At 37.4% G+C, this 288358-nt stretch overlaps 2 protein-coding genes across 4 annotated transcripts; both read left to right on the top strand.

Moving 5' to 3' along the window:
* The first annotated feature begins 17097 nt into the window (after positions 1–17097).
* LOC131074955 (isoamylase 1, chloroplastic) lies at positions 17098–212542 on the top strand. 3 transcript variants are annotated; one of them, XM_059216530.1, is made up of 19 exons: positions 17099–17759; positions 75471–75653; positions 76149–76241; positions 76360–76404; positions 76589–76741; positions 88194–88285; positions 127003–127144; positions 127228–127335; positions 127566–127651; positions 143789–143860; positions 144039–144165; positions 147603–147689; positions 179078–179170; positions 196799–196957; positions 210777–210860; positions 211318–211398; positions 211540–211622; positions 211713–211830; positions 212094–212542. In XM_059216530.1, exons 1-19 carry the CDS (start codon positions 17379–17381, stop codon positions 212355–212357), a joined length of 2451 nt encoding a protein of 816 aa, XP_059072513.1. In that variant the 5' UTR covers positions 17099–17378; the 3' UTR covers positions 212358–212542. The 3 variants fall into 3 exon arrangements, with proteins under 3 accessions (XP_059072514.1, XP_059072513.1, XP_057867684.2); XM_059216531.1 differs by lacking the exon at positions 127228–127335 and having other exon boundaries at positions 17098–17759; XM_058011701.2 differs by lacking the exon at positions 76360–76404 and having other exon boundaries at positions 17100–17759.
* Positions 66616–68187, top strand: LOC131074956 (uncharacterized). Its single transcript, XM_058011706.2, has 2 exons — positions 66616–67699; positions 67786–68187. The coding sequence occupies exons 1-2, from the start codon at positions 67472–67474 to the stop codon at positions 68023–68025; spliced, it is 468 nt and encodes a 155-aa protein (XP_057867689.2). The 5' UTR covers positions 66616–67471; the 3' UTR covers positions 68026–68187.
* Positions 212543–288358: the final 75816 nt, after the last annotated feature.

The following is a 288358-nucleotide window of genomic DNA, read 5'->3' on the forward strand; positions in this document are numbered from 1 at the left end:
TAGATCGGAAAAGACAATCTTCTTCATATTGTTTACACACAACAATCGATCCAGTTTTCTAATGGATCTAAGTTTGATTGCAATCTGTCTGCCTTGTCTAGGTACATGTCGCTCATGGTTTACTAACTCGCTGAAGTTCGTTTTGCACCATACAATAATTTAAATACTTCATCATGAGTTTCCAAACCAAAATCACATGATTGTAATTATAATGTATGCAATACACACAATGATATAAAATCAAGTATTCATTAATCAACTAAAAATATGATATTCATTTTTCAAAATAAAACATCTTTCTCATACTTTTTCGAAAACAATAATCTAATCTCATCTCTTGCGACACAATTACACACTTTCCAAAAATGGAAATATACATTTAAAAAGGAAATAAATATCGATGATCATTTTCTAAATAAATTGATACTTCCTTGCACACATATAGAAAAATACAAATTAAATATTAATCCACAATTAATAAAATATATACTAATTAATAATTAATAATAAAATTACAAATTAAATATTAATTAATATATATATATATATATATATTAATCCTCAATCAATAAAATATATATTAAATAATAATTAATAATAAAAAACTATTCTAAAACTTTTTAATAAAATAATATTAAAACTTTTAAAAAACCCAAAATTTAAATTGCGATGCATTTTTATTTTAAATATAAAAATAGGGCAAACTGCGAGGCCCACCCACCTCCCTCCATGGGAGTGGAGGTTGTTCCCTAGTCGCGGAGGCTGTGGCCACCATGGTGGACGCAGGTCCGTGACATCCACACTGTGGTCGCAGAGCTCTGTGGCCATGAGTGTGGTCATAGACCTCCAAGGCTGTGAGCCCGTGGAGGGGAGGGGGGCGAGAGTTGAGCCTCGACTCCTCCGCCCTCCAAAACCTAAAACGTCCAAAATAAATTTCGATTTAAATTTTTATATATTTCTTTTTTTTTATTAAACTTTCAAAAAAAAGAAAACCCCAGTCTTTCTTTAATTCACAGTCTCATACAGAGACTAAAATAATTTTCCAGAATACCCAAGGTATTCAAAATAATAAAATTTGGTGAATTACCAGACTAAAATAGGCAATCTTCCTCAACCAAATATCATATTTGGGCAAAAGAATCATTCCTCACACATTCATCCAACTAATTTGCAAAACACAAACTAATAAGCAAAGATTTAAAACCCAAACCCAAATTCAATCTAGAAATCAAACTGAGCAACCAGAAACTGATTTGAAAACAAAGGAATGAATTCAAGGAGGGATGAATTCAAAATCTCAATGCTATTCTTCTTTATTCACCAATTTGAAATATTTTCCAACAACAAACACATTTCTTTCAAAACCAAACAGTAAATTTCTTTGGCGACAAAGGAGAATAATAAAAATCCTACCTCCATATGCATTCCTGGAAGTGATTTGTTGAAGAGCCCAACTTGCAAGCTCCAGAAATTTCCTCCTCTTACAAATGCCCAAAAATTTCTCCAAAATCATTCTCCCAAAAATATTTTCCAAAAATCTCTCCAAAATAATCCTCCCAAAAATATTTTTCAAATCTAGGTTAAATGGGAAAGGTTTGAAATGAGGCTAAGAGGGAGAACATGTCTGCATTTGTGTGAAGGCTCGCAAGTGGCTGAGCAAGGGTTTCACGATCCTAGCTTGCGGGAAGTGTAGGTGCAGGCTCGTGCGGGGGGAGGGAAGTGCAGGGGGTCGGGGGGTAGCGGTGTTGGGTGGTGCTGAGCAGGGCTTGGCAGTGGTGGGTGTGAGTGGGGTTCTCGTGAGGGGTGGAGGCTATGCGGGGGTGGGGTTCTAAGCTGCTGCGGCCCAGGTAGTCTCGTGTGATAGAGATATCCAGCGGGTCCATCTCTTTGGGGGTGCGTGGGAAGGGAGTTGCCTAGGGTGTTGAGCCTCCGTGAGGGGCCCTTAGGGGTGTGGGTCATTGGCCCTCTGGTTTTTTTTATTATTATTTATTTTTGTGCCCAGATGGCGAGTTTTGGTGGTGAGGCCTCGCAGGGTGCTCTAGCCATGGATTTTCATGCTGCGGTGGGCTCAAAAGCCCCACTTCAAAGTATGAAGACTTTCACCAATAATCTATTCTCCTCCGACTCGGGGTTTGGGAGTGCTGGCAGCTCTCGCATGGTGAAGATTAATGGTTGCCTGGAGAGATGCAGTGAGAGGCCAAAGTTGATCATCCCTCCTGAGCTAATAGCTGAAGACATTGAATATTTTTCAAATCACTCGCTATAATGCAAGTTTTTGGGAATGAGGGTTTCCTTGCAGTTTTTGGAAACTGGGTGCATCGGACTTGGGCACCAGAAGGGGAAATGGAGATTATGCTTTTGGCAAATAACTACTTCATGGTTACTTTCAACTGCATGGAGGATCGCAATAGGGTCTTTGAAGGAGGCCCTTATTTTTACAACCATGTGGGATTATTCATCAAACCTTGGCATGCGGGGTTTAATCCTTCAGAGGAGCTCCCAAATAGGGTTCCAGTGTGGGTTCGGTTACCACGTCTTTCAATGGAATGTTGTTGGGAGGATGTGCTACAAATGCTCGTCGCTCTGCTTGGGAGGCCAGTGGGATCCTCGTCACAAACTCTAGGGAGAAAGGTAATGACCTTTGCACGTATTTGTGTTGAAATAGATCTTAGTAAACCCTTGCCCGATGCTATAGATATGTGTGCAGGCTCTTATTCTTGGGTTCAACAATTAGATTACGAGACTTTACCATTTCGCTACCGTCTGTGTCACGAGTATGGTCATTTACAGCGTAAGTATCCTAAATACAAACCAGTGGTGCGACAACCTCAGCAGTCAGAACCAAGCCTTGATAGGGCTGAGAAAGGGAAAGCTGCCATGTCGATTGTGGTAGAGGGTGTTGATGGTTTTGTCTCAGTTAAGAAAAAGAACAGGAATAGATGACAAAATAGGCCCTTACAGGAGAGACGTGAGGAGGATACCTTTAACAGATTTGAGGCCTTGGATGACCTGAGCCATCAGGAAGTAAATCCGGGGTTAACCCCTCTAGATCAAGGTGCATCAGGAGGGGTTCCGAAAAGTGTAATGGAGGAATCTACCTAGGCCCTGCTAGTGGTTGGAAGCCAACAGATGGAGATGGACCAGATAGTAGGGGTTAAGTTGGGCCTAGCTCTTGGTATTGAGGTGAATTGGGCTGAGGGGGAGGGTTCTCCGATTGCTTTGAAATTAGAACCAGCTGGGGTTAAAAGTAATAAGTCCTCCGTTCACCTAGGTCTACATCAGAAAGATATTAAGAAAAGTGCTTCAGAGAAGAGCTCAAAGGTTGGCAGAAAGAAGGATCTCGATAAGATCAAATTGATGGGGGAGAATCTGGTTGAGTCAGGATTAGTGAAGACTTTGGATTCGCACTTTTCCAACCCTCCTAAATGATTGTGCTCTCATGGAATGTAAGGGGCTTGAACAACAACCCTAGACAAAAAGTTGTTCAGGATTTGATTAGGAATCATTCACCTGATGTCCTTTTCTTGCAAGAAACTAAACTTTCAGTGGAGAGTATGATGGGTCTCATGCCAAAGCTGTGGGGGCGAGGCGAGTGTCAGTGTGTTGGGGCAGCTGGTTCCTCGGGAGGGGTGGCCTATCTTTGGAACCCTTTAAGGTTTCGCCTTGTCTGGTGGGCTACCTCCAGATCCTCATTATCCAGGGTGCTATCTAGTCTTGAGACTAGGGAATTCATCTTGTTTTCGAATATCTATGCTCCCACTGATCTTCAGGGTAAGCAAAACTTATGGTCTCATGTTTCTGGTATGCGAAGGTTGGCCCCTTTTCATCCTTGGATTATGGCAGGAGACTTCAATGCCATCCTGGAGTTGAGTGAAAAGAAGGGGGGTGTAATGCGGTTGGAACCTTCTTCTTTCCTTTTCCAGGATAGTATATCCTTGCTGCAACTAGTTGACATCAAGCCTAGCAATGGATTGTTCACTTGGAACAACAGGAGGGTGGGAGAGAATTGGATTACTGAACGGCTGGATCATTTTCTGATTTCTTGCTTTTGGATTGGAGGGGGGTGGTCCACTAGTTCTGAGATTCTTGACTGGAGAGGGTCGGATCACTAGCCCATTAAGCTGGTTTCGTCTTTGGCTCGAGTATCCCATTCGCCTTCCTTCAAATTCCAACTTATGTGGCTTCGGGACCCTTCTTTGCAGGTTCTTGTTGCGGACTGGTGGAGGAAAGGGAGGTCAGCCTTTGGCACTGCCATGTACTCTTTTGCCAAGCAGCTGCAATTTGTTAAGCTTCAACTTAAACAGTGGAACCGACAAGGTTTCGGGAACATTTTTCATGAGAAGAAAGTTGCTCAAATTGTGCTGAATGAGATCACCAGTGAAATCAGAGAGCATGGGTTGTCCGAGGAATGGCTTGGAGAGAAGACAAGGTTGTCAAGGTGGTAGAGGAATGGGAGCTTAGGGAAGAAATATATTGGAAGCAGAGAGCTCGTATTGATTGGCTGAAGGAGGGAGACAAGAACACTACTTTCTTCTTCAACTCAGTGAAAGTAAGGAGACACGAAAATTCCATTCCTGTTCTAGTTAATGATAGAGGTGAGCAGTGCTTATCCTTGAAGAAGATGTCTAGGGAGGCTCTTCAGTTTTTCTAGTCCCTCTTTAGGGAGGACTCTCAAGGGGAAACAGTGGAGGAGAATCTGGTTCTGGCATGCATCCCTTCTCTTGTATCGAGGGAGATGAATGAGCAACTTTTATGTCCTATTTGCTAGAAGAACTGGAGAGGATTGTCTTCCACACGAGGAAAGGAAAGGCTCCTGGACTAGATGGGTTCCCGTTTGAATTCTTTCAAGAGTTCTGGGATATTATTAAGCTGGATTTATTGTAAGTGGTCCAGGAGTCCCAGAGGAATAAGCAGATGCTTAGGGCATTGAATGCAACCTTCATTGCTCTAATCCCCAAGTGTGAAGGGGTCGATTGGTTAGGCCAGTTTCACCCTATCTCTCTTTGTAATGTGATTTATAAGATCATCTCTAAGCTGATAGCGGATAGATTGAAGAAGTTCCTGGGGAATGTTATTTATGAGGAGCAGAGTGGGTTTGTGGAAGGGCGCCAAATTCTGGATGGGGTGGTTATTGCCACGGAGACCATCCATTCTATGGCAACCTCTGAGGAAAAAGCTATGTTTCAAGTTGGATATGGCTAAGGCATACAATAGAGTTCGGTGGTCCTTCCTTCAGAAGATCCTCAGGGCTTTTGGTTTTGCTGACAAGTGGATCCAGTGAGTTATGAGTTGTGTTACATCCACCTCTTTCTCTATGCTTATCAATGGGGACCATACTGAGCTGTTTGGTGCTTCTAGGGGTCTCCACCAGGGGGATCCCCTCTCCCCTTATTTATTCAATCTTCTTGCTGAGGGTCTGGGGAGGTTGATTAAGCATAATGTGGGCCTGGGTACCATTCAGGGTTGGAGATGGGGTAATGACTTGCAGCTGCAATCTCACTTGCAGTTTGTGGATGATACAACCCTTATTGGGCTAGCTCGGGTCAACGAAGCTACTAATTTGTGTAAGGTCTTGGATGTTTATCTTGCGACTTCTGGCCAGTTGATCAATGAGGATAAATCTTCTATCCTCTTTTTCAACACTCCTAAATCTATTCAAAGGAGGATTGCTCTTATCTTGAGATTCCAAGTTGGCTCCCTGCCCTTGACTTATTTGGGTATTCCCATTTCCCCTGGCAACCCTCCTAGGGAGTCGTGGCAGGGGATCTTGGATAAATTTCGCTCGAAGGTTGATCACTGGAATCATAGATGGTTATCCTTTGCGGGGAGGGTTCAACTGATTCAGTCGGTGGTTCAGGCTCTTCTGATCTATCGATGTATGCTTCAGGTGGCTCCTAAGTGGTTCTTGAAGGGTTTGGACTCTCTGGCTAGGCAATTCTTATGGGCATGTAATCTCTCCTCTTCCAAATGGAGTCTGGTCAATTGGAACCTCGTGTGTAGCCCGAAGCAGTCGGGGGGCTTGGGTTAAGGCAGTCTATTCTTTTTGGGGAAGCACTTGCAGCTAAATTGTACTGGAGGTGGTGTGTTGAACAAGATCAAGGCTGGGCCATGATTTTGGCCAACAAATATATGCAGAGGATCCCAATGGAGGAAATCCCTAGATATCCGCTTGAAGGAAAGGGCTCATCGATCTGGTACACTCTCAAGAGGGGGGCTTCTCTCATTAAGGCAGGGCTTTTTTGGATTTGCAGAAGGGGGGAAGAGGTCCTTTTTCTGGAATGACTCTTGGGATGGATACCCTCCCATCCTTAATCAGTTTCCTAACCTTGGAAACCTGGGCCAGAGGTTTTTGGAAGCGGGATGGTCAAGGGTGAGTGACTTTAAGGCTGTCTATAGGTGCGGTCGGTTGGATTTGGAGTGGTGGAAGACTCCTAATGAATGGCCGGTTGTTGGGATGGAGGAAGAGTGTGCTTAGTTGTAGGGCATTTTGGTGAATAGACACTGTAGCTCCCTTAAGGGTAGGGATGGGCTTGCTTGGTCTCCAAATCCTAAGGGCATTTTTTCTGTGGCTCGTGGATACTGGGAATTGTTGAGCCTAAGACTTGAGGGAAGAGAAGTGAACTGGTGGAAACAGGTGTGGAATAATGCTTCTTGGCCGAAGTGTAACTGCTTTGCTTGGACTTTGGCTTGGAATAGATGTCTAACTTGGGACAATATCCACAAGCGGGGATTCTTGGGGCCTTTCGCACACCTGTTGTTTAGATGCCCCTTCTCTATGCTTATCTGACACTATTGGTGGGGGGTGTGGAAGCATCCTTGTGTCCATGCGGATTCTCTGGTGGAGTTTTGGAGCAATTTGGGAAGACCTCCTATCCCATCCTCCTTCCTCCAGATTGTTTGATATATTGGGCCCATCTTCATTCTGTGGCAGATCTGGCTCGAAAGGAATAGGAGGATCTTTTGTGAGGCCAAACTATTTGTTCAACAAGTTTGGAATAGGATCACTGTTATGATTCAGGAGACGGTGGAAGCTAAATGTGAGGTGATTTTCCTGCTGGGTAGAGATGAGGCATATATTGTGAGTAGGCTTGGCTTGCAGGAGTTGTCTCCTGCCTCTGCTTGTGTCAAGAGAGGTAGACGGGCTATGAAGAAGGTGCAAAGGGGGGGAAGGTGGATACCCCCTCAGGATGAGTTTATCAAGATTAACACTGATGGCTCATCTAGAGGTAACCCAGGCCCTGTTGGAGTAGGTGGTGTTGGCAGGAATAGCAGGGGGAGGTTGTTTTCTTCTTTTCGGTGCATAAAGGGTGGCAGTCTAATAATTTTATGGAGGGTTTTGCGATTCTTTATGCACTTGAGTGGGCTTTGGCGTTGGGTTGTAGGAAGGTGATTTGTGAATCAGATTCACAAATTGTTGTTAACTTGTTGTCAGAGCAGAAGGTGAGTGGGATTTAGTGGCAGTTGGCAAGGATTGTTCAGCAGATTCTCTAGATTAGCTCTTTAATGGAGCAGGTGTCCTTCATCCATATTCCTCAGGAATGGAATGGAGTGGCTGACTATTTGGCCAAGTGGGCCTCGGACCATGATAGTGATTGGAAAGTTGAAGGTTGGGAGCATCTCTCTGGGGATTACTGTCAGGAACTGCAGAAGATTTTCATTGAGGACATGGGTGGTTTTAAAGCTGGTTGATCTGTGGCTGGGTTGGTAGTTCTTCTCTGGGGCCTCAGGGCTCTAGTTCTCTTTGTAATGCTTGTGTCTGTTTTTCATTAAAGTTTTTACCCTTTTATTCAAAAAAAAATGGGAAAGGTTTGACCAAAATTCCTATTTTTGGATTTAAATACTTTTTTTCCAATAAAATGAAAAATCATTCATTTTTTTAACTATCAAATATACTAAACTTGCTTTTCTTCAAAAAATTGATTTTCTCAATAAATTGAAATTAACCTTTCTATTTCCAACATGCCAAAGAGGTTAAATTATTTCTATTTCGAATAAATTTAATCTTTCCTTTCAAAAAGCATAAACTAAATAAATCCATCATTTAAAATTAACCATTTAAATCAAACTTGCTATAAACAGGAATTGAGCAATATTAATGATTAATCGTACAAAGGGGACCTATTTAATTTGGTCCCTTAATTACCAATGCGTACAAGAATACATTAAATACTCGATTTTACCACATGCAACCCAAGAAAGCCAACCAGATACACGACCCACATACCCAACCAAAAGGGGATACTGACGAAGGACCGACGACACTTACTTGAGCACGACAAGGGTAAAACGAGGGTATTACGACCACCTAATCCAATCTCTAAGGACCAAAGAGGCACACTCGAACCTGCGAATCCAAGTAGAGACGAACCTCGTACCTATGCGGTATTGTACCTGCAATCTCCTGCAACCAAGAGTCATACATGCATATATATATATATATAATAAAAATGTTAGCCCGAGATTAATAACACGAATCAAGAGAACAAATAAACATACATAAGAATTGATGCAAAAACCACATTAACAGGTACGAACGATAATCAAAACATTTGACTATAACATTATAACATGGTAAACTAACCAAGGTCAAACCGAGATTAGAATCTGATTAGGGGAGGGGTACTACAAACAACTAAACTAGTACATCAAGAAAACATAGCCTAAAAAAGTAGGTCTCTCACTAAATTAACTTTAAAAAGATTGCAAACATAATGAGACGATCCAACAATAACAATACCCTTTGCAATTAAGTAATCTAAAAACTAATCCTCACACTCCAAAATCGCATGATATAAGTTATTATCCTATGACCTTAATTTGTAAGAATATGTTGGTTGAAAATTTTGCAAACTAGGAGAGCTTACAAAATTGTGGTTTCAACTATAGCAACACGAAATTAAATCTCTCTTAATTATTTAAGGGAAGGCTCTCTCTGTGATTCACTACTCTATTTTAGTAAAATAAGATACACAATTTTAACTCCTATTCTAACATGAGCAGTACATCATCCTATCTTCTTTTTCAAGATAGATGTTATTCTTTTCCTCTATTTTCAAGAAAAAAATTACAATATAGAGAAGTAATAATTCTTACAGTTTCTTTGTTACAAATTAACTTGAAAAGCAATAATAATATAATATGAATAAGAAAAGAAGCAAAGTGTCCATAAAGGCGCAAAGTCCTATGTTGCTTCTTCAAGACTGGAAAGAGTGTTTAAGCTCAAAGTCTTAAATTCACTACTGTCCTATCAACCTTTTACAAACTCTTCAGTAACCCAATGAATCAACTAATAAAATCAAGACAAATTTCAAAGTCTTTAAACTAATTCTTAGCTTCACATTCGATATTGCTTTTGTGAAATGATAATATGAAACACAAAGTCTTCAAGTTACTATTTTCCTTTTCCAAGATAACATAATAAAGAACAACGTCTTCAAAGTGTAACCTTAATATATATCAACTAACTTTATCTTTAAAATACCAATATTAAGCACAAAGTCTTCAAAATGATATTACGACCACCAATTCCTAATTTTAACAACAATAGTCAAGATATGACACAAAGTTCACAAGTTAACAAATGTCTCTACACTTTAATGATATCCTCTCAATACACCTTTACTTGAGTAAATAAGGATTATAACGAAAATGACATAAGAACACTCTCACCATAAACCACAAATGAATCCAACACAAATTCTGGATGCCAAACCTTTCTTCTTAAATCATCAAGTTTGTAAGATCACAAGAGGAACATAAAAGTTTCACTTTTGCACTTTACTTTGATAGAGTTTCGACATATAGATTAAAGATGATTCAATTCCCCTTACAATGAGCAACCTTATATATATATATATATATATATATATATATATATAGGTGTACTAAAAAAATATAGGAAAAACTGTGACTAATTCAAAGAAGAGTCCTAATTGATTTCAGACTCATGCATTGCCTAAGTGCAAAAACTAAATACAAAATGACACTTGAGGTGTCAATGTTTTATTCAAAAATGTATCTACTATGAAAATTATTAAGCGTCACTAGACACTCCATTTTGATCCTTCTTTAAGAATTCCTCAAACTTTTACAAAGTTGATTTCATTGGTTCTTGATCAAGTCCTTCATTGTGACTTGTGATGGCCCTGACCTAGATGATAAAATCTCTGAGGTTCACGTAGCGTTTCTTACACTTCTTCAAAAGTGAGGCTAGATCATCCAGATTAACTTGGATATCCACCAGCTTGTCAATAGAGGACAATGAGAAAGCTTGTTTATCAACCTCTTCACCAATCAATAAACTGAAATCTTTGACAATTACATCTTCATGGAGGGGCTTTTGATTCTCATCAAGGAAAGTGCAAGGAAGAGACAAAATCTTTTGATGATGTCTTTACCTTTATCATTACATTCTTTCTGTGCTTCCCTTGAATCTTTGATAAGCACCTCAAGTGTGTTCATCTGATGTTCTAGTATTTCTTATTGCTCAATGTACATCTCCCTTGAAGGGATCACCCCATTATCAACTAGAACATCTAACTGGAAATCTTCTAACTTCAACCAAGAGTCGAAGTCCTTCTCATGCATTTATAATTCATTTAAAAACAAATTCAAAGTCATCAATTTCAACCTTTATCTCCTCCAAGTTGTTGACAAGAGTAACTGATGAACATAGAAGATGAGCTTCTTGGCTCAGCAATCTATCCATTCATTCGCCCACTGTTCTCCCATGAGAATTTACCTGTTCAGCTTGTTTAACAACTTTCTCATCCACGGAAGAAGTGACCGACTCAATTACCTTTGATGACTTGGTAATCTTGATCAAAACCTCTGTGAGTTGACCAAACTATTTATTTAATTTATCTTTCTTCATCTTCTCTTCATTGAACATTGTTACAAGGTGCTGGAAAGAAGTTTGAGCATCTTCTACTGTACCTTCATGCTTTTGTTTACCAAAATTAATTCTTCTGATGACATAATCAATAGGTTACACTCTATCAAGATTTGTGTTTGGAGGGGGAATAACCATCTCCACATATTTGTTCTTTGATTCATCTACCTTCACCCTATATAGAGTTTTAGCATTTTTCTTACCTTTGGACTTAATAGGCACCAATTAATTAAAATCAAAATCATCCGAAGATATGGCTTTCTTTTTCTTCTTAGGAGTGTTAGACACTAACCAAGGTGTCAATGATGAATCTTCATCTACTCCAGCAGTCAAAATTTGTGTAGCCAACTCCTGTAACTGAAAACCAGTAGTAACAATGGGTGAAGAAAAGGTAACAATGGTAGGTGTATTTGAAATAGTAGTAGAACTTGAGGAGGAACTTGGGTTTCTGACATGAAATTTTCAAAATCTTCCAACATGGAAGAAGTAACCCTAGACAAATTAGGAAGGAAAACAGTATCCAGATTGTCATGAGGTGTGTCAAGGGTTGATTCACTAGTGGGAGTGGAAGGAATAACATGGATTTGAGGAGCTTGTGAAGAAAATGACACCATAGAACTCAAAGGAATGGCATCGGTAAAGGAGAATGAAGTAGTACTTGTGATATCACATGATGTAGGAGGAATACCTTAATGCATTTCTCGACAATGGGAAGTACTTGGGATTTCAAGTGCTCCCTCCTCATCAAATTCTCCTTCTTCTTGTCGTTGTTCCTTTCAAGATAATCTTGTTGTTGTTGTTCATCTTCATTTTCTTCTTCGTCTCCTTCATCAATCTCTTCTTGAGCTTGAGTCTCTTGAGTTGAAGACTCACCTTGACTCTTACCTTTTCTAACAGTGAACTTGAATTTTGGACCTTTAGGAGTCATAGGATCTTGTTTATTCTTGGTCCTTAACTCATAAATCTTTCCTTTAGGCTCTACAACATTCTCTTCAAATGATTCAGTTTGGAAAGGCTTCGGTTGAACACCATGTAGGTTCAACCAAACAATGGTATTATCAAGAATCTTTTGAAACCTGACCCTTATAGAAGTATTCTCTTTTTGGGACCATTAAATGAGAGGCAAAGGTAATCCAACAACTTTGTTTTTCTCATATGCATGATCTAGGATATCTCCATCCTCTTCAAGATCTTCAGGAACCTCAACAAGAGCAAAACGATCAATTTGTTCTACTGTTAGACGACGATAATCCATTCTTTGCATATCCTCTTCAGTCCTGCAATCCACCCATACATCCTCAATTCGATGAATATGTGTGTAGTTCTTCTTAATCTTATTCTTCATGCCCCTATAGTCAAAGAAATTTCTGGCTTTGAAGAATCTCATAGTCACCCTTCTCATCTCTTCCTCCATGGCACAAGCCTTGTAGATGGAATTGATAGAATATCTCCCTATAGTGATAGAGAACTTGAGACCTGTCTTATGATCTCCAGATTGACGCTTATGGATGGATATCATTTGATGAGCCATCTCCATAAGGATGATCTTATCTGACAGATACCTTGCGAGCATGAATGGTTCTTCATCAAAGCATCCAATCCTGATATAGGTGAATGTGGGGAATTATAAAAAAATGCAACCATATTCACTCACCACTTTCCATGCCTCATATGATACTCTCTTGTTCTGAAGATCCTTATCAAATAAGCACATATAATGAGCAAAGAAGGCATCATTTACCCTCCTAAAATGGTGCAAACTCTCCTTGAGAGTTAATTGAGTGAAGTAATTGTAAATAGTCCAATTTGACTCCTGTCACCTGTAGTAGATAGACCTGGAAAATGCCTCATTGAGGTAGCTACATAAACAAGGTAGGAAGTCATATAGAATTTCAAAGTGGTGGGCACCTTGGTCAATTGTTTACATAAAGCATATGTAATTTGCTTGCTTGCCTAATAATGTGAATGTACTGATACATCCACTTATAGTAAGTATTATAAGTCAAAAGACCTTTTACTCTATTGAGAAGAGGAATAAGATCATTGACCTCCTCAATGAAGTCACCGCGAGGAAGAGTCTTAGGCCATCGTGAAATTGTAGGCCTAGGTGTTTTTAACCAAATGTCATTTATATTCATCTTGCACTTCTTTGAATTGTTGTCAAAGTAAGCCACTGCTAACTGCATACTGATCTATAGGTGAACATTTAAAGATTGTATCAAAAAAATCCTCATCAATCTTGATGAGTGTATTCTTTCCATCAACATCCTTGACTGACCTAGTGGTAGGATCATACCTATTGGCTAGAGCCAACATAAACTCTAGATTCTGTGCAGACATGGGAAAGGCCGCCACCAAATGTATTTCACTATTAATTGTGGGCTCCATTTTGTAGGATACTGGTGGTGCTTTCACTCTCTTCAAGAACTCGTCGAGATCCACATGGCTAATCTCTGTATCTCTAATATTATCAATATTAGATGATATAGACGAAGGAGGAAAAACTGGATGTACTTCTTGCTTCTTGAATTTCATTGTTCTTTTACTAGGTGAAGGTTTCGTCATTTACAATGAATGCACTGCAACATGAGGAGATCATCATTTGAAACAATTAGCTTGCATAGAAATCTCTATTTGATAGGACAAAACCATTGATTTGCCACAAATTGGTCAAAAACCGCCAATTTGCAAGTGTGTGCACTAGGTGTAAATCAGACTTATAAGTCCAATTTACACTTAGTATAAGTGTACAACCAAAACAGGTGCATATCGGACTTGCAAGTCTGATTTGCACTTCATAAAAGACAAAAAACCAAAATAGGGGTATATTGGGTTTATATCCCCAAAATACACCAAGGGAACAACATTATAGAGTGGTGTAACTCAGGGTTATACCCCTAATTCACACCTATTTTGATGTAAAATCAAAATATCAATTAAGTGGTGATCAGGGTTATAACTCCGATTGACACTTGATAATGGAACAGTAAGGATAGGTGTCGGGTAGGGTTATAGCTTTGACCAACACTTTTTTTTTTTTTTTTTTTAAATAATAAGATTTGGTAGTGTTTGGGGTTATAACCCCGACCGACACTTATGAAAGAATTCGATTGATTTGGTGGTGTCGGGTGAGGTTATACCCCTGATCGACACTTGGGAAAACTGTGAAATGCATAACAAACAATGGTGGGGAGTCGGGGTTGTAACCCTAATCACCACCATTACTTTAAAGGTGATGGTGATCGGGTTTACAAACCCGACTAACACCATTGAATAATCTCAAAGATAGGTAATAAAAAGGGTGGCAGGACTGTATCCCCGCCACACATTGTAGACCTAAGCTCTAGTGTATGACAGGGACACAACCACGCCATACATGCAGGGCATAACAATACAAAGGAAATAAAAGAGGGTGAATCGAGATTGAAACCTGACTCACACCCTAGGTAAAACTATGGTTTGTGCCAGGTTTACAGTCCCGACTCACACTCTAGAACTAGTGTTTATCAAAGTAAAAAACAATGATAACTAAATCTTTATCATTAAACATATTCATTGAAAGAAAACTTCAATGTGTATGTTTGATGATAAAATTTCGTTACGAAGAAAACTCACAATAAAAACAAAGGAAAAAAGCAAGAGAAATACATACCACGAATTAACATATCCGATTTTGTAAGAAATTCGGTTCCTCCAAAGAAATCGAGCTCCAAAATCTCCACAAAAATAACAATGGAGAAAGATAGGGCATAAATGGGTAGATAAAAGGATAAAAGAAACCCAATAAAAAATGAATTCTAAAAATCATAAATGGAAAATCGTACATATTAATGATGTAAATTGGACTTAGAAGTCCAATAAACACTTATAATATAAAAAATGATGTAAATTAGACTTATAAGTTCGATTGACACCAAAAATGCCAAAATGACCTCCAAAGTTAAATTCAGGTTTAAAACCCAACTTAATACTAAAAAGCCAAACATAGTGTCATTTCAGGTTTAAACCTCAAATTTACACCAAGACAAGAAATACAACTTTTAAGTTAAAATTTTGAAATTTTAACCAAAAGGAGGGAAATACCAAGTTCGAATACCCAATATTCGAAGACAAATGAGACAACAAAAATGCCTCATTACTCGACTTAAGAGAAAAGAGGACGAATTTAAAGAAAAAATCATAGGGGTTATCCTATTTTCACACAAAATGGAAACAAGGACAACATAATAGAAAGCCATTATCCCATGGTTAAGTGTGCATATGATTAACTCCTCTTAATCTTACATAGTATTTGGAATAAAAAGTCAAGGTAAGTCCTCCCATCAATTCTCTTCTTATGTACAATTCCTCTAATCAATGTTCTTCTTATGTAACTCCCATGTCATAAGGTGCTCTTACACGTTCCTTTAATAAATCATAATGTAAAATCCAAGTGTCATAGAATATCATGCAAGGAATCTCATAGATTCTTACAAGGGTGGTAGCCCATTGTATAAGAGGTCAATTACAATACATTACAATAATTAAATATTATAAGAACTTGTAAGGTGTACAACACTTGATCTTAATATTTTTTTAGAGAGCATTGTATCATCACGACATCATTGACTAGCATTGATACCAATTGCATCGACTATCACCACTAATGACATCATTGAATAACATATCATCGATGCTCTTCTTATGTAATTCCTATGTCATAAAATGCTCTTACACATCCATTTCATACATTAGATTACATAAGCCTAGTGCCATAGAATGTCGTACAAGGAATCTCATAGATTCCTTCAAGGGTGGTGCTTTATTCTATAAGAGACCAATTACAATACATTACATTAATTAAATATTACAAGGACTTGTAAGGTGTACATCACTTGGTCTTATCATTTTTTTAGAGATTATTGTATCATTATGGTCTCATAGACTAACATCACCATTTGCATGATAAAGACATACTAGGGATATTTAATGGTTGCTTGACATGTCTTCAATTTTTTTAGAGATATTACAAGGACTTGTAAGGTGTACAACACTTGGTCTTATCATTTTTTTAGAGATCACTGTATCATCATGGTCTCATAGACTAACATCACCATTTGCACGATAAAGACATACTAGGGATATTTAATGGTTGCTTGACATGTCTTCAATTTTATTCACATTGTGAAACTAGTTTAAAGGGGTTTGAGAAAGACAAAATCCCTTCCATAACAAAGTCTAATGATATATTTAGATACCACCATATTCATATATCCAAAGTGAGCATATCTTAGGAGATTGAGAGCACATATATCAAATATATAAACAAAAGTTGAATCCTTAGTCACAAATATCATTTCTTCAATGTAGAATTGAACTAAAATAAAATGTGAATCATCTAACAATATGTTTAAATATTACAATCAATTCTAGTAATAAAACACCAAATTAAATCATTGAACACAATTTGTGACAAAAAAATAAAAAATATTATAATCAATTTTAATAATAAAACACCAAACTAAATCATTAAACACAATCTAAATCCATAAACCTCATTATTAATTATCAAATTTGTTTTTACTATCTCAACTCCTCATTATATCATTACTTTAACCCTAAAAATTATTTAAAAATTCTACTTTTATTTTTTCCAATATAAATCTTGAAATGAAAATAGGGCTACGACAAAAGTTATTGATCCTAAAATTTTAGTTTTCTAAAGTTTAGCAAGAAACCCATCAACATACAACACTAACAAGTTGGTTTTTCAACTATCAACTTTCAATCATATGCTTTCCAATATGATTTCCATAGTGAATGTGTTTTCTACATATCTACTTGTGTAATTTTCTTTGATACATTAAAATGAAATTTCAATTCGATGATAAATGTTTTGTTTCTATATCTATTTGTATAAATTTTTTTGGTATATCAAAATGAATTCTCAACCTGATGATAAATTAGAAAACTTTGATGATAAATTTGTATTCTTACACAAAAATGAAAATTGTAATAATAGATTGTAGAATTCTCAACATCCCTATCAACTCATCCCAACGTTACATCACATACAAATATTTTGATAATTTCCCTTTGTTTTAAAAAAGTGTAAAAAAAAACTAACAAACTTCATGTACACGTGTCTCTCAGGTTGCAGGAATGATGTGATAGCAGTGAGCGTGTTATGCCATTTACATAAATTTACTAAGCAAAGACAAAAACGAGTGAATGGAGGGGCTCAAGAGCATAAAGTGCAAAGTGAAAGCAACAAAAAAGAATATCACATCTTTTGAGCGCCAAGTAGCGACCATTGCTTTCAAAGGCGCAGCCACGTGATTTAATAAAATAATTTCAACCTCTTCTTCACGCTATCTCAATCTCACGCTCTTTTAAGTGCCTCATCATCTCCTTCAATTCATATTCTCATAATTTTGAGGGGCTTTCATTTGAACTAAAATTCAGGCATTTTAGTTGCAGATTTATCATGGAATGAAGGATATTAAAGATGGGAGCTCCGCATTGTCTTGTATGTAATGTGCCTGTATTTGCTCACGGCCACTTGCTTAGCTCGAAGAATTTGGGAGCCAGCAAGTCTGTTTTATGCAATCCAGCACCGAGAAAACCCCAATGTGATATCCTCAGAGGTGGTTTTGAGGGTGGACATGCGGTGAAAAGGATGGAAGGTGAAGTCAGAAGTGTTAGAACAGAGACGGAGAGTGGCGGAAGTGTGGCCGTGAAGGAGGAGGGTTTTTCTGTGAAGGTCTTGAAAGGTAGCCCGCTTCCGTTCGGCACAACGGCCAGGGATGGAGGGGTTAACTTCGCTGTTCATTCGTCTCGAGCAACTTCCGTCACGATATGCCTCTTTACCCTTTCTGATTTGCACAAGGTTAGTTGCAGTTTTATTATCGGTGCATATTGAATTTTTTTGGTTAAATTTTGTATGAGTAAAGTTAATTCATTGACGTAAAGTTTTTTTAAAAAGTTTTTTGGAACCGTGATTGCCACGCTAGCATCGGATAAATGTAAGACAAGTTCGCCCCATGCGGTTACCGCAATGAAACTTGCGGTTGAGGTTGGGATTTAGCTTGTAATGGTGATAGATTAAATGTCTGGAGTAATCTATTGCTACCATCAGCACTGCTGTAACACGCTTGAGTAGGTTTGGTGGTGAAGAGCTTGTGCTTGAGTCGGGGAGGTATAGGATTAAAGTTTAATCATGGATGCAAGTGTTTTCAAGTTTCTGGGTCGGTGACTGCTACACATCGTGAAATTATAAGAGCATTTCTCTTCATGCAATTGTTGAACTGAAACTTGGGGTTTAGGTTGGGATTTACATTGTAATAGTGGCAAACTAATCGTCGCGAATAAGCAATTGCCACAACAGCATTGTTGTAAGGTTTGGTGGCGAACAACTTGTGCCTGAGTGCGGGAGGTATAGGATTAAAGTTCATTCATGGATTTAAGTTTTTTCAAGTTTTTGGAATTGGTGATTGCCTCAAATCATGGAAATGTACGAGCATCTCTCTTCATGCAATTGTTGAACTGAAACTCGGGGTGTGCGTTGGGATTTAGCTTGTAATGGTGGTAAATTAAAGGTCTAGAATAGTCAATTGCCACATCAGCCCTGCTGTAACACGCTTGAGTGGGTTTGTTGGTGAAGAGCTTGTCCTTGAGTGGAGGACGTATAAGAATAAATTTAAATCTTGAGCAGGTTATAGTACATGCTCTTTGTAGTCTAAGCACAGTCAGGTGCATGGGGTGGTCTTTTATGCTGTAAATGAGCCTGCTGTCTAAACACTGTCAAATGCACGGGGCACTTTTGTAGCTTAAAATGACCTTCCCTTCCTATTATGTCAAATTAGATATTAGTGTGTACCAGTGGCTAAGAAACGTCAACTGGTCTTGGGTAATATGCCAGGCTAAATTTTCTTGTTTTAATAGAAATGTTTGATGAAATACCAACACCGGATGGTTCGTACTTTGTGGTGAAATTTTTAAATGTCTGACAAATGCATATATCGATCAAACTGAAATAAATGGCATATATCTGATCTGCTCAACATTTACTATCATATTGCACATATATTATGGTTAATGATAGATTCATTACAACTACAAATAAATAAAAAGTGTTATGACCTCTTAATGGTCAAATCGTAATAATGAATCTTTTGCTCGTTGTTGTTATCAACAAAAACACTGAACTTTCTGCTTTCTCCAAATCTGCTTTCTTCTGGTATTGCTGTTCCAGTCCTTCTCAACTGCTGTTGGGAACACTGTAGACCTGAAATGGCACTTAGAATTGTCTTCACTTAACAGTGGCGCCCAGGATGCAGGTTGCAAGCCTCCGCATAGCTTACACAGACCCCAGACCTCTCTAACAGCAGCTGTGACCTCCTTTATGACTCTTTTTCATTCTCACGTTTCTATTTATGTGCAAGGATAGCATATATAGTGCTGCGACCAGAAGTTTCAATGGATAATACCCCAAGGTGAGGGCAGCGGCAGATGATGTAAGGGTTTAGATCCTTTCAAATATATTGCTATTATTTAGATGTGCAGAATGGACACCAAATACCTCCCTTCTTTGCTGTTATGTCTTCTTCTAAACTTCCACGCTGCCTGCAGATAATCTTCAGAGATTGACTTTGCATCAGATAACACTGATGATCCCTTTTACTGTTTCACATCCAACCTTTCAAAGCTGCAATTCCATTTGTATATGGGAAATTGACAGTTTCAAATGGTACAGCTAGGGTACTCCTTAAAGGTGGGCTGCTGGAAATTGCAGATGCTGATAGCTTGCCAAACAATCTCTAGAACTGTATTCTCGGATAATGTGATTAATATTTGCAAGCAAATGAATTTGAAATCTCTTACCTTCAACACATTAATGAAATCAAATGAACTCCAATTGTTGTAAACATCTATGAATCTTGTGAGAATCCACCTGTGATTGGCTAGCAAGGTTTTCCTCCTCAAAACCAATTTTGCCATAAGGTTTTTATCCTAGGGTTGAAGATGAATAGTTGCTCACTTCTCCGAATGGGGTTCTGTAAAATGAAAATGCCAAGAATGCCCTTCCCTTCTCAATTCTCTTCTTTACACACTTCTCGAAAACAATAAAATAATATTGTCCATAGTCTTTTAATTTCTGCTAAGTGACCTTTTAATTCAACTTTACTTTTGGGCTAAAAAATAAGTCACTTTTTTTTCTCCTTATGACAATTCCTTTATAAATAATTGTATACAAGCTGTCTTTTACTTTTCCACTTTTTCACCAACTTAAATATTTAATTATTCAATAAATAATTATTTTCTATACAACTACCAAAGTTACAGAAAATATTAAAATATCCCATAATATGAATTTTGATCACATCGCCAATACCTTAAGTGCATAGGAAATCAATGTATATGAAGGTTGGTGCTTTCCTAAGATGACAAATTTATTATTTTTCCAATAAGTGTTAGTGCCTCTCGAATGTCTGATTTGTACACAGAAATTATCATTGTACTCATCTTGGCTACAGGAACTCACTGCCACTATTAGAATACTTTTTCAATAAAGTTGGTGCTCTCCAAGAGGTTGGAGTTTCCAAGAATTTTGGAATGGACCAAAAAAGGACATTGCATCTTGGAAAAAGAATTAATGTTCATGGCACACAACGGGAATTCTCAATAAAAAGTTATATAGGTCAAAGTTGTTTTGTTTAAGTCATAGCTAAGCTTGATATCAGTTTGCATATGCAACCTCTATCATGGGAGATGATAAGGGGATTACCTTAAATATTGCCCAAATACTTTATATCTGAATTTTGACCTCATGAGCATACTTAGGAGTTAATTGAATCTTGTTGTCCATGACCAATAAAGTTGTACATAAAGAAAGTAAAGCAAAATCTTGAAGTAGTGGAAATTGAAGTTTGACAAAATAATGAAGCAGTTACAACCTGAAGTTGGAACGGAATAGAACCTAGAGCTATTGCAAACTACAATCCTCTAAAAGATCAAAAGTTGGTGATAGTGCTTATGTTGATATATATTTATGTCTTACTAAGATAAAGGTTGTTTGTGTAATCTTGTGTGTGCGTTGTGGTTTTACAGTTTCTTGTGGGTGGGACATTCATATTTATGATCCATAATTGGTAAAGACATTCATGGTCCTTTCACCAATAGAAACCTTCAACAAGAAATTACGCTAATTCATGCTTCCTTTGTGATGTATATCAAGGACTATGCTAAAATGTGAAATTGAAACAACATGTAATCAATCACCATTTGATACAAAGTCAAGCTACAACAGCTTGACTTTGCAAGAATATGTAAAAGAATCAACATTAATACCACAAGAATGATAGCATGTTAATGTTGGAGAAACTTGTGGATGGAAAAATTCCTACAAGAAATAAAGTAAATGCATTTTGTTTCCTTTAATCATCAAGCAATTGACAAAATTTTTAAATGCGGTTCATTAATGGAGCAAAGAATGGCATGACTTTATTCCTGAATGACTTTCAATGCCTCACACTTTCTACTCTGCTGCTTTTTTTGCAATCAATCTATTTGATATGCAGAAATCTACTTGATGCTGCAAAAAGGAAACTCTTGCTCAATCATGGAACTATGTTTCATTCAGTAATTTGATGAAATAGTTATTGGGAGTTGGGGGACAGATTTGAAGTACTGAAATGACCTTAGAAGTGAAATGTCCATGTCAAATTTTTCTTACTAGTTAAGTTTGAAAGACGCATGGTCTTAACTTGAGACTACATGTTTTGGTAAATTTCTAGTCCATATATGTGTTGGAAAATTCCAAATTTGTGATTTGTCACTGTAAAGATGGGTTCCTAGCTAAGTTACTGAAGCAGCCTTAACAGTGGCCGTTTCTAGGTACAAGCTGTACTAGAATTGTGTATGGAGTGGAATCAATTGTTGGTTTGCACAGAGTTTGATTTGCAGCTTCAATGTGTTCTTTTGGCTCTTTAACAGTAAAGTTGGAAACCCTAAACAACTGTTGCAGCAAATTTTTAAAGGTGTATTTTGTGTGACATTTAGTTGCAAATGTGGATTTATTAGTTGTGAAGGTGGATTTATCAGTTGTGAAGGTTAATTTATCAGTCACAAACGTTTGAGCGGAGGCATTTTGGGGTTGAAATGAGATCTCATGGCATTTTGGAGTTATCAATCATGAGGGCACATGAGAGTTGGAGTGAGAAATCTGAGTATCGTGATGAATTTTTTTAGATAATGTGCGACAAGAATCAACAGGCCTTGCTGCATAGGGCGCATAAATATTAATGACAAGTATTGATAGGTGCTTTATGAAGGAAGGAAGGAGGGAATGGATACTATTGGGCTGAGGCATTTGGCTCTCTCATAGGCATCTCACCCATTATTGATTGGTGCTATTAGTATTATCTACACCAAAACAATTGGGCTTAGGCTCTCCTCTATCGATTGAATCAAACTAATCTGGGGTAGGAAAGAACAAATTCTTTTGAAGGAGGAATTAGTCTCTCTCAGACCTATTTTGAATGGTTTAAGCCCTTAGGGAATGCAACTCTCGATTAGGAACATATTGTTATAAATATTTAGAATTTTTATATATTGTAACATTTTAATTTTATGTATATATTAAATATTTTCAATACACTAGTCTATTATATTTAAAAATAATTTTATGTATATATATTTAATGTTTTAAATATTTAGTCGATTATATTTCAAGTTATAAAGAAATGGATTCCTCTAACTTTGCCTCTACACTGTACCTTTCAAAGAAATGGACCAATGTATGTCAACTATGATGTTCTCCTCTTCCAAATTGGTGTTATAAGGCTTACCTTGTAATACAAAGATCCTGACTATGATGCCCCAAGCTGCTGGTCTATTGTTGCTCAAGGAAGGTACTGCTAGTAGTAGCATCATACCATGGATATGACATTTCTTTCCTCTGAATCAGAAATATAATGGCAGGGAACCACCTTGTTTTAGCTAAAAACTTCTCAACAATGATAATGGGCTGTAAACTCCACCATGCAACCGAAAACTTTTTTTTGGCTGCAAGGGAAGTTTGTGCAATGCTCGAAATATTGAGGGCAGCAGATTTAACATCATGAATCATGCTTAAAGTGGCCCTTGGCTAATGTTTATTGCAACCAAGACTCCTCGTCATTATGTCAAGTTGGTGGTTCTTGACAAGAAGGTTCCATCTAACAATTGTTGCATTTGGTGGCCACCCTAGGAGTGTAAAGTTGAACTCATCTACATTAGACCAAACACCATTTAGATCAATCATCTTATCTTTGGAAGAAGTTATGTTTGTCACCCAATAGTCTTCCATCATGACCATCATAGGATCTCCTTGAATGCTTAGACGTTCTAGCTCCTCTCCCTTGGGTTTCAACTCCACAATATACTCTCCCATTGTATGTATCATTGGCATGCCCCATATTATGCTGAACTCGCCTGTGACATACAAGTTGCACTCCATTATTCCACATATTATGCTGAACTCTCTTGTTAAAGTACTACATGAAGCAGGTAGCAAGCTCAGCATTTGACATCAACCAAGGGATGTTGTTTTCAACACCCTCAAAGAATTAGATGGATGCTTGAGCATAATGGAGTAGTCACCTTCAAATATGTTGCAGCTGGCTCTTGCTCCTACAGTGACTTCTTTAGGTCAACATAGATGGTTGAAGAACTCAAATAATCAAATCAAGCTGATGGTTACTTCGTGCTTAAGTGAGATAATGAGAATTGTGGCATCTCAAGTTCCATATGACAATGAGACACTGAAAGAGGTTTTGCACCTGATTGTAGATAGTTTTCCAGACCTTGATGACATCAGAAGTATCCATTATTCAAGAAGGGTTGCCATACTGAAAATCTTTGCAGAAACCAGTGACCAATTCTCTATTGATTTGGGATTGCAAGATCTGATCTACAACATGGTTCATCATTTCTTGGTCACAATCAGGAAAGAACATGATAAAGATGTTATTGCAGCAATGAAGAATATTATTTTTCGTCTATCCATGAGTGTGATGCTATCTCTCATGCCGTCTCATCTATGCTATTGGTTGTTTGCAAACAAGAATGAGTTACTTGTACTGCTGCATATGAGTTGGGTAATAGTCTGTTCAAACATTGAGAGGGAAAATTGAAGCCTTATTTGAATAAAGAAGAACAGATAAAAGAAGAGAGATTCAATTTAGAAGTTGAAGAGGATACCTTGCCTCATGATGAATGCATGACAGATTTCCAGGAAGTCTTCTTAGATGTGCATGCATATATACATGCCAAGGATAGATGCAATGAAATTGACAAAACAACTGTGAATACACATGTAGAGCTATCCAATGAAGTTAATACAAATACAAAAATAGTGGAGACAATTAATGATGGACTTGAAGAAAACAATAAAGATGGTGATTTTTTATTTTATTTCAATGACAGGTGGTTTTTGGTTTGACTTCCAAACCAAGCCTATGAAGAAAGATGTTCATGAAATTCCTTTTACTTCATATGCTGTTCTCCAACTCAGGAGCCCTGCATTGAAGATGACATTGAAGGAGCTAAATCTGATTTTTCTTTTCTCGAAGATGGTCTAGAGCAGATTCCTAGTGACCTTGGTGATTTGGGTTGTCAACTTTCTGTTGAAGAGTAAAAGGAAGAGGCACAGAAGGTTTATGACAGCCTTGGAAACATATTTGAAAGGTATGAGATTAATTCTGATAGTAGTTCATCATCTTTGTTTGATCATTATTGGAGAAGTCAATTCTTGGTAGCCACTGAAGAAGAAGTGCAAGTTTTATCTAGAGTGGATGACATACATAGGCATGTGGAAAGTTTAGTTCAAAACATACCAAGAAGTCAAAAAGAGCTTAATGTTACCTTTGTTGATTCACGAATAGTGAAAAACACAATGGAAAAAATCAAGACGACCTTCTTGCATGTAATCCATGATAGAAATATGGCTACTAAAGTAGTAGAGGAGGCCTTAGATTTATACAAGAGAATAAAAGTTAAATTGATAGATGTTCTAAAGGCCCTACAAGAATTAGAAAATCAGATTGTTGTCACTCATCATTTTAAAGAATAGGAGAATAAAGGAAGGGCCGAGGAGATCAAGGAGGTGATTAAGGAACTTGAGAGCATACAAGAGGCCTATGATCTAGACCATTGTCCCAAAAGCTTAGAAAATAGAAGTTTGGATCTGTAGGATGACTGGTATGAATTTGGAGTAAGTTTAATCTTCAGTTTGCTGACAATCCTTTGTTTGAGGTAGATGCTGATGTGACTTATGGTGATCCACTCTTTGAATTAGATGAAAGAACTCTTTCTGATTCCATTGATGAGATTGGAGTCGAGCATAGGATTTGCGATCCTGGTGCATCTTCCAACAATATGGAGATGAGACAAGATTGGAGTTGTGGGTCAAATTTTAGTGTTGCTACCGCTGTCCACTTCTCAATCGATTTTCACAGGATTGCAGTTCATGGCATGTAGATGGATGGGATTCCTTCTTCAGTCCAATAGTCAAGTATTGCATGGTTGAGTTTGGTTGTAGAGGAGATGACTCTTGAACTATGTACATACCCATGCCTCCTATGTTTCTTGAGGGATTACATAATAATTACCGCTGCCCTTGTTTTTGATGGCATTGGTTTGTGATCAGATGGATTTTGAGCCATTGTTAGCTTTATGACATCTTATTGTGGGAAATTTTCCTGGTATAGTTCAGATTTTTGCCTCCACCACAGTGAGTAATAATTTTCGTAAACGCTCCATGGTATTGATATACATGTCTCTCCAGATAAGACTATGATGATTGCTGTGTGTTGGGTTAGATGGTGTACCCAAAATTCCCCTTTTGATACCGTGAGGGAATATGTTGAGATTTTTGTTTTATGGTTGAGTAGATTTCTTTTGCTGTTGCCTAGGAATGAGTTTGATATAGATATGAACTTCACTAAGATGCCTTGGCAGGATTTGTTTCATGATATTTATTTCAGCCCCTTCAGGTATGTCAGTGTAGGCCAAAAGCTTGGACTGATGGTGAATGGTGTCTGTGGGTATTACGAGTGGTTTTTTGTCCCACTAGAGTGTCAGCATAGGTCAACCTCCTCGTGGATACGTAGTTGTTCAATCGTGGGTAGGTCCCAGCCTTGGGTACATGCCTAGCAGGAATCCACACCACCATAACATTTTGGCTGGGACATCATAGCCCACCACGCTCTGTAGGGCTCGACCTTGAGACCTTGGCTCCGATATCAAGCAAGGGAACTAGATGCCAAAAACTTGGATTTATGGTGAATGGTGCCAATTGGTGTTAAGAGTGGGGTTTTCATTCCATTAGAGTGTCAACGTAGGCCAACTGTTATTTTAGGATCAGACTGATAACAGAAAGCAGAAAATAACAAATGCAACACACATAACACAACAGTACCCTGGGAAAACCTCCCTCTTGGAGGTGAAAAACCCAGCAACAAAAGATCTCAGATTATATTAATTAAAGTCAGTAGCAGATTTACAATCTTGCTTCACACATGAAGCATACTTCAAATTAGAGCAAACATTAGGGCAACTTATCTTGCTGTAGGCGATACAATATGCTGAAGGCTATGTCCTTGAATACTTCACTGCCCTAGATGAAGCTCACTGTTACTGTGAATGGATTCAGCAGCCTTGAAAGGAAGTTCGCTAGCCTTGTATGATGTTCGCTCAGCCAAAAAAGTAATCAGGATGAATTTGCTGGACTGAAACATTAATTCGCTTGACAAAGGCAGATCACTGATCGCTGACCAGTAGGGAAAGATAGTTCGCTGTATGTGAATTGGTATTGAATGATTACAAATCAACTTGTATATATATGCCTCAATGCCTCCTAATAGACCTTAGGTTGGCCTTATTGTTTTGGCGCCAAGAATAGGATCAGACCTATAAATTACGAGTTACATTCATATAGGTTTTGTCCAATAATTACAAGTTATATATGATGCCCGATTAGGGCCAGACTTGAGCAATGTTTACATTTCAAATAGAACCATCAATATGGCTAAGGCCGACAGGCCACTTAGCCATCAAGTGTACTAGGTCAGCCTTAGAAGGATCTAACCTAGCTACACATCAACACTCCCTCTTAGCTAGGGAGGATTCCTTCTCAATAACCGAGTCACATAGTGACAACCATCATGGCTACTCCCATGAAAAATGCAAATGAACACAACCACCATGGCTACTCCCAGAGGGTGGGTCCACCATGGCTACTCCCAGAGGGTGGGTCCACCATGGCTACTTCCGTTGATGGAAACCAAATAAACATCATGACGTTCACCATAGCTACTCCCAGAGGGTGAACAAACACAAGTGCTAAGTCTTCCATGATATCCACCATGCCTACTCGTAGAGGGTGGATCCACCATACCTACTCGCAGAGGGTGGATAAACACAAGTGCTACATCATGGAATTTCTTCCATGACATCCACCATGCCTACTCGCAGAGGGTGGAACGAGGGCTTTCACCTCAAACTTCTCTCACAGAGAAGAGTGCATTAACCAAAAGATGAGGCTTTCTGAAGTTGAAATGTTAGGCTCCCTCTGAAGCTGAGATGTCAGGCTCCCTCAGAAGCTGAGTAGACATTTCCTCCTTTTAGAATAAGAAATCTTTTGAGTTGACATTTGAACTTGGCTCCTCTTGAGGTGTCCCTATGTCAACTTCCGCAGAAGAAGCTAGAGGAGTAGACCTGAATTTGCACTCTCGAGCATGGTGACCATACTTATCACACCTAAAACTTTGAATGTGAGATAAGTCCTTCCTTTTTGATTCTGAGACAGGATCTGATTCTCTGTCTCTATCCCACTTCCTTCTTTTGCCTCTTTCCATACGTGTAGCAAGGACTTGATTTTCCACATCATAATGATCACGCTCAATTCCTCTTGCTCTCAATCTTGACTCTTCTTGAATGCAATCCACACGAAGACGATCAAACTTGGGAAGTTTCGATCTTGCACTAATTCCTTGAATGTAAGACTCCCAGGATGCAGGAAGACCATTAAGAGCCAACATGGTCAAGTCCTTGCTGTCAATAACATGACCAATAGAAGAGAGCTGATCCCTCAACTCAGAGATCCTCATGAAGTAAGCAATAACAGTTTCTCCTTTTTCCATCTTGATGTGATGAAGCTGTTGCTTTAAGGCTAGAGCATGGCTTGTGTTGTTGATCTCATACATCCCTTCCAATGTCTTGAACATATCTTTGGCGGAAGACATCTTAGAAATGATAGGCACAAGGTGGTCCTTCACGGAGTCAATCGGGATCTTCTTTGCTTTGACAACATTCTTCTTGAATTGGAGTTTCTCTTCTTGATCTTCAGGTTCAGGCTGATTTTTTCCTTCTACAAACTGAAGTAGATTATTCTCTTCAAGTGCAATAAGAATTCTAACCTTCCACGAGGTGAAGTTCAAAGCTCCGTCAAGTCTATCTTCAACCTTTAAACCGGTCACCATCTTCAATGCTGGAAATTGCTTGATGAAGGTGAAGTAGGAGAGAGTGCTTTGCTGTTGTCAGACAGTCTGATCACAATCGCTTCAAACCTTGCTCTGATACCATGTTATTTTAGGATCAGACTGATAACAAAAAGCAGAAAATAACAAATGCAACACACATAACACATCATTACCCTGGGAAAACCTCCCTCTTGGAGGTGAAAAACCCAGCAACAAAAGATCTCAGATTATATTAATTAAACTTAGTAGCAGATTTACAATCTTGCTTCACACATGAAGCATACTTCAAATTAGAGCACACATTGGGGCAACTTATCTTCTTGTAGGTGATACAATATGCTGAAGGCTATGTCCTTGAATACTTCGCTGCCCTAGATGAAGTTCACTGTTACTCTGAATGGATTCGACAACCTTGAAAGGAAGTATTCCAGCCTTGTATGATGTTCGCTCAGCCAAGAAAGTAATCAGGATGAATTCGTTGGACTGAAACACTAATTCGCTTGACAAAGGTAGATTGCTGATCAATAGACAGAGTTAGTTCGCTGTATGTGAATTGGTATTGAATGATTACAAATCAACTTGTAATCATTCAATACCAATAGGATCAAACCTATAAATTACAAGTTACATTCATATAGGTCTTGTCCAATAATTACAAGTTACATATGACGCCTGATTAGGGCCAGACTTAAACATTGTTTACATATCAAATAATACCATCAATATGGCTAAGGCCGACATGCCAATTAGCCATCAAGTGTACTAGGTTGGCCCTAGAAGGATCCGACCTAGCTACACATCAACACCAACCCCCTCATGTATACGTGGCTATGCGATTGTGGGTGGGTCCTATTGTGACCTTTTCACACATCGCCCCATTGCTAACAGGGACCTCCTCTTTTCTGGCTTTCTGCGTTGTTAGGTTAGGGTTTTGGTTGCTTAGTGGACAATTTTGTGTTTCTTGTGCTCGAGTCTCGGAGTTTTGATCATGCCTAGTGCCGTTTAGGGTTTTGAGGTTATAGGATCAAGCGTGCAAAAAATGAGATTTCTAAATGATCCTAGTTTTGTCTAAGTGTAGACCCTTTTTGGAGCGTTAATGTGTTTTTAAATGTCCTTTTCAGTGATTTTAAGTGCTAATGTGTTTTCAGACCTTTTGGAGTTGTTTTCTCGCTCCTAGAGAATTATTCAAGTTGATTTCGCACTTTATCCCGATAGTTTTCCTTGTGTTACGCTCCATTTTTTGATGAATTTGCCTAAGTCCAGTTGAGTTTTATTAAGTTTCAGAGTTTCTAAGTGATTCTGAGTGGAAAAATCATCATTTTCCGGAGTAAAATCCATGTTCGAAAGGTTAAAAGGTCAAAATTCCATGCTAGAGGTGCTTTTCCCCTCATATTCCTGACTACCCATGGTTTTCCCCACTCAAAATCTAGACTGGGCATGGATTTCCCCTGAAATCCATACTTGCCTCATTTTTCCACCATTGATAATCCATATTGAGGTCGTTTTTCCCCTGGAAGCCTTTAAATTTTGACTAAGTGTCAGGATTTATCCTGACTACCCATGTTTTTCCACCAGGGAGGTATGGATAGGTTGCTGATGATGTTTGCATTCATTCCATATTGAGGTCGATTTTCCACTAGGAATTTATGACAAGTTTTTGAGGATTTTTGTCCGAATTTTTATCTAGACTCATAGCGATTTTCCACTGAGAGTGCATTTCATAATTTTGAGTCTGGATTTTCATTCCACACCTGAGGTCGAATTTCCACCAGGGAGTATTTTTGTGAATGAAGTGAATTTTGAGTCTAGATTCTTTATCCATACCCCCTGGCCCATTTTATGTGAATTTTGATGAGGATTTTTGTCCACACTGAAATCGATTTTCCCTTGTGGGAAATTTTTTGACATTTAAATGATTTTAATGGGATTTTTTAATCCCTACTTAAATTGATTTTCCCTTATGGCTCAATTTTTGACTTGAATTGAAATATTTTAATAAATGAGCCCTATTTTAATTGTTTTTAAATGATGATTGACGATTATTTAAAATTTAAAAACAAAATTAAATAATTTGCAATAAGCATTTAATGTTTTTACCCTTCTAGAAGCAAGTTAGTTTTGCTAGGCAAGTATAAGAGTAAGTTTTTTTATCCCACATTGCTTATGTGCTAAAAGTGAGGGACAAAAGCAAGTATAAAAGAGGGGTCTCCAGCATTTTTTTATTGTTAAATTTGCCAGGTGTCGTCTCCATGCAAGGCAATTTTTCTCTCTTATTGGTGAATTTTGACAAAATGTTTTGGTGAAGTGTTGGATTGAAGACTCTTTTCTCCTCCATTTTTTCCAGCTTGGCAACTTTGGGTGGCTGCCATTAATGACTTCATGCCACGATTTTTTTCAGACTTATGAGTTTGGCGATTTTTGTGAGGATTGCAATCTTTGGTGATTGAAGAACTTTGATGATTTTGCCTTGACACCTCCATCATTGCTTGCTGTTCCTAGACCTTAGTTGCAGATTGTATGCAGATTGGAGCTAGATTGAAGGCATTTTTCAGATCTTCCAAAGTTGGCACCATAGCTGGAAAATACGATTTTGACTTAGCAAGTGCTTTGTGCCATTGTTTGGGTGGATTCCATGCATATTTGGTCTCCTCCATCACTCCCTACTTGCTGATGTGTTGCAGACCTGGGTTTATCCTCCATTGTTGCAGCTGGTTCGGCCGCCATAGCTGGTTGGAAAATCAATTTTCAGACTTATATCTTGTTCCCAACTAATTTGTGCCTTAGGCAATTTTATCCGAAGGGCTGATTGGAGGCATTCTCAATCAATTTGCAGAGTTATCTTCCATTGTTGCAGGTCTGAAACTCCATTGTAGGGGGCTGTTCTCAATTTTTTTTTTCCAGCCACCTACCTACCTTGCGATTTCACTTGGGAAGCATTCTTGCTTCATTCCGGATTTGATTTTTGAGTATTTTATCATTCCTAAGGGTGCTGGTTGTCTTCAGATTTTGTTGACCTCCATTGTTGACTGCGTAAGGTGTCCTCAGACATACTTTGTGTGAAAACACAACCTTTCACACCTTTCCTTAGTCACCGTTGATCCGGTATACTCCTTTGCACTTTAGTTTACACAATTTCTAAATATAAGGAGGTGTTAATGAATTTCATTAGGGTTTCATACCCTAACGTTGTCACATTTCGAATCTAATTGTTAAGATCTACCAAGAGTGTGGACTATTTTCCTGACTTCATGCTCTAATTAGCTTAAAATCTTTAGGAAGTCAGGAATTCTATTAAGAATATTATTTATTTTCCTAAGTTCTAACTTCAAGCTTCGTACAGCTGCGATGTCGAAGTCCGGATTTAAGGAAAGAAAAGAACAACAGAAGATACTGGAGACTGGATTTTATCCAGAGCCCAAGATGTCATCCAGATGGAAGGAGATTACGGATACAAACATGCATTTCCTGAACCTGAACCTGATACGACAACGGATGTTCGGAGTCGAAAATCAGATCCCTTCCCCAGCATATGTAAACATTATGAAGAGTGGTATTTTTCATGCCGCTGGATTTCCACAGTCCATACAATGCAGTGAGCTTATCCCGTAGTGTGCACGATGTTATGATCCTTGCTCGCGAATGATCAAAACTCCTAAGGGTGTTGTTATTGCCTACCTTGTTGAGGATGCGATTGCTGAGGTGTTTGGAATTCCACGCGGAGCAGATATGAAGGATGCAACTAAGGATGAATATAAAGAGCGGTACACGAAGAAGATGGATGCGTGTAAGAGTATGATAAACAAAGAGTGGATGATTGAGCCTAGGCTTCATCATTCCAAGGCTCCCAAGACACTCATGTGCACAGACTTCAAAGAGGAATATAGTGACTTAGTATTCTTGCTCAACAGAGTGATGGGGATGCTGCAGGGTGCAATATTCGATGGATAGATGTTCTATTTCATCCAGGATTGTCTAAGAGGGACATTGATAAATTGGTTTAGAATCATAAGTGACAATCTAAACTTTTAATTGAGGAATGTAGAGCGGTCCAAGTCATTCGCCATGACTTCCTACTTGTTATACCTGCTTGCACGACTTGTTTCATACAAAGGATTGATATGCAGAGGTGAAGTCGGGAATGGACAAGGACAATTCAGGAGTCATGAGTGCTACCCCTAGCTGAACATGTATAGAATTGAAGATTATAAGAGAGTGAATGATGTATTCACCATGTACATCACGCGGATGTTGGAAGGCGAAATCCACAGAAGATTGTCCAAGGAGGCAACATAGCTAATAGAGAAATATGGTTTGTGGTATATTCAGTTTCCCACTTTCACGTACCTTAGGATTCATGTGTTTCAATCCGAACCCTACAGGCTTCCTAGGTATCCGTTCGACAAAATGATCTTGTTGGAAGTGGTGAGACAACTTCTAGAGTTTGATTCCATTCAAAGAGAGAAGCATAGGATAGACATGACATTCCCTATATCAGTTGGGAAGACATCAGAGGTTTGCCAGTTTGCCTTAGCTGCCAGCACTGCGAGTGAGAAGCTTGCATTTTATCGATTTGCAACCTTCAAGAAAAGAGAGATTTGATCCAGATAAGAAAGTTGGAAGGATCAGAGGAGAGAAGCTCATCCACAAAGTAGACATAGAAGATTATTGGGCCAACCTGATGGACAAGCAAGCAGTGAAGAGACGAATGTGGTCCAAAATGTCAGTGGATTTCATGAGGAAGTGTGGACTTTTTCTCATTCCTGATCAAGTATTAGATGACAGGGATCATACGCATCCACAGTATGAGAATGAAATGAAGAAGGCAATCTTATTGCCTAATTGGTCAGAATCATAAGAGATTGCTCTAAATGTATTAATGAGAGGGGTCTTGAGTTTCTCCCGTACATGGGTAGATATTCAGATGAATAAGTTAGTTGATATGGGTGTTCCCTTCACTTATGAAAAGATGAAGCCGGAAGAGTCTGCTTTCGAAGATGATCAGTGAGACTACCAGAGAATATCCAGGAGTTACATGTCACAACGACATTTGCATCCTGAATGAGAATGATGATCAACTAGGATCCCCAACTGTCCTTTTGGAAGTTAGTTTGGGAAATGAGGTATACGATTTGACCAGGAATAATCTTGATGATGATGATGATGATGATGTTATCGCGGCATTGAGAGGGCTTGATCGAGAGATGTGTCTCGATGATGGCATGGAGATGGCCGCTATTCCTGATTGGCTGATGAGAAGTATGGAGAAAAGTAAGAAAATGATAGAGGTACAACCTATTGATAACATTGATGATTACCTAGCTAGGAGTGCTAAGGAGAAGGAACCCAAGAGAGCTGAGATTTTGTCGCACATAGCTAGAGATGAGACAGGAATGCCGATTGCGCAAGTTGCTGTTCCTATTGCAGGCGTGACAACGGGCATTGCTACTCCTGTGGATTTCCAGATTACTTCAGTTGCCCTTGGTCGTACATCAAGAGAGCAAGAGTTTCAGGAACCTTAAGGCGATCAACGCAAGGTTAGACAGAGAAATTGAAGAGAAAGAAAAGTACAGAGAAGAGAATATCAGACTTAGAGAGTATATTGTGGGGATAAGGCCGACTTAGAGAGTATATTGCGGGGACAAGGCGTGAGAATCCCACCCTTATTTCCCCTATTGTAGTTGATCATGGACTATATTCACACTATGAGGCAGCGAGAGATACACTCTCGGAGGTGGAAAAGTGGATTGAGAGTGCAAGAAAACAGGCAGATGATTTCCTTACTCAGTTTGTCCAGGCATATGATAGGACAACAAGGCTCGTGTTTAGAATCCAGTATTTGGAGGAAGTTTGGGAAGAATTCCAGCTTATTCAGGAGAAGACTATTCCACGCCTCAAGGCTTTGAAGAAGATTCCTAATTCCACTTTGGTCAGCGAGAACATTGTGCACAGTGGAGATAGATACGATTTCCATGGCTGGTATTGTTCATTGGCCGTGTAGAGATCAACTTATGAGAACGCCCAGTTGATGGAGGGATTGATTCAGGACATTCAGATGAAGATCCTTGCCTCAATTGAGGAGTTATTGGGTGTTGATGTTAGTGATGCTAGTGGTTTACACTTAGCCGAATTAAGAGACAAGATGAAATTTATGTATTTTTGTCAGTTGGACTCTTTGAAGAAGAGTCAGATAGATGATTTGGTCTCTTTGTTGATTCATGTTCATAGTTCACAGAAGCTCATGCAATATTGGGAGAACACTTTGGACGCTTGCTCGGATTCACTGGACGTGATTGATTTGCAACAAGATACCTTGCCTAGCATTTCCATGGAGGAGTTAGATTCTGTATTGGCTAGATTCTTGGAGTATGCTACGAGAGAGAGATGCAGGGAGGAATCTTCTTGAAGATTCCTTATTTGATGACTAGGTATCTTTTTATTGGGCCATATGTTGGTGGCACCATTTTTGATGTAAACCCTAATTTGGGCAATTCTAGGGTTTTGTTGGCATTGATTTTGGCCGTTGATCTTGTATCAATCTTGGCCATCCATTTTGTAAGAGACTCTATATATGCCTCCTTGTCTCTCATTTGTAAGGGAGAGTTTTTGTAGAATTGTTGGTATATGTTGCAGCTATTTGAATCATAATTATTGTTCAATTGTTGGTGATTTTGCTCTTCAAATGTTGTCTTTGCATTCATGGTTCTCAATTCCTCCAAGTTAGATTAGAATTTATTTTCATGTATGTTAGATTGAGTGAAAGATTTGTTGAATATATTTGTGTGGAATCCTTAATCCATACCACTAGCCTCTTGCTGCTGGTAAGTGCGCCTTGTTTTGTCAACTGGAGATTCGAGTAAGCTTAACTTCAACTATTATGCGTCTCTTGACAAGCATCAACTTAGATGGTGTCAACGTTTGATAGTAATGTACTGAAAATCCTTAAGTATACCTTAGACGATTGCACTAAGCTTGTGTCAATACCTGTTTGTAAGACCTTGCCTAGTTTGATTCCACTAGATTTGTTCATCATTTCCTACATTCCTAGGCCTAGAATAGATTTCCTGAACCCTATTCCTTTTGCCCATTTTTTTTAGTAAGAATTAAATCCTGAGCTTCATTGTTAAATCCTAAGTTGTCAGCAAACCTATTCCGCATATTTCTTGATCAAAGAAGATAATCCTAACATTTGTGTAAGTCCTCAAGTGAACACAACAATTCACATCAACCATTGAGTTACCCACTCGTCAAGCCCTGACAAGTGGAAACCTTGGAATCATTTTAGTTGATCTTATCCTTAGCATCTGAGGTGATTTTGTTCAAGAGAGGGTAGATTACCTTAGTATTTTATTCTGAAATGTTATGTGCATAAAACACACATCAACAGGTCCCAACCTTGGGTATACACCCAATGAGAATTGACACCACCGTAACAATGTAGGCTGAGACATCACAAATAACAAATAGTTTGGAACTCTTGTTAGCTTGGCCCTCATGTGTCCATCAACAATGAAAGGAAAGGCAAAACTAACATACTTAGACCCTTTGGACACAATGGAGAGCTTAGATTTGTAGTAGGATTTGCCTAGAAAAAAACCTAAAAAAGTTTACTAACGATGCCCCAAAAACTTGTACAAAATGGAAAGAAACAAGCTTAGTGCAAACTTGCTCTCACACTATATGAAATTTTATAAATTAGCCTAAATCTTTGCTTGAACAAATCATATCTAGTTACAATAACCTTTATGCTCAAAGAAGTTACATAGATCTAATATGCAAAAAAAATGACTACGACATTCAATGATCAAAATTGGGTCATTGCAGTAAAAAAAGTGTAAATAATAAATGCAATAAGTTGCATTTATAAAAAATACTAGGAAATGAAGAGGGTGATAACGTAGCCTCCCAAGAAGTGCTCCAAGAAGGGTAACTCCCAATGAATGAGCAACAAATCACTCTTAAAAAAGGGGAGTTGTATCTCGTAAGGAAGAGGGTGATACCTTGCACTCCAAAAATGACAAGCATAACCAAACCTAGGTAAACAAACTCCCTAAGTATGCTTAATCTATGGTGTAACAAATGCATAATTACACCAACACATATAAAATGCAACTTTGGGCTGTAGTGAACTGGGCAAAAATTGTAATTTAAGCTTCACTTCTCTCATGAGTGGCACTCCTCTTATAATGATTGAATCAACTCCTTTAATTGACACTTTGCTCTCTTCTAGACTTGTACAACTTGCATGTTAAGTCTCTACCTCAATTTTCTGTAATGTCCCCAATTTTTAAGGTGACCTTTAATTAAACTGATTTTTATCAAGTTATCAAAAAAAAATAAAAATATTCGAACGATGACTTAATATTAATTAAATAACAATAAAATAATAAAATATTAATATAAGGTTACTATATTAAATAGGCTCTCTAGTCGATGTAATCTTCTAGATGTTTCCTGGAGGGCTTTATAAGGAGGTCCTAGGGTTGGGGCAAAGGCATGCTTGAATTTGATAAATGATTAATGATTTTGGAGATGAAAACCTTTAGGAGTTGATAGGAGAGTTGGATAAAAACCTTGTTGGGAGGTATAAGGGGGTAGTAAAGGAGTTAGGATATATGGAGAGTAAAGTGGAATGGGGGGTATAAGGGGTAGTAAAAAGGGTAAGGGGTAGGTTAGAAAATGTAGGAAATGGAAGGTGGGTTAGGATAGGATAGGGGTAGGGGGTAGGATGGTAGGTAAAGGGAAAGGGTAGGAAGATAGAAAGGTAGAGGGTGGAAAGGTATGCTAAGGGAAATAGAGGGGTAAGGGGTGTGAGATGGAGGGTAGAGGATGTAGGTAAAGGTAGAGGTAGGTGTAAATGTATGTGTGGGTGAGGGTGAGGTAGAAGGGTAGGGAAGTGAAGGAGGTTAAGGGGTGAGGGTATGCAAGGAAGGATATGAGGTATGATGGTAGGGGAATAAGATAGTGGACAGGTAGTGTTGACGTGTTTTTTAGGACTATGCCGAACACAGAATAAAGTTTACCAACAGTCACTCTATTCTCTCTTGATTAAAGTTATACCGTATGCTAAGATTGCAAGAAAGTTCAAACAACTAACTCCAAGGTTCCTTTAATCCTGGACGTGACTCAGTTAGTTGATGGGTTTGCTGTTAACCCAAGGGGCCTTACACATTCACTTGAAGAGGATAACAAATTCATGCAAGTTCAAGGATTTCTATGCGAATGATTTGCAATGAAAGCTCTATTTTTTTGGGGATTTTTTGGGATTTTGGGTTTGAAATATGCAGAAAAGTAAATAAGGAAAGGGTTTGGACAACTAGGCTAAGATTAAACTAATCCTATATACAAGGAGACGGGATTACTTATGCAAAATCCAATCGCTTCGCCAACAATGCACAACTACACGAAGGCGGTGCAATCTTTAGAGGGTGTGTTGAAGATTTTCAAATTACCAGGAGAAACCATCAAGTTGAACAATCTCTACTGATAATCGAAGTTAAACATACACATATAACGGAGGCTCAAGCTAGCTTTCACAATATCCAACAATCAGCTGCACACCAAAAGTATGAGCATGAATCTTGCAACAAGCAATCCTATCAAATCCAGTTTATCTAACAATATGAAAGCAAATCTAATCTATGAAGAGAGTGAGACCATGCGAGCTTCAAAACAACACAAGAACACACCAACAATGGAACAATGTATTAAGTGTTTGCTTCAAAAACTCTTAGCAACAATCTTAGACAATAATCTCTCCTCCCTTACAAATGAGGGGGGTTACCCCTTTATATAGGCCTCTGGCATTGACCACATGCAAACACTAATTAGGGTTTATCCCTAAAAGATTCTCCACTCAAGATGCAACAAGGTGGGAATCAGCTATTAATGCCCACTAAGCCCATATACAATTAATTCAATAAACCCAAAAATGGCGTCCATTTGTCCATTAAATGCACCCCATTACATCAAACTTGCCCAAAATACAACAAATATTCCCATGCAAGAAATAAATGCCCATCATTCCCCATGTGACGGCTACATGCGTAGAGAATCTGCCAAAAACTATTAATAAGACGACTGCATTTAAAAAGATTCCTCATGCATTCAACATGCACTGACTAGGCCGCCACTAAGTCAAAAATATTCTAGCAGTAAATGTGCTGCCATTACTTAATCAAAAGATTCTCGTCCAAGAATGGACGACCATTATCAAGTTCATTTATTGCATATGCAATGAATTTGTTGATGAAGGCTTCCAGCTCTCCGATGTTGATACTTGACACATTTTCGATATCAAATTCCATCAAGGTGATTTCCTCCTCGCTCTTGGAGAAGAAGCTTTCCCATTCCATCATGATTACCTGTGTCCTCTTCATTGTACCGGAAAATGAAGAAATATTTGCAAAATGTTCCTTAGTGAATGAACTTACGAAGAAGAACTCATGCAAGTGAGATTTCAAGGAGTTCACTGTTACTCCATTCTCATTGAGCTTCTTTGCGAATAGTGCTTCAATTGCATTGATGACTTCTTCTTGCACCCTTCTGATTAAGTCTTTCAAGGTTAAAGACTCCATGCTAAATTTGTCAAAGGTGTTCTTTCTTGAGCAAACAACGCAGAACCAACGGGGAAAGTCATAAACCTCGTTCTCCTGAATTACTTTCCCATCAATTAGTGTTTGCCTCGAAATCTTTGTTAGAGCCCCGAGCCGCGCAGAATGGTTAGTTCCTGATATATGTGAACATCTTCCCACAATCCTTCCGCTACCTCCAATCTGTTTAGAAGGGCTACGAACCTTGAATGAAGCTGAGCCAAGTCCTCGATGAATTTTCCTGCTTCAGTGTAGACATCCTCTATCCACTCCTTGGAATTCTGTGCCATTGCTCTGATTACCTCCGCATCATCAACAATTTCCTTAGGAAGGGAAGAAGGAGGAATGAATGAAGGACTTGCTTCCCTGAGTGGCCGTTTAAAACTTCTAATGTACTCGCATAAAGCTCTATTTTCTTCCCTTAGCCTTTTACATTTCGCCTCTGTCTTCAACATCTTTTCCTTCATGTCTAAGGAAGATCCTTCGAAGTCTCCAATTACTTGTCCCGTGGAAGCAGGACCAAGATCAACCTTTCTGATAACATAATCTTCTTGCTTAATTTCATTTCTATCTTTATCCACTGTAGGCTCAGCAATGGGCAAGGGCCGGGATCCGAATTCATCCCTTATGACTTAGGAAAATTTCCGGGGAGCCTTCTTTTCTGCTGGCTGATCCATCCTCCTCAACAACTCTTCTAATTCCCGAGCTGGATCAATTTCTTTTTCCGGTTCCCTCCTCAGCCTCTCTATCAACTAATTAGAAGCAGGAATGGAGTGACAATGGATTTCCATGTGCTCTTGCTCCTATGATTCTTCCTCCATTTCACCAAGGATGGCTTCCACAAAACTATCCTGACAAGCCTGTTCCTGGTGTGGAGGACTTTCTTGTCTTTGACCTCTTGGCTGATTGGGTCTATGTGAAGCACTAATGCTGAGTATATCTGGTGCTGGAGTATTACCTGGAGGTGGATCCATTGGATTTTCCTGTGCGAACATCTCTACCTCCTATACATTGGAAGAACTCGCCCTTTACTGCACCCTTTCTACCCTTGCTCTTTTTTTCATAGGTTCTTCCTGTTGCATTTCTATTTGAACTTCATGAGGAACTTCCTGATGGATTTCATGCTGGGCTTCATGATGAACTTCATGCTGCATATCTTTCTTCCATGCCGTTCTTGGCCTCTTTGGAGCACTTTTCCCTTTATCAATCCGGATTTCTCCTTTTGCCTGGGCCTGTGAAGATCCTTCAGTCGTTTCACTATGGGAATCTAGACTTCCCATCAATTGATATGTCAAATGAACATTTCCTTCTGTCAACTTCCTTATCTACCGATCAACCCAGTGCTTAGTGAATTTTAGCACCGGTCTAGCCAGGATATTCAAATCATCAATTTCGGGCTCCTATCAGTCTGGCAACTGAATGGGTTGATCTTTCACTTTCTCAAATTCAGGTTGCGTTAGGTCCGAATCCTCTTTCACCTGATCCGGCACTTGGTAAATTTCACTTATCTTGATGGTGTCAAGGGGTAGTTTGGAATACATTTTCCTCCGAACTTCAAGCTCATCCTCAACACTTGCCCAATAATCTTCTAAGTGAAATTTGTGTATAAATTTCATACCAACAACCTTTCTGATTTGGTGGTAAGGATCATATTGAGCTCTGGATGTATAAAATGGCAGGCGATAGAATGCTAACTCCTCCGCTGCACTCTCAACTGCTTCCAATCCTGGGCACATTTCCATGAAATCACCTAGGACAACTGGGAATTCAATTGACTGCTTCTTCTTCTTCGGTAGTTGATCATATGCTGTTAACTGTCTCATGAGTTCCAATAGTATGAATTTGTCGGATGGATACCTTGGCAATTTGTATGACTAGAATGAGAACCCCTGCATCCTGATGTAGGTGAATTTTGGAAACTGTAAGAACGTGGCTCCATACTTTTGAACTAGAGCCCTTGCTTGTGGCGACACCCTTACGTGCAATTGTTTCTGCATAAGCCGTGTCAAGTACATAGTGAAGGTGTCGTTCGCCAGCTTGTAAGAACTAACATTGTGAAGATGCAGCTGAGGATAACACTCATGCACTTTTAGCTGTGCTGGCCCGCAACCCATGATTCCACTTGCTGGCAGACCATCAAATCCTCCCCTTCGTGCAAGCATATAAATTACGTAGGAGCTCATGAAGAAGGATTGAGACTTTCTTTCTTTCAAGTTCCTCAGCTGTTCGTGCAAGTAATGGCTAATCAATCTGGCCCAATCGACTAGCCTGTATGCATTCATGATCTCGCCAATGTAGAAGAACATCCATGTTTCAAAATTCACAGTATGTGAACATCCCATTACCTCGCTCAACATCTTTATCAGGTCCACATATTCCTATTTGAACTCAAAGATAGTGAGAGTCTTTGGCATTTTGGAAATATGTGGCCTAGGCTTCAACAACCACTGTTTGTTGATCATGTCAGCACACCTGGTAGGACCTGCGTCATACATTGCTTGAGCCTCGCTGATAGTCTTGTATGTCATGGAATGGTGTGAAGGAATTCCAAAAGCTTCACCAATTGACTTTGGAGTCAACGTTGCCAACAATTTGCCATCTGACGTTGAAATTGTCTTCGCTCCGGATTATAATGCTTTGCACATTCCAGAATCAAATCTGGACATTGAATAGCAAGAGGACAACTAGCTACCGCAACAATTTTGGTCTTGACAAACTTGACAGCTGTTGGTGATGTATTATATCCTTCTGTTTCGAACATTCTGATCTTGAAGGCAGCCAGGTTGAATGTGCCCAAATTTGTATCGCTGATTTCCTTCCACCTGGAATTCATTTGGGAAATAGGAAGGTAGCCCTTCATCTCCGCCTTGATCAATGCTTGCCTGGTGATAGTAGCCACCCTGTTTGATTCCGCCATCTTGAAAAGCACCTCGAAAATGATGAAAAATCGACTAAGTATGACCTTTCTTCACTTCTCCAAAATTCTTTTTTTCTTAAATCCTGCATGTGAGAAATGAAATGCTTCTCCATGCTTATATAGAATTCCTCAAATCGTACTGCTAAGTTGGGAGACATTAATTTGGCAATTGAATTTATTATACGTCATACTTTCCCAATCACTGCGCCATGCAAATGGAACTTCCCTTGTAGTTGAGTTCGAATTTAGAAGTTTCTCTTAATGCACTAAATCATGCGTCATACATAGAATATTCCTTCTGCCAACTCATTAACTTTCCATTCTTTCAAATTTTGGAGGGAAATTGGAATATTCTTCGAGATTCGCCTGATTCATAGTCTTAGCTTGACTTTTCTTACTCCTGAGGGAATTTTCCATGCTTCTTGAACATCTATTTTTTAGGGATCTCCCTAAAATTTTGGACCCGGGTCCATTAGAGAGAAAAATCTCTCACAATTCCAAATCTATAAAAATTTCCAGATTTTGATAAGATTCGGTGTCTAAAAATGGAAATTTCAAAAACTTTCCCGAGGGGATTTCTGCTTTTCATTTCTCCTTGACCCCTGGATTTTCATGCCTTAGACAAATTTTCAATTTTTCAAGCTTAAGCATGGAATTCATTATGTCTTGGAATTTCATCATTATTTCTTTGATTCTCTTTGACTTAGCCATTTCAACATTCTTCCCTTGGGCGCAATTTTCCTTTGGTCAAGGAATTCAATGACCTCCAACTTTTCCTTGCTACTTGACTTTGGGTGCCCTCCATAGAGCTAGGGCGGAATTTTGCCTAGGAGAAGGAATTCTTAATTTTCAATATTCTCCATGCTCTACCCACTTTAGCGCCTTAACTCATTCATGGGCGAATTTTTGACTTGAGGAGGGAATTTTCCATTTTGAATGTGTCCTCCATGAGTACCCTTTGTTTGGCACCTTTCTCAAGACATGGGTGCCATTTCCCAATGATGGAGGAATTTCTCATTTTTTTCATCATTCCAAGAGCACTCTACTTTACCGCCTTGTCTTCTTCTTGGGCGGATTTTTGCATGGGTGGAGGAATTCACACTTCTTTCAATTCTTCCCTGAACACTCCACTTTGGCACCCAAGGCTCCTCTAGGGCAGAATATTCACTCTATCACGGAATTTTGAACTTTTCACATCCTCCATGGAATGTCCATTTTGGCGCCTTCCATCATTCCTAGGCAGCATTTGTCACTGGGAAAGGAATTTCAACATTTTCATAGATTCCTTGCACCCCCCACTTTGGCGCCCTTACTTGGCCTTGGGCGGATTTTTTAAGTGAAGGAGGAATTCATCATTTCCTAGGATTCCTTTGATACTTGATTTCAGCGCCCTATCCTACCTTGGGGCGGATTTTTAACCTTTGCTTGGAATTTTGAATTTTCAACACTCTCCATGGAACATTCACTTTAGCGCTCTTCCTAGGAATAAGGCGCAAATCTCCACTGTGGAAGGAATTCATTATTTCTTCCTTCCCTTATGCCAGACTCCTTCATTTTTTCGCTTTGCTCTCTTGACTTAGATGATTTTTTGGGCTTTCCTTTCCAGGAATGGGCTTCCAATACGTAGCCATTTTTTGACTCTCTCTGTCTGCTTTCTGACTTTCCGGAATTAGCAGTAGTCGTGAATGCTTGATCTTCATTATCTTGCCTGAATGGTCTTGTCAAAAATAAATTTTCGAAAAATAAAAACTTCTCAAAATGTCAGTGTTAGACCCCTAAATAGGACACAGGAATGACTTTCTATAAATAGAAACTTACTGAAAATTGAAATTACTAAAAATAGTAAGTTTGATTTTCGGCAAAATGAAGACATCCTGGGACTCAGTAAAATCCCTAAAAGAAGGAACTTTCTAAAAAATAGAAAGTTGCTTTGTTTTGGCTCAAATTTTACTGGGAGGCTGCTTGAGGGGTCCTGATTCCAGTTATATGTTCAGTTTTTCCAAAACCCTAATAGAAACCCCTAAAATCTAGGACTAAAGGCAAAAACCCTAAAATTGACAAAACATGCCCTAGATTTCATCAAATTCACTCAAATGAAAAGCAAACTTAATCAATTTAACCCTCGAACACTTGCGAAGCAGAGAGACTGACAAGACTGCCACAAAAAGACCCCCAAAAAACAAAACCGAACGACCAGGAGGGCCTAAAAAGTAGGGGGTCCCAATCAGGGATGGGGTGATGTGTGATTAGGTCACAACAGGTAGGCTAAGGGAAGCAAGGGTAGGAAGATAGAAAGGTAGAGGGTGGAAAGGTATAATAAGGAAAGTAGAGGGGTAAGGGGTGTGAGATGGAGGGTAGAGGATGTAGGTAAAGGTAGAGGTAGGTGTGGGTGAGGGTGAGGTAGAAGGGTAGGGAAGTGAAGGAGGTTAAGGGGTGAGGGTATGAAAGGAAGGATAGGAGGTATGATGGCAAGGGAATAAGATAGTGGATGGGTAGGATAAGGGAGAGGTAGTGGGTAAGGAAACAAAGGGAGGTCTAGAGAATGTGGGTGAAGGTAGAGGTAGGTGGAAATGTAGGTGAAGGTGAGGGGATGGGTATGCTAGGATGGGAAAAGGGTTAGGTAGTGTTACCTATAAATTTTTGAACTTTTGATAAGCCGTTTCCCTTTGCTATTTTTCCCATTTGCTCTTGTCGCGGCCTTTTTGAATTTCCAAACTTTTGTCGCTGGGTTCCCAACTTATAGAATTATCTGATCACCCGACATAGTTAGGGAATTCTGCATGAAGTCGACGCCATTAGAAAGTCAGACTTGTGCTTGCCTTTGAAAGAGTTTGATTGTTGCGAACTTGTCCGATCTTCTGACTTTCGAACATCCTTTGTGTTGCAATTAAGGCTGGGCTTCCTCGAGGCTTTAAGGGAGACCTCCGATTTCAAAGTAAGGGTATTTTGGTGATGTAATTTCAAGTAAGTTTTGTAACTTGTTTGGGTGGCTACACGAGTAGAGAAAAGATAGAATCATACTCAAACGTTGCCAGAATTAAATGAGCCTGTCAGGCCGAGAGAATAACTGCTTCTTGCCATTCCCCTTTCTGCCTCATCGTCAGCCACGCCATGCACTACTTCTAGGGAATAAATCAAGGGAAGATTTAGAAAGTACCGTCATTAATGGCATTTGAGCAAATAAGGACACGGAAAAGGTGGCCGCATGCGTTACTACATTTGATGCTACCATTTTTGTAGAAAACATTAAAGTTAGCTAAAAAGAGGAAGTTGTCATGATTTGCACGTATCAGAATGGTATTGTCTTATGACAGTGACCTGCCGTTTCATAACCCAGATTTGAATTGACCAGAGAAGGAGGAGGTTGATAGTCCGACAGTTACGGTCTTTTGCATGGAAAGCACGAACTGATTTTAGTGAATATAGGAAGGCTGTCACCATATTAGATAAGATTGTAGAGCAAGCTGAAAATCTTGAACAACGCTTGCAGGGCGAGCTTGTAGAAGGAAGGAACCCGGATAGTCACGTTCAACAAGATGGTGCTCAAGGCTAAGAAAGGTCCCTTAATCCAGCCAGATGTCGAACATTTGCAGGATGATGTTCTTTTGGACATGAGTGACTATGTCCAAGCAACTATATTTGATGAAGATAAATTTAACGAAGTCGTAGGGGTGCTGATTGAAGAAGAAATGAAGGCAGACGGGATTGACTGTGAAATTGCAGGACATAACCCAGTGCTTGATGAAGAGGAATGAGTATGATATTAGTAGTTCATGAATAGGGTTTGTCGAGTGATTTTTGTTTTCTTTAAAGCATGTTTTAACGATTGTTTTCAAAACCGTTATCTTTAAGAAACCGTTTCTTGAAAATGGAAAAGACAGGGGATAATAGTCATAAATAAGTAGATTAGTAGATCTTGAAGTATCTTTTGGGCAAACTTTGTTTGACTCTTAAGAACAAAAACTTCTTTAAGTATATTTTTGTTTACTATTTTGAATATAGAAAATTTGTTGAATGGTTATTAGTGGGTGCATCTATAATTGAAATGGTGAATGGTTTCAGTTTTCTGTTGCTGCAAATATATTATCTTTGAATGATATTTTGTGGTGATCCAGTTGATTGAAAATTTGAAAAATCTAAAAAAGTGTTCGTAGTTTATGCATGCCTTTTCAAAGCTTTTTGGTTAAAAGGTCTTTCCTTATTTTCTTTTTGGTTAAAAGCATTTCAGTTAATTCCTATTCATTGAATATCATTTGAAGGTAGCTGCCACCTTGTAAAATAAGCAGAGAATCAGTCAGTAGATAGTTTGTTCGGACTAGTTCAACTGTGGTTACATTTGTCACCTTTGTGGGCGTTAGAATATAGAGTTAGGTGATAAATCTGTTAACCAACAGACTTTTGGCGACTCTGTTGGCGACCGAACGAAATTAGAAGATTTATGAGAGCAAGTGTGTCATTGGAAGCATTTTTAAATGTCTTCTGGGAAGAAGACTTGCGACTCTGTTTGTATAGACTCAGAGGAGGGTTTCAGGCTAGGCCCAAGTTAATAAATAGTTAACACCTGAAAGAGAAAGTTAGTCAATATCCCTCTCTTCCTGTGAATTTTTGTGGGTAAAGGACATCAAATTTTGGCAAAGAAACACATGATTTGCCCCCTTGATTCCTTCACCCTCATAGGGGGAATTTTCGAAGCCGCTTTGTCTGAAATGTCCATGTCATGGGGTCGACAAGAGCAGCAAAGAAAAGAGGTACATTTGATGGGAAGTGTAAAGTCGAGCTCGAAGAACTATTGCTAGGTACCTTTAAAGAAGAGAAGACATTAGAAGAATTCAAAAGGGCTTATGTTTCAAGCTGGCTTTGGCGAGGTTTTGAAGGTGACTTTTGATGTGGTATAGTTGATGATAAAGGTCACATCATTGAGGCAGGAGTAGAAAAGTTCATAAGCATCTCTGGCGGAGTTGAAAAGAAGGAAACATCGCATCAAATTACCTTTCGGGATGAACTCCCGCGTGTAACGAAAGATGAATTTCCCTCGAGGTTTGATCCTATGCTTTTGGAATATGATAATCAAATGTAATCATGTACAACACGAACGAGCTCTTTTTTGACTTCGGGTAAGCCAATAAAGGGGTCCCTTTCTAATGGCCCTTTATTTGACTTGGCTGGCTTTATGTGAGGCGTAGCACTCAAGGAGGATCTCCCTTCCTTTTCTAAAGAGCAGTCCTCGACCTAGGAGATAGAAATTCAATGGAAACCTTTAAATCCTCTGTATTGGCCTATGGAATCTTATGAGGATGCCCAGGTTAGGGATATTTGAATTGACAAATCCTCAACTAATTGAGTAGCTGTCATCCCTCCATAATTCTGATGAAGTTGAGACGTATTCTTGAAGATAACTCCGATAATGATGAGTTCTGTTCTTTATGTTATCATGCAGAAATGGGAAGCAAAGATGTCCATTGCCCGAGTCCAAACCCAGGGGCCTTTGTTGATGATTATTTGTCTATCAATGAAATCATTGATAAATCCTCAACCGTTCAGAATCTTGAGCGATTGTCGAGTAAAGTTAACATGCTGGGCCATGATAGCTGTGCCGATATCTTAAACCGGAGCTGGGAGGAATATGATCTGAGACGGGATATACTGGTTAAATCTTTCCAGAAGGAGCATTTTCAGTCACCACAAGCAAGTCATGAAGAGGTAATGGGTCTGGTCCTAGGAGTCTGTCATGAAGAGTAGCTATTTGGGCATGAATACATCTTACCAGAAACTTCTGAATAGTTGTAATCGGAAGCTTGGCTCCGGAGTCGTCATCGATCGTTATTCATCTTTCATCATGTCATATGTCCGAAGTCCTCTGTTCCACACATTTATATATTTCTCCCAGCTCGTAAATGGTTTCGCTTGAAAAATGTCGCACTCCTTTAGCATAAGGCCCCGGTCCTGTTGCCCACACCCACTCTACCACTTTTGCTACCTACCGGGGGTGGGGCCCTCGGTGAAGAATGGAGCTTCCCTCTTCTCGGTTCTCTACTCTCCATCGGGGGTGCGGGTAGGATAGTGAAAGTTAGAGCCATTCCTGCTCATCGGGTTGGGCTCAGGCAGCTTCTCCCGGTCCCGGTTCGAGCATGCTTAACTTCGTTGAACTCGAGAAATAAAACCCTACTATTCTAAAAGGGGAGTTAATTGGCTGTTCCCGAGCTGCCTCAACGCCTTGAGAATATAAGGCCCTTATGGCCGTGTATATATTTAGGTCCTATTTTGGCATGTTGTAGGTGTACTTTGTTTTGCTTTCGAGTTTTGACTTGTTAATCTTGAGTTTTTACCCAGTCGCCCCTCCACCCTACTGCTAAGCAGCGCCCTTTCCTTCTATTACTCTCCGACTCTGTTGCCCAATTTTTCCATGCACTGGTTTGAGTTCTGGAGTTCTCTGCGTCTTGTTAGCCCTAGTCCCCATTTAGAGCCTATATGTTACCTATAGATTTTGAACTTTTGATAAGCCATTTCCCTCTGCTATTTTTCCCATTCGCTCTTGTCGTGGCCTTTATGAATTTCCTAACTTCTGTCGAAAGTTTCCCAACTGATAGAGTTATCCAATCACCCGACATACTTAGGGAAGTCTGCATGAAGTTGACGCCATTAGAAAGTCGGACTTGTGGTTGCCTTTGAAAGAGTTTGATGGTTGCGAACTTGTCTGATCTTCCGACTTTTGGACATCCTTTGTGTTGTGATTAAGGCTGGGCTTCCTCGAGGCTTTAAGGGACACTTCCGATTTCAAAGTAAGGGTATTTTGGTGATGTAATTTCAAGTTAGTTCTGTAACTTGTTCGGGTGGCTACATGAGTAGAGAAAATATAGAATCATACTCAAACGCTGCCGAAATTAAATGAGCTTGTCAGGCCGGGAGAATAACCGCTTCTTGCCGTTCCCTTGTCTGCCTCATCGTCTGCCACGTCATGCACTACTTCTAGGGAACAAATCAAGGGAAAGCACGAACTGATTTCAGTGAATATAGGAAGGCTGTCACCATATTAGATAAGATTGTAGAGCAAGCTGAAAATCACGAACAACGCTTGCAGGGTGAGCTTGTAGTAGGAAGGAACCCGGATAATCACGTTCAACAAGATGGTGCTCAAGGCTAAGAAAGGTCCCTTAATCCAGCCAGATGTCGAACATTTGCAGGGTGATGTTCTTTTGGACATGAGTGACTACGTCCAAGCAACTATATTTGATGAAGATAAATTTAACGAAGTCGTAGGGGTGCTGATTGAAGAAGAAATGAAGGCAGACAGGATTGACCGTGAAATTCCAGGACATATTCCAGTGCTCGATGAAGAGGAATGAGTATTGTATTAGTAGTTCATGAATAGGGTTTGTCGAGTGATTTTTGTTTTCTTTAAAGCATGTTTTAACGGTTGTTTTCAAAACCGTTATCTTTAAGAAACCGTTTCTTGAAAACGGAAAAGACAGGGGGTAATAGTTATAAATAAGTAGATTAGTAGATCTTGAAGGATCTTTTGGGCAAATTTTTGTTTTACTCTTAAGAACAAAAACTTCTCTAAGTATATTTTTGTTTACTGTTTTGAATATAGAAAATTTGCTGGTGGCTTCAGATATTCGTAATCTTTGAATTATGATGTGTGGATTTTTTTTGCTCTTTTGAATGGTTATTAGTGGGTGCATCTATATTTGAGATGGTGAATGGTTTCAGTTTTCTATTGGTGCAAAGATATTATCTGTGAATGATATTTTGTGGTTATCTAGTTGATTCAAAATTTGAAAAATCTAAAAAAGTGTTTGTATTTTATGCATGCCTTTTCAAAGCTTTCTGGTTAACATCTCTTTCTTTATTTGCTTTCTGGTTAAAAGCATTTTAGTTAATTCCTATTCATTGAATATCATTTGAAGGTAGCTTCCAACTTGTAAAATAAGCAGAGAATCAGTTACTAGATAGTTTGTTCGGACTGGTTCAACTGTGATTACATTTGTCATCTTTGTGGGCGTGAGAATATAGAATTAGGTGATAAATTTGTTAACCAACAGGTAGGTGAGAGCATAGGTGAAGGTGAGGGTAAGATGAATGGAAAGAAATGGAAGGAGATGAGAGGGAGTGTGGGAAAATGGAAATGAAAGGGGAGATGTGAGGGATGTGGTGAAGGCATAGAGGGGTCGAAATGGAAGGAAGTGGAAAGTAGAGAAGATGGAAGGGCTATGGGATGGAGGGAGAGAAGGTGGAAATGGAATGGTGAAATGGTGATGGCGATGGTGAGGAATGGAAATGGGTGTGATCGGGTTTGGGCACCCACTGATAGTGCTGGGAGAAGTGGAAGGGATTATGCCTTGGCTGGGCAAAGGGAGTGTTGAACCTCACTTCATCCTTAAGAAAGAGACTTGATCGGCTCGTGAGCAACTACAAACAAAAGGTTAATAGCAAAGACTCGACAACAACCAACAACTAAGCTAAGACAACTAACCTAGAAAGTGAAAAAGTGAGGGTCCCCATTTGCAATGTGGCGATGTGTGAATACGTCACATCAGGTCTGGGTTTTCCTAATTCAAGATATTGTCATTGCAGTGGATACATTCTTGCAGCAAAATATTGTAACTTATCTTTATCTTGAGACAAGTGAAGCTGTTGAAGACAACACGTCTAATCAGAAACATAGGTCACATAGCGAACATGTCTCCCAAAATGATTCAGCTTTGTTTAAGCATGTGGACACTCTTGGAGAAGCTATTGTTATAATTCTACCTCATGATACAATGTTGGAGTGTAGCGCTGATCAATGTTTGGGATATGAAGTGTGCATGATCAATGTTCTTTGTGTTGAGCATCATTTATTCGGAGTGGATAAGTTTCCGCTGAGCCTTGGTACATGGCATGATGAAACTACAAAGATTTCGGGCTCTCTTGGGGACTATAGTTGATTAGAGGAGTTGGAGAAGCTTGTATCATTTTTCTCTTATTAGAGGTTGGCTTGTTGTTGAACCTTCATCATCCCATGTCATTGGAGGTACTTTTTGTTTTACTTGGAGAGAGGTTCTCAGTTGGATAGATGCCTTCCTGATTCATAACAATAGCGTATGGTGTTTTGTCATAATTTATTATGCACTTAGGATGTTCATTGCTCACGTCCTTGGGAATTCATACAGATTTAGATGGGCATTGGGCATTGGTGGCATAATAAGAGACATCTATTCCTCCACTTTTCGTGGCTGTGAGAGTGTGACAATTTGGTATCCATTAAGCAGCTTGATAGTGGGGATGTTTCAGGATAAAGGAGTTGCAAACTTTAGCACTGCTGGTTGTAGTAGAGTGGGGCAGTGGAGTAATGTAGTGTCTTTTTTTGGCTAGTTTGGGATCGTGGTGGTGCAACAGTGAATTGCTTGAGGACAAGCAATGTTTAGGCTGGGAGGACTTTAATGTCCTCAATTTTTATGGTGACCTTTAACTAAATTGATTTTTATTAATTTATCAAAAAATAAATAAAATATTCAAACGATGACTTAATATTAATTAATTTAATTAAATAACAATAAAATAATAAAATATTATTATAAGGTTACTTTATTAAATAAGTTCTCTAGTCGACCTAATCTTCTAGATGTTTCCTAGAGGGCTTTATGTGGTTGGGGCAAAGGCATGCTTGAATTTGATAAATGGTTAATAATTTGTGGAGATGAAAACCTTCAGGATTTGATAGGAGAGTTGGACGAAAACTTGGTTCTTCAGAGGTGTGGATTTGTGACGGAGTCTACATTTGTGCTGAATTTGTTAAGTCTTTGATAGAGACAAATTTGCAAGAATAAGGGCTTTTGCAGATATTAAGGTTAAATATTATTTCAAGATGGATTTCTTTTCTATTTCAGTTCTAGAGACAAAATCATATTGGATCTACATTAAAGGACTTTTTATATTGGTGAGCTGGTTGCCTGCTTGCTCAATTGAATTGCAAACACGATAAGGGTTTGCCACTTCATTGATATTTCCTATCATGTATTTGTTGAGCCACTACCCATGCATAATCAAGTAGGTGGATGGGAGAAATAATCTCACTTCTGCTAGCATGGTGTATTGAGCGGTTATTTTACCAGTGCGGGAGCTGTCTAGGTGCAAGCCTGGAAGAGGCGAAGGACGATACGTAGGATGACACATAAATGGCAGCATGGTTAATAATATTCTTATGAAAATTTTTGTGATATGAAATAAGAAGAGTTTGAATTTATTGGACTTAATATTATTTATTATAGCTAGCACAAATATTATTTACGGGGATGAGAACTATTGGCAAACCATATTCTCCCTTTGCATGGAAGTTATCTTTGAGTCATGGGTTATCTCAAGTTTTGCACGCCTGATCGGAAAAAGAAAGAAAATCTGAGCATAGAAGATTGATTTGCCAAGGATTGCTCAACCACCATAGTAGAAGAGGGAGTAGCAAAGGCAACAAAGGTAAACAACATGGATCTTCTTGGCTTACGGTTTGCATTGTAGACAAATCTTTGTATGAATGGCTATACCTGTGCTGAAGTGCTTTTCAACGCTGAAGCATAAAATGATAAATCAGATCTTGATATGCATCGATTCCATATTCTAAGGTTTGTTGACCAGGTGCATGATATTCATAGTCCGGTAAACCAAAAAGGCAATTTCTTGATTGCGCTCTTGGAATAAATTGATGAGATTGTAGAACAATACTTATTTTCTGATTCCATTTTTGAGCTGTTATATGATAATGCAATTGGAAGCCTATAAATTCAGTTTGCACATAATATCAAATATTCAATTTTTTTAAATTTTCTTATTATCCCTATTTGGGAATATTTTAGTGGTATCAGAGCCAAAATTTTGCCAACTTGTGGGATGCTAAGGATGATTACAAAGATGGAAGAAAGGGATAATGAAGTTGTGCTCTTTGAAATTGCCAAATGGTATAACAGATATCAAAGGATGAAGGTTCTACTAGCATTTCGAGAATATCAAATTCTGGCTAGGATTACTATACCTGTGAGTGAGGATGTTTTTGAGAATTTTTGATGAATACTTAAGTGAACTTGAGGAGGTCAAGGCTACTGAATCTTTTGATAGAAACTACATAAGAAAGAGGAAAGAAGAAATGGACGCTGAATCAAAATCTCAATCAAAAATGAAAGAATGTCATGTGTCTACTCAAGAGGGAGTGGATGTTTGTGTAGATGGAGAGGTTAAAAGGCTTGAGGAGTTTGCTAATAACATAGGTTCTAAGTGAAAGCACAACATATTAATTTTTAATACAAACAAAATGTCATTCATATATCACTAAAAATTAGCATAAAATTAGTTTAAATTAGTAAGAATTTAATCTAATCTAAAGAATCTAAATATTTTCCTCAAAAGAAAAAGGGATTAAAATAAAAAAAAATGTTGGGTAGGAAAAAATAAGAAAAAGTTGAAAAAAAATGGTGATGATTTTTTTAAAAACTTAGATGCTGCCAAAATGAAGTAAAATGTTCTTAATGAAAAACAAAAAACTTACTTGTTGTGACGTTTTCATACATCGCCCCATTGCAAATGGGGACCCCCACTCTTTGCTTGATAGTGTAGTTGTTTTTGCTTAGTTGTCTAGTTTGGCAGTAGTTTCTTTAGTCATTAACCTCTTGCTTGTGAGGGATTGCAATGCCTTGTCGTTAGGATGTGATCAAGTTAGGTAGTCTAGCAGTATTCAGGTCTCCGTTTGGATTGATTTGGAGCCTTTGCAGCTGTAAGTGCTCAATTGATAGTTGAGAGTCAAGGTAGTCATTGGGCGATGCTTCATAGGGTGGCCTTGAGGTCAGATCAGGGTATGAGTCTTAAGTGTCATGAACAGTCAAGCAAGCAAGTGGATGCCTTTAGGTTGGAGTGAAGAGGTGATCAATCAATTGGGATGAAGTGTTTGATGAAGATGATTCAAGGTCTAAGTGATGATGGAAGAGAACAAATACACCAAGTCAACCCCACGAACAAGTTACCCAACACTTGGTGAAATCAACAAGCAAAGGTGGTCAAGGTGAGTTATCCATGACTCACCAGAATCCATGATCTTGAAGGACTTAGTGAAGATGCTAAATGGAGATGATAATGAATAAGTTTACCACTTGAATCCTCCAAGTTTGCAATCGAAGGCATTGAGATGTTCAACTTATGCAAGCAATGAAGCAATCACCTTGAAGTGCAAGTCATCGACATTTTTACTTGACTTGCTCAAATCCTCGGCATTAGGTCACATTTTTCTGTCACTTGCCCAAATCCATAGCTTTAGGTGACATTTTTCCTTGGGTTGCTCAAATCCCCAACATTGGGTGCATTTTTCCTTGACCTGCCCAAATCCCCGGCCTAGGTGAGATTTTTCCTTGACTTGCTCAAATCCTCGACCTTCACCACATTTTTCCCTCACCTGCTCAAATCCTTGGCCTCGGTGACATTTTTCCTTGGGTTGCTCAAATCCACGATCTAGGTGATTTATCCTTGGGTTGCTAAAATCCCCTACCTACCTAGGTGAGTGATGCTCAAATTCATGACCTTGTTGGGTCACTGACTTTGAGACTGGAAATCAACTTTTTCTCTGCCTTAGCTAAATCAGCAACATGGCAATGAGTGCTTGTAGTGATGAAGTTCTAAAGACCCCCTTCTTGAGGAAGCAAGAGATCATCCATGACTTGAAGAAATCCATGACCTCTTGGTGAAGTGGAACAATTTGTCCACCACTTGCCAAAATCCACGATCAGACTTGCAAAACTGAGAAATTAGACTTATAAAGTAGATAATAGACCTAATTTGCACCTGAAAATCAGAAATTAGAACATCTAGAGTCTATATTAGATAACATGTTTTTTGAAATCAAGATATATCTTTTGTATTAGATCCAAGAATTCCTTTGCTTTTTAGGTCAAGTGCCAGCAGCTGGATGCATGGTATGGGGAGGTGAACTTATCAATAGTAGGGGCAAAGCTTACAAGCCAAGGCTTGAGAGGCTTGAAACAACATTTCTTTACATCAAGTAATTACTTCACGGATTCAACCACTACATGGGGATAGCTCTACAAACAAAATGGAGGAGTTCAAATCAAAGACAAGTGAGATAAGATTAAAGGGGTCGAGATTCGCAAGCATGAAGGATGAGATGTACAAGATAAAACATCATCTATCTTCATAGACAACAGGGATAAAACTTCACAATGATGCAATGGAAGACTCACTACATCCAGATAGAGCAATGAAGAAGAGCAAATTTTGCAATTATCTTAAATTTCCTTTGGAAATCCAAGATTCAAGGCTAGTACACCATGAAGATATCCCTAAATCAATATAAAGATCAAGGTCAAGAGCAGTCATGTTGAAGGATTCCAATGTTGAAAGGTGAGACACATCATGAAGAAGGACATTTGAAAGTGATCAAGTTACATAAGATGATGCAATTCGGGAATATCTCCCACCATCATCTCATTCATCATGGGCTTGGAAATATTGAGTATCAAGAGATATTGACCGAATCATAAACTCTTCTTTGCGATGATCTACAAGATGAGCAAGCCGAGGTGGTGCCTAGTCATTTTCAACCCAATCACATCATTCTAAGTCAAGGCGCCCAAATTCAATGCATTTGACTCATCCAATGAGGAGGATTACCACGTGGAGGCACTAAGTTCAATGTACCTTATTAATATTATATTTTCCTAAGTTAATTATTAATGCTCAATCATGTAATATATTGTATTTTTAGTTTCTTGTTAGAAATTTTCTATTTTGTAAATCCTTGTAATTTATTTATTGAGCATTCTTGCTCATTGTTAATACATCAAATTTTTTACCAATTACTTGCGTAATATGGTATCAGAGCCTGATTTTGGATTTTTTTCAAAGTTTTTTAAAGATCTTTGGGCCTGTGTTTGTCCAGGGTTTTGACACTTGTGTGTTCATGCTTCTGTGTTGAGGGTCTTTGGAAATTTTTTGCTCGCGATTCTCTCTATTTGGCGGCATTTTTTCCGTCACGACATTTACTACCTATTGCTTGCACGATTTTTTGTGCCTTCTTTCAACTTGCTTCGGGTTTGATCTTCTTGCGATTTCCAGAGCTGCATCACAATTTTCTTCTGTGTGCGTGACCTTTTGTGTGATGGCCGCTTCTTCTTAGCTCATTTTCGACGGCTCTTTTTTTTCTTTTGCGACCCACGGTTTTTTTTTTCGCATTGCCTCTTTTTTTTTCTGATGAAAATCATTGGCGAAATTCTTTCTTTAACGAAGACGGATTTCGTCACTTCTTCTGCTCTCAACAAGGTTTTAAAACTCGGACTTGCCACGGACTCGACAAACCAAAAAATTAGACGCGGACTCGGACTCGATAAAAAAAACCGTAGTTTTACAAAAAAACATAAAGAAATTAATGCATTTAGAGAACACAAGAGCCATAATTGAAACATTACACATGTCATATGATCTACAAACACTCAATATTTGAAATTTCACCATTCATACTCCTAGTTTCAAACTTTAAAATGTATAATAACAACATAAGTATATACATGTTTACAAAATTACATATAATGATATGTCCAAATGTAAAAAACAACAATGAACAAATTAAAGAGAAGACTACATCTTCCTTTTTCCAGCTCTAGTGAAAACCAAGGGAGAGATAGAACTAGAGGGTCTAGTTCCAGGAGTCCAAGAATAATCTAATATTTATTAATAATCTAATATTTATTAATAATCTAATATTTATTAAATTATAATTATTTCAAATGGGATATGCTTATAAAGCATATAATATATAAGGTTTTATAACCTTATATTAGAACATTATATATAAATGTTATTAGAATGTGACCCCTAATAACATTGTGTTCCAACACTCCCCCTTAATGTTAATAGGGGATCACATGTCAATTTCCATAAAAGAAAAAATGAAGTACCCTAGTTACGTAGGTCTTCTTTGACAGTCATAAACTTGGACACAAATATATTCCAACATGAATATCATGCATTCCAGACTACATGAAGGTCATCTTGTCATAATTTATGATCCCAGTGTTTTAAAAATGATGCTATGAGGTCTTAACAATTATATTGGAGCCGAGGTCTCCTCAAATAAGCCTCTCCCCAGGTTCATTACATAGTGCCCGTAGGACTTAATACAAGTGTGCCCATAGGACTTAATACAATGCTTTTACAAGGAGAAATTTTTTTACAACATGCCCGTAGGACTTAATAATGCCTACCTGTAGTATTAAAACAAAAAGTACTTACATATGCCTATCTGCAGGCTTAAAAGACTTACTAATGCCTATATAGGTCTTATTTCATACCTATTAGGACATATGCCTACCTGTAGGATTTAAAACTAGGATTTAGCCACTAGGTGGTGTCATTGACATGCACACTCCCCCTCAATGGCATCACCTAAGGCCAAGCATTATTTGAATTTGGAGCATATAATGCCGAAAGGTCTTATGCCTATTAGGTCATACATCTAGGATTTAGCCACTAGGTGGTGTGATGTACACTCCCCCTTAATGGCATCACTTAAAACCAATCACTTGCACAAAGGATTTCAATGTGATGGCTAAAATTCCAATATATAGCACGTGTCCATGATCTTCAAGGTTTCTGTATTATAGAATGATTTTACTCTAGTGAGGTGCCCATGATCTTCAAGGTGTCTTTATTATAGAATTGTTTCACTTGAGTAAGGTGCCCATGATCTTCAATATTCATTTTGATTTTTAGAAATGATATTCTCTAAAAAGAGTAAAGTAACTTCAAGTAATATGGTTCTTTTACATGTATCCAAATGGAACTCTTCCATAAATATTCAAGGCCATATTGATTCTTCAGGAGCTATATTCATATTTTGCCCATTTGATTCAAAGACACATAGAAGATATTCTTCTTATGAAAGTATTGCACCATCCATGTAATAGCACTTGCACCATATGTTTTGAAGGCATAACCTCGCCATAGAAGAAACAATATAGCTAGTAACATAGTAATTAATTAAACTTGATTTTTGGTGCAAAAAATGGAATCAAAGAAAAAATAAAACAATAGATCTGTTTGATCTCCAAAAAAAATTAAAAATGCTAATGATAAATTTTGAATCTACTTATGCAACTTTAATAGCCTTTATATTTCATGGATAAATATTTTATCCTCTATCCATGGATAAATAGATGATCATTGTAATAGTTTGATAGTGAAGCATTTGTTCATAAAATATACATCAAGTAAGATTTTTTTATCAATATAATCCTCTAGAAAATTATTGGGAGATAAATCATAATGTTCCTTCCCTTTGTCCCAATCAATGCACGAGTCTTTTTGTAATGCAACTTAGAACACTATTATACCAATAATTTGGAAGGACAACTTGAAAAAAGGAATTGAGACTAGATGTACCAAAAGTATTAAAACATTATATGGAAGGATGAACACCGTTCGTTATTAGGTGCTTTCTTATTTGTTCATGTATCATCAACAATGATTTATAAGAAGATATCATCAAAGTGAAAAAGGGACATTATTATATCCACCTATACTAAATGACTATCAAAAGATATTATAAATCACCTTTATAAGGAAATTATGAAGTATCAACACTTATAATGGATGATCTAGAAAAGTACAAGTCTACATTATCTCTTATAACATTATGAAACCCCCCTTAAGAATATTCTTCATATATACATAATCTTACATTAATAATAGACAATGTGCTTTAAGATGGAGCACTGCCATGCAAAAGACTCGGTCTAAAGACCAAGGCAACATAGTGCCCTTGTACATGTGGATTTATTAGACATCCAAATATGTTGAATGTCAAGGTTGTACAAATGTTCATCATAATTGTCTTAAATCAGGTTCATTGTTATAGAGATAGATTGAGCTGAACTCTTGACCCCATTCCCAAATAGCTACATTGTAAGAGGAAATTATAGAAGACATTTGTTGACCCACCAAAATTGACCTAAAGGAAATTTATCAAACTTAAGAATTGCATCACATTATTCACGAATGAGGTACAACTCAGAGGTGAAAATTGACATGCAAACAAAAGCCAAATGCTTTCAACCATAAGTGTTACAAAATAATTTAGAAAAAGCGGATTTAAAAGAATAAGCCAAGAGTATAGGTTGTATACTCTATTTATTGAGAGTTCTTTGGAAGCATTCACGTTTTCATAAGGCTTATAAAAGTGAAGGATAAATAACAAAATCATTACAGAGAACTACATATGGTACTTGTGGAACAAAGTAACAAAAAACCAAACTGAGAGCTTGGCAACGAAGTCCGATTTTGAGGACTTCAAAACTTTTAAGCTGGTGAGTGCCCTTTTTTATATCTATTAAAGACATACTTGAGAATGCACGAGAAAGGAGGAATATAAGAACGATTGAAGGGTTTGAGATGGGCGTAGTAATGATGACCAGTAAAGAGGCCTACAAAATTCCAAAATAAACACGTTCAAACTATGTCTAGGAATGCGTATTATAGTGGAATTTGAATCAAGGAAGTCTTTGAAAGGAACAACCAAGCACGTAGATATTATGTGTGGTTGACTTCCAAACAGATGACAATAATGAGAACCATTAAGAATTCTATAAAAAAAAACTATCAGTTGACTCCAAACATCGAACAGTTTATTAAGGTTGCTCGAGATCTCAAAAAAAACTTTGGTTGTCATCCATATTTAAAGCTAATATTATCTGGTTTATGGGAGCGTCTTTATGAGGAGAACTACATGTTTGACATTATGAGCAAAACCAACATAGAACAAAAGAATTGATGTTTTCAATTAACTGCTTTAATTTCCTTATGAATTTATAATACACACACTGCAGAGTGTGCTTGATTGGCAAACGATTATATACTTGGATAGGCATCAATTGATACGTTGGGCAATATCATGCCAAAGGTCGTGACTTATTTACATTCGATCGGTTGCAAAGAGAGTCCTTCTTGACTATTATAAGGATGAGTACTAGTTCCTTGAGTAATATAAGTACACAAACTTTTATGAAGATAAGAAATTGACATAGATGAGGGCTTCAATAAGTGATTCGACTTATCTAAAGGTTTCATTTAAGGACTCTTATTTAAATAATGGTTTGATTAAGTTTATACTTTAACAAACTTAAATATAAAGATAAATTATAATTTTGATTGAATATTGTAATATATATATTTCATAAAAAAAATGACAATGACCTTATATCAATTGTGATCAAATTGCAAGTGAAATGGTGTTTCATTGAAATGTCATGTTCAAGAGTTGTGAATTTTATTTTCCTTTTATAAGTTGAAAAACAATTTTTTGCTTTTATAAAGACATGAAATTTAATAAAAGACTTCATGAATTCAATTTTAAGGTTAAACAAATGAAAACCTCAGGTTTCTAAGCATTATATCAAGCTATTTTTTTGATAATTTATAATCTCACATATTGCTCTAAAGAGAAACAACATCCAACTGTCTAAAGTACTTGATCTAGTAACTAAAGCACAACTTTTTATACAATTGACACTAAAAAAAAGGTTTTGTAACTATGTACTTCTCTTATAAGGGAATAATTTTGAGTTAATAAGATTATGAAATTTGATGTTATTAAAATATATATGTTATACTTCACAATCTTATGCTATGTGAACATTAAAAAATTTGAAAATATCACTTATAAAAAAGAATAGTTAGAATTTCCTTACTTGGCCTTGATAGATTGAATTTAAATGAATGGAGAAGGCATACTAAATACATAGCACAATTGGCCTTGCACGTGTGTTGATTTAGCATAAATACGTTTTCCTTCAAGTTTTATATATCTTCTAGTATAACCTGTAAAAATGATTAGTACTAGCCTATCCTGCTCTTATACCATGTTAGAAATTAGGATCTTAGGATACTAATCATTAGAAACAAGCTCATAAAATAAATGAAATGAGAATCATACATGCATAAATGTACACATTACACAAGATATACATGGGGAAAACCCTTTCGGATAAAAAACCCCATAAAGCATTATTTTATTAAAACACTTACAAATATATTCTATCATAAAATAGACTTGAACCTGGGGACATTCCTCCAATACTTCCACATGGCCAATAATACCTCTTGTGCATAGTGATGTAACTCACCATAAAGCTCCAAATTCACACAACTCTCAAATGAGAGAGAACCTCCTTAAATATAGGAGAAAGGGTGGCTTCACTAGTCACACCTTTTCAATAACCCCCATTCATAAATAATTAATACTCTAATATTTATTAAATTATAATTATTTCAAATGGGATATGCTTATAAAGCATATAATATATAAGGTTTTATAACCTTATATTAGAACATTATATATAAATGTTATTAGGATGTGACCCCTAATAACATTATGTTCTAACAATTTCTCAACCCTCCGTTTTTTCTTCATCAAACCTGGAATTTTTTTTGGCGACCTAGGGTTTCTTCGAAATCCTATCATTTTTTTGTTGGATTCAGATTTTGACCTCAAATTTGTGTTAAGTTTTTTGAACCCTCAACTGGGTCGTAGTTCGATTTTTTTGGGTGCATTGTTTTCCGTGCCTCAATTTTTGAGTCATCAGATTTGCATTTTGATTTCAGATTCCTTGTGGGTTTTTTGAAAGCTAATTTGGGTTGTTGTTAGATTTTTTCTGGGTCAGCGAAATTTTTTCTCGAAATCTGTGCTTGCAGTACTTTGTTTTTTTGATGTCTCCACTTGATTCTGCCTTTGTTTCAGATTCGCATCCTTTCAAATTTTCTCATTTTTCGTGCATTGGGAAACGTGCAAGATGGCATCATTGACCAACTTGATGTTGGAAGGCAGTCAACGATTTAATGGCAAGAATTATAATACCTGGAAGCAACGCATGCTGACAATCTTCGAATATTGCCACCTTGATGATCTGGTTTTGGACAAAGAATCTCGTCCTATCGCAGCCGGATTAGATCAGGACAAATTTGATGATCGCAATCAGGAAGCTGTCATGCTTCATAAGCTCTCTGTCACAGATGACCAGGTACCTCAGATTCCTTCTGGCAAGTCAGCCTCTGAAATTTGGAAGCATCTGAAGGAGTTGCATGAGACATCCGACAAAAGTTGAGCGTTCTTTTTGAAGAACCAGTTGTTCTCCATCATGATGGATGAACGCATGTCCTTACAAGAGCATATCATGAAGATTAAGGACATTCGAGATCAACTCGAAGCTATTGGTTGGAAAATGGAGGAAGAGGATATGGTAGTCATAACCTTGAAGAGTTTACCAAAACCCTATGAGCACTTCATAGAGACTCTCAACATTACGTCTATGAATGTTGATTTGAAATTTCCAGAGTTGTGCACCAAACTTCTGCAACAGGATCGTTGGAAACAATTGTTTGGTAGCGGTGCCACTTCATCCTCCTCTGAGCAAGCATTTGCAGCCAAATCCTTTCACAAGGATAAAGGCAAATCTCAGTCCTCCCAGTTATCTCAGCAGAAGGGCTCTATTTAGTCTCAGGATGGTTCGAAGAAGAAGGTTCAATGCAACTATTGTCACAAATATGGTCATATGATTAAGGATTGTCAAAATCGCCTAGCTTCCAAACAATGAAAGTAGGGGGGGTCTCAGCCAAAAGACAATGTCGCTAAGCACGCAGAGCTTAAAGAGTCAGCCGTTTATGCCTTTATGGCTAAAAGACCTACAGACCATGTGAAGTCTTCTGCTTGGTATATTGATTCTGGTGCTTCTCGACATTTCACTCACAGCCGTGATTGGTTTACATAATTCTCTCCCTATACTGATTTAGTTATTTTTGGAGGAGGTGAAGAGTATACCGTTGTCGGCAAGGGCAACGTTCAGATACGGTCTGGTGGGAGGAATCTCATATTCCTCAATGTGTACTACGTTCCTGGCATGGAATTGAACCTTCTCTCTGTGAGTTAGATTATGCAGCATTCTCCTCAGCTTGATGCCATCTTCAATGCACATAAGTGTTCAATTGTTGATCGTGCGACACGCACTACTGTTGTTGGTATTGAGGATCATGGTCTTTACAGACTTGTGGATAGATGTGATTCTCTTGAGCATGCCTTCGCAGCAAAATCCTCCTCTATCACCCGTCTATGGCATCAGTGATATGGTCACCTGAATATTCATTACCTTGCTCAGCTTGTTCGAGAAGATTTAGTACATGGCCTACCTGAAATTCAAACTTAGAATCAACGAGTTTGTGAAGCTTGTCAGGCTGGGAAGGAGCACATGACACCGTTCAAGGATGGTGACTCATGGCGAGCCTCTATGGTACTACAATTGGTCCACGCTGATGTATGTGGTCCAATCAATACTACTGATGTTACTGGGTGCAGGTATTTCTTGCTTTTTGTTGATGATTTCAGTCGTAAAATGTGGGTGTAGTTTCTTAGACAAAAATCAGATGTGTTTCCTGTATTTTAGGAATTTAAGGCCTTAGTAGAAAAAGAGTCTAGTTGTTCTATTATTACTCTTAGGTCTGATAATGGGGAGGAGTTTTGTTCGACTGCTTTCTCCACTTTCTGTGATACACATGGTATAAAACGTCAGTTAACCACACCATACACCCCTCAACAAAACGGCGTTGTAGAACGTCGCAATCGCACCATTACAAAAATGGCTAGGTCTATGTTGGAACACATAAATGTTCCTAAAAAGTATTGGGCAGAAGCAATGTTTACTGCAGTCTATCTCCTTAATAGGTCTCCCACTCATGCTGTTAAGGGAAAGACTCCTGAGGAAGCATGGATTGGTCGCAAACCCAGGATCAACCATTTGAAAGTTTTTGGCCCTCTTGCATATGTTTGGATTCCAGATACCAAGCGCTCTAAGTTGGATTCCAAGAGTCAGAAGCTTATGTTTACAGGATACAGTGACAACCATAAGGCCTACTGGCTGATTGATGTAGACACTGATCGTCTCATCTTCAGTCGTGATGTTGTTTTTGATGAAGATCCAGGACAATTTCAACTTTCCTCGTCTGAGCAGAATTTTGAGGATCAGCCTTTGAAGGCTTCTGATTTAGGTGTTCGTCTTCCATTTGGATCACCTGATGGGAGGGATGATACAGATTCTGTATTTGATGATGCACTACTTGAATTTCCTCTAGATGATGCTAATCTTTCACTTGTTCCAGATCCTCTTCCACCTCCAGTTCCAGTTATTCCTCCTTCATCTGATGTTGGCACTTATACTCTCCGGCCTAAGTGGTGGGCTAAGATCATCAGTGATCTTTGTCCTGATGAGCTCATTGTGGGTAGATCTTCCAGAAATAAGGGCAAGCAGCAAAATACAGTTAGCTTTGCTCTCATGGCCAACATTCATGGTATTTATGAGCCTTAGACCTATACAGAGGCCAAAGGGATTCCAGAGTGGGAACAGGCAATGGATGCATAATATTGGAGCCTTCTGAAGAACAACACCTGGGTTCCCTCTGATCTTACTCTAGGGAAGAAGTCCATTAGCTGCAAATGGGTGTACCAGGTCAAGTATCATGCAGATGGTACTTTAGATAAATACAAGGCCAAATTAGTTGCTCGAGGATTCACACAGGAGGAGGGCATTGATTATGAGGAGACTTTTGCTCCTACTGCCAAGATGAGTACCATTCGTCTTCTTCTCTCTATTGTAGCTCAGTTTGGATGGAAAGTCCATCAGATAGATGTTAAGAGTGCCTTCCTCAACGGTGAGTTGCAGGAAGAAGTCTAGATGACGCAACCTCCTGGTTTCAAGGTTGCTGGCAAAGAACATCAAGTATGTGGTCTCGTTAAAGTACTCTATGGACTCAAATAGGCTCCTCGAGTGTGGTACATCAAGATTGATCAGTACTTGGTTGCTCATGGCTTTTAGTGTTGTCCTTTTGACAGAATCTGTATATCAAACACTCTGGTGATGATATTCTTTTTCTTGTTGTTTATGTGGATGACTTGGTCATTACTGGCAGGTCAACACATTTGATTGCAGAAATCAAACAGGACCTGTGCAAGGATTTTGATATGACAGATTTGGGGCTTCTCCATTATTGTTTGGGTGTTGAGGTTTGACAGACCGATAGTAGCATTTTTATTTCTCAGTCTAAGTATGCCAGGAACTTGCTTGACAAGTTTCGAATGCAGGATTGCAAACTTGCTTCCACACCTATGGAGACAAGACTAAAGTTGTCAGCCAAGTCTGATTCTCCTCCTGTAGATGAAACACAATTCAGGAAACTAGTGGGTAGTCTCATCTATCTTACTGTTACTAGACCTGATCTCAGTTTTGCAGTGAGCTACATTTCACGCTTCATGACAGCCCCCAAGGCTGATCATTGGGTAGCAGCAAAGCGTGTGCTGCATTATGTGAAGGGCACCTCTGATTATGGACTTCTTTACACTAGGAGTCATGATCCTAGACTCAGTGGGTTCACAGATTTTGATTGGGCAGGTTCGGTTGATGACAGGAAATCAACCTCTGCATATGTGTTCAGTTTGGGATCCGGTGCAGTCACATGGGCTAGTAAAAAGTAGCAGGCAATGGCTCTCTCCTCGACAAAAGCAGAGTATCGAGGAGCAGTTAAGGCAGCATGTTCGACGGATGCTTGCCGATATGCAAATATCTCAAGAAGGTCTGACTCCCTTGTTCAGTGATAATCAGGGAGTGCTCAAACTTGCCAAGAATCCTGTCTTCCATGAAAGAACCAAGTATGTGGAAACTCTTTGTCACTTCATCAGAAAGCTTGTTGAAGACGACTCAGTTCAGTTGCTGTATGCAAGCTTGAAAAACTCTGCACGCTTTTGAAAAAATCGCGATTACTTGTGAGCCCTAATTCGGCACGAGTGACTCACCATTAAACTCGGCACCGATTTTTACTAAAACGCGCTGCGATTTTTACCAGTTAAAATCTCTAAAAATCGGAAAAATTCACTTAAAAAATCGGCGCGAAAAACAATTAAAAAGGTTTTAAGTAAAAAAAAACCTAAATAATTTGACATTTCTTTTGTTTTCCAAGCAACGGGAGCCCAAAAAAATGCATGATGGCAGGCGTGCGGCGCGACTAGGGCAGTTTGCAACCTATCTGACCCGCGTGACGCCATTAAGGCACGATTTTTGGCAAATCCGATCTGTGCGCGACTAGGGTTCAAGGGTTTCAAATTCCAGGTTCTTTTTTTGATCAATTCTTCTAAGTTTTTTTTTTTCTTTAACACTATTTTTTATTTTTTTACAGTATTAATAATTTATTAACACTTAATTTTTTTACAAGTTTTTAATAGTATTCAATGATTCTATTATAAGTTTTTTTTTCTAAAACTATTTTTAAATTTTTTTAACAGTATTATGATATTATCAATTTATTAACAATTTAGTACTCTATTAATTTTTTTACAAGTTTTTAACAGTGACTGTATTATTAAAATTTAATTTATTATTAATTTATTTAACACTATACTATTAATTTATTAACACTGTATTTACTATTAATAATTTAATTTATTAAATTTTTAACAGTATTGCGAATTTGTGACTATATAACAGAATTGTGACTATAAGTTTTACTTTTTAATACTGTTATTCAAAATAATAAGTTATTAATTGTTTTACAATGTTACTGTGATATAGGTAGGATTAGAAATGTAATAAGTTACAAACAGTGATATTGTTCTCTAAAATTCTAAATGTCGTCTCTCTCTTTTGCTAGGTTCTCTTCCAGTTTTTTGAAAGAAAATGGCTTCTAGTTCTACTGGTAAAGGTGGTGGCAGAAAGAGAGACCTTTGTTGGAAACATGGGGCACCAGGTCCAAAAAGAGGAGACGTCCTTTGTAACCATTGCACCAAGATTATAAAAGGTGGCATTAATAGGTTCAAATATCACCTTGCACAGATTGAATGTCGAGATACCAGAAAATGTAAGGGATGTCCTGAAGAGGCTACGAGGGATGCAATAGCAACGCTTGAAGCATATGATCAAAGGAAGGCAACAAAAAAGAGAACAACAGAGGCAATGGCCAGCCCCAAGGGCAAATTTGAGTTCTATAGGGTCACATACAGATGTGGGGGCATCTAGTTCTTCCCTTGGGCCACGGATACGAGGAATGGGAAGTGTGGGCAGCCATGTGGAAAACTACTTTGTTCCACGTAACACTCCTGGTGCACAACCTGGATCGCTAGGCACTGCATGGAATAAAGAGGCTCACCAACAAGCAAAGGTGGCGTGTGCTAGATTTTGGATCTACAATGATATTTCGTTCAATGTTGTTTCTAGTCCATCTTGGGAACAATTGGTCACCGAATTGACTGTGGCAAGTAAGGGGTTCAAGTCCCCAAGTTGTTATGAGATTAGTGGACTGTTATTGCAGGATGAGGTCCAAAACACTCACGCATATGTGGCAGCCGACAAACTTCTAATGGCTAGACATCCGACATTATTTTGGAGCCCTTGTGCTGCCCATTGTCTTGATTTACTCCTTGAGGACATAGGGAAACTAAGCTGGGTTAAAGAAAGTGGTTGAAGATGGAAGGAATATCACCAAATACATCTACAATCACACATTGGTCCTGAATCTTATGAGAGAGCACATTGATGGTAAGGATCTTGTGCGATCGGGGGTCACACGCTTTGCTACCAATTTTTTCACCTTGCAGAGCATACTTGCTACATTGCCCAACTTGAAGCGGATGTTCGTGAGTGAAAGATGGATGGGGAGTCCTTATGCTACAAAGCTTGAAGCAAAGAAGGTTGTGGTTGCCATTTTTGATTTTAATTTTGCCAAGATGGTGGAGGAGATCATCAATGTAAGTTTTGAAACTTTAATTGATGATTTATTATTTAATTTTCTAATATTACAATCTGCTGATTTTGTTAAATTTTTTATATCTAGGTGTCGGAACCGTTGGTGAGGGTGCTACAAATGGTAGATGGGGATCATAACTCTATGGGGTATCTATATGAGGCCATGGATAAGGCCAAAGAGGCGATTCAACACTTGTATGCGTCAAACAAGACCAAGTATGAACTCATATGGCACATAATTGATCTGAGGTGGAACCATCAACTCCACCAACATATTCATGCTGTTGCCTACTTCTTGAATCCCAAGTTTTTTAATCCTCGAGTTTGAGAGTAGATGCAGAGGTTAGAATTGGCCTTGACATATGCATTCAAAGATTAGTTGATGATGAGAACCTTCGAGATCTGATACTTGATGAGTTGCAGAGCTATAAGAAGGCCATAGGGCCATTGTTTTCTTCACTTGATTGCAAACGTAGGAGAGACACCTTACGACCAGGTAAAAAAAAACATATGTTTAATTTTATTTTACCATTTATTTCTCTCTTTAAGATTATTAAAATCTTTACAAGTTACAAATGACATTTTTTATCCTTGCAGATTTGTGGTGGAAAGATATGGTGCCACAATGCCTAATCTTCAAAAGCTTGCCATCCGCATGTTATCACAGCCTTGGAGTGCTTCTGGTTGTGAGCGCAACTGGAGTGTTTTTGAGGCCATCCACACTAAAAAGCGCAATAGGTTGACTCAACAACGCTTGAATGATCTTGTCTATGTGCGATACAACATTCGATTGCATGAGAAGAAGGTGCTAGGGCAAGATTCACATGAAACACTTGACTTGGATGACATTGATCCATATTGAGCATGTTGGGACTCATTAAATTTGAGTAATTTGAGAGGCCCATTTCAAAAATTTTGTTATTCACATTTTCAGAAGGGCACCTAATCTCATTCAGGTGGCCTAGTTAGAGAGAGGGTAAAATGAAACCAGTTGATGTCCAAAGGGTAAGGCTTGGGAAATGTGTCCAACACCTTTCATTTGGCTAATGAAGTGTTCTACAACTTTCAGATTTCAGTTTGGATCAGTTTATCAGGTACCCATTTCAAGGGGTGAGCTGAAAGTGCATTTTAGGTGCAAATGCAGATTTTACCAAGTAGCCTACTTTGAGTGCTTATATCTTTTGCCCTGGTGATCGTCATGATGAAATTCAAAGTGGATTGAATTCTATGCATAAAAGTGTGCCTCCGTGCAAAATTACAAGTCTTTATGAATCCATTTGCTCAGTTTGCCAAGCTCAATCTGTTTGCAATTTGTATGGTTTGACAAGTCCCCGTTTCAGCACCTAGTCGGAGCCCTGATTTGCATAAGTGTAAAAGTTGCCTCAGTGAGTGTCATGTCAGAATGTTTGTTCTGGGCTATTGTCGATACAAATGACAAGCTATGTTTCCAGTTTCAAGCTCCTGCCAATCCGTTTGATCGGTTTTCAAAAGGGTTTGTTGAGCCATCTTTTTCAATGTTTTGTACTTTCATTGCTATATCAGTTAAAGTTGCTATTTTCATGAGCGCACCATTTGCACCCAGCCAGCCTTTTGGTCGAACTAAGCATTCTGAGATTTGATATGTACTTCAAGCTACCTATGCCTCAGATTTGAGGGTCTACGAAGATCGTTTGATATTTTTAAGAAAGGCATCATGAGTTGCCTGTGCATTGACTTCATCAGGTCCGCAGTGCCGACAAAGCCAGTTGGTCATCTTTGACCATTAATATCTCTTCACTCGGGATTCGTCTTGAAAAATCGTTTGGTAGAGTTCATGTTTGTATATTAGAGTACACGCCTGCCAGATGGCGAGGTTCGGAAAGGTGTTTTGACCAGTTTGAAAATTACGTCTTCGCGATTAAATGCAAAAATGTGGCGCAAGCGCTTGAAAGTTGCAAAACTCAGTTTGATGATCCGAAATGGTGCCGATCGTTTCCAGAGGTATGTTTAAGGTTCGTGAGGCATTTCGAAGGTCAGTTGCATGGAAACGAATTTTTTTTTAGTCGGACCCGCTTTAGGGCCCGACCTGGCTCATGCCCGTGCATTAATTTTAATAGCGAAATGTTCCTTTTTTCTTGGCAATATATGCGTATCCATACTGGCTCGACTGCAATTCACCAATGGGACAATGAAAAGTTATAAAGATATGATGATGAATGGTTTGTGAAGTGAATAGTTGTGTTATTCCTTTCTTGAGAAGAGACATTAAAAAAATGCGCCTGGCAAGTGGAGTTTTTGGAAAGAGGGTTTTAAAACTTTCAAAATGCAATTGGCAGCCATAATGCAAATCGACTTTACCCAAATCTCCTCCTTGCTGTAGTTTTTGGAAGGGTTTTTGAAACTCTAGCCAAATGTAATTGTCAAGTGTAAAACCAAGTTTTACGACATTGCCAGCATCTTCCTTCCTGCCACGTTATGGCTGGAAAAGCTTCAGGCATTTTAATAAAATGCACTAGCAAGAGTAAAGCGTGGTGCTTAATGGAGGAGAGGCAGATTCAAATTCAAACCAATGCAATTAATAGTGTTTGGTGAAAGCCAAAGGAAACTTCCAGGCAAACTCAGAAATTTTTAAAAAGAAATGCAATTGGTATGTTTGAAACCAAATTCTGCTGGGGAGTGCATTGAGAACTTTCAAGCAAGTGCAAGGGGCATCCTCAGAAATTTCAGCAATGCTAAATGACAGATGCAAAGCATAAATTCACAACCCCTGCTAGTATTCCCTGTTGTGTTGGTTTTTATTTATAAACTCCAAGCAAATACAGGAAGTGGCAAATGAAAGGGTGTTGAAACTTTAAAGCGAATGCCAATGGTTTTCAACCAAAATCCAATGTGGCAGAAGTGCAAAACTCATCCTTGCCTGGCATAGTGAGCAGCCCATTAAACTTCAAAACAAGTGCATTGCTAACAATTAACCTCCTCCAGCGTGGTGTATGTTGAAAAGGCTTTGTGAACTTTCAAATTAATGCAAAATGTAGGTTCAAAGCTAGTACCAATCACCCCTTCCGCAAAATGCTATTGGAGGGCGTTTAAAACTTTTGCATAATTTCATTGGCAAGCATAAAGCCCAGCTCCACGTGACTTTGCCAGTAATCCTCCTTGCGTGGAGAGTGGGAGAGTGGGGAGGTTTAAATCTAGATGCAATTGGCAGTTCTGAAGCCAATTTCCCTTGCGTGTGAGGTGGAGTCTGGAGGCCATTCAGAAGTTTAGGCAAATTGGAAGTGCAGAATGTAGCTACTCCTTCTGTGCAGGCTGTAGCTTTGGAAGGGGGTTTTAAAGAAAACATTTCAAACAAAATGCAATCAGTAGCCAATGCCTTCTCAGTGCGCAACACATGGTGGTGAAGGTAATTTTGAATTTAAACAAATGCAAAAATGTCATTAAAACTCTCACGAAAGCTTCAGAAAGTGCAGTCCCAGGCAAAACCATATATCCCACATTGGCTGGGCGATGAGTTTTTTTGGTATTTAAAAGAAACAACACACTCATTCATAGTGTCAAAGCTTTGGGCTTTTGACACAAGGTGCCGGTTGGGCCCCAGGCGGACCCCACGCGCGCGAGCGCGCTTCTCGAGGCGACCAAGGAGGCCAAGTGGTGACCAGGTGGACCCCACATAGGCACGGTTCTCGAGGTGAGTTTTGTAGAGAAAGTAACTTAACTGGTGAGCAGGTTGCAGGAGATCCGACGGTGCATGTTGATTCGCGAAGGGAAGATGTTCGAAAGTTAAGCTTCGCGAAATGGCGAAAAGCATGTGCGAAAGAGCAAGTTCCATGAAGATCGACGGCCGGCGTGATTTCGTGAGACGAAGATGCACGCCCATTACCCTTCGCGAAATGGCGAAAGGTGACGTGGTAGGTCCAAGTGGAGGTCCAGCTCGTAGGTACTGCTGACGTGTCGCTGATATGGCGGACAGGTGCTGACAAACAAGCAGTCCAGTGGCGGTGATGAGGTCGACAAGTGGCGAAAGGTGACGTGTCATCCCAGGTAGCGCCCAGTGGACCCCATCAGCGAATCATAAGCCGCCACGTGGTAGGGCGTCAGGAGTTAAAATAGGTGAAAAATCAAATTTAAATATATAGTTTCAACTATAGGGAAAAATTCAAAAAATTTAAATGACAGGTGCATATCCAAGTTTAATTCGCCTGAGAGGTTATTTTTGCCTGAAATAGCAAGTATTATATATCACCGGAAAGCTCTCGGAATGAGGAATGCAGTTATGGAATTAGTTTCAACAAATGTTGGATATTTCAAGAGCAGTTTCCATGGGAAGGAGAAAGGAAAATATTCAGTTGGAGAAAGGGGACACTTGGCAGTGTGTTATGCAGATCTGATCTTTTTCCCTCCTCTTCTTATTCCCATTTCTTCTCAATTGTAAGGGTTCCAGAATTTTGGAGGAAGTGCTCCAGATTTCATGGCTTCCAGTTCTGAATTTCTTGACCCAAGTTTGTAAAGATCTTTGGTTTGCTTCAGGGTATAGAGATTACATTGCAGGATGACAAATTGTTTTTCTAGTTGCAGGTCTTATTTGTGTCAGGCATGAGTAAATTTCCCACAATATTGTCTCTAGGCATGTATTTCATTGGTATGAATTGAATCCTCAAGGAGGCTATAATTTGTCATCTCAAGGAGATTGTATGATTGTTTGTACGCATTCTTCAGTGAAGAGTTCAAATTCTATAATCAGTCATAAACAATGGAATGTGTCCCAGATCTGATAATTTTGTGAATGGATCAAGTAATGCATTGATATAAGGTATTGATACAGGAATATCTTGTAAGGAAAACAAATTTGCAGCTATGATTTGCCTTTTTGCAGTTCTGTGTGTGACTCTGTTGCTCAATGAACAAGGCACTGGTCTTGCAGATTTGGGGATAGTTTCAGATTTACACATTTAAAGAAAAATCTATTTCCCTTTATGTTTAGGGGTTTGTGTTCTTTTCATTCCAAGCTCTATTTCATCTATGGTTTATACAGATTTAGCCAATCTGTAGTGTGTTTCTAAATTGGGTGAGTTTGTGGAATGATCTATCTGCTTATTGTTGATGCTGTCATAGGTGTGTAATAGGTTTAATTTTAAGCATCAAAGGTATACCCGCCTAGGTTTTGCAGAGCTTGAAGAGTAGAAGGATTCATATCCTTGTCATGTTGTCCAAGCCCTAAGGTTCTTCATAGATTGAATTGGCTACTTCATAGATCAATTGCAGGTGTACTTGGGTTAATCAGTTTTGATGAACAACACAACAGAATGGGTTGCTGCTCTTGATGATGTTGATAATGATTTGGATCCATTCCTTACTGATGAGCAGCTAAGTGAGTTGGAGAGGGAAGGAGAGGAATGGGATGTGGAAGTAGCAGCACGTGAGGAGGAGGAGCACGAGGTTGATCATGCAACAGAGGCACCTATCGAGGCACCTGTTGAGGATGTTGCCACTACTTTAGCACCACCCCCCAGCAACAACAATCTTTTTTGAGCTTTAGTCGTAGGCACAATTTATGATTTCTCATTTTCATTGATACCAAAACTTGAACTTGATATGTAATCAAAATTTCAGAGGTTGTTTTGTGGTCTATTATGACTCTATGACTCTATGTCACTATGATACATTGATATGTATTGAACTCTTATTTGTATGTTGCACTTGTTTTTTGGTTTATGCTATGTATTTTAACTCAAACTTTGATTTATATATCGTGGAAATCAATATTTGTTATACAAAATTGGTGTAAATGTGTGTTTTTGAATAATATTTAAAAAAAGGAATATTTTCAAATGTTCGATAAAGTTGCCAAGTATTGCCGAGTTTTTCCTCGAGTTTTGGCGAGTCCTGAGTTTTAAAAAAAATTTGGGCTTGCCGAGTCATTGTCGAGGCTGAGTTTTTCAACCTTGGCTGTATGTTCCAACAACGGAGCAGAAAACGGATATTCTCACCAAGTCACTCAGTCCAGATAAGTTTGTCAAATTCAGGGGGCTGCTTGGTCTCGTTGATAGATTGAGCATTAAGGGAGGGTATTAATATTATATTTTCCTAAGTTAATTATTAATGCTCAATCATGTAATATATTGTATTTTTAGTTTCTTAGAAACTTTCTATTTTGTAAATCCTTGTAATTTATTTATTGAGCGTTCTTGCTCATTGTTAATACATCAATTCTTTTACCAATTACTTGTGTAATATACCTAACAATATATTGTATTTTTAGTTTCTTAGAAACTTTCTATTTTGTAAATCCTTGTAATTTATTTATTGAGCGTTCTTGCTCATTGTTAATACATCAATTCTTTTACCAATTACTTGTGTAATATACCTAACCTCATCATTCATTGGTCAACATTCAAAGGACATATGTCCAATTCAATGTAATTTTATCATTGGTCAAGCATTAAATGTTTATGTAATGGGTGTAACAAACCCTATTTAGGGTTTCTATCTTTCGATTGTGGCCATTGATTTGGATATGATCCAGGCCATTCATTTGTAATGAGCTCTCTATAAAAGGCTTGCTCCCCTCATTTGTTAAGGTTAATAGTTAGTGAGAAGATAGCAAAAGGCATTTAGAAATAGAGTAGAGTAGGAGATTGTTGCTAAGACTTTGTTGCAAGAAACATATTATTTTCATTGAAGATATGGTGAATTTCATGTGTTGATTCAACATTTTGCATGGTCTCTACTTCTCATTTGTTTTGATGTTGATTAGATGGGTGAAAGTTATTGTGGATGATTAATGGTGAAATTCGCATGTTCATACTACTATTCTACTGATTGCTAAATACTTTGCATGGTCAATTGAACTCTTTACATGAACTTAACTTCGATTGCTACTCACTCATTGATATGCATTACATTGATGGTGTCTGTGTTGTTGGTAGTAATTTGAACATCATTAGCTCTCCTTAGAAGATTGCACCAGCTTCGCCTAGTTGTTCCTTGCATGGCGAAACAAAGCATGGTTGAGTTTCACTAAGTCATTCATGGTCTCTTACATTCTTAGGATTAGATTAGCTTTCTTAACTCTCAATCTCTTTTGTCTTTTGTTGTTTAAGTCAAGTAAATTTCCACATTCCAACCGCATTCAAGTTCAAAATATAAGTCCCCTTGTGATTCCAGCGATAACACATCAACCCATTGAGTTATCCACACGTTAGGACCTGACAGTAGAAACCTTGGAGTCACCTCGTATGATTACTTAGTTCAGCATTTGAGGAGATTTTGTTCAAGAGAGGATAAGATACCTTGGTATTTTATTCTGTGTATGCAGTGCATAAAAAACACATCAACACTATCTGTGCTTCCAATTTGCCTTCAAAATTCAGCAAAAAATCTCTTTCGATCTTCTCTTGATGAAAAATTGTTGCAAATATTGTGTTTTCTGCTGGAGAAGGTTTTCTTGCCTTGGAGAGCAAAAAGTAGAGGCATTTTTGATGTAAAATTGGTCTTTTTCAGTGGTGTGGGCCTTCTTTGCTGTGCACAACAAGTTTTAAACACAAACTTGCTGAGTTTCTGTTGAAAACTGGTTGAAAGTTTGCTTTGGCGAGTAGGCTAACTATCAATTTAATATAAAATTCTTCAGTTTTCATTATGACTTATGTCGTTTATTAATTATAAATTACATTAGTCACTCCTTTGCTCTTTTTAGACCATAGCAGGCTAGTTTTATTACTTTTAAAAATAAATTTACTCATAAATTGCTGTTTCTGAAGATTTTGCTAAACTTTTTATGTTGCACTTTTATGGCAGGGTAAGGTAACCAAGCAAATTCCTCTTGATCCCTTACTTAACAAAACAGGAGATGTATGGCACACATTCCTTGCTGGAAAGTTTGATGGTATGTTGTATGGTTATCAAGTTGATGGAGAGTATTGTCCTGAGGAAGGTCATCGCTATGATGCTTCATGCATATTGTTGGACCCTTATGCTAAGGTAGGTTGATGACAGATTTCTAGTTTGTAATCTCTGAAAAGGCTTTCTTTTATTGACAATATTAGTGCCATTTGTCTTGAGAATCTTGTTTATTTCAATTAATATGCACAAAAATGTATAATATTTCATTATATTGTTGTTTTAAATTCCGAATACTCCATAAGAGTTTGTCATTGTCAATTATTTGGACGATTGTGCTTTACAATGGAAATTACTTATCTTCTAAAAGTAAAACTAATGTCAGGCTTCTATTATTTTGTTCCATTTGTAAGTGCCCGAAACTTGGATTTTATTTTTCTATACTGTTGAGCTTGTAGGTAAATTTCTTGTAATGAACTGAATTGGGTGCCTTATATAAATTCTTTTTGGGAGGATATTATAATTAGAAATATCTGATTAGGAAGACACCTTTAGTCAATAAATAGACTACAACAATATTGTGCTTTTTTGAAGCAGGGTTTGAAATTAATATGTTCTTGGTATTAAATTATGTAGGCAGTGATAAGCAGAGAAGAGTATGGGGTTTTAGGTCCTGGAGGAAATTTTTGGCCTCAAATGGCTGGCATGGTACCTGTTCCTGATGATGAGGTATGAAAATTTTCTTTAAGATATTTCATTTTTGTAATAAAATGTGCGTATTGCAAGTTCCCATATCAAGTGTGATAAATCTGAGGTAAATTATCCACTTTTTTGGATGATTAAAAAGGGATTATATGTTCAGGGCCACATCCAAGATATAAATCAAAATCAAGTAAGTTCGGTGATGTAGAAGTCAATATGCAATTATAATAATCTAAACTGGTCTAATTAGGCCACTTCAACAATGGATAATTGAAATCCTAGTTTAAAGATAAACCAATTTTTAACAAACATGCATTTTAATTTGTTTTTTGCAAGAAATATGGTTAATTCTTGTGATTTTGTTGTGATTGCAGTTTGATTGGCAAGGGGACTTGCCTCTGAAACTTCCACAAAAAGATCTCTTTATTTATGAAATGCATGTTCGTGGTTTTACCAAACATGGATCAAGCAATGTTAATCATCCAGGGACATATCTTGGTCTAGTTGAAAAACTGAAGCACTTGAAGGTCTACTCTCTTTTGAGTATAATTAGGAATCATGTTCTTTTTGACTTCTTCTTTATTATAAATTCATAAAAATATTTTTGTCTTCCCTTTGTAGTTTGATATGGACTTCTTTTAATATTTTTGGCTTTTCTTTATTAAATGATATTAAAAGTTATTGCTCTAGGAAATGAATGTATAGGGATATTTAATATTTGACATAACAGAACATCACAATACTTATAGATGACTGAAGTTGCGAGGAATTATATATTTTGGAACGGGTCACATTTAAATCGTAGGCTCCCAAACTTCAAAGTCATGACCTGAGTTTGAGATTATGTTCGTGAAAGATCAATGGATAATTACTATTAGGAGCTTGGACCTGTGAATATTTAATCGTTCTTTGTTAGTGCAAGTGTATTATATATCTCATTCTATGGATACCAGGTGCTATTTTCTCTGTCTGACTGCCATGGAATGAGTTGCATTTTTAAAATGTTTTAGTAATTAAGTTATTTTAATATTTAATTTTTATTTATTTATTAGTAACAAGACCTGATGAAAAGCATTGAAGACTCAAAACTACAATGACTACTGAAAAATCAGACCTCAATTTGATTTTGATTTTTAATAGATAATTTGGGGACAAAGCACATGCCTTTATGAACACTAGGGATACTCATATACATCCCACAGAAAACAAATTTATTAATCCTGTTTTGTTGGAGACCCTATGCTTATTAGTTAAGCTTGTTAGACTTGACTTTGATTTGTGAAACTCAACATGTCCTTGAGCCACAGGGTGCAATTTACAGTTTTTTTGCAACCAGAGCCAATAAATTTTTATGTGTCACTTGATCAAATGAGATCCATGGCTGATCTATTTCGATGCATAAGCCGAATGTCAGTTGGCACAAAATAGCACCTTGAATTGAGTCAAGTGTCACTTGACTAGGAACAGTTTTGAGGCACGAGTAAAGTGTCACTTCAACATCATGAGTTCCTTTCATTGCATCAAGCATTACTTTATCTATATTGAACCCCAGAAGCAATAAGACATAGCATGCTTTCTTGCCACTTTCATTTTGCCTTTAAGATTTTAGGGTAATGTATGCAACCCCCTTTCAGGTCTCTTGGACTGTTGATGATTTATAGCTACGGTCGGAATCATCTGACAAACCTAGCTAATCCAAATTTCTAATTGGCCTATTGGCCTTAGACATTTGGTGATTCGACTTACTTGCTTCAGTTAAGTATGATTTGTATTTTAACTTACTATCGGAGATTAGCTATGGTTACCATTTATCATGCTTTACGATTAGCGGTTAAACTATCGTTTAGATTAGTCTATGTTCACACAGAGTATATCGGGTGTAAAAGATAATGCCAACATTACCATGCGCCACTGATAATTATATCGGGTGTTAATATAAACCATGCTCCACCGATAATTATATCGGGTGGTAAGATAACTATACACCACCGATAATTATCGGGTGTCTTAATATATGCACCGGTTGGTACGTAATATGCCTTGCATTATTATCGTGAGGGGGCACGATCAAGTGATGTCTTGATCGGCCATGTCCAAAAGACATGGCCGGTCAAGGCGTCGCTTGACCGTACCCAGCCCACTACATATACCAAATGAAATGTGTGAGAATGGACATTTGAAATTAATAAATGCTCCTCCTCTCCTGCAACATAAAAGAAGACAATCAGATTTATACAACAATTCAGTGATAGATAATACATAGAACAAGATAAATTTTAATTCTGATCCATAAATTTAACATGGTATCAGAGCCAGGTTTCCTTCTATAAAGCCTAACCGCTTGAAGGAAGATCTGATTAAGATCAGATTGATATCTCCTTGAAAGTCTGTATTTTAAAATGACGAATGGAATCAGATTCAAAGACAGACTTGAAGGTACCTCAAACTATGATTCATGGAAACTACGAATGATGTTGGTACTAAGGAAGAATGAGTTAAAAACAATAATAGAGAATGCTTCTAAACTTGATGGAAAAGACGAACAGAGTCAGTGGGAAAAGAACAATATTAAAGCAATGGAGTTATTAGTAGATGGAGTAAAGAGTCATCTACTACCTATCATTACAAAGTTAGATTTTGCATATGACATGTTCAAAGCCTTGAAAGACATGTTTGAGATTAACAACACGAGCAGAATCCTCACACTTAAAAATCAACTTTCTAATATTAAAATGAGTAAAGAAGAGACTATCACTTCATATTTTATGAGGATAACAGAATTAAGACCAGCTCTCATCAATTGGTCACATTTATGATAATGAGGAGCTAACTATGATAACTATGATAACAGTAATATCCCCACTTTGAAATAGAATTTAATAATAAATGATAATAATATCCCCACTTTGAAATAGAATTTAATAATAAATGATAATAATAAAATTAAAATATAAAATGATATAATTAAATATGATTAATAAAAAATTAATTAAGTTAATGAAAAGTCAAAAGACATGAAAGGAAAAGTTGTGACTCCCTCAACAATGATATATAAAAGGGAGAACAAAACCTCATTTGAGAGGGGGGATAATTTGGTGATGAGAAGTGCAGATTTGATTTAAATAATAAGTGCAGATCTGATTATGAAAGGTTGTGTCCCTTTCAAATGGTAGAAATAATGAAGAGTTACACTCTTTCAAAGGGTGCTAATGGTGAAAGGGTATGTCTCTTGCCAAAGGGCATACATGATGAAGAGGTGTGACCTCTCCCTCAAATTGAGAGATATAAAGGGAAGGAATCAAAAGCATCTAGTGACATCACCATTGATAAGATCAGATCAGAATTGTTATCAAGTTACAGGAAGTAACATTTGTGTTCTTTGTGGTATGCCTCCCAATCTGCAGGCGACATCTACAATGTGAACTCCAACCGCAGGCTACAATCTGCGTACAGGTAAGAGGGGTTAAGAAGTCTTAAGGTATATATGTGTGTGGACGTGTGTGCCACACACACACACACATATTAATGCATTTTTATGAATACATATATCTCTAATGATTACTTATATGAATGTAGCAATAAAGATAGGAATCTATGTAGAATATGTATGTATATTTAGGATCATTAGAAAGATTAAAGAATATGTAAATGAAGACGTAAATTATGGAATGGAAAATAGTAATGAATTATAAAATGTAATATTAATGTGATATATATGATGAAGGTTATAGGGAAGAAATTCCCTTAGCCTAATAGAGGGATTATGATAATCCTTGGTAGGCAGTATATACTGAATATCTATATGCATATATATGACTTGGTTGACTAAGTTCATCCAAGAAGAGACGGATCTGGCCGGTCCCCTCTGAGGACTTGGATGATGGGATGCATCATCCAAGGCAAGGAATTGACATAGGGTCTTCCTTGGATGGCTTGGGTGTAAGAGTTTACACCCAAGACAGGAATCGAATTAACCTTCGATTTCCTGGAGGGCTTGGATGTAAGAAATTACATTCAACACAGGAGTCGAATTAACCTTCGACTTCCTGGAGGGCTTGGAACCAAGATGGGTTCCAAGAAGGCGAGCTTCACGACCGTCTAAGGACATACTTTCGTATGGCAATCGTATCCTTTTTATTAGATAAAATTTGTGATTATGTTAAGTAAGTATTTTAAAGTTAGATTGCAATTTAGATTACTTATATATATATATATATATATATATATATATATATATATATATATATATATATATATATATATATATATATATATATATATATATATATATATTTGTTGTATTCTAACAATCTATTTTGCAGGTTAATGATCTCTAACTAGTAGAGACATTACATATGAGATGTTACAAAGTCTATAAAGATGAGTACATGATTCATCATTACAATGAGTAGCAAATACAGGTACTAATAGCAATAGCATTATAAAAGACAAAATGCCAAAATGTCAAAACTCAAAATGTAGCGAAGGGAGGCCTCCAATGATCTGCAAACTCCTCATCACTGGAATTGCTGGACTCCTCAAGCTCACACCAACCAGCCCTACATTTGAAGTGGTAGGATTATCCTCATCAATTTGTGAAGGCTCCTTTGGCTCTACATCCCATTGTGCCGTTGGACTCTCCTTGTACACAAGTGTCTTGCGGTCCATGAGACGCAAAGCAATGTGTACAACCATAAGCTTCTCTGCTCTCTTAGAGGTAAGTCTCTTCCTCTTAAGAGAGTGGATGAAGCTATATGTAGACTAGTTCCTCTCAACAGCTAAAGAATTGGAAACTTGGGATAACAGACAAATAGCTAGAGTGGTGGTCAAAGATTTCAGACCATGACAATTCCACCACAAAAGTGGATCTTCCCATGCCATAGTTTCCATATCCATCTTTGCCGCATCTGAATAGCCTCTAAGAGTGGCAAATCTTTCCCACTCAGTCTGAATTATGTTGGCATCTCTAGAATCATACATCTTCTCTATGCACATAAAGAAACCCACCTTCACCTCATCATCCTGAATTGGTGTCACTCTACCTGGTCTAGCCTTGTACCACTTAGGATTCAAGGCAAAGACAGCCATATGGAAAGGAGTGTTCAAGTTGTCCCATCTGCGTTGAATGATTGGTTGGATGTGCTCATTGTAGAATGCTAGAGGGGGGTCCTTCACTTGCACAACAACCTTCATTTGGTCAAGCATAGAGTCGATGCACTCATACACCTCTCCAAGGTTAGGTGCATCCCTATCCCCATATTTGGTGACTTGGAATACTGGAGAAATGATGGAGACAATGTATTTCGCATCAGTCCAAAAGACATCACTCTTCATTATCTCGTTCACCCTTCTCCTTTGCTCTGTCTTGGCCTCGACCCACCTATTCCACTCATTAGTCATAACCATGAGTTGCAATGCCTCTTGCAACTCAATCATTCTCTCCAAGAGAATGAAATAGGATGCATATCTGGACTCAACTGGTTTCAAGAACTTCTTTGCGAAGGTCCTGAAGAGTGCATGTGAAGTGTGGTGGTTGCAGATAAACATCTGCACATCTCTTGCATTGCTGACCACTTCTCTAATCCAGTCAATCTTCCCCATGCCCTTGAGTGCATTGTTTATGGCATGCACACAACATGGGGTCCACCAAATATGTCTATAGGCTGCCTCAATGAGTTTCCCTACTCCTCTCCACACATGGGCTGCATTTGTCACTACTTGGACCACATTTTGTGGCCCAACCTCCTCAATAGCCTCCTCGAGGACCTAAAATTGAAAATCAGCATCTTTGCGATGCCCTATACAATCAACTGCTCTAAGGAAGTATGGGCCCTCTGCACATGTGACCATGATGTTGATGAGTGGACGATGGCTAACATCCGTCCACCCATCCATAACTATGCTGCACCCATATACCACCCAACATGCCTTCATCTTCTCCATCAAAATATTGATCTTAGAATCTTATCCAAGATCGAGGTCCTCAATTTTGTCTCACTTGGTGGCACATATGATGGTCCTCCCTTCGCCACCATAGACATCATCTTCTTATAATAAGGAGACCGTGCAACATGAAATAGGATGCCATTGGCAAAGAACTTGCCAATGGACTCATCTATTTCATCCTTCAGCTTCACATTAAACAAATCAGCTATGGGGTTACTCTGCAAGGTGTGGAACTTGCGTTTCCCCGTCCCCCTAGCCTCTCGTGATTGGGGCATGGCACTAGAAGTGGAAGTGGGTGAAGGTCTAAACATCATTCCTCTCGTGTGCGAAGACTGCGATGCATGAGGAGAAGTATGTTGCATTTGTTGGCTCTGCTGAAGAGCTACCTTAGTAGGGACTAAAACATCTCTGTCATCTGGAATGCCCCAAAGCTTGTTCATCTCAATTTTTTACTCTATATTTTTAGTTTCCTTCAAAAACTTACAATGATCCACACCTTTTCCTGTCCAAAAAAGGAAGTGTGCATTCACTCTAGTGATGCTACCAAAACATTCAACCCCACAAATTTTGCACTTCCACTTCCTTGTTCCCCCACCTGTACGTGATGTGCCTTCTACTCTTGAAGCAAACTGTCTTAGAGGAGATTTAGGATCATAAGCACCCCTAGCATACGGTGCCAACAACTCTGAAGGGCAACTTGTACTAGTTGTTGCACTCGCCATGGAACTAGATTGGGCTCCAGGATCAGCCCCATGGTCACCCCCCTCATCCTTAGGTTCAAATTCTGAATCATTTTCACTATGAGAATGGATTTCCATCTCATCCTCACTCATGTCATGGGAGCTCATTGTGATAGTGACACTGCATTTTACAAAATAAAAATAAAAATAAATTCAGCCTAGTTTAACAAATTGAAATACAAATTTGAAATTTCAATTTTGAAAACAAAATTTACAATTTATAATTTATATTATTTAAAATAAAAAAATAAAATTTTGATGTTGAAACTTGAGGGCAAAATGATGAATGATTCATTCATCATTTTGCCCTCAAGATTCAACATCAAATCTGATTTTGAGATGAAAAAAAGAAAAAAAGTTTAAACAAACAAAGAATTGAAAACCAGAAAATAAAACAAATAAAAAACAAGAAAAACCCTACCTTGTGCTTGAAAAATCTATCCAAAATGTTGTAGAATCCTCCTCCTCTTCTTCTTGCTCCTTTTCACTCCTCTCACACTTGCACTCACTCTTTTGACTCCTTCAATCAAATTTCTCCAAGATTTTCCTCCTCTTTAGCTTGCTGGAGAAAAAAATCAGACTTTGAAAGTGTGAGTGAAATCACAAAATATGGTGGTTTTGTGTTGTTTTGGGGGAAGGGGTGGTGCCCACATCAAATTAGGGTTACCCCCCAACCCCCAAAAAAAACACTATTTTAAAAAAAATTAATTTTTTCATGCCTTATTACATCTGGATGTCTCCCTGCTCCCCGAGAAATGCCTAGGCGTCTCCCAAGGAGACGTGGAGATGCCGAGATGTCTCCCAAGGAGACTTGGCGACATCTCAACGTCTCCACATTTCCTTGGGAGATGCAAAGACGTTTCTTGGTCTCCGGCGGAGCATCGATGGCGGTGGCGGGACGGTAGGAGACATCACATCCTTGTTTCCTTGTCCTGGAAATGTCCCCGTCTTGGAAATGCAGCTCAAAAGGGGGGGAAATGTATTTTTGTGCAATGTTGTTATTTGTGATTAAGCAATAGGCATATCTTTCACTCAAATAGGTTTGAGTCAAAGTTAATTGAAAGTTGTGTCAACTTAATTTGAATGTGAAGAGAATGCTCTAGAGTCTAACCTGATTAATGTAATTTGGGTATGGAAACGATTTTGCTTGTTTAATAATAATCAACTCATGTATTGTTGTTATTCCCTTTTCTTAGTTTGTTGCCTTGATATATATATATATGTATGCATGTATGTATGCATGTATGTATGTATGTATGCATGTATGTATGTATGTATGCAGGCCCCTATATATATATATATGTCTATATATAGGGGTCTGCACCTTAGAGGCAAGAAACACACACACTATAATGGCTAAACACATACACTATATATATATATGTATGTATGTATGTATGCAGGCCCCTTTATATATATATATATATCTATATATAGGGGTCTGCACCTTAGAGGCAAGAAACACATACACTATAATGGCTAAAAGCTGCATAAAGGATGTTCCTAGAAGCTGATATTTCATAGAAAATGCAGTCAAAGGTGATCGAAAGAGATACTTGAAGAAATGAAGGGGCAGCTGAAGTCCTTTTATCTCTATCTACCAGTTCGATACTTGGTTTCAACACTTAATTCACGTGAGATCTAAAAACCCCTTATTGAAATATTACAGGGGTGGGGAAATCACTACCAACATACAATTTATAATATAAAAAAATTACCAGCAAATTATTGATGACCAATGCCACATCTTGACAAAATTTTTCCACATTTTCCATTCTCTTTTCAAGATTGATTAAAACCCCTGGCATCAACAATCCATTGACTATTGTTGAGTGACATAGGAGAGACTGTGGTAGGGATAATAAATAATTAGAAGAGATTCCAGTCTCAAAACATTTACAATCCATTTGCAGGTAATTTCATCTTCCACCTTTAAACAAAGATTTGACTCCAATAATGCTGGGACATAGCCCACTAGAAAGCCAGAACACTCCAATCCTTACACTCCAATCCTTCTCTGTCAAGGACGTGCTTTATGAATTGTAGGGTGATTTCATCATCAACTTTGAACATCATCCTTAGTTCTTAATCTTAAACACTATCTATCATTCTGTGCTGCCAGCTGCACCACGACAGCTTCTATGTAATGATCCGTTTTCAAACCAATTCCCATCTGCATCATAATCAATGCATTCAAGGAGGCAATGTTGCATTATGGTAGCTTTTGGATGGTTTGGATGACTCAGCGGCAGTAAATCCCATTCTATAATCTTTGAATGCAGCAGCTTTATGGCTGGGAATTACAATATGAATCGCACTTTGCAAAAGACAAAGACTGTTAGAGATTGTTCCCCTAGAATTAGACAATGATATCTGCCTAAATTAACAAATAAGGAAATCACTTGAAGTAGCATCAATATCATATAAGTCTATGGAAATAATACTCAACGAAAAAGTGACACTAGTTTCATACTAGCGATTGGGAATTAAGAAGGATTAAATTAAAATTAAATTATAAGCTATTAAAGGGCAACGGTTCAGTTGAAGGTTTGTGATCCATTCCTCATAAAGATATAAATAAGAGAGACAAAGAGTCATTTGGGGAAGGCATAAAAATGGGGAATAAGCAATTGATCTGATAATCAGGAAATAAGACAAATAAGGTCAGAATCTGATCTAATATTATTAGCCTGAATTTAGTAGTTATATATGGAAACGCAACATCTATAGTTTGCTGAAATATATAGGGGAGATTGAAAGATCAGATGAGATTGGATATAAGATATCGACATTCAGGTAAGCAGCAGACTTGTGAATTAACAAGTATTTGGTATGCAGTGTGGATAAATGTTATTAATATATTATACATCTATACTCCTTATATATCTTTGACCAAGATATTAATAAGCTTTGGCAATCTATTATGCTTCTTTAATTAATAAAATTTATCTATTCCTTGTCCCCACAAGAAGTCACACGTAGAATGGAAGGAAATATGTTAGGGAGAGGTAGTAGACCAGTTCTCTTGAATTAAGGAAATATGTTAGGGAGAGGCAGCAGACCAGTTCTCTTGAATTAAGTAGGCCACCCCGAGTGGATGGAATTGTCTTAGTTGGATGTTGTTTCCATTTGTGGCCAAGGGGCGAGTTGTCTTGGTTGGATGCTCCGTGCTCTTGGGCTTAATTGGGCTGAAAAGTCTCCGGGCGCCCTTTTGTGGTTTTCCTCACCAAACTCTACTATGGTTGGTTATGGGGAGTAAGCTAGGGTTTAGGTTCTAGTAGCAAACTTATTTATCATTTCATATGATGTTTATTGTTCATTAACTCTCAAGCTCAATAACTTTTAAATGAGTTAACTTTAGAATGCTATTGGTAAAATGAATTGTATTGTTGGAATTGTTAATTTTAGGCTATCCCAATTTGGGGACATTACATTTTAATATCTGGAGAATGAAAAAAACAAACAAATATATTCTATCCACTGATCATCATCCTTCACCTCTTATAAAATGAGGAAAACATTGCTTCAATCACTGCATTGCCACCACCCAACACCAATTGTTGGATCGCTTGCTTGGAGTGAGGCAAGGTCCATTTCAGACTAGCATTTTATCATTCACATTTCCGGAATGTCATTGCATTGATCGGTAAAGAAAGTGATTGAAAAGTGGGGTTTGAAGGGGAACTTAGCACAAATATCATTAGGTAGCAGTTAGCACAGAATCTAACCACCTTTCAGAGGCCTGATAACTAACTTTTGCTGAGAAGGGAATTTGCTCGCTTTTGCTAAATAATATATCACCTGGTTTTTTTTCTCTATAGAAGTGGTTCAGATCTATGTTTGCAAGAACTCTTTGCCACACATTTGACGTATTGTATTAAATTTCAAAGGTTCCAGTCCTTGATCAAGTCTTTCTTGCAGCTTTTGATAATAAGAAGTGAATCTTCTTCCACTTTCAACTTACTACACTAACTGATTTCACTAGTTTTAGTCCTTCCAAAGGTAGACTCTCCTTCGTTTCATTATTGTAAGTTTAAATCTCAAAAAGTCAAATTCAACCTTTACAAACGTATCTAAGGCAGATATAGGCACTGCTCCTGCACCATCCTCACTCGAGTTACCTCTTGCTTGCAGTCAAAATGCAGCTGTAGATAACCCGCACAAGGACAAGACCATACATTCATTTTTCTCTTATTATTTGTTCCCATTACCCGTAGCATTTTAGTACCTTCTCTAGATTTTGGAACTTATATAAGGACTTGAATAACACAACTGTCAGATGAGCCAATTCAAGGATATTAGGAAACACAGTATATTTAATGATGCTATTTACACTGCAATTGTTCCTAAAAACTATGAATTTTGTTGCATCCCTGATTGTTAACAATTAGCATTTCAACATGCTTATGGTCATCCATCGTCAAACTAGTGGGGTTGCATGATTAATTATCTCTTACCTGCCTTCAGACATGCTTGTGGTAAATCATTAATAAAGTTAGTGGTGTTGCAGCTGGATTATTTATTACTAGCTTCCTGACACACATGGTAGATGAAAGTTTGATATTGTGGTCTTGACAACTTTCCTGCTAGAATTCATCTACAACCCCGCCACACTTTGTTTACATGGTGATATGTCTTGTTGGCTGAGCTGTACCCTTTATATTTTGTTCTTTCAATTCTTGTACTTCACATATAAAATGCTTCATGAGATGGTTTTCTAATTTCTATTGGGTGTTCTACTTTTTTTTTTGGGCAAAAGGCTAGAGGCCTATACGATATATTTTATCAATTTTAAAAGATAGAGTATGTTATACTTGTCAATGACTCACAATCTTTGGGTTATATTGAAATTGGTGTGATGAAACTTCTCTACTTTTGTTTGTTTTTCCTCCTATTAGTTTCATACCACGAAGTTTGAACACAGTACCATATACTCGCAGGAAGAAAGTTGATAATCCAGTTTATAGTTTCTCTTAATATAGTATAATTTCATTTGTAATTTTTTTTTAAGTCCAATACCTGAGGATTTTTGAACAAATATTTCACAATTTCATTTATAATGATGAGTTAAAAGAATGCTCTCAGTAGCTATTTTCTTAAATCTTATTATAAAAGTCTAGCATTTTATCAACAATTATGCTTGACCTGTACTAGAAATATTTTGAGATTGTGTGAGATTCACTTATCTGCCTATGCTTGATAATAATGCTTGACTTATACTTGTTTAACAATTGTTAATGTTCCTAAATGTTTATCTTTGCTAATTTATTTTCTTCTTTCTTCTCATGAACAGGAATTGGGAGTTAATGCCATTGAACTTATGCCTTGTCAAGAATTTAATGAGCTAGAATCTTATTCATATAACTCTGTTATGGGTGATTACAAGTACGTGATTAAAAAATACCATATTGAGTTTACATTTTAGTTTAGGTTGTTGCTGAAGAAACAAGTAATTGTCACATGGAGATACTTCTGTCCCCTCTAATATACACATCACTAAGAGATTACATTTGATCTTTTTCCATGGTTAGAACACAGCTTTCCTTTTAATTACCATGCCATGAGTATCACTGCATTTCATTATTACATATTATCTTTTGAAAATATTGAGCTTAAATGTATTTAAGAAATATATACATTGTCGCCATATGATTTTTATGAATGGAATTATTTAAAAACATTTTTTATATTTAGAAGTAGTATGAAAAACAAGGTTCTCAAGATAGCTTGTCTGTCAGCAGATAATCACTGATTATGGCATTGCATTGAGCTGTAGAGTTTTCAAAATTGGTCTTATGCTTCTTATCAAGAATAGATTCCACTTGAAATATGGTTTATGTACAAAGTTAGAACCTTAATAGTACAGATATTGATATAGCTATTCAACAGTAATCTTATTGCTACAAACCATATAATATCCATGGATATTGTTACCAGTAGATTAGGTTGCCAGAACCGTTTCTTGGGGGGCTGCTGCTCGAGTCTAGCAGTGCTGCAACTATTGACATTGCATTTGAGATAATATGTCCTGAATCTGCACAAAATGCAACAAATTGCCGATATAATTCATTTGGATATTCACACCTATATATGGGTGATACTTTGGAGCCCAAGGCGCTAGATTGACAAACAGTGAAGAGGATTCATTATGCCCTTTAATTTATAGAGGAATTGTCCATTAACTGCTTGATGATAAGACCCTTCATATCCATTAGGCCCTTTAACATAGTTAGGTAGTTCTAAGCATATTGACTCTATATCTCCTCGTTCTTGGGATCCTAAATAATGAAAAATAAATTGAATGAATGATTCAATAATCGGATGATTATATTGAACGATATACACACGTATATATAGAGGTTACAAGACTATGTTCTATAATTAGAACATAACATTAAAGTAAAAGATTAAAGAGCTAAACGCTAAATTAAGCGTGAAAGCTAAATTAAGCTTAAAAGCTAATTAACTAAAAAGAAAAAGCTAAATGCTAAATAAAGCTTAAAAACTAATTAACTAAAAAGAAAAAGCTAGACGCTAAATAAAGCTTAAAAGCTAATTAACTAAAAAGCTAAATGACCATTAAACAAGGAACTAAATATAGGTGACTTAAATATAATTAAATATTCTAATACCCTCCCTTAATGGTCATGCTATCTATCACACCAAGCTGCCCTCTAAATTTGAGAAACTTTGCCGGGCTCAAGGACTTGGTGAGGATATCTGCATTCTGATCTTCTGTAGGAATGTACTGCAGTATCACTGATCCATCTTCAACATGCTGGCGGATGAAATGATAATGAAGCTCCACATGCTTTGTCTGCTCATGGAAGACTGGATTTTTGGCTAATTTTAGAAACCCTTGATTATCACAAAACAAGGGAGTAGGTCCTGGTTGAGACATTTTCATGTCTGCAAGCATCCTACGTAGCCAAATTGCCTCTCATGCTGCCTTAACAGTTCCCCGATACTCTGCTTTAGTTGAGGAAAGAGCTATTGCCTGTTGCTTCTTGCTGGTCCATGTGACTGCACCTATACCCAAGCTGAAAACATACCCAGAAGTTGACTTTCTGTCATCAACACAACCTGCCCAATCTGAGTCTGTGAAACCAACCAGCCTAGGATCTTTGCTTCTGTTGTACAGAATGCCAAAATCAGGAGTGCCCTTCACATATCTAAGCACACGCTTCGCTGCAACCCAATGTTCAACTTTTGGGGCTGACATGAAGCGAGAAATATAGCTTACAGCATAACTGATGTCAGGTCTAGTGGCGGTGAGATAGATGAGGCTGCCCACTAGTTGACTGACTGAAGATTCATCCACTATAGGTGAATCTGATTTGGCTGATAATTTGAGCCCTATCTCCATAGGTGTAGATGCAAGTTTACAATCTTGCATTCGAAACATATCTAGTAGGCTCTTGGCATACTTCGACTGAGAAATGAATATGTGGCTATCAGTCTACCAAACCTCTACACCGAGACAATAATGGAGAAGTCCCAAATCTGTCATATCAAAATGCTGACACAAATTTTGTTTGACCTGCATGATCAGATGTGCTGCATTGCCAGTAATGATGAGATCATCAACATAGACTACTAGAAATAGAATATCATCACTAGTATGTTTGACATACAAATTGGGATCTGAAAGACTCCTTTGAAAGCCTTGATCAATCAAGTACTTATCAATTTTGATGTACCATGCACAAGGAGTTTGTTTGAGGCCATAGAGTGCTTTGACTGGTCTACATACCTGGTGTTCCTTACCGACAACCTTGAAACCTGGAGGTTGCGTCATGTAGACTTCTTTCTGCAAATCACCATTGAAAAAGGCACTCTTGACGTCCATTTGATGGACTTTCCATATAAATTGAGCTGAGAGAGCAAGGACAAGCCTAATAGTACTCATCTTGGCTGTGGGAGCAAATGTCTCCTAATAGTCGATGCCCTCCTTCTGTGAAAACCCTTTTGCCACCAACCAAGCCTTGTACTTATCAAGGCTCCCATCAGCTTTATACTTGACTTTAAACACCCATTTGCAGCCAATGGGCTTCTTTCCTGAAGGAAGATCGGACAATACCCAAGTGTTGTTTTTCAGAAGACTATGTTGCTCCGCTGCCATAGCCTTTTCCCATTCAGGTACACCTTTAGCCTCTGTATATGTTTGAGGCTCATAAATATTGTGAATGTTGGCCATAAGAGCAAAATTAACTGTGTGTTGCTTGCTCTTACCTCTAACTGATCTACCCTCAATGAGCTCATCATCATGAAGAACACCAATGGTCTTGGCCCACCACTTAGGCCGGAGAGTAGAAGTACCAACATCTGCTGCAAGATGAAGAGTGCCAAGAATATCTGGAGCAAGTTCCTTTGGATGTGGATCGAGAAGATCTTGAGGAAAGTCAGGGGGTGCAATGTCATGCCTGGGAGACCTCACAACTTCAGAGTCAACTAAATCCCTCCCATCAGGTGGAGCTAAGGGAAGACGAACACCCATACTTACAGCCTTTGGAGGGTGATCCTCAGTGCTCAAATCAAGAGAGGAAGGCTGAAAAGGCCCTCTTTCTTCATCAAATACTACATCTCGACTGAATATGAGGTGATTAGTGTCTATATCAACCAACAGATATGCCTTGTGGTTGTCACTGTAGTAGATGAGCATCAATTTTTGACTCTTTGGATCCAGTTTGGTGCGTGTGGCATCTGGAATCCGAACATAAGCTGTAGAGCCAAAAACTTTCAAATGACTGATTTTGGGTTTCTTGCCAGACCAAGCTTCCTCTGGAGTCATCTTCTTAACGGCCTTTGTGGGAGATCGGTTCAGAAGGTAGACTGTAGTGAAGACCGCTTCCGCCCAAAAGTGTTTTGGAACATTTCTATGCTCCAACATAGACCGAGCCATCTCAGTGATTGTACGGTTCCTGTGCTCAACAACACCGTTCTGCTATGGGGTGTAAGGTGTGGTAAGCTGATGCTTAATGCCATGTGATGCAGAAAAGTTGGTGAACTCTGTAGAACAAAATTCCCCTCCATTGTGAGACCGAAGAGTGACTATCTGACAGCTAGACTCTTTTTCCACTAAGGCCTTAAACATTTGATACATGGTGAACACCTCTGATTTCTGTTTAAGAAAATAAACCCACATGTGTCTGCTGAAATAATCAACAAATAATAGAAAATACCTGCATCCTGTGACCGATGGAGTGTTCATGGGACCACAAATGTCTGCATGAACGAGCTGCAAGACCTTGGATGCTCTCCAAGCGTCTCCATCTGAAAACGAAGTCCTATGCTGCTTTCCAGCTTGACACGTTTCGCAAACTCCATGATTTTGAGTTTGAATCTCAAGTAATTCTACGACTAGATCCTCTCAAACCAACTGAGAGAGATAGTGGACATTGAGATGCCCATAGCGTTGATGCCAAAGAGTGCTGATGAAAGTACTCCTAGCTGCCATGGCAAGCTCCTGAGAACCAGTAGAATCAACAAGTCTATATAGACCATGATCCTCAATACCAACGGCAACTGTAGTGCGAGTCTCCCTGTCAACAATGTTGCACTTGTGCAACTTGAAGACGACATCCAACTGTGGTGAATGCTGCATAATCTGACTGACTGACAGTAGATTGAGCTTCATACCAGGTACAAAGTATACATTGAGGAATATTAAATCCCTCCCACTAGATGAAATCTGAACGTTGCCCTTGCCGACAACAGTATACTCTTCGCCTCCACCAAAGATCATTGAATTAGTGAAAGGCATGTACTCTGTAAACCAATCCCGACGATGTGTGAAATGCCGAGAGGCTCCAGAGTCAATGTACCAGGCTGATGATTGAACATCATTAGAGGAGGTTTGGGCCATGAACGCATAGAAGGCAGATTCCTTTTGATCAGAATGCGTGGCAGAACTGGCTTTTTGCTTGGACCCTCCCTATTTGGATTGCTGGGATGCTATCAATTTCCGGCAATCTTTCACCAAATGGCCATATATATGACAGTAGGAACACTGTAAGCTCTTCTTTTTGGAAGACTGCTGAGGTTGACCTTGACCTTGTCCTTTCTGCTGGAAGGACGGAGCTTTACCCTTGTACTTATGCGAAGCTGAGGCTGTGAAAGCCTGTTCAGTGGATGCACTAGCGCTGCTTCCAAATTGTTGCTTCCATCGATCCTGTTGTAGCAACTTGTTGCAAAGATCAGGAAACTTCAAATCAACACTAGTAGAGGAGATATTGAGCGTATCAATGAAATGCTCGTAGGATCTGGGAAGGCTTTTCAGCGTGATCACTACCATATCCTCTTCCACCATGGTTCGGCCTATATCTTCTAACTGATCACGGATGTCCTTGATCTTCGTAAGATGTGCCTGGATAGATGACTTCTCATCCATCATGATAGAAAACAACATATTCTTCAGAAAGAAAGCTCGACTCTTGTCGAACGTTTCATGAAGATCCTTCAAAAGATCCCAGATCTCTTTTGCTGTTTTACCCGGAGGCACCTGTGGGAGTTGATCATTTGTGACGGAGAGTTTGATAAGCATAACAGCCTCTCGATTCTTCACATCATGTTTGTCTTGATCATCACCTGTTGTTGTAGGACGAGATTCCTTGCCCAAAACAAGCTGATCAAGGCGACGATACTCAAAGATGGTAAGCATATGTTGTTTCCAGGTGTTGTAGTTGCGGTCGTTGAACTTTTGACTGTGTTCCAACATGATGTTGGTTAATGATGCCATCACGGAAATCGAGGTTGATCAAGGTCAATTGAGTGAAAGCAAGAGACAAAAGAATCTGATTTAAAAAAAAATCAGAATAGAAGCAGCTACTGAAAAAACTGAAACCCTATAGGAGAATTTTGGCATGAATTTCGAGGTTTGGAAGAAACCCCAAAATTAAAATTTTCTGTACACTTAAAATAGCATAAATGGTGCCCAAAAAAACAGCAAAAATCCCAACGTCCACAAAAATAGCAGAAATTGTGAACTGTTTTTAAATTCCAAGGCAAATTTGCTGGCACAAAATTCGAGGTGCGGAAAACAAAGCACCCAAAAAAATCTGAGACCAACCCAGAAAAGCTCTCGAAAAATCCACCAAGAATCTGAAAATAAAATGTAGATCGGATGGCTCAAAAATTGAGGCACGGAAAACAATGCACCCAAAAAAATTTGATGATTACTCAGTTGAGGTCTCAAAAAACCCACCAAGAATCTGCAATCAGAATAAAATTTCGACTTGAACTGAAGGGTCAAAACCCTAATCGAAAATTGTAGAAACCTTAGGAAAATTTTCAACTTGCAAAAAAAAAATCTGCCCAAGAAAAGAAAAAGAATCTGCTCTTTTAAAAAAAATAAAAATAAAACAGTTTTAAAAAAATCTCTTAAATAAAAACTTCGAAAAATTTTAATAAAAAAAAATTTCAAAATTTTTAATTTCCATGCTTGGATACCATGAAAAATAAATTGAATGAATGATTAAATTATCGGATGATTACATTGAACGATATACACACGTATATATAGAGGTTACAAGACGATGTTCTATAATTGGAACATAACATTAAAGTAAAAGATTAAAGAGCTAAACGCTAAATTAAGCGTGAAAGCTAAATTAAGCTTAAAAGCTAATTAACTAAAAAGGAAAAGCTAAATGTTAAATAAAGCTTAAAAGCTAATTAACTAAAAAGCAGTGTTCCACGGGGACACGCCCCTACCCTTTTTGGGCACGTCCCCCCGTCAGGGATGTCTCGGGGACGGGGGGGATGTGGATGTGACGTCCCCCGCCGTCCCGCCACCGCCACCCAATCGTTGCCGGGACGTGGATGCGACGTCTCCCGCCGTCCCGCCACTGCCACCCAATCGTCGTCGGGACGTGGAGACGTCTAGGCGTCTCCTTGGGAGACGCCTGGTCGTCTCCCCGTCCCTCGACAGACGCCCAGGCGTCTCTTGAGGGACAGGGAGATGCCCAGGCGTCTCCCGCGTCCAGGCGTCTCTCGAGGGACGGGGAGATGCCCAGGCGTCTCCCGCGTTCCCTCGCCTAAACAAACCGAAAAAAGCCATATTTTAAAAAACATGTGCCTTTTGGGCCAGGCGTCTCTCGAGGGACGGGGAGATGCCCAGGCGTCTCTCGCGTTCCCTCGCCTAAACAAACCGAAAAAAGCCATATTTTAAAAAACATGTGCCTTTTGGGGGGATTAAGGGGTAACCCTAATTGGACGTGGGCCCAGGCGTCTCTCGAGGGACGGGGAGACGCCCAGGCGTCTCCCGCGTTCCCACACCTAAACAAACCGAAAAAGCCATATTTTAAAAAACTTGTGCCTTTTGGGGGGATTAAGGGGTAACCCTAATTGGACATGGGCCCCACCCAATCCCCCAAAACAACACAAAAACATGTTTCTTTTAGATTTAAGTCTCATTTTGGTAAACTGATTTTTTTTTCCAGCAAGCTAAAGAGGAGGAAAAACTTGAAGAAGACTGATTGAAGGGGTGAGAAAAGCTGATTGCAAGCGTGATAGGAGCTAGAAGAAGCAAGAAGAAGAGGAAGAAGAAGATTCTTCTACATTTTGGAGAGATTTTTCAAGCACAAGGTAGGGTTTTTCAACTTTTTTTTTTTTTTTTTGTTTTATTTTCTGATTTTCATTGTTCTATGTCATTTTTGGATTTTTTTTCCCTATTCATATCAAGACTCAAAATGAGATTTGATGTTGAATCTTGAGGGCAAAATGATTCATCATTTTGCCCTGAAGATTCAACATCAAATCTCATTTTGAGATGAATAGGAAAAAAATTTAAAAATATATTGTTAAACTAGGCTGATTTTATTTTTATTTTTATTTTGTGAAATGCAGTGTCAATTTCACAATGAGCTCCCAAGGCATGAGTGAAGATGACATGGAAATCCATTCTCATAGTGAGAATGATTCAGAATATGAACCTGAAAATGAGGGGGGTGACCATGGGGCTGATCCTGGAGCCTAATCTAGTTCTATGGCAAGTGCATCAGCTAGTACAGGTTGCCCTTCAGAGTTGTTGGCACCATATGCTAGGGGTCATTTTGATTCTAAGTCTCCTCTAAAACAGTTTGCTTCACGAATATCAATACAAGGCACTGCATCACATTCAAGTGGGGGAACAAGGAAGTGGAAGTGCAATATTTGTGACACAGAATGGTTCGGTAGCATTAGTAGGGTGAATGCACACTTTCTGTTTTGGAGAGGAAAAGGCGTGAAACATTGTAAGTTTTTGGAGGAAGCCAAAAATATATAGTACAAAATTGAGTTTAATAGGCTTTGGGGGGTTCCAGATGACACAAATATTTCAATACCTACTACTTTGTCTGCTAGGGCAGCACTTCAGGGCAACCAGAATGTGCCACATACTTCTCATGCTTCGTAGACGAGAGGAATGATGTTTGGATCTCCATCCACTTCCACTTCTGCTGCCAGGGCTGGGAAACGTAAGTTGCAGACACAACAGAGCAACCCCATTGCTGATATGTTTAATGTGCAGCTGAGAGATGAGATAGATGAATCCATTGGCAAGTTCTTCTTTGCCAATGACATTCCATTTCATGTTACACGGTCTCCTTATTATAGGGAGATGATGGCTATGGTGGCCAAGGGAGGACCATCTTATGTGCCACCAGGGGAGACGAAAATGAGGACCTCGATCTTGGATAAATGCTATTCGAAGATCAATATTTTGATGGAGAAGATGAAGGCATGTTGGGTGGCATCGGGGTGCAGCATAGTTATGGATGGGTGGATGGACATTAGCCATCGTCCACTCATCAACGTCATGGTCACATGTGCAGAGGGCCCATACTTCCTTAGAGCAGTTGATTGTACAGGGCATCGTAAAGATGCTGATTTCCAGTTTCAGGTCCTCATGGAGGCTATTGAGGAGGTTGGGCCACAAAATGTTGTCCAAGTAGTGACAGATGCAGCGCATGTGTGTAGAGCAGCAGTGAGACTCATTGAGGCAGCCTATAGACACATTTGGTGGACCCCATGTTGTGTGCATGCCATGAACAATGCACTCAAGGACATGGGGAAGATAGACTAGATTAGAGGAGTGGTCACCGATGCGAGAGATGTGCAGATGTTTATCTGCAACCACCACACTTCACATGCACTCTTCAGGACCTTCGCGAAGAAGGAGTTCTTGAAACCAGTTGAGACTAGATATGCATCCTATTTCATTCCCTTGGAGAGAATGATTGAGTTGCAAGAGGCATTGCAACTCATGGTTATGACTAATGAGTGGAATAGGTGGGTTGAGGCCAAGACAGAGCAGGGGAGAAGGGTGAAGGAGATAGTGAAGAGTGATGTGTTTTGGACTGATGCGAAATACATTGTCTCTATCATTTCTCCAGTATTCCAGGTGATCAGATATGGGGATGGGGATGCACCTAACTTTGGAGAGGTGTATGAGTGCATTGACTCTATGCTTGACCAGATGAGGGCTGCTGTGCGAGTGAAGGGCACCTCTTTAGCATTCTACAATGAGCAAATCCAGCCTATCATTCAGCGTAGATGGGACAAGTTGAACACTCCTTTGCATATGGCTGCCTTTGCCTTGAATCCTAAGTGGTAGAAGGCTAGACTGGGTAGACTGACACCGATTCAGGATGATGAGGTGAAGGCAGGTTTCTTTAGGTGCATAGAGAAGATGTTTGGTTCCAGAGATGCCGGCACAATGCGCACTAAGTGGGGAAGATTTGCCACTCTTAGAGGTTATTCAGATGCGACAAAGATGGATATAGATAGCATGGCACAGGAGGACCCACTTTTATGGTGGAATTGTCATGGCCCGAAATCTTTGACCACCACTCTAGCCATCCGTCTGCTATCCCAGGTTTATAGTTCTTTAGCTGCTGAGAGGAACTGGTCCACTGTCTTAAGAGAGAGCAGAGAAGCTTGTGGTTGTACACAGTGCTTTGCGTCTCATGGATCGCAAGACACTTGTGTACAAGGAGAGTCCAGCGACACGATGGGATGTAGAGCCAGAGGAGCCTTCACAGATTGATGAGGATGATCCTACCACTTCAGATGCAGAGCTAGTTGGTGTGAGCTTGAGGGACCTTGATCCTCAGGAGTCCAGTAGTTCCAGTGAGGAGGAGTTCGCAGATGATTAGAGGCCTCCATTAGCTACATTTTGAGTTTTCAGTTTTGTCATTTTGTATTTGACTCTAGTCTCTTTTGTTATGCTATTGCTACACGTATTTGTATTTGGCTACTCATTGTAATGATGAATCATGTAATCATCTTTATTATTATAGACTTTGCAATGGCATCAGATATTCGTATTTTCGTTTTCCTTTTTCGTATTACATCCATCTCCAATTGGAGTGTTCAATACATACATGATCAATGATACTACACATGTCTCTATATACAAATGATTACGTCTTACAAAAGAGAGAGAAGATGAGAGGAATCTTGTGCAGAGGAAGGAGGTAGAATCCATCGAGCCAGTCACGAACCAAGTCCTCCGATCCCCAACGGTAGTTGGCAATGCCACTCAGCCATGTGGTACCGTCAAGTCCACCCCACCGTGTTCATGGAGATTGTCACACGACCCAAATAATCACTCAAGAAAACAAGGGGAGTAAAAGGCTTACACAAATACATCACTCAACAAGGAGTATACACTCAACATGAGTAACTCAATCAAGAAGAAGACACAAAGCACCATCAAGATAAAATCACAGTCCATAATGCCACACTATCTTCATAGAGCAACAATCAAGAAGGTAAGGTGACTGAGCTACAACAAACAACCATCGAAAGAGAGAGGAGGCATCCTCAAATGGCAACAGTAAAAACAAGGGGGCACCCACAAGAGCAACACCAAATTTGCCATTCGGCATATAACATGACGAGATAACCATAAGATCAAGCAACAGTAAATCCATAGGTTGCTACTCAACTATTAGGGCCTAGATACTAGAGTGCGAGTGAAGGGAGTGTCATCATGTGTGCTCATGAGGACACACCACATAGAACCGAGCATTCCCTCATACGGATGAGAATGACGATCATGCAAGTCCAATCGCTACATGTGCAGGCATGTCTCTTTGGACAAGTCCCAATTGCTCCATGTGTGAGCATGCCTTCCCAAGTCATCCTTAGCCTTGTACCAGCGCTCAAGGTATGCTTGGGGAACCAATTATCTTAATTAATGTTTTATTCCAACCCAAGTTTTAATTATGTTATCACTTGATTACAAAACTCCCCAATCGGATTGCCAAGCGTACCACTTACAGGCCGGGGACACGATTGGGAGCCACTGCCTAAACCCACTTTAGTACCTAGACCTAGGCTCATCCCATTCAATTGAATGAGCTATCAAAATTAAACAATGCAATTATTCACTTTCCGTATCCTCAATTACATCAAGTATCTCTTTTACACAATGCCATATCAACCTTATACAAGGCATACTCAACTGGGCATGCTACCAAGAGAATGGATCCACTCAAAGTCTTGATCCCATAATGAAATACAATCATATAAAATGATACAAGGCATCTATTTCAATACCCATAAGTACTCAAGCATTCATAACAATTGCTCATATCAAGAGCTATCAATTCATTAGATCTGGGTAGGCACGGGTCAGGCAATGCAATGTCCCTATTTGGGATTTACCTTAACTTAGCTCCGAGACATCAATTTTTTTAAAATAAAGTGAGAATTGTAATTAATAAACATAATTTTATCAGAACTGAATACATTTCATTATAATATTTAATTTAAAATTTTAAGAATAGTTTAGAGGATAGAGCTTATCTCGATAATTTTCACTGATTTGTATATTTCAGATATAGGTCTTAATGTTATAAATCATTACTGCATTACTGCTCAGCAGAGCCAACAGATTAGAATAATAGATTCTTCACGATGATAGTTCTCACTCTCTACTTAATCTTCAAAGGCTATAAATGGCTGAATATAACATTGGAGACGATTTATAGAATTGGCCACTGCATATGCACCCATGTCCCTTCTGTGTTGGCAGTTTAATTTTGTATTACCGTCCACATACTTGGCAAGTCAACCAATAAGATATGCTATGGAGTGTTGAATTGAAATTCTCCTTCTTATATGATGTCTTTGGAAAGATAACTCCCCTGGTAAGAGACACATCCCATGTCCTTAATATTTATCTTTCTTTATACAATTATTAATTGCACCTCTTTGTAATGTCCCCTACATATTGTAGTCTATATTGATAATACTACTAAATTCTGCATAACAACATTATCAGGCTTCATATATTAAGCATACATATTCAGCACATCCCCATGTATAACACCAAGAACAAGGATGCTACTGCCTGTAACTTAATAACAGTTCTTATCTGATCTGATTTGATCTGATTTGATCTATTGTGATGTCACTAGATGGTTTTGATTCCTTCCCTTTATATCTCTCAATGTGAGAAAGAGGTCACACCTCTTCATCATGTATGCCCTTTGGCAAGAGACACACCCTTTCACCATTTGCACCCTTTGAAAGAGTGCAACTCTTCATTATTTTTGCTCTTTGAAAGGGACACAACTTTCCAAAATCAGATCTGCACTTTTTATTTAAATCAAATCTGCACTTCTCATTTCCAAATTCTCCCCCTTCTCAAATGAGGTTCTCTTCTCTCTTTTATAAATTAGGTTTGAGGGAGTCACAACTTTTCCTTTCATGTCTTTTGACCATTCATTAACTTAGTTAAATTTTTATTATATTTAACTATATTATTTTATATTGTAATTTTAATTTTATTTTTATTCGTGTATTTTAATATTATTATCATTATTTATTATTAAATAATATTTCAAAGTGGGGACATTACAAGCAATACTATCAACACTATCAACTCCGATGCCAATCAACATGCCAACATCAAAAGCATCATCTCAAGCATACATACACATACTCTTCAACATAAATTCAACTCGAGGTCATGAACACAATGCATATCAAGCCATATCTCAAGGAGCAATCTCTAGGTCTTTGAGTTAAGAATTCAATCCCAGAATGAACTCAATTCAAAAGTATAAATGCAAATACTTTTTGACATCTCATTGAAGCATGCCTAGACATCAAAATCCATCATACCACAAGTCGATTGGATCCATAGACCAAAACAAATAGGCAGCCGTAAGACAACCTAATAGATGCACAAAAAAGGTCAAAATCCCAAAAGTCAGCTTAGAGCAGCCAATTGTGAAATTCTGGAACCAAATGTGAAATCCAAATGACAAATGTGAAATCCAAATAGCAATTGTGAAATTCAAATAGCAAATGTGAAATTCAATCTGCAATTGTGAGAATTTGGGCTTCAAATGCGGAATTCTGCACTGGGAATGAGAATTTGGTCCTAGAATCAGCTAGGGCATCAAAATTGACAAACGTAAGGCATGAAAAGACTAATTCCAGGACAAACCCATGTGAGAACGCCCTCAAGACATCCTGAAAACACAATTACATTATCCCAACAAAGATCTCAAGGGGACTTGGGCATCAATTTCCCAAAAACAACCCATTCCCTCATCAATTTCAAACACACTCAAGATACATCAATCAAACACTCGTAGCATCAAAACATGACCACATCATGATCAAAACATATTGCCTATTGCATTCTACCCATCCATAAAAGATCCAAATTGAAGAACAAGAAGGAATGGAGGAAGAGCCTACCTCCAAATCGGGAGATTATTTAAATTTGAACTGCTCTTTCCACACTCCACCAATGCTCATCAGATTCAGACAGTAGCAAAGCATCCACAAACCAATCCAAGCAATTCAATGCCCACAAAATCTCCCTTCAAGAAGTTCAAGATCTCCACATCTCCCAAAAGAGCCATGAAGAGAGTTTTTGAGAGCCAAATAAGAAAAATATACACTAAATGTTAAAAAATGAACTCATTAACCAAATATAAACTCACTTTTAGGAGTGAGAATATAATAATAATAAAAGCCAATTTAAAATCTGATTATCCAATAAACTCCCAAAAGACCCCTCATGATTAATCATCCAAATCACATTAAATCAAATGGATATAATACATATTCCACATCTAAATATTGATTTACCATTACATATGCACCTTAAATGATGACAATACACATATGACTGTCTATGCACATACAGTCGTTACATGCCAACTCAACATGGCAAATGGGTATCAAAAAACTACCAACTGTAGTAGTTGGGGCTCAAAACCATATAACAATAAAATAATCAAATCGAGGGAATTTCCCTAATCAAGGGGAAATTGGTTTAGGCTTGGGTTATTGGCCAGTGTGCTATCTCTTGTTAATGACCGTCGAGATGCAGGCACACTCAAACTTGTGGAGCTAGGTGAAGTCGATGCCCTATACCTGTAGTCATTGAAATATTCACATGTCAAGTGTACCTGCTCATATATATATCACAATCACAATCACATTAACTTGAATTGTTGAAGGGGATTTTACCATCGTATGCATTCTCATAAAATCGAATGATATGATATCATCCCTTTCACATATGACTATCAATTAAACCTCATAATAATAATTGCATCTAATTACCTGCATAAACAACATAATCAATATTATTCCTCTACAATACTTAGCAAATAACTATATTACCCGAACAGGGTCAACATCATAACATTGTTAGTAACATGATATCTCATCAAATCAAAATAACATAAAATATGATTTATTGCTTTTAATCAACTGATCTAGTTAACATCACTTATCTCATTGTAATCATTACTCAAATCAACATTTCACATATGATAATACCAAATCATGAAATAGGTCTATCTCAATCATCAAGAACAATAGGTCTAGATTATGCCATAACAACAATCCAATCACATCATTGGTCTTGAACGATCATGAACATATATATCATATCAAGACATAAGATAACATTTGAGATCACATACACTACATCAATGAAGTGTCCAAAGCAAGATTGAACACCACATAATGATCCACATCCAAACTGCAAAAGATGCTGTCCACGGGCATAAAACTAAGTCCACATAAGGAATTATGAAATGCAGAAAAGTAGACGGGAGCGGCATTACAATATTCTTTGTCCTACAATCAATATTTTTCAACTCCTTCCATTGCACCACTGGTTTTCCCTTTCTAGATCTTGGCAGCACTATTCATTACTCTAATGGCATTCATTATAGTTGTAGTCTTGAGAGGAATGTCCAATGGTGCTCCCAAGATTGTGTCATCAAAGGGAATGAAGAATAATTTTAGACATTGCGATGTGGCATGGGCAGCATAGTGTTTGATTTTATCTAAGGCCCTTACGAACACCAATGATCAATATCATGTAGATATTCAGATATTGTTGGATAAGCACAACTTGTTCTTCAATGAGATTCCACTAGGGAGGTCCCTTGATAGAGGGTTTGAGCATGTCATGGAGCTAGATGAGGGCTTTAAGCCCATCATTAGTACTACTTAACAACATCTTATGAAATTCAAGGAGGAGATCGAGAAGGCCATTAAGGTGGATATGGGGCATTTTAGACTTAGTTTGAGTCCCTTAGCATCTTTATTTGTTCTAGTGAAGAAGGATGGGACCATGAGGATGTGCATAGATTACCGTGCCTTGAATAAAAAGACAATCAAGATCAGGTATCCTATCCCCAAGATTAACAAGTTGTTGGATGAGTTGCATGGTGTGGCATATTTCTCGAAGATTGATCTTTGATCAGGAGGCCATTAGATCAAGGTGAGGGTGTAGGATATTCATAAGACAACATTCAAGTGTCGCTATGGGCACTTTGAATTCCCGTTCATGCCCTTCGGGTTGACCAATGCTCTTGCTACCTTCGAATCTTGTATGAACCATATTTTTAATAAATAGTTGTGGAAGGTTTCATCTAGTATACTTTGATGACATACTTACACATAGCAGGACTTGGGAGGAGCTTTTTGAAGAAAACACACACACACTTATACTAAGTGGGAGGTGAATCAGTATAAAAACAATCTTTCCATTTAAAAACCTTTAGCAATCTTAAACAATAATCAATGCATCCACACAATTAAGATCTAGCAAAATAGAACACAAAATGCACACACGATTTTACGTGGAAACCCTTGTGGGAGAAAACCATGGCAAAATATTGCTTTTTATATGTAAATTTGTTCATAGGCACCAACTCATTGGAGACACTAATCCCCTTCAATGAGCTCCAACTCAGCAAGAGACTCCAATCTCTTGAATAAGAGGCCCCAACCTCGAATCTCGCATGTGTGCAAGGTGAGCTAAGAACTAGGCACAACATAGTCTTCAGATAATAGGGAGATATTGCAATTTGGCTGCAAATAGTCTTGATTTGATTTTGAGTTGCAACCTTTTAAACAGTCTTTGTTGGTTGATTTGGATGAATGTGAAGAGCAATAGAAAAATGACTTACAAGACTGTTAAAAAGAGATTGCTAGGAAATTGATGGTTGAATCCAAAGGACCTTCATAGTTTCCCAACTACTCGAACCAAAAAAGAACTTGGCATAATTGTCATGATGTTCAATAGGGTGTTAAGGGCAAGTTGATGCATGAATTTTTAAAATTTGAATGTCCTATTTGATCAATCTCATCTATGTAGGGGAAAAGTACATTGATTGCTAATTGTTTATTGACATTTGCATCAATAATCAGTTAACTTTCTAGAAACCAAATTTTTTCACATGATGTCATATTTGGCATATGCATTAGTACAATCTCTAACATTCAATGGATTGGATAAAGTTCAGGTAAATGACCCTTTTGAAGAAAATACTTTCAGTTAGAATTCAAGGAGAGTATGAAACCATATTACAAAAAGGTGAATGAGGCTTTTATTTATGTTGATCATCAGGGATTTGGAAAATGAAATCATGTTCATATTTTTGATATTGCTAGGATGAAAAAATTGCTGATAAATCGTACGAATCACAATTTTAGGAGTTAAAACCCTAAACAATTTAATCTCCGAAAAAATCGGCGATGATTTTTAGCTAAAAATCACACATTTTTTAGAGAAAAAATCTTGAAAAAATTGCATGCAAATGTCGGAAAATCATGTTTAAAAAAGTCATTTCATTTTTTCATAAAAACCCTAAAAGGTCGCTCGATATTTTACTTTGTTTTGACCCTGAAAGAAGGCGAAATTTGGCAAGCGAGAGAAAATAGGCATCTGATTACGTTTTGGAAATGACGTCGAAACGAAATATTGGTGCACGTGAATGACTAATACAACTGTAGATCAACAACTACCACTCCCCAATGTGGTTGCTTTGCTTCGATTCACTGCTTCTGCCTGCCATGAGCAAATAACGACGAAAACACAAATATCTTTGTCTCACCCGCCGTCGCGAGATAACGACGAAAACACAGTGAGGATGGTCCTCTTCCTGAAAGATAGAGAGATATTTTCACCATATTAGGCCCAACAGCCAATAGAAGTAATAGTTTTACAAAGATTAATTATAATATAGAAGCTTGTTGTGCTTGCTTTGGATTTTGTAAAGTGTTCCAGCTATGTAATGCCTCTTCTTCTATATAATGTCATTTATTGGCTTTTTTTTGTATTATTTTCTATAAATTTAGTGTATATGTGTGTTTTTTAAAGAATATTTTAAGAAATTATATATTTTCAAATATTCGATAAATTTGCCAATTTTTTGCCAGGTCCCAATTTTTTTAAAATTTTGGGTCAAAAGATTTATTGCCGAGTAAGAGTTTTTCATCTTTGGCTAGAATAATTATTAGTGAGTGGGTTGATTGGTTATTTATGTACCTTGCAAAAATAATGATGATAAATAATCTGGTTGCATACGATTGCAGAAATTCTTAGTACTACTTAGTTCTATTTAAATTTGTTCATCATTGAAAGTATTGTTAAATTGTCAAGCATTTATTATTTATTTCCAAATCTTTTTCCCAACAAACAAATCAGAAATATCCTACATTGCTTGTATGCAAAGTGTTTTAGAGAATGTTTGTAAGCTGACAATCAGTAAGCTGCAAGTTTGGAAAAATTTCTGTAGTCGGGCTATTATAGTGGTGGGAGAGCCTATTTCTTGCCAGTCTATCGGGGGTGTTGCAAATTGCTGCTTAGTTTTAATGTGAAAGATGAAAACAAATCAACAACTCATGATGGAATTTTGGCAAGTCTTTTCAGAATATTAGGGGAATCCAACAACATTTTTAGAGCATGTACAGATGCTGAAACCTTACTTAACAATTGCAAAGATAGAGACTTTCATGGTGCACAACAAGAAAATAATTTTTCCATTGGAGACAAGGATAAGGACAAAAAGAATGAGCTCAAAAGAAGAAATCTTTGCTTCTGATGCAAAGGAACCTAAGAGTCTAACCACACAAGCAAGGATAAAGAAGTGAAGTTGTTAGAGGAAGAATCAAAGGCCACAGAAGGAGAGGCTGAAAAAGAGAAGAGGAGACAAGCGGGAAATGAGTATATGAGTTGGCATGAAGATAATGAGTCAAAGGCTAATGAATCCACAAACCTTTCCATTATTGAGGATGAAGCTAATTCTTCATGTGCATCTGGAAGTGAAGAGGAGTACATGGGTCTTATGACAGATCTAGAATTGAAGGATATGCTGATTTGGAGATTGCTAAATCAGCAACTAATGATAAGTCGTATGAAGGTATGATGTTTTTGATGACTCATTGATTGAGTATAGTGCTGTCCTACCATCAACCCAAAACAATTGCAATGCAAAATCTAGAGAGGTAGCTGATTTTGGATGGGTAAATGAAGACAAGTCAGAAATATGGTTGTGTGAAGAGCAAAATCCCTTGGTTAAAGTTTAATCAAAGGCCTAGTGCATTGCAAATTTTGAAGAATCAATTTTTGGTCACCAAGAAAAAGGTTGTCAAAACTTAACTTGTTTTTATAGCACACACAAGTTCATTGAATACCTCCTTTGGAAGGTTCAATTTGAAGAGAGACAAAAGGGTTTAATGGTTCGAGCCATTGCATCAAATCTACAAACTATCCAACATGCTTTAGAAATATTGAAATTAGATTACTTGCATTTGCTTTCAGATAGAGAACATGCCATGAAGTTTGCAAAGGAGACTTATAGAGCATTCACAGAAAATGAGAAAGAAGTTGATGAGCTTAACCTTGAGTTAAGTTTAACTCACTTTTCTCTTTACAAGGCAAAAAATTGGTCAATTGTTGCAACCACATTGAAGGAACAAGAATGTGATACAGGGATATGGAGGTCAAACAAATGATTGAAGGAATTGATAAGCTCTAAAGGGATTGTGATTTGGAGTCAAGCTGCCTTTTGAGACTTGAAGAAGGACTTGAGAGTGATGAAGAATTGCATTGTGATTATAGCAGCTCTACTATCATGGAGATTCGACATGATGATAGCACTTGGGAAAAACATCATGAGTGCAATTCCATTGGGCTTGATAAGCAGATTTCGCATGATGAAATATCTTCCATTTTTGATGCAAAATTATCTCTTAATGAATAATCTTGTTTGTGAGACATCTCCTAATTCATGCGATGAGAATGACAAGATATGGAATTTAAGTGATTGTTCGGGATTCCCAATGGAGTAAGCAAGTGAATCTCACATTGATGGCATTGTGAGGTATGATCATCATTTTTATTTCAGTCTACATACAAATGATTTGACCATGTTTTTGGTGACAAATAAGAGGGGGAAAAATAATTGAATACGTAGATCACTTTGGTATGAGGTGCTTTCTTGTACAGAAGAAGAATCCAAATCTTATAGGTCTCTTAATTTGTTTTCATAGGATGGATATTATGTCGGGATACAAGAAAAGAGAACATAGGCTTGGCACATTGGTATTCCAGCTGTAATTAGAGTGGGGCAGCAGAAGCTATTAGGTATTGGGAATGGCAAACTCCCAATTTAGCTTTGTGATCCAGAGATTTATATGATTGGTGGATTGCTTCACAATGGAACAGAGATTGATAGAATCACAACTCTTTGTTGTATCATAATGGTGCAATGAAGATGTGATGGAGCGTTCTATAGGTTCATTTGGGAGCTTGGTATTGGCATGCAGGTTCAGATTGCTTGAGGATTAGCAATCTTTGGGAAGGGAGGATTGTAATGTCCCCCTTTATTTTGACATTAGAGAATAATTAAATGATTAAGTTGTGTAATGTCCCCATTTGGGAATTTCCTTAATTTAATCCTGAAACAACAATTCCAAATGAAGGTGAGAACTGTAATACAAAAATTACCCAAACTGAGGACATTTTATTCTGATATTTAACAAAAAATTTAAAAATAGTTCAAGGATAGGACATATCTTGATAACTTTCTCTAATTTGTGTACTTGAGATATATGTGATAACCCTACCATACTACCTGATGTAAGCGTTATAATGATTTAATAATTAAAGACAATTATTAAAATGATGTAATATATTAAATATGGTTAATATACTAAAGGAGGAATTAAATTATTAAATAATGAGGAATTAAATTATTAAATAATATTAATATATTTTTTACAAGGAGTAAATTATTATATTTAAAGATGGGGAAATATATTGATATATTTAAATATATTAAAGATGGGGAAATAAACAAGCTTTGTGCCCTTACGGGAAGATCACGTGGACCCCCCACCCCCCCGCGGGGAAGTGGCGGGACAGGAAGCCGCAACATAGGCTGTGACTATCGTCACACCCCTTCCCTCGGAAGGGATGCGTTGTGACGGTAGCCGTAGCCTAGGCTGCGACCCGTCACACCCCTTCCCACCCCTTCCCACGGAAGGGACCCCGTGGAGGGACACGGGTATATAACCCATACAAACCACAGGACTAGAGGGGGCACGAAGGATAGATGGAGATAGGAAATTCAACGTCATAGCCAGAGGAAGGGTAAAGGAGAAGATCGCAGAGGTGCCATAGGTACGTATATGTGTGTGGATGTGTGTGCCACACGCACACATATAAATATACTTCTAGTATTTTATGGTTATGTCATTATTATTATTATAATGGTAGCTGCAGAATTATGTCATGATTATTATATGTATGTTACAAAATTATGTCATGATTATTATAATATGTATGTTACAGAATTATGTCATCATTATTACAATTTTGTATGTTACAAAATTTTAGCATAAGGTTGTATGTCACAAGATTCTAATTTAAGTAATAATGATAATATGAATTATAATGCAAATGATGTTGATAATAAGAATTGTTATGAAATGTTGTATATCAATGAATGACAATGGTATCAGAGCATAATCCTGCCAACCTGTGCGAAGGATTCTTAGTTTATGATCACATAACAGAGAAAGAAAGGCGCGAAAGCAATGGCCGATCAATTAGCCAAACAACTTCAGACTTTCATGGAGCAAACCAATGAGAAATTCGAAAGAATGAGCCAATTAATCCTCCAAAGTACAAACAACAACAATAGAGATATTCCAAACCCTAGAAGAGAGACACACTCTAATCACGCCGATAACGAATGATCTCCTCAAAGTTCTAGACAAACAATTCCCGAATTTCTTCCTAGAGAGGAACATGTGGGGGATGAAGAGGAACCAACCACACTTGGGGTGGAAGAAATCACCCAAATTTATGCTAGATTAGAGGCAGAAGTTCAGAGGGTGGTTTCCTTCAGGGACTTCTGTGAGTCCAAGACTAATGAAGGTAGAAGGAGAAAACCTATGGGTAAAGACCTCAAAGCTAAAGTCAACAAAATGTCCCTACCATGCTTTGATGGGTCAGGGAAAGATATCCCTCAAACTTGGGTCCAAAAACTAGATACATACCTTTCATACAACCCCATGACCGAAGGAGATGCTATAAAATTTGCCTTACTCCATTTAACCGGAGCAGCCCATAATTGGTGGCATAACGGTCTCATTACCCTAGGACACAAAAATATCTCCACCTATAATTAGTTTACCCAAAAGCTCATCAGCCGGTTTGACCAGAAAGACTCCGAATGGTACTTCCAAGAGTTAACACACCTTAAGCAATTAGGAACCATTGAAGACTATATAGACCAATTCCAAAACCTATCAGTAATGGTCCCCGACCTATCCCAGAGAAGGCTGACTTACATGTTTTTAGAAGGCTTGAAAGACTATTAAAATTTTTGTAAAACCCTTGGAACCACAAAATTTAGTAGAGGCCAATAAGAAAACTAGGATGGTCGAATTTAGTGCTCCCAAGAACACCTCAACCAAAACACCGCACAGGAATGAGGGACCGCTGGGAGAGGCCCTGCCGCTTTTGCAAGAAAACTTGGAGTTTGAATCACCAATGTAAGGAGAGAAAGGAACTCATGGAGAAAGGGTTATGTTTCGAATGCAAAACCCCTTGGGGGAAAGGCCATGAATGTAAAAGAGGACAGTTAAATAACACAGAAGAAATACGGGATGAGGAAACACCCTATAAAAGGGCCAGGTTTGAAAACAACGAACCAAGTACCTTGGCAGTCATCACTCAAGGAAGTGAGAATAGATGCTTCAAACTCAAAGGGACTATCAAAGGACAGAAAGTAATAGCATTGGTAGACACAGGAGCCTCACATGACTTCATTAGCAAACACTTAGCAGCAAAGAGAAGGTTAAAAACTCAAGAGTTTGGAGGGTTTGAAGTGATCATGGGCAACAAAGTCATAGACAGGTGCACTAAAATTATACCTCAATTGGAAGTCACCCTGGGGGGGCATACAATTAAGAGGAACTTTTTTGTGGTGAACGTAGAAAACGACATCATTTTGGGAATGCCATGGACAAACTCATTGGGATGGTTCACCATGGACATTTCAAATCGGGAAATATGCTTCCAACATGAAGGGAGAGAGATAACATTAAAAGGAATTCCCGATGGCTCTCCAAAGATAGTATCATGCAATAAAATGGAGAAAATCCTTAGGCATGATCAAGGAGAGTGGGTCGCCCAATGTTTGGTCTTGGATAAATCTTCGACCGAAGGTCAAAAGGTTCATAGTGATATACAACCCATCCTTAGGAGACACAAAAAAGTCTTCGAAGACATTCCCCCGGGCTTACCACCAAAAAGGGGATTTGAACACTCCATTGAATTAGAAGGAGGAGCAAAACCTGTCATTACCACACCTTACCACCACCCCCACAAATTTAAAGAGGAGATTGAAAAACCATAAAGGAGTTATTAGAAATTGGACACATCCAACCAAGCAGCAGCCCCTTTGCTTCATCAGTGGTATTGGTCAAGAAGAAAGATGGGACGATGAGAATGTGCATAGATTACCAGGCCCTAAATAAAAAGACTATAAAAAATAGATACCCTATTCCGAGAATTGACAAACTAATGGATGAACTACACGGAGCAAGTTATTTCTCTAAAATTGATCTAAGGTCAGGATACCATCAAATTAGAATGAGGGAAGAGGATATTTCCAAAACAACATTCAGATGTCACTATGGGCATTTTGAGTTTTTGGTCCTCCCATTTGGTCTCTCTAACGCCTCGGCCACCTTCCAGTCATGCATGAATCACACGTTCAGGGAACAATTTAGGAAATTTCTTCTAATATTCTTTGATGATATACTTATTTACAGCAAGACATGGGAAGAACATCTCCGACACATTGAGGAGGTATTAAATATTCTTGAGTCTGAATCATTATATGCCAAAGTCTCCAAATGCGAATTTGGGATGAAATAAATCATCTACCTAGGACACAAAATTAGTGAAGCCGAAGTAAGTGTGGATGAAGAAAAGATCAAGGCCATCAAGGAATGGCCCACCCCTAGAACCTTAACACAATTAAGGGGATTTGTGGGGATATGCAGCTACTATAGACGTTTTGTAAAAGGGTTCTCCAAGATTGCAGCACCCCTTACCGATGTAACTAAGAAAGGGGCTTTCGCATGGAATGACCAGGCCCAACAAGCTTTTGAACAACTTAAAATAACCATGAGCACATGTCCAGTATTAGCCATTCCTGACTTCTCAATACCTTTTGAACTACAATGTGATGCATCCAGGGAGGGAATTGCGGCAGTACTCATGCAAAAGAAACACCCCCTAGCTTTTGAGAGCCGTAAACTTACTGAAGCAGAAAGACACTATTCTATTTATGACAAAGAAATGCTTGCCATAATGCATGCCTTGGCCAAGTTTCGCCAATACCTTGTCTGTGGGAAGTTTGGTGTGAAAACCGATCATAACAGCCTACGCTTCTTCTCGAGCCAAAAGGATCTTAATGATAGGCAACAAAAATGGGTGAGCAAAATACAAGCCTATGACTTTGATATAGAATATGTAAAAGAGGTGAATAATGGGGCAGCAGATGCATCATCCTGAAGAGCCCATCTCAATACCATTACCAGCATCTCAAAGGACTGGAAGGAAGAAATCATTAATGAATATGACCAAGATCCACAAGCAAAGGAAATCTTGGAGGGAAATCTTTCCAATGAAGATTTTAAGTTAAGGGAAATCTAATCTTGTACAAAGGAAGGGTATACTTGACCCCTCAGACCCGATAAAAAAGCAAAATCCTCAAAGAATTCCATGATAACCCCCTAGCAGGACATCCAGGATACTATAAAATTTATAAACACATTAGGGAAAGGTATGCATGGAAAGACCAAAAAAGAGATATCCAAAAATATGTACAAGAGTGCCTAACTTGTCAGCGCAATAAAACCTAACTCACCCACCCCGTTGGGTTGCTTCAGCCATTACCTATTCCCAATTAAAAGCGGGAGAGTATCTCTATGGATTTCATAACTGGGTTGCCAAGGACACAAGGAAAGGATAGCATTTTTGTGGTGGTAGATAGACTCACAAAGTACGCCCATTTCCTTGCAGTCTCCACAGAATACAAAGGCTACCAAATACCTGATCGATTCTTCAAGGAAATTTTCAGACTCCACGGATTCCCCCTGAATATTGTCAGTGATAGAGATAGAAAGTTTATTAGCCAATTTTGGCAGGAACTCTTCAGAATGGCAGGAACAGTCTTGACCCCTAGCACTAGTTACCATCCTCAAACCGATGGGCAAACTGAAATAGTGAACAAATGGATAGAGGGCTACCTAAGGAATTATGTTACAGGGCAACAGACTGCTTGGGTTAAGTGGCTACACTTAGGAGAACATTGTTACAACATGACACACCACATGTCAATAGGGATGAGTCCTTTCCAAGCCTTGTACGGCTATGAGGCCACACGCTTTGGGGAATTAATAACCCAAGAAAGCAAAGTACCAAAAACACAAGACTTTGTTCAACAGAGTAGGGACATCATGAAGACCTTGAAAGAGAATTTACAACAAGCCCAAAATCAACAAAAGATCTATGCAGACAGGAAGCGTACGGAACAGACATTCGAGGCCGAAGATCTGGTGTTTTTAAGACTACAACCATATAAGCAATCTTCCCTCAAGAAGAATGGGGCTGAAAAATTGAAACCCCGGTTCTATGGACCCTACAAGGTAATTCGAAGGATCGGGGAAGTAGCTTATGAGATAGAACTCCCCAAAAACAGTAAAATACATAATGTGTTTCATGTCTCCCGACTTAAGAAAGTTCTCGGACAACACTTGGCTCCATGCAGTGAACTACCTCCCCTAGATGATGAAGGGAAACTCACGTTGTACCCGAAGATCATTCTAGATACGCGGAAAAGAGAGCTCAGTAACTGAACCATTACCAAATACTTGATAAAATGGAGGAATCTCCCAAATGAGGATGCTACTTGGGAAAAAGAGGAAGATCTAAAAATGCTTGAGGACAAGCAAATTTGAGACGGAGGGATTGTGATAACTGTACCATACTACCCGATGTAAGCCTTATAATGATTTAATAAATTAAAGACAATTATTAAAATGATGTAATATGGTTAATATACTAAAGGAGGAATTAAATTATTAAATAATATTAATATATTATTTACAAGGAATAAATTATTATATTTAAAGATGGGGAAATACATTGATATATTTAAATATATTAAAGATGGGGAAATAAACAAGCTTTGTGCCCTTACAGGAAGATCACGTGGACCCCCCCCCGTGGGGAAGTGGCGGGACGGGAAGCCACAGCATAGGCTGCGACTACCGTCACACCCCTTCCCACGGAAGGGACCCCGTGGAGGGACACGACTATTCCCCTCCATGGGTATATAACCCATACAAACCACAGGACCAGAGGGGGCATAGAGGATAGATGGAGATAGGAAGTTCAGCAGCATAGCCAGAGGAAGGGTAAAGGAGAAGATCGCAAAGGTGCCATAGGTACGTATATGTGTGTGGATGTGTGTGCCACACACACACATATAAATATACTTCTAGTATTTTATGGTTATGTCATTATTATTATTATAATGGTAGTTGCAGAATTATGTCATGATTATTATATGTATGTTACAGAATTATGTCATGATTATTATAATATGTATGTTACAGAATTATGTCATCATTATTACAATGTTGTATGTTACAAAATTTTAGCATAAGGTTGTATGTCACAAGATTCTAATTTAAGTAATAATGATAATATGAATTATAATGCAAATGATATTGATAATAGGAATTGTTATGAAATGTTGTATATCAATGAATGGCAATAATGTGATTATATGATGGAGGCTATTGGGAGGAAATCCTCGTAGTCTAATTCAGGGATTATGATAATCCCTGGTAGGCAGTATATACTGAATATCTATATGCATACATTTATGGCTTGGGTGATAAAGAGTCATCCAAGAAGAGACGGATTTGGCCGGTCCTCTCTGGTAGACTTGGATGATGAGATGCATCATCCAAGGCAAGGAATTGATCATATATGATGGTCTGGCTTGGTATGGCTTGGGTGTAAGAAATTACACCCAAGACAGGAATCAGATTAACCTTCGATTTTATTGGTATGGCTTGGAACCAAGATGGGTTCCAAGAAGGCGAGCTTGACAACGGCCTAAGGACATGTCCCAATACTGCACTCGTATCCTTTTTTAAGAATTGAGATTAGTGTTAATTAAGTAATTGAAGTTTAATTGCTAATTAGATTAGTAATATATATATATATATATTTGTTGTATTCTAATAATCTGTTTTGCAGGGCAGTGATCTCTAACTAGTAGGGACATTACAATATATGCCTTAATGTTATACATTGCTTCTGCTCAACTGAACCTCGAAATCAGAGCCATAATAAAATAGATTCTTCATAACTTGTGCAATAGTTCTCCCTTTCAACTTGTTATTATTTGACTATAAATCATCTTCATTTATTTACTCTATGTTTGTTGAAATTATAAATCTGCTATTTGGTCAGTTCCAAGTCTCTTATAACTCTTCACAAATATGTTTCGATCTTAACCATCACATCAGTCCCTGAATCCCTCATAATCTGCTTTGGCAAGTATTCATAGATCTGCTGAAGACTCTTTCATATATCTGCTCATTGATCCTTAATACAATTATATTTTTTAATGTCACTACAAAAACTATTCTTTTATATGATATTATATTGAGGAATATCCATCCTCTAAAATATATAGTCTTTTATTTTACTCATACATATTTCTCTGCCCTTTTACCTAGTCTTTCAGGTGGGTCCGATCCAAAGAAATGGGACTCGGACTCGGCTCGGACTCGGCAAGGCTGACTCGGACTCGGACTTTGGACTCGGCTGGACTCGGCTGGACTCGGGAAAGTGAAAAACTCAAGAAATTTAGAGATTTTTAAAGATTTAAAACTTGTTTCAGACACGCTTTATTGAATACACCTTAAAGACACAATAACATCATCAAACTCGACTCATTTGATTACATACACAAGTATACATCAATCACATAAGCATAAACGCAAATTGTAGCTGAGGAAAATAACAAACATAGATATATAAATATTGTCAAATGTATACAATATTACAAAACTCATGGAATAAAAAATCCATGTCATCATATGATCATCATCAAATGTTTCATACAAATACCAAAGGTAAATAGTAAATACAACTACAAGTCTACAAGCCTATGGCTCAGAGGGCCGTGCACCCTCTCGCCCTGGCCCCCTGCGAAGGCGTTTAAGGTAGGTCCTGGATGATTTAGTAGCCATAGTCGCTCCCCGTGACACCATGCCATGCTCACCAACATCAAGAACAATTGTGTCACTTTGAGTCTCAGTATTTCCAGTCTCTGCTCGTGCTCTTTGCTCCTCCTCTGCCATGGCTACAGCCTCAGCCTCTATATCTACCTGGTCGATCTAATCAATGTCATCATCACTAAAGACAGCTGCAGGAGTCCCAGGATCTGTCTGATTCTCATTGGCCCACTCTGCTTCAAGATCAACCTCATCTAGAATGATAGGAGAGATGTCAACTAATGCATTCTTTCTCATTCTCAGGCGGAGGTTGTAGTGAACAAAGACGAGATCATTCATCTTCTCCACAGATAATCTATTGCGCCTCTTGGAGTGTATGTGCTCAAACATACTCCAATTGCTCTCACAACCTGATGCACTGCATGGTTGGCTCAAGATGCGAATGGGCAACTTCTGAATATTTGGTGTCGTTGGGCCAAAAAAACTCCACCAATGATCTGAGTTTGAAATGAGAAAAATAAATAAAATTAGTCTCACTCATGAACTCATTTAACAAGTTACAATATACAATAAAACTAAAATTAAGCCCTTACAATTTATTTTTACCTGGCATCATAGTTGTCCTACCGTCTTTGGCGTCAGGACGAGAGAAGGTCTCCCCTTTTGCATCTGAGAACAATTGTAGCTCTCGAATAAGGTCTATCTGAGAAGTACCAGCAGGTCCCATCTTCTCCATGATTAAGTATAACCCATTAAGGACCTCCACATCAGCCTTGAAAGAATGGATAAAACGGAATGCCGGATTCAGATAATAGGCTGCCGCATGGATGGGCCTATGAAGCTGATGATGCCATCTCCTATCAATGATCTCCCAAATGGGACCATACTTGCTCTCATCTCCTCCATAGACGAATCTGATGGCCTCCTTCGCCCTATCCATGCCCTCATATATATAGCCCATTGTGGGCTTATCTCCATCCGCAACTCGCAACAAAACCACCAAGGGCTTAACAAATTGCAAAATTGAAAATATTGTGTAATTTAGAAAAATGAGCAAATAAGAGAATGCATGTAATAAGTTATAAAACATGAAGTTAAATTGTAGAATTTATAAAAAAATTAGCTTCACTATCTCATCACAAGGGACCCAAAAGTCTTGCTCATCAAAAATGCAGTCTGCCATATCTTTCCCTGCAGAGGTGGTAGCATAGGATGAGGAAGACCACTCCTCACCAACAATCATACGTCTCAAGACAGACTTAGACCTAAGCATGGACTCCAATGTGAGGAAGTTTGTGGCAAATATTGTGATTCCTAGATGATGCAACTCCTTCTGCTCTGTGTATTGTCTCATAAGAGCCAACATGCATGAATGATTATATACAAATTTGCAGACATTTCTTGCCCTTTCTACACATCTCTTGACCCATGGGATTTTTCCAATATCCTCCAACATGAGGTCAATGCAATGAGTATCACATGGAGTCCAAACTATAGATGGGTGCCTCTCCATCAATAGTCTACCTGCAACAGCATAATTTGTTGCATTGTAAATTGTAATTAATGGAGGTACAAACTACAAGATAGTAATTAATTTGCAAACAAAATTATTTTGTAATCAAAAGTTTACCCACAACAACATAATTTGCTGCATTGTTGGTCACCACCTGTACCACGTTCTCCTCACCCACTTCATCAATCACCTGCTCTATCTGCTCACATAGGTAGGTGGCATTCTTGCAATGGGCGGAGGCATCAATGGACTTGATGAAAACGGTGCCCCCTGAAATAAAAAAATAAAGCTAGGTCAATGATCATTCAATAAACCATTAGATAAAAAATAAAAAATTAAAGACTATATGAAACTAAAATTAATCAATCACCTACGAAAGAAACAAGAAAATTAAGGAGAGTTCTATTTCTCCTATCCATCCAACCATTAGTCATGATGGTGCAACCTTTAGTGCTCCATATCTGGCGTTGTTCATCTAAATCCTTCTTCACATCATCCACCATTTGAGACAAAATGGGTCCCCTCAAATCACTCTCACTAGGGGCTTTGAACCCCCCCCCGCATATGGTAAGGGCATCAACCATTTCTTGCCAATAAGGAGACCTGTCGCAAAGAAACACAATGAGATAAGTTAAGTATAAAAATTCAATGAGATTAGTTCAGTATAAAAATTAAAACAATCAAACATAAAAGTTAGTAAAACATTCACTTGGCTACAAAGAATGGAATATTGCTGTAGGTCCAAAACCTGCCAACTGCCATTTTAGCAGCATCATGGACCTCCTTGTTCCAACCCATGCCCTCGAGTGACGGTTGGGACCCATGAGTAGTGCGAGGCACAAAGAAGGAATCCAACCTAGATTTACGAATCCTAGGTCCAATGCTAACACTCCCACTACAACTACTAGTGCTAGGAGCATGAGAAGTGGCGGTGGTACTGCCACTTATAGAAGTAGAAGCGGAAGCACTAGCAGTAGCAAACTGAGTGGGACGATATGAAGGTAAGGAAGAAGGGCCTCCAACACAACCTAACTATGTCCCTCTTCCTAAATTTGCCTCTCTCCCAATGGCCGCTCGATCCTCCTTTGGTTTCTCTTTCCTTTCAATTTCCTCAACCATTACATAACATTCACGTACGGCCTCAGGGAGTGCTTTTAGGCATGGTTCGGCATCATGTCCACGCACACCAGCAATATGGTATTTCAGTCTATATATACCTCCATGGAATATTTTTTTGCAAAATGTACATTTTGTTTGCCCCTTTCCTTGCCTTGGAAAATCCTCATGATATTTCCAAGGAGGGTCCTTTCTAATGGGGGGTCTAGAAGCTGAAGCAGACATTTTAGGATAGTTTTGTGAAACTTGAAGTTGAGGCAAATAATAAAGTGAAGTTTGCTGCAATAAAACATTACAAATACAAAATAAAATTAATACATACATTCAAAAAAACTAAAGTAGGGTTTGTCAAACCCTACTTTATAAAAAAAAGAAATTTACAAATCCTACATAGTAGAACACTACAACTACATACTACATGCTACATACAAACATACAAAAGATTTTGAAAGAAAATGTAAAACTTTTAAAATAAATGAATAGAAAATGGAATTTTTGCATGCAAGAAACAAAATAATCTTCAAAAAAACAATCTTACCTCTTACAACAAGCTTGAAATGAGCTGCAAACTCTTCCTATCCAACTCTTGATGCACCAAATCCAAACACAATGCAGCTCCAATGTGACAAATTGAAGAAAACTTGAGCTTCCTCCTTGCTGGTTTTTCTTCTATGCACCCTTGTTTTTCTTCCCAACTCACTTTACTCCATTTTTTGCAAGTGAATGAAATGAAGGTCACTTTTAGGGATAGGAGATAATTAACAAAAAAAAACGGAACTGAAAAAACATTGCAAACTATTTTTTTTTTGTCTTTACTTTAGCTTGATGCCGGCCGAGTCTGGGGCTCGGGACTCGCCAAGTTTGGCAAGTTTGAGCCAAACTCGCCAACTCAGCGAGTTTGGCAAGTTTACTCGCCGGACTCGGACACTCGCCGAGCATGACTCGGACTCGGACTCGCCGAGTTCAAGCGAGTCCGGGTGAGTCCCGTTTCTTTATCTCCCATCCTATATAGTGGAGCTGCTGCTAAAAACACGAAATAATTGTAGAATCTCCAAAATCTTTTCTAATTGATGCAATCACCATTTGAGGATCCTTTTTCTATAAGAATCTGAATAATTATTAATTGGGGCCCACAAAGAACTTTTGGTAACTCATTCTAATATTAATACATCTGAATTCCTTTTGAAGTCCTCTTTCTTTAATTTTGATATCTGTGTCAGACAACAGACCCCTCCACGTGGTTCTCCTTCCTTTTAGTCTGCTTCAACATTGCCAGATAATAATAAAGGCTGCTCACTTGATATATATATATGTTTTCCTCCCTCCCTATATTCTGATCGTGGTAGAATTGCTGAAGTGCTGCTTTGTCTAAATCCCGAACTTGTTTACTTGTGCGATCTATCTTCTCCTGTGTCTCTCTCTTCTCCTTGGCACCCAATGACCCCTCTTAAACTCCTGATTGCCTGTAGTGCGGCTCCTTGAATGCTCCAATATAAAGTGATGAATGGCTATCGTCCATGCTGCCCAATTGATATATTCATATATATGGCTTTTTGGTAACGGTTTTACTCTCTCTGATATATGAGTTCCTTGTACCCACGTCCATGTATTTCTAACAGCGATATGTAACTATTTTCTAATGATGCCCCTCCTGGAATGAACATTCATCCTTCTAAATACCTTATGGACTGAATAGTTGTGTCTCTTCCAAGGAATGGACAAACCTTTCCCTTAGACGAATCTCTTCATGAATAATTGTTTATTATCTTAATCACTGTTAACTACTGTCTTAACAAGATTACTTTCATACTCTTCATCTTCATCATCCACGGTAATACAAGTATCGAGTACAAGAGTGCTGCTGTCTGCAACTTAATATTAATTCTGATTCATTGTTCATTACACTGTTTGTTATGGCCACATCTCCTAACCCGTCGAATAGCTGCAATATACTCCCGTCTGCAATCATCGCAATTCCACTACGAATGGTGGGCACGGGAAGTGTTTGAATGGGTGTAAGACATTTCGCAGTCTTCCCGTGTCTTGAAGACTACATTCTATGGTTCCTTGTTTCTTTTATACATGTATGCAAAGGCAGACATGTCAGATTTGTTCTGCCACTAGGTGTTTATTAATAGTTATTTAATAGTAATTAATATTGACTGCAAATTAATTTTTTTTTTAATAACTTATTATTATAAAGATAAATGGTATTAAATAATTTATTATAAAGGTAAATGGTTATTCATAATAAATTAAGGGATGATTATTGAGTACCAAATAAGTGTATTGATATTTAATTTAGTTTAATTTTTTTTGTTTATTCTTATGTATTTTAATTTTTATTATCATTATTATTATTAAATTATATTTCAACGTGGGGACATCACAAGTTGTCAAAAGAATAATAATTTAAAAGAAGGCTAATTTTAATTATTTAAAAAGGTCATAAAAATGAAATTTAAATTATAACCTTCGGAAAGTTCCATCATGTTATTAAAGGAATTGAGGAGAGGAAAGGACATTCTGAGTTTGATAATTTTCTCTTTTTGAAATTTGTGCCTATGGCCAAATTTCAACGACAAAACAAAAATCCCAATGATTGGCTGAAGCTAAAGATGAAAGCCTTGCACCTTCATCAGATGTGAATCCAGATTGGGTTTGCAATTGTGCTGAAATTTGGAGTGGCCACTATATTTTAGAAAATAATTTCCAGGTTTTGAATTTATACTCACCAAAATCTTGAATCGCAGCTTGGGAAGATTAAAACATAGGGCGTAGATGAAATTAATGTTCCTTAAGGGATCGTGACAACTAAGAAAAGCACTAAGCTTAGAGGAGTTGATTTTCTTGTAGAATATTTTTATTCTTTGTGTGAGGGTTTTTCTGTCCACATTACCCTGTTTGTGTATGGCTGGGCATGAGGTTTATTTTGGAAGCTATCCATTGTTGGCGTGGAACTTAATTGTTGCTGGACGTGGGAGATCATAATATTGCTGACAACTTTTGGGAGAGATGCAAAGACAAAAGAAACAAGGCTGCAAAATTAAGCAAGTTGTGGCATTTAATAATTCCATGTTGGGAGTTGAAGCTTTCTCAAAGGTGGACATGTGATTCATGATAGTACGTAGCCACCACTTGTGAACACAATATACATGCTAATTTTTTGTTGCAGCTTTAGCAGGACAAAAGACGAGAGTCGTGGAATTTGTGCGGCCCTTCATGCTGGCTGCCACACTTAAAACAAGAATATCACTTTTGAAAAGGAGAACTACAGCAAATAATCCAAGCTAAGTGGGATGTGAAACCATGGGAAAGGTGTGAAAGTAGACAAATGATCCAATTGCTACCACAGGATATGTACACTCACCAGCCTTGAATTTCTACATCTGCATATTATTGTGGTCCCACCAACTAGGTTAGGCATTAAGGCAAAATAAATGATGTATGTTGCATAAATAATGATGATAAATAAATTCTGGTTGCAGCTATGATTGCGGAAATTCTTATGACTATTAATTTTATTTGAAATTGTACATCATTGCAAGTATCGTTAAATTGTCAAGCGTTTATCTTTAATATCCAAATATTTTCCCAATAAACAAGTCAGAAATATCCTACGTTGACTTGTATGCAAAGCGATTTACAAAATATTTGTAAGCTGAGAATTGGTAAGCTGCAAGTTTGGAACAATTTCAGAAAGCTGAACTATAACACAGTCAATTCTCCTTTCGTGGTTGTGTTTCCACTTCGTGCATGTATGTCTCTAGGTTTTGCATATAGTTTTACTCTTTAGTCTACAGAACAAATCTAGTTTCTACTATGCTCAAGAATGTCCATATTTCTGCTCAGGTATAGAGGTTCTAATGCTAGCAAAGGTTGAGGAGTTGGTCTCTTTAGCACCATATTTCTAACTGTGTTTCCATCACTCTTGTTTTTATATCTGTATTATTTACACCTTACAATGTTTTACCATATATGTCACTCCATTTCTTGAGGAAACCATTCAGGTTTGTGTAGTAGTCTATGCTTCATTTTTTGCATTCATGTTTCCTAGGCCAGTTGCAACTTCAATGGAATTTCTATAGTTTTTATGTTTTGGTCAAAGCCCTGTTTAGCACAGGTTAGGAGTATGCTTGTTAGTGTAAACCAATCAGATTGGAAACTTTTCTATTGCATATGCTTTTAATTTTATATATTCCTTTCAATAAGTCTATTTTGTTTATATACTAAGAACATTGTATTCCATGGAAGTACTTCATGTTAATTCTCATGTGAAATCTTAATTCAAGTCTAATGTTATGTGTTAAGCTTATTTAATGTCTAAGGTGAACACTTTATCAATGTTATAATATGAATATTTGAAATTTCTGTACTTTTTTAAACATTTCCCTATTTTTTAATAGCCCTCCCATACCACCACCTAAAAAATGGCCAAAAAGTACCCCATACTGGAAACATGCCCCACCGTCTCTTGCCATTCCCATCCATGAAAATTGGGGGAGCATAGCTAGGTATCATTCTTATATATCCATTTCGGAAACAAAATGGGTTGCTCAATTGTTTTAAAATTTTTCAGCCATTGGAGGATCTTCATGCAAAGTGATTTCGTGTCTGTTCCTCAAATAGTAAAGATACTGTTGATGCATGTTTTGTGACACTTTCTAACACAAAATAAAATACTAACTATTCTATTCTCTCTTGAACAAGGAAACCTCAAATGCTAAACAATGTGATCAATTAAGGTAACCCTGAGGTCCTATTGTCAAATGGACAGACTTAGTGAAATGATGTGATTTGCTGTTCTCCCAAAGGGACTTACGCTTTACACTTCTACAAAGCAGCTGGAACTTGAACATCCGATATAGCAATTTAGGTGAAGCTTTCTTCCTAAAATAACTTGAACTATTCAAACAAAACAACAAAATGATAAGGGTTAAAGGAACTAAGATAAGATCCTAAAGACAATGATGATAATGGATAGTGCTTTAGATAGACGGATTGCTTAAATCAGGATTTGCTTTACCATGATAACAACAACTACACAAAATTGATGCAATCTCCAAAGGTAGTGAAAGATTTTCATATCGCAAACATCCATCCAAATACCCAATGATGGTGCAATCCAAATGAACATCCACAATCAAACCATTGCCAAAATGAGGTTTAGGCTAACCATGCACTGCAATTTGCAATCAACAAACTACAAATGGTATGAACCAAGGAATTCATCAAATATCCTCACATATCTCCATTAAAATCGATGAACTTCAACTAAAACTTGTTAAGTAGAAACCATGCAAAATGTAGAAACATCACACAAAGATCCACCGTATCTTCAATGAAAATTATGTATTGATTCCAACATATTCTTAACAACAATTTGTAATCTCCTCCTCCTCCTACTACTAATACTTATATTATTATTAACCCTTACAAATGAAAAGGCCAAGCCTTTTATAGACTTTGAGTTACAAACCAAGGGCCCAAATTGATTCTATATCAATGGCCAAGATTAAACAATGAAACCTTAAGGTGGAGTTAGTTATAACTAACACCATTTACAATGTTTCTGACCAATGAGAAAATTAAACAACTTTGAATGCACGTCCTTTTAGGAAAAGGACCAATGAAAAATGAGCTGTAACATCATATTAAATGTTATCCCACATGCCAATTTCCTTCTTTGTAGGAGTCAGGTTCGATGAATTTGGACATGTTGACCTTGGATTATTTGATCGGTTGAGATGAGTAGAGGCCACCTCAGCTCTTATACGCCTTATGAACTTTCTTCTTCTTCATCTAGCTTTTCTGTTTCAACACCACTTCTTTATCATCATAAAGAAGTATCATCCTTCATATCTCCATCAGATGAGTTTCTAACTTTGATTAACTCTTTTCAAAATTCTCTCCTTTATCTTTCCTTTCACATTTCATCTTCATCTTTACCATCCTCCTTGATGCCTTTGGTCTTCTCATCCTTAGCAAATTTCTTGACTTCATATCATCTTGCCTTCCAAGTTTTTCCCACCCACCTCTTCAATATCTTGGACCTTGACTTCCTTGTTGTAGTTGTATCCTCCATGTTGTTGAGTCCTTTTCCATCCGCCTTCTTGCATCAATCCTGAAAATAGAGAAAGTTTTTTGGATTACAATTACCAAAATCAATTCTTAAATAAAATTCAAGAAAATTGTGATAATAAAATGAAAGTTTTAGACCTTGCATAATCAATTCATGTTGAAGAACTTTGAAAGAAAATTCATGACAATCAGTCCTCAAAGAAAGTTGTTAAGACATTTTATCTTAAAATAACCTTAATAATCCACAAAAAATGCTTTACAAACCCCTTTCAAACCCTTGATCCTCACTCCATTACATGAAATTTCTGGAGAATCGAAGCTTGATGACTTTTGATTTTACTTCAATGATCTGAATTGGCACCTTTAACCTTAGGATTTTCTGGAAATGATGTTTCGAATTTGGAGAATGCTTAAATTAATGGAGAATTTCACTCAAGTCTGAATGTGAACACTGATTTTCCTTAAAGGAATCGCTTCCCTTTACCTCTATCTTGTTTCTTGGACAAAATCCACCACCTTCTCACTTCACACTTTGCTTGGAATCCGATATCCTTGCCCAAATTCGCTTCTTGTCTGCTGGAATTCACTTGTTTGTTTCATACCCGACTTTTTGTTTAAATTCACATTTCTCTCTGCTATTGAATTACTGACTTATGCCCCAATTCACTTGTATCTCTGCTATGGAATTTGCTTTGAATTGTTTTGAATGATGTGAACGACGATTCCCCTATCTCACATATATAGGTATTCAAAGGTAACAATTTGGTTTTTGACAAAGGGGGTCGGCTATGCAAGAATAACATTGTTTCCAATCTCCAAATCTCCCTTGCTTCAGGTCGGCCTCAACCCTTTAGGCCTTTGCATTTTAGACCGAATTTCATGTGTTCCAATCAGGTCGACCTTCCTCATTGCAAATAAAAATCAATTTTTGGAGCGAATTTGTGTTTTCTTTCTAGGTTTTCCCTCTTCTTGATCAGATTTATCTTGTTTTAAAAGGCTATAAATATAAGGTTGAGTGCTCACATTTTCAAAGTGGATTTTTGACTTGAATGTGGATTAATTCCATGTGAATTCTGCCCTAGGTCTGGACTTTCCAGTGGATTTCTGCCCTAGACAAGGATTCTTGGGCGGAAATTGCACTTAGACAAGGATTTTGTGGCAGGATTTCACCCTCGCCTTGGATTTCTAGGTGGGATTTGAGCATGGACAAGTATTCTTGAGTGGGATTTCTCCTTGGACATGGATTTCCCATTTCTTTTTATGGAAAAAATTCTTCTTTCATTTTCATTCCTTATCCAATCCCTAGATCTTCATTTAAAACCTTGGAATTTTCCCTCCATTCTTTCATTTTCCTTGATAACTTTTCAACTTTTCCTTGACAGCTTTGACAACTTTTCCTTGAGAACTACGACAACTCTGACAACTTTTCAAAATTCCATGCAAAAACAAGTGAATTTCCTCATGATTTTGGCTCTCCATTTCCAATTTGAAGATCACTCATTCACGCACTTTCAAACTTTTTTTTCCATTCTTGTCAAGGTCAGAAATCCGACCTTGACAAGGAATTTTTTTCTTTCTACCTCTTCTCATTGATTCCTTGTTCATGGATTCTTTTGTTTTTTTTGGATCAATTGCACATTCCTTGTTCAAATCTTAGATTTTTCCTAGTTTCTTTAAGGATTGATTATTCATTCCTCATCCTAGACTTGGAATTCTTGACTTGACTTACCCATTCCTGACTTGAACATACCTTCTCCAAGGATGAACCTTTGCAGTCTAAGGTGATTCACTCATCAAGGATTGATCAATGTTTTCCCCTAGATTGACAAGACATTAAAACCCTCCTAAAGGCTAAGAGACCAAAACTACTGCTAGGCTAAGCAAAACTAAGCTAACAAGCTAAAAAAGGAGGGGTCACCATTTGCAATGGGGATGTGTTGCAACAGATACTATTAGTTAAAATACCATTGCCATATTTTTGTACAACACAGTTATCACCCAACATGTAGCTGCATTTGTTGGGATGATTTTTATGAACTTTGGACCACTAATGTATATGCTTTTAGATTGGAGTTAATTGAACCAACAATTATAAGTTTTTAATGGGACTTCACATGTAGCTAGTTTTTGTTCATTCAAATGAAAAGGAAGCCCAAGATATTGTAGATTTCTTGTCATTAAATTTGCTTTATTTAAACATGGTAAAATTTGTAACTGATTGTCTAGCATTACATTACCTATGGTCATGTGTCATGTTTTCATGTGATTGATTTTTTTCTTGATCAATTGCCTTCAGGATGAATTTTTGGGGGTATTCAACTATCAACTTTTTTTCTCCAATGATCCGATATGCTGCCTCAGGTGTAAAGAATTGTGGACGTGATGCAATTAAAGAGTTCAAAATGCTTGTTAGAGAAGCACACAAGCATGGGATTGAGGTGGGTACTTCTGCATCATATCCTTGTTTCTTAGCATGTTCTCTTATGCTTTATCTTACTTTTGTATTTGTTACCTTCGATAGGTGTTCATGGACATAGTATTCAACCATACTGCAGAAGGAAATGATATGGGTCCAATATTATCTTTTAGAGGCCTGGATAATAGTGTCTATTACATGCTTGCACCTAGGGTAAGTTAATGTATTTTTGTCACATAAAAAAAAGTATATATTAAGCCTCAAAAAGTTTATGTTGAATTGCAGCTTTCAAGCCTGTCTTTAGTACTTTGTGGATTTTTGTTCTCGTTTTTTTTTCACTTACTATTGCTTTGTAAATTCTTTTGGTTACATATTTCAGGGCAAGAAATGGGCTTAAAAGTTTGTTCATCTTGTAACTTACCAGTATGGAAATTGATGTGCAGGGCGAGTTCTATAATTATTCTGGCTGTGGCAACACATTCAATTGCAATCATCCCATAGTTCGCCGCTTTATAGTGGATTGCCTCAGGTGCCCAAGAACTGATGACCCTTGGGTACGCTTTTGGATATTAGTTAGAATGTTTGCATGAAAATTAGTCACAAAATCATAGAACGTATTCATCTAGAGGTGCAGCTATGCATCCTGCTCGCATGTGTTTATCTCCATCTAGAGGTTTTTGAACTACAATTTAAATATCTTTTGCTGAATTAGTGACTTCTCTTTGTTTTTTTTGAGCTGACACTTATATATCCTTATTTTTCTATAGAAAATTCTAACATAGGGACTAGACAATATAGAAGAAAGGAAAGGGCTCTCTAGAGAGGAGTTTGATAGTTGACAAAATTTCCGTCTTTTCCCCCTCATGTCTCCTTTTCTCTTTGGCCTTATTTTGCTTTTCTCTTTTAAAAATTGAATTTCTTCCTTGTATCTTTCTTTAGTCATTTCATTTTTGTATTCGTAGATATATTATGTTGTATTCTTTATCAACATAAATTTGTTAAGGTGATAGATTTATGGGATTGAGGAATCAATGAAGGATTAACGAGATATTTATATGTTTATTCACATTTCACCTTACATTTCTCCAATGTACATTCTTTGTTGTTTATTATTTTACTTTTGATATGACAGAAATATTTTAATTCCATTGTGATTATGTTGAATAATCTATTTTGCTTTGTTGTGACTGTCAGATAATTTATGTTAGTCAGCTGTGACAGTGCAGATAAGCAATGTTAGTATTCTTAGCCTTCAGCCTGTCATTAATAATAAGTTGTATTCAAATAAAGAAAGATACATTACAACTAAATCATTGAAAATGGAGTCAGTCACTTTTCTGAAGTGCAATGTCGTATATATACAACATCCAATTTCTGGTTTATAACCACTAGTTGGGTGTTACACTTAATCAATTAATATGACAACTCTTAACACATTATATAGTAACATGTCCCGTTAAGTTTTATTTCCACTTTTGCAACTCCCTTAATGGCCATTTAGATAATCCTTCTCTATAACATATTTTATCAGGGCATATAAAGATATGATTATCTCACTCAATTTCTTCAAAGAGTTTATATGATTTTGATGCCAAGAGGTATTTGATGAAGATTTCTAGAATTCGGACTTTATTTTTGGGAACAAATTAGATAAGAAATCAGAAATCGAAATCACATCCATACATAACTTAAAAGATGCATATAGAATTGTGGTAGAATTTTATTTAATTTGAACATTCTCTACATGGCAATCCATCAAAAGTGTTGAGTAAATGCCTTTCTCCTTCATCTAACTCTATGTATGTCATATAATGAATATGCCTTGAAGTGAATTGGATTAAGAAATCAACATGATGAAGATGAGTGATGAAGATCAATCCATGACTTGCTAAAATCCATGCCTCAAGCATGAAGATGGCAAGGTTGATCCATGAAGTGAAGAATAAACGATGAACTTACTTGATCCTTGACTTGGAGAATGAGGATCAACAATATGATGAAGGTGAAGTAATTGACTAGGTGTTGGAATTGGTGAGCTTCAATGATGATGATGATGACTATCCTCCACTTGCAAGAATCCACACCCCTCCAAAATCCACGAACTAGAGAAATCCACGACTTGGAGGTGGATGTGAGCAAGTTTAACCTTGAATTGACAAATTCGACAACTTGATAAAGGTAAGTACAACATCATGTTGTTTGATCTAGTAGGCAACTGAGTATGATAAAGGGGTGAAGCGACCAAAGCAATCAATGACTTGAATGAAGCAAAGTTAATTATCCTTGGGTGGAGTAAATCCATGACCCACCAAAATCCACGACACACCAAAATCCGTGCCCGTCAAGAATCCACGCCCTTCAAAAATCCATGACCAAGGGTTAGGTGGCAACTTGTTTGAGAGGTAGCACTAATGCAAGCACAAGTCGACCTTTGAAGATGACTGTTTTAATTAAAATTTGAAAAAGGAAGCATGTCAGCCTTACATTGGAAGTTGAAACATTGCAATGCATTGAATATCAAGAATCAGCTTCATAGAAAGTTGAATCACCAAGGGTCAGTTCTATTGGATGTACTGCCTATATATGATGGATTGAGCATTTCATTTGCTCAACCATCCCAGTGATTTTTTTCTTCAATCAGCGACTTTCATCAGCATAAGGGAGACTTTGAGCAGCGACTTCATCAACTCAAGTGAATTTCCTTCTTCAATAAGCAGCAGATTTCCTCAAATCAGCAAATTTAGCCATCATAAGTCTGAAGTGAGTTCATCACCTCAATTTGAAGGTGAATCCTATCAGCTAGCAGACCTGAAGTATCAAAGAGAGGTCAAATTCCAGCAGTTCCAGCAAATTCTGTATTTTAGCAACGATTTTTTATCAACATCACAGAAAGAGAGTTCAGCGAAATCAATACTAGCAATCAGCATCTAAGCGAATTCCACCTACATTGTAGATGATTTTTTTGAGCATCAACATCATTTGATTATCATTCATGGCTCATACCAGGTTTGTGTAGACGACAAATATTCGGCTAGTAATAAATAATACTTTGTTTGTGTTTTGTTAATAATGGCAGTGTAATTAGTTCCCGAGAGTTGTGTCAGTTGCCAACGGTTGGCAGTCTTAACCAACTGTCCGGTACTATTTATATTGTTGTTGTATCAGGAATAGGGGGATTGCTGATGTATAGACACTTACACTTGATAATAAATGAATATCATTCTGCCATTTTCTGTGCTGAACATCTTTTGCTATTTGTTTTGTTAGATCTCTATGCTCTGTTTATTTCTTGTAAGTTAAAGCTGTTCCATTCGAGAGTAAACATTTGGCGTTGTTGTCTTAAAAGAAAGCCTTGAGTGATTCATGTCTGTAGACCCCAATAAAGGTGAGAAGAGGCCACAGGGTGGTCAAGACCAAGCGATTAGGTGATTTGTTGACTCTCGGTCGGAGGGAGCAGAAGGACGAGTTAGAGCTTGGAAGTACCTAGAATGTTTGGACGCTGGAGGTGGATGTGTAGAGGATGCACACGTTGCCGAGAGTGCAAGGATAGCACCGAAACATAGTGGTCGGAATAGTCCACCTAGGTCCGACACACCTAGAAGTACTTGGAGTGTTGGGGATGCTGGGGGTGGACGTGTAGAGGATGCGCATGTGGCCAAGAGTGCAAGGAAAGCACTAGAATGTAGTGGTCAGAATAGTACACCCAGGTTCGACACACCTGGAAGTACCCGGAGTGTTGGGGACGTTGGAGGTGGATGTGTAGAGGACACACACATGGTTGAGAGTACAGTGAAAGCACTAGAATGTAGCGACAGAACAGTCATCCCAGGTCTGGCACACAAAGGAGTAAGTAGGCGAGAAACCAATTTGCATGAACTTGCCCCTTGTTGAGAAACCAAGAATAGGGGGGCCTGAGCCAAAGACTCCAGGGAGGAGAGTATAGAAAGGAGGAAGGTGACCAAGGTGTAGAAGACGCAAAAGGTGGACATGTAGAGAGTTCGTGCATGGCCGAGAGTGCAAGAGAGGCATAGGAACGCGGGCAAGAGCAAGACGGTCCAATCTGGTTGAATACACACGGTACCTTCGGAGTGAAAACAATGATGAACACCTAGGAGAAGCAAAAACTCCCTAAATTTATAGGGGACGGATTGGAGGATCCCATATGCCATTGCAAGACCTACATAACAATATGGGAGACGAATGGTCATGACGACTATGAATACTGGTTGAAGGCATTCCTTGCCACTCTACGGGGAATTGCCATTGACTGGTATATAGACCTAGCGGCTCAATACAAAGCATTGTGGAACGAATTGAAGAAGGCATTTCAGGAAGAGTTTGAATTGCTGAGAGACGACAATGAAATTGTTGCAGAAATTTACAACACTACGCAAGGGAAGAACGAGAACGTGCTAGCATACAATTGTAGGCTCAAATAACTGCTAAACAAGATGGAGAACCAGCCAACCGATGGGTTGAAGAAGAGGTTGTTCACTGAGGGATTGATCCCCTCACTATGCAAGAAGATGAAAGTAGTGCCTCCATCCTTGTACGACGATGCTCTCAATCGGGTGATGGACATCGAGAGTGAAACCAAAAGATCCTCCTGAGGGAAGAGGAAGACCGATGATGACGAGAGCACTGAAGGTAGTAGTGATGAAGAGTCCAAAACCGTACAAGCCCTTTGACTAGATATGTTGAGAATGATGAAAGAATTGAAGGCCAAGAAAGGAACCATTAAACAATGTAATGAACTATGGTGTACTGAGTGAAAAATTGAGGGGCACAAGAAAGGTAATTGTCTTAGAAATACGTTCTGTGAGATTTGCCAGATTCCGAGTCATTGAATCAAGGAGCGCCCATACAATTTGAAGATGAGAAGGACATAAGTACTCTTCACACAGGGAGAGTGTATTCCATCGAAACCACAAAATGCATTGCCAAGGCGAAATCAAATATAGTACGACATCATACAATGCCGTCAATGTAGCGAATGGGGACACTTTGTGAGAGAGTGCCAGGACAAGAAATACAATGTACAATTATTGTGCAAATGGTGTGGACCAGGTGATCATGAAGACACCAACTGCTCGAAGAAGAAGGGTATTAATTGCTAGATGTGGAGGAACAAGACGATGTAGTTTTGGCAATCACGAGAGCACAGACAAAGAAGGCAATGTACTCGAACCCTTGTATAGAGAAGGAATGACTTTGAGAAGCTAGAGTAGAAGTAGAGCAAGTGTTAGCAAAGGAACGAGTAACCTCCAATGGAATTGCAAGTATGTCATTCTGAGAGTTAGAGAAGAACATAGTTCGGCAGGTGCTACAAACAACCATATCCATCAAGGTGACAAACCTTCTTCAGACCATGCCACAACTGAGAGTGGCAATTACCATCACGGTCAATGACGACACAGTTAGGCAAAAACAATTTTAACCACAAGAGGAACCGATAGGAAAACCACCACATGAAGGGAACAAGGGCAGTGATCCAATGTTGTTGACGATGAACATCGGGAGGAAACAGATGATCGCAGAGATGGAAATAATGGGGAAGAAGTTGACCAACACCATCATTGATGGAGGCTCGGGAACAAATGTAATGCCGAAAGATACTTGGAATTGCCTTGGAAGACCAATTCTCTGGCCACTGACCTTCCACTTGGTAGGTGTTGACCAACACGACATCGAGCCGTTGGGAACATTGATAGTAGAAAAAGTAATGATTAGGACACAACAATTTTTCTTGGACTTCGTAGTCATCCCCTTGTAGAAGAAGGCGTACAATGCACTCCTTGGGAGGGGATGGTTGATTATAGCCAAGGTGAATCATAATTTGAAGTAGAACACACCCTTGATTGAGAGTGATGGGAGGAAGTACGTTATCGACTTGAGGAACCAGGTAGTGAATAAAGAACTGGCGTACTCCGATTCATAGTCTAAGGGTGGAGAGTTAGGTATGGATGAAGGGAGGAAAGGCATGGAACCCAACGATGAAGGGGTGCTCGAGTTGGAAGACTGCTCTGAAGATGAGAGGAGTTCCCTGAATGAACTATTCCATTGGCAAATGGAGGACTACGAGGTATTTTCGCCAACGTGTAATTTTCTTGAAGCTACAATGCTTGGCGAAGAGGAATCGATGAAAGTGTGTAAAGCTATGGATGATGCATGTGATAGTACAAAGATGGAAAATGGAATGACAAAGAAAAGGGAATCGAAGAAAATTAAAAACTCAAGAAGGCAAAATATGGAGTTAGCCAATGAGAATTTTTAAAAAAATGGAGGCATTAAACTGGTACAACACCCAACACTGGTACAACACTCAATACTTAGTGCACGACCTTCAAGGAGTTCTATAGCATGGCAACAAAGTCTTCATTTCGTACCACAACATTTTGCAGAGCCCATTCAACAATCTTGGGATGACACTTTAAGATTTTGGCAATTGCATTCAAAGGTATGACATATTGAACAACATTCCTAGACCTGCACTTCGTACGACAAGGATCCAAGACTGTACGCCACAAACTCAAGCAACCTTGCCACTTTGTACGGAGGAAGGGACATTAGCGCATAGTAGAACATTATATGTTATGAGGAGTAGATTGAAAGGCCGTACGACAAGAAGAGAAGTAAATTGTACAAGTAAAGGAGGAAGTCGTATGACAAGAAGAGAAGTAAAATGTACAAGGAAAGGTGGAAGCCGTATGGGCAAGGACACAAGAACTATGCATGAAGTCCGTACACCGTACAAAGAGTACAAAGATTGGCCATGAGGCTATTTCCATACATCGTATGGAAGGCTGGAAGTCATCGTGCAAGGAGCAGGTCATTCACCGTACGTGCACAACAACTGTAGGGAATCACGGGCGATTGGAGAGTGCTTCATTTGTATGAAACTGCAGATAGACGTCGAAGTCTATATTCGTATGCTGTACGAGAAGAGAAGTTTGGACGGGTTGAGCCGTACAAGGAGTTTTAATGGCATCCGAAGAAGCCTGTATGGTGGCGGGAAGAAACAAATCCGTACGACAATTGAAGAGGCTTGTACAGTGTTTGGAGGAAACAAGGGACACAACACCTTGTCAAGCTATATGAGGAGGAAGGAGTTATGCCATATGAGAGTGAGCCGTACAACCAAGGAAGACTTATGTCGGACAAGGGGAAGTCAGGTAAAACTAAAGCAACCTCTAGTACAACCATCAATTTATTTGGCAGTAAACAGTCTGATTTCTAAGATTTTCGAAGCATTTTATTAAAAATCTAGCCTAACTGTAGGTAGGCGCATGTTCAAATCAGAGTTCTTAAGGGTTTTAGATTGTTAAATTCCTTCATGATTATTTATTTTCAAGCCCTTAACTAATGAATTCTGATCTTAATTTAATATTATTGCATTTACATGATCATTAGCAAAGCAAAATATCAGTCTAATAGAGGGTAGTGTTTGAATTGAAGCTGAAGTTATAGCAATTCATTAGACTTTATGATTATTTTTCAAAATTTTCAACGGTGAATTGTATCTTTGCTAGTGATTTTCAAGCCCTTGCACCTCAATAGCTATCTAAAAACCCTGACCTAGACAACTCTTACAGGTAAAAGATGGCATCCCCAAAGACTAGAGGAGTTTCAAGGCAAAGTCTCATCAAGGAAGATTCAAAAGGAGTGCTATCGGAGTTGAGGATCATGTCACTTTGGGCTAATGTTGGAGATACCAACCTAGGCAAGTTCAACACGAAAAAGTTCTAGGGACCTCTCTATAAGAACAAACCCTCTGGAGTATCAAAGAAGATGCTTGGGAATGGAATTGTGCAAGCAACTGGCTTTGCTTGAGCAATTCAATGCAATGAGTTGATAGTGGAATGTGCCAAGCACTACAATGTCGATAGAAGAGAAATAGTGGCACCTGACGACAAGGTCCTAGCATACTTATCAGAGGCCGCCATCAATGAGGCAATCAACATACCTAATCACAAGAACATGATATACAAGAATAAGGAAGGAGCACAAATTATGTATGATGACGACCTTGAGAAATGCTTGGGCATCATCAATAGATATTGGATATCAAAGACTAGGTTTCATCCTTCCAAGGTGCTTAATAAGCTCCATTGAGTGACTTCAAGGAGGAATATGGCGACCTGGTCACATTGCCCAACCGAATCATTGGAAATCCTCAAGCCTCTTCTTTTGAGACTTGGATGTTTTACTATGTGGACGCAATGACAACTGATGAAGAGATGGTGAATTGGGCAGGGATCATAAGCAACAATATTGATTCGTAGTTGAGGAGACTAGAGTGCACCAATCAATTCTACATGAGTTCTTACGTAGTCTACTCACTTGCAAGAGCTTATTTATATAAAGTATTGACATATAGAAGTCCAGTTGGAAGTGGAGGAGAGATAAGAGTGTGTGAGTGCTACCCACAACTGCACTTCCACAACAAGGCACACTTCAGGAGAGTGAATGATGCCTTCTCCATGCACATAGTCAGGACATTGCAAGGTGGCATCCATCAGAGGTTGTCCTCGCAAGTGAAGGAATTAGTGAATAAGTATGGAGCCTGGTTCATACAATATCCCAAGTTCACCTACATAAGAGTTCAAGGATGCTCATCACCACCATATAAGCTTCGAAGGTATCCTACGGATAAGATGGTATTGTTGGAACTCTTGAGGCAATTGGTTACTTATGATAAGATTCTAAAGAATAGACATTAAGTTGGAATCTCCTTTGCCATTTCAATTGGACACTTAGTGGAAGTATGGTCATCAATACAAGCGGTTGAGAAGTCAGAAGAAGAGATGAAGTTCTATCCCCTTGTTATCTGTCCTCCACAAAACAACTTTGATCCTATGATAACATAAGGAGGATCAATGGAAGCAGGCACAAGCACATGCCACACCTTGAGGACTATTAGATGAATGCCAAGGATGACTTTGAGGTCAGAAGGAAGATGTTCTCCACGCTACCTATTGAGATCATAAGGACTTGTAGAGTGTTCCCTATCCCTGATCAAGTATAGGATGATGGAAGGCGCTTCTAGCGTGCCTATGAGCAAGAAAAGGATAAGGATATACAAGTTGATTGGAATGACATTGAGATCGCAGAATTAGAAGAGTTAATGAGATCTGTCATGGCAAACACGCAAAGGTGGGCAAATGCTCAAACCAACAAATTGAGGGATCATAATGCACAATTAACATATGATATGATGGGAGATCCGGATTCATTTGATGAGAAGAGACCGAGAGCATTAGCAGGAGTGATAATGCCACCCAAACATCTCAACCTAAGGGTTCCAAGAGAAAGGAGAGTAACAAAGAAGGATCAAGACAAAAGAGGCAGAGGACAAGTTCAAGTCATCCTTCCACCAGCACCTCATCCATACATGAGGTCACAATGAACTGAGTGTCCATCAATGCAGGTCAATCACTCAAGAGAGGCGTAGATCAAGGCATGAATGAGTCCTTGGAATCTACTATACAAGATAATAGAGGTGAAAGAGCAGATAAGGAAAAGCAACCTCAAACATAGGATCCTCCAACAGTGCAAGAGCAAGTTGTAGATAACACAGCCGCAGTGGATGAATATGTTGAGATCATGGATGGAGATGATAATGAGGACAAAAACTGTCCACCCCGGGAAAATCAGTTGCCCAAGGAATTGGAAGTAGAGAAAGAACTATCCACTATCTCAACATGGCTTAAAGAAATAGTGACTAGGGAAGTGATAGTAGCAGAAGAAGATACAGCAGATGATTTAGATAGCTTCTTAGAAAGAATTGGTAAGATGCCTGAGAAGAAGAAAGCTACTAAGCTCTCTAAGATCACAAGAGATAATACAGGGTCCTAGACTATACAAATAGCTACTCCAAGAGTGGACAAGCGAGAAGATCAGATCACTACTGATGACTATGACTTAACAACTATTGAGCTAGGTCTTGCTATCTCTGAACAAGAGTTGGAAGAGTTGAATGATTCAATGAAGATAGTGCAGGATAGATTGAAGATGGTGCAAGAAGGTAAGAGGAAGCTGGAAAAAGAATTGAATATCTTAAGGAACTATGTCCAGCAACTCAGGATTTTGATAAGACAAGCTGACCCTTCATGTATTCCTCCATCATTGCTTCCACCTGATTCAGTTGAGGACTCGGAAGAAATGAGGACTACCTCTCATGTGGTGAAGAGTTGGATTGATAATGCCTTCACCAAGGCAAATGAGTTCGTGGGAGAGTAGCACATATATTTGAGAGAATTTCAGCTATCCTTGACAAGATACAGGCGCTCACTGCTTCCTATGATGTATTTAGTCACACCTAGGTGCTAACCATTCCGAGGCTGGAAGTATTGATGGATATTCCCAAAGAAACCTTGGTAAATGGTGGAGTGGTGAAGGATGGACAGACATGTGACTTCTACAGATAGTATTGCACACTTAGGATGAGGAGAGACATGTTTGAAGGTATCAGCGACAGTTGCACTCGAGTTGAGGATATGATCAAGGTGATAAATGATAGAATCGTAGCAGCAGCTGAAACAATACTTGGAAAAGAGATGAAGGAAGAGGTAGACATAGCTCTTGACAGATTGACATAAAGGGTAAGATGTATCTTCTTCAGGACAGCTGGGTCACGTCCAGAAAATCAACTGGAAGATACAGTCATTCATGACACTTTGGAGCAATGTCCGAGACTTGGGGCCTGAGTGGGAGAAGATTTTCATTTCATCCCATTTACTTGAAGCATTTAATATTCAACATAACAGACCACTTACAGAAGGCAGCAGCAATTCCCTTTAACACTCTGATACCATAACAGAAATGTGCATGGAAATAAAGTGAGAGGCAATAAAAATAAACAACTGAAGATGTAGTCATGAAAATCTCTTTATTGAAGTTTATTGCCATATTGCAACAATGTCAGGTATATGACAATATGAGTAATCGACATATCTATTTAGCTCTTGTTACATCATTATTTTCTTTTTATACACTAAAGATGGACAAGGGGCCCTCAGCCATTCATCCCTAATATCAAAACAAAAATATCTGTTTCAAAATAGACAATATTCCCATAGGGAGAAAAACAATCAGAGTTTTTCCATTAAGGCGAAATGACAAAGAATTCTTTGATTAAGGAGTGGACATCAAGTAGTACTGACCCAAAAATGTGTTCAGCTCTTGCCACCCTTATAAGTTCTTGTGAGTTTTCATCTCTTCCTTTGCATCAATACCTATGTTGGCAATTCTGCTGATTTCTGTGTAGTATTGTTGAACAAACAATTAGGGCAAAGCATATAGAAGAGGCCATGCCTCCACTATGATGTCATTCAAGTTCTAAGACTTGGAACCATGGTTGTGGATAGCTTGTAAAATGAGCATAGAATCTCTCAATGAAGACAGAAGAATTCTACATTTCCCCACAAGTCTCAAACCCATGACAAAAGCTGCTGCCTAAAATTCATTTTTAGTTCCATTTTTTGTTTCTTCAGGGCTGTAATGACCAATTTACCTTGACAATCTCTAATCACACAGCCAGCTCCAGAGGATCCCAGATTCCCATGGGAGGCTCCATCAAATTTTAACTTATGGGAGCCACAAGGTGAAGGGGATCATTTAAAAAAGTTTCCTCAAATGATGAGATGATTGAACTCCCCTAGCTCCATGAATGGGAGGGAGAGCCAAATTTTGCCAGGATTTCAACGTCATCCCAAGAGGTGATGGATACTCTCTTTCTGACATGATCTGTAATATCTACTATCTAATCTTGCCCAATTTTAAACCTTTTCCTACTGAGTAATTTCACCAAACAGTTTGTTTGAAAGTTTGTTGATTGAGGATAGACAAAAATTATTTGAATGTTGCTCAGAAGTGCAGAATCACTCATGCAATAGAAATTACCAATGACAAAATTCTTGAATAATAACAGAAACATAAAGAACTGATCTAATACGCAAAAACTGTCCTTGTTTGTCATTAGATGATGCTCAGAAATTACATTCAAATTCATAACTTACTTTGTGCAGGGAATACATATAATGCACCTTTATTCTGCCAATACCAGTGTCAGCTGTTCTTCTATCAGCACGTAACTTTAAATGAACAATGTCACACTCAGATCAGATCATGGAGAAAGACCAAGCTTCCTTTAATCAGGTCACCTGATTCAGTCTTCCATGCCCAGCAATTAAGATAATATTACATTCACCAACATCTCATTATTTGCAGCAGAATTAGAGCATACCCAATACTGGAATAAACCTTCCTTTGCTGGAGCTGATTAAGCAGATACTCTGAATAATATTATACTTGTCCAGCTGGTCTATAATATTGCAAATAATTATTCTTACCCACAGGAAAGGGAGGCCAGATTGTATGGGTGTCAAAAATGTCCAGTACTGAAGTTTTAGAACAAGCATGAATAAAAAAAAGATCTACAGAAATCTCTAGCTGCTCAGTCGGCATCATCAAATACACATAAAGATAGCAACCATCAAACCTGAATAGAGCTCACACCAACATAGAATGGTTCACACCAAAGTAAGCTTCCATGTCCAAAGAAGATTCTCATGCTAAAGTGCTAGGCCTGCGCCGAAGTAAGAATAGCCATGCCAAATAGAAATGACAAATCTGTAAAGGACAAGTAATTTAAAATTTAAAGAGCAGAGGAAGTAGAGCGAGACATCAAAATTGGTGATCATTGTAAGAGTTGGAGCAAAGCTTCTAGAAGTGCACAGATCACTGTAGCATGACAAATAACTATGACCAACATTTGGCAGAAAAGGAGCATTGTATGAAGATGTGATTCACATTTTTTTCCGAATTCAAGCACAACACACATGAAGGCCCTTCATGTCCAGGTTTCTTGGATCAGTCTCCTTGGAGAATTTTTTGATGAATGGCCAACTTGGCAAAAGTTGGAAGGTAGGCCTTATGTAAGCATTTGGAATTTGGCCATAACTGATTATCTAAGTTGACAGATTCCAACTTAGCAGAGTAAGAGCCAGACTTAGAGCAATCTCCTTCTTGCTAATGTCGATCTTTCTTTGTCTAATTATGATTTGAGCAGAGATTTTTGTAGATTTGAGATAGGGAAATCGGGTGAATCTTTTTATGTGTGGGAGCTCACACCATCAAATTTTTGAGCAGCAACATAAGCACTGACCTTGGTTCGTCAAATTTAAGTTAAAGTGCTTGTGCTTCCTGTAGATCTCGCTGTTTGCAAAAAGGACAGCATCTATTGCAGAAGTCCTACTAGAATGGCACCTTCGTGCCGTTTCTAACCTCCAATGTGAGGTGATTAGGGAATGATAATCCTGCAATGAATTAGGATGTTCCACATGTGAGAACCCTTAGGTGAGTTCACAATAATGAATAATCTGAATTGAGATATTTCCTTTGAGGGATCCTACCATTTTGCACGTGGATTAGAAAATAGACCCCAAACCAGTAGGTGCCAAGCTCCTTATTTTGAGTCTCCAAATTTCTGAGTTCAGCCCAGCCATTCTTCTTAAGAGAGCAGACCTTACCCCAGTTTAATAAGTGGATTTCTTTTTTTCTTCTAGATGTTATCTTAAGAAGTTCCTCATGCTTTGCTCTCTAACTCAATTATACAAGCTGGGTTTTTTGCGATTGGCATCATGTAGATGGGAGTAGACAAAATTGACCTAATTGACAGTATTCAGTCAGCAGGAGAGAGTCACTTTCCTTTGCAGGGTGCCAATTTTGCTCGAATTGTTTCCAGTAGATTTTTCCATGGTGAAGATTTCCTTGTGCTGATGAAAAGAGGGACCCCCAAATATTTTCCAGGAAGGAATCCAATACAAAATCTCAATAAATCTGCAATACTTCTCTGAGAGGTGGGAGCAGAGTTAGAAAAGATAATCTCCAGTTTGTCATTATTAATGAACTGAACTGAAGCAGAGGAGTATGCGATAAGGGTATCTTTCATGACACGTGCTTCATGCATTATTGTGTTCCTAGCATGGTTGGTCCGCTCAGCATATTAATGATGATATGCTGCCTCCAGATTGTTAGCAATGTGAACCCCCTTCCAGGCATGCTGTGTGCAATCAAGTCAAATGGATCTGCCAAGAGCTTCTATCATTAAGATGAAGAGGGAGGGGAGGAGTGGGCTCACATTGTCTAAGGCCTCTAGCGGGTGCAAAGAATCCATTTGAGCCAATTTAACCCAAAGTCAAATCTTTCAAGAGCTTTCATCAAGAAAATCCAGTTAACTCTATTGTAAGTTTCTCTCTTGTTCAATTTGATTACCATGCTTTTTGAATTTGAAACAGTAACGGAGTGGAGCACTTCTTGAGTGATGAGGATCACTTCTGTCATGGCTTTGTCTGGCATGAATCTGCTTTGTTCATCTGAAAGTAGAACAGGGAGTAAAAGCTTTAATTCGTTGACCATTGTTTTTGTATATGATTCTGTATACAGTGTTTCATAAAGCAATGGTGCAGAAATCAGAGAAGAAGCTAGACCCGTGTCCTCTGTAGGGGTGCATTTCCAAGACTTGGGGACTTGGGGGAAACGCCCCCCCACAGCACCACCACTTCCACCAGCTCCGTCACCTCTGCTGAGGATGCTGCCGGGTTGCTCGCCATATGGTACATGCCATTACATACTGATTGCAACCTTTAAGTTCATGAAAACTAGTTGGCCTTTCATGGGGCACTCACAGAGATGCTATATTGCAGATTTTGCCTTGGAGATTTCAATTCACCTCTATTTTTATATCAGCGTCGCCCCCCTACCACCGCTTTGTTGCTGTCCCCACTGTCCCAAATTTAAGCCCTTGGTCCCTCGGTCCCTGAAACCCGTCCCCGCGTCCTTGCGTCCCCCCCGTCAGGTACTCCGTGGAACATTGAATAATTTTTTGGGGAATGAGAGGAAAAAGGGTGCAATTAAGATCTAGCAATATAGTTTTGAATTTCTTAGATTCCGCAGCAGCTTTCCAAGTCCTGACATCTTTGTTAATGATGTCCCAACATTTTAAGAAAAGAAAAGGAAGCCATCTAGGCTTGATACCTTGTTAGGATGCATTTGGAGTAAGGCTGTTTTAATTTTTTCTTTGAGAATGGAGCTATTAAGGCTTTATTTTGATTATGAGACACTCATAAGCAAATAATTTGAAGAAATCTGTTTCAATCATGAAGATTGGAGGCATCCCTGGTACTCAATAATTCTTTAAAGAAATAAACTGCTTCAACTCTGATTGTTGCAGGATCCTCAAAAGAGTTTCCTCTTTGTTCAGAATGGAAACAACATAATTGGCATCATGTCTGACATTTCATTGATGCTACAAGATAAGGGATTGAAGTTTGGGTGCTAGTCCTATAGATGTAAATGTATGCTGTTCAACATCCAAGGGCCACTGTATATTATTATTCTTAGTTTCTTTGTTGGTGCAAGTAGCCATATAAAAAGCTTTAGACAAAAGAAGACAAAGTTGGCAAATTTGGTCCCAATTTTCCAAATTCATTTTTCTAAGCCTTCCCATTTAGACCTGAATTCTTAAAATTTGCTGATCAAAGCTGCTTTTTTGAAGAGGATTGATTTGTTCTTGAGTTGAGAATTAGACAAATAAATGGACACCTCAGGAGGCTTCAAATTATTGCCTCAAGTATTTGTTCATTGCCTTTCATGTTTTCTCCAGTTGAGATTGAATTTGCGCCTGTGATTCCCAGGATAGCGAAAAACAGGATGCTATCTGTTCCAGTTTCTGAAATCCTTCTTCCAACCTTTTCCATCAGTTGGTTTAGTTCACCTATTTTTGCCAAAATCTACTCTTCTCCAATTTGTGCTCCTCATTGTGGCTTTTTTTGTGCCTTTAACTAGATAATTTATCAAATTAAATTAGTTCCTTATTTCATGATTATTAGTATTGTAAATCTTATTACATTTTGAATTTTGCTTGTAAATTGTTACTACAAGTACAGAGATCAATGGTTTCATGGATGTTATTCTGTAGAAGTCATTAGACACTCATTGCATTAGTCATAGTATTGTAAATCTTAATTCATTATTTTATTATGGCTTTCATGAACTTTTCTTGTAAGTTGTTACTAAAACTACAGAGCCCAATGGTTTATTGGATGTTATTCTGTAGGAGTGATTAGACACTCATTGCATCATTATTAGTATTGCGAATCTTATTAAATTATTTTATTGTGGCCTTTGTGAACTTTGCTTGTAAGTTGTTACAATAACTACAGAGCTCAATGGTTTTTTGGATGTTATTCTGTAGGAGTCATTAGACACTCGAGTCATTGATTGATGGACAATTGCAAAAAGAAGATAATAACTTTGATATCTCAGATGCTTTTATTTCCTTTTTTAATTCATCTCCTTTTGTTTTTCCCTGAATTTGATTCTGCATAAAGATAACTTTTAGGGTTGATTCATGTGAAAAGGTGAATGATTGACTCAAACGATTGTCATGCATCAATTTAAGTTTTTGTTGAAATAGATTTGTCCTGTGAGCCAATAAAGACTTGAGATTTTACATGGGAAGGTTGTGGAATTTGATGTTAACTTTTTATTAATATGTATGCTATTCTGGATTATAGTTTCTTTCTTTTTTCTTTTATGGTCTGTGCTGGCTTTGGGAGTTGAGTTATTAAGGTGCAACTCTTCAATGAAATTTTGGTATTTGCAGGTATTGGGTTATTGAAATGCATATTGATGGTTTCCGCTTTGATCTTGCTTCCATCATGACACGGGCTTGCAGGTCAATGTCTTTATTCAGTTGCCAAGAAAAGAATCTTAATCTAATATTGTTATCAATATTATGTAGACGCTTTCTGTAATGGTTAGAATACTGATTCATGGTTAAGAAATGTCAATCTCTATTTTTTCTGAATGCTTCTTGATCACAAATAATTGACTATTGGTTTATGGTTGCAAAGTTTATGGAACGGTGAGAATGTTTTTGGCAATGATATTGAAGGAGATTTCTTAACAACGGGAACACCTCTAAATGAACCTCCCTTAATTGATATGATTAGCAATGATCCAGTCCTTCGTGGTGTCAAGGTAAATTTTTTATATTACTCTTATCATATATTTTAAACTTATTTATTTAATTTTGTAAAAAAGGAACCTCATCATATTAGATAGAAATTTAAGTGTACATATTTGACTATGCAAGGCCTGAAAGCTATTAGTCCAAGCCTGGGCAACATAGAGAAAAGGATACATATTACAATTCTTTCGGAAAAATCAGAATCCAGAATCTTTCTTAGATCCTCTTGAAGATTGGTCAACTACCACTGAGGGGGCAAACCATAACAAATAAGGTTGTAGTTGTGAAGAGCCTAATTGGCTAGCCCATCTGCTACTTTATTGTGTTGTTTGGTAACATGACTGAATTGAACCTCCTGGAACTTGTCCTGCAAGCTTTGAATCTTTCCAACTCTCTTGCTATTAGCCAATTTTTGCTATTGAATCCCTTAGCATCGGAAAAGAAGCTGATGATTACTTTTGAATCAGATTTAATTTGGAGTTTCTGCCGCCCAATTTCGAAAGCTTATTGCATCCCTATATAAGCAGCTTTTATCTTTGCTAAATTATTGGCTATATGTCCCACTGTTTCAGCAAAGAAGTGAAGAGCACCCAAATATACTGAGAGGGGCTGGGGGGGTGAATCAGTATATTAATTAATTTTTAACTTTTTAAATTCATGTGAACTAAGTTACTATTTCAAATAAACATGCACATAGCCAAGTACACCATGAACACAATTTTCACGTGGAAGCCCAAAATGGGAGAAAACCACGGCAAATGAAAGCTAATATATTATCTCTTTTACAAATTGTAGAGGCACCAACCCTTTGACTGATTTGTGAGCACCAACTCCCCAACTTTGTAAGCACCAACTTACAAGAGGCTCCAACCCCTTCAAGTGAAGCACCAACTTCACCAAGATGAGGCACCCACCTCAATGCACAAATCTGCTATAGTCTGATAAAAAATCTGGCACCAAAATGGTCACAATCTTCACTTCAAAATCTGCTATGAAATAACAATAATACTACCACAAAAACTTATGGGAGGATTACAATTTCATACAAATATTCTTTTTATCTCTGCAAGATTTGTTCTTTATATCAGCATATTCTTCTCCCCAACATCTGCTCGATCTGTCTGAAAAATAATTTCAGAATTACTCACATATTTCAACTACACCACACCACTCGATTACATGCCACTTTATATCTTTCATATGTCCTTTTACAAGGATTCTGTCTCCTAAGAAAGACGTGACTTTTGATACATGTTTGTTTTAATAAACAAATTACATTATTTTAAAGTTAATTGCAACTCCTAGTTCATAATACGGTTTGCACATAAGTTTGTTTTATAAATAAAAACACCATCCCATTCTATTTGTGAATTGCATCTCTTCATTAACTCGTGCTTTGTGAAGGATAATAATACACCTTTTTAATGAATCGCAATCTTTAATGAATCGCTGCCTTTAATTAATTGTTTGTTTAGAACATCGTTTTGTCTTCCTTTCAACGTCTAAACACATTATTCATTTTGAATCACACCTTTTCATATGTGCTGTTTGGTCAAATATCCATGTTTGAACAAGTTGTTAAGACTTGTATTAGTTTATTATTAAGATGATGTCTCTAATCTACCTCCTTTATCAAGTGTATCTAATCCGCCACCTTTACCAAGTGTAAAAACGGTGTGAGGTCAAAATAGAACATACTGTAAACTGTAAACATGCTGTCATATTGAACATGGAAACTGTAAACATGTTGTCGTTATGTAGCATGCTGACTGTAAACAGCATGTTGTAAACATGCTGTCATATTGAATTAAAACATACTTCTAACTCCTTTAGAGACGAACATACACCATGATTGCTGCATTGTGAAGATCTCCTGCCATTGTATAATCAGACTGGGACTGTATGATCACTGTATGATCAGACTGTAAGGTATTGATCAGACTTTAAATTATCAACCAACATGTGATGTAAAGCAAAGTAATCCAAACTTAGTATTTTCAACAAATGTGCAAGCATCATCCAATATGTTCATCAATCTCCATAGTATCATCCAATATGTTAATCAATCTCCGTGAATCAGCAAATTCCTTTGACATCAATGACAATATTTCCAACAAGAAGGCTACCAATTTATCTGAATATCTACCAATACCTTTCATACTAGCCTGACCCAAATTGATCCTCGAGGCACCATCATTGTTCAACTTACCCTACTTAAAAAGAGGAGCTATCTATAGTCTATCCAACTGTTTTTTCTTTTTAGTTGAAAAACATGCATTGTTGAAGTCTTGGGTTGCAAACAGAGCAGTTTACATAAATGCTCCTATTTTGGAGTGAGAATTTGAGGTAGACAAATCTTATGCTTGATAGATTCAGCTATATTTCTTCTGATCTTCTCCCAAACATAACTGATATCCTTGCTAATTTGTTGGAAAATTCTGCTGTTTCTCTCCTTCCAAATATTCCAGAGCATAAGGGTGATACCAAATCATATCATCGGGAGGAGGTTTTGACCCATAGGCAAATGCCTTTGCCATGCTTTAATCAGCTGTTCAAAAGGCTGAATGCTGACTCAAGGAAGATTAAACACTTTGGATAAAAACTGACATAAGGAGACCACCCATGGGTATTGGAAAAACAAGTGGGTAGTAGTCTCCTCATTGGCCAACCACATAACACAGCAAAGGGGGCCATAAAAGCCATGTTTCATGAACCTATCTCCAGTTGAGTCTCTTCATTTAACACCAACCACAAAAGGAAGTTCACCTTGGGCCATATAGCAGGCTGCCATATGAGTTCAAAAATATCTTTCTGCAGATGGCAAATATTCCTGCTTAGAGAGGCATAGCTTGAAGAGATTGTATATTCACTTGTAGGGCTGTTTCCCCAAGCTAGGGAGTCAGACATTGGGGAAGTTGATAAAGGATGACCCAAGAGAATTTTATTTATCTGAGGTTGCCGTGGTTCCCCATGTGGATTGGCAATTTCTGATAGGGAATCCAACACTGCCCTATCTCCCAGGGAACTTATTTTTATTGTTGAAGCTAATCAAAGTGATTGCTGAACATGTATTCACTTGATGTGGACTGAGGCATCGTAGGTACTGGTTTCTAAAAATGAAAATTAACAATTTAACATAATGTTATGTTTTTGCCATTTGTCACTTTGTCACAGTTTTAGTATTGGGTAATATCTTTCATCTTTTTTATTGGTAACTTAGTAGAATTATCAGCTATGTTATTTTGAGTGCATTTATTATTTGGCCGATTAAAATACAATAAGAGCAAATCTTGCTCATCTCGTCTCCTTTAATCCAATTTTCACTCCTCAAATTTTCTGGATTTGTAGAAGCTAGATGTCTATTTGATCCTTTAGTCACGTTTTATGTACATAAATCATAAAAACATGTTTTTATTTTAATCTTCTTTTCCTTTTGTTTTTTTGTCAGCTTATAGCTGAAGCATGGGACACAGGTGGCCTTTATCAAGTAGGAAACTTTCCACATTGGGGCATTTGGTCAGAGTGGAATGGACAGGTATTTCTCCCATCAATTCCTACATGGCTAAGGTGTTTATGAATTTTTGAAAGAAATGCAATTGTTAATAGTTTGTATTTGTACAAAATTTACAAAATGATAATTGCATTTCTGTACAGCCCTGTAAGAGAGCATCTGTGATTGGTGAAAACTAGCTTATTGGTTCCTGATGAGAAATATTATTATTCTTAAAAGTTACCTGTATAAGAATATCCTTGACAAAGCCAAAGCAAGAAAATTACCTGTATAAGAATAGTAAATGTAAATTGTTGCTTTGACTGTAATTTTAAATAGAATTTCATAGTGAGGCAGTTCAAAAGCTTTCTGCACTTGACTTCTAACAGCAGGAAGACATAATGGTAGTAAATTTATGAACACACGTGGATGAGTTAAAATGGTCAATTAAATATAAATCGTAGTATCTATATACATTATATGAATGTGTGAAGGATATTCATCTGGAATAAGTGTAGTAGCATAAACATAAAGAAAATATATTATTGCATAAGCAAAAATTCCAACTAAGATGAAGTTAGCACCTTAAGTATTAAGATGAGTCATCAAGTTTTGTCAACTATTACAAATTTTACCAAAATAAATTAAGATGCTATTAGGTGGTAAATGCCATGGAAAGTGCTGCTATTGGCATGGTATGATGGTTAAGTAGTTGTGTTCTTGTTCTTGCCATCAAGGTTCAAACACCATTTTGATGCTATTGTTGAATGTTTAAATGGGGATGAGGTCCCCTGTTTGTGATCTCACCAGTTTATAGCTTTGGGTCAAAAGCATTTACTCCCTAAAAAAATAATGCCATGGAAATTGCCTCTATTGCTTAAGTTTGGATTGTCTGATTAGTAGTGTCTATCAAAGAAGTGAGAGAAGACATGGTTATCATACCTTCTGATGCAAATACAAATATCAAGTGTAAAAGCTTGTTCCATGGCTGCTGCTAATGGGTACCACAAGCCATCTAAAAAAATTATTTGGAAGATCTTGGTTAATATCAAGTGGTCAAGGGACAATGATTCACACATGCTAGAGATTTTTTATGTGAATAGATTCTTTTTTTAACTTTATGCCAGTATTACTCCCTTTTGGGTACCTAATAACTTAATTTTCTTTTGTTGGGTATTAAGATACCCAGAGAACAAAATATAGGGACGTGATTATTTATGTACATACAAATGAACAAACAGTCCTGTTATGGTCATCATTCCATGAAGAAAGCTGCTTTTAGCTTTGGTTTTGGACTCATCACCAACTTTTTTAATATCTCAAATCTTAGTGTCGTTAGCATTTTTAATTTGTTTCTATCTATACAACTCAAATTGGAACAATATGTGAGGTAAAACCTCTTTTTAGATCATGAGGAGAGGCTTCTTGAGATCTAAAACTACCTTAGACATTAAGATATGGACCAGCCATACAATTATAAACAATATATAGTATTCTCCTAGGGGCTTTTTCCTAAATGAAACAACTATCTGTGTGCATTTTTGCTTGGGGAATGAGCATAAGTTGGTAACAATTCTTGTCTCACAAGTGAAATTTTTCAAATTTATAAATGAAAGCAACGAGCTTTAAGCACAAACAGGCCAACTTCTAACTGGATAAACAAAGACAAATGGTCAAATGAAAACTTAAGTTCAAAAGAATAACAACACATGATTTCAAGAATCAAATAGCTATTTTGCATGCAGAGTTACACAACCTAGATGAATGATTGACATCAATATAAAACTTGACACTTATTATTAAGTCATAGTCGAATGGATGAAATAAATTGCAAGCACAAAAATGACATAAAGAACAATATCTTAGAGGATAAGTGAGCTTAAACTATTATTTGAACTTTATGTGCTCAAAGCACTTCTTTATAATGTTACAAGATGCTCAATTTTGGGGACTTAAAAGAATAATCGTATTTTATCGCAACAATCACCATTTTAAAACAAAATGTTTAGAACTCTTGAAAAGTATGAAAGAAAGATATTTTAAAGCAAAACTACTCCTAAACAAATAATAAAACCACAATAATTGAAGTGGCCTAAAATAATCTTTACCACCCAAATATCAATGATTTTTACCAAAATAATCTTTACAATAGTATTATTTACTAAATTACAACAAGCATGCACATAAGAACACAATAACACAATGTTTACTTGGAAACCCTAATTGGAGAAAACCATGACAAATTAGTGCTTCTATTTAATTCTTATACAATGTTTGTAGGCACCAACCCCTAACTTAGTTTATGAGCACAAACCCACTAGAAGCACCAACTCTTGCTTTTGAATTTGTAGGCACCAAGCTACTAGAGGCACCAAACCCTAACTTCGTGAGCACCAACTTGCTAGAGGCACCAACCTCTTGATTGATTTGTGAGAACCAACTCACTAGAGGCACCAACCCCTAATACTAGGTGTAGACACCTAAAATTGTCCTGTCTAATTAAATAAATATTTTTTATTTATTTAATTATTTTATCCTAAGTCTTCTATTAATTAAATAAATTTTTATTTATTTAATTAATTCATTAATCCTCTTTTAAGCCTTTCCTCATTTAAATAAATACTTTTATTTATTTAAATTGTCCTTTTCCTAAATTAAATAAATATTTTATTTATTTACAGTGTTCCACGGGCGTTGGGGACGGGGGGACGGGGGGACGGGGGGGACGCGTTTCCAGGACGGGGGGACCAAGGGCCTAAATTTGGGGACGGCAGGGGGACGGCGGGGGGACGGCGGCGGGGGGGTGGCGGGGTGGTGGTGCTTATATACTTGTACATATACATATAGTACTTGAAAAACTAGTTTTGAAAAGATGTATGACAGTATTACAGTGTAAAAATTACATTTGAAATGAGACTATAGGAAATTTGAAATACTAAATCTAAATACCAAGATTTCTAAGTTGTGTTGTTATATGGAGCCTAATCAAACTCGGAGGTTAGATTTTCCCTACTTCTATCGGCGCGGTTTCCCCCTATATTTTTCAACGGGGGTTTGGGGGCAGCGCCCCCAAGTTGGGGTCAAGGGGCATCGCCCCTTGCGGGGTCAAGGGGCAGCGCCCCTTGCGCGTTCCCTGTCGCGATACAGGGCGGGGTCGAGGGGCAGCGCCCCGCGAGGCCAAAAATACTTTTATTATTTTCTAAAGGCGTCGGGTGTTATTTTTCTATTGGCCCACGTCCAATTAGAGTTACTCCTTAACCCTCCAAAAACTTAAAAACTCACTTTTTTTTAAAATTTTAATTTTAAACATTGCATATAAGTGGGGGCGACAGGAGACGTCTGGGCGTCTCCCCGTCCTTGGAGAGACGTCTGCACGTCTCTTGAAGGACGGGGAGACGCCCAAACGTCTCCCAAGGAGACGTGGAGGCGTCTCCATGTCTCTTTGGGAGACGCCCAAACGTCTCCCAAGGAGACGTCTCCACGTCTCCACGTCTCCCTGGGAGACGCGGGGACGTCTCCGCGTCCCGGTGGCGTTTGGGTGGCGGTGGCGGGACGGCGGGGGACGTCGCGTCCCCGTCCCCCCGTCCCCGAGACGTTTCTGACGGGGGGACGCGCCCAAAAAGGGGGGGGACGCGTCCCCGTGGTTCACTGTTTATTTAATTGATCCCATTTCCTCTATTAATTAAATAAATCTTTATTTATTTAATTAATTCGTTAGCCTTTTCTACCCATGACACATGTTATTCATCTCTTAATTTCTTCTACCTACCCTCTTATCATTTAAATGTTTCTTCTACCTACCCTTTAATCTTAGCCGACCATTTATCTTTTACACCTCTTAATCTTATCCCTCCATTTCTTACAGTGTCTTCTATATAAGAGGATACTCTCCTTCATTATCAACCCTAAGCATTCTAATTGTCTAATCAATCTTATGCAATCAAGCCTTTTTGCGATCAAGCTATCAACCACATTTCCGTTCTTTGTTGAGCTCGCGTGCACATAAAATTTGAGAGCAAATATATCAAGCAAGATCAATGGAGACAGGAAGAATGAAGATTCAAACCGTAGTGGACATGTGATGGTATAATTTTTTTGATTTTGTTGATTTGCATTGTCTTAGGTAATCTTCATATGTTATGGTGGATCTTTGTTGTTGTTAGACTAGGATTTTGTGGTTGAACTCATTTAGTCTTTCAATATTGTTGTTTCCATTGTCCACTTTTCACCATACACACTAGGTTTCCACCTTGATGGTGTTGCTTCTTCAATGGATGATGGATGATGGATGATTTTGTTCTTCACCAAATATGCAATAAAATTGCTCTTGAATTGGCTTTGAATCTTCCCCAAGTTCTCTTCTCAAACTGCTATAAGATGCAGTTCAATTACCTTGAATCTACCCCAAATTTATTCACAAACTGCTATCAGTATGGTGTTATAATATCTTGAATCTGCTACTCAATTTGGTGTGTATCTCCGTCTTCACTCAATACATAACACACTTTTCATTTTCATTTCTATCTCTATTATATCTTCAAATCTCTAAGGGTCATGCCCTTTTGAATAGGTGCTTCTTTTAAGAGTCATGCCCTCATATTAATTGCTGATAATAATTACAACCTTCCACATGCAAATTGTATTTCCTCTTTTAACACCTTGCCATTTCCTTTACCTCAAATCGCATCACTTGATAAAGACTTTATTTAACAAATGTTTATTCTTCAAGTGCTATGTATAGTCATTGTTCATTCCTTTTATGAAGCACTTGATCAAGTTTGTTCTAATCGTACCTCTTCAAAGACTAATCACTGTTCATAGGAATTGTAGATTGCACCTTTTGCTTTTCCTTAACCGCTGCCACCTTTTCTTAATCTGTTATCAGTTTGTGTGAACTCACACTTTTTCACCGAGTCAATTGCTGCAAACTACCTTTTGTTTATCTCTGCAAGTAGTCTTTTTTTTTTTAATGTTTGCATTCTTAACAAATCGCTGTTCCTGAATAGTGGATTAATCACAATTTCTTACGTCACCATCCTTCTAACTTCTGATTAAATTTCTGGATTGCTTAAGATTCTATTTGCTCATGAATTTGTTTGCATACTAAGTAAAAATTGCCACCTTAATGTTTATTAACATAAACATATTGACTACCTTTGATGGAGTGCTACATAGTTGGTCACCTTAAGAGAAGTATTAAACATAGAACGACCACCAAATCAAGCCGGCTATCTTGTCTCATAAAGTCTGGTATGTTGATATTCATCAACATAATGAAAAATTATTTTCACAAATAATCAATGCATTAACAAAGGAGAAGGCTCCTTAAATAGAAATTACTAGACGGTGTTCTAAAAAGAACAAATAGTTTAATTGAAGTTAAAAAAATAAAAAACAAAAATGCTAAAAAGCTAACAATGCCTTCTAAAAAAGGAGCAATTGTTAAGCTAAACAAATTAAACGAATTAAATGAACTAAATGACCATGAATAGAACAACTAAACATAGTTGACCAAATATAATTAAATATTTGAATACCCTCCTTTAATGGTAATTGTATCATTAACTACCCTACAGAAGACACTATAGGTTTTTTGATCACAAACGCAAAGAACACACTGTTGTTGCGGAGACCCTTCTAGGATTTGCAAAGCGTTAATGACCAAGATTACCAGAATCCATCCAATTTGATGTTGGGTAACCAAACTGGAAACCTAAAACCACGATTTTGAGGAAAAAACAGTAAACCCTCCAAAACTAAAGTTACAAATCATTATTTTTTGTAGAAAAAAATGGTAAAAAAACCCTAAATAGGAAGAAAACCTTGAAACGATTTTTGAGGAAAACATCGAACAAAACCTTGAGACATCGTGTAGTAAAACCCTAGACATCATGCAATAAAACATTAATTCTTGATTTTTGAGGAAAAAATCTAGCAAAACCCTCCCATGATTTTTTGTGGAGAAAAATCAGAAAACCCACTAATAATTTTTTTAGAGGGAGAAAATCACGAAAAACCCAAAATAATTTTTTTTTGAGGACCAAAAAATTGTAAAAAACCCAATTTTTTTTATAAAAAGCCCCAATTTTTTTCGAGGACAAAAAAAAAAATTAATACCCAAAATAATTTTTATGGGAAAAAATTATAAAACCTTAAATCTAGCGAAGGCACAATCGAACACACGACTCGTCTTAGAAAAATTCAAAACTCTCGTTGCATGAAAACTTTCCAAGAAAAACCCAAAGTCACGGAAAATTCTATGCAAAACCAAAAATTTTTGAACGCCAAAAAAACACAGGGAAAACGAAGCTTAGAAAAATCCACAACACAGATAAATGGTGGAAAAGACAAAAAAAGGCGCGGGCCGCCCAAAAAATGATGTGAAATCCGTTGCCGTTGCTGTCACGCAGGTTTGAAAAAAAACCATGGAAAAAAATAATTCCCGCCACTGTCAGAAAATAATGCACACTGTCGGAAAACAAATTGCACCTCAGAAACATAGTCACGGAATAAGGGAAAAAGGCGCGAAAAAAATGAGCGCGAGAGTGAAGGTGCACAGCCGTCCGGTGGAATCAAGCACCAAAAAAATGCACAGCCAGTAAAGAAATTCAAAACAACTGTCACAGGTAAGATTTGAGACACAATCGAAAGAAAAAACTCTGTCGTCCTGTTGCAGAGAAACAAACTCCCAGAAGTCCGATGCATAGGTCCACGAACACGCAAACCGTCACCTTCATGCAGACAAAAAATAGGTCTACAAAAACAAACTCAGAAAAGACCCTCGAAAATATACAAAACTGCCAGCGCAAAACACACGAATTATCTTCAGACAAAAAAGAATGGGCTGAAAAACCCACGAAAAACTCCATCAATTTTTTCTCATAAAAAAATTGATTGAAAAATTTCTGGAAATAAATTCCAGGTAGAGGCTTACGAATTTTTTATTAAAAAATTTGCCAAACTTAAAAAAAGCCCATCGACCCGCTCTGATACCATGAAAAATTAATTGCACAAATAATCGATGCATTAACAAAGGAGACAAAGGTTCCTTAAATAGAGATTACAAAACGGTGTTCTAAAAAGAACAAACCGTTTAACTGAAGCTAAAAAGCTCAAAAGCAAAAACGCTAAAAAGCTACTATGCCTTCTAATAAAAGAAGCGATAGTTAAGCTAAACAAATTAAACGAAGTAAATGAACTAAATGACCATTAATATAACAACTAAACATAGTTGACTAAATATAATTAAATATTCTAATACATAATAGATCACCGCTTCTCATCTAAATTGCTTTCATAATGATTTATTTAAGTCTTCAATGTACTCCAAGTCTTTGCGATGGAAAACATAGAATAGTCATTGCATCTCTTTGTTGGATCGCTGTACGTCACAAACAAATAGCATTGTGTAATCTCTCAATCGCTGCCCTTGGCATCATATAATATATAAAAATTGTATCAATCATAGTGTCTTTGGATGTAGTTGTTGTCCATCTTAGAGGGGGGATGGCCTCGTTGCAATGTTCTAATCCATGATGCTTGGTGCTACCATCTTAAGGAGTCGGCTATATTTTATGTATTTAAAATTTAATATTCAAATTCTAATAAAGGTGCCAAGACATATACGTTAGCCCATATTCATTTTTCTAATTTTGTTCTTCACTACTTTTCATTGATGGAATTTATTCTCAATTAGGTCAGCCAAGTATGTCTTTCTTATTATGTTTAAATTTTTAATTTAAATTTATAAATATCTCTAAGTTGATCTTCTAATTTCACTATCTTTATTCAACGGGAAAGAATAACAAACTATTCTCATTTTGCTTTGACATCAATGTCAACACTGTTGTTTGTAACTAGGGTTATGTATGGGTTCGGATGTTGCCTTGGTCCGGGCCCTATCCTAGGGTAACGTGACTCTAATATATGCCCAGCCCAATCCTAAACACACGCCACCTAATTAAATTAGCGCCAAAAACCAAAGGAGGCCGACTTGCAATCAAGGATTTCAATGTGTATAAATAAGAGACATTTGCAAGTCTATAATAATTAAGTTTGAATCTCATACAAATGCAAATTAGCTCTGCTGTGCGAATTCTTCAAGAAGGGTGCGAACTTAACTTCAAGGAAGAGTGCAAACCTATCCAGATTGGTGCGGAATTGTCCAAGAGGACATAGTGGATTTTGATGCAAGTTTTGAAGCATGCAAAGGGACAGATCTGATATGTGAAGATCAGATTCAAGCTAAGTATTGTACTTATGATTTAGAGGAGAATATATAATCTGACCTGTGGGTCTTTCATGCTGGGTTTTTTTCCTCCTTAGAGGTTTTCCCAGGGTATGCTTGTTTGTCTACTGTTTTATTTCTGATTTATGTTGGCTTATTAAATACTGCAAATCTGATTACAATCTAGGGCATAATTAATTTATGTTGGCTTATTAAAATACTGCAAATCTGATTACAACCTAGGGCATAATCAATTATATAAATCTGATTAACGTACCTAGGGTTTAAAATTACATGGTATTAGAGCCAAGGTTATTCTAACCCTCAGATTTCAGTAAGCTCTTACCTTCAGGTTGCTGTTCGTCTTTTATTAAGATAATGACAGGGGTGAAGTTAGCGGGCATCATCGGGTCCCCATCACGGAGTCATTCTTTAATTCATTGTGGAGATTCGAGTGATAAACAAAAAAAAGAGGTGTCTTCTCACAAATGACACGAACTCTTGAGAAGAAGAACAACCTCTCATCATTTGAGGTAGGATATAAGACACCATTCCAGCGCCCAAGGAGACATAATAAGATTCAGATTTCTACATCTCTCTCAGCAGAATTGGGTTGAACTCCAGTGATATCGTTTCCTGTACACATACATCTAATTGATGACCCTTTCTGCATAAGGGTATCTGTATATTTCTGCATATTCATTATATTGTATTCTGTATATTTTAATTGAATACAGTATATTATGTTCATACCTGCTAAAATAAATCTGAATTATGAGATATTACTGTTGGTATTCTGAGTATTAATTTTATGATAGAGGAAGAGAAGTGACAGTTAGAGGAAAACGGTGATGGGGTCACCTTCTAGGCATGCCACCTCATGGTATAAGACCGGGGAGTCCCATGAGGCCAAAGGGGTACGGAGGGTGTTGCCTTTGGGCCTATGAAGGATGGACTTCCAGGGCACCCTACTGTGACAGCCCTCCTACTCTTCATCATAATGAATTGATGTGTAAATCATGAGGCATAGGACAAGGATGGCATGATTAGGGAAAATGGTGATAGGATACCTCACTGGGTTCTCCACCTCAGATGGTATGGTAGATTTATTTGCTACTAGTCATGCAACTGCTATTTTGTATTGCTAACAAAATCAGTTGTATACCCACCAATCTTCAAACCCTAGCTGACTGTGCTAAGGCACATCAAGAGGAGATTGTGAAGTATGGCTTTTGAAGATAGACTGCAAAGATAGTTTCTTTTGGGGAAGCTTTCGGTTCCAGTGTCAGTGTTATCTAAACATCAACAGGTGTATTTTCCTTAATTCTTAATAACTTTGTGATGAGAGACTTTATGATAATTGAAGATTAAGTATTCCTGTCGAATAACTTTGTCAATTTGTTTACATAGGGTTTCATTTGCTTTTGTGTTTACTTAGTTTTGTAAAACCCTTGTTGGGTTGTGTGAAAAGAAAAAGATATTCTCCTTGATTTAACCTGTGTTGGGCCAATCATGTTTTGAGGTTCCCTGTGACAGGTGTTTATCCTTGTAGGTCTGCAAGCAAGTTTGTGCCCGTGTTATCCCAAGTTAACATACTTATTACATTTGAGCTCATGTCATTAAATGTTGTGGCAAATGCAGTTTTATTATGTGTCAATTATCTGTTAAAATAACTGCATGACAGATTGCTTTCAGTTAATTGGTTATGATGATGCTCCTTCCTACATAGTAGAAGTTAGAATGTATTGTTGGTTTCTTAGGACCTTTCTATCGATAACATTTATTGGCAATCTTGCTGTGTAATTTCTTGATGGAATTTATCCCCATCTTATCTCAACAATTGTGCTATGTGTTCACCTTATTGAAAGATAGATGGACAAGATCCTTGAGATTAACATAAAAGATTGATTGTGCAGAAGTTAAGGAGGAGCGTCTCCCTCTGAGTTGGTATACTCTAACCTATATTGGTTGATTACCCTTTATTATGAGTATTAGCATGTAATTCTTTTCTTGAGTCAAGCATTTTGTTCCTTTTTCAATTTCATTATAGAGTATGATTTCCTATCTCGGAGTATAGGAAATTGATTGGATCTTTCAGTGGCTTGGAATGCTTCTGAAACAGGACATACTAAATCTTCAAGGGAAATTATTGGGATGGGCATACACTCAAAGGAAGTTCAAGTACCTTGGAAGCTGTGATTGGACACGGCTGCTGCTGAGAAGGAGTTCCAGCTATTTTGGTATATCTTAAGGGGTTATGAGATTCAGGTGTGTAGATTGAAGAAAGCTCTGTATGGCCTCAAATAGGACTCTCATGCTTGGTATGAAAGAATACTTGTTAAGTTTAGAATTTTTGTAAAATGATGCTGACTCTAACATCTACTTTAAGTCATCCAATGATGAAATGCTAATTATAGTTCGATATGTGGATGATTCATTTCTTACTGGTAAAGATGAACTTATCATTAGATGTAAGAAAGAACTAGCTTTAGAATTTGAAATGAAGGACTTAGGTTTAATGCATTATTTCCTAGGTCTAGAAGTATGGCAAAGGTCTAACGAAATTTTTCTAAGTCAAGGAAAGTATACTATTGTTATTTTTGAAAAGATTTAGAATGATGGATTGTAAACCCATGTCTACTCCTATGGAATTTAACTTAAAGAAGTTAAGTGTTTCTGCAGCTAACTCTGATTTTGCAGATCCATCAGAGTACAGGCAGTCGATTGGATCACTGATGTATCTAGTTAACACTAGACCAGACATATGCCTTGCAGTGAATGCTCTCAGTCAGCTCATGAGCTTGTCCAAACATGTTTATCGTGTTGTAGCCAAGCTCATCATAAGATACTTGCGAGGCACAGTTGATTATGGGCTGAAGCTGCTTAAGTTCAGATTGGTCAAGAAGTGCTACGGACAAGGAAAACTCTTCAAGCATTCACCCACTGTGATCTCTTGGACCTATAGGGACAATCCTCAGTGGCATTAAGTATTACTGTAGATAAATACATTGTTGCAAGTGTTGCATCAAGAGAAGCAGTGTGATTTCTTAAAAGTCTTGTTGTGCTATTTTGATTTATTATCGGGGTTGTATATTGATGCCTGACAATTCAGTGTTTTATGGCAGGACAATTCTATGTTGCAGATGTCCTCACCAAGTCTCTTGAAGCTTGAGATAGACTTGGAGCTGTGGAGAACACCGCCTTGGTTGAGAGGGAGTCTCAATCTCTGTGATACATTGTGTTGTATCAACCATCCTTTGCGGGCAATGTAAAATGGTAGAAAAGATCCTCTCCACCCTTTGCAGGCAATGTAAGGTGGATCCAGTCTATGCTTGTGTGCGAGCTGGAAGACTATGTTATGTAGTTCCATTCTATGCTTGTGTGCAAGACGAAAGACTACAATATTCTGATTATGTCTATTCCATTTCTTGCTTGTGTGCAAGATGGAAGATTATGATGTTACATTCTTCTTTGAGAGAAGACTGAGGTAAAGACAATAAATGATGAATATGCGTGATCAATGACATGGAAAGACTCCATGATGTGCATGAATAAATTATGTATGTATTCATGACTTGCAAGTGTGCATGTTAAAGTTTGAAGTCATCCTCCACCGGCATTACAAGATGGATACTATGGGATATTGTGCAAAGAGGATTAAAGAGGCACCATTCAGCTAAAGTATATTAACACAGATGAAAAGGTTGCAGATATTCTTTCCGAACCCTTATCCAGAGTGAAGTTCGAATACTTCAGAGACAGACTTGGTATTGTGGAAAACGAAACCCTGATTGAGAGGGAGCATCAATCTCAGTGACTATTTGTAGCACTTTGAATCATTCCTTGCTTGTGTGCAAGAATGAATTACATCCAATCTATGCTTGTGTGCTAGACAGATAATTGTAATAATGTAAAGACCCACTGGTGTATTACACTTTCTATGCTTGTGTGCTAGAACCATCCTATGCTTGTGTGCTAGGTGGAAGATGTAATTCTATGCTTGTGTGCTAGATCCATTCTATGCTTGTGTGCTAGATGGAACTTAAAGGTTCAGATTATGTATTCTCCTCCTCCCTAGTTAAGAGGGAGTGTTGTTTGTAACTAGAGTTATGTATGGGTTCGGATTGCCTTAAGGCAACATCCGAACCCCCTTTAGGTCCGGGTCCTATCCTAGGGTAACGTGACTGTAATATATGCCCAACCCAATCCTAAACACACGCCACCTAATTAAATTAGCGCCAAAAACCAAAGGAGGCCGACTTGCAATCAAGGATTTCAATGTGTATAAATAAGAGACATTTGCAAGTCTATAATAATTAAGTTCGAATCTCATACAAATGCGAATTAGCTCTGCTGTGTGAATTCTTCAAGAAGGGTGCGAACTTAACTTCAAGGAAGAGTGCAAACCTATCCAGATTGGTGCGAAATTGTCCAAGAGGACATAGTGGATTTTGATGCAAGTTTTGAAGCATGCAAAGGGACAGATCTGATATGTGAAGATCAGATTCAAGCTAAGTATTGTACTTATGATTTAGAGGAGAATATATAATCTGACCTGTGGGTCTTTCATGCTGGGTTTTTTTCCTCCTTGGAGGTTTTCCTAGGGTATGCTTGTTTGTCTATTGTTTTATTTCTGATTTATGTTGGCTTATTAAATACTGCAAATCTGATTTCAATCTAGGGCATAATTAATTTATGTTGGCTTATTAAAATACTGCAAATCTGATTACAACCTAGGGCATAATCAATTATATAAATCTGATTAACATACCTAGGGTTTAAAATTACAAACACAATGTGAATTTCTTTTGGATAACTTGCAACAATCTCTTTACAACAATCTTTTCCATGTACCTTTGATATTAATGATAATGATGGTAACTAGCTTGTCTATTGATGATATTTGATGTTTATGAATATTCTGTTCCATACAATATTCTTTTTCAATAATTTTTGTCATCAATGATGGTCTCATTTTCTCCCCTTTGATATTAATGATGATCTTGTATATAACATTGTCTTCTTACCTTTTAAATCAATGGCAACATCATATTCAGTCTTTTGTCATCAATGACAATATTTCCAACAATCTCCCCCTTTGCCATTGATGGCAACTCTGCCTATAAATAATTTGTGAATAACATAGTTCTCTTCTTCTCTAATTCTGCTCCTTTATTTATCTCTCTCAATTTCTTTATCTCTCCCCCTTTGATATCAATGGCAAAGGGATTTTCATGAAACATATATCAATAAACAAATCATTGGAAACATCCAACATATTCTCTAAGATTCATATCCAATGTGATAGGAATGTGCTTCTCACCTTGTCGAAGATTATCTAATGCTCCCCTTTGCTATTATACTCTTCTTTCTCTATTTCTCTATCCTTTGTTTGGGAATTTCTTCTTTTCATATCTACTCTCAAATGGTAACTCCTGTTTTGATATTTTTGATAAAGGAATGCTCATCAGATTTCCATCAATGTCTTATATGGCATTATTATATCGATAGGAATTCTTCAATGTGAAGTTTGAACATGAGTATCCAACTTTCCTCTATCCAATTTCTTATTCTTTTGTCAGAACATGCTTGTCAAATGTGAATATACAAGCATACCCTTTTTTTTACATCCTTTCATGCTATGATGAAAGGTTAAGGCTTTGTGATTCTAGTCCTACTCTCCCAACTTTTTAACTTCATGGAGACATTTGTGAATGCTAGCTTCATGTACTTGCAATCTTTTACTATTGAGGATCTTGATCTTATCAAATAGTCCTCTTGTTGTATCGCGACTCTTCTTATTCTTCTTTTCCATAGCAGCCACATTTGCTCTTGTGCCAAAAACTATCTTTGGTGTTTGAAAAGCTATGCCCATCAAAATTTCCATAATGTGTTCAATGCTGATACCAATTCATTATTCTTCCTTGATACCAATAAGAAGATTCTATTAAAGTAATTATGTGATGTTTCTATAATAGTCATTTAGTTAGTTTAGGATATTTCCTTTTTATAGTTTGTTCTTATTTAGAATGTTTCTCCTCTGCCTTTCATTTCGATTTTAGAAACTTTGTTTGTAATTTCTATATAAGGAGCTTTCGTCTCCTTTGTTAATTTGTCGAATCAATCATTTACTATTTGACTATATTAGAGCCAACTACATTTTTTTGCGAATTATTTTAAAAAAATTTGTAGTTTCTTTACTTGGAATTTATTTCCAGAAGTTGTTTTGAATCGATTTTTTTATGAAAAAATCATGGGTCTTTTACCTGAATTTTTTATTGTAGAAGTTTTTTTTCTTTTTCAATGATTTTTTTTGAGCAAAAAATCAAGGTGTTTTCGAAGTGCTTCCGACTACATGAGTTTTCTGCTCGCAACGAACTGGAGTAGTACAACTAGGGTTTTCATGGATTGTTTTGTGTAAAAATCGCATGTTTTCTTTATTGTGAAAATTTTATTTTTTCTTTGGCCTGCAAGATCGTGTGGGTATTTTTGTTGAAAAATTGCACCCTTTTTTGTAGAATCACGTATTTGGTCTGCTAAAAATTGCATGACAAGTGATTTGGCTTCTATGATGTGGCATTGTAAATGCCTTTTAAACTTTTGTTTTCAATTTTAGAGTTCGTAGGCCCAAGCAATGGCATGGCACAGTAGTGGAAGGGGAGTAAAGGTAATGAGTTGGAAGGGTGCGTGGCAAGAAAAGGGAATGGTAAGGAGAAGCCACGGGGGTAAGGTTGAAGAGAGGCGGGGGTAAGAGGGCATGGATGTGCAGTAGGATAAGTGATACGATGGGGTCATAAGGGGTAAAGGGATAAGGTAAGGATGAGGTGATAAGGGAGGTGTTGGGAGATGGGGAGTTATAAGGTATAAAGGATGCCGTAGCAAAGGAAGGGGGGTAGGTTGTAGGCTAGGATAGGATCGGGTTATGAAGGGTGGAAAGAAAGGTGGGTTAGGATAGGATCATGGTAGGAGATAGTAATGGAGTTGAAGGTGGGTAGTGGAAGGGTAGGCTAAGGGGAGTAAAGGGGTAAAGGGGGTGTGAGATATGGTTTAGAGGGTGTAAGAAATGGTAGTTGGGAGGTATAAGGGATGGAAGAAAGGGTAGGAAGTGGGGGTGAAGGTGGTAAGAAGGAAGTAAAGATGAAAGGAAGGGGTGTAGGGATGGGATGTTAGGAAGTGGAAGGATGAAAATAGTAGGAGATGGAAGGATAAAAGATGAAGAAATGTGGAAGGGATGAAAGATAGAAGATGGAAGGAGGAGAATGGGTGGAAGGTGAAAGATAAAGAAAGGTAGTGGAAGGAGATGGGAGTGAAAGGAAAGGGAGTTAGGTAGGAAGTAGAAGGTGAAGTGGAAGGATAGGAAGCAAAGATGGAAGGGGAGATTGAAGTGGGAACGATCAGAGTTTGGGTATCTACCGACAGTGTTGGGAGAAGCAAGTCGGAGGCTTAGGAAGGCAAAGGAATTGGGGACAATGCCTTGGTTGCTGATCTAGGAAATTTTCATGCCTTAGCCAAATTTAGCATTTCATTTCCTTTAAAGCAAGCAAAAGATGTAAAACATTCATTTTGTAAGCCTTGAAAACTAACTGATCTCACTTAATCTAGAGAGAGAGACTCGACTTGATTATATCTTGGCCACTTAAGATACACCTCTTCCAAATGAAAGGTTAATAGCTAAAAAATCTACAACTAACCTAGAAAGCAGTAAAAAGTGGGGGTCCCCATTTGCAATGGGGTGATGTGTGAAAACGTTACAACATCTAGCGTCACCTCGAATAAATGTTCTTGAACATTTCAAAGATAAAGTCCCAATCCATGTTTGGAACCTTCAGAAAATTCAACCCAACCTATCAAGAGACTAGGAAGCATACCCAAGGTGGAAGAAGAATCCCAAACCGGATCAAGGCACTTAGTCTTTGATTACCCATGTGTGTGCAAATGTATTCATTTTGTATCACAAGAACAATGTGACTCTTAGAATCCATCGTGAATAGCTATGTAGTTATCCAAACTTCATAAGCATCCTGAATAGAGCCTTTCTGCCAGCGAGCATCTATAGCCCCAATAAGGTTATCGCTGTAATCTCAAAAATATTGCTCCACTGCTCGTCGGACATTCATAGCCTCGATGGAGTTACTTGAGACAATCACTTTGATAGTTCATTTTTTTTAACTTCATTTCTTCTTTTCTCTTGATTTTCTCTTTTCTTTCTCATGATATTTCTTTCTTTTCTCGTTTTTCCCACACTGGGCTCGTAAGAAATGAAACTCACTTGGGTTTGAGAATTACGGTGGCGCTGAAGCTGAATTTTCGTTGTTTTTGTTTCTTCCTCTTGGCAACCAATTGCAATAATTTGAGGTGCATGGCATGATCTATTCCCCATACTACCTGTAGCAATAACATCATTTTGTGTGGCCTCTTCAACATGTGTAGCAACAACCACATCCTTTGAACATAAAGGAGCATCAATCTACATCCTATCCTCTAAAAATGAAACAAAAGTAGGTAAGACATCAAAAATATTTTCTTCTTCACCATTTTCATCATAGGTTGACTTATGTTCTGAATGATCAACATCACTAGCTGATCTAATGGGCTCCTCCATGTTGTCCTCACATTCTCGCTCAATACCCTGTTGTTGTAGATGATCTTCGAATTTCCTTTGCAGCAGGTCTAAACCTTGATCTTGTTGAGCATAAGGGAGCTCACAACTAGTAGACAACACCACCCCTCCTTGATGGGGAATCCAATCAGCTTTCCAGACAACAGGACCACCTTTGAAGAGTGAGATAGTGTTAGGGAAAGAAGATCGATTTGGTATGGGATGTTGCAAGGGGGGTTGTAGAGGGGAAAGCTCTTGTAAAACAACAACTTGAGCTACCTTGAAACTTGGGATTCTAAACCTAAGAGGTTTATTTGAAGGTATGGAAGGTTTCCCTTGCTTGAAGCTTGGGGTTTTAAGCTTGGGAAACCTAGGGGCAGAACCCTCCACCTGTATGAGTTGCATCTCTACAGTTGCTAATTGCTTAATTTCCTCCTTCCTAGTAGAAGCAAGTTGCCTTGCAAGGAAGTCCTCATGTTGTTGCCTTTGGGTTTCCATCTGTTGCTGTTGAAGTTGAGCTTGATAAGCAAGTTAACCTTGCAGTAAACTATACTCCTGCTCCCTCTAAATAGCTTGTAACTACTCTTGGAAGTTCAACATTATATCCTTTATACTGACATCTTCCAGGCTTTTCACATTTTGATGGGCATGCTGAGGAATCAAAATAGGCCTCTTGGGGTTGTTGATAAGCATGGTTAGTTTGCCAAGAAGACTGGACAGGGGTGGGAGGGTGGCAAGCATATTGGATGTGCTGACACCTTGTCGTGGTGAGGTTGCTTGGGATGAAACTAAGAGCATTCCTAGTTTGATATTGTTGATGAGAAGGCAAATAACCAATGAGCTCATGGGATGGATGGGGAAAGAAGGTATTTCCATGATATGTATTCATTATAAAGAATTTCCAAGAGGTAGAACTTGTTAAATGAAATGCTTAAAAGAGTAACCGAATCTACTCAACCAGAGACAAATAACATACCAACAGATTTGCCAAATTGGTAGAGCTGCCAAGTGCTTGAAAGATGCTTCTCCAAGGCTAAATACACTAAAGAACACACAAAATCTTCAGTTTGATCAAGGATATGCCCCACCGGGCGTGCCAGAAACTGCTGTCACAAAAGTTTGCACCCTTGCTGAGCTATCAATTCAACAACCTCGTGAAACATGGAAACAACCCCGAAGTGTGGGGCCTTGTGCAATGGGGCTGAATCTCCGAAGAAGGCTGACTTCCTTCTCAATCTAGGTGCAGGTGTGGAACCAACTCAAAACTCCAAATTCTACTTCTAAACCTATTCTAACAACTTGCAGAGGAAAAGGGAAGAAGGAAATGCTAAAATGAAAGGAGGTGATGCACCAAGATAAGAGATATTTCCCTCCCCATCCAGAAATGGCACAAAGAATCAATTGAAATACCCAAGAGATGCACAAACTTCAGCTGCGTGAATGACCTCAAACGCATGTGTGGAGGTTAGAATTTGCTGAGTGTCAAAAGGGGAGAAGGTTTCCCACAAGTCACACCCAAAAACAAGTGAACCCAACATTTATGTGAGAGAAAGCCACAAAACATACACTTACAATGAAGGTAAGAAAACATACACAACATACATAAATTGAAGGCAAGAATGATAATTTCAATTCATTCTTAGGCCAAATGGCCAAACTTACAGTTGCATAAATGCAAAAAAATATACAAATCTTCAAGATAAGTGAAAGATCAAAGATTAGCTCAAGCTAGTAGGGAGAGAACCCTTTACAATGAGGCTTAACAACCTATATATAGAAAAGTGGTCGCAGAGGAAAGACCAATGGTCAAGGAGGAGAAGTCTTGACCTTGACATGCACAAAGGAATGTCAATCAAGGAAGGTAGGGAAGTGCACAAATTTGACATGGTGTGCGTGCAAGCAACTTGGCCATACCTTTACAAGCCAATCCCAAGAAGAAAAGTACTTCTAGAAGGTGGATTGTTTGACATTCCAAAGTCAGAGCATGCAGACTTGACATGAAGGCCATCAAGCAACCATAAATAAGCATGGGCTTGGACTCCACTTGATGGCAATCTTGCAAAAAGCATTAAATGTGCCCTTGTAGCTCCTTGAATGAAAGTAGACAAGTCGTAGGAGTTGGTGGAGCATTAAGAGCCTTGAGTGTTGATCACGCTATTCGAAAGTGTCGGAAGTCGTCGCAAGTCGGACGTTAGGTTCTGTCGCAAGGGGAAAGGAGTCGGGAACTTGGGGGTTTTGGGATTCCGGGGTCATGAAGGAAAAGGTTTGGAACTTGGGGGTTCCCGAATTCCTGGGTCATGAAGAAAAAGGCTTGGAACCTAGGGGTTCTAGGATTCTGGGGTCATGAAGGGAAAGTCTTGGAACTTGGGGGTTTCGAGATTCCGGTGTCATGAAGGAAAAGGCTTGGAACTTGGGGGTTCCGGGATTTCAAGGTCAAGAAGGAAAAGGCTTGGAACCTGTGGGTTCAAGATTTCGACGTCATAAAGGAAAAGGCTTGAGAACTGGGAATTTCGGGATTCCGAAATTCTGGGTCCAAGGAAGAGAAATGCTTGGGAACTAGGAATTCCAGGGTTTCGGGTTCAAGGAAGAGAAAGGCTCAAGAACTGGGAATTCCGAGATTTCAAGATTTTTGGGTCAAGGAGGGAAAGGCTTGAGAACTGAGAATTCTAGGATTTCAGGGTCAAGGAGGGAAAGGCTTGAGAACTGGGAATTCCGGGATTCCCAGTTCAAGGAAGAGAAAGGCTTAAGAACTGGAAATTGTGAGATTCCGGGATTCTGAGTTCAAGGAAGAGAAAGGCTTGAGAACTGAGAATTCTGGGATTCCGGGTTCAAGGAAGAGAAAGGCTTGAGAACTGGGAATTCCGGGTTCAAGGAAGAGAAAGGCTTGAGAACATCCGCCTCTTGACAAGACAACACTTAAGATATCATGATTCCATTGGTTCTGTCCTTGATCAATTGGGGCAGTGTTGCTCCATGGAGCATATCTCTGATCGGTTCTCATTGATGGACCAAGGATGTCATAAAATGACAACAATTACCATGTGAAAGGCTGCTAATTTTGGTGATTAAAACAGGTCTTTTGCTGCTGTTAAAAGTTGGAAATCTGCCAATCAAAGAAACATTGATGAATTTCTTTTTCTGCACTCTAAAGATCGGAAACCTTTCAAGGCACGCCTTTCACTTCTGTAGCCACTTGATAAAGATCTTGGGTGCCTTATTTGGCATTATAACTATATGCCATTTGGCAAAGATCTTTGAAACTTTGCCACGTCGCTGCCCACTATGTTGTATTATCTCAACTAAGCCAATTTCTTGAAATCATTATGTGAACTAACAAACTGTGCCCTTGGATGATCAATCCATGGTACCACCACTTGTATGCTATGCCTTCCAGATGAATCATTACAAATTTTACTGCTTCTTCCCCATACATTTGGTTAAATGAAAAATTTGTATCTAACCTTTGAACCTAAGCACAAGTTGTACATATGTTTGATCCATCATAAGAAGGAATGGTCAACTTACTCAACCTGAGCTGCATGTTTCTGTAAGGCTGATTTGTGTATTGTTTTATTTCATTTTTTGTCCATTCCTTATCATCAGATTGTAGAAATTAGTGAGCAACATTTTTGCATGAAATGTTGGTCCAAGAGCTATGTATTCATCAAAGATAGTTGCAAAGTTGTCATCTTGGTTCTGTTGTTCCTCTTCTTTATAATTGTAATGTCCCCTACTGATTTCTGAGTACAATCTGTTTCCCATAAGGAAAAGACAATCAGAAAAAAAAGTGGACAACAAGCCAAGTCCATGTAATCTTAACAGTAAATGAATTAGCTAAAATAATAATTCCATATTTACATTATTACACAGCGGAAGTTGAAGTATTTGTTTGGTGATAATCCCTTTTTACTGTTCCAAATATAGGTGCCTGAATTTAGGAAAGGTAACATACTGAATCAGAAATGCAGATAAATACATAAATCAGTCTTGTGAACCCAGATCTATGAGCATACTGTTTCATAATATTTTTATCAGAATTGGATCAGACAGTGAATTAAGTTATTCGTATTATTTGTTCCCAATTTAGCATTAGTTTCCTTACGTTACCTTTAATTTTCCTTGAGAGACAGCAGATGGCAGGAGTGGTTCGTCATGCCAAACCCAAACCCAGGAGCGGTCACTTGCCCTCCTGGCCTACTGGTCCATCTTTACACAGTAGGTGGGGTATTTGGGTGGGCAATCGACCCTCCCACAGATCTACTGCTCTCTAAGATACTTTCAACAGGGTATGTTGTTATTATAATTTATTTCAGTAGAAAATTTTAATATTATCCCTTGTAAGTATATTAATTTAGTTTCCTCAGAGTTTTATCAGAGTTACAGAGAATTAGTTTCATTGAAATCACAATTAACACCCATTACTGGTCATAATTTATCTTATTAACATTATGCTTTCAGACTTATGCATGAATATTAAAACCTTGTACACAGAATTAGCATACATCGTTGTTAATAAACGATTTCATGTTTATTTGCATTCTGTTCATATGCAGTTAATAGTATCTGAAACAATAACTATCAGTGATTACGACACCCAATTGCATACGTATTAAGTTACAGCTTCTATACAAATTACAATCTTATCGTATTTGTTCCTATGCCGTTATCGGCTTTAGTGTTTAGCTTCACAAATTAAAGGTTTTGTTCAGTTCTGAGTATGAATCGCATACCTGAAAATGAAGCCCGTCACGTGGAATACACAGACCTGATTTTTGTGTTATCTCTTTAAATCTTTCTTTCCTGGAGTGATGCTTACAGTTTCCCTCTCTTTAAATATTTAATTTCATATTGTTCTCTTCTTTTTCATTCTGCTCTTCTTACTTTCCCGTGTCTATCGCTGGAGGAAGGTGGTCAGGTTATTTAATTTTCTTGACAAGCCACGACCCTTCCTAAAGGATATGACTCCCCCTTGAGTCGTGCCTTCTCTCATTTAAATTTGTCATTATTAAACACAGCCCGATGCATTAATAATATGATCGGTGATTTTGTAATAAACAAGTTTTGATAGAGGTAATGCTCAATATTAATAAATTGTGAATAATTCTATTAATAATAAAATGTGATTCACATATTACTAAATAATTTGTGTATAATAATTTTCAATATTAATTTGTGAATAATAATAATAATATTTAATGATTAAATATTAATAAATATTAATAATAATATTTAATAACTAAATATTAATAATTTCAAATAATCATTTGTTGATTATATTAATTTATAATAATAATTGTTTCATTTAGATTATAAATAACGATCAAGAAGGGGACATGACAATAATCTACTTTGTAATGTCCCCTTTTTGTAAATGCCCTAGTTTTTGCTCTTTTATCAGATCTGCTCTTATTCGATGCTTCTGTTTTTGGAATGGACTGTTGTATCTTACTGTGTGACAAACTCAGTCTATTCTGCTCCTTTTATCAGATCAGATTTTCCAATTGATTTTTCTCAAATCTGAAAGAAATCTTCACGAAATTCTGCCTTAGGACTGCTCCAAATATGTGTCTGATTTCTGCTCATGAATGTCTGAGATTTTCTGCTGATACGGTCTTCACATATTCTTAAATCTGTTCTTAGCCTCAAGCTTGCAATGTCCCTTTCCTGGATCGCCTTGTAATCGCAATGGTGTAGATGTTATTGGACAATCGCTTTGCTGTTTGTATGATTATTCTGGATCTCCTCTAATTTAGAATATGAGGGGGATATGACACACAGCCAATCGAACTTGCTGCATATTAATATCTTATCAAATATCCGTCTGAATCCCTTTTCATTCCCCTTGAATGCATGGGTGTCGTTCTCTTATACCCTGTCATCAGCTTGGAAGGTTATGTCTTCTCCCAAAGTGGTGACCGTTGATTATATGTCCTTTGACTCTAATAATAACTAAGGTAACCACACCTTTTTAGAGATTAATAACAACACTTGTCAATATCATTAGTAGACACTATTCTTATTACTTAAATAATTAATGAGATCGCATCTATGTATGATTTGTTCTGAGCTCAGTGAACTAAGTTAATATTTATGTTCATGTCTTATGGTTCGCTGTCTTGTTAGCCAGTGCTTCTCTCTAATGATCGCTGCCATGAGGGATTGAGAGCGATACAAATAGCAAACACTGATTTGTTATGAAAGACGATTTCCACTCATCCAGTTCGTTGTCGATCTGTAGACTTAGAGCTATGGTTAACGATCAAGAAAAGGAAATTGTGAGCAAGTCGACTTGGTGATGATAGGAGAACGCTTGAGAAGTTATATCCAAGGTAAGGAAAGGAGAAAGGAGGTGTGATATGTGCTCAAAGACAAATTTCGCTCCTGACCCTTCCAAAGGGTCCATAGCGAAATTCCCATAACCTCTATTTTGCTCCTTGTTATGACCAAGTTTTTTGACTTCTAAGGCATGGTTGGGAAGATTTTGATATGTTCTTGCCTTAGGAAGTGAACGAAAGCATTGAAAAGTGAGGATTTTGCCCAAGATTGGGAATTTCGCTCTTGACCCTTCCAAAGGGTTCAGAGCGAAATTCTCCATAAACCTCATTTTCTTCCTTGTTTAGGCCAATATTTTAGTTCCTTGGGCATATTTGGAAGTGGATTGACATGTTTTTGCCTTAGGAAGTGATTAGAAGTGAAGGAGTGAAGGATTTTGTCCTAGAATGTGAATTTCGCTCCTGACCCTTCCAAAGGGTCTAGAGCGAAATTCTTGAAAACACCTATTTTCCCCTTTGATAAGGTCAAATCCTTGGTTTCTATGGCGTGGTTGAAGGTGGATTGGTTTATATTGACTTTGCAATGGAGATTGGAGTTCAAGAGATGAAGAGTCAAGCCTAGAATGTGAATTTCGCTCCTGGCCCTTCCAAAGGGTCGAGAGTGAAATTCCTAAAAACTCTCTTTTTCTTCCAATTTTGTGTCAAGACAAGCATGGACCAAGGTGAATTAAGCTTGGAGATACCCCTAGGCATGCCTTTGAATGGCTTGTGACCACCAAATGTGAAGGAATTGAGCTAAAGCTTGAATTGAGCTCCTGACCCTTCCAAAGGGTCCATAGCGAAATCCTAAATAGGTCCTATCCCTAGCTGTGGTTTTGAGCGAATTTCTCCTTCCAAGCCATTTTGAGGTCAAACAAGTGCTGTCTTCGTGAGAGGGGGATCCAAAGTTGAGAGTCAAAGGAAATCAAGGTATGAAGAATGAATCTAGGTGAAGGAAAACAAGCAAATCTCAAATTTCGCTCTTAACCCTTCCAAAGGGTCCAAAGCGAAATTCTCAAAATCACCTAGTTTGCTCATGATTGAGACATGGATTCCTAGGCCTTGGTGGAGAGAAGACTAGTGTATGCTTGCCTTGGGAGGCATTTTTGAGTAGAGAAATGATAGAATTTGAGCCTAAGGAAGAATTTCGCTCCTGACCCTTCCAAAGGGTTCAGAGTGAAATCCTTAAAACCTCTATTTTTGCTCCAATTTTGCATCAAACCTACTGTTGATTGAGATTAGAAACATCTTTAGGCATGCATTTGAGCAAGTTGTGGTCACAAAATGTGAAGCTTTTGTCCTAAAATGCAAATTTCGCTTCTGACCCTTCCAAAGGGTCCAGAGCGAAATTCCTTATAGGTCCTGTCCTTGGCCAAGGTCCAAAGTGAAATCCTCTTTTTTGGCCTTTTTGGGGGTCAAATCAATGATGTCTTCATGAGAAAGCGATTCAATGGTCAAGTGAAGTGCAAGGCTAAAGCAATGTGATTTGAGCCAAGAATGCAAATTTCGCTCCTGACCCTTCCAAAGGGTCTAGAGCGAAATTCCTAGGAGGTCTAATATTTTGCCTAGGTCTTTGAGCAAAACCTATTCCTAGACAATTTTTGAGGCAAAAGGCTAGGCCTAAGATTATGAAATGATGAAATAAGGTCTAAATTGAGCAAAATAGCAAATTTCGCTCCTGACACTTCCAAAGGGTCCAGAGCGAAATTCTTCTAGGGCCTGTCCCTGGGGAGGATCTTGAGCGAATTTCATTCTAATGCCTTTTTGTTGGTGATTTAAGGTAGAAAATGCTATGTTAGAATGAATTTATTATGTGTCCTTAATCACCTTTTCGTTTGTTTTGCAGATGGAGAAGATCAGGCTAGGACAAGGACGACCTCTTCAAGTCTCATCATTATCAAGGACGTTCCAAATGCATAAAGGAGGACTCAAGGTGTTTCGAAGTGTTGGAAGACTTCAAGTGTTCGAGGAGTTGCAAGCCAGCCTCAAGACCTCATTTTACCACATGAAGAAACCACATGATGACGGAGAAGAATGACCTTACCAACACTTCAAGGCAAGGTATGCTACCGGAGAAAGAAGACTTGACAGTAACGAAGCCTCATCAAGCACATGAGAGTAAAAGAGGTACATTATTCATCACATCAAGGACAGAGGAGGATCAACCAAGACACAAACGTCAGACAAGGTGGCATCCCAGTCACAGCTCCTCTAGTCGGATTGGTCCACCTCAGCATTTCCAGATTCAATGTACCTGACTCATCGGAGACAACACAAACTTCGGTGTATCTACCCTTGCTTCCTATTGGTCCTCACTCCTGGAATGTAATATTCTCATTGGCTAAGGAAGTTTGTTATAACAAACCCTAATTAGGGTTTTTGCCTTGTAATCCTAGCCTTTGATTCTAAGTCAATCAGAGTCGTCAATCTGTAAAGGGCTCTCTATATAAAGCCCTGGCTCCTCATTTGTAAAGGGGTTAATAGTCATAGAATAGTTAGGAGTTAGCAAAAGAGCGATAGTCAATAATTAGTAGCTCAATAGTAGATAGCATTTTAGAGTAGAGTAGAAAGAGAAGGCAACGATTGTTGTCAAGACATTGTTGCAAAAGACATGTAAACTTCATTGAAGGAATGGTGAATTCTATGTGTCGATTCTACAATTTGCATGGTCTCTATACTTCTCAAATTTAATTTCATGTTATTAGATGAATGGAAGAAATTTGTAGGATCAATGGTGAAATTTGTATATCCATACTACTAGCAGTTTGTTGATTGGAAACTTGCCTTGTGTAGTCAACTGGAATCATTCAAGTTAAGCTTAACTTCAATTATTGCTTCTTCATTGATATGCATCAACTTGACGGTGTCTATGCTTGTAGCGGTGATTTGAACATCATAAAGCTATCCTTAGAAGATTGCACTAACCTTGTGGAGATGATCCTAGCATGTCAAAGCAAGACTTAGAGTTTCATCACAGGTCATCCATTTCTCCCTCATTCTTAGTGTTAGAATTAGATCCTTCTCCAACCCTTATCCTTTTTTCCTTTTTAAAAATCAAGGATCAGTAAAATCCCACATTCCAGTGATATCCAAAGCAAATCAGACTCTCAGGTCATCGAATGTATGCCCCTTGTGATTCCAACAAAATCACATCATACTGCAAGAGCTTATCCACAAGTAGAGAACCTACATACAAGAACCTTGGAGCTACTCCGATTGATCCTTCTGGGAGATCTTCAGCATTCGGGAAAGCTTTATTCAAGAGAGGATAAGATACCTCTAGGTATTTTATTTTGTGTTTGGTCGTGTACAAAAGCCACATCAACAGGACGTAGGGGCATTAATTGTTGGGAGTACGACGTCTTCTCATATCCCTCTCTTCCGCTTCCCTACGGCTCCATTCTTCGTACCGCTGCAGGATTTGCTGCCGACGACGTTCACGGTTGGTTTCTTACCGTCGGTCTTGAAGTTTAGTTAAGTTCTGTGGCAACAGCCTCAGGGGGCTCCCGAGCAGATCAAAGACATGTGTGCTGACCATGAGTTCACCCCGTATTGTGCCTTCAGGAACGACTCTCTCCTGAACCTCCCTCTGCATGTCCTGCACGACAAAAACCTCCCACAGGTCCACCAAGTCCTCTGTCAATTGATTCTCCCGGGCTTCCGCCTCAGACACTTCTTTGTGTGTATTGCTGTTAGTAACGATCAACTGCTGATCGAATGGTCAGCCCATTAGTGTCTACCGCCTGCCACCATATTGATATCTGGAATTCGAATTGGCAACGATGCCAAAATGTTTACTTCCTACGGTGAATTGTTCAAGTTCACGGAATGAACAGTAGATGCACACGGAACATCTAACCAGCAATTATAATTATGTTCAGAACATTAATTAAAGTAACAGTCACACGATATGGCAGAAAGATGTTTCTTTTTATTGCATTCCAAAAGCTAGTACATCAACAACATCCCCCCATAGCTCCCTTACATTGCACTATATAAGACATCCAGTGGTCAGCGAAGATGCCAACCGTGACAACTGCCGACTAACCCCTACGGGAACCAATGGCTGTCTTATTACACAAAAACATAACTTAGGCAAAACTATAAGTATTAGCCTAATTACCGCCTAACACTGCCCTTAGGAAAATGATGGATTTTAGCTTTAAACTCTGCACAATACTAAAATTTTGTATGGGTACAAAGAATTGAAAGAAAAAGAAACTTGGTTACAATTCCAAAATTTTAAATCTATTGTTAAATCATGCTCTTGTCAGTATCGATTTGAAGTGCACATAGCTGGTGTAAACCTGAATCCACTTTTATCATAACAACCATGCCATATATGCCATAGCATGGGAAATGAGTTAACTATTAATGTTATGCTCAGATAGGTCAATAAAGAACCCTGATACTTATATTGTTGTCAGAGGAGAAACACTACAGCCAAAACAAGCTAGAGGGCACTTAATTTGAATCCTAGGAGATATCAAGGGGACAACACTCTAAATTGTGGGAACCAAGACGTGTAGTAAAAGGAAGATATATTAATAATCAATCAGGCTAATAATACAAAATATAGTAGAATTGGAATAGAAAACTTTATTAAATTATGTGTTTTGTACATGGAATACTCTAGAGAGAGATGTATGGCCATCATCCACTAGTTGTGTATGTCCTAAATTGTCTAATATCTATCACATGTCATTTGGTGATAAAAATATGTATATATAATGTTACAAAGCTGCATGGGCTAAAAATTATTACAAAAGTTGAAATGGTCGAGCTTCCATTTGACTCTTTACATTTTGATGGTTAAGCTGAGTGACATCGATGTAATGGTCATATGGAGGGCAATGCTCCTTTGTGGATGAAGGAAGCAACACCATCAGCATTAGGTTGTATTATTTGTTGTTGATTCTAGCTTAGTGGTTTGGTTTATAGGTATTTGGAATCCTACCTAAGTCAATGAAAAATTCCATCTCTGATTTGTCCAGATTTTCTCACACCACTGCAAAATGTGTGTAGCCTTTGATGAAGTAAGATGAATTGATTATCTTGGAGATACCAGGGATCTCCAGGGCCTGTTCAGCAGTATTGTAGACCCTAAATCATGAGTTGACAGTATCATATACCATGGGAAGGGGTATAGGGGTCTCACTAAAGTCGTATTCAGAGACCCTACTGGTTCAACACCAATACATGTCACCAGTACAATCTTTTATCTTCTTCTGCCCCAGTTCATCTCCTTGACATATTTTTGCCTCTTTCCATAGACAGATATCAGCTTAACCCTGTCTGTGTTGGATCTATCTAATGATTTTTGTCTCTCACAGCCATTCAATAAGATCATCATAATCACAATTGGTGAATTAGGAAAGCAAAGAGATAAGTCAGAACTTCGTTAATGATCATGACAGCAGATTCAATTTTGTTTAGAGGAAAGGGACTGTCAATTTTTGGGAAGTGGTTCCCACAGGACAATATTGTTAAATTGGTCAAGATAAGTAATTCTTCATAGCTCCATGGATCTCTTGAACATGGAATGTCATCTCCTCTGCCATTTCACACAACTGCATTAACATGTAGGACCATCACTTCTGAGTTTTCAACTTTGGGTATTGTGGCAATAAGTAGATTTACTTTTTAGATTATCATGTCAGCATGTATTTGATGAGAGAAGAGGATTACAATTCATCATTTACAGAAGTCAGCCCCTTAATATGCTGGTTGCAATAATTTTACAGCTTTTAGCAAGAGAGTAACTCCTTGGAAAAGAGGAAAGGTGTTTCAACAACATGGAAATAGCTTGCGTAGAAATTTTCTATTATAGGTATCACCCTAATCAGGTAACGGATTGTTCTGCAGCTGCCCTCTCCAATGATTTTGTGGGAGTGCATTACAAATTTTCTTAGTAACTTTAGAGGCTCGTGTTTCTCATATTCTCAGGGAATGGGAATGTAATGTCCCTTTTTGGGAATATGTAATTTTGTATTTTTCTAATTACTGGAATATAGAATATCCATAGCAGAAAATTACCCAAGTCCAATGTCAATTATTCTTATCTTTACAACTGCACTATGGAAGTTAAAGTACCAACAACCCAGAATAAAATCACTGAATTTTCTCATTTGGTCAACAGTATTAATCAAGTACAACTGCTGTTATGAATAGGAGGGTGCACCATGCTGCTAAACAGATGTAGTTGTTGCAAATAGCACTACAACTAACTCAGCCAATGATCAACTAGAATAACACACTTCAAGGTTCTCAATTCTATTGTGAAAAGTACAACTGTTCTTCATTTACTATTATTGTTGAAACCAAGTCCTGAAATTGCTGATAATCAACCATGTAGTATGTAACTTGTATGATTTGGTCGACACAGTAACAATGATATCTTGCAGCTAATTCCAAACCCTAACTCTTCTGATAAACAGCCAACTCATTATGATAATTTACAGTAATATAAGATGAAGTTGTATGAAATGATATGAACAAAGAAAAATATCAACTATATAGAACGCATTCTCTACGATGTACCGGTAGTCTGAAGAAGATAAGTTTTGAAACAAATACGACAAATCAGAAATCCTTTGTAACAATGATTTCACTGGATAGTTAGAAAACTGAAAATATATGACATTATCCACTTATATTTTTAATATCAAATGCCCAAGAGTATGTCCAACGCCAACTTCTGTGGGCACCAAGTGTATGTCAGCTTCAAAGCTGCTGCTGATTGTATGTGTTTATATCCTGCCAACACCAACTCTAATATAAACTATCCACACAAATCTGGTATAAACTGTCAACACAGATCTGCTGTTTACAAATTGGCCTTTGTAAGATTATTGTTTGAATCACACAAACTGCTGATTGCCTTTGAACATTGAAAGTTGAAACTATGGAAATAAAATATATGACTGTAATAAATGATGTTGTACAGAGTATGATATTTGTACTGATCTGGAAATGCCTTTCAAACAGCCAATAAAATATATATATCTGAATTTCTGAAAAATATTAATCAATCCAAATTTCTATAAGTTGAAATCTTCAATAAATCATCACGACACTATAGCAAACTGAAATAACTTCACTTTATACGCCCTAATCTGATCCTTGAATTAAAACTCTTCAAATGAGGATGAGGGTTTTTGTCTCCAAATCCAACTCTGGATATCCAAGAGGGTTTTTGTCCTTGAATCCTCCACACTCCAAATCGGAAGGAATACTGAATGTCAATGAATAATTGGATGATTTTCTTTGAGTCTTGACCTCACTTTTGTAGGCGCTTTATTCAGGCCCTCTAAATTATTTTTTATTCATTTTTCTTTTTCACTCCAAGCATTTAAAAAGATGCTTTTAAATTACATCCAAAGGCCTCTTTTTGGATCGCATTTGAATAAAGGTTAAAAAACACTTTTTAAATATTACATAGGACCTAAAATAATATTTATTTTGCCCATTTGAAAATAAAGTGATTGGGCCCAATTTAAAATATTGTTATTTCTTCTAATTCTGTAAAAGAGGTTATGACAGAAGATGTTCTTTTTCTTGGTCTTTTAATGGGTCTTTATGAATTTTGAAGTTCTGTAATGATGGTGCCTGCTTTTCTTGGTTGCAACGGATTTACTTCTTGTAGTAGTCGAGCAACTACTGGATCAGTAATCCTGGGAAAGCATTCCCTAGAAAATTTCCATCAGAGGTGCCACCTAAATACAGACACTGTTCTGTCTTGCAACTGCCTTCTTCAATGGGCTTTGTGTGAGTATATTTATAATGCTCTTAGTGGCTCGTGTCTTGGAATTCTTAGGGAAGGGAAGTCTTTTTCTTCGTTGGCCTTTGAATGAATCTTTGGGATTTTTGAAGTTTTGTGATAATGACACCCTCCTATTTTCTCCTATTTTGGCTGCCTTGTAGCTTTAAGAATCCTTTTTCAGTTTATAATTTTAGTTTCCTTTTTTAATTCCCTTGTCCCAAGAAAGATGTGTCACCTTTATTTTCCAGGCCAGCTTGATTCAAATAAGGGTCCATGAAATTTATCATTAACTTGTCGATACCAAAAATTAGGGCTATAATATATAGTATTTATGCTTGCAGACATAAGCAATCGTTGATTATCTTTGATAATTGGTTAAAATTGTTATTCTTCCTAATTTCTATTATTTCGAGTTTATGAATTTGCCCAATTATATATGATGCATGCATATTATTAGACTAGAAAGAGTAACTGTGGAACCAATTTTTTGTCTGACATTTTTTTATTGACGTGCATTTATCATGATTTTGGCAGTATCGAGACATAACACGCCAGTTTATCAAGGGCACAGATGGACTTACAGGAGCTTTTGCCCAATGCCTTTGTGGGAGTCCACATTTATATCAGGTATAATTGTAAGGCAATGCTATGCTTTTCTATTTTTCCACTGGTTAACAGATCTAATGTATCATGTATATGGTTTCTCTTATCTGATTGCTTAGGACTTCTAGCATTTCCTCCATGGCAAGAATGCATGCAAGTACACAATGTGTTTGTGTGGATGCACATAAATAGAAAGTATAACAATGTGCTAAAAGTTAGAGAGTAATGTGAACAATAAATAAAACTGCATGCTACAACTAAGGACTAAATCAGGGGCAATGCAAAATATATGTTTAACACATCAAGGCATATGTAACTTGTATCAAAAACCAAATAGGAATCATCCAACAAGCAGCGGTCTTCTTTTTGCCTCTCAAATTCAGCAATCTCATTTGTTGTGGACATGCGGTCTTCATAGTCTAATTGCCATATGGATCAATTTCATCTAAGTCAATTAACTCATGATAGTGGTATCCACTTTTTTTGCATGAAGGTGAAGGTTTTATTGCACAAAGATGATGTCATTGCCTGACATCTATGCCAATCTGTTGTGTTTCTTTGTGTAAGTGGACTCAAAAACTCTAGTTGCTCCCACATTGTCATATCCCGTAAATAAACATTTGACATATGTCATAAAATATTAATTATTTTATATAAACTTCTCCGTTCAGTCATATAAATGATTAATATTTCATTTATAATGGTTAAAAGACATGTTTGTTTTTAATTACATGTGTTATGGTTTAACTATTACGGGATTTTAACTACTAAATTGGTGTTAATAAAGAATGGGCATCAACGATGTCCCTCATCGAAGGTTTATGAAAGGAAAATAAAGTCAGAAAGAAGGGATATGATCTTGTAAGACAGGATCCGAGTTTCAGTCACCTTTTGTCAGAGATACTAACCTATTGGTGGATTCGTGGCTGCGCAAGCTGTGGATTTGAGAAGTGTTGTTGTTGGTCGTGGAGCTTTACATTGGCGTCAGTTCCGGATAGACCCGATCGCAAATGCCAGTGTTCGAGGCGGGAAACTTCCATATTAACCCCAAACGTATACCAGTGTTTTATTTCCAAGCATGGTATCGGGTGTTTGCAGACAAACGGTGTCGGAAATTAATGAGGATGACTTCCGATGCAAAGTGGAGTGAAAGACAATCGCGGGGTAGCCGACAGACGCAGTGCGGAATTCTTTGACAAACATGGGGAAACCTACACCGATTACCGCCACAAACCTAGAGCCCCGATATTGGGAAAAGCCTCTAGTACGGGAGTTGCACCGACAACGCCAGAGTTCATGACGAAAGGAAGTCGCAAGATGATTGCAACACAGACATTTAATAATCAGTCTTTGACATTGTATTGTCACGGAACTACAGGTGCACAATAAAATCTATGAAATATTTAGATTTACAGTTTGAATGCAATGAAATGTTTATTTACATAGTGTTGAATGTTTACAATAAACTGCGTTACAATGCTATGTCATCAATAAGTATGCAAGAAGTTCTGAAAAGTATGAATTACATTGCTTAAAGAAATTCTTAAGCTTTACAAAAATCCAACCAGTTAAAAGTAATACTCGCTGCATATTCCGGAACATACAAACCGTCTTAAATAGGTATTTAATAGTGGTTCTCTGTATAACCTGATATGGAAACGTTTACTTTCAAAAAGTCCTAGTAAGGAATTTCACAGTGGTATCAGAGCTTTCTGTGTCCTGCCAGTCTTTAGTGTATTGAGACTTCATGAAAATTTACTGCACAATTGAGTATGCACCCGGGAAATTATAATTTCCGAAGTACTAGGGCCCGTCAAAACAGATTTCCAAACTCTCCTTTAGCGCAAAATAGTTCATCTATTCCTTTTGCAATTGAGGATAGCCATATAGAAACAGACGAGGAATTTATTTTTGAAACCAACATGGGAGACCTGGATAACAATAGGGATCTATTGGCTGCATTGATCAGAAGTCAGCAAGATATGTAGGATAATGTTACCAGAATGACCAACTTGATGACCCAGTTTATGGCTAATAATTTTAATCAGCACCAAAATAATAAAAGACAGAATAATCAACATCAAAATAATGGGGAAAACAATGGGGGTAGATATGAACAGTCAGTTAATAATCAGCCAGAAAGAACAGGAACAACTAGACCATTTATGCCTACATTTACTGCTAGAAACCAGCCACCTGAAAATGAACCTACAATAAGAGAAATACAGGAAGAAATACATTAAGACTGGTTAGGTTCCGGTGAAGAATTCAGATCATCAATGACATTTAGAGAATATTTAGATGTTAGAATGAAACATAGGCCAAGAGGACAACGAGGACATAACAGTGAATTACAAAGAAAAATTGGAAAAATGTCCATTCCATATTTTTATGGTTCAGGTAAGACAACTGCTTGGGCTTGGGTGCAAAAATTAGATACTTACTTCCAATTAAACCCTATGATGGAAGAAGAAGCAATTAAATATGCTGTGTTACATCTTGACGGTGTAGCACATGAATGGTGGCATCACGGACAAATAACCTTGGGTTATAATTTGATAGGTACTTATTTTGAGTTCACTGAGAAACTTATTGATAGATTTGATTCTAAAGATCCTGAATTACATCTTAAAGAATTGACTCAGCTTAAGCAAATTGGAACTGTTGAACAATATATTTCTGAATTTGAAAAATTGGCTGTCTTAGTGACTGAAATTTCAGAAAGACACAAGATTGTGATATTTATAGACGGATTGTCTGATTCACTCAAAGGGTGGGTTAAATCCTTAAACCCCCCTACTTTACAAACAGCTGTCAAAAGAGCAAGAGAATTGGAACCATCGTCAAAAGGTAAATCTTTTAACAAAGGACCACCCCCTAAACCGGAAAAGGACAAACAACCTTTCAACAAAGATGATTTCCCTAAAAACAGGCTAGATAAAGAGGAAAGAGAAGAACTCAGAAGGAAAAAAACTATGTTTCAATTGTAGGGAAGCATGGCAGCCTGGACACAGATGTTTAGGGAAGGGAAAAATTCATTATATTGAGGTTATGTCTAACAGTGAGGATGAAGAGAATGTTGATCCCAACATAGAACGAACACCTCCGAATAGTGAGTCAGAAATAGGTGCCAAACAAGGAGAAAGAATAATAGCATCCATGACAAGATCCCCACATTATTATATTTTCAGAGTTAGAGGAGTTTTGAATGGACAACGTGTAATTGTTATGCTTGATAGTGGTTCTACTCATAATTTTATAGATGCAACACTTGTGGAAAAACGTGGTTTGCAGACCGAAAAACATGAGGGATTTGATGTTAGAGTAGCAGGTGGAACTAATTTGGCTAGCACTCATAAAGTTCCTAAATTGAATATTACTCTTGGCAATTACACTGTTACTGATGATTTCTATGTGACTGATCTGGCTGACACTAATGTTGTCTTGGGCATACAGTGGATGGAAACATTAGATGAATATACACAGAGCTTTAAAAGAATGGAATTCTCTTTTAAAATTGATGATAAGAAGGTAGTCCTTCGTGGTATGTCTAACAGTGGCCCCAGGATTGTCAATGCGAAAAGAATGGAAGCTATTTTCAGACATGGAGATGTGGCATGTTCAGCACAATGTTTAATCTCCAACAAGGTATCAGGTTTTGAATCTAAATCTTATCAAGCTGATTTATTAATAGTATTAGATTCACATCATTTGGTTTTTAACGATATTCCCCCAAGAGTCCCACCTGACAGAGGTTTTGAACATACTATTGAATTAGAAGAAGGTGCTAAACCAGTGATTACTACTCCTTACAGACATCCTAAAACATTCAAGGATGAAATAGAAAAGGCAATTAAGGAGTTATTAGATATGGGACATATCAGACCTAGTTCTAGTCCTTTTGCTTCATCTGTAGTATTGGTCAAAAAGAAGGATGGAACTCTTCGGATGTGTATTGATTACAGAACTCTTAACAAAAAAAAATCAAAAACAGGTATCCAATTCCTCGAATTGACGAATTGTTAGATGAATTGCATGGTGCCATTTATTTTTCTAAAATTGATTTGAGATCAGGGTATCATTAGATTAAGTTAAGAGAACAAGACATTCATAAAACTGCTTTCCGTTGTCATTATGGTCATTATGAATTCCTGGTTATGCCGTTTGGTCTAACAAATGCTCCGGCAGCATTTCAGTCCTGTATGAATCATATTTTTAACAAACAGTTAAGGAAATTTCTGCTAGTATTCTTTGATGATATATTGATTTATAGCAAAACCTGGGAAGAGCATTTGAGACATATTGATATAGTCCTTGGTATTATGGAATCACAATCCTTGTATGCAAAGGCGTCTAAATGTGAATTTGGAATGACTGAAATTTTGTATTTAGGGCATATGATCAGTGCAACAGGAGTACAGGTTCATCAAGAAAAGATAAGAGCCATTTTGGATTGGCCACCACCACGGAACCTTACAGAATTAAGGGGATTCTTTGGTTTATGCAATTATTATAGGAGATTTGTTAAAGGATTCTCACAGCTTGGGGCACCCTTGATAGATCTTACCAAAAAGGGGGTATTCCGATGGACTGAGGAAGCTCAACAGGTATTTGAGAAACTTAAAGAGGTAATGAGTTCTTGTCCAGTACTTGTTCTTCTAGATTTTAATCAGCGTTTTGTGTTGGAATGTGATGCTTCTGGTGATGGAATAGGGGCAGTTTTAATGCAAAACAAACATCCTATAGTTTATGAAAGCAGGAAACTTAATAAACTTGAGAAATTATATTCTATCTATGATAAAGAAATGTTGGCAATCATGCATGCATTGACAAAATTTAGACAGTATTTGGTTGGTAGCAGATTTGTGGTGAAAACTGACCATAACAGTTTGAGATATTTCTTGGGGCAAAAAGATTTAAATGACAGGCAACAGAAGTGGATTAGTAAAATTCAAGCTTATGACTTTGAGATTGAATATGTAAAAGGTAAAAATAATGTTGTTGCTGATGCTTTATCTAGAAGGCTTGAAATCAATGCGTTATCTGTTGTTACAGCTGATTGGAAATCTTTATTGCTGATTGAGTATTCAAAGGATTCTTTTGCATGTGATTTGCTAGATGGTAATATATAGGATGATAAATATAAAATTGTTAATGATGTTATTTATTACAAGGACAGGATTTATTTAACTCCAGGATCAAAGTTAAAAGAAAAAATTCTCCAATGTATGCATGATATTCCTCTAGCAGGGCATCCTGGATACTTCAAAACGTATCGTCAGGTAAGAGAAAGGTTCACTTGGAAAGGCTTAAAAAACGATGTCCTACGCTATGTCAAGGAATGCACCACCTGCCAGCAAAATAAAGCAGAACAAACGTATCCTGCCGGGTTACTACAGCCACTACCTATATCAGATCAGAAATGAGAAAGTATATCCATGGATTTCATCACAGGTTTACCGAAATCCCAAGGTAAAGATTGTATATTTGTTGTGGTTGATAGATTAACTAAATTTGCACACTTCTTTTCTATCGCTACAAAATTTACAGCAGTTCAGATTGCAGAGTTATTCTTTAGAGAGGTTTTCCGATTACATGGTTTACCAAAGACTATAATCAGTGATAGAGATAGCAGATTTTTGAGCATATTTTGGGGGGAGCTTTTCAGATTGACAGGTACAGAGTTGAATCATAGCAACAGTTATCATCTGCAAACAGATGGGCAGATAGAAATAGTGAACAAGTGGATTGAAGGTTATCTTCATAACTATGTAGCTGGTCATCAGAAGGCTTGGGTTCGTTGGTTATATTTGGGTGAATATTTTTATAATACTACCTTTCATATGCCAATTGGTATGTCTCCTTTCAAAGCATTATATGGCTATGATGTACTTTCTGTTCTTGACCTTGCTTTTGAACAGAGCAATGTACCTAGAACTCGTGATTGGCTTCAAGAAAACCAAGAAATTTTGTTAGCTCTTAAGGAGAATTTGCAATGTGCTCAGAATCAACAAAAACTTTATGCAGATAAAAAGCGAATTGAACGCCATTTCGAAGTGGGAGACTTGGTATTTCTCAGGTTGCAACCTTATCGGCAATCTTCTCTCAAACGTAGTGGGTCTCAAAAATTAAATCCTCAGTTTTATGGTCCATATCGGGTAGTCCGAAAGGTTGGTGCTGTAGCCTATGAACTCGATCTACCAGTGAATAGCAAGATACACAATGTATTTCATGTATCATCTCAAGAAAGCTTTGGGCCAGCAGGTATTAGTTTTCGAAGATTTACCTCCTCTGAATGATGAAGGGAAGCTTGAAATGATTCTAGAAGTAATTTTGGAGACTCGCGACAGGCATTTGCGGAATAGGACAATCAGGGAATATCTCATTAAATGATAGAATTTACCATTAGATGATGCTACTTGGGAAAATGAGTAGGTGCTTCAACATCCAGAGCTACAATTGCTTGTGGGCAAGCAACATTTGGGCAGGGGCGACTGCCATATCCCCTAAATAAACATTTGACATATGTTATAAAATATTAATTATTTTATATGAACTTCCCTGTTCAGTCATATAAATGATTAATATTTCATTTATAATGGTTAAAAGACATGTTTGTTTTTAATTACATGTGTTATGGTTTAACTATTACGGGATTTTAACTACCAAATTGGTGTTAATAAAGAATGGGCATCAACAATGTCCCTCATCGAAGGTTTATGAAAGGAAAATAAAGTCAGAAAGAAGAGATACAATCCTGTAAGACAGGATCCAAGTTTCAGTCACCTTTCGTCAGAGATACTGACCTATTGGTGGATTCGTGGCTGCGCAAGCCGTGGATTTGAGAAGGGTGGTTGTTGGTCGCGGAGCTTTACATTGGCGTCAGTTTTGGATAGACCCGATCGCAAATGCCAGTGTTCGAGGTGGGATACTTCCGTATTAACCCCAAACGCAGTGCTAGTGTGTTATTTCCAAGCATGGCATCGGGTGTCTGCAGACAAATGGTGTTGGAAATTAACGAGGACGACTTCCAATGCAGAGTGGAGTGAAAGACAATTGCGGGGTAGCCGACAGACATAGTGCGGAAGTCTTTGACAAACACGGGGAAACCTATACCGATTACTGCCACAAACCTAGAGCCCCGATATCGGGAAAAGCCTCTACTACCAGGAGTTGCACTGACAACGCCAGAGTTCGTGACGGAAGGAAGTTGCAAGATGATTGCAACACAGGCATTTAATAATCAGTCTTTGACATTGTATTGTCACGGAACTACAGGTGCACAATAAAATCTATGAAATATTTAGATTTACAGTTTGAATGCAATGAAATGTTTATTTACATAGTGTTGAATGTTTACAATAAACTGCGTTATAATGCTATGTGATCAATAAGTATGCAAGAAGTTCTGAAAAGTATGAATTACATTGCTTAAAGAAATTCTGAAGCTTTACAAAAATCCAACCAGTTAAAAGTAATACTCGCTGCATATTCCAGAACATACAAACTGTCTTAAATAAGTATTTAACAGTGGTTCTCTGTATAACCTGAAATGGAAACGTTTATTTTCAAAAAGTCCTAGTAAGGAATTTTACACACATCCATAAGCTTTACAAGGTTTGGAAAAAATCCAAGGGCTAGGTTTTGAAGATTTTGGGTTTTCTGCCCAAATCTTCTCACCAAGTAGTTGCAAAGAAGGCATTCACAAGTAAAGAATAGTTTCACATATCAAATATTTAAATTTCAGAAGTGAAGTGAAGATGAGATTGATATTTTTTGTTATATTTTTCGTGGGTGGTTCACAATGCATCTCCCTTGAACATGCCTGTATATTCACATCTCCTCCATAATCAAGTCCTGGAATTGAACCTCATGTGACATCCTCATAATGCATGTTATGGACCCTCCATAACCTGCCCATCAACATCTCTAAAGTCCTCTGAGGGAAAAAAATGGGGTTGAGGTAGTACCTGGCCTCATGAATGGGTTGGTGGAGTTGATTGTTTTGCCTCTGATTGGCGACATTTCAAATGGGTTTAGATTTTGTTTTTTCTCCCTTGCAACAGTTTGGATGGCTCCTTGGTGTTGTCCATGGCCTCATAAGTGTAAGCTATTAGGTTTTTTTCCCAATCCACCAAGCACAAAGTCTTGAATAAAGGATTCAACATTTAAACATAAATTAAATCGCAATTAGAAATGAAACTTTAAAATATCTTGTAATTAGGACTTAGAAAAGTGAAATTGAAGGATACATTTAAAGTTTTAAGTAGAAGTTTGAAGTTACCTTGATGATTTTATTATAGTCCTCTTTGGAAAGACATCACAAAAAGATTGTCTTTGTGACTCTTTGACCACTTGCCTTCTTTGAAGAAGAAGAATCCTTATCCAACCATTGTTGGCTCACAAACATTTGCTTCAAAGTTATTAACATATTAGTTATTACAAATGTTTTGAAAGGTGATGAAGTTGCAAAATGTGTTGCACCATCTCACACAAGCTCTTACCCTTTGGTGTGATATTTCATCAAGCTAAGTTGCTAAGGGTGACTGTATATGTATTTAGTGATGTTCCTAATGTTTTATACTATGTGTAAGAGGGCAACACCGTTTGGAACCATTGCACCTGTTTCACCACTGCCAATTAGTCAAACTTTGCTAGTGTCTGAACATGCAGAGTTTATTTGCAGTTGTGTGTTCTTTGTTTTCTGCATTTGGAATGGAAATGTGTTCACAACAATAATGCCTTTTCTTATTTTCAGACTCAGATTAATTACAGGGATTGTAAATTAATTGTATCCATTCACTAAAATATCATATATATGAACCATTGATACCAGAAACAATATGTAGATATAAACCCTTGAATGATTATTGACTGATATACGATAATGATTTCTACAGTTCGATAGAAAGATCAGTCCATAAATGCATATATAATATTTCTGACCTGTGTATTAGAAATACATTAGCTTATGACAGCAATATCTTCTTGTTAAGACGTGAACTGCTCTAATCCATGCACCCAAGGAACCGTCCAACTTCCAGCAGCAACAAGGCATTCAGATTTAAACTACTTCAGACACACAACTCACTGTAATACTTGGTGATGCTCCCATGACTTGGCAAAACTTCCAGTTCAGCTCCAGCAATGTGACAAGGTTCATATCCCCTTAAATACTTAATGCCCAGCAGTGATTAGCGATAGGAATAATCAGTACAGAGGTAGAACCATTGGCATATAACATTTTTATCCTAACATCTAGGTATATAGCTTATTCACTGTCCACTGTATTCTTCAGTTTGCATTAGATTGTAGTCTCATGGTGCTCATTCTAACACACACGACCAGCAGATGTAACTGCCATAGCAGTAAAGAGTTGACGAGATTGGATTCCTATTTCCACATGAGCAAAAACCAAGGTTGCCAAAAGATCGATACTTGTACTGGCATGAAAGACTGGTACTGGTACTGGGTACAAATATTTTCAAAATAGGAGACGGGTACTTGGAGATGCCATTTTTTAATATAATTTAATAAGTGTTAGAAAACATCATGACATAGAAGTTTCTAAACAGGAACAGTGGTGAAGTTTAACATTAACTTTAAAGTTTAAATACACAAATGTCAAATGTCAAATGTCATTGTGTCAGAGTTCACTAATCACACTACATTTTTGATAATAGATTATCATTACACATTGAAATTCATAAATCTTGATAGTTTGATAGGTTGATATGCAAACAGAAACAAAAATCAGAAATCTATCATCTACACTTCTACGTTTTGATCATCCATATCAAGGTCCTCAACTATGATGCTCTCTAGATACTCATCACTCTCAAACTCAAGTTCCGTTGATGGTAGTAGAATTGGGGGTAAATCATAAAGGCTATCTGCTTCAACCACTACATCCACCATGGTTGCAACTTCTCCATCTAGATACTCATCACTCTCAAACTCAGGTTCCTTTGATGGAAGTAGAACAGGGGCTAAATCATTAAGGCCATCTGCTTCATCCACCATGCTTGCAACTGCTCCATCGGGTGAAATTTGGTCCCATTTTGTTAAAGGACTCTCCATGTACCCTGGATCCACACGAGGGAGAAGACGAAGTAAGCTATGAATGTACACTAGGTTCTCTGCTTTCTTTGGTGAATGAATAAAACCATAAGCACTCCAATTTGTCTCACAAGATGAAGAGCTGGCTACTTGTGAGAGCAATCTTATTGCAAATGATTGCAATTCAAGGGTTTCACCTCTATGGTTCCACCGCCACTCTATAGGGTCTTTCTTTGCTTTTATATCATATAAAGCTTCAATCTAAGAAAAATCACCATGTCCACATAAAAACTTATTTCATTGACTCCTCATAATTAAAGCATCCTCACTTCGACCATAAATATTTTTTATTGCAGCCTGAAATATCTTCATTACCTCTCTTATCCTCATGTGAAGCCCTCTTATTGGTCTCTTGTATATTATACCATTTAGTATGTAAGGCATAGGTAGCCCAATCAATGGTTGTGTTAAGTTTGCTCCATCTTTTATGTAACTTTTTTGCTATCCAAGGATTTAAAGAAAGATCTTTTGCATCTATTGTTTTCTTGACTGTTTCACACATGGAATCAATTTCTTTATAGATTTCTCCCAAACATGGCTTGTTTGAATCTACAAATTTTGTCACCTCACATATGGGCTTAATAAAGTCCACAACAAATTTAGCATCATCCCAAAAATGGTCATCAAGGACCATACCTCTCACCTCAACTGCAGTATCTGATGTAGATTGTCTCCTAGCTGCCCATGCATCACTGATTATTGTGAAACACAAAGCTCCTTTGACTTCACAAAGATGGTCAAGAAGGATAAAATAAGATGCAAACAATGTATTAGTAGGTTTCAAAAGTTTCACCTTGGGAAATTTTCAATAAATGGTTTGTGTGTGGTGATGGTTACATATGAAGATCAGTATTTTTCTGCCTTTTTGTATGAGATTTGAAATCCATTGGAATTTTTCAATATCTTTGAGTGCATTATTCAATGAATGTAGACAACATGATGTCCAAAATTTATGCTTGTACCTTTTTTTAACCAACATACTTGCTGCTTTACAAACAGGGGCAAAATCAGTAACAACTTGGACTACATGTGATGTCCCCACCTCCTCAATGCTGTCACATGGTTACGAAGAAACTTTGCATTTTTTTCTTACTCTATACAATTTGTTGCTCAAAAAAAGGCCCTTTGCTATATGTTACCATGATATTAAGTAGTGAACGATTTTTAGTATCTATGAACCCATCCATCACAATATTGCAGCCTTCTGTAGCCCACACTTTTAATTGGTGTAGTTTGGTGCTCTGATTGAATTTTTTCTTTATCAATTACAGTAGTGCGAAGCTTTTAATACCCAAGTCGTTTTTACCTAGGTGGTCCATTATTGATAGCTTGAACCATCTCTACATAGAAATGTGGGCTTGAACCATCTCTCCATAGAAATGTGGGCGAGAAAAACCAAACTATATTCCGTTTGCATGAAAGAAGCGTGCAATTGCTGCATCAATTGCTTCTCGACCTTGCATAACAAATAGTCTTCCAATGGGGTTTGAGTTGCCAATGTGTGGTCTCTTGTGAGAATATTCTGTTGGTACATCTTTAAAAGACACATCTACTTTTGGCTCTATAAATATGTATAAAATATGTTGTACTTTCATATATTCATCAATATGTTTTGTTAAACTTCCGTGTTGAAAACAATATGTGCATGATATTTTCACTATTTGTACATGAATGTCACAAATTTTTGTATTGATAGCCTTTCTTTGTACATGAAGATGGACAATTAACACACCAATAGATCTGTTTTGGCTTCATTATGTGAATATTTATGTTGTAGGGTTTGACAAAACCGCTCGTACTTGTATGGGTTTGGTTTAGGGCTGGGAAGGCCTAGGGTTTGCCCAAGGTCCACCCTTGGAAACTGTTGTGAGGTATTCACACATCGCCCCATTGCAAATGGGGACCTCCACTTTTTGCTTTCTAGGGTTAGCTCTTTTAGTTTTGTTGTTGGTCGTTTTAGTGTCTTAGCCTTTGCATTGAAGGGATTGAGTTTCTCAAAGGTCATCAAGCCAGGTGGATCTCCTCAAGGTGAAGTGAAGGAGGTCAGGTCAGTTGAGTGATTAGGGGTTATTTAGATCATTCCTAGGGTTTTTTGTGTACTATCCGGTCACGCTTTGAGTTGCTAAATCAAGCCTTGGTTTAATACATAGTATCCTCCTAAGTCTTGTCCCTTACATCTAGATCAGAGCGAACTCGCCTTAGAAGTCTGGAATGTCATCCTGATCCTTAAGTGTCTTGAAATTTGATTAAGTTTGGAAATTTGAAGGATCCTCCAAAAACTAGATTTTGCATTATAACTCCTGGAGGTCCGAAACCACTCTCAAACATCTTGACAATATATATGGAATATAACTTAAAGTATAAGAACTTATACTTAAATGTTATATTCCATATATGAATCCTGACGTAGAGACTAGCTTTTCAAATGAACTTCATGTTGAAGGAGAGGTGAGCGAACTTCATGTTGGAGGAGAGGTGAGTGAACTTCATGTTGGAGATGATAGGAGCGAACTTCATGTTTCACCACTTTAGAACGAAGTTTCTTCTTCACAAGTTTACATTTTGAAGTAAAATTGACAACTTCATGCTTGAGCGCTTTGGAGCGGAATTCATGATCTAGCAAAATGAAGCGATCTTGAGAGTGAAGTTGGATATAAATAGGTGAAATAAATCAACTTCGGTAGTTAAAGGAGATGAGCGAAGCTTTTTTTTTACTTCGTGCATTGAAGAAAGTGAGTGAAATTCCCAACTTCATGAATTGAAGGAGGTGAGCGAAAAGCTACTTCATGAGTTGAAGGAGGTGAGCGAAGTAGATAACTTCATGCATTGGGGAAAGAGAGTGAATTTCATAAGCATGAGCGAAATTGAATAAGACAAGGATAATCACCTAAAGAGGACTCAATGCCAAATGAACTTCATGATCTCACCAAGAGAAGCGAAGTAGAGTGATTTTACAACTTCAACTTCAAGGAGATAGAAGCGAACTTCGGGTTCAAGCAACTAGGAGCGAAATTCATACTTCGTGTATCAAAAGAGATGAGTGAAGTTTCTTACTTAATGAATTGGTGTTTTGAAGCGAAGTTGATAGCTTCATGAGTTTGAGTTTATGAGCGAAGTTGATAACTTCAGCAGCTGCAAGCTTCAAGCAAAATTCTTTACTTCATGTTTGACCAAAGAGGAGCGAAATCCTCCACTTCACGAATCGCTAAGGAGGAGCGAAATCGTTACTTCATCCTAGAAGGTTTTAAAATGAAATCATTGCTTCATGAGTTGCGAAGAGTGAGATTCAACATCTTCATGACTTGAGCCTTTGGAGCGAAGTAGATAACTTCATGCATTGGGAAATAGGAGCAAAGTCAACAACTTCATAAGTTGAGAGATAGGAGCGAAGTTTGAACCTCATGAATTACCTCCTTGAAGCGAAATGTGCAACTTCATGTTTAAGGGATTAAGAGCGAACTTCATGTCTAGAGGGAATGGAGTGGAATTCACACAAGAACAATGAACTTCATGAGTTTGAGATCATGAGCAAATTTCATATTTTGGAGAGGAAGAACAAATTTTATGAGCAAGATAAGAGAAACAAACTTCAGGTGCACACCCTTTTGAGCGGATTTCGCAACTTCATGTGCTGATGGTTTGAAGAGATTTTACTCCTTCATGAGTTGTAGGATGAGAGCAAACTTCATGAGTTCAAGGTTTGGGGCGAATTTTCTACTATGGTAAACTTCACGACTTAGAAGATTGGAGCGAATTATATGAATAAGCAAGGTGATTGAAACAAGTTGCAAGTACTCCATCTAGAGCAATCTTCATCTTTAAGCCTACACAAGCAAATCTTGACTTCATGAACTTCACAAGTTCAACATGCAAGAATAAACTTCATGATCTGACCTACATGGGCAAACTTCACAATTTAAAGGGTATGAGTGAAGGAAGTTCAAGAAAATGAAGAAGATTAAGGCGAGGGAAACTTAATGAACATCAAAGATGGAATACACTTCAGGAACTCCTCTTCACGAGCGGAAAGCAACTTCAAGTGTTGCTTCATGATGGCGAATCCTCTTTATATGCTTTAATCAACCTATTTTAAGTATGTGTAATCCTTGCTTGTTTGTTTTGCAGGACATGAAGAGAGTCACAAGAGAAAAGGTTTGGAGTTTCAAAGGAGAAAGACAGCGGTGAGATCAAAAGTACATCAGTACTTCAAAACTAAGATCTACACCTCGCACATCTATGATTGAAGCCTACATTGAGCACGATTGAAGAAGCAGACAGTTTCAGAAGAGTTAATCAAAGTTAGAGGATCAAACCTACAAAGGGCAAGCTGGAGGTCGCATCCCAGTCATCATCCCAGTCACTATCTCTACCAATTAGAGGGGTTCCACATCTGCATGTCTTGATTCAATGTACCTGACTCACCAGTTACGACACAAACTCCGAGGCACCTACCCCTGATTTCTATTGGTCCACACTCATGGAATGTAATTTTCTCATTGGCTATGGAGAAGTTTGTTGTAACAAACCCTAATTAGGGTTTTTTTATTGTAAAATCTTGGCCGTTGATGGAAATCCAATCCTGGCCATTCATTGTAAATGAGCCTCTATATAAAGCTCAAGCTCTTCATTTGTAAAGGCTAATAGTTAATAGCTAATAGTTAGGAGAGAATAGAATAACAATTAGAATTGGAGTAGCTTAAGAAAAGGAAGAATTGTTGGTATGACTTGTAAATGAGATATTCTTTTCATTGAACTTATGATGAAATTTGTTATTTCAACAAGCCTCGTGGTTCTACTTCTCAATTTGTTTTCATGTTGATTAGATTGAATGGAAGAAGTTGTTGAATGTATTTATGTGGAATCCGTTTAGTCCATATCACTAGCCTCTTGCTGATTGTAAGTGTGCTTTGCGTCGTCAACTGGAGTGACATGAGCTTAAACTCAAATCATCCTACACTCATTGCTTATGCATTAACTTGTATGGTGATTAATGTTTCGTGGCATTGATTCGAACATCTTTGAAACGTCCTTAGAAGATTGCACTGAGCTTGTGTTAAATTGTTCTATTTGATGGTGAGACCATACCCAGTAGGATTCCATCCCGATCATTCACCCATCTTCCTACATTCTTAGGATTAGAATAGACTCTCACTCAAACCCTACCTCTTTTGCTCTTTTTTTTTATCTTCCAATCGAGTAGATAGGACCTTAGTTCCAACAAATCAAGCATTCAGGCATTCGAATGTAAGTCCTCTTGTGATTCCAGCATAATTACATAAAACCAACTGAACTTATTGACACGTAGAGACCCTACATTCATGAACCTCAGAGTCTTCTCAAGTGATCCTTAAGCTAATCTTCAGCATTTGAGAGATTTTGTTCAAGAGAGGATAAGATACTTATGGTATTTTATTTTGTGTTCGCATGTGCGTAAAAAACACATCAACAAAAACCACCTTGGAAACCAAGGTAGATTCTTGGCGAAAATAAAGAAAATCTAGGTAAACCCAAGGTCTGTCCAAAAGAGAAAACAAAAAGGAAATAATTTTTTAGAACATTATAAACAAAAAAGCACCAAGTACCTAAATTTTCTCATAAGTGATAAACTTGTGAATATGCATTGCCACTTAAACCCCATTAGGGGCTGTGGAGGACACTTAGTGAACCTTAGTTGGATCTAGGCAAGTAAACCCAAGGGATGCCTAAAAGACAAAAGAACAAAATAAGGTCATTTTTTATAACATTTCTATAAATAATAGTTCCAAATACCTAACTTTTCCCATAAATGATAAAATTGTGAAAATGTGGTTCCCCTAGAACATCATGAGAGTTGTTGCCCATTGACTGCACTAGGTGCGTTGCCCCTAGATCCCCATAAGGAGTGCTGCATGACGCAGATCCCCATGAGGGGCATTGTATCTCAACCCCATTAGAGTCTCCACTCTTAGAACCCCACTAGTTGCCATCCCCAAATCTAGGCCCTTGGTTCTCCCATCCTCGAGATCTGTCCTTCCATCATCTTGTCCCTTTGTCCTTAGATTTCATCTAGTGTAAATTAATTGCCAATGTTAAACATTTCTATAGGTTGTGAGTTCTTCTTCAATTGAGAGGAATTGGATCACACGCTCCTTTATCCACTTATTCAAGTGTTGCTAGTTGGGTGCAAAAGAAGTAGATTTGATATTTGTGCATTCCAATTTGCATCTCTTGTCACATAAGAAACTTGATTACAATGAGGGGAGATAGGGAATTGAGATCAAACTCTTTAGGGCATTGACTTGATGTTATTGTTGCACAACGTGCCGAAATCTCTATAGATGAGGCAACTTCTACATATGCCATGACTAGTGTAGTCGCATTGTAATTCATTGTGGCTCAATTGAAATTAAATCAAATGTTGAGTTTGACGATGAAGAGCAATATAAATATGGATTGTAATTTTCATCATGTATGACATCAGACAAATCTTTGAATTATGAATATATGAGAATTTTCATTTTTCGCAAATTATGAGGTTTTAAAAATATTTTGTTTGTTGGCTATTATTAGTATCACTGTTTTTATTATAACATATGGGATTCAATTATTGTGAAGGTTCACATTATTCTTTTGGTTCTACGTTTTATCAAAATTGTACTGACTGGATATGCTGTATAACCATTTTGAGATAACATGGGGCCATTTGTAAGAGGAGTGTCTAGTCAATATTCTTATGCATGCTTTTTTTTTTTATGTGTTTGTGTGTCTATTGGAAGAAGGGGTAAGATTTTCCATGGTCCATGGGTAAACATGATTTGTGGTGGGTAACATTTTAACTTTGTTTCCTATGGGAAGAGGGGATGAGCTGCCCCTTCTATGGGATGCAGTAGAGAGCTTTCAGCTTGTCTCCTATTCCCTAGCCGAAGGATAAGCTGTCATCTTATGTGAAGAGAAAATGAGTTTTTCAAAGATAATTTTAGGGTTATAGACTTCTGATAAACCTGATTACTCACCAGAACATTCTTAAAACTTTCAGGAGGCCAAAATTATAGAATGCCAATATGGATGGTATGATACAAATTGACAAGATGGGGTTGCAAAAGTGCTGGTATGGGTGGTATGATACAAATTGACAAAAATGAGGTTGCAGCAATGCTGATATGGGTGGTATGATACAAATGGACAAAAGATGATGTTGCAAATATGCTCATGAGTTTGTTTACGATGTCATTGTAAACTATCTATGTCACATGGTCAATGATAGTGATGGACCATGGTGATAGTAGCATCAGTAAGGTCCAAAATTGTTGGATCACATAGAGGTTAAGAATTGAGATGAACTATTTGAGCCTGGTTGTTGACATGCAATAAATTTTAAACCTTATGTTATAAATGATAACACAATTGGTTCATCTATTTAGCAGCTGTCTAGATTCATTTATTTATGTTGTATGGTTTAGTCGATTCAGTTGACTATGTAATTTATATATTTATGTTGTTTTGTGATCTCTGCAATGGTGCTTCTCTTTCTTATGCAAAGCATTAATTCTTCAGGAAGGAGGAAGGAAACCATGGCATAGTGTCAACTTTGTATGTGCCCATGATGGATTTTCGCTAGCCGATCTTGTATCATACAATCAGAAGCATAACTTGGCAAACGGTGAAGAGAATAATGATGGTGAAGACCATAATAATAGCTGGAACTGTGGAGAGGTAACATTTCTGCTGTATGCTTATAGTGAAACTAAATCTTCTTTAGGAACTTTCTATCATTTGAATCACATAAATTGTTGGGAAGTTGTAAAGGTATTTCTTTTTAATTTTTTTCGTTTTTGTGCTCTAAGTATTATCATATATTTCTTATCTTTTTTAGGATTATTAAACATTATTAAAATGTATTATCCTATTTAATGGGTGGTGATGGATCACAATTATGTTTCTTATCATGAAGATTTTCACATATCATAAAGAGTTTGCTGTTAATTTTAGGTTCCATTTAAAAATGCCTTACTTGAGTTTCACATAAATCATATAAAGAATTAATTTATCAGGTTATATTCTTATATTGTCCTAATAAATCATTTTGGAGAGTATGCTTGTAAAACAAATCAATGAAAGAAAGCCACTTAATGTCTGAAGGCCTTGTCAGAAAATCTGGTGGAACTAAGTTGTGTCTCAGGGTCAAGGCAAGGTGTCAGGTGGCCTGGAACGAAGGAATCATTGTAGAAACATCATGGTAGAATGAAAGAGAGATTGTCAACTGTCAAAGGAGTGTTTGAGACTTTGAGGTGATCTTGAGCATCTAAGGGTTTTCTGAAACAAGTTGCAGACTTCAACCCTAAGTTTAAAACCTAGAATGATGTTTTTTCTGGTTGTCATAGGTGGCAAAAGTGTCATCGACTGCAGAAAAATTATCATTGACCAAGACACATGCTAACATATCACGATGTTCGTAAAATAGTGTCTTTGGAGAAAAAGATGAATTTGCAACTATTAGGATGGTGAGGAATTTGAAGGGTTTTGTCTCTTGAATCAACTCTTTTGATGTTTGTTCTTCCACTTTGGTGCCATGGGAATATAGATGAGTGTTATGCATTGTGTAAATACAAAGTTAGAAGTGTTAGCACTTTGTGTAACCCTCATTTTTCATGATTATAGTGCGACTATAAGGGAAAAAAGATAGGGATTCTTAGTTGCAGTGTTTTCAATGTTCATAATGGGTTTGAAAGGAGCTTGAACACATTTTGATGTCTGCAATCAGGCTTGAAGGCATTTGTAACATCTGTGAAATTGACCAAGATAGTGGGATGAGGAGAAAAACACTCGTTCTTGTTGGAGTTTTCACCCTCTAGCGTTTGTCTAGGTTATGTTGTTGTAATCATGTTTGTGTGTGTTCCTTGCAAATTTTATTCTCTATTTTTCATTTTTCCTTTTATGTTGCTTTATGTTGAACATTTAACATTGTAGATTGCACCCATAAGAGTTGATGAGGAGATATCCATTGTTGGTGAACACGAGGGACTATCTGTAGTGAAATTTGGATCCTGCTGTTACAGCTTTGTTGAGATCTTAAATTGGATTTGTGAACAAGTTATGCCATTCACAAGATCATGTGATTGAAATTTGATATCTTGAAAACCCTATTTATAATGTACAAGAGTCACCTTTCCCAAGGTTTGTTGGTAGTCCCTTTCCACAATAGGACATCTGTTCTCAATTTTTCCACCACCCCTCTTCTTCTAATCCATGAATTGCTCTAATGAAAAGACGTCACATATCTCCAATGGGATAGTGAGATCATAAATTGGATCTGTAAATAGGTTATGTCATCCACAGGGTCAAGTGATGGAAATTTGATTACTTATAAACCTGAATCATTGTGGAAGAGTCACCTTTCGCAAGGTTTGCTGATAGTCCCTTTGTACAACAAGACTACTCTTATTCTCAATTTTTCTATCACCTCTCTCCTTCTGATTCATGAACTGCTGTAATGTCAAAATGTCACATATCTCTGACATATTCAACATAACTAGCCCTCACTTCTTGCTATAGGAACATGGGCTTCTAGCACAACTTGAACCTCCTCCCTACATGGAAATGTGGGTTGGAGTGGCTTAGGAACAGACCCAGAAGCTGTTCCAACAATGCATCCATTAGTATTCTGGTGATTATTGGTGTTAGAGAGACTAGATTGTCCATTTTGAACTGGAGTAGCATGTGGTATATTTTGATTCATCTTGGCTAGCATTTATGATATCATAACCAACATAGCATCAAACTTTTTCTCTGCTATGGATTTTGGATTGTTTGGTGGGGCTGTTCCCTTATCTCTTTTTGTCATGTTTTCTAAAGAAGTGGCATTGGCACTATATCATTAGCAAATGAACTTCTGACAAGGTGTCTTCAAGTGGGGTTTGTGGTTTCTGATAAGTTGTCTTTTTCTACTCTTTGATGTAATATCTGAGTTGACTGATCCTATTCACTTTTGAACATTTAATAAGTTGTCTTTTTCTACTTCCAGCATATTTTGTTCTGCAATTGTATTTTATCCCTTCCACTTCTTGGCAACAATTCAAGGTGGACTGATCCTATTCACTTGATATCTTGATGTTTTTCTTTTTCTTTTTTTGTGGCATAAATTGTACTAAAGTTGTCATGTGTTTATGATAACATTTTGTGTGTTATACAGTTGAAAATGCTTATGTTTGTATATTTGTCCTCTAATTATTCACCGTTTGTGCTTCCCATATCCTGTCTGCATCAGAGCTTCAACTCATTAGGCAACCAGCTTGTCATAATTTAAAAAAAAGAAGTAGAATATATAAACCTATGACATGCATCATAATTTTTAACCCAATCAAAAGCATTTGGAAACAACCTGGCCAGTCCCACCTCATAGGATTTATATGTTGTGGTCTGAGTTGAATATTGTGCTCCTGTGCAATGTAATGGGAGCTTGCTCTGATGAAATGCATGCGAGAGAAGATGTTTTCTTTTGGATGGCTCAATATACCTATTGATGGGTGTTTTATGACCACACCAACACAGAATAAAAATGCCAAAGACACTTTATCCTCTCTTGAGCAAATTCGCCTTTTATGCTAAGATTGCAAAAGTTCATAAAAGCGATTCCCAGGTTCCTACGTGAACTTGCGACTTTATGATGGATATAGCTCGTTTGGTATGATGTGTGTTGGTAATCCAAGGGAGACTTACACTTTTGTTGTTCTTTGATCACAATGAGGACTTGGAATGATGCACTCTCTAGGAATGTATGGTACAGAAGATATAGCAATGAAGGTTCTCTTCTTTGGATTTTGGATCACCGAATTCAAAAAAAATGGAAAAAGGATTGGGTTAGGAATTCTACTCTACTCCTAAGAATTCAAGAGACAGTGAATGATTGGGTGAAATCAAACCACACTTAGGTTCGCCAAAAGAAACAACTAGACAAAATGGGTGCAATCTTCAAAGGTCGTGCTTATGATTTTCATACCTTGAATAATTACCATAAGAATGAACGATATCTATCTAAGGATAGAAGTTAAACATCCACAAAAACAAGCTCAGACTAACCTTACACAATGAAAAGAAATCATCTATTCATCAAAGGTATGAACAAAAAGATTTCACCACTAATCAACACTATCAAATCTTTCATCCACTAAACAACTTCGAAAGAAACAAATTCTATTTTATTTCGAAGGATAGGAAACCATACAACTTCAAGACAACACAAATATTCACCAAAGAACCAATGAATGAATTATTATCATCTTGGGAGTATCTCAGCAACAATTTTATAATATCTCTCCTTATTAAAAATGAGGGGGTAAATTCCTTTATATAGGCCTTCAAAAGGCGATGAGAGCAAAAAAGTAAATGACCACCTTTTATGCAAAAAGAACAGTAAAGAACCAATAACTAGATGTCAACTAAGAATCAAACAACTCATCATCTAGAAGTGTTCCTTATCTCTCTGTTTGTTGGCAAATTCAATGAACCTAGACACCACTATCTCGAGTTCATCTACAGAGACACTTGGAGTAGTCTCATGCTTGTACTCCATGATTGTTGTATCCTTTTCACATTGACTGAGAGTCTTCTCCCATGCTGGCTTGAGTACCTGAATCTTGTTCATGAAACTGATGAATATGGAAATGTCATCCAAGTGACTCCCCGAGAAAGAACTTATGTCCATGAAAAGGTGTTCCTTGACCTTTGCTCTTCGAATTATCTGTGGTCATCTCCTTATCTCCCATTTCTTGCACAAACATTACCTCTGCTGAGAAGAGGATTTCCATCTAAATTTCTTTGAGTATCCTCCTTAGCCGGGCTGATTCTTCATTTGATTTCTCGAAGGCTTCCTTTCCTAATATCACTGCGCAGTACCATTTGAAGAAGTCATATGCTTCCTTTTCCCTGATTACCCCGCCTTCCATCAATGTGTCTTGTGGAATCTCCATCAATGCTCCTAGGCATGGGATTGTCTTGTCTTGGTAGATATGAGTGTCTTCCCAAGCATGATCAATATCCTGGATTAAACTGAGAATCGCCAAAATCTTATTATGCATTTGCATTAAGTCCTTAATGAATGTATTTGCCTCTTTGTGGACTTTCTTCAACCAGTCTTTAGTTCCTTGAGCAATTACCTTCATTTCTTCAAGGCTTTCAACTGATTCCCTTGGAAGGGCAGTGGGTGGAACAAATGTCTCATCTTCCTGTCTAACTGGCTTCATTAGGTGCTGCACATATCCACCTAAGGTTTTATGGTCAGTCTTCAACTTCTTGTACTTTCCTTCCAATTTCCTGATTTGATCTTTCAATGCTTGAGTGGAGTCATCAAAATTCTCAATGGCTTAGGCTCATGAAGTAGGTCCTAAATCAATTTCTGTTACATCATGCTTCATTGGAGTGATTTCATCTCTTGTCTTGTCTACTCTAGGAACTGCAACATGTAGAATTCTCAATCCTAATTCTCTTGTCATTTGGGAGAACTTCTTGGCTGTCTTCTTTTCTTTTGAATTGTTTATCCCGCTGAGGAGTTCTTCCAATTCTGTCGTTGGATCACCATCCTCTTCAGGATCTTTTCTCATTTGGTCTTTTTGCCGCATTCGTACTTTCGACGGTTGACTATGCACTTCCATCTGTTCTTGCTTTCTTGGCAAAGTTTCATTTTCAAGGAAATTTCTGCTGGAAAAGAGAAAATTGGGATTCCCCAAGCCTCCCACTTCTGTTGTCATATCATGCTGGTCAAAGAAATCCATGATATTCAAATCTTCATCTTGACAAGATTCTTGTTCAATGTTTTCTTGGAGAGGTTCCATGGAAGCATTTCCACTCTGCTTTTCAAGTACACTAGACTCAATCTCCATTTGGCTTTCATTATTGGGTTGAGATATCTTTTCTCCTGTAAATAGGTCCACTTTTTCTACGCTTGGAGAATTGTTTGGTGATGACTGATGTGCCACTGTCGTCTACTTCTTTGAGTTTGGTCCGGTACTTGGTGTATATTGCTTCTTTGCCTTCCTTGAACTTGGACTTTTGGCAATCTCCTTACCTTTCCTTTGACTATTATTTTCCTGTTGGCCTTGTTCAAGCTCAGCTGAATCATCTTGTGTTTCCTTAGTAATCCCATCTCGAGTGGATTGTGATTCAGGATTGCCCATCAAATCATATGTCAATTGGGTACCTGTTGTGACGTATTCACACATCGCCCCATTGCAAATGGGGACCTCTACCTTTTTGCTTTCTAGGGTTTGTTTCTAGGTCTTTTAGGGTTTTGTCTATTAGCCTTTGCATGCTAAGTGTTGCCAAAGGGATCGCTAAGATAGAAGGCTCTGTTTGAGCCGAGGTGAGTTAGTGGATGCTCCAGGTTAGGGTTTCTTTGAAAGTCTTCCTTAGGCCAAATTTTGACTGTGTTGCTAGGTGACGACTGGTTTGAGCTCGAGGAAGTCAGTGAGTGAGTGTTATCTTTGAGGGTTTAAGATTGACCCAATAGGTGAAAAATGAGATCCTATGCATGATTTGATGAGAAGATGACCTGGGAATGCCTTGGACAAGGCCAGACTTGGTGAGATGAGCAGAATAGGTCAAGAAGCTTGAGTTAATCAGGAATTTCGCTCCTAGGCGAAATTTCACGAGGGACCTAAAACTTGACCTAAGTCAAAGAGTAGTTGATTGAATTTGCAAAGATATGGAAGGATATGCATCAAGGTGAGTCTAGGCCAAGGTCAAGTCAACTCCAAAGTGAATCAAGCCTAGAATAGGAATTTCGCTCCTGACCCTTCCAAAGAGTCCAGAGCAAATTCCTCTGTAAGACACTCTACATTGCCCAAAGCCACGAACTAGCTCATTCCCAGGCTTGAGTGTATTTGGAATGAAGCAATGTGAAAGATGAAGTCAGGATTATAGCCTAAGGTGAATTTCGCTCCTGACCCTTCCAAAGGGTCCAGAGCGAAATTCATGTAAAACCCTATTTTTCACAAAACCTTGAGCTAGATGTCAACTTGAAGAGAAAATTCGCATGATCATTATGGAAGGAAGCCTAACAAAGTATGTCCAAGGCATGAAAAGGAGAAAGGAAGCGAGAAATTAGCTCAAAATGAGAATTTCACTCTTGACCCTTCCAAAGGGTCTAGAGCGAAATCCTCATTTGACCCTCTATCTTGCCTAGGACATTGGAAAGACCTTGTTTTGAACTAATTAGGTGGCAAATTCACTTGAATGTGGCGAGAGGAAGGTGAGTTTGATCAAGTTTGAAGATGGATTGGATGAAAGGGGTGTGAAATCAACCAAGAATATGAATTTCGCTCCTGACCCTTCCAAAGGGTCCAGAGCGAAATTCTTAGAAGACACCTTTTTTCTTCCTTGTTTGAAAGGAAAGCCTTGTTCCTTGGACATGGTGGGGGTAGATTGATATGTTCTTGCCGTAGGAAGTGATTGAAAGCATTGAAAAGTGAAGATTTTCTCCAAGATTGTGAATTTCGCTCCTGACCCTTCCAAAGGGTCCAGAGCGAAATTCCCAAAATCTACCTTTTTCTCTCAATTTTGTGTCAAGCGAAGTGTGGATCAAGATTGAAGATGTCCTTAAGCATGGCTTTGAGTTTGCTTGTGATCACCAAATGTGAAGGAATTGAGCTAAAACTAGAATTTCTCTATTGACCCTTCCAAAGGGTCCAGAGCAAAATCCTAAATAGGTCTTGTCCCTCGCCATGTTTTTTAGCGAAATTCTCCTTTCAAGTCATTTTGAGGTCAAGCAAGTACTGTCTTTGTGACAGGAGGATCCAAAAGGGAGAGTCAAAGGAAAACAAGATATAAAGAATGGGGCTAAGTGAAGGAAAATAAGCAAGACATGAGTTTCGCTCCTGACCCTTCCAAAGGGTCTAGAGCGAAATTCTCAATTCATGATGAAGGTCAAGTTGTGGATTCCTAAGCCTTGGTGGAGAGAAGGCTAGCATGTTCTTGTCTTGGGAGGCATTTTGGAGTGGAGAAATGATGGAATTTGAGCTTAATCAAGAATTTCGCTCCTGACCCTTCCAAAGGGTCCAGAGCGAAATCCTTAAAACCTCTATTTTTTTCCCTAATTTTGCATCAAACCTAGTTTTGATTGAGATTAGAGGCATCCTTAGACATACATTTGAGCAGGTTGTGGTCACAAAATGTGGAGATTTTGTCCTAGAATGCAAATTTCGCTCCTGACCCTTCCAAAGGGTCCAGAGCGAAATTCCTTATAGGTTCTGTCCTTGGCCTAGGTCCAAAGCGAAATCCTCTTTTTGGTCTTTTTGGAGGTCAAATCAATGATGTCTTCAGGAGAAAGCGATTCAAAGGTCAAGAGACGTTCAAGGCAAGGAGATGATGAAATTTGAGCTAAAATGCAAATTTCGCTCCTGACCCTTCCAAAGGGTCCAGAGCGAAATCCTTATAGGGCCTGTCCCTGGAGAGGATCTTGAACGAATTTCACTCTAATGCCTTCTTGTTGATGACTTAAGGTAGGAAATGCTATGTTAGAATGAATTTATTATGTGTCTCTAATCACCTTTTGGTTTGTTTTGTAGATGGAAGAAAATCAGGCCAGGACAAGGACGACTTATTCCAAGCTCATCATCAACAAGGGCATTCCAAATGCATAAAGGAGGACTCAAGGTCTTTTGAAGCGTTTGAAGACTACAAGTGTTCGAGGAGTTGCAAGCTAGCCTCAAGACCTCATTCTATCACATGAAGGAACCACTTAATGACAGAGAAGGAGGACCTTACAAGCTCTTCAAAGCAATGTGAGCCACCAGAGAAGAAAGAAATGACTTGACCGTGAGGAAGCCTCATCAAGCACATGGGAATCAAGGAGGTACATCATTCATCACGTCAAAGACAGAGGAGGATCAACCAAGACACAGACGTCAGACAAGGTGGCATCCTAGTCATTGCTTCTCCAGTTAGATTGGTCCACCTCAGCATGTCCAGATTCAATGAACCTAATTTATCGGAGACGGCACAAACTTCGGTGTACCTACCCCTGCTTCCTATTGGTCCTCACTCCTTGAATGTAATTTTCTCATTGGCTAAGGAAGTTTGTTATAACAAACCCTAATTAGGGTTTCTATCTTGTAATCCTAGCCATTGATTCTAAGTCAATCAGAGCCATCAATATGTAAAGGGCTCTTTATATAAAGCCCTGGCTCCTCATTTGTAAAGGTTAATAGTGAAGGAATAGGAAATAGTTAGAGAGAGAGTCAATAATTAGTAGCTCAATAGTAGATAGAATTTTAGAGTAGAGTAGAAAGAGAAGGCAAAGATTGTTGCCAAGACATTGTTGCAAAAGACATGTAAACTTCATTGAAGGAATGGTGAATTCTATGTGTCGATTCTACAATTTGCATGGTCTCTATACTTCTCAAATTTAATTTCATGTTATTAGATGAATGGAAGAAATTTGTATGATCAATGGTGAAATTTGTATATCCATACTACTAGCGGTTTGTTGATTGCAACTTGCCTTGCGTAGTCAACTGGAATCATTCCGCTTAAGCTTAACTTCAATTATCGCTTCTTCATTGATATGCATCAATCTGACGGTGTCTATGCTTGTAATGGTGATCTGAACATCATAAAGCTATCCTTAGAAGATCGCACTAGCCTTGTGGAGATGATCATAGCATGTCAAAGCAAGATTTAGTTAGAGTTTCATCAAAGGTCATCCATTGCTCCTACATTCTTAGTGTTATTATTAGATCCTTCTCCAACCCTTATCCTTTTCTCCTTTTTAAAAATCAAGGACCAGTAAAGTTCCACATTCCAGTGATATCCAAAGCAAATTAGATGCTCAAGTCATCGAACATAAGTCCCCTTGTGATGCTAGCAAAATCACATCATACCGTAAGAGCTTATTCACATATAGAGACCCTACATATCAAAACCTTGGATTTACTTTGATTGATCCTTCGGCGAGATCTTCAGCAATCGGGAAACTTTGTTTAAGAGAGGATAAGATACCTTGGTATTTTATTCTCTGTCCGCATGTGCATAAAAAACACATCAACAGTACCTCGGGCCTAGAATTTTCTAACCTGCCTTTCAATCCATATCTTGGTTTTTTTAGTGACTGGTCTTGTCAAGGCATCGAGATCAGATATCTCTGGATCAGTCCAACTTGGTGGAAAAATGGGCTTGTTCTTTTCCTTCTCGAAGTTTGGGTGCACTCTATTTTCATATTCTCCTAATTGATCGAATACTGAGTAGAGTTCACATGTTTGCACTAGCTTCAACGACAGTTTGGAAAAAATTCTTTTTCTAATCTCAAAATCATCTCTGGCATTTGCCCAATAATCTCATGTGTTCTTTATGTCGATGTCTTCAGCCATCCGTAGCCTTGATCTTGTTATAAGGATCAAAGTTTGCCCTTGCTATGTATGTGGTGAGTTTGTAGAACTGCAGCAACTCAGTGGATTTCTCGGCTACTGAAAGTGACAGACAAACTTCATACACATCTCCCATGATGAAGGGAAACTGTAATCCTTTCTTTTTCTTCTTCTTTTGAATTTTGTCATATATTGTCAACTGTCTTGTTACCTTCGGTAGGATTGTTTTATTTGTTGGGTATCTTGGTAGTCGAAGAGGATTGCCATCAAACCCTTGGACTTTGATATATATGAACCTGGGAAATTGGATGAACCACGCACCATACTTTTCCACCAATTTTCTTGCCTCTGAGGATAACCTCTTGTGAAACCTCCTTGTAGGACTCCAAACAATATGCATTGAAAATGCATCGTTCACTCTCCTATAATGAGTAGTGTTGGTCAATTGTAACTAAGGAAAGCATTCATATACTTTGAACTTTTCTTCACCAAGTCCAATCAATCCTTGGCATATGAGTCCATCATAAATCTGAATTCTGGCGATCAAGTCGACTAAATATGAACTCATGCAAAAAGAACGAGTTTGCTCCAAGTTCCTTAGCTGCTCATCCAAGTTGTCACTTATCAATCTGGACCGGTCTATAACTTTGATTCCTAGTATAACTTCTGCAATGTAGAAGAACATCCATGGTTCATAGGCGTAGGCATGTCGACTTCCCACGAGTTTGTTCATCAGGACCACCAGTTCATTGTATTCCTACCTGAAGTCCATTCTGATGAGTTGTCTTGGCAATTTAGAATGATGAGGCTTAGGCTTCTCCATCCACTTGCGGTTGATAGTAGCTGCACATTCATTTGCTCTTGCGTGTTAGAACTTCATTGCTTTCTCTTTATTCTTATACTTAATAGAACAGTATGTGGTGATTCCAAATGCCTCTAAGATTGCTCCTGAAGTGAGGTTAGCCAGTAACTTGCCTTCAGGAGCTGAGATCATTCTTCTCTCTGGATTGTAGTGTTTCGCACTTTCAATGATCAATTTTGGACAATGGATGGAAGGAGGAAATCGAGTTGCATGGATGATTCCACTCCGAACTATTGTTCACACCATTGCTGAAGGAACTATGCCATCATGCCCAAACATCCTTTGCCTGAAATCTTCTAAGTTGAATGTCTTGAAGTTGATGTTGCCAACATTTTCCCACTTTAAATTGGATTTTGGATTTGGGAAGAAATCCTTTCATTTCCTTCTTGATCAATGCCTGTTTGGACTTAGTTGCGACCTTGACTTCCACCATTCAATTTCCTAGAATTCCAAGGATAAATAATGTTAAAATTATTTCCTTTTAAACTTGTAAATTTTATCAATCCACCCCATGGTATAATCTTTCATCACGAGGATTAATAAAAATATAAATTCAAAATTCTTGACTGCAAGGAAAAAATGAACAAGTCCATAGTGTGATTTTGGTTGGATTGATTGCATACTTGGAATTTCAAACTCTGAAAACAAATAAACAAATAACTAACCTTGCCAGGAAGAAATTCCAAACTTAAAATAATGAAGAAGAAAAAAACGCCTTGGTCAAATTCGTTCCAAATTATCCTTATCTCCAAAGTCGCACCTGCTCTTCTGGCTGTGAATTTCCAAGTTGTTAGGTTAAAATGAAATACCAACTTACTTTTATAGGCAATTTTGGCAAAAGTTTGAGGACTCGGACTCGGCAAAAAAAAACCGTGGTTTTAAAAAAAAAAGCATACAAATGTTGTTTTGATCTTGTTTCCTCTCCTTCAAACCCTACAAACCTGTTTTGAGCAAATGCAAATGCCAAATGAGTGAAAGATTAAAAAAAACACTTTTAAACCTTGGCTGGGTGTGTTTCACTGCAACGCGAGTCTTCTCGTCAGACTCGCGAGTCCTAACTGTAGACTCGTGCGAGTCCTTGGCACAAACTTGTGAGTCTTGTGCCAGGACTCTCTCGGACTCGGCTTGCGAGTCCTTGGTGAGTTGACTCGGCTCGCCAACAAGATCGTGAGTCTATGTGAGTCCGACAAGTTTGCAAACTATGATTTTGGCTCTTGAATTTGCACCTCTTCATCTAATTGGTCAATTAATGGGGAAAACAACCAGTTTCATTTAGGGTTAATCAATTTTATTTAAAAAACAGTGTTCCACGGATGTTGGGTACGGGGAGACGGGGGGACGCGGGGACGGGCTTCGGGGACGGGGGGACAAAGGGAAAAAGTTTCGAGGACGGGTTTCGGGGACGGGGGGACTTTGGGCCTGGGAGGGGGAAACGCGTTTCCGTGGAACACTGTTAAAAAATTAATTATTTTTTTTCTCCTTGTGTGGACCCCATGCCCCAAAATCATTAAAAAGATCATTAAAATATATATTATTTCTGTTTCCACGTTTTATATCTTACTTGGGCGCTCTTTTGCTAGGGAGAAGGAGTTTTTCCTTGCAGAAAATTCCTTCTTGGAGTGGATTTTCCACTTTTGGGTGCATTTTTGGCTTGGAGGAGGATTTTTTTATTTCACCAAATTCCTCCTTCGATGAGAATTTCCACTCCTGGGCGCACTGCTGGCCTATAGGAGGATTTTTCCTTTTTTGCCAAATTCCTTGTTCAATGATAATTTCGACTTCTGGGCGCACTTTTGGCTTGGAGGATGATTTTTTTCTTCTGCACTCGTTTCTTTTACACTTTGCATTTCATCTTCATTCTACTAGACTTGAATTTGGATACCTACTCATTTACAGTCAATGTTCTCATGTTTCTAAAAATAGAAAGTTTTGTCCAAACGCGAAATTAGGTCAATCGGGGCCACAATGAAACTCTTTAAAAATAGACACTACTAAAAATAGAAAGTTCTCAGAAATGTCTCAAACTTCACTAGTAGGCCCTTTGAAAGATTCTCTTTTCAATGCAAGCCTTTTCTTTTAAAACCGGCAAGACAGTTTCCCTAAAAATTGATGATGCACTAAACTTGGTGATGTTTAATTTTATTTTGTGATACCGGGTTCGCCTATCTGAAGGCTCTAGCCCGAACCGGGTCCACGTGGGTCCTGGTTTGCGTTGGGTTCGCAACAGCTCCATCCAGGGTTGGACTCGGGCGAACCCGAGTGAACCCAGGTTTGCCAGCTAGGTTAAGTCACATAAAGTGACTTTTAGACATTAAAAATTTAAATTTTTTGCCTTCAATCACATACTAATAACCATGGCAAATGATGATGATCTTGATCTAGATCCTTTTGATGATTGATGAAGATAGAAGACAATTATTATTTTTTATCGTCAATTTTGTAATTGTAATGATTTTCATTTGAATCGTGAATGTGGACATATATGAATCTATGATACATTGATATATATTATATGGTATATGAGTATATGACATAATATGCTATTATTGAAATTCTGAACTATCAATTGGCATTTGGCATTGATCAATGACGAAGTAGCATACTATTAAATGTATTTAGATTTCTAATTTTGTATATTTCTTTAAACTTTTACATATATGTATATATACACTTGTACGGACAAATCCAACCCGCGAACCCAAAAGGCAAAAATTTTTTTTGCCCGAACCCACGAACCGGGCTCATGTTCTCAAACTCGATCTTGAACCCAAACTGTTAACTTAGGTTTTATTTGCATTACCCTTCAACACTTCACAAAGATACTGCCAAGAGACCTAAAGCAACCGATCGGGTGAGCGAAAATGAGGGGGTCTCCATTTGCAATGGGTCAATGTGTGAAAAGGTCACAACAATACCCTAATAATATTTCATCATAATTGCCTCTGAACAGTACACTATTAGTGTGGGTATAACTAAATGTTTAATTCTTCCAGCTTATGGTTACCAAATTTAACCATTACATGATATTTGCTTTTTGACTTTTGTCTTAGATTTGATGTAGTGTTCATATTATGATAGCTTGAGGTTTCTTCAGAAGGATGAAAATCATTATTGGTTTTGTTATTTATTTTAGTGCTCTGAAAATAAGATTTCATTTTGAAATTCAGATTTTGGTTGTCTTTTGGTTTTATTTGTTTTGAGTCAGTTTTACTAATACATTTAAATTATGATTTTTGATATTTTCCTGTAATGATAAAACAGCTAAAATTAACTTTTAGATATAATCTAATATTTGCTTTAATTTTCAATTTTTCAGGAAGGTGAACTTGTGGGTCTTCCTGTTCAACGATTGAGACACAGACAAATGCGGAACTTCATTGTTTGTCTCATGGTTTCTCAGGTAAGATATGAGCCCACTTAAGTTTGACTGAAAACGTGGAGACTTTTTTGCTCATTGCAAATATATACCATGGTGGCCTTTTCTTTCTAATGTGAACATAAAAATTTAGAATTAATGTCATTTTAAGATATAGTCATGGGTTAAAATAAAGGGTGCACACACTGAAGTTGTGTAGTCCTATGATGCTGGGGATTCACAGGGTGGTTCCAGACCTCTGCATTTTAGGGACTTTCTAAAGGAAAGAGGCAGGTAAATCATATGTTTGAACGGTCTTAGCAACTGAAGATGAGAAAATAATAGACTAGAGAGATTAATTTTTACAAGCTTTTGGTGGGCTGGAAGTGGAGTTGACAAAAGATGGAATTTTATATGCTTTTAAACTTCAAAGCAAATGTGAATCATGATTTAGTTCAATATTTGATGATGAATTGAGATAATTCCCGGCGCTTGTTACCAGGGTGTACCAATGCTAACCATGGGTGATGAATATGGTCACACAAAAGGAGGCAACAACAACACCTACTGCCATGATAATAATGTATGGTGAAAATTGTTGTAGTTGCATGTAATTATTTTTTATTCAATTGGAAGGTATTTTTTAATAGAAGATTTAAACATAAACCAACTGGATATACACTTTACATGTGGATTGCTGTTGATATAGTCTCATATGATACAGGTGAATTATTTTCGCTGGGACAAGAAAGACACTTCTCAGGCTGCGTTTTTTAAATTCTGTAGTCTCATGGCAAAGTTCCGGAGGTGGTTAATCATATTGCCCAGGAATAAAAATAATTAATACTTAAAGTTGTGTTTTATTTTTTCTCACGGTCATTATGCTTTTTTTGATAGTGAATGTGAATCACTTGGGTTAGAAGATTTCCCAACTGCAGAACGACTGCAATGGCATGGTCACCAGCCTGAGATGCCAGATTGGTCTGAGTCAAGTCGGTTTGTTGCATTCACCATGGTATGTATCTCAGTTGCACTGAGCAATTTTTGTTAATGAGATGTCTACAATTGAAGCCCACTCAGTTAAATTAATTGTTCTTTGTGTCTTTGTGAAACTGGGTTTTAAATGCTTAGTGCTTGTTTATAGTGAAGCAACATATTGAAATAGGTAAGCTTTAATTCCTATCTATTTGCACAAGGGAGGCAAATTTAAGGTAGTATCTCTTATGCTTTTTAGAAAATTTTCTCAAAGGCTGAATGGTACATTCTAATTGTCGACAGGTTGATTCAAAAAAAAGAGAGCTTTATGTTGCATTTAATACCAGTCATCTTCCAGTCATTATCACTTTACCTGAAAGACCAGGTTTTAAATGGGAACCTTATGTTGATACAAGCAAAGTCCCTCCATATGATTTCCTGGCTGATGATCTACCAAATCGGGCAACAGTCATGAAACAATATGATCAGTTTCTCAATGCTGGGATATATCCAATGTTAAGCTACTCTTCTATAATTCTTGTGTTATCTGTGGATGGAAACTCTTAAAATGTGATGCATGTCTCCGTGCCGTATCTGACCTGTCTATAGTCAAGTTGTTTTTGTAATTATATGTAGTAATCTTGCGTTTAAAGTTTTAAACATGGGTAGGCAACAAATATGCCAGTTGTAATCATGTAGTGAGTGTTTATTTCCATGTCCTATAATTTAGTAATCACTAATGATTGCTTGGAGTTGATAACATCATGAAGAGAACTAGGCTTATGCTATATTTTTACCGAAACCTGTTGTGAATGAATAACAGATAACCATCTAAAATCAAAAGAAACAGAAGTAATTACACTGCTAAGTCAAAGCTGGGTAAGTATAGTTGGGCATCTGATTTTTAAAATTACATATTAAGCTGGGAAATAAAAAATTTAAATTACAAAATAGGAAATTCCAAATTGGATTTTCGTAAGAGTATTTTATTCCCAAGGCTAGTAAAACCCCAAAATGTAGATGTCCCTGAAAATCAGATTCCTCTGTGCTCATTTACATATAATTTGTAGGCAGCAGTCCAAGGGATTCAATAAGTCACAATATATAGTCTTAGATCGAGATTCTGAACTAGTGTCATAGTACCCTTGATATTCCACAATCTACAAGACTATCCAAATTGAAATTCTACACCCTTTTGTTCTGGGCATGATATCCAAATTGAAATTCTACACCCTTTTGTTCTGGGCATAATGTGTGAGGTGGAGATTTAGTGATCTAACTCCTGGTACAAAGGATTTAGTTGTATCCCAACAATGAAAACTACTGATTACTGATTCTAGTGGTTTTTGAAGTTCAAATCAAATGCAAAAAGACGTAGATTCTTCAATATTAAATGATACATGTGGGTTTTTTTTTTGGCTTTTATGGTATGTCACTCAACCTCTACCTTCTAGTTTTACAAATGATAATTTGAAATCAAGGATGTAGACTTATAGCTGGATCAGGGATATAGATCTATAGTTGAATCCTAAAAGGAAACCAAGTTTAGTAGAATATACAAGCAAAAAAGATGAAACCAAGCTCAAGTGGAAGTCTTCTAATAGAACTTGCAAACACGCCAATCGTCCATATTACTAAGCTAGAGAATCAAAGTGGGTTGAAGCACCAAATATGATGAGTGTAGTATTTGCTTCACCTGACATATCCTTTGGCCATGCCAATTAACAAAGATATAGAAAACAAATATGGAATTGAAATATTTGACCTAAAATGGAGTTTATTCATTTGGCTAGTGTCAGTCTATAATATTTTCATGCCTACTAAAATGCCAATGCAAGGGATACATGAACCATATGAAATGCCAAAATTAGTAGAATGAGTTAAAGAGTATTTATTATCCTATTTCTAGGTTTCTCATTTGTTAAAGCCGTCTAAACTCCACATTACACATCTTTATGATTCCTCAATTTTTGCTCCATACTCTATTGTCTAAATAGTGTCGAATTGTTCCAAGTTGGGAATAGCCATGCACATTTAAAATACAATGCACAAACCATCATGTTTTATTTCATGGAATTTGTAGAAGGGAAGAATAATTGGATATATGGGAACAACTTTGAAGATAGACTCACTTTCAACAAAAAAATCAAGCCATAAATAAAGCAATTATTATGATATATATTGTTCACTTTGAAGATATATTTCACTGAAAAAATATGAAAGATTTGCATTTGCTTTAAAATGTTATCTCAAAAGGGAAATAAGAGTGGTTGCCCACATACTTAGGGTACTTGTCACATCCCCCACATTAGCGACTTCTACAAGGATTGGATGATTGAGGGGAAAATAAATCTAAAGAAAGGGCAAGGAGACAAGCGAACAATGCAGGTATGGGCAAGAGGTAGAAAGTGGGGGCTTGAAATCAATGAATAGACCATTTATGTCATGCCATTGAGAAGTATAGTGTCCCTTGTTCCCATCCATGACCTTGTGTTGGAGGTGCAAACTATGATGCATATATAATGAAGGGGGGGCAATGCCATTGATAATCATGACATCTTTGTCCATGGATGACTAGATTTTGTAGGTTGTATGGAAAAAAGAGGTGCTTGGAAGTGTTTAAACACATAAAAAACATTTATTTTGGAGATTCAAGCTTTGCCTTGAGAAAATGGGAGTAGTTTGAAGGCAAGGAATGCATAGAACCACATGGAACACGGAATATTGAGAGAAAATGTGAGGAAGAGGCATGAGGAGTTGTCATGGTAGAAGAGGTGATTTTGGGTTGCTTGAAGGTTTAGTAGATGAGAAGTCAAATTCAACAATTGATGCCCACACCCCCCAATGCATGGTAAAATGGGAGCTTTGGAATAGGGAATAGACCCTCGTCAAAGCATAAATGAAGGGGGTATAGAGAAAGAGGGCGCAATGGGGAAAGAGTGTTGGAGCATATGCAATTAGCAGACCTATTCAATGTACGGAGACAATGTAGAAAAAAATAATCAGAATGTGAGCAACAAAGGAGAATGTAGATGTCCAAGGGGTTGAGCTTAACTGGTTAAAACATTGGGTTCTCACTGTGGAGACCCAAGTTCAATTCCCAATAGGGACATCTGAAGTGGAATTCTAAGTTGTGACTCTTGGCCTTCCATAGGATGGGGAAGGTCTTGGGGTCAATCTAATCAAACATAATAATAATCACAATTCAAAGATATGTAATGGGGATGGGGCCCCCTACTGTGTCCCCACTAGTTCATAGCTCTAGTCAAAAGCTATTCAGGCTTTGGCCAATTATCGATTAAAAAAAAAACAAAGGAGAATGTAGAGAAAAGAGAACCAATAGTTGGGGGGGGTGGAGAAGATATAGGAAGATGAATAATTATGAGAGAATGAAGGAGGCTAGGAGGGAAATTCATGGCCATTTGGAGCAAATTTCTTAGGATTTAAGGCAGGGCAACAACGTGAGGTGGGACAAGCCCAAATAGAGGCAATAGAGCAGATTTTAGCACTTACATCAAACGTATCTTTATCATTGTTTTTAGAGCCTAATACTCTCTTCCTCCACGTTACTTTCCTAAAATAGTGGCTCATTTTGATTTATTATTTTCCATAACTGGAAAATAATTAGGAGATGTCACTTATATTCAACATATCACATGCCTGGTGCATGTTACACATTTTGAAGGCATTTTGTGAAAACGGATCAAGTGCATCATGTAGGCCTTGTATAAGGGAATTGTTTCAATGGGTTTTGATCTAGTACGGTTCATTTTGATGCTTGTAAAGAGCAATCTTATTGTAAAACCTTTATTGTAGCTAGGGTGGTGTTAGAAACTAACACATCTCTTGATATAAATATTATGACAACCATTGGGTTGATATTGATTGAATTTATTTACTAGTAATTGGGGATCACATAGATCCTAAATCTTTTTTATACCCTACAAAGGTAATTGGTAAATATTTCACAAGAAGTTGTTGGATAATCGTATTCATATCCTTGATGCAATTAATATGATAAAGCATCATTATTATGAGCAACGTTAAATATATGAAATATAGTTTTATTGTATTTGCACTATCAAGGATCTAGATAAAAAAGTATATGGGATGATGTCATTATTTTATACATGTGCTAAGAAACATCTTTTGAGGAATTCATTGTACATTGACTATATTATGATGGTTACTATGCTAACTTGTTATACCATAAATATTATCGGGTCAATACTATTGGCAAGTAATATAATTATGTTGGGAGGTAATTTGGAACCTAGATACTTGATTGACAATAATCTCATACCTTACTACATTATATCATGACAATGATTGTTATTACCCTATTTTATATTAAGGTATTAATTGTTAGAATTTGAAAAGATGAATAATCCAAAATACCTAGTGCAATGAATAGAAATAAAACTATGAATGTAAATGATACAATATCAAAATAACAACATAAAGTTAGTCTTTAAGAGAGAAATGTAAATGTTGCAAAAACAAAATAGCATTAGGAAAATGTATGAAAAAATAGTTGCAGAATGCAATAGAATGGAGTACCAAAACTAGCTTGGAGTGAGTTTATATAGAAAATGAGAGAGGGGAGGTGGAAAATATGACCAATAGGAAGAGTGCATCACAATAGCCTAAAATAGGCAAGTGTAACTATCATGAAAGATTTTGACACCTTGTACCCATTCACACTAATACTCACTTTATTAATCCTAAGCAAGCTTAATTAAAAATGTAGGGAAAACCTAGGAATGGGAAAATAAATAACCAACTAGGAAATACAAACCAACATTAATGACTTTCTTGTGGATGGTGTAAGGTACTTAAAGATCTCATATAGAAGGTCTATGTTGAATAGATTACATATAAATTACTTTGAGGAATAATGATAGCATTATTTTAGATATATAATTCCTAGCCATGGTAGGAACATGATATTAAAATCATTGATCCATGTTATAGTAAGGCATCTTCATAAGAGCCATTGGAAGCTTTGCGTAATTATTGATGCCCATTAAATTAAATATTGATACTTATGTATTATGTTTGATTTTATGTATATTCTGATATATGATTTGATGTTGATAATGTTAACTAATGTTTGTATGAATTGGGTAACAATGAACTTGACTTTTATTTGATAAATTAGATATAATTAGAAATTAGGGTTGCTTGAGATAAAGGTATTTACATATCTAACTTGATATCTTATTAGCATTAGTATGGGATGATAGATAATTATCACACATGTCATACATGTTGTCAATAATAAATCTAGTATTCCATACCTAGTGGGAAGCCTAAAGAAATGTAGAGATCTAGTGACTCCTATTTATCTTAACAGTCATAATATGTCTATGCAACTAAAGACAAGTTTTGATTCATGAGTATTCAAGTCCGCCTTTATGTTAATAAAATGAACCTGTGAGGGATTCTAGAGTGCTCATGCTGGATATGAATAATAAAGGTGGTGATGTCTAATTCGAGATCTCAATGTCCTTAGATGAAACCGTTATAGTTTATGCTTGCTAAATTGGAAATGTTGTTGAAATTTTGTGCTTGTTGTGAAGCTCTATTAACTATTGGGAATCATTTAAAGGAACTTTGTTGGAGTGAGATATAATAATGAATGAAACCTCAAGTGATTATGATGAAATTAGTGCATAGGTCCTTGAGAGAGACTATGTGAGGAGAACTGTGTGTGACTTTATCCCTTTGAAAGTGGGTACGTAGACAATCCTTGGGTAAAGGATGCCCCTATGACCTCAAGTTCGTAGCAAGGGGGTCGAGGTGGGATAACTCTCAAGTTTAGGGGTTGTTTGTAATTGGTTTGACCTCTCTTTAGTAGGCTTCAAATGTGGCCGAAATGGGTATTAGATGGTTATGAAAGAGATAAGAAAAGATGATAATTTGTATTTAATATATAGTGTGCTTTGGAATATTGATGTAGAGGAAAATTGAGCCACTGTGAAGCTTAATCAAACCCCTCTAGGAATTGAGTTCCAACAATCCATTTGGAACAACCTTTGGGTCACAATGACCTCTGAGTTTGTTCACTATTGAGAAGAAAATGTGTTTAGAACTAACTAGATTAAATAATTAAACTATTTAGTTCATGGGGAGCAAATGTGTAGGTCACATAGGCCTTTTAGATAGCTCTGTGAGCTCTCTGCCTATGACACATGCGTACGTCGAGGATGACAACGCGACATGAAAACATCATGTATGGACATAACATTGAAATTTGTACTAGAAGTACAAAATGAAAAGCAAAATGTCTTATAAGCTAAATATGATGAAAATACAATACAAAAATAGGCTAAATAGTATTAAAACAGTAGAGGGACAAGGATGAAGCAAAGGAATGTTTCACCTGGGTCCATGAAATGAAGCTCTGGCAAACGCCATGATTTCCTGCACTGAAACCTGCACACAATAAATTGGGATGAAATGTTGGGGTGGTTGTGTTTAGAGGTTTGCCTCAGTCAAACCCCTAGTTTGGTGTTTCCACCTCTATGTATAGCCTATAGACAAGATTGTGATGAAATTGATAAAAAGATATAATAGAAAACAAATTTATATGCTAGAACACAAACAATAAATCAAATGACATGATAACCCAAAGAGTTATCCTCCTAAGACCACAAGTGCAACAACTCATTGGAATGAGAGGAGGCAAACAATCTCTAAGTGGGCAGAGCTCCACTAGTTGACAATGACAAAAGGTGATGGGTTGATATGTTTGAGAAAATGTAGGAAAATGGTGGAAAGAAGCTTCATAGTGCAAGAGTTTGTTTTTCAAAATGCAAGAAGTGGCTAGAAAACTAGAGAGTGCAAACAAAGGCAAAAACGGAAGCTTTAAGAGACTGTCAATCATCGGAACATCATAGATGGGCATTACATTGAAAGATTTAGAAAATGCAACGTCCCAATGGCCACCTTTAGTTGCAGATATTCATGAGACAAATGTGTGATTTACAAACATATTTGTGATATGCATGCGCTTGAGCACAATCCAAACCTAGCAGTTGGGGAATTAAGCATGGCGGGTAGCAAAGATGACTTGCAGGCTAAGACTTGGGTATATGATCAATAAGGTATAATGCTTCTTCAATATGATTTTCAAATGATTTCATGCATCACAATACAATGATTTCATGCACCACAATTTGTACAAAATGCCATGTTTCCATCAATTTAGTGGGTTTCTTCTTTTGTACTAGCACATAATCTTTGGATAATTTATGAGATGGTTGTACAGATGTTTTGAATTGTCTACAATGCCCATATCTTGGTTTGCATGTTTCTAGTTTCTCCCTAGTAGTGCAAAGATGAATATTTAGTATTTTTGGTGGTATTGTTGTTGTTTGGGCCGACAACATTGGTTCCTTCATTTGTGGTTGATTCTAACCTATTCCATATTCTTTGGAGAATTCTTTATGATGTGTTTGGTTTCAATTATGTTTTTAGTTGATATGCAACTCATTCTATTTAATTTTTCATATGTTCGAAGTTGACCTAACTGGTGTTTTGAGGTGTTGTAGAGGATATATAAAGAAGGACAGATCATTGTGAAATCTATCAACTATAAAAAATGGAGTAATGAGTGAAAAAGAGGACTACCATATCCACATTTGTTAGATGCATTCTTTATTGTATTCCATGTTCAATTTTTCTATTGTAACCTTTATGTATCCCGCTATCAGAGAGTGAGTCTCCTCGATAGGTCTATGTATCATTGTATCGTACTTAGCAAGTCCATTAGAGAGTAGTGAGATTTCTTAGGTAGTGGCTCTTAAAAAAAAAATTGTAAAATCAAGTTCTCAACATGGTCTTTCCCTCATTGGATTTTTCATGTAAAGATCTTGATGTTCTTGTGTGGTGCATGCTTAGTTCTTTATTATAGGCAATCTAATTTAATGTCTACTTTGCAAATAGATGTTTAAGTTTAAGTACATATTGTGTCAATCCCCCCTCTCAGTATCCAACCGCATTCAATAATTAGTATCAGAGCAAGGTTCCTAGATAACAATCTAATATCTAAGGTAGATCCTACACTTGAACACATGAAATTTGAAGCAATGGCCAAAGATATAATTTATTCTGAATTAGGTCTAGAGGCAATGTAACCTGATGGATGGGACATCAATCCTAATGATTGTGAAGTAGACCTTGAAGGACATCTTCAGTTTTCTCTTGAAGACATGAATATTGCAAAGGTAGAGAGTGAAGAATACAAAGATCGGGTTCAATAAGATAGAGAAGAAAAATGTCAAGCTAAAAAGTTCAAATTGAAAGAGGCAAGGAATGTGAAGACAAACTCAAGAGGGTAGAAGATGACATAGTTAACCTAAAGATTCAATTTGAAGAAGGGACGAAGATTGTTGATTGTTTAGAGTCTAAGCTTAATGAAAAATTTGTTGAATGCACCAAGCTTGAGGAAGAGATTGCCACTCTGAGAAAATAATTGGAAAATGCAAAAGAGCAAATAGACAAAAGCTAAATATTAAAAGGAGGTAGTGACATTCTTGATGAGATACTCAATTGTTAAAAACCAAAAAGAGACAAGGGAGGTCTTGATTTTGAAAAGGGAGAAAGCTCTAAAATAAATATGATTGAAGGCAAGAATGGGAAGGAATAAGAAAAGTCACATGATGAGTCTTAGAAGACAATAGGAAAAATGGACAAATTTTCACAAGTTTGAAACAAGAAGAACATCAAAAAGCCAATTCCTAATCAATCTACTCCAACCAAGTACTCTTGATCTTTTAAGAAGAATTTATTGTTATTCTTGTAATAAGGTTGGATATAAGGTTGTTTATTGTAGGAGTAAAATTGGCATGAATTCATTTAGGCCTCCAAGATACAATGCTATGAATTCTCAATCATTTAATGGTTAATGTTATGCTTGCAATAAATTTGGTTACAAGTCTAATGAATGTAGAAGTAAAGTGATGAGGAATAGTTTCATGAATAAGAACAATGCTATGACTTCTCAATCCTTCTATGGTTATTGCTACACATGCAACAACTTTTTCATATGGTTGTTGATTGCAGATCTAATATGAGTAGAAGTGGAAATTCTTCATGACATGGGATCACCAACTATAATTACAATAAACTAGGACACATTGCTAGGTTTTATAAGGGAGATAATGTAAGACCCTTTGCTCCACAAAACAAGGTTGATTTGGTTCAAGAAAAGGAGATAGAGAAAATATGAAAGAAGGAATACAATGAAGCAAAGGATAGATATGTACCTCTAAATGGTGCAGATAGATCTTTCAGTAACTAAAAAGATAGAATTGGTTCAAGGGGAGTTGCAATTGAAAACTTTTTAGACCATTGTGAAGCATAAGATGTTAAAAGCTTAAGCATATTGGTTAATAGTGATGTGGATATGTTTGGCTAGTGGTATTATGAGATTTGATCAATTTTTTAGAGAAAAATCTCTCTTTGCAGAGGTTTGCTAAATCTTTATGGAGCCTTGATATCATAGAATAGTAAAAAGCTGTCAAAATCTAATTGCATTCAATGTGGAGCTTCTAAGACAAATGTGAAGGATATTCAAGTGACACTTGATCATTTTTTATCTCATTCTATGCTTTCAAGAGAGCTCAAGTGTTGAAGAGACGAAGAAAGAGTTGAAGGTTATCGTGCACAAATCCTAACGACTATATTTCTAGGTAGTTTTAGTTTTCTTGCAAAAACCCTAACTTTAGAAAGTTAATCATGGCAACACTTATGGTAATCAACATTGTGGAGATGTCAAGGCCTAAATTTAAGAAGTATCCTTACAAATATACTACAACTAACAAAGATCGTGCATTTTTCCACATTCTTATCAATGTAATACATACTAAAGATGTCCTTGGAGTGCTTTTATTAGGACCTATCTATGTGCGAGAGATGTTTGTAAGAGCTCTAGGATGAGTATTTGTGTAGGAGTTTTGCCCAAATTATCTAAAAGACTATGGTCAATTGTAGGATGAGATTTGGATGACACCCTAGAAGGTTAACCTTAACTCTATGTAGTGGCAACACATTCCAAAGATCTTTAATGTATAGGAAGGAGATTCATGCATTGGCTTCATTATGTAAGTTATAGTATATAGTCATATACAACATCAGAGTAATTGGCATTCATAATATTACTATCATTATTAGAGGTATCTTATTTTCTATTCTTAGGGAGTGGATCATTAAATGTCTTGAGATCATTTTTTGAGGAGGAAGGATTATCTTCAATAGAAATATCATCCATATCTTATGAGGTATTGGATAAGATGTTTCCATTTTATACAATTCAAAGGTTTATGTCCTTTGATCTGATGGTTATCAAATTAAAAATTATCTTTATGGCATGAGGGTCTCACTTGAGGTTCATGGTTTCTAGCTTTGATTAATGTGATCATTTGATAGTGGACCAATTTTTCAAAGAAATTGGTTTAGTAGGTGGGTTGGTGCACAAAGATGGGGGACCAAAAGGGGGTCTTGGGTGGCCATTTTTTTCTTTAGAAATGGGGAATGTTTGATCTTGTCTGAGAAATTGAAGATAGTTCCACTCAAAATTTGAACATACAACAAGAACAAGAGTTATAATGTTGTGAATCTACTTTCTAAACCACAAACTTTATTTGAAAATGGTGGAGATTAGAGGGTTAAAAAAGAGGAGCCACACAAATTGGTCACGTTTTTATAAAAAAAAAACATAACGTAGTGTTTGGTGTGGCTCCCTAAAATGTTAGTTTTTTTAGTAATTCCACAATCTCTCTAGTGAGAAATTAGCTAAAACCATGTAGTTTATACCTTGATTTTTTTTATATTTTTAACAAATATTATTTTTTATTAATTTGTGATGTGGACACATCATGAAAAACAAAAAATGAGCCTACTCCCCCATAAATTTTTGAAAAAATAATAAAAAAAAATATTTTTTGAATAAATGTAGAATAGAGTCTAGTTTATAAAAATGTAATTTGTTTTTTGATGAAAAAGTTGGTCAAAAGATTGGTCGAATAAAACTTAAATCAAAGGATGGTCGAAAGAGGAATGAAAGATAAAATTCTATGGGCAAATGGATGGTCCAGCTGAAAGCTAATACACCCCGAGGATGCCTATCATTTTCTATAGGCAATAAAGTAGTCGCCATCGGTCGCTAGATGTCGTTGATTAGCCATGGATAGCTGAGGAGTCGAGAGTATGTGATCAGTGAGTTTGCTCCACTCCCCAACTGAACAACACACCCCGCCCGATGTTGTAGAGTATAGCACTTGTTGGGAGATGATAAAGTGTTGGGGGTTGTCATCCCCCTCCTGGCATGGTGGACCTCGGAGGGGAGATGAGTAAAAAATTATACCAAAAATGCTACATATTGGTTTTTGATAAAAAAAAGATACACTAACGAAAAAAATTAAAGATGAAAACCTTTAAACATAATCAAAATATGAAAAAAATTACATGGTTAGATAGATAAGAGAGAGCTTAATGTTATCATGGTTTTTTTTTAGCTTTGTACTGAAACATGTGTATAATTGATAGGGATCATGCTTAAAATTGTGTGAGATTTTTTACAATTTAAAAAAACATGTCTTTGGGTATTAAAATGGCCGGGTTGGATGCCCAAGGTAAATCTAAATGAAAGGGTTTGAAATTTCCAATGCAAATAATAACACGATCATTTTATATAATGATAGTGTTATAACATGCTTGTGTTATGGCTTGGTAGTGGCCAAGACTAGGCTCGATCACTACCAAGTCAAAATACCCTTGCATTATAATGCAATTGTGCTATAATGTTCTTGCATTTTGAAGGAGGAGAATTTTTTAAACTTCATCTTAGACTCAATCTCTTGATTATAATAAATACATGAAATATAACATTTAATTATATACTTTAATTTATTTTTTCATGTATATGTAGATTCTAAGTTTTAGAAGATCTTATAAATTTTTAGACTTAGTAAAATTTTAATAATCAACAAGTTCCTATCAACATTCTCTTTCTCTATCTCACTCTCTTCATCTCCCTCAATATCTAGACCTATCACTCTTCTATACCCTCTCTATCTCTCTCCATCTCACTCTCTACTCTCTCCACCAAGATCTAGACCTATCTCTCTACCTCTCTCACACCCTTCACTCTCTACTCTCTGTCTACTCTCTCTCTACGTGCATCTCTCTCTCCCTCCCTCCATACCTATACTTCTCTACATATATCTCTCTCCCACCCTTCTTAAATCTCCACTTCTTTCTATCCATTTTCTCTCTCCTTCCTTCTCTACCTCTCCATACCTCTCTACTTCCTTTTCTCATAAACCTTATACCCTCAATCATAAACCTTATAACCTTGATCATATACCTTATACCCTCAACTATAAACCCTATACCCAATACCCTCAACTCTAAACCTTATATTCTACACCCTAAACCCTATACCTTATTCCCTCAACCGTAAACCCAATACCTTTAACCCTCAACCCTACACCCTCAATTCTATATCTTTTACCTTCAACCATAAATTCTACATTGTCTGCCTATATACCCTCAATTATAAACCATAAATGCTATATCAATACCCTAAACCATAAACCCAAAACTTTATACCCTCGGTCATAAACCTAATATCCTCAACACTAAACTCTACATCCTAAACCCTATATATTATACCCTCAACCATAATCAATATACCCTAAATCCAATATCAATACCCTCAACCCTAAACTCTATATGCTATACTCTTCACCCTAAATCCTATACCTTATAACATCAATTGTAAACCCAATACCCTCAACCATAAACCATATACCCTTGACCATATACCAAATACCCTCAACCCTAAACCATATACCATATAAACTCAACCCTATACATAATACCCTATACTCTAAACCCTAAACCCTATACCAATACCCTCAACCCTAAATGCTATACCTATTGGCAACAAGGCAAAAAACTGAGAGGGGGGTGAATCAGTTTTCTCAAAAACTCTACTTAATTCAAACACAATATCAAATCTGATAATTAACAGTGAAAGCATAGATTAAAAATCACATCAATAACACACATAACACCAATATTTTTGACATGAAAATCCCAGTTAAGGGAAAAACCATGGTGGGAACTTACCCACAATATGATAATACCTTGTTAGAAGTATATGAAATATTAGAATGGGGAATGTGCATGCATTCAGGCACACTGCCTAGAGATCACTTCTCAAAACACATAACAAGGAGGGCTACAATCCATAGGAACACTCATTGTCTTACAAAAATATTCATATTGCATTTGGAAGATCATGAACTGATAGAATAACATCTCCTCATGCCTGGTTATAGTTCGGGTTAAGCACATACTCTGATCTGCTTTGCCACACTTCTGAAAGAGCAAACCATTTTTCCGCACACTTATCCGATCACACACATTCGGATACACTCATAGATACATCTCTCATATGATTATTATATTTATTTATACATACCATCAACCTACATTTCAAGGTCAGCTCAACACACATCACAAACTACAAAGATATAACCATACATGCTACAATATAACATGTTGAACAAAACAATGTTGGCTAAGACATAGTATGAACCTAAGTCACCACCTCAAACATGAAACACCTCCAAGAATTATGCCATGAACATCCGCAACACGCACAATGATCAAGGAAAATCATCAACAACAAGAACAACGGTCAATGCGGACCACCAACACGGATAGGACACAATCTAGAAACATCCACAAGCAACTTGAATTACCACAGAAACAATCACAACATCACCACTTACTATAATCTCCATCACCATTACACCAGACTTCAAGATTACTCACTGAACTAACTGTCAAACTGAAAAATTCACTTGTGGACCTCCAAATCATGAACGATCTGAATTGAGGACACATATGAATGTCCCAAACACTCTACCAAACCCAGAAACCAAAATATTGCAACATGGAGCAAAATCCAGAACACTGATAATCACTTAACAACTAAAAAACCAACCACAATACCGGATCTTATAACTCGATCAAATCTCCATGCAGACCACTCAAACTTTAGCTAAATCAACTAGAGATACTTATCTCAAAACCCTTTAATCCGCAACAACTCAATTGCAACACATTGACCAAACAAACTAACTTAATCTGACTGCAACACTTGAACACATAGAGGAATGTGTTGACATCAATGACAACACATTATTCCAACAAACTTTTCAACAATATCCAACAATCTCCCCCTTTGGCATTGATGTCAACATATGAATGTGAAAAACAATCAATGCAAAGAAAGAAAATAATCAGCTCCCCCTTAAATCATGCACACGACTCAACAAAGGTTTTTCACATAGCTCTCTCTCCCCCATAGTTTTTCACATGACTCTCTCTCCCCCTTTGACATTAATGCTAAAGGTACATAATGCACAAATATCTCTCTCTAGCCAAACTTTCTCTCTCCACAACTGAACATCAAATCACGATTCTCTCTCCCTTTGAACTAGCTCACAAATCTGAATATCTGACGCACAACACTAACTACTCCCCCTGAGTAGCAGTCACCACTTATCAATCTAGATCACAAGATATGATTGTGAAGTCCACCAGATTGATGCAAATCCATGCATCTTAGTTCTCATCAAGAGGGGCAATCACCCCTAGCTTCTCTCTAAGGTACTCAAAAGTATCTTTAGGCAAAGTCTTAGTGAAGATATTTGTAATTTGTTCCTTTGTAGACACGTACTCCAATCTGACTTCCTTCTCATTCACCTTTTCTCTCAAGAAATGAAACTTGATTGATATATGCTTAGTCTTGGAATGCAACACCAGATTCTTAGAAATGTTGATAGCACTTGAATTATCACAATATATAGCAGTAGACACATCATAAACAACTCTGATATCCTTCAACATCTACTTCATCCATATCATCTGAGTACAGTTGCTAGCAGCAACAATATATTCAACTTCTGCAATAGATACAGAAACAACATTCTTCTTGTTACTCATCCAAGGAACCAATCTCTTTCCCAAGAAAAATACACCACCACTAGTACTTTTCTAGTCATCAACATCACCTGCCCAATCAGCATCTGTAAAATCACTCAAAGTAAAGTCATCATCTTTAGGATACCACAAACCATAATCAATTGTCCCTTTCAAATATCCGAAAATTCTCTTCACAACAACAACATGAGATTCCTTAGGATCAGCTTGAAATATTGCAATGAAGCAAACAACATTCAGAATATCCAGTCTATTCTCGGTCAAATATAGCAATCCACAATAATAGATCTTTATCTAGTTTGATTTTATTTAGGGGAACCATCATCCTTTGTCAACTTACATCTGGTCACCATAGGAGTACCAACTGGCTTTGCATCATCTAAACCAAACTTCTTCAACAATTTCTTCACATACTTGGACTGAGATATGAAAATTCTTTTCTCTAACTGAGTAATTTGCAATCCCAAAAAGAATTTTATTTCACCAATCATAGACATTTCAAATTCATTTTGCATGTCATCAGCAAAATTCTTGTATAGACTATCATTCCTTCCAAAAATAATATCATCAACAAATACCTCAACAATCAAAATGTTATCATGATCAATCTTGAAATACAAATTACTATCAGTAGTGCCTTTATTGAATTGAAGCTTCATCAAATACTTATCCAATTTGGCATACCAAGCTCTAGGGGCTTGCTTGAGTTCGTACAGTGCTTTCTTCAATTTGCAAACCATGTCTTTCTGATCTGACAACTAAAATCAATATGTTTTATCAATATAGACTTCCTCTTCTAGCTCACCATTAAGAAAGGCTGACTTGACATCCATCCAATAAACTTTGAAATCTTTGTAAGCAACATAAGAAAGAAATAATCTAACAACTTCAATTCTAGCTACCAGAGCAAAAGTATCCTCAAAATCAATTCCTTCCATCTGAGAATATCCCTTACAAACAAGTCTTTATTTATTCCTAACAACTTCACCTTTTTAATCCAATTTATTTCGGAATACCCATTTAGTTCCAATTACATTGTTATCCTTAGGTTTGGGAACAAGAATCCATGTATTATTCTTTTCAATCTGGTTCAATTCTTCTTCCATTTCTTTAACCCAATTTTCATCTTTACATGTTTCAGTAACATCCTTAGGTTCAATCTTAGAAATCAAGCAATACTCTTCAACAATTCTTCTCCTAGTCATCACACCTTTATTCTTATCTCCTATGATCTGATTTTTTGAATGATTCAATCTTACATACCTGGGAGTCTTCGGATTTTCTAGAGTTTCAGACTCTTGAGCTCTTACTTCTACACCAACACTAGTCTCTCCTTCATTCTTAGGATTTTTCGGAACAATATGAATTTGATTTTGGGTCTGCACTTGCTTTCCTTTATCTAAACTGACATCATGATCATTTGAATCATATCCACAAGATCTGATCTATCTCTCATTCCCTTCATCAACTTTCACATTATCACTTTCAACTATCTTTCTCAATCTCTTGTTATAACACCAGTAGGTCTTGCTCTAGTAGAATAACCAAGAAATATTCCTTCATCACTGCTAGCATCAAACTTCCCTAGATCCTCATCTTTGTTGATACAGAGTTTACTCCCCAAAATTATGAAATAACTAATTGTAGGAACATGACCAAACCATAACTCATAAGGAGTCTTACCGATGTCACCCTTGATATGCACCTGATTAAGAGTGTATACAACAATACTCGCAACTTATCTCCAATAGATATGCAGAACATTTCCTTCAATCATCATGGTTTTGGAAGCTTTCTGAATTGTTTTGTTCTTCCTCTCTACAACACCATTTTGTTGAAGAATTCTAGGTGCAGATAACTGTCTCCTCACTCCATGCTCTTCACAAAATGCATTGAACTCACTGGAAGTGAATTCACCACCCATGTTAGATCTCAGACACTTTAGCTTCAATCCAGTCTCAGTCTCAACCATAGCTTTGAAAATCTTGAACTTCTCTAAGGCTTCGTATTTCTCCCTTAAGAAAGTAACCCACGTCATCCTTGAATAGTCATCAATCAACAACATGAAGTACCTGTCTCCCTGCAAGCTTCTCACTCTAGAAGGACCACACAAATCAGCATTCACAAGATCTAATAATTCATTAGAACTATATTGTTTGCTTTTAAAAGTAACTCTTGTTTACTTCCCTAATTGGCATTCCTTACATACCAGATTAGTAGGCTTTACCAACTTAGGAATATCCGTCACTGCTTGAGTAGAACTTATCTTCACCATGCAATCAAAATTTACATGATGCATCCTTCTATGCCATAACCAACTTTTATCAATTTAAGCAATCAAACAACTTTTACCACCAACATTCAAGAGAAAGATATTACCTTTAGTCTTTCTACCAGATTCAATCTCAATTCCAAAACCACTTAAGATTCTACACTTGCCATTCTTGAATTGTAAGTCATATCCCTTGTCAACCATTTGTTCAACTCTCAAAATATTATGCTTTAGACCTTCAACATATAAAACATCATAAATATTGTGCTTACCATCAAGAGAAATAGAACCTCTACCACAAATTATACCAACTTTGTCATCACCAAATCTTACTACACCACCATCATACTTTTCCATACTCACAAACTTACTCTTATCACCTATCATATGATGAGAGCAACCACTGCCATTAACCCATTCATCTTTCTCTTCAACTTTAGCAGTCAAAGCTTTCTCCTCATTAATGCAACTAGTAGAATTAGTAGGCACTATATCATCTTCCTTGATAGCAATAAACATTCATTCATCTCTTGAATTTCCCTTATTAGATTCATCATCTGTCACACCTTCATCAACAACACAATAACATTTCTTCTGATATTTAGGCTTGTATGGCTTAAATGACTTGTTAGGAACTCTTTCACACCTTGAGGCAAAATGTCCTATCTTGTTACATTAAAAGCACTTAAGAGGTAACTTTCCTTCATACTTATTAGCACCTTTAGGAAATCTTCTGACAATCAGGGCTTTGGGCTCCTTAAGCTCTCTTTCTTCTTCTTCAAGTTCTCTCATCTCCTTCTCATATCTGGACACCCTTGTAGAAATTCCTCCTAGATCATATTTCTGCTTCCCAGAAATAGTATCTTTGAATGCAGTTTCTGACTTAGGAAGAGATTCACCAATTTCACTCAACTCAAAGGCAACAAGATTTCGAATCAGCATGTTTCTAGTCGCATTAGTCACCATCCGGGTCTCCTCAATAGCATCAACTTTATGTTTGTAAGCAAGAGGCAAGGATCTCAACCTACAATCTCTGATTCTTCCAACACTCTACCAACACATCTAATATTTAACACAAACTCATTTACTTTCTGTATAAAAAAATTAATGTTCTCATCTTCGCCCATCTTCAAAAACTCATACTTTCCCTTCAAGCTTAGCAACTTTCACATGGTTGTCACTTTCATACAAAGTCTCTAGCTTCTTCCAAATCTCATGAGTAGTCTGTAGATCCTTAACTTTAGTCATCGCAAAATTAGTCAAGGCACTCAACAATGTTTCCTTAGATCTAATATTGTATTCAACTTCCTTTATCTCATTCAGAGTTTTAGGACCATTCAGAGGAACATTATACACATTCTTAGTAATCTTCTAGTAGTCTTTACCGATGCATCTCGAGTGACACTCCATCTGATTTTTCCAAAGAGTGTAGTTTGGTCCATCAAATCTCAGACTATCCTTCTTGTAAGCATAGGTTTCCATCATGGATCACCTCAAGCTGTTAGGCTTCTTTCAGAGGATCTAGTTCTGATACCAATTGTTGGCAACAAGGCAGAAAATTAATAGTGAAAGCATAAATCAACACCACATCAAAAACACACATAACACCAATATTTTTGACGTGGAAAACCCAGTTAATGGAAAAACCACGATGGGAACCTACGCACAATATGATAATACTTTGTTAGAAGTATATGAAATATTGCAACGAGGAATGTACATGCATTCAGGCACACTTCCTAGAGCTCGCTACTCAAAACACTTAACAAGGAGGGCTACAACCCTGGGGAAGACTCACTGTCTTACAAAAACATTTGGATTACATCTGGAAGATCATGAACTGATAGAATAGCATATCCTCATGCCTGGTTACAGTTCTGATTAATCACACACTCTAATCTACTCTGCTACACTTCTTCACACTTCCGAAAGATCAAAACATTTGTTCGCACACATCCGATATCACACATTTGGATATATTTGCAAATACATATCTCATATGATTATTACATTTATTTATGCATATAATCAAGCTATCTTTCAAGGTCGACTCAACACACATCACAAATTACAAAGATATAACCATACACGCTACAATAACACATGCAAACCAAAACCATGTTGGTTAAGACACAGTATGGACCTAAATCACCACCTCGAACATGAAACACCTACAAGAATCATGCCTCAAACATCCACAACACGCTACAAGCATTATGTCAGCCAATAACATGAAGAACACCACCGAATCAAAGAAAAGCATCAACAACTTGCACAACAATCAATGTGGACCACCAGCACAAATAGGACACTATCTAGAAACATCCACAAGCAACGTGAATTACCATAGAAACAACTGCAACATCACCACTTACTAGAATCTCCATCACCATTATACCAAACTTCAAGAACATTAACTGAATTGACTATTAGACTCAAAAATTCACTTGCGGACCTCCAAATCACAAACTATCTGAATTGAGTACAAATATGAATGCCCCAAATATTTGGCCAAATTCGTAAATATGAATGTCCCAAACATTCTACCAAATCTGCAAACTAAGATATTGCAATACAAAGCAATGCAGAGAAAAATCTAGAACATTGATCATCACTGAACAATTGAAAAACCAGCCGCAATACTGAATCTCATAACTCAATCAAATCTCCATGCGGACCACTAAAACTGTAGCTGAATCAACTAGAGATACTTATCTCAAAACCCTTTAATCTGCAACAACTCAACTTCAACACACTGGCCAAACCAACTAGTTTAATCTAAATGCAACATTGGAACACATAGAGGAATATGTTGACATCAATGACAACACATCATTCCAACAAACTTCTCAACAATATCCAATCTTGGACTTCTCTAAGGCTTCAGATTTCTCCCTTAAGAAAGTAACCCACATCATCCTTGAATAGTCATAAATCGGCAACATGAAGTACCTGTCTCCCTACAAGCTTCTCAATCTAGAAGGACCACACAAATATACATGCACAAGATCCAATAATCCATTATAACTATACTATTTTCTTTTAAAAGTAACTCTTGTCTGCTTCCCTAACTCACATTCCTTACATACCAGATTAGTAGGCTTTATCAACTTAGGAAGATCTCTCACTGCTTGAGTAGAACTTATCTTAACCATGCAAGAAGGAACACTTATTCACACTTCCGAAAGATCAAAACATTACTCTACATTGGTTGATTGTGCTGGAATGCACTGATATCGATAGTAAACTGAGAGGGGGGGAATTAGTTTACTAACAATAACAACAATCAATTCAATTATAAACCTGAAACCGGAGCACAACCCAATGAATAATATAACATGAAAGCACAATACACATAACACCAATATTTGACGTGGAAAACTCGGAAAGGGAAGAACCACGGTGGGAAACCCTACCCACAATCAGATGAATACTCTGCTGTAGCATTGTGAATAATTACAATGGGGTCTGCACATGTAGAAAGGCCAACAACCTAGAGCACACTGCTCATCACAAAGGGAAGTATCACTGACTTAAAAAATCATTGGACTACAATCCGAAAAATAATGAACTGTGAAAGTAGCATCTACTAATGCCTGATATAGTTCTGGTTAAGCATTGATGTTTGATCTGCAATACAAAACCTTTCCAACCTTCACCTGAATGATATGACTTTATTCATACTTAATCCTTCTCCGATAATGCAGAATTAACCAACCATAACCATCACATGTCACATATGAATTACATTAACAAGTCACCTATAAATACAGATCATCAACTTTATTGACAAGGTCGGTTAAACCCTAAACCCATAATACAAAAATTACATCACATGATACCACTAGACTAATATTATGATTTACATTACATAGCATGGACCTAAATCAAGTAACCAAACAATTATATGCGTCGAGGATTCCGCTAAGACCAAGATCCAACACGCTTCATTTGCCAGTAGAAAGTTTAATCGGATCCAAATAGGACCACCATAATAGTACACCATCCAAAGAAAAGTCCCCAAAATCTCGGGATATGATCAAGAAGCACCAAGAGCATGAAAGAAACTGATTCCATAAGTCGGACCCAAAATCCACTGACCAAGTCACAAAAACAGCATATCAGTAAAGCTAACCAGGAACGCCAGAAGCCAGTAAAGCCAAAAACTATTCGGTAAAGGCATAAACCAACCGGTAACTGGAAATACCAAAAGTGATAACCAAAGCATGAAGCTTCCATAATATAGCAACCATGTAACCATCAAAATAAGCATCCAAAACCGATTCTAGAGATCTGATCACAACCAAAACCAAAATGATCACTGAGACTAACCGAGATAGATCCAACTAGGATACAATGTTGACATCAATGACAACACTTAAATAAATCCAACATATTGCCAACAATCTCCCTCTTTGGCATTGACAACAACATTGAATGTGAAAAACATCGAAGTGCCAAGGAATGCCAACAAACTCCAAAACCATCAAAAGATCTAGCAGTTTTCGCATGAATATCTTCTTCCCTTTTGACATCAATGACAAAGGACGGATACTAAACCAAGAGTACAAAACCAAACAACTAATTACTCCCCCTCAGTAGTAGCACTTGTATACACATAAAAATGGCTATGAGCAATTAAATAAATATTTTATATTTATTTAATGTTTATTCTTCTATTAAATAGTTAATTTGAAAAGATTAATTTATTTAATTCATTTCATGTCTTTCTATTAATTAATTTAATTGAAATATTTTATGAATTAATTTATCTATCCTATTCCTCTAATTAATTAAATATCTAATATTTAATTATTCTTCTGATCAATTAATTGAATATCTAAATATTTAATTATTTCCTCCAATCATTTGAATATCTAATATCTAATGGTTATTCTTCTATCCTACAATCTCAAATATTAAATAATTCTTAATTATTTATCTCTTTTCCAACTCACCTTCCATCTCTACTTCATCTTTATTTTGCCAACTCATCAATCATGTGGCTAAAGATATTAATATTTCTTAAATATTAATTCATCATTTATCTTCAACCTCCAGATTTAATGAAATATTGTGTACGTACACATATTTCTTAAATTTTCTTCTATATTCCCTCCAACATCCCTACATCTTAGGAAGGACTTGAGTCCACTTGTCCTCTCATGCCTAAATCTTCTCCAACCATCCCTAGATTCCCTCAGTCAGAAACTCAATCAAGGTGAGATGAGTGACACTTGTCTTCTCCTTCCCCCTTTCTCTCAACCTTCACCTTTTCTCATAGCCATCCAAATCTGTAGATCTGATCATGACCGTTGATCTGGGCCACATCATCTTATCCTCTCAAAGTCTATAAAATCAGGAGTTTGAGTTGAGAAAGAGTTAGTCTTCAAGTGAGTTTTCAAGCTAATCATTTGTGAAAACTTATGCATCCGTGAGTTTTAATCTTGAAGCAAATAACATAATCATTTAGCATTACATATCATAGTATCAGTTAACTATCAGTTATCAATCCATTCTTTATATGCCATCTTGGAAGCTATCAGTGCTTTTTTGAGAGCACACCATCTGCAACCAGGAACAGTGGAGTTAGGACACAATGAGACTTAAATCATGAAGGTAAAAATAGTATTTTTATTTTAATATCAATTTCGTGTAGTTTCATTGGTTGAGTTTGGATTTCTTATAGCATTTCCTTTGTATTTTGTGAAATTAACATGTTGCAGGTAGTATTCTAATGATGAAATTCAAGTCAACACATTTTGGTGCCCACCGTGGGGCTCAAAGCCTTGCATATTCTTTCTAATATCCTGTCTAATTCTCTCAAAAATAAAATTTAACGCATTTGTAATACAGATTCACGCCCGTGTGAGTTCTGACAACACCTTTATTTGATAGGTTAGCGCTTTTGTCCTACAGGTTAGCGCATTTGTCATTTAGGTTAGCGCTTTTGTTTGTAAATCAACGCATTTAATCTTCATAACAACATTTTTGTCTTTCAGGTTAGCACATTTGTTAGTTTGGTTAATGATTTTGTTAGAGAATTCTCGCTTCTTAGTCTACAGAGCAACATTTTTGTGTTTCAAGTTAGCGCTTTTGTCCTTTAGGTTAGCGCTTTAGAGGTGAAAGACATCGCATTTGTTAGGATAGCACTTTTATTTGCAACTGATAGAATTTTCTTGCAGGTCCGAATGTCCAAGAACTTAAATTTTTCAAACAACTGACATGCATGTGTAGGATTGTTTTTAAAGCAAATTTCATACATTTCCTCACCTAGTTAATTAAGAGATCTATTTTAGAAAGTAACACATCATGTCATGCTCATTTAGCTTAACTAAGGGGGATAAATTAACAGCATGCAACTTGCATTTTGAGTGACTTCTTTAAAATAGTTGCACATAGATTTTAGAAGGCTAAAATGAACTTGTGTTTTTCATGCTTGATGAAGTAGTAGGTAAGTATGATCTCACCATCATACGGTGATCAGAAAACTAGACCTACTTTCTTTTATGTATAACCTTTAGAGGGCCTGCCTTCCCGAGCTGCCTTGAGGGGGCCAGTGAGAGGAGAACGACCCAAAGTGGAAACGGGCTAATACTGAGTCCTTCCAATCCACTCTAAATAAATCATATTTGTGATGAAAGTCACAAGCAACATGTGCTGATAAGTTCATACCGACACTATGTTTCCCCATAAACCCTATGGAGTGTAACCTCTATAGGTTGGGAACCTTCTATATTTACAGAGCTGAAAGAGCCACATGTATGGCCACATGACCAGAAGACTTTACTAAAATCCACTTGTACTAGTTGCCAAAATCCTTATAATTGTTGGTGCAGGAGGTCGGACCTCTTAAGCGGCTCACACACATATGGTTCTTAGTAGAGATATAAAGTTTGCCATGGGGATTTTTCATGGAAACTGGTGCTTGGCTACCCTGGAAAAGTGAGTGTCGAGGGTGGAGCCAATGGGGTCAAGCATCTGGGTAAGTGCACAAAGATGGTGGTCAAAAAGGGGGTATAAGTGGACACTTTTTTTCTGAAATCAGGTGAACCTAAACTTGGAGGCAAAATTTGAAAGTCATCCACTCAAGATATGAAGATAATCAAAGAACAAATATTGTAGTACTTTGAATCTAGTTTCCAAACTACTAAACTTTTTCAAAATTGGATAAGATTAAGGGGGTCAAATCCTTTGCGCACGAAAAAAAGACCCTGATTTTTTCTAAAAAACATAACATAGTGTCTGACGTGCGCATCAAAAAAGTCATAGTTAGATTTAGTATTTTGACAAATCCTTTGGCAAAAAGATAGTCAAAAGTGAGAACTAGAAGATGTGTATTTTTTTGTTGAGTATTTTTTTTTAATGATTTTTTGAATCGAGCACATCCTGAAAATTAGGTACCTGTTCATGCACGAAGCATAAGTTGCACTAAACAAATCGAAAATACAATTTATTTTTTAAAATTTGAAAGAATCAAGTGCACTACAATAATATATAAAGTTTTTAAAATTTGGATAAGTATATCAAAAGTTATTAAAAAAATGGTGCACCTATGTTTGTGAGAACTATGGAGACACTGGTAAAAGAAATTCAATAATAATGTTATTGTTGTTCAAATTGAAAAAAAATTATATGGTTAGAAAGCTCAGAAGATGAGTGAAAATATGGTGGCAATTTTAGAAATACCCACTTGATGAAGTGTAAACCTGATGATGACAAAGTCGATAAACCAAGTTGATAAAATAAAACATGTCAAAAATGAGAGAAATGGAGGGAAATCAAACTTCCAAACCGTAGCTTTGTCATTCAAGCCTATTTCCAAGCCTAAACAGTCAAAAGCGTGTACGGGGTACTTATGGTGTAAGAAGCGCGTACAGACTATTGTATAATATGATATTGTATATATAACATGTGTATATACATATAATATATAATATCTATATATATATATATGTATGTATATAACAATATATAATATATTAAGTATATATATACACATATAAGTGTATTATCTCCCCCTCTCAAATGCATACAAGGTGCCTCTCTCTCTCTCTCTCTCTCTCTCTCTCTCTCTCTCCTTCTCCCTTCCTTGATACCCCATTCCTCTCTCTCTCCCTCCCTCTCTCCCTTTCTCCCTTCCTCCATACCCCATCCCTCCCTCTCTCCCCTTATCCCTTCCTCCATACCCCATCCCTCTCTCTCTCACTCTCTCCCCTTCTCCCTTCTCCATACCCCATCCCTCTCTCTCTCACTCTCTCCCCTTCTCCCTTCTCCATACCCCATCCCTCTTTCTAATCTTCTCTCCCTCCCTCCCTCCATACCCCACTGCAACTGTGTTTGCACTTCTATAGAAGTAAGTGAATTTATTTCTTGTCTGCAACTTCCTCTTTGATTTTTATCATGTATGCTCTCCTAAGAAAATTGACTGATGGATTTGTGTGTGTATATTGAATAGGAGGAATAGGGCTTGAAATTGAACCACGAGTGCATTACCTTGACAAACAAGGAAACCTGCAGCAATATTCTTCTCGAATGTATTTTTAATGAGCAAAGCAGATGTGGAAAATAGTGTCAACAAAGCAACATGATGAGTTAGAGTACCTGCATTATGTTTTCAGAAGGAAACAACCGGTAGGAAAAAAAAGAGGGAGAGTAACACAAATGATGTCCTGGAGAATGATAGTGGTGGGTATGAGAGAGTTCCCATGTTGTTACACAATGCCTGTCACCTAAAGAAATTAAAGTTTGTTGTATGCATGGCAGTGGTAGTATATGATGATCATCACTTGTCAAATGGATTGGAACGATACATACCCATGAAAGAAATCAAGTGTGTAATTCCTATAGTCACAATCGAGATCAGTCCTATAACCTTGCAAATTTAATAGCATCATATGTTTTAGAACTTAGGCAGTAAGTACTCTTAGGGTTAGGTCAAGCTCTTAAACTTGCTTTTTAGCGAAGCCTCATTGTTTGTTCGCTTGGAGTCTCTCTTATGATGATAATGGTCTAACTTAGCTATATCAAAACCAAACTGTTGATGTTCTATTGTATGATGTTCTATTCATAACTTTAAATTTAATATCATTTTATTAGCCCACCATATGACCCCTTAGGTGTCATTAGAGGTTGTATTGTTTCCTAAGAGGTCATATGGTGTCATGTGATCCCTTAGGACACCATATGACCCCTTAAGACACCATACGACCCATAACAACACCATATGGTGTCCTAAGGGGTCATAGGATGCCATATGACCTCTCGGGACACCAATGACCCATAACAACACCATATGGTGTTCTAAAGGGTCATATGGTGTTCTATGACCTATTAGGACACTATTTGGTGTCGTTATAGGTCTTATGGTGTGCTAAGGGATAATATAGTGTCATATGACCCCTTAGATGTTGTTAGGGGTCATATTGTGTTCTAAGGGTCATATTGTGTCTTGGATTCGATCTCTCTTCCTCTCCCCCCCTCCTTCTTCTCTCCCTCTCTCCCTCTCCCTCTCCCTCTCTCTCTCCCTCTCTCTCCCCTTCTCCCTTCCTCCATACCCCATCCCTCTCTCCTCTCTCTCTCTCCCCTTCTCCCTTCCGCCATACCCCATCCCTCTTTCTCTTCTTCTCTCCCTCCCTCTTTCTCTTCTTCTATAATTCCTATAGTCACAATCGAGATTAGTCCTATAACCTTGCAAATTTAATAGCATCATATGTTTTAGAACTTAGGCAGTACTCTTAGAGTTAGGTCAATCTCTTACACTTTCTTTTATCGAAGCCTCATTGTTTGTTCGCTTGGAGTCTCTCTTATTCTGACAATGGTCTAATTTAGCTATATCAAAACTAAACTACTAATGTTATATTGTATGATGTTCTATTCATAACTTTAAATTTAATATATCATTTTATTAGCCCACCATATGACCCCTTAGGTGTCATTAGAGGTCATATTGTTTCCTAAGAGGTCATATGGTGTCCTGTGACCCCTTAGGACACCATATGACCCCTCGAGACACCAATGACCCATAACAACACCATATGGTGTTCTAAAGGGTCATATGGTGTTGTATGACCCCTTAGGACATTATTTGGTGTCGTTATAGGTCATATGGTGTGCTATTTGGTGTCATTATAGGTCCCTCCCTTCTTCTCTCCCTCCCCCCCCCTCTTCTCTCCCTCTCTCCCTCCCTCTACCTCTCTCCCTCTCTCTACCTTCCCTCCCCCCTCTCTCTCCCTCTATCTCCCTCTCCCTCTTTCCCTCTCTCTCTCTCTCTCCCTCCCTCCCTCTACCTCTCCCTCCCTCCCCCCTCTCTCTCTCTCTCCCTCTCTCCCTCTCCCTCCTTCCCTACTTCTCTCTCACTCCCCCCTACTCTCACCCCTCTCTCTCTCTCTCTCCCTTTCCCTTCCTCCATACCCCTTCTCCTCTCTCTCCCTCTCTCTCTCTCTCTCTCCCTTTCCCTTCCTCCATACCCCTTCTCCTCTCTCTCTCTCTCTCTCCCTCTCTCTCTCTCTCTCTCTCTCTCTCTCTCTCTCTCTCTCTCTCTCTCTCTCTCTCCCCCCTCCCTCTACCTCTCCCTCCCCCCTCTCTTTCTCTTCCTCTCTCCCTCTCCCTCCTTCCCTCCTTCTCTCTCCCTCCCCCTTCTCTCCCTCCCCCTACTCTCCCTCTCCCTTTCTCCATACCCATTCTTCTCTCCCACCCTCCCCCCTCTTCTCTCCCTCTCTCCCTCCGTCTACCTCTCTCCTTCTCTCTACCTTCCCTCCCCCCTCTCTCTCCCTCTCCCTCTCCCTCTCTCCCTCCTTCCCTCTCTCTCTCTCTTCCTCTCCCTCCTCCCCTCCTTTCTCTCTCCCTCTCCCTCCTTCCCTCTCTCTATCTCTCTCTTCCTCTCTCTCTCTCTCTCTTCATCCCCCATCCCCTCCCTCCCTCCTCCTTCTTCTCTCCCTCTCTCCCTCCTTCCCTTCCGCCCCCCTCCTCTCTCCCCCCCTACTCTCCCCCCTCTCCCTCTCTCTCTCTCTCTCCCTCCCTCCCTTTTCATTCACATTTTTTCTACTACCAATAGCGCATACGGGGTACTGAACCTATTAGTTCACTGCCCTGCCATAAGTTTTTTAAGGCATAGGAGCGCGTACGTGGTACTTATTACTTGTGAGTGCATACGTGGTACTTATTACTTGTGAGTGCATACGAGGTACTGAGCCCTGATGAATACTAAGAGTGAGGGTGAATTAGTATACCAAAAAATATTGTACTCAAACTTCTAAATAGTTTAGCAGATAACCGGTACAGAAGATTCACTAATAAATTGGTTAAGATAAATGCAAACCAAATAGCAAATAAAAAATTCACCCACAAAAGCACAATCACCATAACACAAGATATTTGACATGGAAACCCAAATGGGAAAAAACATGGTGAGCAAAAACTCACAAGTAACTATCTGCAGAATAGAAACCAGACCGGTTAAGGTCATACAATGTTCTTCACTAGAACAGATCCTGTTAGGAATCTAGATCTCTGTTAGGAGATAAGTCTTGTTAAAGACTACCTTGTTAAAGGATTTCAGATCCACGGTTGTGAACCACCTTGCTAGAGGATTTACAAAGGCTTTTCTGGGCCTACCCGGTTAAGGGTTTCAAACTTGTCAAAGATATTAGTAATCAACAAGTGAGTGATCTAGATACTAGCACAGTATGCTTGGTTAGATCCTTGATAGCTCATTGTTAATGCATTTCAGCATTACTTTAGTCTTCAATATCTTCGCACTCTATCTCTTCACACAGACTTAATATTTTTTGTAAAGATCGCACATAACCTTTTCTAATCTATCTCTCATACATCATACATGCAAACCCTAGACATGATGTCCTTATAAAGGAATTTGATTTCATGTCGGTCTAATAGGATTAGACTACAAGTTCCTAGGTTCAGTGCATCTAGACACATTTGGTAACACGACACAAAATCACCGCCAAAGTGTCGGTGGATGATAACTAATCACACATTACAAAAATAGCAGTTGGTAACTCAGCACAGAGTAATACCGGTTAATACAATATACCGATTACCGGTTGTCAAAAATGAAGACTGGAAAATGTTAACCACCGCTTGAGTCCTTCGTACCGCTTGAGATCCTTGAACCACTTAGGGTCTTCATACCACTTGGGTCTTCAGTCAATCTGTGACTGGTAAACATCTTCTGCAAACCACAGATAGTCTAAAGACTATAATACACAATACACAATACCGGTTGGAACAATTACAGATTGAGCATAACTCATACATCAAGAAAGTGTGTGTCCATCAATGACAATCAAAACATCATCAAAATGCCAACAAGCCCATTATTCGCTACCCTGCGATAACATTTTTTAGGCTTAGGAGTGCATGCACGCTACTTATTAGTACAAAATGAAAAAAAAAAATACCATTGGACTTGCCAACATTTTATGGACTAACAATGCATACGCGGTTATTAATGTAGTGCGTACGCAGTACATAAACATAGTTTTAGTTGCCCAAGAGCCTCAGCGGCCTCAAAAGAAGTTTTTGAGGTCATTGAAGGTCCCACTGGAACTGTGTCTACACTTCTATCACTGTTTTATACATAGAGGTAATGAATTTTTTGTTTTTGCATGATTTCAAATAATTGAATTGTTGTCCTTATTAGTTTTGTCAATAGTATTGTGATTGTTTAATAGTTTGATTCCAAAAAATAGTGATAAGATGCATATTTATGGTTATTTGTTTGTTTGTGAACTTTTGTTTACATATATATATATATGTAATATGATTCTATTTAGGACAACTGATATCAACCATGGGAAAGAACAAGCGAGGAATGATGGAACAACAAGAGGTTGAAAAGGAAAGACAAAGACAATGTATGAAGAAATTGCATGCGATAAGAACAATGGGAGAAGAAGGTATGTCATCCTCAACATCTCAACTTGATTTACCAAATGAACATAATGCACCTAATGCAATTGAAGAAGAGACATTTGATTTACCATATGAACCTAATGCAATTGAAGAAGATATCGCATTGAATAATCAATTAAATGATGAACATACACCTTCTCTATTTGATGAATTGAATGTACATAATGTACCAATGTTAACACCTCCTAGAATCATTCGTAGGAAACCAAAGTATCTAATTGACATTGATGAGAATATATTGAAGCCAATGCCCAATAAAATGAATGAATGAACTTGTAGGATAATGGTTAAAAAAATATGGAAAAACTATTTTGAAAACTTAAATCAAACCACAAGATGTCAATTAATTGTTCAAATGATTAAAAATTTGAATTTTAGAGAGACAGTGAAAATTCTAGGCCTAAGATCATCTGAAAGTAACAGTGAAAGAACTAGTGAGAAATCTATTTGATGCATATCAAGCTATTGGTTCAAAATCACGTACTAAATATTCTAATGCTACTCGACGTGTCATTACATCAACCATAATGAGCAAGAAAATAAAAAAAGATTATTTGATAAGCAAAACAAGTAAGTCATTAAATGTTAGTAGAACAACATTAAGTAATGCATTAAAGAGGCAAGAAAAAATAGAGGAACCTAACAATAATTCTCTTTGGCCATTCTCGTGTAGACTATCACGCAAAGACAAGGTTGTTGTTGATGCACTAAGAACATTAATTGAAAATTTTTGGCATGACAACACAAGAGTTTCGCCCAACCAAAGAGATGTTGTTAGAAGGCGAATTGGGTCTAAAAATCATGAGCCACATGCCAAACACTATTTGGATATTACTCAAACTAAATTTTATGAAAGATTCTTTCAAAAATTTCCTCAAATAAGAATTTCTCAAATATTTTTTGAAATGACAAAACCTTTTTTATATTAAGATTAATCATGTATGCACCACGTGTTGTTGTAGGATGCATATTGAATTTTCCATGCACTATGATATTTTTCATCATATTTGTTCTACTTTGCACACTAACGATGTTTTGCAGGAATGCAATCTACAAGCACCTCTTAATCGGTAAGAGAATTTATTTCAAGTGTGCTATGTAATAGACATGATGGTTGCATTTATTATAAGATGCCTTGTTTGGAAGGTTCTTGTGCTATATGTGGTGGTTTGCAACGTTTACCAAGATACGTACATTTGGAGAGAACACATGAAATTGGTACGAAACTAGTTTCTTTTGGAAAATACAAGACAGTCACATATGGAGTTAAAGATGGAAAAGATTTGAAGAGATGTGAGCTAGTGAAAAATGATATATGTGTAGCTGAATTTATGAAAATGTTTCAAGAGAAACTAGTTTATGAGTACATAATGCATACACATAGAGCTCGATTGTTAGATGAGCAATTAAAGTTATGTGAGGACACATTTCCTCTTGGCACCGTTGTCTCTATCATTGATTTTGCTGAAAATTATACACTAGAACCTCAAAATGAAGTGCAATCTATGTATTATCACTCTACACAAGTTTCTATTTTTGTACACATAGCATTCATGCATGCAGATGATAGCACAGAGGAGGATAGAAAGGTTGTAAGAGAGTATCACTTCTACATAAGTGATGATTGTACTCATTCATCGGAGTTTGTACAAGGATGCTTTAAAGTTTTCTATGATAGTTTAAGGGAAAGGAACATACGATACAACTGACACTTAATATGGTCAGATAATTGCACCGCACAATTCAAGAATGCAAGGATATTTTATTGGTTGACAAGGATGCATATGACAAGCAGTGTACAACATTTTTAGAATTTCACTAAGGCTGGACATGGTAAGGGAGAGCACGATGGTGCATGACCATGTGTGAAAAGAGCCCTAGCTAGAGAAGAATTGAAGTACGAAGGTGGTGCTGAGTTGATAGATGCAGAAACAATTGTGCGATGGTGTAAGTCTACGATGGGTCTAGGTAATCTAGGTATGTCAATGGTTCATAGATATTTTTGGTTGATCACTGAATCTAACATTGAAAACTATCTAGATTGTTGTACAGTTGCAAGATCGAGTGACATGCACTCATTTATGAGTTCAAATTCAAGTTCACTTGTAATTTATACGAGACAGATGGTATGCTTTTTCTCTTCATGCATGTATTGTTTGTGGGAAGAATGTGAATCACAAGCGTGGGTTGACAAATGGTCTTGTAGATCGTTGGTTCCCATTGATTCATATCAAATTCCCAAAGCACTACAATTGAGCTAGATGGAGACATCAGTGGATTTTGACCATGTATCCAACCTAGTGGATTTAGATGATTTTTTGAGTTAATTTTTTTGCAAGTATTCTTTTTGGTATTAATTAACACTTTATAAAATGCAGGTCATGTGTATGCAATTGTTGCAGAAGAGAACAATGAAGAAGGAACAAATTACTATTTGTGTCGTTGTGTTGAGCCAAAAAGAAAATTGACAACAACAATCATTGACGGAGAGGGTATTGAGTACCCAATAGGGTCTGTTGTCGTGACAGGAACATGGCTTCAGAGATACCCTATCAAGAATTATGATGTTTGGTTGTTTGAGGACTTTGAAACAGACAAACATATTCTTCATTTCTCTAACTTTGTTGTTGCAACAAATATTCATTTGACGAAGTATCATGGTAGACCTCATAACAAGATTTTATGGAAAGTTCGTGAATCTGACCACGAGGCAATACTTGACACAATACGGGTTAGAGTTGATCCTGAAGGCTCACTTGATTGATTCTACGATTCAAAGTAGAATGATTTTGAGAATTTTGTATAAATCGTCGACGAATTGTTCTATATTCATTTTTTGTATATATAAATGCCCATGAGATGAATTTTACATGTTTAGGGGCATAATTATGTATATTTAAATGGCAATGAGCTGATTTGTACATATGTACATGCCAAATTTTGTATATTAAAATAGCAATGAGCTGAATCGCACATATTTTAATGCCAAATTTTGTATAAAAGCACATGAGATGATTTGTATATTAAAGTGGTGATGAGCTGAATCGCACATATCGTAATGCCAAATTTTGTATAAAAGCCCATGAGATGATTTGTAAGATATTTTTTTGTATAATGAAATAGCCAAGAGCTGATTTTAGGCAAATTTTTGAATAATATGTGACAATGTTTTGTGACTATTTTGTGTGTCAATGTTTTGTGACTATGTTTTGAGTATATGTGATGTGTCCTTGGTCAATCACAAGCATTCTTGATTCTTTTATAATCATGGAGAATTATTTGAGTCATTATCGGGTCATAGTGGTCATAGATTGAGACTAGATACAATTTGAGCAAAAATTGTCATTGTTGTAAAGAAATTGTCAAAAAAGTTGTCAAGCAACTTCTACATTGCATCGGTAGGGTATGACTCTCGATGTTCTAGCACTTTGATATGCATAATAGGGGCATGCCTAGCATAAAAATGCCCACCCGAATGCGCTTGTGATGTTAGTTTGTGCACACAACGAACCAAATCAATTCTAGCCAATTCTGCAACTTTGCATTGCATGCAACTGACGACTATTGCAGCAGGGGAAAAATGCTACCAATTGAGAATGCCTTTGAGTCATCAAAAACTGAGATGGGACATTGTAGAGGAGCCTCACGTGACCCCACAGGTTCAAACGGATCGACCATATGTGTCCTGGATTTGAAGAAACAGTCCGTCAAATTTTGATAATTTTTTGGACTCAGGGCACTTGAGAGATCTCACCGGTATGGTATGACTCTCGATGTTCCGACGCTTTGGGATGAACGACAGGGGTATTCCTAGCATAAACCTACCCACCCAAATGCGCTCGCGACATTATTTTGTGCACACGACGAACCAAATCAATTGTAGCCAATCCTACAACTTTGCATTGCATGCAACTAACAGTTTTTGCATCAGGTGAACAAATGCTACCAATTGAAAATGGCTCCGAGTCGTCAGAAAATGAGATAGTTCATTGTAGAGGAGCCTCACACGACCCTACAGGTTCAAACGGATCGACCATATGTGTCCTATATTTGAAGAAACAGTCTGTCAAATTTTGACAATTTTTTAGACTCAAGGCACTTGAGAGATCGCACCGGTATGGTATGACTCTCGACGTTTCGATGCTTTGGGATGCATGACAAGGGAGTTCCTAGAGTAAAATTTCCCACCCGGATGCGCTCACGACATCGGTTTGTGCACACGATGAACTGAATCAATTGTAGCCAATCCTGCAACTTTGCATTGCATGCAATTGATGGTTTTTGCAGTAGGCAAAAAAATGCTACCAATTGAAAATGGCTTCGAGTCATCAAAAATCGAGATATGCCATTGTAGAGGAGCCTCACGCAACCCCACAAGTTGAAACATATTGACCATATATGTCCTAGATTTGAAGAAACAATTCGTCAAATTTTGACAATTTTTTGGACTCAAGGCACTTGAGAGATCGCCCCAGTATGGTATGACTCTCGATGTTTCGATGCTTTGGGATGCATGAAAGGGGCATGCCTAGCGTAAAACTTCCCACCTAGATGCACTCACAATGTCAGTTTGTTCACATGATGAACCGAATCAATTGTAGCCAATCCTGCAACTTTGCATTGCATGCAACTGACAGTTTTTGCAGTAGGCAAAAAAATGCTACCAATTGAAAATGGCTTTGAGTCATCAAAAAATGAGATAGCCCATTATAGAGGAGTCTCACGTGACCCCACCAGTTCAAATGGATTGACCATATGTGTCCTAGATTTGAAGAAACAGTCTGTCAAATTTTGACAATTTTTTGGACTCATGACACTTAAGAGATCCCCCTGGTACCGTATGACTCTCAATGTTTCGACACTTTGGGATGCACAAGAGGGGCATGCCTAGCGTAAAATTTCCCACCCGGATGCTCTCATGATGTCATTTTGTGCACACGACAAACCGAATCAATTCTAGCCAATCTTGCAACTTTGCATTGCATGTAACTGACGGTTTTTGTAGCAGGCAAAAAAATGCTACCAATTGAAAATGGCTTCGAGTCGTCAAAAACCAAGATAGTCCATTGTAGAGGAGCCTCACGCAACCCCACAGTTTCAAACGGATCGACCATATGTGTTCTGGATTGGAAGAAACAGTCCGTCAAATTTTGACAATTTTTTGGACTCATGGCACTTGAGAGATTGCCCCGGTACGATATGACTCTCGACGTTCTGACGCTTTGGGATGCATGAGAGGGGCATGCCTAGCATAATCCTTCCCACCTAGACATTATCGTGATGTTGGTTTATTCACACGATGAACCGAATCAATTCTAGCCAATATCGCAACTTTGCATTGCATGCAACTGACGGGTTTTGTAGCAAGCGAAAAAATGCTACCAATTGAAAATGGCTTTGAGTCGTAAAAAAATGAGATAGGCCATTGTAGAGGATACTCATGTGACCCCATGAGTTCAAACGAATCGACCATATGTGTCCTAGATTGGAAGAAACAGTCCATCAAATTTTGACAATTTTTTGGACTCAGGGCACTTGAGAGATCGTCCCTGTACGGTATGACTCTCGACGTTCTGGCACTTTGGGATGCACGAGAGGGGCATGCCTAGTGTAAACCTACCCACCTGAACACGCTCATGACATCGGTTTGTGCACACAACAAACCGAATCAATTCTAGCTAATCTTGCAACTTTGCATTGCATGCAACTAACAGTTTTTGCAGCAGGCGAAAAAATGCTACCAATTGAAAATGCCTTTGAGTCATCAAAAACTGAGATAGGCCATTGTAGAGGTTCCTCACGTGACCCCACGGGTTCAAACGGATCGACCATATGTATCCTGGATTGGAAGAAATAGTCCGTCAAATTTTGATAATTTTTTGGACTCATGGCACTTGAGAGATCGCCTCGGTACGGTATGACTCTCGACGTTTCAGCGCTTTAGGATGCACAAAAGGGGAATGCCTAGCGTAAACCTATCCACCCAAACACACTCGTGATGTTGGATTGTGTACACGACGAACTGAATCAATTCTAGCCAATCTTGCAACTTTGCATTGCATGCAACTGACGGTTTTTGCAGCAGGCAAAAAAATGCTACCAATTGAAAATGGCTTCGAGTCATCAAAAACCAAGATAGGCCATTATAGAGGAGCCTCACGCATCCCCACGGGTTCAAACAGATCAACCATATATGTTTTGGATTTGAAGAAACAGTCTGTCAAATTTTGACAATTTTTTGGACTTAGGGCACTTGAGAAATCGCATCGGTATGGTATGACTCTCGATGTTCTAGCACTTTGGGATGCACGACAGGGGCATACCTAGTGTAAACTTGCCCACCCAGACGCACTCGTGACGTCGGTTTGTGCACATGATGAACAAAAATTGACCATTGCGAGTGTGAGGGTGCTCTCGCACCAAACACATGTTTATATTCATATTGTTGATTACATATGCAAATATTAATTTAAATTTATAAAAGGAAGCCACCAAATACAACAAATACACAATAATGAACTGAATACAAGGAGTTTTGTAGGGTTAATTCAACATTTTAGAAATTTTATCAAATCATATTCCACGATTACAATGTTTTATATCATATATTTTTGTTGTTTATATTCATATTGTTGATTACATAGGCAAATGATCAATTAAATTTATAAAAGGACAACCACAAAATACAACTAATACAAAATAATGAACTCAGTACACATTTATTGGATCGAATATCGACATTTATATATATAAAAAAAGGCATGTCTACCAAGTCAATACAAGTATTACAAAAATGTGGCATATGCCATGTCCAAATCGATATACAATAAAAATGTAGAATATATCTACATGTATTGGTCATTCTATGACCAAAACTAACACTATATGATCCTAAACTTGTGGTGGATCATCAAAATCAAGCCTCTTTGATGCAGTACGTGGCTCTGTAGATGGCTGCAAAACCACAATTCAAAAGCCAAGTAAGAATTCTTTTGTAGAAAATAGTTCACAATTAACAACATAACTATGCATTTAACTATAATTTCTTTGCAATTGAAATGTAGATTACCTCATCAGCTGATCTAGGAGCTAATGTCTTCGCTCTCCTCTCCTTGTCACTCTTAGGAGTTTTCTTGAAGACATACTTAAATGGATCCACGTTATGGTCGTACCGTGAAGGGGTCTATTGTAGATTAAATGTACAATTAATACAATGTACTAACATAAATATATCAAAAACACTTAAAATCTATAATATAGAGAACAATGACGTACCTGTGCCTGAGATGCTTCTCCAATGGACAGAGAATGGCTCACCATCGATGGAGAAACTGTCGCTATTACCTATACAAAAAATGTTCAAAGATTAAATAAAATTAATATAATGATAAGTATTGTAGGTTAAAAACAATTAATTTTACATATCAAACAAAAGTGTACCAGATCCTGAGATGCCTCTCCAGTGCATGAAGGAGGGTTCGCCATTGATGAAATAGGTATGGATATTTCCTATATGAAAAAATTATAAAATTATAATATATCACAAGTTCACATGTACACGTGCATATAATCATGAAATCAAGAAAATAAATTAGACATACATACCTCCGCCCTCTCTTGATCCATGGGCGAATCAGGTGCATTCAAAAAATCCACATAGCTCAATGGTCGTTGTACATGTAAAATAGACAAAAAACACTAATCAATCTACAAACCCCAACTAATACTTGATTTCAACCTTTTCAAATAATTGTACAACTAAAAATCCACATAGCTCAATGGTCGTTGTACATGTAAAATAGACAAAAAACACTAATCAATCTACAAACCCCAACTAATACTTGATTTCAACCTTTTCAAATAATTGTACAACTAAAAATGTGTTGAATTACCTTTCCCATGTTTTGGCGTCTTCGAGGAATTTATTTTCTTAGGATGAGCCCTAGACGCGGAGGGGGTACCCTAAAAAACAAAATTAACTTGAGATATTAGTACAGATATGTTGCCCCCATATTTGGCATACCTAAAATTTAAATTTCAAATCAATCTCAATGTCGAGTAAAGGTCCAATGAGTGTTTATGCGTAAGTAATGAGCACGTTGTCCAAGGTCATTACTAGTCAAAATATAAAAAATGAAAGATTTTTTAGAATTATCACAAATTGAGGGAAATCAATTGACAGTCAGAATCTAAGCGTCATTTTGTATCACATGGCCAAGTTTCACTTGAACCCAGTTCATAATTTATCATATTTTAAACTTTCAATTTTTGGTGTCTGTTGCCCCAAAATGATTAAAATATCTCATCCTAGGCTTCGTCATGAGGTGTAAATAATAGTGTGAACCTATTTCCCTTCCATTGATGTGTAGTTTGAATTGCAGGACCTAACTCCCTACCGTTTGAAAGTTATGTCATTTTCTCCAGCCAAAGTGATAAATTTAAAATATTTAAATTATTTCTCAAATAATAATTTAATATTTTAAATTATTTCAATATGTCTGGTCAATTGCGATAAAAAAGTTGTCTTAAAACATCAGTTACATTCTTCCTTGATTCCTCTTGGAGATCAATGGTTTCCAGGGTCTAAAGGATAGTTCGTTGAAGCAGAAGGTTAGAAATGCACACTTTTTGAGCATTCTTAACCTCTTTTCTCAACCCTTTGTCATAAAGGTTAGAAATGCTTACTTTTTGAGCATTTCTAACCCGTATTTCTAACCTTAAATAAAAAGGTTATAAATTCTCATTTTTTGAGCATTTCTAACCTCATTTCGTAACCTTGCAGGTCCCACTTTGCCAGGAAGTTTAGAAATGCTCAAAAAATGAGCATTCTTAACCCTTTTTCATAAGAGTTTAAAAAAGAAAAAAAGAAAGGAAAAGAAAGCTTCAAGTAGCAGGATTATGACCATTCATCAATGCATTGAAGGGAGCATGGACATACCTGAAATGTGAATATGGATGTGAAATGTGGAAGGCATAGATACTACGAACCATTTGTCAGAATGTCTGAATGAATGTCTATAGCTGAGGTTGAGTAAATCTGCCATGACATTCATCATAGCACAGAGGATCAAAGAACTTTGTCAGGCATGGGGTTACAGTTGCTTGGAATGATTGGTATACAGAATATGGAGGCATAGCTGCTGCTTTGAGGAAATATACATAAATTGTTTTAGTAGATCACCACGTTTCATGTGATAATGCAAACATAAACAAGGCATTTACTATTTGACAAGTCGCCACCAAGGATTATGTCACCTGGCAGATGCAAACCATGGAAGTATTGACGTGGCACATGAAATTTTTGATGGAATATCATGGCAGACATGAATGCATTGTGGGAGCACAGGGAATGCACAAGCACGCCAACAGTTTGACAAAATTCCTCAAAGAAACGTCATCTCATGGCATGTTTTGATCGCAGAAATATGGTCTCATGAAACGCGATGATTGCAGGATATCCACAAAATGGATTTTGAAACGCGGTATTACATCCATCAAAGCAGCGACGTACATGCAAATTGTTTGATCGAATGCCTCAAATTGATGTCATCTCACGACATGACATGTTTGACAAAATGTCATATGCTGCAGATCGTGGAGGCAACATTATTTCTTTGTAGTTGTTTGAAAGAATCACCATAGACATAAATGCAAACCATGGAAGCACAGACAAGGCAAGTGAAATGTTTGACAAAGTTCCTCAGATCCATGTCATCTCATGACATGGAATGATTGTAAGATTCACACATTCAAAACTTAGAGCAAATGCAATTGGCAGGTAGAAAGCCAAATTATTTCTCAGCGTCCTTCTCTACCTTTGTCAAAATGGGAGATTTGAATTAGAGCATGAACGTTGTGTTTGACAGAATGCCTTGAAAGAGATGTAATCTCATGGAATGCAATGTTTGCGAGATTTGCAACAAAGACTTTAGAAAATATCTAGCAAATACAAAACGACAAATGTAAATTCAATTTGATGAAAAGGGTTTACAATATTTCAAGAGATGAAAATGTAGTCAAGGCACGTAAACCGTTGGATAGAATACCTCAAAGAAATTGTGGTCTCGTGGTCTCACGGTGCAGATTTGAAAAGGCGCTTGAAATTTTTCAAAGAAGACGTTGAAGTTATTGTGCAAAATGTCAAAGGATTAAAAGATGAATGCATTGAACATTTGGAAAGACATCTTGAAAGTCCAAATGAAGTGGATGAAGACAAAGAAGTACCTCAACATAACTTATTACTTTGTTTTTCATCAAAATTATAAAATTTCAAGTTCTTTTTGTAAAAAGTGACTTATGTCGCTTATTGTAACCAAAGGTTAGGAAATTGACTTTTTCTACGCATAAGTGGGTAAGTTATTAACTCATTGAAATTCACGCAGAAAAGAGTTAGTTATTAACCCAAGATTAAAGTTAGTTACTAATGTGGTTATTCTGGGAAGCCTATAAATACAAGGCTATTTGTAATGTAAAGGGAGACTCTGACAGAGAGGGAAAACTCTGCAAAATTTTGTAGAGAATCTAAGCAACATGTTTTGATATTCATACCTTTATTCTAAGGGGTTTTTTTGAACTTGTATATTTTTCAAAAAGAATAATGAAGAATGCATTGAGTTTGTGTGTCTTGAATGTATTCATGAGTTATTGTTGCTAATTTCTCGTATGTTAAATTAGTAATCCCTTTATGTATTGGTGAAATCCATTGATGAAACACATCATTTCATGGTATCTTGACTTGCATGTGCTAGTACAACCTATCTCTTCGTGTGTCAGGGTTTATTGTACTTCTTTCATCATTGTTGCATGACTAACCTTTTTGGTGGTAACCCCTTTTGTGATTGTTATCATTTATGGAACCCTACTTGTTATTTGTGTGTCTTCTAGTAGGGTTTCTGTTATTAATCTTGTTTATGTTCTATGTTTTCTCCTTTATGTACTTTCAAGTTAAAAGTACATGAAAATCCTAAACACCCCTATCATACGAGGGAGCTGCCCCTCTCAAACGTAGAGGAAGATCGTGTTTCACATAACGATATCTCCAACTGTTGGAACGTTTGTCATTGCTCATCGGGCAAACAGGGTCAGCTTTACGTAAATGACTGCAGTGACAAATTTGTTTACCAACAAGATAATAAATTAAACATAATTTTAAAAATCTAAAATGAAATGACTTGCATATTCCATCAAAAAAATACATAAAAAGGGTTGTACAAAATATGATACCGTATAGCCTTGTAGGCCAAAATCGATCACCGAGAGCGTGATGTCATCAATCTGGGAGATTTGGTCCCCTGTCAACACCTACAAAACCAAAAATTGGACCAAGCATTAAAGATAGTATATCTCGTATTTTTTTGAATTCAAGGTGTATTATTCTATTTTAACATGTTACAAAATTTATACCTTAGGCATCGAAGTTGCAGCTATAGTAATTGGGGGAGGAGTATGAGATACCATTGTTGCATCTTGAAATGCATATTATTTGTCTCAATTTAAATCAATGTATAAATGAAAATTCATTTATTTAATTACAAATTTAAAGTGACTGATAAATTAAATGTAATGAATTCAAATCAACACACCTGTGTCTGTCGCTCATGGGCAAACACCATGTTCATCAACTCATCTGTTAGCGTGAAATCCTCAGCCATGCGGGCCTGACATCTACTCCCGCAAATCATGCACAAATGAGATGAGGATCCATCTACACCAGCTAAATCATCTATCCCTAAGCAATTGAAACACACATGTTGGATGGGCTCTCTATCGCCACCTAATGGCTCATCATTCCATACAATAGGGTGTGCTAACGACGTCCCATGCTGGATGATAGCACCAGTAAACATTGTGGCCACTTGAAGAGTCTGTAGCTCCATCGACTCTTTCAGCTCTACTGGGACAACCTGATGCACCTTGGGTTTGGGTGCTAGGGGGCGGTGACTCTCCGTGGGTAATCGCTTATGGGCTCCAGGTCTATCTTGGGCAGAGCCACCACCTCTACCACGGAACTCTCTCATGTCAAAATAGTTTGGGCACACATTGAGCACAAACTCACAATATACTTTTCTCAAAAAATATAATGGCACCTCATAATTATTACAAGGAGGATCATCAAAGACCATTCACCACCTCTGCCAAAAAAGATTCTTCATCTGCACATTGGTACACCAATGTATGGGAAACCTCTTTGCATTAAGAGATAATGGCTGACCAGTTTTGGGATCAATGAAAAGGGCACATATTTGTTGTTTACTAATATTTTTATTTTTTACTCCCTCATATGATAGCCCATCAGCATAGAATTGATGACACCTATCCCTAAAGCTTCCCCATTTGGTAATTTGTGCGGAAACAACTATGGCACCACTAGCTAATGTTTCTAGGCTAGTGGCGAGGGATTGGTGATGTTCAAGTTTAGATGTTTTCAATTTAACAATCAGTCTATTGATTTTAGACGTATTTTGTCCTAGCTGATTAATTAATTGCTCCTGTGTTTTGGGTGTGCGGTCAAAAGGAGGAATTGGGGGTGTATCTTGTGGGTTTTCAGGAGGTGCATTTGGTTGTTCTTGTTGTGGATTAGAAGAATCTGGTTTTTGAAACAAAAAATGAAAAAACCTAATCAAAATTAATGAAATTAAATTCAAAATGTAAAACAAATTGAACAAATGGGAAAGAAAGATGAAAATAAACAAAAACTAACCTTGATCCATAGTCTGGAGGAGAAATCTAGCACCCCATTTGTGGTTTAGGAGAAAAAATGAAGAAAAAACAAAGTAAAAATGCACTATTCACGGGAAAATAAGACCCAGTTTTTCTTTTTTAACTTTTTTTGACAGGCACCGCATACGCAGTTCTCTTGGGATTATTAGCACGTACGCTCTCATTTTCCTATAAGTATCACGTATGCACTCATTTTCCTAGAGGTAGCACGTACACGCTACTTTCCCTAAAAGCAGTGCGTACGCGCTACCTTCTCTAGGCTCGGGAACAACAAACCTAAGCACATACGTGGTGAATTCAAATTTTAGAACCACGTATGCATTGCTTGTTTTTTCATGTTTTTTTTGGGTGGTGTCCACTTTTCTGACCACCATCTTTGTACACATACTCATCTAAATATCCTCTTTGAATAGCGTAGCCTTGGGGGAAACCCCATGTGAGATTCAACAATTATTGTCTCAGCCTGCCATAGGATTTGTACTTGCTTATGCATTTTGTTTTTCAAAAAAATTGTGTCTTCTATGTCCATGACATGTTCAAAATGGTAAAAAATTGAAGAAAATCATCATCTAAAAATGAGCGAAAATCCAACAACTTGCTGAAGGATTTGAGAAAAATCCTTGAAACATAATCAGAATAGCGCTTTCAAGCAACAAAATAGTGCTTTTATCCCATAAGTTAACACTCTTTTCCACAAGAGTTAGCACAAAGGCTTTTTCGCATCTAAAAAAGCATATCAAACCAAAATTTCAACATCACTATCAAAACACTTCTTGAGTAGAATTGTCTCTAAACTATCACACATTTTCAAACTAGTTCAATAACTAGGTCACTAATCCAACAAGCTATTTCTGAAAGGTTTCCATAAGCATAAACATTCAACAAGCTATTGATTCAAACATTTTAAGTGCAAAAATAAACATCATTTTCAAGTTTCTCATCAGGATATATCAAATCCTCTATCACGAAGCTTGATCAATTCATCTTGTGTTCATTATCTTGGATATATCTTTCCTATTTTGAACCTAGGTCATATCAAAATCAAAATTGCACCAACTTTGGAATCAAACAAACTTGTAAACTATCAGATGCTTATATGACTTTTAAGTATCGCCTTAAGAAAAGAAAACCCAATTATAAAGCTACTCAGAAAAGAATAATATTCTTGTATATCAATCGCAAGATCTTATTAAAACATAGGACATTCCTACACCATTTTCGTCACTATTTATGTGGCTACGGGACAGAGTTTGACCGAGAAATTTTGAAAGGACGTTCTTTTCAACAAAGAGACGCTTTATCACAATGAACAAACAATAGTGGTAAAATCAACAAAGCATATCTTCCTAAACCAATAATCACTTATTGAGTTGTCCTTTGGAAACTTCAAAAAAATAAAATTGAAACAATCACATGCCAATTTGGACTAGAGCTCAATACGAACAACTTAGAAAACAACAAAAATAAATGGAGGAAGAAGATAATCCGATATTCCAAACTTGTGGGTATACCGCTGTTGACGAAGAAGTGGTCAATAACACCATTAGAGACCTAGAAAAAGATTTCAAATTTGATAGACTAATGGAAACATTATTGGCAAAACAAAAAGAGAAATATCTTTTGATGTTGGCAAAATCATGAGCTAAATTGCCACAAGACTTTAACATAGAAATCATGAAACAAGACGCGGAGGCAAGTAACACCCAAAACACAGATGATCCACATAACAAAGATGTAAACAAAGAAATTCATGAAGAGACAAGAAAAGAACATGATGACACAAGAAGAGAATGTAGTGATAAAAGAACTTATGAAGAAATAAGGAGAAACTATATGGATAATCCATTGTCAAACCTTACTCAACAAATGCAAACTCTACAACAACAGATACAAGATATGCAAAATGGGGCAAGCTCCAAGAATTATTCATTGGAAGATATCTACCCATATCCTTTCGATAAAAATTTGAATATGGTACCATTTCCACAGCATTGCGAGATCCCTAAATATGACAAGTATGATGGAAAATTTGATCCTCAGGATCACATTAGGGAGTTTTGTACTATGGGTATGGAATTTACACATGACGAAACTTACCTGATGCGTCTTTTCCCTAGGAGTTTAAATGGACAATCAATGGAATGGTTTTCAAGATTACCATCCAGAATCAAATATTTTGAAGAACTCATGAATAGATTTATTTCACAATACTCCTACAATGTAAGGAATGACATAACAATGCAGGATTTATGCAATGCTAAACAAAAGAATGGTGAATCTTTTATGATCTTCTTGTAGCGATGGAAATGGATGTTTAATAGGTATCCAAGAGATGTACCTGATCAAGAAAAGATGGACATATTCATTGATAATCTTATTAGTGAAATGAGTTATCGACTAAAAATGCAATGTCCTCCCTCCTTTGCCAAGATGATTGAGAATGGTCTGAAAATAGAAAACGCGATGGTAAAAAAAGGAGAGCTAAAATTTACAATAATTCTTACAACAACAACAACAACAACAACAACAATGGCAATAATGACAAACCCAAGTTATAGTCAAAGAATAGGAATGTCATCAACGGAGGAAACGATGACAATAGTGCTACAAAACAACAACCAATTTTTAATCTATCAAGTCAAATCCCAAACAATAACAATCAAGAAAGCAATAAAACCAAGTCTTTCTTCTCCAATCCTCGCAGGAAATTCACAAACATTGGAGAACCATTGGAATCAGCTTTAAAAACTCTTCTTACAAACAAAGTAATTGTTTTACCAGAAGCAAGAAGTTATGAACCACAAGTCAAGCCTAATTGGTGGAATGACAATCATTTTTGTAATTACAATCAAAATAAAGGACTCCAAACAAATGATTGTCAGAGATTGAAACACCTTATCCAAGATCTAATAGATAATGGAACTATCACAGTGGATATCCATAAGACAAATGAATCATACCTAGCTTTCAAAACTCCACTTCCGAATTATGACAAAGGTGAACAATCCCAATTAAAAGATGATAAAGGAAAATCCAAAGTGAACTACACTTATACATATGATGATGTGGTAAATGTCATCATTGTTAAAGATAATCCACCTTTAGAGCCAATAAATGTCATTATGAGAAGCAAAGTGAAGGTCACCTTTCCGGGTATAAAAAAAGACTCAACATCCACTTCACAACAATACAATTTAGTAGAGAAATTATAGAGAATACCCGCTCAAATATCAATTTTGGAACTTCTCAAAGTTTCACCTATGCATAAGGAAATTTTGGAAAAAGCTTTAGTAGAAATAACAGTTTCAAAAGACTTGGATGTGGATCAGTTCCAAAACATGGAGGGACACCTTATAGCCCCTCATTGCTTATCATTTTCTGAAAATGATGACGCGTCCTTGCAACATCCTCAAAATGCTCCTTTACATGTTGAAGTCACCATTAATAAAACTCGTGTCAAACGCGTACTCATAGATGGTGGAGCGGGCTTAAACATTTGTGCATTAAGTTTAATAAAAGCTTTGGGATATTCAGAAAATGTAGTAGATCCAAAGAAGAAAATAACTATTAAGGCTTATGATGAAGCAGAGTGTTCTTCTTGTAGCGTCGTAAATTGTACGCACTTGCTATGGTGGTACAATTTCACACCTAGTTTAGCACCTGCTTTGGTGCATTTTACATTTTCCATTGCATTTCTCCTTTAGCACTTAATTAATCAAATTAATTAGGTCTAAGGTCCTATTTCATCGTCCTCTACATCATAAAGTTGGGCCCTTTCGTTAAAGTGTGCCCTTTTCATTTTATTCCTCCAATACATCATTCAATCAAAAACCCTAATTAAGTCCTATTTTGAACTTGGGGGCTTGGTTTCGGGGGTCAAAACATCTCGAAATCACCTGTAACTTCGGGATTCTCTCTAAAATCATCATATCCGACGGCCCTGAAAATTTGGTGAAAAGTTGTCGGGACCGTGGCGCCCGGAGTGCACATGGTCCCGGACATTTTTCTCGAAATTTTAGGAGCACAATCCAATCATAAAATAAAGCCTAACCCCAAGAAATTGGCGAGATATTCAATCTCTAGGTCGGCCAAAAGATGAAATTATGACCTAGGGTTTCATACATAAGAGCTCTCTTTCTTCATTTGAAAGGATCCGAATTTTGTTTTCAGGAACCTCATATGCAGCGAAAGAGCAGATCTTGAAGACTTCAACAACATTCAACATCCCTCTATCAAGCATTTTATCAATTTCATTCATCCATTTAGGGCTTGGAAGGCATTGAAGAACAATAGGAGATTACTGACTGAAGATTGGCTTGTACCCCTCCCTTGAGGGTTGGGTATGATTTCATGTTGTTTTCATGTCTTTGCATAAGCTTCAATACATCACTTATTCATGCTTTAGATCACTTTGCATCTTGATTTAGAGCATTTACATTATCATTTACAAGCAATTAGGGTTTACTTTCTAGGTTGCTCTAGTTTTCTTACTTGCATTTTAGGATCTTGCACACACACAAGATCTGCACACACAATACATATTACAATACAACTTAGCTATTTGTGGAGGTGGAAATCACTGAAGCAGGGGTTTGACTAAGGCAAAACCCTATATAGCTGCCCACATACCCTTTTTAGATATAAGTGCAGGTTTCGAGACTCGGACGACGCCACAGGTTACAGATCCGGGAAAAGCAAGTCGAGACAGCACTCCACACCAAATTGCAGAGCAGAAGACCTGGACAGGGGCGTGGGGTGCCCTGGTCCTGCCAGGACAGGGGCGTTGGGCACCCTGGTCCCTGGGACAGAGGCGCTGGGCGCCCTGGTCCTCCTGACAGACAACATTTCCGACAGTTTCCAGAGTGCAAGACAGCAGTTTCGAGAGCAGTTTCCGGCACAGTATCAGGACAGTGGCGCCCGTGCCCCCGTCCCAAACATTTTCGATCATATTTTGACTCCAAGTACGCATCTGCATTCTTGTTTTGTCCTTGTGTTTACAGCTATTCATTGTTTAATCTCAATTCTGTAATCTTGTTGTTAGTTCATACATGCATTTTGGGATTAGGACTTGAACTTGCATCATTTTAACTTTCAATTTCAACAAAGGAATAGAAATCCTAATAGGTAGCCCATGGCTCTCTCTTTCACAAAAAGAAGTAGCCAATTGTGTGATACCTCTAGGCTCTTTCGTATTCCGTAATGTGTGTCAAAAGGTGGGATTAGGGCATGTTAACCTAGTCTCCCTTTTTCCCCTACACACTTCTAAAGGAACTGTGGTGTTACCAATCAAAATAGGACTTGTGGAAAAGAATACATTATGTTAGGTTTTAGATTTGAACCTCTCTTACAACATTCTTTTGGGAAGGCCATGGATTCACACCATGCAAGCAGTTCCTTCTACATATCATCAATGTGTAAAATTTCCTCATGAAGGACAAGAGGTCACTATAATTGCAGATTCTAGCCAATATTGCAATAATCTGAAGCCAACACAAGATACAAGAGTTCCACATAATAGAGAATCAATATATCCTACCAAAGAGATTCAAGAAAAGTTATGGGAAACCTTTGAGAAAAATCTCAAATTGAATGACGAAGGAATGGGAAAATATTCTTTGCATAATTTTCCACTTTCACCTGAGTCATATGGAAAGCCTACAAACATCCAATCAAAGACCTCAGAGAAATCAAAAGACATGTTTAACAAAGCATTTGTTAGAGCTAGAACACTTGAAGAAGAAACTGAAGATAAGGACATTCTTGGTTGGTTGTACAAATATGAAAATGAAACTATAGCAACAACTGTAGAAGTCAATATTCCCATAGAACAATATGGCAAGGGTTATAAAATCATGCAAAAAATAGGATATGAAGAAAAAGGAGAAATTGGTAAGACATCAAGGTATTTCAGAACCTATTTGTCCTCACTTGCAATCTAAAGAAGATAAATCAGGACTTGGATATCTAAAATCAAATCAAAAGGAACATAATCATCAACATCCAGAGTGGAGAAAGAAATTAGTCTCTAAAGAAGAAAAATGGCAAGAAAAGCTACATCAAGTAGCAGAAATAGTAGCCAATAAGCAGAAACAAGAAGAACATGAGAAAAAACAAGAGGAGATTGCAATCAAAAGAAAATAAGAATCTTGTCAACAAGTTCAAGGAATATGAGCAAGTGCAAAATCTGAACAAGATATTCTAGAAGCAGTGAAAATCGAGATGGCAAAAATTAGGAAACTTTTTGCACCATACAACATTTCTACGTGGTATAGTGGTATAGTCCTAGACAGTGGTTCAGAGACAGATTCAAATGAATATGAATGGGGTCCAGATGTCTCATCTAATATATCAAGTTAAGAAAAAAATGAAGAACAAGTAGCTATCACAAAGGAAGACTTGTCTATTACAAAACAAAAGATGGAGTTAGAAAGAAGACAAGAAGAACTTAGAATCCACAAAAAAGAGGCATACACAAGACAACAAAAGAAAGGGGATGACAAAGATAAAGAAGTAATGCCACAAGAAGTACAAACAGATATGGATCAAGCATCTGGAGATATCAAAGATATCAGATTTCTATCAAATAAAGAGCAAGATATACCAAGGTATGGCAGAACCATAGAAGAACTAAGAGATAGTCAAGTAAGATTGACTATTAGTTTAGAAGAAGCTGAGTTTGAAAGAAGACAAAAAGCTAGCAAAATAATTCTCTATATCATGTACACAAGTATGTCAACTTCAAAATGCAAATGAATTTATTGAAAATAATCAAGAAGGAACTTGCAGTACTAAAGACGTGTGTGTTGATATAATCCATTCGTTTAAGAGACAAATGTCAAATGAAGAACCATTTGGGTGTAAACTACAAAGTACTAATACTGATTTTGTTTAAACTATTGGAAAACACTTGGGAAAGACTATTCTCAAGATCATTCTATCTATGACATTACCTACTCTAAGCAAAATTATGACCATTATGTCATGAACTTTGAAGCACCTAACGATGACAATGATTATAATTTACCCCTTCTTCATCCTGAACTAATTGATTGGGATAATCTAGAAAACCTTGAATTAGATGTCTTTTCCAATGATCATGACTTAGATATATATCTTATTGTTATTGAAGCCATAACACTTAAGATATCTTCCATTGTGGAATCAAGTAATGTTTCTTACAGTCAAAAGAATGCCAAACTTTTCAGTCACAAAATTGAAATAAAACAAGGAAAGAGACCTATTGTTGAAAACCATTTCATGGCAACACTAGATCAATCAAAATGGAAAATAAAGGACGTATCTAACAGTGAAAACCTCTTGGAGGTGCCAGAAGATGGATTGTTTGACATTCTCCCTTCATATTTTCAGGAGAGATCTGCTATTCTAATAGAACCAGTAGAAGCAATAAACATTGGCACATCAAAGGATCCCAAGATACTTCATTTTGTTTCCTCATTATCAGATAAAGAGAGGAAAGAATACATAGAATTCTTCAGACAAAGACAAATAAATTTTGCTTGGTCCTATGCAGACATGCCAGAACTTAATCCAGATCTAATAATGCATCATCTCAATGTGGATTTAAAAGCAAAACCAGTTAAGAAAAAGCTAAGGGAAATGCATCCACACATCGCTCTTCTTGTAAAAGTTGAGCTAAAGAAACTATTAGATGTGGGTTTCATAAGACTTGTTTCATATCCAGAATGGGTTTCAAGCATTGTACCAGTGTCGAAGCTAGATAAAAGCATAAGAGTCTGCACCAATTTCAAAGATTTGAACAAAGCATGTCTCGAAGATGATTTCCCACTACCCAACATTGATATAATTGTGGACTTATCAGCAGGGTATGAGATGTTTTCATTAATGGATGGCTTCTTAGGATACAATCAAATAAGAATCACCCCTGAAGATCAATAAAGACAACATTCACCTGTGCATGGGGTGCTTATTGATGGAATGTTATGCCATTTGGGCTTAAGAATGCAGGAGCAACTTATCAAAGGGCTATGACAACAATTTTCCATGATATGATGCATACATTTATGAAAGATTATGTAGATGATATACTTGCAAAATATCATACAAGACAAGAACATTTGAACATCTTAAGCAAGATCTTTGATAGGCTGGAAAGATATCAGTTGAGATTAAATCCAAAGAAATGTGCATTTGGAGTAACCTCTGGAAAACTTCTTGGGTACATTATATCATCTCGTGGAATTGAAGTAGATCCTGAAAAGGTCAAAGCCATCATGGAGATGGAGTCACGTAGGAACATAAGTCAATTGAGATGTTTACAAGGAAGATTGCAATCAATCAGAAGATTTGTCTCTCAATTAGCAGATAGATGTCATCCATTCACTCATATTTTACATAAGAATGTTCCATTCAAATGGGATTAGAAATGTGAAGAGGCTTTTATGCAAATCAAAGAATATCTCATGAATCCTCCAGTATTGGTATCACCAATCAAAGGGAAACCATCGTTGCTCTATATCTCAGCGACAAGCCTATTATTAGGCGCTCTCCTAGCTCAACATGATGAAGAAGGAAAAGAAAGAGTAGTGTATTACATCATTAGAACACTTGTCAGCTATGAACTGAATTATACATCAATAGAGAAGACATGTCTAGCAGTTGTATTTGCAACTCAGAAGTCGTGACATTATATGTTGACTCATTCTATGAAACTAATAGCAAAGATAGATCCACTAAAGTATTTGTTGAACAAGTCAACTTTGACAGGCAGACTAGCCAAATGGGTTATGATACTAAGCGAATTTGATATAGAGTATGTTGATCAAAAAGCTATCAAAGGACAGGTCATTGCTGATCAATTAGTTGAAGCACTTTTACAAAATGACATACCATTGCACATTGAATTTCCTGATGCAGACATTATGATAGTAAGTAAAAATTTTGGGAATTGTACTTTGATAGTTCTTATACACAATATGGATTAGGCGCAGGAATTTTGTTCATCACACCTCAGGAACACACAATTCCAAAATCATATAAACTATGGTTTCCATGCACAAACAATACTGCAGAATATGAAGCATTGACTATTAAGCTCAAAATGGCTATTGAATGGAATATCAAGGAATTACATGTCTATGGTGATTCATAGCTTATCATCAACCAAATAAATGATGATTATCAAACTAAGGATGACAAGCTCATTCCCTACAAACAGCTGGTAGAAGAGTTTAAAGAACACTTTAAAGAAGTATCATTCACTCAAATCCCAAGAAATGAGAACAAAGCAGCAGATGCAATGGCTATAATAGCATCTCTCTTGCAGAATTAGGAGAATCAACAATGTTATGAATTCGTCGTAGAAGATATCTTAATCCCTACCATTCAATCCCAACATACCTACATGATTTGCCATATATCAGGGATCAACCAATCCTTATACGACCAAACCTATCAGTACTTAAAAGAGAATATCCTTCCTCCTGACCTATCCCACAATAAAAGAAGAAATTTTATATGTCATTCATCCCGCTATACTATTATTGTCGATACCTTATATAGGCAAGGTCTAGATAGTACTTTATTGAGATGTCTTGAACAAGAAGAATCTGAGAAAGTTCTTAACGGAGTTCATGCGGGTATTTGTGGCACACACTCAAGTGGATTAACACTGGCTAAGAAAATTCTTTGTATGGGTTACTATTGGCCTACTATGGAGAGAGATTCATTCACATATGCCAAGAAATGCAAACAATGTCAGATCCATGGGAATCTCATTCACGCACCAGCACAAGAATTGTATCCTATGGCCAGATCATGACCATTTTCTCAATGGGGCCTTGATTTGGTAGGAAAGATAAATCCTTCATCCTCTAATGGACATAAGTTCATTCTAACTACTACTAAATATTTCACTAAATGGATTGAAGCAGTACCTCTGACAAAAGTGATAGGAAAACAAATATCATCATTCATCTTGAATTATATAATCTATCGCTATGGAGTTCCTATGACCATTATCACTGACAATGGATGACCATTTAAGAATCAAGATGTGAAGGAACTATGTGAGCAATTTCATATCCAACATAGGTTTTCTACTCCATATTATCCACAAATAAATGGTCAAGCTGAGGCATCAAAAAAGACTATCTTGAAAATCTTGAAGAAAACAGTCAATGAAGCTGGAAAGGACTGGCACATTCAGCTAAATCCTGCTCTTTGGGCATACCGAACCAACATCCGTATACCAACGGGGGCAAGTCCATATTGCTTAGTCTATGGATTAGAAGCCATATTACCCATATAAGTAGAGATACCTTCTCTACGGGTTTCCTTGAAAGGTCTTATACCAGAGGAAGAACAACAAGTCTCTAGACTCCAAGAACTTGAACTGATCCAGGAACGTTGCCAAAATGCAACAGATCATTTTAAAGTATATCAATAGAGAATGGAAAGAAGTTATAATCACAGAGTCAAGCCATGCATTTTTCATATTGGAGATATAGTTTTAAGGGAGAATCCAAGAAATCAACAAGACCGAGAAAAGAAGGGTAAATTTGAACCAAATTGGCTAGGACCTTTTGTCATAGTAGCAACATATGGCTTAGGCGCATACAAGTTATCTACCCCTGAAGGTGATTGGTTTGATGAACCTATCAATTCTATTCATCTCAAGAAGTTCTATGCTTGAGATATAAAGTCCTAGAAAAAATCAATAAAAAGCATATAAAGTCCTAAAGAAATCAGTAAAAATCAGAAAAGCAGAAAATCCCTAAAAAGCATAAAACAGAGAAAACAAAAAGAAAAAAAAATCAAAATATGAAAAGAAAAAATGCAATAAATTTAGATGGTGAAAACCTGGTAAACAGACGCTATCTAAAAAGTGAGTCCTTCCATCTATGAGATTGCTTTGCGCACCTATCCACTCCATCATATCCAATCTATCGCTTCCTAGCTTATCCATTCCATCTTTCGCATCCATTGCTCTGAACCATTAGCAGAAAATATGCAGCTTACCAACAGTTATCAGTCTTTGAAATATTTATCGTAGTCATTGTCTTAGATTTTATCAGAATCAATCAATTTGCATTTGTATCCTGCCATGGTTTAGATCTTGATCAATTCATAAATCCATACTAAATTTTTGTTTCCGCTAGGGGAAAAATCCTAATTCCTTTTACTAAGGTGAGATTTTGAATCTTTGAAAATCCAAAACATTCGAAAAACTTAGAAAAACCAAAAACACCTAGGGTTTTGAAACAGATAACGAGCAATAAAGAAGCGAATATCAAGGCATCTTATGACAGCTGAATCGTGAAACTCAGAAAATGAAGAATCGACTAGCAAGTAATAAAGGATTATCAAAGATCATTCATCAAGATGATTATATTAGTTAATGACCATTAGAACATGTGAATGACATGCAAGATTCAGTTTTTATTTTTTGATTTTATTGCTAATCATGTAGTCTATGCGACTCAAGGATGTCCATGACTAGAGAAGCTATGACAAGGCATGATTATTTTCTTTGATTGTTGTCTATGGTTTATCTCTTACTAAAGTATGTACTTGTCTAAGGAAATGATCGACAAAAGATCAAGGAGGACGTTTTGATTCATGCATGAAAGAGGATAATCCTTGTCTGTTCTGCAAGAAATACTTAGGTCAACTTGATTCATTATATCAAGTTGCTTGTATTAACTTGCTATATCAAAATACATGTAAGAAATACTCAGGTCATCTTGGATCATTATGTCAAGTTTCTTGTATTTTCTTACAACATTTTAAAGCTCAATGATGAAATCAAGCACTGTTACAAGATAACATATGAAGAATGGCAGTATCATTTTTAGTTAGATCATTTCATTAGCTCATTATTCATTTGCATTATAAGCATTCAATGTCATTTGTGTTATAAGCATTTCATTTCATTCACAGATCAACGGTCATGAATAAAGATTGAGTATACTTGGACAAACAAAAACAATTTGCATTTGATCATTATAGGTGCATTAATTTTTTTAGAATCATTTTTAAATCATCATCCATTTCATTTAGTTGCATTTTAGTCATTGTATTAGTTTGCATTCAATTAAGTGCATTTCATTAATCATGTAGTGTATCATCATTATTATTTTCATTATCATTTCATTAAAGATCATTTAGTTACATCTTTGCACTTAGATTCATAATCATTATAAGTGTTACATATAAAAAATCAAAAAAATATTTGAATAACATATTACATAATCATTCATTTGCATTCCCATATAGATAATTGCATTTGCACCATTTAAATTAGTAATCATTTTTAGTTGCATCCAAGGTCATCAAAATAAAAAATAAAAAAACATTTATCGTTGCATCATCATAATGAAGAGAAAAGATCATAACATCATCCATATAATCAATGCATAATAAAGATCATCATCATATAGAGTCCATGTCTGCATATAGATCATCATAAAAACAATAAAAGTCCAAGTATACAATGATATCAGATCAAAAGTACAAGTGCCTCATCAATACAAAGTCAAGTCAAGGTTGTTTTGTACCACTACCACGTGAATCTATCTGTCTCTATGGCTGTGGGCGAGAAAATCCTCCAGATGCCTATCTCACACGATCACCACTCCTCTAAGGAGGTCCCGTGACTCCACCGCTACTAGTATCCATCCTCACAGTGGTATGATAGCTACCTGCTCTATGACTAAATCCTCATATAGTCGCCGCCAATGGGAAGTCTCCTTCCCGACTTGAACTAGTGCTCTGACAGTATCAGCTGAGAGAGTGCTCGATCCAACTTGTTGAATGTGATCAAGGAGGCCCTGAGTATCCTATTGTCTCCTAATAGCTATGTCTCTCTCTATCATAAGTGTCTATACCTGTGCTCTAAGCTGATCTATCTGTGCTCTGAGACTATACATGGTCTCCTACTATGGCACATGAACCCCAATCCCCTCATCTCCACCTCCCTATCCACCTGCTGAAATCTCAATCTGAGTAGCTCTCAGAACCCATCGTCTAATGAGTGGAACATGATCCTCATGATCCTCATCCTCTCCACCATGATTTGCAATAACCCTAGGGTTTGGCTGAATCTGACCAAAATCAATGCCTCTCCCGCAACCCCCATCTAGTCCAGTCATCCTGCCTCCTCCTATAGAGGGAAACCCTCTTAGTGATCTCATTCTTGCCTTGCCAGTTTCCCTCCCAATCCATTCAACCTCTCTCCCACCCATAGGAAACAGTCTCCCAATCCTACCAACTGGTCCAAATAGTCCTCCACGAACTCTCAATCAACCTCCTCTTTGTCCGGGTCTCCTACTGCCACCACCTCCATCTCCACCCTCATCTCCATCCCCTTCGGCCTCCTGAGTAGCTCTAAGCTCCTATCTCCATCTCCGTCTCCTAATAATCGGATCATTTGAATCATCATCCTCATATCCTGAGCTGGGAGGAGGATCTGTTGGATCGGTAATATGAGGAAATGGGAGTGCCAGTATGTACTGAGCATAATCTGCAGTAACCCTAGGATCTAGAATGTGCAATCTCATATCATAAGCTACCCTAGGAGTAGCCAGAAACTCTACATGTGCTATCTCAAATGACAAAGAAGGTCCCCAATTTTTCCTATCTCTATATCATCGTGCATATATCGTGACACAAATAGGCATAGGTTGAATGATACCAAACTGTCTCAGAATGCAACTAATCAACTGTCTCTCAATAATGTATGGAGTTTGACCAATGAGATATCTACTCTGAATAATAAATGGTAATGTCTATGCATCATCCATCCATGGCTCACAATCGATATAAGGTCTCCAAATAACACTATCCAGTGAATCAAGAACCTAACGCCAATACTCCATCTTACCCAGCTTATGATGAGTAAGGATACTTGCATATAGATAAACATATGGCTACCTCTCACCATGAACTCTATGATGAATAGACCGAGTAATAGCAATGTGCTCCCAGCACCAGATCTGCAAAAGTGTGCATCATGTTGATAGACTAGCACTCTCATCGAAGACAACCTAATGAAGATCATGATACAAATGAGCAAGCATACAAACACCCCACACATATTGAGTCTGACGCTGCATCATGCTCTGAAGAATCTCACCCCACCCAACAACAAAACATCGAGATCTCCTGTCTAGATGTATGAATCCCCCAATCAAACCTGCAAGAATCATAGGGAGAGTCTCATAATACGTAATCATATCCTCCCATCGGATCTCTCCTCTCAAAATGCTCTCATCACCAAATACGGCTCTGTACGCCTCTTTCCTCCATGATCCTAAAAATCATACTGAACGAACTCACCGGTCACTGGGATGTGGAGAATCCTATAGACATCCTCAAGTGTCACACTAATCTCACCCGTGGGTAGGTGGAAAGTGTTATGCTTGCTATGCCATCTCTCGGCTACTGTTGTCAACAATCCCCTATTATGGATAATATCATGCATGTATAACAAGTGGCATAATTCGCAGGCATCTATATGTCTCACCTCTACTTGTGTAAGCTTTGGCACTAAGTGCTGCATCGCCGGGAATTTCTCCCGACACTGGAGAACATCAAGTTTCTCCTATTTACCAAGAGAATTCGATCATCAATCATCTATCTATCAAATCAAAGAGATCACTAATCTCTCACATCAACAATTGATAAATCTTTTCACATGAAGCAAATCAAGCTATCAAATCGATTTAAACCTATCAATCATGGTTTTCTATCAATCATTGAGTTCAATCAAACTCTGCTATGTTCTTCATCAGAAACTAAATCGATTTCTTAGAGATAATCTATCCAATCAAATCAAATCGATCAATCATTTATCCTATCAATCAACATTATCAAATCAAACAATCAAGTACGTATTCATCACAATTGTGCATGAAAATGCCTAAATCTAATCATCAAAGTGAATTTTTACTATGAACAACATCAAACACATTCATCTAAAACAAAAGTGCTATTCTATTGAACGCAGGCGCTGAACTAAACATATGCGTGAACCATTTTCACAAAAGTGCTAAACCTTCGAGCATGTGCTTGAAACAATCAGAAGCATTGTCTTAAACATCAAACATGCAAACACTAAAAGCAAAAGCATTGATCAAACAAAAGCGCTAACAAAATGAGCACGTGCGCTAAACTTATCAAATGCGCTAACTTTACATGCAAAAGCACTAACAAAGAAAACAAAAATGCTAAACATAATTGTTGAAAATCGAAAAAATTCAAAATAACCAAAAACGTGCAAAACAAATATGAAAAATCGTACAACAAGTTGCAAAAATCTCAGGATAAGATACATACCAGATACCCATACTCAAGAGGTCACTAATATCGTCGAAAGCGCTCAAATCGATGGTTCTCCAACGGGATCACAATTTTGCCACCTCACCAAGACAATTTCTTCACAAAGCTGACAAGGATGCAAATGAAATTAAAATTAACTTTGGTTAATTTTATATTTACTATTTGGAAGGGTAATTAATGTTTTTCAATGGGGCAATTATATTTATTTTTCATAAATAAATTTAATTGACGGACCTTTTCAATTATCGTGAGATCAATCGCTTATCCAAATTTTTCAACAAATTCACGATCAATATCCCGAGGGGGCACACAATCAGGATTTTTATCTCCATCAGGCACACTATCTAGACTTGATTTTATCTTTGAAACAATGTTGTCTCAACATCATTTCAAAGAGGGGCAAAATGTATACACATAAAAATGGCTATGAGCGATTAAATAAATATTTTTATATTTATTTAATGTTTATTCTTCTATTAAATAGTTAATTTGAAAAGATTAATTTATTTAATTCATTTCATGTCTTTCTATTAATTAATTTAATTAAAATATTTTATTAATTAATTCATCTATCCCATTCCTCTAATTAATTAAATATCTAATATTTAATTATTCTTTTGATCAATTAATTGAATATCTAAATATTTAATTATTTCCTCCAATCATTTGAATATCTAATATCTAATGGTTATTCTTCTATCCTATAGTCTCAAATATTAAATAATTATTAATTTTTTAATCTCTTTTCCAACTCACCTTCCATCTCCACTTCATCTTTCCTTTGCCAACTCATCAATCATGTGGCTAAAGATATTAATATTTCTTAAATATTAATTCATCATTTATCTTCAACCTCCAAATTTAATGAAATATTGTGTACGTACACATATTTCTTAAATTTTCTTCTATATTCCCTCCAACATCCCTACATCTTAGGAAGGACTTGAGTCCACTTGTCCTCTCATGCCTAAATCTTCTCCAACCATCCCTAGATTCCCTTAGTCAGCAACCCAATCAAGGTGAGATGAGTGACACTTGTCTTCTCCTTCCCCCTTTCTCTCAACCTTCACCTTTGCTCACAGCCATCCAAATCTACAGATTTGATCATGACCATTGATCTGGGCCACATCCTCTTATCCTCTCAAAGTCTATAAAATCAGGAGTTTGAGTTGAGAAAGAGTTAGTCTTCAAGTGAGTTTTCAAGCTAATCATTTATGAAACTTATGCATCTGTGAGTTTTAATCTTGAAGCAAATAGCATAATCATTTAGCATTGCATATCATAGTATCAGTTATCAGTCCATTCTTCATATGCCATCTTGGAAGCTATCGGTGCTTGTCTGAGAGCACACCATCTACAACCAGGAACAGTGGAGTTAGGACACAATGAGACTTAAATCATGAAGGTAAAAATAGTATTTTTATTTTAATATAAATTTCATGTAGTTTCATTGGTTGAGTTTGGATTTCATGTAGCATTTCCTTTGTATTTTGTGAAATTAACATGTTGCGAGTAGTATTCTGATGATGAAATTCAAGTTGACACAACACCATCTTCATCAACCCAGATCAAAAAAGTATGTCTGATAAGCTCATCGGATTTATGCATCTCTGCATCACTAAGTCTCTTCTGGAGGGTTGGTAACCCCCAACTAATCTCTGAGATATTCAAAAGTGTCTTTAGGCAATGGCTTCATTAGAATATCTGCAATCTGGTCCTTAGTAGGCACATAAACCAATCTGACTTCCTTTGCTTCAACCTTTTCCTTCAAGAAATTATACTTATAGAAATGTGTTTTGATTTGGAATGAAATACCAAATTCTTTGACATATCAATAGCAACAACATTATCACAGTGAATAACAATAGGCTCATCATAACTTACCCTTATATCTTTTAACATTTATTTCATCCATAAAATTTGAGTATAGTTGGTAGCAGCTACAACATATTCTGCTTTGGCTGTAGACAATGAAGTGTGTGATTGTTTCTTGCAAAGCCATGAAACCAACTTCTTCCCAAGAAATAATGCATCACTAGTAGTGCTCTTCTAGTCATCCACATCTCCTACCCAATCAGAATCTGTATATGCACATAATATGAAGTCATCATTCTTTGGATACCATAACCCAAAGTCTGTTGTACCTGCCAAATATTTGAATATTCTCTTGACAACAATATCATGAGTTTCTCTAGGATCTGATTGAAATCTATAAGCAATACAAACAACATTCATTATATCAAGTCTTGTCTGAGTTAGGTACAACAAACCACCAATCATTGATTTGAATCTTCTCGGGTTCACCTTAGGTGATTCATCATCCTTTGACAATTTGCAACCGGTTACATTAGGAGTACTGACAGGTTAAGAATTCTCAAGTCCAAATTTCTTAAGTAAATATTTCACATACTTAGTTTGACAAATGAAAATACCTTTATCAGTTTGAGTAATTTCCAAACCTAAGAAAAAATTCATCTCAACAATCATAGACATTTCAAATTCATTCTTCATATCATTAGCAAATTTCATGCATAGACCTTCTTCTCCACCAAAAATGATATCATCCACAAAGACTTCAATAATAAATATGTCATCATGCTCAATTTTGTAATATAAGTTACTATCAACATTACCTTTACTGAAACCAAGCTTTGAAAGATACTTATCCAATCTAGCATACCATGCTCTAGGGGCCTGTTTTAGTCCATATAAAGCTTTCTTAAATATGCAAACCTTGTCCTTGTATTCTGATAAATAAAATCCATCAGGTTGTTCAATGTAAACTTCCTCTTCAAGATCTCCATTCAGAAAAACACATTTTCTTCCATCTAATATACTTTATAGTTTTTGTGTGCAACATAAGCAAGAAATAGTCTCACTGCTTCAATTCTAGCAACCGGGGCATAAGTTTCCCCATAATCAATTCCTTCTTCCTGTGAATAACCTTTGCAAACCAATCTACCCTTGTTCCTCACCACTTGACCTTCCTCATTCAATTTGTTCCTGAAAACCCATTTAGTTCCAATAATGTTCTTGCCTTTAGGTCTAGGTACAAGTTCCCATGTCTTATTCTTTTCAATTTGATCTAATTCCTATTCCATTACTTTTATCCAATTTTTATCTTTACTTGCTTCAATGAAAGATTTTGGTTCAATTTGAGAAATTAAACATACCTCTTCAGCAACTAACATTCTCCTAGTCATCACACCTTTCCTTTTATCTCCAATAATCTAATCTTCAGAATGATTTAGCTTTACATAGTTGGGAGTCTTTGAATTTTCTTGATTTGTTGATTCATTTTGTTTTTTCTCTGTCACTGTTGAATTTTCTGATGCTACCAGTGTCACAGGTTTACTGTTTTGAACTGATTCTTGCATTACCGATTCAGGTTTGATAAATTCATCTTCTGGTCCATAATCATATGTTTCTATATGATTATTGCCATGCTTATCCACCTTGACATTTATGCTTTTCAATATCCTATTCAATCTTTTGTTATAACATATATATGCTTTTCTCTTAGTAGAATAACCTAGAAATATTCCTTCATCACTTCTAGGATCAAACTTTCCTAATGCATCATCTCTTCTAATGTAACATTTACTTCCAAAAATTCTAAAATATCTAATAGTAGGAGTATGACCAAATCATAGTTCATAAGGAGTCTTACCGGTATCGCCTTTAATGTGTACTATGTTGAAAGTGTATAAAGTGGTATTGACAACCTCTCTCCAATAGATATCAAGTAATTTAGCTTCACTCATCATAGTCCTTGCAGCATCCAAAATTGTTATGTTCTTTCTTTCCACCAATTTGTTTTGTTGTGGTGTTCTACGTGTAGAAAGTTGCCTCCTAATACCATTCCTTTCATAAAAGTTGTTGAACTCACCAGATGGAAATTCGTCGCCATGATCTGATCTTAAGCACTTTATCTTTAGTCATGTCTGTCTCAACCATAGCCTTAAAGTTTTTGAATTTCTCAAAAGCTTCAGATTTTTCTTTCAAATATGCCACCCACATCATTCTAGAATAGTCATCAATAAGTAACATAAAATATCTATCACCTTGAAAACTTTTAGTCCTTACCAGTCCACAAAAATTAGTATGAATAAGATCAAGAATTTCATTAGATTTATCATGTACACTTCTCAAAGAAGTTCTAATTGCTCACCCATTTGACATTCTCTACATATCGGATTATGAGGTTTAACAATCTTAGGAAAATCTCTGATAGCCGGTATTGAACTGATCTTTACTATGCAATCAAAATTAACATGACACATCATCTTACGCCATAACCAACTTTTATCAATCTGAGCAATCAAGCAAGCTTTCTCACTAGAGTTCAAATGAAAGATATTACCATTAGTCTGAGTTTTGGAAGTAATCTACAATCCAGATTTATTAATGATCTTACATTTTCCATCCTTGAATTGCAAATGAAATCCTCTATCCACCATCTGACCTACACTTAAAAGATTATGCTTTAATCCTTCAACATAATAAACATTATTAGTATTAGTCTTACCATCCAATGATATTATTCCTTTGCCTTTGATCCTACATGCCTTGTTGTCTCCAAATCTGACCAATCCACCATCAAATTCTTGCAGTGATAAGAACTTTCTTTTGTCACCAGTCATGTGATGTGAGCAACCACTATCTATAACCCATTCATCCTTTTCTTCAATTTTAGTAGCCAATGCCTTTTCCTCAGTATGTGTTGTTTCAATGGCAGATTCCAAAGAATCATCCTTGATAGCAATAAAGACCCAATCTTTGTCGGGTGAAGCACCATTACTGGATCCACTCACAAGTTCATCATCATCATCATCAGAAATACCATCATCATCACCAGCATAATAACATGATTTATCCTTATTCCTTCTGAATCTAGGTTTTCTTTGATATTTAGGATTAGTTTTATAATTCCTCATAAATCTTTCATGATTCCTAGCAGCTCTTTCAGGACATCTAGATGCAAAATGACCAATCTTATTGCATGAAAAACATTTAAAAGAAACTTTTCCTGCATACTTACTTCCAACTGGTCCTCTAGGAATTCTTCTAGCAATCAAGGCTTCTAGCTTTTCAAGCTCTCTTTCTTCTTTCTCAATTTCCTCTATATCCTTAGCATACATCTCTTTCCAATCTATCTTCTATTTACCAGATGTAGGTGCTCTAAATGCAGTCTTAGTTTTAGAAGCACTCTAATCTCCAAGTCCAAAAGCAGTCAATTTCCCAAATAGTGTATCTCTAGTCATAGGGGTACTTGACATTGTCCGGAGTTCATTGATAGCACTAGCCTTCATCTTGTAAGCTGGAGGTAGAACTCTTAGAACTTTTGACTCTATATCATCCTCACTAATATATCTGACAGAACACTTGACACCCATGACAATCTCATTAACTCTATCCATGAAAGAACTTATCTTCTCATCTTCTTCCATCTTCAAAGTTTCATATCTTACCTGGAAACCTTCAAGTTTAGAAATCTTCATAGCCTGGTCACCTTCATAAAGCGTTTCAAGCTTTGTCCAGATCATCTTAGCATTCTCCAACTCTATGAAATTCAATAGCTTTTCATTAGATAGGGCACTTAACAATGCTTATTTTTCTCTTACATCATTTTCAACTCTCTTTTGTTCATCAGTGGGTGTCGGTGTTCCATAATTGGGATCATGAGGTATATACCCTTCCTCCACTATCTCCCAAACTTCAGCTCCAAGACATTTGAGATGAACCTTCATTCACTCCTTCCATATCTTGTAATTTGTACCATCAAATCAGGGACTCTCCTTTCAGTAAGGATTGAATGTAGAACTAGATGCAGTTGCCATCGGATCTCCTCAAGCGGTTAAGCTTCTACAGAGATGAGCTTGCTCTGATACCAATTGTTGGAATGCACTGATAGTCTGATACTGACAATAAACTGAGAGGGGAGGAATCAGTTTACTAACAATAACAAAAATCAATTCAATTATAAACCTTGAACCAGATCACAACCCAATGAAGAATATAACATGAAAGCACAACACACATAACACCAATATTTGACGTGGAAAACTTGGAAAGGAAAAAACCACGGTGTGAAAACCTACCCACAATGAGATGAATACTCTGTAGTATTATTGCAAATAATTACAATGGGGTCTGCACATGCAGAAAGGCCAACAACCTAGAGCACATTGCTCATCACAAAGGGAAGTCTCACTGACTTACAAAATAATCGGACTACAATCTGGAAAACAATGAACTATGAAAGTAGCATCTACTAATGCCTAATATAGTTCTGGTTAAGCACTAATGTCTACTCTGTAATACAAAACCTTTCCAACCTTCACCTGAATCATATGAATTTATTTGCACTTAATCCTTCTTTGGTAATGCAGACTTAACCAGCCATAAACATCACATGTCACCTATGAATTACATGAACAAGTCACCTATAAATACAAATCATCAACCTTATTGACAAGGTCGGCTCCCTAAACCCATAATACAAAAATTACATCACATGATACCACCAGACCAATATTATGATTTACATTACATAGCATGGACCTAAATCAAGTAACCAAACAATTATATTTGTCAAGGATTCTGCTAAGACCAAGATCCAACACGCTTCACTTGTCAGTAAAAACGCTTAGTGAAAGTTTAACCAGATCCAAATAGGACCACCATAATAGCACACCATCCAAACAAAAGTTGCCAAAAGCTCAAGATATGATCAAGAAGCACCAACAACGTGAAAGAAACTGATTCCATAAGCCAGACCCAAAATCCACTGACCAAGTCACCAAAACAATATACTGGTAAAGCTGATCAGGACTGCCAGAAGCTGGTAAAGCCAAAAGCTAGCCAGTAAAGGCATAAACCAACTGGTAACCAGAAATACCAAAAGAGATAACCAAACCATGAAGCCACCAGAATATAGCAAGCATGCAACCATCAGAATAAGCATCCAAAACCAATTCTAGAGGTCTAATCAGAACCAAAACCAAAATGATCACCAAGACTAACCAGGATAGATCCAACTAGGATACAGTGTTGACATAAATGACAACACGTAACCAAATCCAACATATTGCCAACAGATTGTTGCATTGATTGTTTTCACATTCATATGTTGCCATCAATGCCAAAGGGGGAGATTATTGGATATTGTTGAGAAGTTTGTTGGAATAATGTGTTGTCATTGATGTCAACATATTCCTTTATGTGTTCCAATGTTGCAATCAGATTAAGTTGTTATGGCCAGTGTGTTGCAATTGAGTTATTGTAAATCAAAGGGTTTTGAGATAAGCATCTCTAGTTGTTTCAGCTAAAGTCTCAGTGGTCTGCATGGAGATTTGATCAATTTATGAGATCGGGTATTGCGGTTGGTTTTTCAATTGTTCAGTGATGATCAATGTTCTAGATTTTGCTCTGGTAGCTAGAATTGAATCTATTAGATTATTTCTTTCTTATGCTTCTTATAAAGATTTCAATGTTTATTAGATGGATTTCAAGTTAGCCTTTCTTAATAGTGAGTTGGAAGAGGAAGTCTATATTGAGCAACCAGATGGATTTTAGTTGACAGATTACGAAGATATGGTTTGCAAATTGAAGAAAACAATGTATGGACTGAAACAATCCCCCAGAGCTTGGTATGCCAGATTGGATAAGTATTTGATGAATCTTGAATTCAATAAAGGTACTACTGATAGTAATTTGTATTTAAAGATTGATCATGATAACATTTTAATTATTGAGGTATTTGTTGATGATATTATTTTTGGAGGGAATGATAGTTTGTGCAAGAAGTTTGTTGATGACATGCCAAATGAGTTTGAAATGTCTATGATTGGTGAAATAAAATTATTTTTTGCGATTGCAAATTACTCAGTAATATAAAGGAATTTTCATATCTCAGTCCAAGTATGTGAAGGAATTATTGAAGAAGTTTGGTTTAGAAGATTCAAAGCCAGTTGGTACTCCTACGGTGAGTGGATGTAAGTTGACAAAGGATGATAATTCTCCTAAAGCAAATTAGACTAGATACAGATCTATGATTGGTGGATTTTTATATTTGACTCGGACTAGACCAAATATTATGAATGTTGTATGTCTTGTTGCTAGATTTCAAGCTAATCCTAAAGAATCTCATGTTGTTGTCATGAAAAGGATTTTTTCAGATATTTGAAATGAACAATTGATTTTGGTTTGTGGTATTTGTTATCACAAAAGTTGTACCCATCTGATGAAAAACCTTGATCATCAACCTTATGCAACATGGAAACAACCTCCGAGTGTGGGACTTGCAGAAGTGAGGTTGAGTCTTCGGAGAAGGCCAGGTTCCTTTCCAGTCTAAGTGCAAGTGTTGGACCAACCCAACACTAATAAATCCTAATCTATGTTCTGACACAGAAAAGGGAGAAAGAAGGGATGCATGAAAGAAGGGAAATAATCTTTGCACCTAGACTAAAAGTGATCTTCCTTGCCCATGACTGCAAAAAACACAAATAAAACCACCCAAGACATGCACAAGATTATATCCTAATTAGCTTCCAAAATGCATAGTGAAGGTTGGAATTTGCAAGATAGAAGGAGGACCTGAGCTATTTCATAGATGATATCCACAAGGGATCAACATGCTCACCTATACTAAGGAAACAAATTAAAATGCATTTAGACAAAAAGGTAAAAACGTTACACAAGTTGAAAAAATTGAATGAAGGCAAAATAGGCAAATTCTATTCATGCAAAGGCAAAGCAAATTTTTACAAGCGTAAAGAAACTTAAGTTTTCTGCAGAAGAAAAGAAAGAAGATCCTAAGAACAGGCTACAAAATTGCCTTTAAATCTCAGGGATAACTCAGGTTGAGCTGGAGTTATAAACCCTAACCCACATAGGGTTAGGTTACAAAATATTATAGAGGAAGAAGAATTAGATCAACAAGATGATTTGATTGCGTGCAAGGATAGCTCCTCTGAAAATGTATTCCCCATCTAGGAAGAAATAATATCCCTATGCAGGAGGAAAATCTTTGTGCAGATGCACCTGCAGGGCACAAAAGTCTCCATCCCGCAATGAATGGGCATGGGCGACGTCCAAAATTGGCTGCAGAGGCATATCTGAGTAATGGCGGAGTCCTCTAGCAATTGGACTAAAGAATGGATTGGATTCGACCGCTGACCAAGGCAAAACTTGGGTTTCGACCGCTTGGTTGCCAACTACCCTACATAAGGGATTTAAATTTTTACCTGACCATGGGTTTAAAATCTAGCCCTTGGATCCTCTAGATTGTGTGAGAATCAACAGATGAGATCTTGGCCACATAGCCCTCTGAAGGGCTTAATAAAGTTTTAAAATATGGCTGTTGGATCGAACCTTAATTAAGATTCGATGACTGTAGATGATTGATGTGGCGCCCTGAGGCCACATTTCCTTTGTTGTGTTTGATCATCGAGTGGCCATGTCCTTGGTGCGGGATGGCGGGAAGATTGTATTCTCTTTGCTTTGGTTATCCCACACAATCCCTCTGCACCCTTGAAAATCGTTGTGAGGTGGTAGGATGACCATCCAGCTAGCTCACAATTTACCTTGTAGCACCCTTTGATTGATTTCTTTCGCCCTACGGTATGGCGGGGAATATTGCCCATATTGTCTTTTTTCTCTTTCCACAACACACCTTCCTTGGTGCCTTTTGGCTTGCGGCGTGGTTGGGAACATCACCCACACCATGTGTTTTATTACCTCGTAGGGCTCAATTGCTTCCCCAAAATGCCTTGCAAGATGGTGGGGAAGCCCTCTGTTTACTTTACTTCATTACCTCACGCGACATCTTTGATGTGATTTTACTTTGGTGCAGGGTAGCGGGGGGAGGAAACCCTTCCTTGTATGTGTTGTCTCACAACACACCCTTTTTAGCACTTTTTGCTTTGTGGGATAGCGGGAACATCGCCTGCATTTTGTTTTCTCTTATCCCATAAGCATAATTTCCTTTGATCTATGTCCGCACGGGGGAAGAAAGGAACTAACTTCCTTGCCTTCCCCACCATCTCGTGTGGGCCAAACTTGATTTTGCCAAACATGTTGACTAACACAAGATGATAATAACAGGATTTGTTATTCGCATGAGATGCTAGTGTAACTATAAGGCCTAGGTCAATAACCCTCATGTTATTGACATATCACATAACCCTCATGTTATGCACTTCCTGGAAAATAAAGAAGAAGCTAACTCTGCTGAGTATGATAACATGAGGTGTTAGTCGCACTGACTAACACGATGTGTTAGCCACATTGAAATCTCAAAACTAATCTTTGCAAGGGTTGACCCAAAAATTACCAACAATATCCTAAAGATGATGACTTTACTTTGAGTGCTTTTATAGATGTTGATTAGGTAGGTGATGTTGATGATCAAAAAAGTACTAGTGGTGGTGCATATTTCTTGGGATAGAGATTGGTTTCTTGGATGAGTAAGAAGTAAAATGTTATTTCTTTATCTACTGCAGAAGTTGAATATATTGTTGTTGCTAGCAACTATACTTAGGTGATATGGATGAAGCAGATGTTGAAGGATATTATAGTTGTTTATGGTGTGCCTACTGCTATATACTGTGATAATTCAAGTGATATCAACATTTCTAAGAATTCGGTGTTGCATTCCAAGACTAAGCATATATCAATCAAGTTTCATTTCTTTAGAGAAAATATGAATGAGAAGGAAGTCAGTGTTGGCATATGCACACTCCATTGAGACATTGAAGGTGATTGAAGGTTTTTTCATTGATGGCAACCTTACAATCCTATGGCACCGGCAAGGCATTACACCGGCAAGGCACTACACCGGCATCAACATAACACACTCTACACTGGCACAGAGAAAGGAAGTATACCGGCACAGAGGCCAACAGGATTTTTGATATATTATATTTTGTTTATTATTTAAAAAACTTTGTAAGCCAACCTGATATCATTGTAAAATAACTTATATATATAAGAAGTCATTGCAGGAAATTTTGTAAGTAGGTAATAAGGAAGTAAGGCGAAATTAGGTAGACATATTATGTGAAATATAGGTTAAGGGGTATATGTAAAGAACAGAGTAGAAACCAATACTGAATCAGCCATTGAAGATGCTATTGTAAAGTAGTACAAGTTATTGGATTTGTATAATCCACATTGTAAGTCAGTGAGACTTCCCATTGAGCAGTGAGCTCTAGGCACTTGGCCTTCCTGCATGTGCAAGCTCACTTTTTGTAAGTAATATTCTCTTATTGGCCAGTAAGAAAATATTGTGGGTCACAAATCTCACTGATGTTTTTCCCACACCGAGTTTCCTCGTTACATCATTGTGTTATGGTGTGTTTCTTATGTGGTTGCTTTCATTTTTGTTTATTGCATTATTTCTTGCATACCGGTACATTGTTATAATATGCTCTACATGTTTTAAGTTATGAAATTCTACTCACCGATTAGATACTGATTCACCCCCCCCCCTCTCAGTATCTGTGGGAATCCTGACAGTTAGATTGGAGTACTTGTCTACAAAGGAACAAATTGCAGATATCTTCACGAAGCCTTTGCCTAAAGATACTTTTGATTATCTCAGAGAGAAGCTAGGGGTGATTGCCCCTCCTAATGAGAACTAAGATGCATGGATTTTCATCAGTCCACTGGATTTTAGAGTCATATCTTGTGATCCAAATTGATGAGTGGTGGCTGCTACTTAGGGGGAGTAGTCAGTGTTGTGGGTCAGATATTCATATTTATGAGCTAGTTCAAAGGGAGAGAGAATCATGAATTAATGTTCAGTTGTGGTGAGAGTTTGGCTAGAGGGAGAGAGATCTGTGCAATATGTTCCTTTACCATTGATGTCAAAGGGGGAGAGAGAGTCATGTGAAAAACTATGGGGGAGAGAGAGCTTTGAGTGAAAAATCTGTGTTGAGTTGTGTGCATGATCTAAGGGGGAGCTGATTATTTTCTTTCTTTGCATTGATTGTTTTTCACATTCATATGTTGTCATCAATGACAAAACATTAATCTGACAAAATTCTCAACAATATCCAATAATATCCAAAAATAACCTAAACCCTATCTACTATACCCTCAACCATAAACCTTATACCATACATAAAACCTATACCCTTGACCCTATACCTAAATCCCTCAACCCTAAACCCTATACCATATAACTTAACCTTGTACTAGATATACCTGCAACCCTATACCATATAACTTAACCTTGTACTAGATATACTTGCAGCCCTATACCCAATACCCTCAAACCTATACTATATATTATAAAAATTAAACCCTCGACCCTAAACCCTAAACCCTATACCTTATACTCTCAATCATAAAATCAATAGCCTTAACCATAAACCCTATACCATATACCATCAATCATAAATCTATAACTTATACCCTCAATCACAAATCATATACCCTTGACCCTATATCAAACACCCTCAGCCCTAAACCCTAAATCTTATACCATATACACTCAACAATATACCATATACCCTCAACCTATACCATATATACCCCCAATCCTATACTTTATTCCTTATATCTTGAATCCTAAGCCCTATACCAATACCTCAACCCTAAACCCTATACCCTCAAACATCAACCCTATAGCTTATAACTTCAATTGTAAACCCAATACCCTCAACCATTAAACCTATACCTTATACCCTCAAACATAAACCCTATAGACCCTTGATGCTATACCTAGTACCCTCAACCCTAAACCATATACAATATACACTCAACCCTATACCATATACCCTCAACCCTATATCCTAGACCATAAACCCTATAACAATACCCTATACACTAAACCCTATACACTATAGCCTCAAACCCAAACCCTATACCTTACACACTTAACTGTAAAACCAATATCCTCAACCCTAAATTCTATACCTTATACCCTCATATATAAAACCATATATCCTTGACCCTATACCCAATCCATCAACCCCATATACATTCAACAATATACTGGATATACCCTCAACCCTATACCCAATACCATATACCCTATGCTAATACCCTCAACCTTAAACCCATTATTCTAAACTCTAAACACTACACCCTCAACTCTATATCCTCAACCCTAAACCCTATACCAATACCCTCAACCCTAAACCCTATATCTTACACCCTTAACTATAAACCCCTCAACCCTATACCCTAAACTATAGAGCCTAAACCAATACCCTAATTCTAAACACTATACCCTTAACCCTATACACTAAACCCTAAACCTTATACCCTTAACCCTATACCTTATACCTTATACCCTCAACCATACCCAATACCCTCAACTCTAAACCCTACACCCTCAACCCTAAACCTTGTACCTTGAACCCTATACCTTGAACCCTCAACTATAAACCCTATACCTTATACCCATAAATGTAAACCTTATACTCTTGAGCATATATATAATACCCTAAACCCTAAAACCTATACCATATACACTAAACCCTATATTTAATATGCCCTCAACTGTATACCTTATACCCTAAACCCTATACTGATACTCTCAACCCTAAAACATATACCCTCAACCCTATATGCTAAAATCTATATACTATACCCTTAACCATAAATCCTATATCTTTTACCCTCAATTGTAAAACCAATAGCCTTAAACCTCAACACTACACCCTCAACACTATACCCTAAACCCTATACCTTATATCCTTAACTATAAATCTAATATCCTCAACTCTAAACCCTACACTTTTAATTATATACCTTTTACCTATAACCCTAAACTCAATACCTTATACCGTCAATAATAAACCCTATACTCTTGACCCTATACCCAATTCTCTCAACCTTAAACTCTAAACTCTATACCATATACACTGAACCCTATACCCTTAACCATAAACCAAATACCCTCAACGCTAAACCCTATACCTTATACGCTCAATTATAAACTCAATACAATCAACCCTAAACTATATACCTTATGATTGAGGCTATAAGTTATAGGGTTTATAGTTGAGTGTATAGCATATAGGGTTTAGAGTTGAGGGTTGAGGGTTTATATTTTATGGTTGAGGGTGTTGGTATAGGGTTTAAGGTTTAGGGTATAGGATATTGGGTATAGGTTTGATGTTATCTAGTATAGGGTTAAGTGTATATGGTATAGGGTTTATGGTTGATGGTACTAGGTATAGGGTCGAGGGTATAGGGTATATGATTAAAGGGGTAAGGTATAGAGTTTAGGGTTGAGGATATTGGCTTTATGATTGAGTGTATAAGGCGTATGGTCTAGGTTTGTAGGTATGTCATATAGGGTTTAGGATTTAGAGTTAGGGTGTTGGGCATAAGGTTGAGTGTATATTGTATATGGTTTAGGGTCAATGGTATAGGGTTTATAGTAGAGGGTATAAGGTATAGGTTTTAGGGTTGAGGGTAATAGGTTTATGATTGAGGGTATAAGGTATAAAGTTTAGGGTTGAGGATATAACATATAGGTGTTAGGGTATTGGTATAGGCCTTACAATCGAGGGTGTAGTTTTTAGGGTTGAGGGTATAATGTATAGGTTTGAGGGTGTAGGGTTTAGTGTTGAGGGTATTGAGTTTATGGTTGAGTGTATAAGGTATAGGGTTTAGGGTATTGATATGTGGTTTAGGGTTCAAGCTAGAGGGTTGGTGATGTAGGATTTAGGGTTGAGGGTATAAAGTATAGAGTTGAGGGTGTAGGGTTTATGGTTGAGGGTATTGATTTGGTGCAGTCACGGTTAGGAGGGACCTCAATGAGATCTATCTAGATAGTGCAACAAGAGTAAAATACAATGAAAACAAGACAAGATGATGGAGGCAATGCATAGTTGATCGATTATATCATGAAAAATTATTTACAATCTACCTGCAACATGCGGGCTACAAGATTTGACTCACTAGCTTGATTTTAACATGCTCAATTATAGTCTCGATCTATACCGAACCTCTTAACCTCAAGATAGAACCTCCCAGTTTCAAAAACTTCTTACTATAAGCTAAATTACATTGATTTATATGGTCTAGAGGAATCAAGGTAACAATAATGAACATGATGAAACGTGTAAAACCACCATCTCGTCCTCCACCAATAAGAATCCTCTGGATTATCCAAAGGAAGAAGTGCAGATCAGAGGGAAGTTCGGCCACATGCCAATGAATGTTGGAAACAATGAACTGGGGCTCCATAAGGTATGGAAAGGATCTACAAGATTCACCAATAGAAAATAGGTCCAAGTGGTTCCAGTATTCTAAGCCAGAAGACTGTCTCAAAATTTAGAAGCAATAACTTGTTGGAAAAAGATCCAAACATTTCACGGATTAGGAATAAGGAAGATAATCATGATTACAAGCAAATTCCAGCTCTGCAAGATCTAGTGAGCAAATGCAAGAAAATGTAGAAAAAAATGTTGAAACTGCAAAATAGAAAACAAACTGAAAAGAAATGTTTTTGGTTGATGCAAGATTGCCAAGAACTGAGGATGCTCATGCATCAGACATCTGGGGTTGTTGAAAAAGTGAGTCCCTTTGTTGGGATAAGAGGAAAACCAAGGCAGTCCACCTCTGCTTGAGAAATCCAAGATGAATCTTCAATTGGTCTATCTTTCCATTTCACAAGATACTGCTTGTACTGACTGCTCTGTGTGCTACACCCAATCCTACTATCCAAAATGTTTTCAATCTGATCTGGTTCCTTCCAGGGCAATTGCTTCTCCAAGTCTACAATATTGTCTTCACTGAACTCTAATTCATGATACTGATGTAAATCTGTAATGTTGAATATAGGTGAAATACTCAAACTATCTAGTAGATCCACTTCATATGCATTTTTGGAACTGAACTTCTTCAAGATCTTGCAAGGTCCAAACTTTCCTATTTGCAACTTGTTATAGGTTCCAACTAGAAATATTTATTTTCTCAGGTACACCATCACTTCATCAGCAACTTCAAATTCCTTATGTCTTCTCTTCTCATCTTCTTTCTCCTTATACTTGTTGTTCATATCCTCCAATTGTTGTTTAACCTAAATATGTAATGCTTTCACATGATCTGCAAATTCTTCTACTTCTGCACTTCACTTGTCTTCATTATGGATATCCCGCAATTCTGATATACCTCTAGGGTGTGCTCCGATAACAATCTCAAAAGGTGTTCTTCTAGTACTCCTGTTTACTAAATTATTGTAGGCAAACTCTGCTTGTACAAGAATCAAATCCCAACTTCCGGTCTTCTCTCCAAGCAAGCATCTCAACAAATTTCCCAAGCTCTTGTTTACTACCTTTTTCTTTCCATCGATCTGCAGGTGAAAAGTAGAACTGAATTTCAAATCTATCTTCATCTTCTTCCAAAGTGTCCTAAAAAAATAACCAACAAAGTTAGTGTCCCTATCTAAAACTCTGCTCTTAGGTAATCCATGTAATCTCACCACTTCCTTGAAAAATAAGTCAGCTATATGCACTACATCTTATATCTTCTTGCAAGGTATGAAATGAGACATCTTCAAGAATCTATCAACCACCACAAATATAGAATCATTCCCTCTCTGTGTCTTAGGTAATCCAAGTATGAAATCCATGCTTATGTCCTCCCATGATCTCTCTAGTATTGTCAAAGGCTTATACAATCCCACATTCTGACTACTACCTTTTGGAACCTAACAAATTCTATAGCTCTACACAAATTTCCTGACATCCTTATGAATCTGAGGCCAAAAGTAATGTTCACTCACTAATGCTATTATTTTGTCAACACCAAAGTGTCCGACTAATCCTCCACTATGCTTGTCCTTTATCAGATTCTCTCTCATAGAACTCTTAGGTATACACAACTGAACTCCTCTAATAACATCCCATCCTAAATGAAATAATCCAACCACTTACTTATATCTACCATAATCAGTGCTCTACATATTTTCCAAGGTTCTGCAAAATCCAGGTCATCATACAAGGTCTTCAACTCCTCAAATCCTAACATTGTCACTCTCATCTCTGTCAGCAAACTTCTTCTCCTACTCAATGCATCAGCAACTTTGTTTGACTTTCCACTCCTATGCTTCAACATGAAGGTGTAACTCTGCAAAAACTCTACCCATCTCATATGTCTTTGATTCAACTTACTTTGACTATTCAAATACTACAAGGCTTGATGATCAATATACAACACAAACTCCTTAGGCAATAGGCAATGTCTCCACTTCTTCAAGGCTTGAACTATGGCATAAAATTTATGATCATACATTGAATATCTCCTTCTTGCATCATTGAAATTTTCACTGAAATAAGCTACTACTCTCCCTTCCTGAATTAACACGACTCCAATTTCATTCCCACTTGCATCACAGTCTACTTGAAATACTTAGTTGAAATCTGGTAAAGCTAACATAGGCTACTCAGTCACCTTCTACTTCAACAATTCAAAACTCTTATTTTCTCTGGTTGTCCATTTTAATTCCTTCCTATCTCCTCTCATTGTCTTAGTCATAGGGCTACAAACTAAACTAATTTTTTTGATAAACTTCTAGTAGAAACTAGTCAATCCATGAAATGATCTTACCTCTCCAATGCTTTCATGTGTAGGCCTTTCAACAATTGCTCTTACCTTCTCAGGGTCCATCTTCAATCCATCCACAGATATCACAAATCCCAAATAGACTAACTCTTCCTTCATGAAACTACACTTGTTTAGATTTATCAGCAATGTCTGTTCTCTCAACCTCTACAAAACTTGTCTTAAATGAAACAAATACTCCTCTTTTGTCTTATTGAAAATGAGAATGTCATCCAAATATACAATAACAAACGTACCCATGAATTTCCTCAATACCTCATTCATCAATCTCATGAAAGTACTTGGTGCATTAGTCAACCCAAAAGACATCACAAACCATTCATATAACCCTTCATTTGTCTTGAATGATGTCTTCCTCTCATATCCTTCTTTGATTCTGATATGATGATATCCACTCTTCAAGTTTATCTTTGTGTAGTATTTGGCTCCACTCAAACAATCAATCATGTCATCCATCCTAAGCAAAGGAAACTGGTACTTCACTGTGATCTTGTTTATTGCTCTGGAATCGGTACACATCCTCCATTCTCCATTCTTATTAGGTGCTAACACGACTAGTACTGCACAAGGACTTAAACTTTCTATGATCAAACCTTCATTTTCTGCCAGTGTCATCCGATGTGCAACTTTGTTAGGAAAACTAGCTCGAGAATTAGGTCCATGCAATGAATGATACTCCTTATAGGTGGTAATCCATCGGGCACATTAT

This window comes from Cryptomeria japonica, chromosome 2, assembly GCF_030272615.1.
Source record: "Cryptomeria japonica chromosome 2, Sugi_1.0, whole genome shotgun sequence".
NCBI lineage: Eukaryota > Viridiplantae > Streptophyta > Pinopsida > Cupressales > Cupressaceae > Cryptomeria > Cryptomeria japonica.

Excerpts from the sequence above, each read along its gene's own strand:
- LOC131074956 (XM_058011706.2), top strand. The coding sequence starts at position 67,472 with ATGAGAGAGCACATTGATGGTAAGGATCTTGTGCGATCGGGGGTCACA. Across the intron at positions 67,700-67,785 it reads TGGTGGAGGAGATCATCAAT|GTGTCGGAACCGTTGGTGAG; the intron begins GTAAGTTTTGAA and ends TTTTATATCTAG.
- LOC131074955 (XM_059216530.1), top strand. The coding sequence starts at position 17,379 with ATGGGAGCTCCGCATTGTCTTGTATGTAATGTGCCTGTATTTGCTCAC. Across the intron at positions 127,336-127,565 it reads ATTACATGCTTGCACCTAGG|GGCGAGTTCTATAATTATTC; the intron begins GTAAGTTAATGT and ends ATTGATGTGCAG. Across the intron at positions 144,166-147,602 it reads CAGTCCTTCGTGGTGTCAAG|CTTATAGCTGAAGCATGGGA; the intron begins GTAAATTTTTTA and ends TTTTTTTGTCAG.